This window comes from Mytilus galloprovincialis, chromosome 2 (genome assembly GCF_965363235.1).
Source record: "Mytilus galloprovincialis chromosome 2, xbMytGall1.hap1.1, whole genome shotgun sequence".
In the NCBI taxonomy this organism is placed as follows: domain Eukaryota; kingdom Metazoa; phylum Mollusca; class Bivalvia; order Mytilida; family Mytilidae; genus Mytilus; species Mytilus galloprovincialis.
The window spans coordinates 39,164,639-39,452,996 of NC_134839.1; the positions used below are offsets into that span (position 1 = coordinate 39,164,639).

At 32.2% G+C, this 288,358-nt stretch overlaps 7 protein-coding genes and 3 long non-coding RNA genes across 13 annotated transcripts; 8 read left to right on the forward strand and 2 right to left on the reverse strand.

Moving 5' to 3' along the window:
- The first annotated feature begins 2,967 nt into the window (after positions 1-2,967).
- Positions 2,968-23,426, forward strand: LOC143063565 (uncharacterized). Its single transcript, XM_076235775.1, has 11 exons — positions 2,968-3,167; positions 8,840-9,039; positions 9,358-9,778; positions 10,688-11,088; positions 11,573-11,687; positions 11,869-11,978; positions 12,992-13,230; positions 16,510-16,739; positions 18,321-18,404; positions 18,761-18,882; positions 20,376-23,426. The coding sequence occupies exons 1-11, from the start codon at positions 3,095-3,097 to the stop codon at positions 21,315-21,317; spliced, it is 2,937 nt and encodes a 978-aa protein (XP_076091890.1). The 5' UTR covers positions 2,968-3,094; the 3' UTR covers positions 21,318-23,426.
- Positions 23,427-31,696: 8,270 nt separating this feature from the next.
- LOC143062235 (uncharacterized) lies at positions 31,697-33,706 on the forward strand. The gene has a single exon (XM_076234001.1). The coding sequence runs from the start codon at positions 31,919-31,921 to the stop codon at positions 33,623-33,625; it is 1,707 nt and encodes a 568-aa protein (XP_076090116.1). The 5' UTR covers positions 31,697-31,918; the 3' UTR covers positions 33,626-33,706.
- Positions 33,707-35,413: 1,707 nt separating this feature from the next.
- Positions 35,414-72,761, forward strand: LOC143063566 (uncharacterized). Of its 4 annotated transcripts, none has more exons than XM_076235779.1 (14): positions 35,414-35,736; positions 43,981-44,189; positions 45,222-45,365; positions 46,063-46,321; positions 50,423-50,628; positions 51,793-51,936; positions 53,450-53,741; positions 55,451-55,659; positions 59,780-59,923; positions 60,527-60,994; positions 62,377-62,511; positions 63,457-63,601; positions 68,453-68,536; positions 72,637-72,761. In XM_076235779.1, exons 1-14 carry the CDS (start codon positions 35,664-35,666, stop codon positions 72,660-72,662), a joined length of 2,538 nt encoding a protein of 845 aa, XP_076091894.1. In that variant the 5' UTR covers positions 35,414-35,663; the 3' UTR covers positions 72,663-72,761. The 4 variants fall into 4 exon arrangements, with proteins under 4 accessions (XP_076091894.1, XP_076091893.1, XP_076091891.1 ...); XM_076235778.1 differs by having other exon boundaries at positions 35,418-35,736; positions 66,806-68,536; XM_076235776.1 differs by having other exon boundaries at positions 35,485-35,736; positions 66,806-71,404.
- Positions 72,762-83,592: 10,831 nt separating this feature from the next.
- On the forward strand, positions 83,593-109,252 carry LOC143063568 (uncharacterized). The gene is made up of 7 exons (XR_012975048.1): positions 83,593-83,725; positions 102,176-102,266; positions 104,547-104,712; positions 105,768-105,895; positions 106,589-106,962; positions 107,511-107,804; positions 108,213-109,252. It is a non-coding gene; the product is annotated as an uncharacterized LOC143063568 (long non-coding RNA).
- A 2,331-nt stretch (positions 109,253-111,583) lies between these two features.
- Positions 111,584-116,649, reverse strand: LOC143063567 (uncharacterized). Its single transcript, XM_076235780.1, has 4 exons — positions 116,544-116,649; positions 114,752-114,928; positions 113,636-113,712; positions 111,584-111,662 (listed from the first exon to the last, which is right to left on the reverse strand). Exons 1-4 carry the CDS (start codon positions 116,584-116,586, stop codon positions 111,633-111,635), a joined length of 327 nt encoding a protein of 108 aa, XP_076091895.1. The 5' UTR covers positions 116,587-116,649; the 3' UTR covers positions 111,584-111,632.
- Positions 116,650-125,597: 8,948 nt separating this feature from the next.
- On the forward strand, positions 125,598-176,167 carry LOC143063569 (protein mesh-like). The gene is made up of 18 exons (XM_076235782.1): positions 125,598-125,796; positions 135,258-135,551; positions 137,408-137,545; positions 137,831-137,993; positions 139,972-140,232; positions 141,121-141,263; positions 141,690-141,835; positions 142,240-142,503; positions 144,450-144,736; positions 145,161-145,298; positions 146,058-146,207; positions 146,472-146,609; positions 154,222-154,347; positions 154,835-155,080; positions 158,047-158,225; positions 162,121-162,294; positions 173,110-173,280; positions 174,721-176,167. The coding sequence occupies exons 1-16, from the start codon at positions 125,602-125,604 to the stop codon at positions 162,277-162,279; spliced, it is 3,027 nt and encodes a 1,008-aa protein (XP_076091897.1). The 5' UTR covers positions 125,598-125,601; the 3' UTR covers positions 162,280-162,294; positions 173,110-173,280; positions 174,721-176,167.
- A 2,906-nt stretch (positions 176,168-179,073) lies between these two features.
- LOC143063570 (annexin A6-like) lies at positions 179,074-212,597 on the reverse strand. Its single transcript, XM_076235783.1, has 26 exons — positions 212,460-212,597; positions 211,655-211,792; positions 209,445-209,598; positions 208,728-208,926; positions 207,921-208,032; positions 207,025-207,224; positions 206,126-206,303; positions 205,147-205,250; positions 204,636-204,711; positions 200,408-200,553; positions 199,425-199,506; positions 198,305-198,399; positions 196,303-196,416; positions 195,887-195,977; positions 195,073-195,399; positions 192,711-192,892; positions 188,584-188,662; positions 188,001-188,086; positions 187,094-187,175; positions 186,810-186,904; positions 186,074-186,187; positions 185,117-185,207; positions 183,938-184,264; positions 182,612-182,793; positions 181,584-181,668; positions 179,074-180,716 (listed from the first exon to the last, which is right to left on the reverse strand). Exons 2-26 carry the CDS (start codon positions 211,764-211,766, stop codon positions 180,703-180,705), a joined length of 3,327 nt encoding a protein of 1,108 aa, XP_076091898.1. The 5' UTR covers positions 211,767-211,792; positions 212,460-212,597; the 3' UTR covers positions 179,074-180,702.
- On the forward strand, positions 212,568-231,606 carry LOC143063571 (nascent polypeptide-associated complex subunit alpha-like). Its single transcript, XM_076235784.1, has 7 exons — positions 212,568-212,648; positions 214,377-214,521; positions 219,040-219,133; positions 219,739-219,869; positions 220,372-220,509; positions 230,423-230,545; positions 231,503-231,606. The coding sequence occupies exons 2-7, from the start codon at positions 214,381-214,383 to the stop codon at positions 231,515-231,517; spliced, it is 642 nt and encodes a 213-aa protein (XP_076091899.1). The 5' UTR covers positions 212,568-212,648; positions 214,377-214,380; the 3' UTR covers positions 231,518-231,606.
- Positions 231,607-240,501: 8,895 nt separating this feature from the next.
- Positions 240,502-243,749, forward strand: LOC143063572 (uncharacterized). Its single transcript, XR_012975049.1, has 3 exons — positions 240,502-240,521; positions 242,688-242,810; positions 243,647-243,749. It is a non-coding gene; the product is annotated as an uncharacterized LOC143063572 (long non-coding RNA).
- A 10,769-nt stretch (positions 243,750-254,518) lies between these two features.
- LOC143062236 (uncharacterized) lies at positions 254,519-255,691 on the forward strand. The gene is made up of 2 exons (XR_012974625.1): positions 254,519-254,628; positions 255,329-255,691. It is a non-coding gene; the product is annotated as an uncharacterized LOC143062236 (long non-coding RNA).
- Positions 255,692-288,358: the final 32,667 nt, after the last annotated feature.

A 288,358-nucleotide genomic window follows, 5' to 3' on the forward strand; every position in this document is an offset into this window, starting at 1 on the left:
AACCAACATAGGACAGATGAACAAAAATTGGCGATGCTAAAAGATGATGACGAAATATCTAATGTTTATCCTAAAAAAGGGGAGAGACGATATTTGCCATCTTGGGAATCCCAGTTTCCATGGTTAAGATATTCCTGTACGGAAGATGCTGCATATTGCAAGTATTGTGTTGTTTTTCGGGATGAAGGTGGACTTTTTAGCAGTAAAGGTTTCACGGACGGGAAAAATGCAGTGGGTAATAAAAGTCTAGATCAACTTTAAAATCACATGACGACTCCGTTGATCATAGGAATGTAGTTGGGAAGGCTAAAAATGTTATCTCTGTATGCGAAGGCAAGAAACCTAGTATATGTTCATCATTAAGAAAAGCATATGAAGACAAGGTCAAGAAAAATCAGGATATACTTCTTTCCATAGTTGATGTGATAATCGTGTTAGGGCAGAGGAACATCGCATTAAGGGGAAATTGGGATAAAATAGCTCACCAGGAAGACGGAAACTTTCTATTTTTCATCAATTGGAAATCTAACTTTGATGCGGTTTTAAAAGATCATCTCGAAACAGCACACAAATCTATAACCTACCTATCACCACAGATTCAGAACGAATTGATACAATGCTGTGAACTTGAAAAGGCTTTTATTCCATAATGGCCGATGATACTACGGATGTTTCCGTGACAGAGCAACTATCGCTTTGTATCAGATATGTTGATAATGACACGTATGAGGTACGAGAAGATTTTTTAGGATTTGTTGAACCTAAGGAAGTTGACGCTGAACATATTGCTAATGCAATTGTTAATAACCTAGATAAATGGGGACTACCATTTCAGAAACTGCGTGGACAAGGGTACGATGGAGCCTCTGTCATGAGTGGACATGTATCAGGTGTACAACAGCGCATACGTGATTGAACAATGTCCAGATACTGCAAGTCGCACAGCCTTAACCTTGTGGTGACGCAAAGTTGCAAGGATGTGCGCCAAATACGGAATTTGATGTCATCAGCCGGCCAAATGACATGGTTCTTGTGTGCATCCCATAAGCGTAAAACCATCCTTAACTCATTTACAGGCAATACAAAATTAGTAGATGATATGCTTGAAGGTTTACAAAATGAAGAAGAAGATGTCGACATAAAACTTTTGAAAAAGGGAGCAGATGTTTCGGTGAAGCGTTTATGCGAAACAAGGTGGACAGCAAGAGTAGACACGGTTTCGTCACTTATTGCAAACTACAAATCTATTCATGCTGCTCTGACTAAAATTGAAAATGTAAGCACAAGTGATGCTAGGACAAATGCAAGTGGTTATCGGCGCTACCTGGAAGACCCCGAATGCATTGTTGCCGTGTTAGGTGTCCAATTTGTTTTGAGCATTCTTAAGCCACTAACATTGTTCCTTCAAAAGACTGACTGCAACATGGTGGATGCTTTTGAGGAATCAAAAATTCTTCTGGAATTATTGAAGGAAAAGAGAACAGAGGAAATTTTTTCAGAACTTTTCAGGCGAGGTACTGTCATAGCAGATGCTATTGAATAGACTTAATGCCACGTAGGCGAGTTGGGCGTCAAGTTCATAGGGAGAACGCAGCAACTGCCTCTACTGCAGAGCAGCATTGGCGAATTAATTTATTTTTCCCATTTTTGGATCACGTCATTAGTGAAATGCAACGCCGTCTTTCCGGAGTGATGAGGTAAAAAACCAAATGTTAGGATATTACCTTATTCCAAAAAATGTAGACAAGTTAACACCGGAATTAATTGAACCCCTTTTCCAAGCATTTCCGGACGTAACTAACATGGAAGAATTAACATGTGAACTTGAAAGGTGGGTAAGAAAGACAGTAGGAATGCAAGATGAAAGAAGCCTCCAGACAGCAATTAAGCTAGATAACAAAGACTTATACCCAAGTGTTTTCACAATATTACAAGTACTTTTAACTCTGCCTGTCACATCAGTCTGTTGTGAGAGATCGTTTTCCAGTTTAAGGTGTTTGAAAACCTGGGAACGGGCTACAATGGGTGGTGACAGGCTTTGTGGGCTTGCCATGCTCCATGTGCATAGGAATGATACAGTTGACAAAGAACGTGTGTTGAAGCTTTTCGATAGTACAGGTCATAGGAGAATCGGAAAATTTTGGTTGACCAACAGAGATTAACTTTGATATAGTGAAACTTGTTTTGTTACTTACTAGGCTAGCTAATAAAAAAAAAACGCATTTCTGTTATTTTTTTTGTTTTTTTTTTTTTTTGTTTCTTATTATAAATACATTGACTTCTCCCATAGTAATGAAATAAGCTTCTCCCGTTTCAGGCACCCGAACCCCCCCAAAAAAATTTTGCCTCGCTTCGCTCGGCTCAAAAAAATTTCACCTCGCTCCGCTCGGCGATTTGCCTCATTTCGTTCGGCCTTGCGCTACGGCCTTGCGCTACGGCCTTGGAGTTGCCCTAAACTATGGTTTAATTTTGATTCCGATGAACAAATCCGTTTTAACCTGATGACTTGGCTGTACGGAACGTTCCGTGAGCAGTGTTTCGGGCTGAGACTACTATAACACAGTAGTCTCAGTTTCGGGTGACAACTCTTCGGAGAGAGAAATTGGTGTTTATCAGTTTTTTTGGTGTGAAGGTCGGTTGTCATGACCTTATAATATATTGGATGCTGATTGTTACTATTTTTAGTCATTATACATATATATTATTGAGTTGTATATATTTTAGTCATATTCAGGTCTTTCGGATCTACGTTCATTGATTCGGATTTACAAAACGGTGTTTAGATATATTTAAAATGGTTTTGACGGGGTATAATCCATAGGAGTTTCGTCCATTCAAGACTTGTCCTAAAATATATCGTATTTTTTAAGTTTGAATACAAATTTCTTGACATTATATCAAAATCTAATCAATATGCATAAGAAAATTTAATGTTTTTGGATTTAGAAAAAAATACTTTGGATTTGAGACTAAGAAAAATTTCCGGTCTAAAGCGAAAGCACGCCGGCAACAAACCAGCCTTCCCGATCGATAAAAAGGGCCTTCAAGTCCTATATATAATTGTTGCACTTTTGTAGGTGCATAACAATTGAAAATGCCTGCACGAGGTAGAAGCCGTGGTAGTATGTTCGTCATCTGCGACGTGTGTACCTCAACAATATCATCAGGTATAAAAAGAAATTTATCGGTGACCCAAAATAATGTAAACACTAAAACAGTCCTACAAATAATGACGCCATGCATATCTATATTAATTCTTTTGCTTTGACGACTTTATATGAGAAGACTTTTGCATGGTAAGTAACCAAAAGCGATAAACATTATAAATAGACACGGTTATCTGCAGTCAGGGGACTTACTTATATAAGTGATTTTCTAAATCACTGATTCAAGTAACATTATTTCCATAAAGGTTGGAAGTTAGAGTTGTCTTTCTTTAATAATCACCTATTTAAGTACTACAATTTAATCACTAGAAGAAGTGATTTAATTTTATTGTAGCTTTAAATATAGAATACTAATGATCCAGGGACTAATTATGTTTCTAAACTTATCAGAACCAACATCTGTGTTGTCTAGGATGACCAGGTCATTTCAGGTGATGACCTTGTACTGAATCTAGGATAATGACATAAAAATCACTTGTTTAAGTATCAGACCTCAATTTCCTTCCCAAAAATCACTTCTTTAAGTATCATTCTTTTAATAACCCCCACTAATTTCAACACCCCCAAACAGTGAAATTTTTATCGCGAACAGTAGAATTTTATTACATAATCTGAAAGATGAAACCTTGAACTTCACAGGAAAAATACTCCCACTGCTGGGAAAAATCTTTTAAGAAAGTATCAGTTCATTATGTAAAGCCATTATTATAGCATTTTTTCAACTAAATTAGAATTTTCAGCTAAATGATAGCATCAAAGGCATAAACCTTGCTACTTAAAAGAAGCAAAAAGTTCATTTTTTTTTAATTGTACTAATTAAAAGATATTATTTAAACCTATGTGTTAAAAATTTTGAAAAAAACTACATAATCCCAATTTGTGACAAAACCTCGAATTTGCTACTTAAATAAGTGATTTAAAAATCACTTATTTCAGTAAGTCCCCTGACTGATCTGGACTACAACATGTACATGTAAACCCAAAACATTACTAATTTTCTAGGGATCTGTAATAAAGTGAGTTTCATCTCATATATGAACATCATTTCTTGAATCTGATTTTCCCCAGAAAATATAGTCAATTTTGTCTTTATAAAGTCTTTTACCAGATGGATCCGGGCCTGCATCCCTGCAATGTTATATAACAGATTCCAGCCCGAAAATCTTGGCATTTCTGCCTTTGAAATATCGACAGATTTGTATTTCTTCCATGAGCAGGAAGTTTAGCAAGCTGTGTAAACTGTCCAATTAAGGGCATACGATACAGTTAAAGGGGAGGTATGACGTTGCGAACGTAAATTGTTATTTTCGCGACGTCAAACCATGACTTATCGGGAAAATATTCAGTTTTTGACTGATTTTTATCATTCTAACTTATTTAACTTGAAAACGAGTTCATGGACCCCCCTTTTTTTTAATGCCGTTTGATTTGATTACGCGAGAAGATTATAATTATGTGTGCCTATTTGCATGAAAACGTAGATAGTTGATTTTTTTTAAATTTGATAAATATACAGCACAAAATGAAGTTTTTTTCTACATTCATGAACATTTGATAAATATGAATAAATCATCATAGATACTAGGACTAAATTTAGTATATATGCCAGACACGCGTTTCGTCTACTAAAGACTCATTTGACTCATATTCAAAAAATATAAATTTTTTCGGATATTTATAAAATACTGAAATTACAAATTATTTAACAAAAAACAATTTGTGTTTTTCTTTTAAAACAAAAAAGTTATGATTTTCTTCTGAAAGGGAAAATACAGCCAAAAATCTGAATTTTGAGCAAATAAACAAAATTTAGACCTCATTTTACTCTAAAAGAAGCACATGGAGGTACAGTGATATTGACTATGTTGTTTGCCTTAAATTAATGGAGAATAAGGGCTTTTTCCCCTGGAGAAAAATCCCAATTTGAAAAAAAAATGGCTTAAATTATTCCTAAAGAGACAACTTTTTTTCCCATACAGTGCAGTCTCATTAGTAATAGTGCACAAATACAAACTGAAAAACACTCATTTATACATTTTTCATGCCTAAAATAACTATATGTGCAGATTTGAGGGTCTATTTTTGAATCATCACTGACAAAAAGGGATCTTATTTCAAAGCAGGATTTTACTCTTGAAAGGGGTCTGTCAATTAAAGTTTCAGTCAAATTGATACTGTTATCACTGTATAGTAACCGGTACGTCTAAACACCACCTAGACCGCCTTGGTGCACTAAGCATCAGGAAATGCACTAAGCCCATGATGGACCAGTCAAATAAGCACCAAGGTCATTCAGTACGATACAGATTTGAAAAAGAGCATATATTTAAATTTTGGTGTATATATATTAAGAAATAAAAGAGTTATTAACATTTTATATGGCACGTGCCGATTTTGTGTAATGTGTCCTGTTGTCATATTGTTGATTGAATCCAATGAAGCTTGACAAATTTATGAATACTGCACTAAGGATATGAAGCAAAGGTTAAATATGTACCAAGATCATTAATTAAGATAAATTATTATATTAAAAAAAAATATGTTAAAAGTTGGTTCGATGATATAAAGAGATTTAAAAGTTATTAACATATTTAAAGTGACACCTTCTCTACTTGTGTAATGTCTGATCATCTTGTTAATTGATCCAATGAATTCTGAAGGATTATCTTTAAACTAGTAAATTATTTTTTTTGTTCCTAATTAGTAATAATAAAAGGGCTGTTGATCTTTTCTTTGATGCTTTGTTAGAAAAAAAAATATGTTTCTTTACTTCTTCATTGATCAGTGATTTTATTACCTGGTTAATTACTGGCACGTGCCGTCGGACAAAACCTTTGATGACAGAAAAAATCAAATTACGACTTAACTACTAATGACTAAAAAATTCAGATACATTATCTTGACTTCATGAAAATCTACGTCCGATGGTATGTTTTTTTCATTCATAGCATCATCCAATCATGGGCTTAGTGCAGTTTCCTGAGCTTAGTGCACCAAAGCGGTTTATTTGGTGTTTAGAGGCTCCCTATAGTAACATCTTAAAAAAATAATTAAGCACATAATTTACATTTGTAATAATACAATTATGTATATATTAAATATAAAATTATAAAACTATTTATATAAAAAAAACACCCCAGAAATCAAAAATATTAGTGAAAGAGCAGTGTTCTCCCCAGGATTTTTGGATAGCGCTGTGGTAAGCGCGTAATTTTTGACAATTCTCAGTAACTTTATTGCGGCGCACGTTTTGTTTGTAATTGATTTGATGTGTTTTTATTATATTATGCTATTGATGTTTTTTCTTGTAATGATTTCCTCATCATGCTCATGATAGTTACAATGTACCCCTTTGTTTGTTAATGTTTTTGTCTGGATACACATGATAGAGAAGAAGAGTCTTTTTTTTCCTCCATTGTAAATTCATATATTAAATCCTCATACTATCAGTGTATAAAACTGAAGGAGAAGTCTTTTTCCATGATGGGTCTACACCAGACTACCTATGTGAAGATTTCTTAGCACTAACAGGTAATGTTGCAGAACATGTAGGACCAACAATAAAGTCATTGTCAGCTTCTGTTTGGTTTTGTAACCCACTGTAGCAGTGTACAGTTTAACTTACGACGTTTGACAGGAATTGACATTTTTTTAGCATAAAGATTTCTCATTTGTCTGACCTTAAAGTTTTATAATATTAAAATGGCCTCATCCAAGCTGAACATCGAGAAAGTGAAATTTCTCAAGTCGTATCAGCTTGGGGTTTGTTTTTCTAATCATATCCTCTCAATTGTTTTCAAATGGTAGAATTTCTGACTAAACAATTATAAGTTTGAATAGGTGATAATTAATACTTCAAAGACTTGCTCATTTTCGGGGTTCGTATGGATAGTAAACCCGGCAAATAATTTGTAACAAACCCCGGTGTTTGATCGTTTTAAAATCATCGTTTGTTCAAAGTTCGTAAAACAAGTTTGTGAGTGTCGTCGGGAAATGCGGTCAATTCCTTTCATCTAATTTCATTCATATATGCCTCTATATATTCTTTTAATTGAAAAAATAGATGTCAATGTCGAAATCTTTGTTTATTTTGATCTTTCAAAGACGCCATTTTTGGAAAGATTGGAGCTTGTTCTAAATCTCTCCTTAGGCACTGGCCTCCCTAACAACATGACAGGTTAGCTACTATTACTAAATGTATTCACACTGAAATATAGTTCTCTATAGTTCTCATATATGTGCACATAACATACTTATAAACTGTGAAAAAATGGGTATATTTTTGGAGCAGTTCATTCAAGAATGTATGTCATTAAGGTGTATTGATGTGAAGGCTTTTTTTATCATTTTGATTAGTTAATTGAGTATTGATACAATATTAGATGATTGACAACTGTCATTATCATCAAACAATCAGGGACAAGGTGGACCTTTAACTGCAATGCCCCACCTCCTAAACTGTCAATAAAATGGACATCGTTACTTATCAACCTCAGTCTTACATAATTATACAGAGTATTACAGACCCTCAAAATATCAATGAATATTTGACCTCATAATTGAATACACAAATGCATGTATTAGATGTTTGATATATAAGGATGATAGATTTATGTATTGCCTATAACTTTTGATCTACATTTACATTAAGTGAATCTGTAAATTATGTCTGAAAGATAAATGGTTAATTAAGGATTAACAAGATCTTTAAAAAATGAAATACAAATATATATATATATGAATGTGCTTGAAACAGTTTTAAATTATAACAAAAAAAATAAGTTTATTCCCCATCGATCATTATGTCTATTTCAGTCATTTGAATTTTTATAAATACATGAAGTAGTGGATGTATGTTTTTGCAATTAAGAAAAAATCCACATTTCAATAAAATAAGTTTTTTAATTTGTTTACGTTTAAAAGGTTCATTTTCAATGCCATGTGCTGAAAACTACTTTATAAATTGATCAAAAGGCACTCTACAACATCTAATCTTCAATGTCATATAACCTATGTTTCAACTTACAAAGTGCCCCAAAACAACATTTTTAGATTATTTTTGTTGACACTTTAAAGTTCTTATAATTAGCTGTTGGTCTAGAGCTTATGTTTTACAAGGATAGTTGGTAACACAATACTAGAAGAATTTTCAGCAATAGTGCTTTATAATTCTTTTGTCCCCACCATACCTTAATATGAAATTATTCAAACTACTCTTCCAATCTTTCCATGAGTGACTTTCGTCACTTTGATTATTAGACTGGTCCGCGGAGTTACTTTAATACAACGAAAATAATTCATTCAAAAATCGTAAACTAGTCAATCACGTGATCCGAGGAGTAAAATAAGCGGGAAATTTGAAAAAATGCGAAAAAAAATATAGCGACGCGGTTGAGTGGGATAGCGCTGCGGTAAGTGCAATAGGACAGCGGGAAATTGAAATAGCGCTGAAAATCGCGGCACTAAAACGGCCTGGGGAGAACACTGAAGAGCCATGTACATGATGTATGAAAGGTTTATTTTCTCAGATCATGACTTTTAGCTTGTACAAGTAAAACAGCATTAAATTCTTTTCATTTTAAGTATATATACAAGTGTATCTATATATGTTATATTTACTTTTTAAAGTTATATAAATATACAACATGTACAATGTTTATATCTTTTTTTAGCTGAAGAATATGATAGACACATGGCTGGTAAGAAGCATAATGAAAAGTTACAGGCATATTTGGAAAAGAAAAGAGTGGCTGAATGCAGTATATTTGTTAAAGGTTTTCCTCCCCGGACAGAAGAAAATGAATTAGTTTTGTATTTTCAAAACTTTGGACCAATCAATAAAATTGTGATGGAGACACATGAGAAAAAGAAGGTACATGTATTTGTCATGTTTGTATCCATTATCAATCTTTGTTTTACCCCAATGAAGATAGCAGCTGCATCAACAAGAAAAAACACTTTCAGTCAATCGTCAACAAGAAAAAACACTTTCAGCCAATAATAGAATAATGCTATTAGTTTTCATTACAAATTGACTCACAAGGCTGTGATAAAAATTAACTGTTCAGCTGATTTTTATTATGGGATCAACTTCTTAGAAAGTTTTAAGAGTTCTTTGAAAAATAAGAAATATATCATTGTTGGTTTCTGTTTGGTTGCTGTTTTATAATCTGTGCTTTCTTTTCATTAGTTGCCAGCCAGATTCTGCATAATAGAGTTTGGTTCTAAAGAAGGTGCTACAAAAGCTGTAGAATATGAACCACACATTCTGAACAGCTCTCGGCTGACCGTTCGTCCTAGAAGCTTTAGGGAGCTCAAACTGCAACCTTACTTCCCTTGGGAGAAGGAGAAAGAAGAGAAAGAAAGCAGAATGTTGCCCTGGAACAGAGGAGAAGAGGATGAAGATGTTAATGAGATGGGACCTGGTCCTGGATTTGGAGGGCAACCACAGTTACCTAGTTTACTAGGTGCTGGGCCTGGTCCATTTAGAGGGGGACATCCAGGGGATGAACAGTTTTACATGGATGATAATTTTGACCAGGGTGGAGGCTTTGGAGGAGGAGGGCAATGGATAGAAGGAGGAGGAAGAGGAGGTGGATTTGGTGGACGAGGTTTGTTATAAAATTCCCCATTTAATAAGTTTGCCTTACCAGACCAAAACTGTCAAGTGAGCTATTCTCATCACTGTTCGTTGTCTGTTAACTTTTACAAAAATCCTTTTTCTCTGAAACTATTGGGCCAATTGGAACCAAAATTATCATTGTGATGTCTAGTTTAAAAATTGTGTTCCCAGATCCTTCCTGCAAACCAACAGTAGTTATTAATGGCCATGTGCCCAACAGCATGAACAGTGATGAAAATTTAATTGTCTGTCTAATTTATTTAGTATGTCCAAACAGTGCATTTCTGTTTAATTGAGCTCTGGGGATGGAATTTGTAACAATTTTGGTTTCTTGATCTCTATCTTTTAGTACACTTGAGAGCAGTCATTGCTTTAATAGTGACATATTGGATGATACATTGAGTATTTCATTATAGATTGTAAAATATGCATTCAGGTAAAAAAAAAACATTTGAAAAATGTTTGACCAAATATTTTACATTCAGTAAAAAAAACATTTGAAAAATGTTTGACCAGTATGTGCTCCATTGGTTTTATTTAGAAGCTCTTAAAACTTGTTGTCTTTGGTTTTTAATCTGCAAATTTGTGCTTCAATTCAAAACTTTCATTTCACTTGCTTTTATCTGCCTTTTTTCAAAAGTCTTTGGTTGTTGTTTAGTCAAGGGCACCATTATGGTGTAAATTGGTCTAAATACTAAGTATGTACCTTGTCACTGTTAGAAAGAGTGTAGTGGTCATTTGTCGTGGATAACAAATTTAGTGTTCACAACCACGATATATAATGTGCATAGAAAAGTTATTTATTTACCATGCTGGATCTGTTTGATATATTCTTTATGTTTTTGATATCTCTTTGACAGCAATTTATGTTTAAATGTTACATCTTATTAATTCATAGGAAGATTTGGTGGAGGAAGAGGTGGACTGTTGGGAAATAGTCCAGGACCAGATTTTGGTGGAAGAGGGGGACCAGATTTTGGGGGAAGAAGGGGACCAGATTTTGGTGGAAGGGGTGGTCCAGATTTTGGTGGAAGAGGAGGTCCCCCAGGTGGCTATCCAGGACCTTCAGGTGGTAATTATGGAAATTTTGGTCGAGACCCACCTACACCTCTGGGACCACCAAAATCCATTTTTGATCTTAAAGTTGGTGAGGGTACTAAAAGAATGAAAGGCATGCCATCTCTGCCAGGTATGGGGAAGAAAGCAAGGAAAGGAAAAGGAGCTGACGACCCACAGGATCCTCTGCCTGTTACTATTGTTGAGTTAAAGAAGAAATGCAATGAAAATACTTGTATCACAGTGAGTAAACAAATAATAATCCTGATTAAATCAATCATATGCAGGTAGATGGAGGGACATTCTTTGGTAAACTTTAGCTTTGTCCATCTATCTATTGAGCATTTCTCATAATTACTAACAGACTTCCAACAAGTTTCCTTTTTATGGCATTTTCTATTCCAGATCTAGAGTTATTGGACTTGATAACATTTCTTTATTAATTTAAAAAATTTACTCTGACATCAATCAATCAGTTAAAAAGTTATCAAGAACAAATTTAGATTTATTTAAAGGCAAAGTGAAACAACCTCTGTGTACTGTCATATTCAAATAATTGTTTGTTGTTGTTGAACACAGACTGAATATTAAAGGAATACTGTAAATTCAGAAATTTTTTCCTGCATTATTTTTTGCGATTTTGTCATTTAAGACTAAAATGCGATTTATATTTTTGCAATATTGAGAAAAATCCTGTTTAATCAGACAGTTGATTTTGTTATTTTAGATTCAGTCACAGATGACATATTTAGTGGATCTGATACAAGCCAGCCCAGAAGAGCTACAACAGAGATACTACATATGTAAAGTCTTGGAACAAGCTCTCTCACCTTTCTTTCCTGGTTTGTATAAAATACTTCTAGAACTAATTGGGGTAAACAGTTAGTTGTTGGTCAGCTGAGAGGTATATCATGTATATATTCCTTTCAAGTATAGATAAATGAATATTATTTTTTTGAAAATTATATGATAGACACATTCACATGGCCAAAAGACAATGATTATATAGTATTTACTTTTTAGGGGTCACTGTGAACCAGTTTGGATCCTCTGTAAATGGATTTGGTTTGAAGGGATGTGACATGGATGTCTACTTAGGATTGGACAAAATAGGAATTTCTGTTCGAAGCACTGTAAGTATTGGATTGAATAACTTGTTAACAAGGGTCTGATTGGAGTATTAGAGGGATTCCACATACATTTAACCTGACTGTTATCAAATTCTGATAACTGAAACATAGACCTTAAGCAGTCAGGGGACTTACTTAAATAAGTGATTTTTAAATCACTTATTTGAGTAGCAAATTCGAAGTTTTGTCACAAATTGGGATTTTGTAGTTTTACCAAAATTTTAAACACATAGGTTTAAAAAATATCTTTTCATTAGTAAAATTAAAAAAAATGATTTTTTTGCTTCTTTTAAGTATCAAGGTTTATGCCTTTGATGCTATCATTCAGCTGCAAATTCTATTTTAGTTGAAAAAATGCCATAATAATGGCTTTCCATAATGAACTGATACTTTCTTAACAGATTTTTCCCAGCAGTGGAAGTATTTTTCCTGTAAAGTTTAAGGTTTCATCTTTCAGATTATGTAATAAAATTCTACTGTTCGCAATAAAAATTTCACTGTTTGGGGGTGTTGAAATTAGTGGGGGTTATTAAAATAATGATACTTAAAGAAGTGATTTTTTGGAAGGAAATTGAGGCATGATACTTAAACAAGTAATTTTTATGTCATTATACTAGATTCAGTACAAGGTCATCACCTGAAATGACCTGGTCATCCTAGACAACACAGATGTTGGTTCTGATAAGTTTAGAAACATAATTAGTCCCTGGATCATTAGTATTCTATATTTAAACATTGTTAAAGCTACAGTAAAATTAATTCACTTCTTCTAGTGATTATTTTGTAGTACTTAAATAGGTGATTATTAAAGAAAGACAACTCTTACTTTCAACCTTTATGGAAATAATGTTACTTGAATCAGTGATTTAGAAAATCACTCATTTAAGTAAGTCCCCTAACTGTTGAGTAGATTTTTTCAAAGTCACAATAAATAAACTCCTGTGTTTGTCAGTTCTTCAAAAATTGCAATAATTTCTGAATTGACAGTACTTTAATATCATTTCTCTATTTATTAGAATATTGACTTGCCATACACCCGAGATGTGCACTCTTTAAAAAAGACCAGCGGACCTTTACAACAGGCAGATGTGGATGGCATGACAAATGGGGACAAGTGCAAATTGATTTCCCGTATACTTATTGAGCATGCTCCAGCCTGTAGTAACACACAGATAATTCCAAGTACTCGCTGTCCAATCATCAGATTTAAGCATGAATCATCTGGAATCAAATGTGACTTGTCCCTTGACAATCAGTGAGTAGTTTAATATGTTAAATGACAAATAAATCAGTCAAGCTTAAATTATTAAAAAACCAATTGATAATTTGACAAGTTTTCTTTCTTTTTAACAGAAACTGTTAAAAACAAATATTTCAATCCATACATTTAGGTTGCAAAAAATATTCTCACTGATTCATTAGAACAAAGTATAAGGATAGAAATACAGTTGCACATAATGCCTGATTTGAATATCCAATCAAAGTATATTATGTGTGTAAGTTGCTGATTGCCTTGAAACCTGCTGGTTCAGTGACTTTTTTCACCAAAATATCTTACAATTTAAATCTTTTAAGATATACTAAAATTTTCCTGACTTACCCATTTTAGCTCACCTAGCCCGAAAACTTTTACAAAAATCTTCTCCTCTGAAACTACTGGGCCAAATTAAACCAAACTTGGCCACAATCATCATTAGGGTATCTAGTTATAAAATGTGTCCGATGACCCGGCCAACCAACCAAGAAGGCCACCATGGCTAAAAATAGAACATATGGGATAAAATGTAGATTCCGGCTTGTATCTTTGAAACCAAAGCATTTAGAGCAAATCTGACCCGGGGTTAAATTGTTTATCAGGTCAACATGGTCAAGATCTATCTGCCCTGAAATTTTGTAAATTTTTACAAAATATTTTCCACTGTCACTTCTGAGCCAATTTTATTATAGATAGAGATAATTGTAACTGTTTATACCTTCTGTAATATATGCAATGTATTATTGCATCAATATAATATGATCATCTCTTGTATCACCTGTTATATTTATAAAACTCCCTACTTAGGAGCACTTTGGTGTGCACTTCTTAATACTTTTTTGTAACAATTTAAATGATTATAAGTTAGGTATAAATACTATATGTCTAAACAAGTAATTTTAATGTATATAATTTTATTACATTACAAATTCAATTTTGTTTATCTCCATCTTTCAGAACTACTTGTTTATTTTTATAGACTTGTATTATTAAGTTATATAAATTATAAAAAAATGAATTTTCTAAGGATTCTTTTCCTGATCAAAATGCACAGTTTGCATAAATTAACATCAATTAAAATCATGAAAATGATATGCTTTGTGTCATGGTAATTTGATAATAAAAAATCTTACTGGAACCAACACCAGGAACACATTAATTTCTGAATAAGGTTAATGAAATACATGTAATGTTCTCCAACTGAGCTTAGCAATATATACATGTATTTAAGATTATTCAAGGTTATTAATACACTGCCAAACAGTGCCCTTACAATTTGGGATACTGGCTAAAGTGCCCTTTCAGACAACTAGCACCCTTCTGCCCTGAGATTCAAGCTGGAATATTGTAATGAGTTATATTGTGTGAGAGCTTTTTATACTACCGCAAAAATTGAAAACTTTTTGGTCGTATATTGGTAACACGTTGGTGTCGTCGTCCGAATACTTTTAGTTTTCGCACTCTAACTTTAGTAAAAGTGAATAGAAATCTATGAAATTTTAACACAAGGTTTACGACCACAAAAGGCAGGTTTGGGATTGATTTTGGGAGTTTTGGTCCCAATATTTTAGGAATTGGGGGCCAAAAAGGGCCCAAATAAGCATTTTCTTGGTTTTTGCACTATAACTTTAGTTTAAGTAAACAGAAATCTATGAAATTTTGACACAAGGTTTATGACCACAAAAGGAAGGTTGGGATTGATTTTGGGAGTTTTGGTCCCAATATTTTAGGAATTAGGGGCCAAAAAGGGCCCAAATAAGCATTATTCTTGGTTTTCGCACAATAACTTTAGTATAAGTAAATAGAAATCAATGAAATTTAAACACAAGGTTTATGACCACAAAAGGAAGGTTGGGATTGATTTTGGGAGTTGAGGTCCCAACAGTTTAGGAATAAGGGGCCAAAAAGGGCCCAAATAAGCATTATTCTTGGTTTTCGCACCATAACTTTAGAACAAGTAAATAGAAATCTATGAAATTTAAACACAAGGTTTATGACCATAAAAGGAAGGTTGGGTTTGATTTTGGGAGTTTTGGTCCCAACAGTTTAGGAAAAAGGGGCCCAAAGGGTCCAAAATTGAACTTTGTTTGATTTCATCAAAAATTGAATCCTTGGGGTTCTTTGATATGCTGAATCTAAAAATGTACCTAGATTTTTGATTATTGGCCCAGTTTTCAAGTTGGTCCAAATCGGGGTCCAAAATTAAACTTTGTTTGATTTCATCAAAAATTGAATAATTGGGGTTCTTTGATATGCCAAATCTAACTGTGTATGTAGATTCTTAATTTTTGGTCCCGTTTTCAAATTGGTCTACATTAAAGTCCAAAAGGTCCAAAATTAAACTAAGTTTGATTTTAACAAAAATTGAATTCTGTAGGCTTCTTTGATATGCTGAATCTAAACATATACTTATATTTTTGATTATGGGCCCAGTTTTTAAGTTGGTTCAAATCAGGATCCAAAATTATTATATTAAGTATTGTGCAATAGCAAGAAATTTTCAATTGGAGTTATCTTTCTTTGTCCAGAATAGTAGTTGAATCAACTTAAATCTTTGTTTTATACAATATACAATGTATATTCACTTTTACTACCAACTGATAAATTAAAACAATCTTTACCATTCAGTGATAACAAGCACTTTATATTACATTTTAATATTTTATGATGTATTTAAATGAGTAGTTATTGTTGCAAACTCCATTAGAAATTTGAATTGAGATCAGTTTTGGAAAAAGGGAAAGGGGGATGTGAAAAAAAAGGGGGGGGGGGTAAATTTTTCTCATTTCAGATTTCATAAATAAAAAGAAAATTTCTTCAAACATTTTTTTGAGAGGATTAATATTCAACAGCATAGTGAATTGCTCAAAGGCAAAAAAAAAGACCACATTCATTCTGTGTCAGAAACCTATGCTGTGTCAACTATTTAATCACAATCCAAATTTAGAGCTGAATCCAGCTTGAATGTTGTGTCCATACTTGCCCCAACCGTTCAGAGTTCAACCTCTGCAGTCGTATAAAGCTGCACCCTGCGGAGCATCTGGTCATATCTGGCAGACACCTTCATCTAGAAATTTTCAGTATGTTGAATGATGTAAGTCAGCACAAGTTTTTGAAGTATTCATGTCTGTGTGTTGAAAATAAACCAAATGCATGTAATAAAGTTGTTATGTGAAATCTATTGTTCAGAAATTTTTATTTATTACATTGCAGATATTCTAAGCATATCTAATGGGATTGTTATGTTTTATATTTTACATTTCTAAATTTTCTTTACAGACTTGCCCTACAAAACACCAGGCTTCTTCAGGCCCTTAGCCAGTATGATCCTCGCATAAAGCCCCTCGTTTATGCTGTTCGCTACTGGGGTAGACTAAAACATCTGGCTGGTAATATAAAGACTGGACCCAGAATGAGTAATTATGCCTTGACTCTAATGGTGGTCTACTATCTACAGAATACTAACCCAGTGACATTACCTACCATCCAGTCACTAGCTGATTTATCATGTAAGTAATGTAGCTACTTAACCTATCATCCAGTCCCTGTTTGATAAATTTTGCAAGTAATATGAGGATAAAACTTGGCTTGCCAACTCTTGCAGATTTATTGTGCAAATTCACTAGGGTCAAATAAAATATATGTATAGGGTATCCTGAACATCAAATATTTTGAGCTTTTACCCAAAGTTTTTTATAAAGATAAAAAAAATTCAATAAAAAAATGAATAAACAAGGAGGATTTGAGAGGAAATTTAATAATACTAGCTGGTGGAAATTTACTTTACTACATGTGTAATATCAATTACAGTCTTGAACTGATATTGCTACTTTCATTGACTTTATTTAAGGAATGACTGTAATATTTTTTCTGTCTATGAAGAAATAACATGAAAAATTTGGTGCACCCTGAATAACGCGCGTAGCGAGTTATTTAACAGTGTGCACCACATTTTTTATGTTATTTCGAATAGACAGAAAAAATATTACAGTCATTTCTTATAATTTAATTCTAAATTCCATTTTAAACGGTAGAAAACCATGAAAAAACGTTGATGACGTCACGGTCACATGACTAAATTATGTCTATGGGCTCATAACAAAATAACGTCAGCCAATCAGAAGACGCGTTACATCCAAAATTAAATTATTCTTATTTACCCAGACAATTACTAGTCATATCAGTTAGGAAATTCAAATTTTCTATTAATTGCTCAGTTATTTGTACATTAAAATTGTTATCTTCATCAAAATGGTTTTGTTCAACTTGCAGTAGAAAATTAATTAACATTCTATTCTTAAATTATTGTTGTGACCAAAGGGAGATAAATCAGATAACAAATGTAAACCAAGTTTTAAAATGTAATTGTCACAATCAAATTACCATATATTATTAGGGGACACAAGTCTTCTTGGAAGAGTCCCTCTTTTTATGCCCCACCTACGATAGTAGAGGGGCATTATGTTTTCTGGTCTGTGCCTTCGTTCGTCCGTCCGTCCGTCCGTCTGTGCCTCCGTTCGTCCGTCCGCTTCAGGTTAAAGTTTTTGGTCAAGGTAGTTTTTGAAGAAGTTGAAGTCCAATCAACTGAAACTTAGTACACTTGTTCCCCATGATATGATCTTTCTAATTTTAATGCCAAATTATAGTTTTGACCCCAATTTCATGGTCCACTGAACATAGAAAATGATAGTGCGAAGTTCAGGTTAAAGCTTTTGGTCAAGGTAGTTTTTGATGAAGTTAAAGTAACATCAACTTGAAACTTAGTACACATGTTCCCTATGATATGATCTTTCTAATTTTAATTCCAAATTAAAGTTTTGACCCCAATTTCACGGTCCACTGAATATAGAAAATGATAGTGCGAGTGGGGCATTCGTGTACTATGGACACATTCTTGTTTTTATTTAAATTCAAGTTGCATTCAGCCATGAATACAAGTCTTGAATTTAATGGTTAATTTGAGTGAATGGTAACTATATATGTATATAGGCTAAATGATGACATTACAGCTCATTATTCTTTTTGGAGGGAAAAGGAAAGGCTAATGCAATGTATTAGTCCATGTATAAGTATGTATTGATTTTTTTCAGCAACCAAGACTATAATAGGCCCATGGGATTGCTCTTTTGTGGGATCCAACTTTATCCCACCTACCCACAATGTCCAAACATGTGGTAAATATCTTATATATGTTTAAGTAGTATTTTTAAATGCAGAGAAACAGATTTTGTAAAAACATATAAGGATGTTTTTATCTTATTTTTTAGCTGACTTGAAAAAGCAGTCAGTTTAAATTATCAAAATTTATTCATAAAGAATGAAAAAATTATGATAGAAAATAATTGAAATTAAAACACATTTCATATTGCAAATCCCAACAGTGCATCCTTGATAGTAAGCCATTATTACTTACAGATTTAACAATGAGATAAACAAACTATGATAACTTCATTGTATTATTGAGAGGTTTACTATTGACGATGTACATAAGTAATTTGTTTAGACCATACACTAACTATTTGTTTTACAGAGGAGCTGTTAGCTGGATTCTTCAAGTTCTTCTCACACTTTGATTTCAAGGCAAACGCATTATCAATCCGGACTGGTTCAGTTTTACCCGTAGCTAAGATTACTCTTGATAACACCATGAAGGTAAAATAGGCCATGGCAAGTCCTTGAAAACATGTGCCATTTGTGTACTATGGCACATGTTAAACATAACTAGGACTTTGATGAAAATGGCTTTTTTATTATTTTTGCTTGTTGTACACACCTCCTCTTTTTATCCTCCTTATCCTGTCAGCATGGTGTGAATGTGTACAGTTGCACATGCATTACAACAGGATTTTGGCATTAAGAACTAAATTTGTACACATATGGAATTTCCCTGTTCTATTTTTGGCATATCTACCTGATGCGTATGTAGAAAATGTGTGCTAACTTCATATGCAAAATTGGGTATTTAGACTTTTTCAAAATTTGATTGCACACCTTCCTAAAGTCTTTTATACACCTGGCATGTGTAACATAGTGTACTTGTTACATATGTAGAAACAGGTATGCTTTTGTAAATCGTACAGTACACTTCTTATCTATTTTTTTTTGTCCTGAACATGTGTCTCTTTATTGTGTACAGAGATACATGTTAATCAGGCTATAACTATTTGTACACATTTGACAAATATTGGGATGATGGAATGGGCTGCATATAGTTATATGCTTATTGTAGATGTATCATACTTTGGTTTTTGACTCATATTGTAGTTCCGATAACAAATGTCTAAATCTAGAAATATAAATAAAACAAACTCTTCAAAAAAATGTTGAATAAAATAATAAAAAACTTGTTTATTTGAGAATTTCTACAGGTAAATAGTTGATTTTATGTATTTAATATTTCATTATAATTTTATCAAGTTTTAACTATAGAACAAATTTATTTAAAGTTATAATAGAGTAACTTACTTAAGGACAACTTTTGAATTGGAGAAATCCATAATTAAGATTGTAGAATTCGTCTTTTTTATGTTTTCTGTATGTTTATTCTGACTACTGATGGTAGAAAACCAAAATCAAACAAAAAAGACTTGAATAATTAGTTTGATATATAGTATTGGCTAACCAGGAAACAAGTATAATTGATTTGCTAAATAGCCAGTGACGTATTTTTTTTATGAGACTTCATTTTAAATTATTTGACATATTTTTGAAATACAACTGAAAATCATGAAAATTGAAAAATGAGTTTTTATTCACTTGCTCATTTATGTTTATACTACTGTTATGAGACGATGAAAACAAAAGAAAAACAACCAAGATTCATAAATATGAATTAGAATTATCACACGCTGACTCAATACATCAATTTCTGATTATTGAAAATATAATTTGTTATAAACATCTTTCTGCTTTCAAAGATATAGACTGTAAATTCAGTAACTATTGTAATCTTTTTATCATTACTTAAACTATGATAGGGTAGGTAACAAAAATTAGTACTTGAATTTTTGATAAATTTTCATAAAATTATATGTATGCAGAATTTCATGAAAACATGCATCAACCTTTGATTGCTTCTTTGTGGAAGTAACATTGTTCTACATTAACTTTTTAAAAGCTGTGATATTTATTTATTTTTATTGCAGCTTGCACCAATCAATATCCAGGATCCCTTTGTTCTTGACCACAATGTCACACAGAACATGAACGAAACAATCCGTGAACTGATGATCAAGGAGTTCAACATTGCAGCATACAAAGCAGAAAGATGGCAGGCAATTGAGTTTGCCCAAACCAAGTCGCTTATTGATGTCCTAGATGACAGGGTGCCAGAAGGGTTCGATGAAACTTTGGCACTGTCAAGTATTCCTGGAATAAAGCTTGGAGAATATCAGTTCCTTGTAGAACTTAAAGCTCCGGCACTGTCTCCACAGCTCTTACGAACACTTGAGGCAGAAGGAAATATGTATTTGGCATGGTGTAAGAAAATGATGGGTTTCCTGTATACTGTTATAGAAAAGATAATGATGTTCAACTGTGAAACGGTGTCAACTAACATGCCAGATGTATGTATAAAGTCTAGGAAATATGATCACAGTGCCATGTCTGAGAGAAGTTTAAAGAGAGGTTTAAAGAGGCCTCATTCTGTAGTGGAGGAATCTGGTGATGGGGAGTCATCCATCCAGGAGGAAACCTCAGAAGAAGTACTAGTAGACCCAAGGACTGAGCTGTATAAGAATGCAGAATTTTACATTGATATGAATACGTACATCATGTGTAGAATCTGGGCAGAGCGCAAGAAGATTGGCAACATGCTAAAGGAACGTGGATTCACAGATAGTATGGAATTGGAACAGACCATTTCAGAAAGGCTATATTATGACAACCATTATGAAAACAAGTCCCCAATCATGGAGATGAGGATTATAATGAAATCCGTTATCTTAAACAACCGAGCAGAGATTATGGTAGATGTATCAGGACCTCCAGGCCAAGGAGAGTTCCACTGTGTGTATCACTACCTGAAGAAGTTTACTCTCAAGTTGGCCGAGAAATTTTTTGATGCACAGGAACTACCACCTTTATAAAACAACAGAAATTTTATTTGTTTGTTTGTTTACTTACTGAACAGTTTACTTTTAAAGTAAGACTTTTTGTTGTGGTACAAACAGATGGTTTTTGTTATAATGTTTATTAGATATTTTTTGTTGTATTTACAGATATATAATTCATATACAGTTGGACATATTGTTTTTGGATTTTGCATTGGATCTCATTATACCATGTATTTTAAACGCGTTTCATCTAATTTTATGATATTTTTATATGGTCATGAAAGAAAAAAAACCTAGGTTCACATCTAAATTTTTTTATTGGGCATATTTTAGGAAAGTTTGTAGCTAAAAGAAAGAAGACAGATTTTTTGCTATGAAAAAAATAAGTATGGGGAGAGGGGTTGAGATTTAAGGGTTTCATTTTGTTATAGCCTATACAGAAACTGCTGTTTCTTATATTTTAAACATTGTTGGTTTTTATAAAAGGTCATATTATCACTGATTATGTATTTTCTAGACGAAACCGATTTTATTTTGGCAAAAAGAATTCGGTAGACAAGTTTAAATTCTCATACTAAGGCCAGGATTTTTTAATTTATTGGTTTACGGATCCGCCGACCCGATTTTGCTGATTTCCAGAATAAAAATAAAATTCACTTTTCACGCTTTTTTATTCCCGCCGACCTTAACAAATGCATTATCCCTGAAAAATAATTAAAATATTTTTTTTCCTGAAATGAAATGCATTAATCACTAACAAAATTGACAACACTTTCTGGTGTGAAAAAAAACCTTCCAGTTTACGTTTCTAAATATAGACAAATCAATTATAACTGACCTTGAAATGTCGTTTGCGCAAATAATTTTGGGGAACGAAACTTGTGTTTAAAACCAATTACACAATAAGTTTGTTTACCTTATTTGTCATCAGTCCGTAAGATGCATCATCTCATAGAAATAGACTTGTCCAAATGTGGACAGGGTGAAGGCATCAAATTAAAGAACTGAATATTAACAAATCATTAGGAATTTTCTTGTTTTTATAGGTAATAAAAAAAATGTCGTTCATTTGGATAAAAAAACGGGAATGCAAGACAACAGATTAACCCGATATCGTTTTTCCAGTGGACGATTCTATTAGGTTTTTGACACGTGTGTTGAAACTTATTTTCGTACGACGTTTATGCATTTTTTCTTTATCAGTTTTCGTGCTTGAAGATCATTATTTACCAAGTTTTCTGGAATTAGCTACGCGAATCTATTTTTCTTGTTTCTGAAATGATGATTTAATTTCGTCTTTGTCCGTGCATCCCCTTTTTTTTACTGTAAATTACTAGACAATGTCATGCGTAGTTTATAACAGCTGAGCAATAATATTTCATCGAACTAAAATTTTAGAAATGATGATAAAATAGCATAACAAACATATTGCTAGAAAGGTGAAATATATATTGATTTTGCATATTTTTTTGTCTTCAAAGATGATTTTTTTTCTTTTTTTTTTCCCGACCGACCCGACTTTTTCATGGGGAAAATCCATAAACCAACAAATTAAAAAACCGTGGCCTAAAGTATATATAACTTCTGAAATTTAATGAAATTGCAGCCTGTAATTTTTAGAATCTAAATATTTAGATTAAAAATGAATTTAATTCTAACTGAATCACACAAAGAAAGTGAATTAGCCCTTTCAGATTCTGAAGGATTGTGGGTAATTTCCACTGTTTAATATGTTGTTGGCCATTTTTTGAAATTATTTAAAATATTAATTACTCAGAAGTGCGGAAGTCTTCAGATTCTAAAATGTCAATTGCTTGAGTAACTTGGATAACTTTTGCTGATAAACCCAAATATATATTTTTTTTGACCATTTTCATAGTTCATAAATCATGCAACTTGTTCAGCCCCTTCATGATGATAGATAAGAGTTTTTATTTGAAGACATAGAGGAGTAAAAACATGTTTAATGTCATCAATATTTGTTGATCACGATAAGAGTTTTTATTTGAAGACATAGAGGAGTAAAAACATGTTTAATGTCATCAATATTTGTTGATCACGGTAATAATTATAGAGATTGGCAATTTAAATCATGATACATTATTATATACTTGGTTTTAATATTAAAAAATAATTCCTAAAGATTAGATTATCATTGTATGTAAAAAAAAACTGTAGAGGTATGTAGGTCTGAACCATCAATCAGGAATATTCCAGGAATAGATTACCTTAGCCGTATTTGGCAGGGCCAAGTGAGCTTTTCACATCACTTGGCGTCTGGCGTAGTCGTTAATTTTTACAAAAATCTTCTCCTCTGAAACTACTGGGCTAAATTTACCCAAACTTGGCCACAATCACCATTGAAGTATCTAGTTTAAAAAAATGTGTCCGGTGACCCGGCTAACCAACCATGATGGCCGCCATGGCTAAAAATAGAACATAGGGGTAAAATGTAGATTTTGGCTTATAACTCTGAAACCAAAGCATTTAGAGCAAATCTTACTGGGTTAAATTGTTTATCAGGTTAAGATCTATCTGCCCTGAAATTTTCAGACGACCGGTTGTTGGGTTGCTGCCTCTGAATTGGCAAATTTAAGGAAATTATATCATTTTTTGGCTATTATCTTGAATATTATTAGCTCACCTGGCCCGAAGGGCCAAGTGAGCTTTTCTCATCACTTGGCGTCCGTCGTCTGTCGTCCGTCGTCTGTCGTCCGTCGTCATCGTTAACTTTTTACATTTTCAACTTCTTCTAGAGAACCACTGAATAGAATGAAACCAAACATGGCATGAATGTTTCTTATGAGGTGCTGACCAAGTGTTGTTACTTTGTAGCCGATCCATCATCCAAGATGGCCGCCAGTGGGGGACTTTTTAGTTTAACATAGGACCCTATGGGAAATGCATACAAATGACTTCTTCTAGAGAACCACTGAATGGAATGAAACCAAACATGACATGAATGTTCCTTATGAGGTGCTGACCAAGTGTTGTTACTTTGTAGCCGATCCATCATCCAAGATGGCCGCCAGCGGGGGACTTAGTTTAACATAGGACCCTATGGGAAATGCATACAAATGACTTCTTCTAGAGAACCACTGAATGGAATGAAACCAAACATGACATGAATGTTCCTTATGAGGTGCTGACCAAGTGTTGTTACTTTGTAGCCGATCCATAATCCAAGATGGCCGCCAGTGGGGGACTTAGTTTAACATAGGACCCTATGGGAAATGCATACAAAAGTCTTCTTCTAGAGAACCACGGAATCGAATGAAATTAAACATAGCATGAATAGTCCTTTCTTTATGAGGTACTGGCCAAGTGTTGTTACTTTGTAGCCAAATTTTATCTGTTTTTATATGATTTCAAAAACCCAAGTAGAATCAGGTGAGAGATACAGGCTCTTGAGAGCCTCTACTTATAGATAGAGATAAACTGTAAACAGCAATAATGTTCAGCAAAGTAAGATCTACAAATAAGTTAATATGACTAAAATGGTCAGTTGATCCCTCAAGGAGTTAAAGCCCTTTGTAGTAATTTTTTACCAATTTTTCATAATTTTTTGTAATCTTTTACAAAAATCTTCGCCTCTAAAACTACTGGTCCAAATTTAACCATACTTTGCCATAATCATCATTTAGATATCTAGTTTTAAAAATGTGTGCAGTGACCCTGCCAACCAACCATGATGGCCACCATGGCTAAAAATAGAACATAGGGGTAAAATGTAGATTTTGGCTTATTACTCGGAAACCAAAGAATTAAGAGCAATTCAGAAATGGGGTTTAATTGTTTTGCAAGTCAAGATCTATCTGCCCTGAAATTTTCAGATGAATCCAACATTCCATTGCTGTCCCTTAATTGGTAATTTTTAAGGAAATTTTGCTGTTTTTGGTTATTATCTTGAATATTATTATAGATAGAGATAATCTGTAAACAGCAATAATGTTCAGCAAAGTAAGATCTACAAATAATTCAACATGATTAAAAAGGTCAGATGACCCCTTAAGGAGTTATTGCCTTTAAAAGTCAATTTTTAAAAATTTTGTAAATTTTGTAATTTTTTGTAAATTTTAACAAAATATTTTCCTCTGTAACTAATTGGCCAAGTTCATTATAAATTGATATAATTATATGAAACAAGAATGTTCAGTAAAATAAGATCTACAAACACATCACCATCACCAAAACACAATTATGTCATGAATCCATCTGTGTCCTTTGTTTAATATGCACATAGACCAAGGTGAGTGACACAGGCTCTTAAGAGCCTCTAGTTGGTTATTATCTTGAATATTTTTATAGATAGAGATAAACTGTAAACAGCAATAATGTTCAGCAGAGTAAGCTCTACAAATAAGTCTTAAGGAGTTATGGCCCTTTATAGTCAATTTTTTACAATTTTCATTAATTTGGTAAATTTTAACAAAATATTTTCCTCTGTAACTAAAGGGCAAAGTTTATTATAGATAGAGAAAATTGTAAGTAGCAAAAATGTTCAGTAAAGTACGATTTACAAATACATCACCATCATCAAAACACAATTTTGTCATGAATCCATCTGTGTCCTTTGTTTAATACATGTATGCACATAGACCAAGGTGAGCGTCACAGGCTCTTAAGAGCCTCTAGTTTGAATTTTGGGTCATTCATGCTCTTCAACTTTGTACTTGTTTGGCTTCACAACTATTTTGATCTGAGCGTCACTGATGAGCTTATGTAGACGAAATGCAAGTCTTGCATATTAGATTATAATCCTGGTACATTTGATAACTATTGACAATCACTACATCTTTAGCTTTGATAGAAAAAGAAAAGCTGTGAACACAGTTACAATAATCAACAAGTCGAGATCTACAAATTGGTATTGTCAGTTTATTATTCCTTACAGGAGTAATGTCCATCAAATGAAGAATTATACCCTTTATTCATTGTGTGCAAAAACTGTAGACGATAGAGAGAAACTTTAAACAGAATAAAAAGATCAGTGAGACACAATCAACAATAAGGACATTTTAGTCATGAATTATATATTAGTCTTCAATGTTGGGCTTTGGTGGCCAAATGGTCTAAGTAGTTCTAGATCTACTACTGTAATCACTGGCCAGTCAACACTGAAGTTGCAAATTCGAACCCTGCCCATGCAGGGGCTCTTGACTCCATTCTTAATTGACTAGGATTGTCAGTTTTCCTATTTGAGGTTGTTGGTTTCTCCAGGCACTACAGCTTGCACCACCAATTTTAAACGGGACGCCACAAAATAGCCCAAAGTGTCGTTAAAACACCAACAATCAATATCAATCAATGTTGGAGTTTAGCCATTGTTGAAGATTTACATAGATCCAGGTGAGAGGAACAGACCTTGTAGACCTCTAGTTGATGTGTTCATGTATTGTTGTTCACTGAACATTCAGCATGTCTTCTTTAATCAGAATTTAATTCGTATTTGCTTCAGAACTATAAATTTATGTTGTATTACCAATGTTATTTCAACTGATCGGGCGGAGCTTACGTTTTATTTTGTATAAGGTCAGTCTATTTAAAGATGTGTGTGATAAGGATGATTGCCGTTATAATTATTACTGATTTCTAATCCCCTATCAGTGTCATCAAAAGAATTTACAAAACAATGACTGGACACTTCATTAATGAGTTTATCCTATAACACCTATCTATAGATGGACTGGTTTATTATGAGCGAACCGGTTAAACTCCGCCCAGTCAAGTGAAATAAATCTAGTAATATCATGTAATTGATTTTAAGATTGGTTGGTCAGTCACTTCATACTGGATGATACTTTGAATTATATTTATAACAACCGCTAGTATTGCAGTCACATGTCTGTTTGTCATTTTAAAGATATTTCTGTCCTTTTTCTCATAATCACTTCATATTTGGTCAGCAGATTGTCATTGGTGAATTGTAAAAGTGTGCGCGTACTTTTCTGTTCTGTGATCCTGTTTACTAATACTAGAACTTTGAATATTTCTATATGATGAATGAAAACAAATATGTATTCACAGGATCTACTTATCAGAATCACTTCATATTTAGACAGCAGCTAATTGTGATGAATTGTTATTGACATGTCACAGTGGGCGGATCTGTCAGATACCAAATATGTGTCACACTTTTGTATGCAGACCGATGCTACTGAACAAAATGATTTAATATTGATCAATAATTTGACGTTAGTAATATCAAGCTATATATAGTTTTGTATTTTTATGTCCCATTTATGGGCATTATGTTTTCTGATCTGAACGTCTGTTTGTCTGTCCGTCTGTCCCGCTTCAGGTTAAAGTTTTTGGTCTAAATAGTTTTTGATGAAGTTGAAGTCCAATCAGCTTGAGACTTAGTACACATGTTCCCTATGATATGATCTTTCTAATTTAATGCCAAATTAGAAATTTTACCCCATTTCAACTGAACATGGAAAATGATAGTGCCGATGGGGCATCCGTGTACTTGGGACGCATTTTTGTTTTTGATCAGTCGAATCAGAGTGAGCATTTCATTTTTGCAACGGTGGAAAGTTTGAATTAAAATATTCGAATTCAGCTGAAGTGAATATACAGCATTACACTTTCTAATATAATGACCGAAAGAAAAGTAATGGGACCAATTAAACAACATAGTAGCATGGATGAGTTCACATGCATGAACTAACAACAATTAAATTTCGATATGCAAATAATAGGAAATCCAGAAATAGATACTTAACAATGATCTATATCTAATTAAACCATGAATTTCATTTCGATTACAGTTTACCTCTGAATTTTGACAAAAAGAATTTCTTCACTTAAAATTATCTTGCAATATAAAAATATGGACAAATTGAGACAACAATCCACCAAAGTTCAAATTAAGTTGATATATTAAGCAATTATCGGCAATTGTACGGCCAAGCTTAAACGGTATCAATTTTCAGACGATTATGACCATTTACCATTTGGTACTCCATGAACATTATGATTAAGGTGGTACCCAACACTTTAACTAAAATTAATTTGGCTTGTTTAATTTTCTTGAAATTTTGACAAAGTATTTACTTTGACCATTTGACAAAAATATAAAAATTCTAAAAAATTTGAACCAACCGTTTTATCAGAAAAATTACACTGGATATATAACAGTTTGACGAACACTTATTTTGATGATTGAGAAGCTTAATATTCCCTTTACAACACAACGTAATTAAAACGTTTAGCTGATTAGTTATCTCCCTGTAGCGTTAGGTACCACATTAAATTGATTGTTATGTAAGAAAAAAATGATAATATCCAGGACGAGAACAAATATATATTTTTTCTTTCTGCAAGTGTATGTTGACTAGGATGAAGAATTGGTGGGTAATTTTGCCGGACTGACATGTTGGATAGTGGCAGGCATTTAGTTTTTAGAAGACCACCTATGGACGGGCACAGGACGTTTGCGCTTTTTTACCTGTAAAACGATAGGACATTTGCGCTTCAAATACTATGGACATTTGCGCTTTAAATTTTTATTCACCTTTATTAAATTGACCGGACATGTGCGCTTTTTACCTATCGTCGTCCATCTGTAATTTTAAGGAGAAGTAATATTACATAGATGAATTTAACTTATATTTTTCATTATTATGACAAATGGTGCAGAATCCTTCCATGCCCACTTTAATGAACAGTTCTACTCACTCATTCTGCAAATATTTTTTTTCTTTTTGAAGCGTATCATTTAACAACAGTCGGTTTATTGCGTTACTACTTGTTATATTAATGAACAGGCACCCCAGAATTGAGAAACATGATTATTTATTTGAAATATGGGAGAAATACCAGTCAGAACAGATAACAAGAGCTATTTTTTCGGTCCTTAGGCTTCAGATATCAAGCGAAAACTGACCTGTGATGACCGTACGTAACATGTCTTAAGAATGTTTTCTTTTACTAGTTTTTATAGCTGTATATAAACTTTTTAACATATATCAATGTGCTTTTAAAGAAATGTGCTATGCAATGATTTTTAAACTTTTAACTCTGCGAGGTCAAACCTGCCGGTCTCAAGCTCGGATAAAAGTAGGGGATAGTCATAAAAACCAAATATTGCAAAAGCGCAAATGTCTTATGTAAAAAGCGCAAATGTCTATTTTTAAAAAGCCCAAATGTCCTTTGATGTGAAGCGCAAGTGTCCAAAAATAAAAGCGCAAATGTCCTATGAAAAAGCGCAAACGTCCCGCGCCGCTATGGACACCCCTCAAATATGTTTTGAACTAGGTGGCCAAAGCCCAAATGATAACGATAGCTGATGACTTAATAATTGAACACATCTGTTCTTGTTGTCCTACATATATATAACATAGATAGTCTTTTACATAAAGCAGTATGTTCGGTAAGGGTCGTTTTTGGCCCTAATTATAAAGTTCAATGATACAAGATAAAAAAAAAATGTTTTAAGTTGACTTAAAGACATGTGAGAAAGTTTTATAGAACAATTTCTGTCATAGTTTTATTCCAAAGCGTTGATTTTGACATCCGAGTTAGGTCAAAATAAGGGATTTTGTCGAAAGACAAAATCGGAAGAATTTGGTCAAATTAAAGATCAGGAAACACGGAGCACAGCCGCCGACAACCAAAATATTCAAGTTAGACATGTAAAATGTCATTAAAAACATTATTGTCAAAAATCTTTTTGTCGACGTATGCGATCTATGTTTCGTGTCCAAATATTCAATGGAAATATTCCCATTTTCAATGTTTTTTCCTGAAAAATCAAAATAAGTACTTTTTGTGACGTCACGAATAATACGCAGGAACGAAAATTTGCATCAAAAAGACTTATTTCCTATCTAGTCACTGTATTAGCTGTTATGCATTGTGATATTGGTCAATAAATCTGAATTTGAAATTTAGGCTAAAAAAGGGGGCCATTTTAGTGCCTTATCGAACCTACTCCTTTTAAATGATATTTAGTTTTAAGTGTCTGTTATGTAGGTAACAGTCATTTTGATATCACGAACTACAATAGTATGTCGATTCTTACTGTTAAGTGCACTACGACGACCTTGAGTTTTCTTTAATTTAAAACCGAGTTGATCCAAGATAACAAATCAATAATAATATATCGTTTAAACTCGTAGACTACGGTATTCAAATAAGATTAACTGTGTCCTTTAGTTTTCGTTCCCACATGCTTAGGGCATGGACTTCTTTTCTTTTCTTGTTTATGGACAAAATGTCTTCCCCAATCATTGTTTCATTTGGCAGTCGAAATTTATATATCTGAATCGCAGAACCTACCTGTTGCATTTATTGTCGAGCCTTCGACTTTAGTCGAAAAAGCGAGACTAAGCAATCCTACATTCCGTCGTCGTCGTCGTCGGCGGCGTCCACAAATATTCACTGTGTAGTTATTTTTTTTTAAATTTAAATACCTTTCTGCGATTTTCAGCAAAAGTAGGCGATACACTGGGTTCCGCGGAACCCTTACAAATTTTTGTTGTAAATAATTTCTCTCCCTGAATATACATGAAATAATTGCCGCTGGACATTGAGCAAACAACAGTCAATTAAAGTTTAAACAATATTTCTTTAATTATAATATCGATTTTTCCTTCAAATTTTAAACTTTTATCTAAAATTTAAAACAAATCACATAATAGTGTTGAAGACTGCGTCGACCTGTTGGTGTATTTATTGATATCAATGCGTTGGGTTGCTGTGTTATATTAACGTTTGTCTTTTTTAAATCACAGAATGTTGAGAAAATTTTGGCTCAGACGTTACAACTGGAGATGATATTGAATCTTTTTTACAGTCTGACGAATCCATAGTATAAGAGAATGATGAAGAGTCAATGTTCTATTAAGAAATGAATAAAACCCAAGTTAATTCGATGTCAACGACCACGAAGACAAACTTTAAATGTTATGACTTTGATCGTAATGTCTTTTGCCAGAGGAGCATATATATATATTATAGGTTTTTCATACAAAAGTAAGTGTTTGATCGAAGGCCTATAATATCCTCACTCATTTTGTTGATTTTGTCCTTTGTGCTCTAGCAAGCGGACAAAAGAGTGACCTTTTATTGTTTGAAATGGTCAATAATGTTATTATAACATATGACGTTATGTATTTAAATTTGTTTTGGGTAACAACCTAAAGAAGCTTAACATGTGGTCATTAGAGGCGAATAAAGGGGTTTCTATTAGAATTTATTGAATAGTCATTGAGAAAAATAACCAAAAAAAAAATCAAATTGGTATTACGATTAGTGATATGCTGTATTCTGATAGAAACTTATTATGATTTTTCTCAGGTTTCGATAAGACCATATGATGTCACCTCTTTGTACCCAGTCGATATAATGCCCGTCCAAGGGTAAACGACTCGAGGCTTACATTTCAGTATATATAAGGACTAGAAGAACTAAAATTAATCACTTGATCAACAAAATACGAATTGGATTAAGATTTAAAAATCGGAAAAACAAGATTAAATTATTTTTGTATAAAAGCATTTAGTGCATGTTTTACGAACATTGTTAAAAACTGCAACACAGAGGATCGGTATAATTTATATATATCAGATTGAAATTACTGACGACAGTGATATTTTTTGTACAAAAAGAAGGATATAATAATTAAAATGGCAGTTGCACATCCTAGCAGACTTGCCAAAAACATCACAGAAGACTATCTTACTTGCTCAATTTGTTTGAATCGTTTTCGGGAGCCAAAATCCTTGCCATGTGAACACTCGTTTTGTCTGCAATGTCTAGCCGAACACATAAAAGATACTCAAATAAATGGTACTTTCATGTGCCCAATGGATAGACTTGAAATTCAAATTCCAGAAAACACGCATGATTCATGGGAATGTGCATCTTCATTTGAAAGTGACACACTGCTTTCTGAACTTATACACGCTCTAAGCGAGAATGTACGCAAAAGCACAACAATCATACACAAGGAGACCGAAGAACAACTAGAATTTTTCTGTTTTGGATGCAATGAAATTGTGTCTGCGGAAAATGCAGTAGAAAAACACAGAAAATCAACTTGCGACTGTGTGAATCTTAAAAAAGCCTTTAAACGTGTCTTACCTAAAATAAGTAATTTAACTAAATCTATTGAGGGCATGATTGTGAAAACTAATAAATTGAAAGCTGAATCTCGCCAAAGATCGGAGTCTTCATCGAACAACGAGACACTAGAAGAAATTAAAAGTTTCGAGTCAAAACTTGAAAGGTTTTATTCTCGTTGCCAAGCTGATATTTTGTCACTTAAGAAGGAACTACTAAATAGCGACGAGCCAGGAGCAGACGACAAATTGGAAAACCTCTCACGCGTGGTACAAAGCAAGTATCAATCTTTTAACAACGCTATGGACGAAGAAAACACGGTGGTTGTTCTCGAACAGTATGTAGACATCAACAATAGTCTCCCCGGTCTACAGAAACAAATTGACGAAATTCCTAAAACTTTTTTCCGCAGAAATAGTTCCAAATTTGTCCCGAATGAAAGTTTGTTAAGTGTATTTGACAATCCCATTAACTGTGGACATATACACACGATCGAACTTTCAAATTTCAAGGCTAAATCTGAGCTACCTTTTAATTATTATGATGTTGCCATTACAGGAAAATATTTAATTGTCGTTGATGGCGAAAATGGGCTATTGAAACGATATCTAAGTGACTGCACTTTTGTCGATAGTTTACGTCTTTCTAATGCCTGTAGGGTAACTGTTTTGTCAGATGATGACATTGCTGTTACTAGATTTGGAAAGAAGAAAATTACCCTGGTAACTGTTGGTCGCAAAATGTACGTTAAAGGTCACATACGAACAAAAAGGTCGTACATTGGTATAGCTTGGCTGAATGATGGGGGTTATGCAGTTTCTTATTACGACGGCGAATCTCCTCCAGGCATTGAAATACTTGGTAAAGATGGAAAAGTACACAGAACAGTTCTTGGACACCCTAATCCCAACGGTAATACCCCTTTATTCGTGTGCCCCATGTTTATGACCACGACAACAAGTGGTGACATTGTTCTGTGTGATTATAGCGATACAAAAAACATCTTGTGTTTCACACAACACTTAGAACTTTTATGGTGCCATTCTTTAACTAGCATGCCTTGTAGTGCTTCCTGTGATCGTTATAGTCTTTACGTGACTTTGCCGGAGGAAAACGAAGTTGTTGCTCTCTACCAAGAAAACGGAGAAAAGATGCGGACGATTATTAAACAAACTGATGGCCTTGAAAGGCCATATGCCATTAGTTGGTATGCCGGTGTTTTGGCTGTTACAGAGGACGAGTCAGAAAATATTCATTTGATTCACTTATGAAAATAACATTCAGCATGATCTCATGATATTATCATTATTTATTGATATTGTTAAATGTTTTAATATATTATTTTTGTTTTATTTAGTTTACGTTGTTAATTGAAATTCATAAATACTTATAGTATTTAAAATTTGTTCAGGCACTTTTTATATTTTCATTATTTGCCTAGTGTCTAGCAGAAATATTTCATACATATTTAAGACGAGAAAATATATTAAAGCCTCATCTAATAAGTAGGCTCTGCGTTAAAACCTAAAAGGACACACGGAAACCAGACATCCATAGGTGTCTATACCAACATTCAACCGTAGTGGCTGTTCACAACAACACAAAAATGAAAAATGAAAATGGTTACTTCATGAATGTATTGTCCCATAAATACATTAATGCAATTTACTTTCTCTACCTAAACTTATTTTGTATGTGGTTTGATTGCCAAGGGGATAACTATCCACCAGCTCGACAAACTAACATAGATGATAATGTTAACATCTATAGGTCAACATACGGCCTTCTTATGAGCTATATGTCAAATGTAAGGGACCTGACAAGATAAAATGTAAAACACCGACTACCTCATTTCATTGAGATATAAGCAACAAAAAAACTATAGACAAAAAACAACCACAACTACTTGCCACAGGAACAAATAGAACGTGTCGGTTTCAAACATGTTTGTGAGCGCCCAATCTTTCCCTAACGGACGACAGTAGTGTAACCGCACAACATACTAACACACTGTAAAAATCAGTTGAAACATGATTGACTCATCAGATTGACACAAAGCAATAAAAAAAATGACAAAAAGACACGAACAAAGTACCAGTCTAACAGCTATTTCACAGCCAATTACGAGTACTAAATATAAATCATGTTTTCCCGTACTTATTTATATATTATGAGCGATATACATTATTGAATTTCGTGCTGCCCGATATCCCCAGAGATGCTGACGAAGTTTGAATTCCCCGATCGAATATTAAATATTGGACTTGCTGCAGTGTTTAATAATGTCCCTTTCACAACAGAATGACAACAAATACTATACTGCAAGGTTGTTTTTTTTTTGTTGGTCCAGCTTGGTTTCGAACCCACGACCTCGGTACAAAAAGACGAACGACCTATCACGAGACAACCTAGACGTTTTTGCACGAGATTTGTGTGTTAGCTTGAAGTCTAAATATGTAACTCAAAAAATGAAAGTTTATGAAGACTGTTAAATCTGGGTAAATTTTAGATATTTGTCCAAGGAACCAATAACAGGGACACTGATTTAATGCAAAATTGTAATTTGTAATCTATAATACATATATTATAAATAAGTGTAATTTTGTTTTTAAGCTATAAGTCGCAATAATTTTTTTTTTAATTTCATTACCTTTCCGATTTTGATCCTTGGCGCAAAACCAATACAAAGTTTTTTTGCCTTACATATTCTTCTTTGGTCGAATTTTCAATATGTATCGACAAGTTGATTTGCATTTGTATAATTGGGTATATGTATTATAGATATTAGCAGATGTGGTATGAGTGCCAATGAACAACTCTCCACTCAAGTCACAATTTGTAAAAATAAACCATTATAGGTCAAAGTACGGTCTTCAACACAGAGCCTTGGCCCGCACCGATTAGAAGCTATAAGGGCCCCTAAAACGACAAGTGTAAAACCATTATGCACACATTGATTTCATATACACATGTTTATATGCATGTACGTACAGAAAACAACAAATTAACCTTGAAATATTAACTTCCATGTTTCGATTTACACCATTGATACGAGTACATTTTTCATTTCGAAGTTCAAAAATCCATTAATCAAGTAGACTTATTAGCTTTTAAAACAAACAATGATGACAAGGCGTAAGATAAAAGCCATCTAAGGGTCCGTCAAGGAGTTAACCGGATATTTGAATTCCTAAAGATAATTTCTGATATTGGTGGAAGTATTACATTCAACTGAAAAAAGATTAGTGCCATTTTTGTCACTATGTAGCATTCGGTTAATGCATAATAACTTGAAGAAAAAAATCAAATATGCATTTTTTCGATAGGATTAAATTATTTTTCGTCTTTATTGAGTTTGTGTGCTATTCGATTGTATGTACAAGTGAGTATGGGATTTTTTTTCCATTTTAAACTATTAGCAAACTCTTTCAATAATTTTATAGACCGCATTAATTTCAAATGCAATTTTAAAACATCTTACTTATGTTTTTAAAAAAATGATAAACGCAGATCTCGCAATACATTTCTTTGAATAAAAGTATTCTAATACCACTAGGATATATATCAAAATAAGAAGCATAAATGGTATGGTTTTGGAAAACTCTCCTTAAGAGACCAAATGAAACATATACATATGTCAGTTAACTGCTAGTAGTCTGTTGTTATTTATGTATTATTGTCATTTTGTTTATTTTCTTTGGTTACATCTTCTGACATCAGACTCGGACTTCTCTTGAACTGAATTTTAATGTGCGTATTGTTATGCGTTTACTTTTCTACATTGGCTAGAGGTATAAAGGGGGGGGGGGGTGAGATCTCACAAACATGTTTAACCCCGCCGCATTTTTGCGCTTGTCCCAAGTCAGGAGCCTCTGGCCTTTGTTAGTCTTGTATTATTTTAATTCTAGTTTCTTGTGTACAATTTGGAAATTAGTATGGCGTTCATTATCACTGAACTAGTATATATTTGTTATGGGGCCAGTTGAAGGACGCCTCCGGGTGCGGGAATTTCTCGCTACATTGAAGATCTGTTGGTGACCTTCTGCTGTTGTTTTTTTCTATGGTCGGGTTGTTGTCTCTTTGGCACATTCCCCATTTCCATTCTCAATTTTATTCTATTTATACTTCTTGATAACTTGATAAAAAGACTATTGATGAATAATGAATTATTTATGCATATAAATGCTAAGATTATTTTCCGTTATTACCAGTTTATTTTAAATTTATTGAATATTCTTAATGTCTGGAAAAGAGCGGTTTTGCGTTTTCAAGCAGGAGTTGGGGATACGACAAAACAGAATCATTTCAATCTATTTTCTAACGTTTTCTTGCATATAGATCTTTGGCATATTATTACATAACTAACATTTTGATACATTCTGAAGACAGCAGTCCCGTGTTTTGTTTTCTCTTCAATATTTGTGTTGTATCCCCCTAGAAATAATACGCTCAACAGAAAAAATAACATGAAAACGTTATATGTTCCTTTACAGTGGCCTATAGTTGTTAAAACTTCTATGACATTTTGACTCTAATGGAGAATTTTATTATATTTAACTATACCACATCTTATTTCTATAATCAATGCAAAAATGTACAAAAAGAAAATTAAAATGGATGCACGGACAACGACCCCATAACTTTTTCATGTTTTTAGAAAACAAAACATTCAATTCTTAAATAAGTTATTATTGTAATTTCCTGTAGTTTGGCTTATTGTTTACTTCTATGGGAGACTCTAAAGGTCAACGGTTGTATAGCAATATCGTCTAACCGGAATTTGTAGGGACCCTGTTGCATGAAGGCAAAACGTGTATCCATATAAAACATGCCATCACTTTCCTGTATAAGTCAAATGTTCGCTTTTCTTCCCGGTCGATCTACTTTAATTTAATTTTTCGACTTTCTAAAGTAAAAATTATATAACTTTGAATTCGGAAATTTGATTTTTGATTTCATTTGTTTAACAAAAATCAAAATTTACCCTTTATGTCATATGACAATGTTCGCAATTGAAACTGTACCTGTTTACACCTAAGACCATAGCAAACTCATATCTAGGTCTGTATATATTTGTGTCAAGGATGTCATAACAAATAACTAGAGCAAAAGATATAATTTTTATCAAATTATTGCACTGAGTGTGCAGAATAGGCACTTCACGATAAACAAAACAAGTCAATTATAATTCAGAGTGATTTGTTTTCTCGGGAATGGAAATGTAGTTACCCAAACTTTCCACCTATATTTAATAGTTAATTTGTGATATCAACATACATGGATATCCCATCCGCTGACACGAACCTTTGTCAAACAGTAATTGGTTTGAAGATGTTTGATTTGTTTTACTTATCAACGGCGAGTATATAGATGTTTATCTTAACACTTCCAGTAGTAATGTGTAGATTGTTTGGAGAACCATGCGATTTACAATTCCTTAGTTTCTACGCATTTATCGATGACCAATATTATAGCCATAGCGTTGTCAGTTTATTTTCGACCTACGAGTTTGAATGTCCCTCTGGTATCTTTCACCCGTCTTTTGTAACCGGTGTCGTCAAGCTGAAATTGTCAATATTTTTATAATATATGTAACTACACGATTATTTGCTTTATGTAAATGGAAAACATTTTTTTGTTGTTCTAAAACCACGATTGATTTCAAATGATTGATATTTATATGTTAATTGTGAAGAATATCCCATGCATAATCCCGATTAGTTATGGACGACAAAGCACTTTTTTTTCTGAAAACTGCAATTTAAAAAAACTTATGACCGTCCGTTTGTAAATTATCAAATCTATCTGTCAAAATTTAAAAGCTCAAACGAGATTGAGATGTACTGACAAAATTGCTCCAATAAATTAATTCCCAATAAATTAATAACCATGAAAGTTATGGTTGCACATGCTTTAGTTAAGAACTCCAAACTACACTACCTATTGGGCTCAGTCATGATAGTTTAACGTTACTCGCCAAATATATAGCCAAATAAAACCTTCTATTTAAAAAAAAAAAGCGAAAACGAAACATTATATTTATGTGTACACGATTTTTGTTATCTTTTTCTCAGTGTGTTTTTTTTCGTTTCCCATTGATACCTAATAAATCTTTTATTCATCACGGTAGATATAGTGTCCGGCTAGAATCGAGGTTTTTCGAGTGATTCGGTCCTTTTTTTTCGAGTTTAGTTCGGGATTTTTCGAGTGATAACACATGCGATAAGTTCAAATAACTGCTATTTCGTAATAATAATAGTTTTTTTAACTACCCATCTTACATTGAATACTTTACATGTTTCGATCTACAAAGAAGCACAATTTCCTTGTATTTAAACCAAAAATTCAGTGTTTATTATTGTCCGTTTTTTTTTCGAGAGCAACTGTGAAATCGTCCGGGTTTTTAGACAAATGGTCAGGGTTTTTTTACAGAAAATTTGAATAAGAAAAAAGGTATTCTAGACTTTAAAAAGTGACTTTTCTAGTTTATACCTGTAATTTAATGAATGCAAATATTATCTATTCTCAATATATCGTAAAAACATGATACTACATTGATCAAAATTAACTTTTTAAAATTTAATGCAGGTTTTCTGTTCGGAAATCGTTCTACCACAACTTCCAGTATTAAATTAGAAGTTATTAGATCCTTTATAAAAGGTATTTAGAACAAAGTGCAGGAGAATCATAATCTTTTTAACTTCATTTCATGGTACTTTTGTTAGTTTAAACATATTTATTAAATAATAGTTGATTGGGAAACAAGTCATTGCAACTTATATTAATCCCTTTCCACTTTGGTACTTTTGCTGTCAAGGTAAATAAAAATTTCGTGGTGAACCATGGAGTTTTTATACCAGACGTATTATGGTACCCCGTTGTCCATTCGTCCATGTCGGACAAAAACTCAATCAAAGTGATGGAAATCACTCATGGAAAGATTAGAAGAGTAGTTTGAATTATTTCATATTAAGTTATGGTGGGGAAAAATGAACATTTATAAAGCACTATTGCTGAAAATTGCATTTACAGCAGGTTTTTAGAAGGAAACTTGCTTTTCCAGTATGAGGATAAAATTAGCTCAAATTAAATAATATGAGTCTCTTAATTTGCACAATTTTATTTAAACTGCAGTTTATATCTTATCGAAATTATGTTTCCGGTTCTGAACATGTTTCAAAAAAACAAAAACAATGCAAAAAATCTTCTAGTAAATGTTACCAACTATCCTTGTAAGACATAAATCTGGACCAATAGCTTAAAACTTTAAAGTGTCAACAAAAAAAAAAAAAGAAAAATGTTGTGTTGGGGCATTTTGTAAGTTGAAACAGAGGTTATATGGCATTGAAGATTAAAAGTTTTAGAGTGCCCTTTGATCAATTTTTAAAGTATTTTTCAACACAGGGCATTGAAAATGTACTATTTCAAGGTAAACCAATTAAAAACTTATCTTATTGAAATGTGGATTCTTTCTTGATTGTAAATATATATATTCACTTCTAATGAAAATTCAAATGACTAAATAAGACATAATGATTGATGGGAAATAAACTAATAAGCAATGGTTTGTTATAATTAAAAGTTTTAAAATTTTTAAACTGTTTCAAGCCAATTCCTGATAAAAAAAGTGTATTAATTTAATTATTGATTAATTACAGATGATTTTTGGAAATTTATCAAGTAAATGATAGACCCTACTTGAATACCTTTTATTTAGAATCATATTCAAAACAGTGTGGCTGTGGCCATTGATTGACGACCTAAATTATCCCATTGACTGGGACAGATTAGGTGAATGTGTGTCTGTATCGACCACTGCTCACTATTTACTTATTGTAGAATTTAAACTGTGGGGTAACCAAAGGTTCTTAACGCCTTCAATAATAAAATAATTCGAAAAATTAATCAGGAATAATCTTTATGTTTTGATTTATATTATTGATATAAATCATAACATCGTGTTATTCCTGATTAATTTTTCGAATAACTTCATTTAGGTGTTGAGAACCTTTGGTGAACATAAATAACAACAGACTGCTGTCAGTTAACTGACATGCCAGCTCCAGACTTCAATTAAACTGATTGATTAATTAACAGTTCTACTTACTCATTCTGCTAAAAAATCTTTTAGTCAGAATTACATTACGATTTGTTATATTGATGTGAATAGGCACCCCAGAATTGAGAAACATGATTATTTATTTGAAATATTGTCGAAATACCAGTCAGAACAGAAAACAAGACCTTTAATTTTCAGTCCTTGGTCTGCAGATATTTAGCGAAAAATTACCTGTGATGACTACATACGTGTTTTCATGTCTCTAAAATGTTTACGTTTACTAGTTTTAGCTGTACACACACTTTATAAATATAAATCAATGTGCTAAGACCTTGGGGTCCCAAGCCCGGATAAAAAGGAAGATAGTCATAAAAAAAACAAATATTGCAAAAGCGCAAATGTCCTATGATTTGAAGCGCAAGTGTCCAAAAATAAAAGCGCAAATGTCCAATGAAAAAGCGCAAACGTCCCGCGCCGGATTGTTTAGTGATAATGACAGTTGTCAATCATACTAGTTGAATCATACCCAATTACCTATTCAAAATGCTTTTTAAAGAGCCTGCACATCAACACACCTTAATGACATACATTCTTGAATGAACTGCTCCAATAATATACCCAGTTTTTTTTTCAGTTTATATGTGTATTATGTGCACATACATGAGAATCATAGGGAACTATATTTCAGTGTGAATACATTAAGTAACAGTAGCTAACCTGTCCTGTTGTGAGGGAGGCCGGTGCCTAAGTAAAGATTTAGAACAAGTTCTAATCTTTCCAAAAACGCTTTATCCAATTTACATGAAACTTCGGTGAATTGTCTATTGAGGTATCATCCCTTTCGAATTTTTAGAAATTATTGATTTTACGTTTCCGAGTTAATTGGGATTTTATTAAACATTATAGAGTTTCTTAACATGTCAAACAAATGGCACTCTTCAACATTAAAGAGAAGAATAGAATTTATGGCAAAATTATCTGTTTTAGTGATGGTGACTTGTTTTTAGATCTTATTTTACAATTGATACGAAATTCCCGTGCTTGCATTTCCTATCATGATTTTCTTAATAGAGGGTTGCTGCTCACAAGGAAGCTATTGAACCAAGAGTTCCAAATGGTGAAGTTGAAATCATTCCTTCGTAAATTTTACGGACGCCATCACGAGTTGGTTGACCGTTATGGAATAACTGTTTCACAAATGATATCGGATATGTTCTTTTCGTCGTAACTACAATTAATCACCTTCCCTTTCATGAATGTGACCTACCGAATTAGACTATTTACCGGATTGGTATCACATATCAACACGACGGGTGCCACATGTGGAGCAGGATCTGCTTACCCTTCTGGAGCACCTGAGGTCACCCCTAGTTTTTGGTGGGGTTCGTGATGCTTATTCTGAAGTTTTCTATGTTGTGTTATGTGTACTATTGTTTGTCTGTTTATCTTTTTAATTTTTAGTCATGGCGTTGTCAGTTTATTTTCGATTTATGAGTTTGACTGTCCCTCTGGTATCTTTTGTTCCTCTTTTACTGAACATTTTTGCTGTTTACAGTTATCTCTATCGAGATCTATAATGAACTTGGTCAAATAGTTTCAGACGAGAAGATTTTTGTAAAAGTTTTTAACATTGGAAAATTATTTATAAATGTCATAACGAGTGATAATAGATATCGCTTTTTATCAACTGAGTTATTTAATTTCAATATAATAATAAACGAGCCTCTGGCGAGTTTATTATTACTATTTGAATTAAATAACGAAAGTTGATATCAAGCGATATCCCATTCTTACAAGTTATTAAACCTTCTTGTCTTAATACGACCAACAATCTCATTGCGTTAAACTAAAAATTCCGAGAATCGTTGGTCTAGTATTTTGCACACGAAATGTACATCGTCGTAACCTTTGAAGGTCATAAATGACCTAACGAATAGCCAGTGAAAATGTCGTAATATCGTCTAATGATGATGTCAGACCACTAATTAAAATTCCCTATCTGTTCTACCAAATTTTGCAATATGCACAGCTTTCTAAATATCTTACCCTAAGTTTAACTTCCTAGAAACCAGGTATATCCTGATATGTACACGTATCATCTTTCTACATGCCAATACCCTTAAAGCCTTCTAAGAAAACAAAATGACCTCCGAATAGAGGTTCTCCAAGAATAACACCTGGTTTTCTCGAAATCTTTAATTAGAGCGTGGAGCGCAATAATCCTCAATTTTAATTCTAACTCATAAACAAGTAAACTTTGGCTCAAAATGGTCTAAATATACTTTTTGACCAAAATTTATTTTTTGAAAAGTTGGTTAGTTTAAGTAAACAAGGACATCAAATTTCTATTCATGAAAGAAATAAATAGTAAGACAGGCCATGCATAAGAGAAATGAACTTTGAAAACGTGACAGGTGTATCATGCGACCATGGCGCTGCTGTTTATTAAAACACGGAGTAAGCAGCCTCAGTACTGGACATCAAAGAAGAATCAGAAAAGTGCTATGTATTAAAGCACATTCTACTTATGGAGGCCTAACCCCCGCCCCAACACGAAAAAAAAACATGAATGAAAATAAAAATAAAAATAAAACAGACACAATTAATCCGCTCGATTTTTATTCCAATTGACAAAAACATTTAAATTAGATTTTATGCATAATAAACAATGAAATGAATAGCTCATCTGGTATTTACGAATATGAAAAGTTATAAAATATGACAAACAGCAATATATATACAAATGAACGAATGTTTATAACATGTAATTGTTAGAACACCATTATCAAACTGACGAATGCATTGGTTCATGTCTGGAAAAGTACTTAATTTGAAACTTCGTTTATTATTTTTAATCGCAAATACACTGACAAATAGCATTTTAAACTATAGTATAGGCAATTTGTATAATCACTCGAAAAAAATTGGACACACTCGAAAAAGCCCGGATTGCTCTCGAAAAAAAACGAACATAAATAAATGAATTTAGTCTCACAATGTCGTTTCCTATGCAAAAACAAGAATTTTTGTAAAGTGTCTGTATTTCTAAGAATATATAGATTCCATGTATGCATTTAATTAGTTCATATTTTCATAAAAAAAAAAGTATTGTTTTCATAGTTCACTTAACATTCTAAAATAAAGTTGTATACATGTCCTAAAAAATACGTGTATGTATCCAGAAGGAAAACACAGAAACGTATAACCCATGCGTTCAGTATGCCAAAAAGCTGGTATCTTTGTTGTTAATTTCCTTTTGAATAATCTCTTGTGGAGAGTTGTCTCTTTGGCAATCATACCACATCTTTTTTTTATATGTTGAAGCTACTTTTTTTTATCTAAGTTGGGAAGATCGATGAGATTCAATAAAAACATTTTAAGGGTGGATCCAGCCATTTTAAAAAGGGGTTCTCAATCCAGCAGAAAAAGGGGTGGTGTTTCCAACCATATGTCCTCATTCAAATGCATAGATTGTCCAAAAAAAAACCCAAGGGCCCAATCCCCGGAACCCTCCCCCTGAATCTGCCACTGCATTTATTCTTTAGAAAAAAATCATTTGTATTGCAGATGCAGCATCATGTGATACCAAGATAATTTCAACATATTATGGTGACGTTGTTTTGTCAGCATCGAGTGAATATGCTTCAAGAATTTCTTCACAAGATCACAGTGCAAGTAGAGGGATACTTAATTTTACAGAGGTCTCACAACCAGGTGGTGCGGTTTATCACGGAGCTTGGACAGCGGCAAAAAATGATAAACTACAGTATATTCAGGTTAAATCTCGATCCATAATTGATTTTATTTATGACCCTGGTAGAAATTATAATCAGAAATTAAAAAAAAATATCTAGAAATACAACGTTGGTAGGTCATCAAATTCAGTGGAGAAAATAATAGATTGCATTGTTTTTGTATAACGTGTTAAGAGTTGCAGAATACATTGTCAAGAACGTGGTTTCTTCGTGTGTTAGAATCTTTTACTCAATAGCCGCCCCGGTCAAACAAACTCGTTTTTAAGATATGTTAAAATTATAATGGTTTTCCCCCACTCAATACGCATAATTTAAGAGATCATCTCCGGGTCAGAAAAATAATATGCAATCTGATGTACAGTTGTTGTCGTTTGTTTATGTAATTTATACATGTTTCTCGTTTTTCGTTTTTTTTTATATAGATTAGACCATTGGTTTTCCCGTTTAAATGGTTTTACACTTGTAATTTTGGGGCCCTTTATATCTTGTTGTTAGGTGTGAGCCAAGGCTCCGTGTTGAAGGCCGTACCTTGACCACATCTTCCTATACCTAAGTAATGTTTGCTTACTTTGCTGAAAGAAAATGGCAATACATACATCTTTAAAAAAGAAAACTAACAAAAAACAACATGAAAGTAATGCGGAATATAACTGCTTATTACCTTTTCATTTTACCTTGTTTTGGTAGATATTTGTCTCATTGGAAACCATACCTCATCTCCTCATTTTTATATTTCCAAACACTGAGATGTAATCAAATGCTTCGAAATGGTACATACTAAGTCTTTCTGTTCCACACGTGGTACTCGTTTTGGTGACAATTGGTCAAATCCAGATAGTTAAAAAAAAATCTATTAAAATGGAATCGTATATAACAACAATCGACTTGCTGATGGAATTTTGCAACAACAAAACATAGGAACAGTACTATCGCTTTGTTCTCAACCTGCATCTGTGTCCATTTATATTTCTATATGTATGAAGGTTTATTTGTTGTGTTATCATTCAAACATTTTTTTTTTCAAATGTGAATTAAAAAAAAAATCTATTACAGATTCAACTGAAAAGAGATTACAACATAACAGGAGTAATAACTCAGGGTAGAAATGGCTGTTGTCCTCAGTGGGTAACACAGTATAGGATATTGTATGGAAATGATTGTCAAAACTTAAAGGTTTTAGATAGTGGTAATGGCACTGTAAGTCAGTCATTGTTTTTAATATTGTTCAATTCAATCAAATATGCAAATGATATTTCACATACTGCTTGTCGATGTTACGGTGATGACCATAAAATGCGACATTTCTGTAGATCATTAAAAATCGTTTTGCAAATAGTAACCAAGTTTTAAGCAGCAAACTAAAAAAAAGGGGGAAAAATGATCTAGGCAGCGACGGATTGTTTATTTTTTGTTAATGGAAGATTATTCTTTATTGAAACCATAAAGGGTATATATGAAGGTTCAATTTTTACTTTTATGCTGACAAGAAAATAACGGTACTAAAAAAAATTCACTTTTCAGAAAATTTCAATCCTAGTATCTATGATGAGTTTATTTGAATTATGTTTTACTGTATGAGGTAAATAAATGATAAATGGTCAGCAGTTTTTTTTAAACATTAAGAAAATTTTATAAAAGTCCTTTCTAAATTTCTTTAATAATTATACATTTTTATGCACAAAGTGAAATTTTTGTTATGTTGCAGAACTAATTAAAAATTCTGAAACATAACCATTCGTCCATATTTCCATGTATTAAAGAACACACTTATCTTAAGCTATTAAGATGTATTATCTAGCAACAGTCACATTTTCTTTAGTTTATAAAACAAATAGATGTATGAATTTGTAGGATTAGTTTACCATTATCATTATGAATGTGAACTTAATTTCAGGAATTCAGCGGTAATTCAGATCAAGACACCATGGTAACCAACATGTTTAAATTTCCTGTCGCAGCTAAATGCATTCATATTGCACCCACGAATTTCTATGGCCAGATTTCCATGCGAGTTGAAATCCTTGGTTGCCCCTTGATGACAACAGTGTCGCCATCTACTACTCCCAGCCTTACAACAGTTTTTCCGCCATCAACGACAGGAAGCGTAAACGTTGGCATGACAACTCCAGCACTACAGAAGAGTTTTTTGCCAGGTATGATTTTATTTATCTAAAATAGAGATTACGGTATTAAAAGTGCGTACTTTTTCACGTTAAAAAATTGTGGGTTTTATATTCTCTAGAATCGTTAAATTTCAATGTTGTTTACCTGAGAAACTATGTAAGAACGAAATGAAAAAAAAAAAATCAAATCATACATTATATCATATTTTTTGTAGCTTACCTCATTTAAACTTATCTTGCATTTAAAAATTATATACCGATCTTCAACCTCTCAGCAGGTAACAAACTGATGAAACATTCGAAACCCTGACATCATCTATACTTTGAGAACTCTTGATCTTAACTCAATCAAAAAGTATAAACAAAAACATCGAACTCCAAGGTATATTCGAAATGGAAAAATCCATAAAAACTGACAGAGATCAAACGATAGACTATAACAGCCAACGAAAAGAAAGGAAAAGAACTGTCAAACCACACGCAATTCCGCATGATTAAGCGCCTGGTGACAAATAAAAAATACATTATTTGGTCTTAATTATCTCTTTTACATTTTTTTTATGATTTGATTAGAAATAAAAAAAATCTTAATAAGGATACTGATAAATAATTTGTTTTCAATATTTTCCAATAGAACCTCTTTAACTATTTTCCTTTTATAATTTTGTTTTATCCGACATTGCTGTTGACATTTTCATCTCCGGCTTCATAAATGCTTATACAATACAACACGATATATTCTCAGTTCCACGAACTCTGAATATTTTCAATTTCTGCACGAAAGGATATTACAGATAAAATTTCTCTCTAATTAATTACCAAACAATACTGTAACATTATTGAAAAGATTTTTTTCCTCTTATTTTTGGAATAAGCTGACCGGCATCGCGTGTTTTAAGAAATGATAAAAACGTGAAGGGTTCTAGTAAATCATTTTAATATCTATAGAAGAGTGTTTGTAGCAATAATGTGCAACTTGTTAACACGTAACGTAAACTGAATGTTACGAAAAAAAATTCTAGCCTCTCCATTCCAATGAAAAGCTTGCGTAGTCTCTCTCTCTCTCTCTTTATCTATCTCTTTTAAAATGTGTTTGTTTTCTGATGTAACCATATTGCTTCTTGTCAAAATAGCTATTAGATTTTGTATGCTATAATTTCTTACTCTTCTCTTAACAAAGTATATCACAAAGCGATGCATATACCACAATTCTTGGTATTTCTAACCAGACTAATACGACAAATTTTCCGTGCGTTTAGTTTCCATAGTTACGTTTGTAGCAATAATGTGCAGCTAGTTAAAACGTGACTTAACTGAATGTTTTGAAAAAAATTTCTAGCCTCTTGATTACAATGACAAGGTTGCTTAGTCTCTCTCCTTATCCATCTCTTTTAAAATGTGTTTGTTTTCTGAGGTATTTGAGTAAAGCGCAAAGCGAAAACAGCTTTCCCTGACTGCTATGTCATACTGTCTGTATTAAAGATTGCTTCTTGTCGGAACAGTGGATTTTGTATATCATTTTCCCTTAACATGAACACACAAGATCCTGCAAAAAATATGCTAATATTTTGATAAACAGCAGGTAGCAGTTTACAAATTATTGGGGAAAAGCAAGCACATAATTGGTGAATGCGTAAACATCTTCGCCCATTCTTTACACTGCTTATGTTCCCTATCTGCACCCATAACTCGCATGCATGTGTCATCTGTTTTTAGTAGTGAACACACAGAACAATCATACCCGTACCAGAGGTCCGTATGACTGTCTGCTGCTCTTTCCCATTTCTCCGAGGGCTGAACTTCATGTCAAAGTATAAGGCCTGGACTATCATACGAGTATCGGCCCTTGTTGAGTGCTAAACAAGTTTCGACAGTCATAAACAGTATTGTCTGCAATAACTTTGACAATTTCGGGATTTACAAACGTTCCGGCAAAGTAAAGCTCACTATAAGGTAGATTCATAGGGGATTTGTCAAAGTTTTGAAGAATAAAACTACCAAATAAATAAGAGGGCCTCTTTGTTTTCTTTAACAAAAAAAAAAACTTTTTCCAGTCAAGAATATATCTCCCTTCAATAATCTGGTACACTTTAATAGAAGCTGTAGTCTTTGTGCGGCGTATTAAGTTTTTCATGTCGTAGCGGTCAAAAATGTCTGCTACTGTGTGCGCTAGAGAAAAAAAAACATTGGGTCATATTTTTATAATAGTCAGCTGCAAGGTCACCGAATGTTTTACTTTTCTTATCATCAATACATTGAACCATTGTCATACCTTCTCTCAAACTGGTGTAAGTTGTAAGTGATGGGCCAAAGGAAGTATAGGGAAAGTGCACAAGATACTTCAGAATAGAATTGCTTCACCAAATCAGGAATTTCAGCAGACGACACATACTCTTCAACAGATTGATAGCAGATTTCATCGATACGTCTTTCAACTGAACCAAAGAAGCAACGTTGACTTTTAACAGTAAAGTCAAACGATGCACTTTTCAAAATTAAAACACAAGTTAGGCCTTTTCGAACTATTAGGACCTAATCGTAAAGCCTCGGTCACACCTTACCGGATAGCTCGAACGGATGCCTAACGGATAACTTTTTTTCAATCCGTTAATGTCCGTTAGACGTCCGTCCATATCCGTTGCATGTCCGTTAAGCGTACGTTTATCCGTCGACGTCCGTTCTGTCCGGTGGAAAATTTTGAGCATGTTCAAAACTTTGAACGGACGTCCAACGGATAAAATGTCCGTTGAACGTCCGTTAGGCGTCCGTTTTGTACGGTACTCGTCCGTTTCGTTTCCGTTTTGTATCTGTTGCTTGTCCGTTATACATCCGTTGGAGGTCTGGAAGATAAATTCACCAAAGGACTTCTACCGGACGTTAAACGGATAAAACGGATGTTGAACGGGTGAGAAACGGACTTCTACCGGACGTATAACGGATTAAACGGATGATGAACGGATCTGAAACGGATAAAAGCCAATTGAAAATTTCGCGTCAGAAATGCCAATGATTGGTATGTCAGATTTCTTAAGGTTCATGAATTCTTATTATTCATAATCGATCTTAGAGTATAGGCACGTCTTCACAATCAAGCAGTTCTTATTCAGGCCAGACACTGCCCTTTGGCGGAATTTTGAAGAACAAACCAAAACCAGTTACACAGAAACATTTTGAATATTTATGCGATTTACATGTATTATTATTGTCGCCTTTGATTTTTCCGTATATCTTGTTCATCCGTTTTATCCGGTACGCTTCCGTTAGGTGTCCGTTTTATGCGATACTCGTCCGTTAGATGTACGTTCGACATCCGTTCTGTCCGGTACGTGTCCGTTTCTCGTACGTTGCATATCCGGTGTGTGTCCGTTATGCATCCGTTACACGTCCGTTTTATTCGGTCAGTACTTCAACAGACTCCCAACGGATAACAATTTTGTCAACGGACATCTTTTATTTTCATCCGTTAGGCATCCGTTCGTGCTATCCGGTAAGGTGTGACCGAGGCTTAAAGGACTTTCTAATGCAGACATTTTCAGGATAACTAAAAGTCCAAATTCAGATTTGGTTCTTAAACTTTTAAATGTATGAAAAGATGATTTTTTTTAAAAACCTTAACTTTCTTTTAAAATATACGAAAATAAGAAAGCCTTAAAAAAAAAAAAAAAACACACCTATTAAACAGGATGAGCAACACGAAATGGGAACAGATCGAACTGAACAAATTTTAGCAAAGAAAAATCGTTGTGATACGAAATATCATTTATAGATTAAAATGATAGTATCTGTCCGAATTTCCGTAGGAAAACCTGTAGCTTCGATTTTGTATTGTATATTTTGTTTCAATGCGCTAGTCGAAATAATGCTTTTGAGATAAATGATTTTGAAATTGTTGTTTAATTGAGGTTTGAAATATCATATAAATGTTGATTATTTTACATTTTGCGTAAGCGAATTGAAACATACTCTATTAAATGACGATGAAACTCCTTAAATAAGCGACTTTTCCTTACTTTGTCATCGTACTATTTAAGAGACTTAAACCCTGATTTGGTCTCTTGGCTAACCTAAATAATTTCTGATTGAACTAACCTTGTTGTACAATAGTACTGTAAACCAGTAGTGCTATTACAGGTGCATGCAGTGCTAATTTAATGACAACTAAAAGCAATTTGACCACAACTGTCACCTCGTCCAGTATAAAAGATAAAGGCAGTGTTCTGGTCAGTTATCAGCCAGACAGGGCAATTCTCAACTCACAGGAAGAAACAAATAAAACAACTATAAGATATATGGGAGGATGGAGTCCAGAAAAATCAGACACTAAACAGTATATTCAGGTAAGAATTCAGCGGGGTTTTTATATAGTTCGTTTATTGTCTTTTTGTAAGCACTTATATACATCATGGATATTGAGGATATATACTAGAACTTTAAGGTATGTCAAAATAAGTATTGTCGTCCTTTAGATTTTTCTAGAGTTATTTTCAACATAGCCCAAAGACTGATAAAGTATCAAATAAACTCATAATTAATTTCGATAAAGAACATCATTCTGTGCATTTTGTGGACAGTTTTTGGTGGGGTTCGTGTTGCATATTCTTAAGTTTTCCACGTTGTGTCATGTGTTCTTTTGTTTGTCTGTTTGTCTTTTTTCGTTTTAGCCAGGCGTTGTCAGTTTATTTTCGATTTATGAGTTTGACTGTCCGTCTGGTATCTTTCGTTCCTCTTTTACAAGTGATTCCAGTAAGAGGAAAAAAAAAATGCCTGTCACGGAAAAATTTAAAATGTATGACTCCAGCAGAGCAATATCATAAGATTGAAAATCGAAAAATAGATGTATAAAAAACGCGATCCAAGAAAATCTATGTTCTATGAATTATAACATGTTCATTGAAGACCTGTTGATGACCTTCTGCTGTTGTCTGCTCTATGGTCGGGTTGTTGTCTCTTTGGCACATTCCCCATTTCCATTCTCAATTTTATTGCACTGAAATAAAAAAAAAAGTATTTGGCAAAGAGCATGGTTGTTGGATTAGGTAGAGAAATACCAAATGAGAATTGAGAAAGATTAAGCAAAAATGTAGACACACATCTATTACATTAGTTTTACATAAGCAAATATCAAATCTCGCATGTTGTGTGAAATGGGAAGATCCTTATTAAAAAAATAGGACTGATAGCCATGTCATGTTTTTCTATGACTGATATCGACGTCTTTAGACTTAATCCATTGGATTTTTTATGTGTTTGTTCCAAATAAAAATATTTTCATGAAATTTCATTGATATTATTAATTATTAATACATATGAAGCGATATAAAAGATCAGTTTGCACTTGATAACGTCAGCATATCTGTATGTAGTATTGATCAGCTACTATAATGGATGCTTAAAAGCACACTAAGAAACTGTCATATCATTACTTCAAATAACTTTGATTAAGGTCACCCGAGTAAAAAAATGTATGACTCAATTGTAAACAAAAAGGCAATATTTTGTAGGTAGAATTTTCCGATCCGACCATTATAAAAGGATTAGTTACTCAAGGAAAAAATGGTTGCTGCAATAAATGGGTAACAAAGTACAAAATATCCTACAGTTCAGACTGTAAAACATGGAATGTTTCTGGTGGAAGCTCTGGCCAGGTTTGTACTTAAAAAACCAAACAACAACAACAAAAAACTTACAAAAAACAATTCCCCCCAAAATACGAAAAATCCACCTTTTTTCATGTGCACAAGACACATGTTTCAATAAATCTTGTCAGATACATCTACAAAAAGATTTAAAAGTCTACACCACATCTATGTGTAACACGTAAAGAGTATGAAAGATATTGATTTATTAGATAGTAATTGTTTTACGTAGCATCAACACAAAAACGCGACACAAAAGGAGGCACAAAAGACGAACATCCAAACCAGACTTACATACATTTATTTCAGGAGATTTGAATTAAACTCTCACTAAAGTGCATGTATTTTTTAATAAACTTGGAAATGCAGTAAAAATGTAAAGTTGCAATCTATTTCCTACCAGAAGCAATGAATAGCAACTGACAGAAATGTCGTAACGGAAATTCCGTTATTTAATTATCATAGTGATAATGAATGTTGCAAAATTGCATATGATTGGATTTATCCGTTTATGTTACAGGAAGGCAATTATATTTAATGACTTACTATAAATGTAGGAATTTTGTAGTAATAACCTCAACCAAGCCCAGGCCATCTGGAAATTCTCATTTGTTACTAGTAATAGAAAAACAATATGGACATAAATAGTATTTTAGATATATTTCTTTAGAGTTAAGATTGAAAACATCTGGATTTATTCAATATTCCAGTAATAGTATATAAAACTGAAATGCAATTTATACTAGTATACTGAGTTCTTCTTGAAAGTGATATAATAATATTAAACAAGGCTTAAATAACATTTAAAAAATCAGAGATATGAAACTTAATATGCTTGGAAAAGGACTGAATATGTACAACTCAGTAATGTGCTAGGTATTATAATTCTCGCAATGATTGATATGTGTTTGTGAATTTCATTTAGGAATTTTGGATCTCAATGCTCTTCAACTTCGTACTTTATTTGGCCCCTTTTTTTTAAACTTTTTTGTTGACGAAACTCGCGTCTGGCGTATATATAAAATTTAGTCCTGGTATCTATGATGAGTTTATTTACAACCACTGGATCGATGCCATGCCACTGCTGGTGGAGATTTATTTCCCCGAGGGTAACATGAAGGTGCTGACATGAATTATCATTGATATTGTTATATTTATAAATTAACTGTTTACAAAATTTTGAATGTTTGGAAATACTAAGGCTTTCCTACCTCAGGCATAGATTACTGTATTTGGCAACACTTTCAGGAATTTTGGATCTCAATGCTCTTCAACTTCGTACTTTATTTGGCCCTTTTTTTTTTTTTTTTTTTTTTTTTTTTTTTTTTTTTTTTTTTTTTGGATTCGAGCGTCACTGATGAGTCTTTTGTAGACGAAACGCGCGTCTGGCGTATATATAAAATTTAGTCCTGGTATCTATGATAAGTTTATTCATATTATCTATTTATAATATTGCCTCATACATGTACATGTATCCATCTGATATCTATTTATTTTGTATACATTATGTACTTTGTTTTAGATCTTTAAAGCTAACACAGACAGAGATACACCTGTCACTAACATTTTACTATGTCCTACTGCTGTGAAATGTCTTCGAATACAGCCAGAAGAATGGAATAATGCTATAGGGATGAGGTTTGAACTAATTGGATGTCAAATTCAAAATGGAGGCATTTCAGCCAGTAATCTTTCATCAGCTACTACGCTGGCCAATCAAGTGACGGTTCAACCCACAAGTCCATCAACTGTATCTTCACAAGCAACTAGTTCGTCAGTAAATAGTGTATCTGTGACTCAACAACCACTTTCAGGTTTACAAAACATATAAAATGTCTTTAAAGCGAATGGCATTGATAACGTGTTGTAAAAATACAAATAATTTGTTGACGTTTTACCTACAGAACAGAGCGTGAACACATTATCTGTCTGTATCATAATCATATTATATAAGAGAGAGGAAGACAATAGTTTGTTTTTCAGAGATTTGTTTTTAGCGTCTAATCACACACTCTGCCCAAAAAATATTACAATACTGGATATTTTCCTGCTTTCATTCACCTTAACCTTTACTATACGGTGGCAGGTCAAGAACCTTTCATAAGGGGGCACACTGTGAAAGGGGAAGGGGCTCCAGTTCTGCTTCAGTGATTTCTTATATAATCAACCAAATATTTCCCACAAAAAAGGGGAGGGCTGGATCCGCCTATGGTATATAATAATGATAAAAAAATGTATTCTTATACAAAATAGGACCAAATTAAATTAGGATTTACTAGTACTTTTGTGGGAAGTACTTAAATTGTAGTTTAAAAATCTGTTTTAGAACTTAGTGTGTTTATTGAATTTTGATTTGGTGATTTTGCCTTTATCTATGGTGTTTTCATTTTAAAAGGTATTTTAGTTTATTGTTTCATGGAATGATAAGTAGTTGGAAAATAAATGTTGACAAACTTTTGTCCATTTTGGGAGGTAAACAGTCGCATACAAAGTTCGGCAAACGATTTTCTCTTTTATGCTCGAATTAACAACCCTTTAATTCACGTATATCAAATAAAAGTAGTCATTAGAAAATATAAGAATATCTAATTAAAAAAAAGTGTTATTTATAGTGACATTTGAGCAATTATAAAATCACAGTGTTGCTTATTTATGGAAGAAATATGCACATTGATATGTTTTGTACTTGCGCCGACTGATCTTGATAGATATCTCACTTATTTTTGTTTCCTTTCCGTTGAGTTTTAACTTACAAAAGACAGAAAGACACAAATCATATATCACTCATGTAGAGTTCATCCAAACTCCATAACAAATACATACAAAAAGTAAAATAAAAGAAAAACTGAACCTCGAGGAAAATTCTAAACGAAAGTCCCTAATCAAATGACAAAATCAAAAGCTAAAACACATCAAACGAATAGATAACAACTGTTATATTCATGACTTGGTATAGGCATTTTCTGGAGTAGAAAATTGTGGATTGAACCTGGGTGTATAGATAGCTAAACCCCTCACTTGTATAACAGTCGCATCAAATTCCAAGCATTGTTTTCAAGATGAAAATTGTTCGTATCAAAGTAACGATAACAAATTAGAGATAGTGTAGTTTTCTGAATGATATTGTAAGCTTATATTAGTGTGTAGTTAGTCTTCGAGTTAAAATTTATTTAATTGATAGACGAACCACAAATAGTTCTGTAGCTTTCCTGAATAATGAAACAAGTTGGTTAATCAAGTTGTACAGGCTAATGTTAACAGTTTTCAAAAGAAGTAAAGGATACCAAAAGGGACATTCAATAAACTGACAACGCTAAGGAAAAAAACCCACACAAAAACGAAAAAAAAACAACGAAAAAAACCCAACACGTAACACAGAAATCTAAAGACTGATCCTCACGAAGTCCACCTAAAACCGAGTTATGCTGATTTTATTGTCCATCTTACACACCTGCATATCGCATAACATCATTATACTTTGCACACATTCAGATTAGCTGTAGCCATTATTTTTTTCTTACAGGACAGCACTGCAATTCATCCTTATTTTCAAATATGCCCTACAGAGGGAACATAACCATGACATCTAGTAGTGAATTGATGAAGGCCGATAAAACTAATGATTTTAGTGCAGATAGAGGTCGTTTGCATGCTAAAGAAACCATGACAATTGGCGTTACACTACATGGCGGTTGGTCTGCAGCAGTCCAAGACACAAATCAGTTTATCAAAGTAAGGTTTGAATGAATGATTCAGGACAATTCATATTTATTCAATTAGGAAGAAGATATTTCCTCTGGGTAGTTGCTGATGAAATAAGTTAAAGATAATTCCATTCGTTATAATGTTCAGCCACCTGCTATTTTGTACGAAATCTATGATTTGCCTTGACACACAGATGATACTACCACAAACACATTAATTTTCTGTTTTATATTACATTGAACCTGGTGATTTATGCACTTCAAATAAGAAATAAATGCTTCCTTTTTGTAATTTTATTGCGATGTAAAAGAGTTGACCGAAGCACGTGTTCTAAAAATGTTAACAATCCTATAAAATTACAAAAGGTATCATACAATTTTTACTGTATTTATACTATTAAACGAGAAGACCTCATTTTGTGTGTCGCTTCTCTCCATTCCACAATAAATTAATCATCATACCTCTGTGTCCTATAGATAACATGCATAGTCGTATTTGTCATCCATTCTTATGATTATTGAGATTGAGTTATTTTGGGAGAAAAACGACAAAAAAAGCATCCGGATATTGTTTCCGTCATCAGACTGACTTTTAGTCATAGATAAGACTTCCGGTTTTAAACGCATGCACAAGTAAATTGAGAACCAATCAGAGCGTTCTCCATATCATGGTTTTTAGATCGCAAGAACCACAACTGTTACACCTCCTAACAGAGGACAATTATATACAGAGACTCTCTGTATTCTGTCTACTGCTTTCTTTGAAATGTTTACTACTTAAGGGGTCATATCAGTTGCAAATATATTGAAATAAGTAAAACATGTGGAAATAAGATACACGGATGCCACATCGGCACTATCATTTTGTATGTTCAGTGGACCGTAAAAATGGGGTAAAATTTCTAATTTGGCAATAAGATTAGAAAGATCACATCATAGGGAACAAATTTACTAAGGTTCGAGTTGATTAAACTTCAACTTCATCAAAAAACTACATCGACCAAAAACGTTAACCTTAAGCGGGGCAGACGGACGGACTATCGAACGAACGCACAGACTAGAAAACATAATGCACATAAATGGGGCATAAAAATTTATTGTTAAAAGTGAAAGTAGTGGTTTAGCCAAAAAGAAAGTAGGGTAGAAATTAGAGGGGGTTATGACCTTTTCGGGACGTCGGGATCGGGTGTTTTTAAGCTCGGGATTTCGGGATTGATCCTTACGGGATCCGGGAATTCTTTTTTCGAATTTCGGGATGTCGGGATTTGAATTTCTTTAAATTCGGGACCTCGGGATCTCATATTTTTAAGCCAGGGATTCCGGGATCAGGACCCCTCCGACTACCTCCTCAAATAAGCCTTAGTCATTTATACAAGATTCAAATCCTATAGCTACCATTGGCATGTTAATATGGCTCTCAAACGAAAAAGCACTGATGGATTGTCCTTAAAGCATATTTTATTAGAATAAAAATGGTCTATAAGCAGTTACATTTGTTTCATGCTTGAAGCGGTGCAAACTTTTAATTTAATTTGACTTTTACCAAAAAATGCATTGTAGCAAAGGGGAAGAATATTTGTGGTCTAAGGCCAGAAACACGAAAATAATTGAATTTAACAGAGAAGAAACAAATAACGGACTTTGGAAAAAAGGGAGAGGGCTTTTGATACCAGGCTCAAGCTAGCAGCCACTCGCTAGAAGCCACTACGCTAGCAGCCAGTTTTCGGATATGTCTATGAACCCAAAAATTGCATAAGATTCAAACGTAGTCAAAATGTTTTTATTGATATATAACCAATATATTATCAGTGTTTACTATGTAATAAAGCTGTCGGAGAACTATTTCATGATATATAAAATATCTAGTCCTGTTCATTTATTTAAGACAATAGTAATGATTATCGTTTTTGAGTTTTGAGTGTACATAGAATCGCAAATATGTAATAATATTATTGAAATGCTTAAAAATTGTTTGTAACAGGGAATTGACATTGGAATCATGAATTCCATCTGTGATATTGTGTCAAATAGCTTTTCATATTCTCGGCATCCAAAAATAGTCCCTAAAAAGTTATAATTTTTCTGCATGCCAAGAAAAGAAAGTTGCACTCGTGCATTAATATTTTTTGAATGAGAAACATCTGTTTTAAGAAAACATTCTAATTCTGAAGCAGTGGATATCGCTTACTTTTGATTAGACAAAAGGTTTATTTTTTGTACACAAAGTATGGTGGGCAAGGAAAATTATTCATTATCTATTAAAATTAAAATTAAAAGAAAACAAAGCCTAAGCACACCCTGCATTCTTTCTCAAGTAAACCTTAGCTATTCAGCTCCACATTTTTTCGCGGGTGTGTTCTAGTATATTTGTATACTACAACCATCAAAAACGAGTTAAATCAAGCAATTCGTTTGTCTTTCTATTACATTGTAAAAGCATTAACGTTGTCACGGAAAGCAAGTGCAGTCGAAGATAAATTGTCTTTTTTTTTTTGCTTCTTCCTGTATTTTATTGTGTTTTTAAAAGTGTTTTCCGAAGAAAAATTTGTAATTAGCGTTTCATATTAAACATTTGCGAAGGTTCAACTCTTTAACAACCCCAAAAAAACTTCAAAAAAATCTGTTTTCCATTTTTTGAATCACATTTAAAATTGAGAATGGAAAAGAGGAATGTGTGAAAAAGAGGCGGGCTTCAGCTGGGTCTTAGTTAAGAGTTGTGTTTGTTTTTCAGTGCAGTTTTATACGCCCGTCAAAATTTTGATTTGACGGGCCGTATTATGGTATAAAAATGTCCGGTGTCGTCTGTCTGTCTGTCCGGCGTAAACATGTCGCACCGTAACTTGAGAACGGCTTATCCAAATTTCATGAAACTTAATATTGTTGTTTCTTATGATGGTAAAATGATCTGTATACTTTTTGGTGAAAATAAGATTAAAACTTTTTGAGTTACGGCACTTTGTAACTAAAACAGGGGTGTGTTTTTTTTTCACATGTCGCACTGTATCTCAAAAACGATTTTTGATTATTGATTAAAACTTTACACACTTCTTAGTTATATTAATCTTAAGATCTGTATACTTTTTGGTGATGATTCAAAGTTTCATTGTTGAGTTACTGAGTATTTTGTAAAAAAAGGGGGAGGTTTTTTTTTACATGTCGCGCCGTATCTCAAAAACGATTTTTGATTATTGATTAAAACTTTACACACTTCTTAGTTATATTAATCTTAAGATCTGTATACTTTTTGGTGATGATTCAAAATTTTATTTTTGAGTTATTGAGTATTTTGTAAAAAAGGGGGAGGATGTTTTTTACATGTCGCACCGTATCTCAAAAACAATATATGGTTATTGCTGAAAACTTTCTCAGAAACTATTGATGATTATTGCATAAAACGTCCACACAAGACGTCGGGCATATCATGCGCTCATGGCGCAGCAGTTTATTTTATATTGTCACGGAGAGAACGTGCAGTCATTGTTTACAAACTTTTATTGAGAAATAAAATTTAACTTTTAGAACACCTTTGTCAATCAAAATTTCGGAATCGTATGAAAACTAGTAATTAAAATTTAAGCAGTTAAGGACAAAAAATATGTTTTATGCTAATCATATTTTCTTGTTAATGTTTTGGTAATATTACGTTGTTTTAATAAATAAATAACATTATTGGAATGAACATTAATTTTTAGGGGGATTCGAGAGTCACTAATGTGTCTTTGTAGACGAAATGTACGTCGGGCGTGAATACAAAATTTCATTTCTGGTGTCTATGATGAGTTTATTTACAACCACTGCTGGTTTAGTTTTTATTCACTGAGGGTACGACCAGCCCAGTAGTCATCACTTCGGTGTTGACATGAATGATCATTGATATGGTCATATACATGAATTATCTTTTTACAAAACTTTGTTTTTGAAATACTTAGGCTTTTCTACCTCAGAACTTGATTACCTCAGATGTATTTGACAAAACTTTTAGGAACTTTTGGTCCTCAATGCTCTTCAACCTCGTACTTCATTTTGCCTATTTTTACTCTTTTTTTATTCGAGCGTCACTGGTGCGTCTTTTGAAGACAAAACGCGCGTCTGGCGCAAATACAAAATTTCAATCCTGGTATCTATGATGAGTTTATTTACATCTTTAGGTACAATTACCCAGCCTTTCAACAATCACTGGTGTAGTAACTCAAGGTAAAGACGGCCCCGGTAAAGAATGGACAAAAAAGTACAGAGTATTATACAGCGCTGATTGCAAACGTTATAACATTATTCATCCTGTAGGAGGAGGGGTAACTATTTTGTGCTGTTTATCGTCTACATTCAAATTTTCTTTCAAACATAAATTATTTTATAAACAAAGTACTATTATTTAAGCAATTCTCTATTTATTTTGTTTTTTTCTATTTACTTTCTTTATTTTTCTTATCCCAGACTTATGTGATATTAAATGAATGATCGGTGTCCACAGTAGTAGGTTGACATTATTTATAAAGCAAATGTGTTTTAAATAACTCATATGTGAACGATACATATGTAAGAGATTTTTCGAATTATCAAAATCCAACAAACCGAAAGCTTCTTAGATTAGAACTGGCTTGTGTGTTAAAAAAGTTTATTAATGTCTCCCGGTTATTTGTGGGGTTCGTGTTGCTCAATTTTTATTTTTTTATGTGGTGTTTTGTATATCTTGTTTGTCTTCTCGTCGTTTTTCACTTTTAATTTTACTATATACTTTTGTCGGCTCATCTTCGACTTATAAGTTTTTTTTTCTCCCTCTGGTATCTCCTATCTCTGTTTTTAACAACTGAATTACGTAAATTATAGAGAAAACAGTTTCAATCAAATGCATTTATTTTTAACCAGTATAAAAATGTCTTGTGATTCTTTTCCAGAATTTTGTTGGAAATACTGATGAAAATACCGAGGTTACGAATATGTTCAGTAGTCCGGTTAAAGCCCTATGTGTACAAATAAATCCACTAGACTTTCACAATAGTATTTCAATGAGAATGGATTTGATTGGTTGTTATAGAGTAACTATGCAACAATCGGCTGCTTCAACAGCAGCAACGATACCAAAATTGCAACTAACTTCAGCACAGACGCCGACAACTACACCTATTAAAACAACTATGTCAATAGTAAAACCAACACAAGGTCAACTTTGTCACAATTCGTTGATTAATAACGCAACTCTCGGTAGTCATGTTAATTTGACAGCGTCTAGTACATTTCATAATCCAACTACTGGAACAACTCCTTCAAGGGCTGTACTGGACACGAAAACGGAACATTTACAGCAATACGGCACAATGCTTGGAGGCTGGACACCGACTCATGATGGTAAACAATATATACAGGTAAAATGAATGTCTGAATTGATGTAATTTAGGTAAGAAAACTTGCAGATTATAACTTATAAACTTAATTTTGTAAAGTGATAAAGTGTTGATTGGTCATTTATAACACTATCTTCAGAAAGGCATACTGTTTTTCTAAGTAAGAAACAACTTGTCAGTTGTATTATGATTTTACTGAATTAAGTACACACTGGTGATTTTTACTATTCAAAGGAACTTATTTTAATTAAAAGTTGTGGAACTTAAAGTTTGCTTCACACAGCTGGAATTGTTTACAAAAAAATGGGGCCAAGATTATGTGTTACGCTCGTTACCATTTTGATAAGCATATCTTTTTCTGCATTTTATAAAAAAACTATCTGTTGGTTACCCTGGTTGAATTATATTTCAAGTAATTTGTTTGAGATTTTGAATGACAACTTTAAAAATATTCAACATCCGTAAATGCATTTATATCTACATTTATATGATGTCTTGTGTCTGATCGTATAACGCCTTGTGAAATGCCTTTTTAATTGATAAAAGCCTTAAAATAAGTTGGCATATAGATTCTGAAATGGACATTAACCACTCGAGACAGTTAAATTTATAAACAAAATAATATAAGTCACAAAAGATTTGAAGATGATACTAATATATATACAAGGATCATTGTCATCCCATCCTTTACGATGTGTTGTAACTATATAAACTTAATTCTATCCTTCTAAGCATTATGTCATGTGGTTAGCTTTATATATAATAATAATAATAATAAGACATATTTTATAGTCACACTGACCAAATGGTCAAGACCGTTAGACGCCGCGCAGCAGGTGTTTCAGTTGACGTCTCATTAGCTTGAGTTCGAATTCTGCTGAACAAGATCCGTTTCCAATAAAATGCTTACATTCTTATGCTGAATTTAAGATATACAAAGCATAAGTATATATAGTGTAAACACCATACAGCTGTGGTCGCGTCTATATTAAGGAGAACATATATCATAGAATTGTTAAAAGGAAAGATACATGCATTAAAACTAAAACAATCCATGTAGGAAAAGATAAACCAGATGTAATTTTGCATGGCCTGTACAGCATTTGATTCAATCAAATACTTTTATTTTTGTATTACTCTTTTAATAGAACGTTGTTCATATACCACATTTTTTATGTTATTTCGAATAGACAGAAAAATATTACAGTAATTTCTTATAATCTAATTCTAAATTCCATTTTAAACCGTAGAAAACCATAAAAAAAACTGTTGATGACGTCACGGTCACATGACTAAATTATGTCTATGGGCTGATAACAAAATAACGTCAGCCAATCAGAAGACGCAATACATCCAAAATTAAATTATTATAAATTAATATCATATTAACTTACTGTTTCCAGGCTACATTTTCCAAACCACAAATGATAGACAACATAATAACTCAAGGAGTAGACAACATGCAACAATGGGTGACCAAATTTTCAATACAGTATAGTCAGGATTGTGTCAACTGGCAACAACTTCAGAATCCTAAGGTACAAATGTATATTGAGAAACACCACGCAAAATACTAAAACAAAACCAGATTTTACTTAAGATAATTTCAGGAAATAAAGTTTTGATATATATTTACAACGCGCACAACTATTATGCTAAACAGTATCTATACTTGGGTCACTGTGACTTGAGTTAGTCGATTTTGATATAGAATAACATGCATGATCTGTAATACGTATGTTAAATTTGAAGATTTTGTTTTCTTTCTCTCTGTTTAAGCAGCGCGCGTGTCCGTAATACATGTAAAACACATGAAATTTTCTTAAAATCCAATTTCATAACATCAAGTCATATAATTGAAAGTCACAATCACTTTACAATGGTATTTCACATGTTGTTATCAAATAACAATTCCCAATATGGCATCCAATGAATTATAAGGTCATTGTTTGTAGCTAAAATTAGTAATTAACCTAATAAAGTCATCATACAGATACGATTTAGTGCATATGGTTAAGACAGTGACTTTCTGTTAAAGACAGATTGTCAAAGGTTTGAGGTCTTGTTGTTGAATTATTGAATGACAGTACCATTGACGCCAACAATATTTCCTAATGTTCATATATGTGAAGTAATATTGAAAACGACATTCGTTAAATATAGGATATCTTCATGAAATAGAGTGTCACTTATACGACCTTAAACTAATTATAAGTTAGATTTTTTTCTACTACCAATAGAAGCCTCTTGACATGGTGATTAAAAAATAGGAAGAAGTAACGACGGGAGGCAATCAAGATACATTTAATTTAGTCGAAGAAAGTGTTTTAAAATTATAGTAATCTGTATACAAGGACATCCATTTTTATTCTGTTTTTCTTGTTTTTTTAATTCTTTTATATTTCAGATTTTGGGTTGTTTGTGGTATGTTTGAAATTCCAACAAATATTTTAAATTTTTTATCTCTATTCTTTTTTTTAAAGGAATTTATTGCTAATACAGATGACAAAACAAAAGTTACCAATAAGTTTGGTTGTCCAGTGTTTGCCAAATGTGTGAGAGTTTACCCATCAGATTGGCACAACCATTCCGGCCTCCGATTTGACCTGATAGGATGTGAAATCATAGGTATGATCATTTTATTAACCTTATCTTACTCTTGGTATGTAGGGATCAAACAAATAATTGTTTGAAATGGTCTACAGTCAAACGAAAAAAGTACTTTTTTATTCAAATCTTCCCAGTGTACTTATTATGCTTAGGTATACCTTCAATCATGTATGCTATGTCTCAGATTGAAATAACCAGTGTCTTATCATGTAATGAATGAGTTTTTAAATTTGTCTGAGGACACATCAGTGACCTTTAAAGGGGGACAAAAGATACCAGAGGAAGAGTCAAACTCATAGATAGAAAATAAACTGACAACTCCATGGCTAAAAATAAAAAGATAAACAGACAAATAATAGTACAGAAGACACAACATAGAAAACACTAAAGACTAAGTAACACGAACCCCACCAAAAACTGGGGGTGATCTCAGGAGCTCCGGAAGGGTAAGCAGATAAAAGGCTCAAAAACCAATGTAATAATATTCATGTACACCAAACATCACAAACTTAAATCTAACTGTAGATGTAAACTCATCAACGATATCAGGCTAAAAACTTTTACGATTCAATATACCCACACAAGAGCAGGTTAAGACAAACCGGAAAACAATTATAAAAAGTTTATAATATGACAATAAGTAATTGAGTCCTTTTTACAATTTCTATTATGCTGTAGCCATTAAGTTATTGAATTTGATGCCGATAATTTAGAGCATTAAGTAAACAATAAAAAGGTGAAATTGCTAACAATTTTATGTTTTTATTCCTATGCACTAATATTCTTAGCATCTTTTACCGTCTTTTATACATAGCATCAAATATATGTCGTTATTTGTTTTTGCTTTATATAAACTTTATATAAAGCAAACAAAAGTAACGACATATATAAAAACCGAAACATTTTAAGTTATATTTATTGAAATATAAAGTACACCAACACTTTGTGAATGGCTAACAATGTCATCAACAATGTAAATTAAACGTTTAAACAATGTCACCAACAATGTAAATTAAACGTTTACCGTGATATTTTGTGTCAATTAGTCTATCAGCACCTAATTACTACTGGTTATGACTCTCATTATTTATAATCATTTGTATTAATGTAAAATAATTATTTGTAAATGACAGTTGAGATAATTTACACTTGCTATTTCAAACATAAAATCGCTAACAGATACAAATTATAAATACCTTATAGATTGGTCATAATATTTATATAAATGCAATATTGAAGTATCATAGAAGTACATTAATGTTATAGTAAAACTAATTAGTATTATCATGATTATTTCCTTTCCAATGTCGCCAACAATACGCGTGTATGACAATGTGACAAAGCTAACGGGTAAAAGACGGTTCTGACATGTCAGAATATATAAATATAATTGAGAACGCTCCATAATTTTAGCATTTTTTCAAAATAACAACAACAAAGGTACCAGTATTATTGCACCAAATTCATCAGACCCACATTAGAAAAAAAAACTTTCTTACTGATTAACTGGTTTTGTTCTCAGCCGGAATAAGATAAAATATTTCTCCTGAACGTTAAAAAGCAACCACAAATTAAACATAGTTTAACTGTATTCAATTTGGTTTCAAGCAGTAGAAAAAAGAAGTTAATATGAAATCCTTTATTTGTAATCATTACTATTGGTTTCAAGATAAGTACCTTTGCATGACAGTTGCATTGGTCAAACTTATTTTGAAGTAACAGAGATGTACTACAAATTTATAATGGTAATTTTCAAATGTATCAAACAACATATATAAAGATTTATGTATAATTAAAATTGAAGTCACTTCATGCTGCATAAGTTAATAGTAATTTGATGAAAAGGATGTTTATTCACATAATGTTAATAAATGTATAATCTGCTTTTGACATTGATATTTGAATCCTCAACATTGAAAGATATATTATAATTAAAAAATCTAAATGAATCCCCCGATTTGAGATTTGGTGTTTGCCAGAATTTATGCAATATTACTTAATCAATGTTAAAATTCCGTTAATCGGTTAAAATTTAAAATCATGATAACAAGCAAAACCCAAAGGAATCTTATGAACTCCAAAAATGGGGCGAGAGCGGGCGTGTAATCGTCTTATTATACGAATGCATCACCCGCAATCCAAATTCACACTCAGTCAAAATATCACAATCAGGAATAAGATACACTCTGCAAAATTATATAGTGACGACTATTTTGGTTATTTTAAAATCGAAGACTGCAAAATCATGTTGCTAGTGAGTTGAGACGCAGACGAATCAATTTGGTCAACAAATTGTGATGATTACTGGAAAACTTATGCAGTGTCGATTTTAGTTTGTCTTTCTCCCTCATAACCTTTATAGGCTTACTAAATATGCAATTTGAATGAAAAATATGCAGAGAAGATGTCAATGAGATATCAACTTAGCCATACATATCACAAAAAAAGCCCTACCTGTCATATGTAAATTTATATTATCGCCATGATATTTTGCTGACATGTCGTATATAGTTTTACAGTATACAAAAGTAGTTACTAATAACTTTAATCGATTTGAAGGCATGACTCACAACAAATAATGTTGCGAGTTATTTATCTTACATTCACTATGAAACAATTAAACTCATCATAGATACTAGGATTAAAATTTTATATTTACAACTTATCTGTGATTTAGTACAAAGCAAGACGCTAGTATTTCGACGATTTTAAAACAAAGCTTATGAGTTTTTTAAGAAAAGTTGAAAGTAACATTGTAAAACAGTTTAAAACAATGATAAAGCAACAACAACCCATAAAAAGGTTTGTGATAGTGGATAGACAACATGTACATAAGGGAGGAGTAGGGTGAACTGGTCTTGTGAGTTTTGTTTTATTTTTCTTGATCTTGACCTTCCATTTTTCTTTCTATCTAATCTATATTTGACCCCTTATTATGAATACTATTGTGCCAAAAAATGCAAACGGATGAAAAACAACAAAAATACAAAGAACAATACACAAAGCACAACTAAAAAAAACTAAAGACTGAGCAACATGAATTCTACCCAAAACAGGGAGTAATCAAAGGACCGTTTTAGAGTATGTGTGGTTAAAAGCTCTGGAATGAATTAATCTTCCGTTTGAATATCAATCCTTGTGAAATCATATAATGACTTCATTCAGTTTTATATACACTGACCTATATTAGTGCATACATATCTATCATTTCTATTATTTCAGATGGTCCGCATCCAAATGTAACTTTACAAAAAACGACCCCAGGCTCAAGTACATCCATATCAACATCAAGCAAACGTCCAAATATTACCACAGCTAGTACAACGTTAACTTCAACAAAAACCACATTAAAAACAACAACTGCTTCTCCATTAACAACACCAAACCCTAAATTTACACAGTCAACTACAATAAAACCAACCGCATTACTACCTATAACACATAAAATATTTCCGACGGGACAAGCATCGAATTATAATACTAGGGATCCATTAGATTGTAAACGGGCTTTACTGGTCGATCCGTGCACTAACCCTATAGTAAATAAGCACTGTTTTTATTCATGCAATCTAAAACAAGGAAACAATTTGTTATCTTCCACCAATACAATTCCATTTAGACAAACAACTACTATAACAAGTAAACAATCTACAAGAACACCAGTTGCAGTAAGCAATGTACAAACAACTCATGCATCCTCTATTGCAACGCCTATGTCAGCAGCTAATATTAATGTTTCACCGAGTCAAACCTCTTTGAACAATATGCTTTCATTACACTCAAATACAATGTATAATTCGTTCTCAACAATTCAAAGTACACCAACTTCAATGTTGCCCTCTTCAATTTCAATAGGTGTAACATCTTACATTCTACATTCTTCGAGGATGACACAGAATACAATTAAATCATCCTCAATTTCACCAATGTCAACTGCAATTGCATCAATATCAATTACTCCAACAAATGCAGTTTCCTCTTCTGCGACCCATAATGTCTTACCAACTGGTCAAGCATCTATTTATAACTCACTTGACCCTAAAGATTGTAAACGATCATTGTTGATGTTCTCCTGCGCGGTGCCGATAGTTGCAAAACACTGTCATTATTCATGTTCAAAACCTTCTTCTAAATTATTAAGTTCCAGCATGTTTCACAGTTCAGTTTCTGTTGTTACTCATGGCCAAAATAGTGACAAAACGTCCATTATATCTAGGACTTCTTTTTTGAATGGAATTCAATCAACCCAGCTAAGCCAAACCCAAATTAACCCATCAAAACCAATCACGAACCTATTTACAACTATGAATCAAAATTCAAATCAAATTAATCCTTCTAGCCTTACTTCTGCCATGTTCAGTGTCACTAGCTTAACATTATCAATGCAGGCATCTAGTGTCACTAGCTTAACATCATCAATGCAGGCATCTAGTGTCACTAGCTTAACATCATCAATGCAGGCATCTAGTGCCACTAGCTTAACATCACCAATGCAGGCATCTAGTGTCACAAGCTTAACATCACCAATGCAGGTATCTAGTGTCAGTAGCTTAACATCATCAATGCAGGCATCTAGTGTCACTAGCTTAACATCATCAATGCAGGCATCTAGTGTCACTAGCTTAACATCACCAATGCAGGCATATAGTGTCACTAGCTTAACATCATCAATGCAGGAATCTAGTGTCACTAGCTTAACATCATCAATGCAGGCATCTAGTGTCACTAGCTTAACATTATCAATGCAGGCATCTAGTGTCACTAGCCTATCATCAGGTGTAACAGGCATATTTACATCATCTGTCATAAAAGGTTCTAGTAATATACAATCTGTTTCTGGTAACTTTGTGAGTTCATTTACTTCTGTAGGGATAACATCTAGTAACACAATTGGAAGCTCAAGTTTGCTAGGAAAAGGGAATCCAGCGATATCTACTACTTATGCAAGCTCTGGTCAGTATACAAATGTTGTATCTGCAATGAATTCTTTGCTGCCAGTTCAAAGTTCCAATATACTGAGAAGTCAGTTTGTTACAAACTCCTTCCTTCAGAGTTCTGTAAGTTCTTCTTCTATAACTGCTTCTGTTTCCCTATCACAGTCTGGTATAAGACAGTTTACTTCATCAATTGTGCAAAGCTCACCACCTTTGAGTTCAGTACGGCTATTATCTACTGTCCCATTATTACAATCGTCAATTGTGCAATCAGGATATCAGCCATCGCTTGGTCATTTAAGTTCTTTACAATCCTTATCAGTCTTAAATCCTGGCATGACATCTGTACTCTCAAGTCCAAATACAAACAAAATCCCAGTCTCTTCGGGTCAAAATCAAGGTTTGACCAGTGGTTTAAATCAAGACTCATCCTTGTTTAAGATTCCAACTAAATCGTCAATCTTCGCAAGCCTAAATCCTAGTGCACCACCAGGACTTTCTAGTAAAATTTCTGACTCGTCAGTTCTATTTTCAAGTCTAAATCATGCTATGTCATCTGCGATCTCAAGTGTTCACCCTATCATGCTATCAGTACCTTCTAGTCTGAATACTGATATGGTATCGGCATCTTCAAATCACATCATGTCATCAGCACTCTCAAATATAAATCCAATTATGTCATCAGCTCCCTCGAGTATTATTCAAAGTATAACTGCTGCATCCTCAACACTTAATCAAGGTAGAATATTCATACCTTCAAGTCTTAATCCTAGTATGTCATCCGAACTCTCAAATATAAATTCCGGGATGGCATCTGCATCTTCAAGTTTAAAATCAGGAGGTATATCGACACCGTTAAGTACTAGTCCAAGTGTATCATTTGCACAATCAAGTCACAGTCCTTTGGTATCTTCTGCATTATCAAATATTAATCCTAGCAAATTATCTACACAGTTCAATATTAGTCCCGGCATGTCATATACAACCTCAATTAAAAACTCCGTTATGTCACTATCAACCTCAAATATAAATACTGTATCTTTATCATCCAGTAAACAATCGTTACTTCCTGGTAGTTCAGATATTTCCACTCCTTTACTTACAATGTCTCCTAGTGTTCCAAAATCGTCTAATAATGTGCAAACGATGTCAATATCTAGCTCCGCTTCTTCTGCCGTACAGATACAATCCTCCAATAGTTTACCATCATCAGGTGCCTCATTTATATCAAATATACCAACTGCATCTGTATCTTCCAATGGTCCAAAATCTTCTAACTATGTGCAAACGATGTCAATTTCTAGCTCCGCTTCCTCTGCCATACAGATACACTCCTCCAATATTTTACCATCATCAGGTGCCTCATTTATATCAAATATACCAACTGCATCTGTTTTGTCTTCCAATGGTCCACTAACAATGTCTATAATATCATCAATTGCATATCAATCAATTGCCATGCCTTCTATAAGCACACCTGTAGGATCTTACAGTGCGTCTAGTAGTACCTCCTCTAACAGTGTAACGATTTCGTTAAATGCACATGTGACAGTATCCAGTCAGTCTGTGTCGACAACTGTTCCATCTTTTATGGATTCTGTTACATCTATAGATTCCAGTTCTTTTATATCACTAAGTACACAACTACCATCCAGTTTACTTTTATCTTCTGAGATATCTACATCACCCTTTTGGTCTAGTATGCAATCGTTACAATCAAGCGTACCACTAACCTCCTTTGGTGATGCTTCATCTTTATCTGAAACTACAGTGCCATTCTTTATTACTTCTGTGTCACCAAACAGTGTGCAGATGTCGCTTACCTGTGTCCCGCTCTCCTCAAAATCATCTGTTACTATTTCTGATTCAAGTCATATTCCTTTTTTAACTATGAGTCCTAGTATCATTGTATCGTCTGTAGAGCATTCCAGTGACTTCATTTCCACTTCTGATATTTCTTTATCACATGGATATTCATCCGTATCATCTGCAGTTGTGTCAATGACGTGTTATAATGTCCCCGTAATGTTTTCTAATGCCATGTCCTTTGCTTTACATTCCATAACTCCTACATTACCATCTGTGCAAACGTTACAAACAACAACAGCTTTTGGTCGTTCTGTTTTTTCAACTAATTCGCCCATATCACATACCATTTCACATAGCATGCCCCAACCGTCGGTTAGCACCCTTCAAACTTCGACGCAAACAAGTAAAACTACAACCCCAGCTTCCAAGCAACTGCCGACAACTTCACACGTTACAAATGTCATTCTTCCTACAGGCGTTGCTTCAATATACAACAGTTTGGATCCAATTGACTGTAAACGATCATTGAAAATGTTCTCTTGTAATATGTCAATAGTTGCAAAACATTGCCATTATTCATGCAGTAAACAAAGCAGCACTGCGGCACATCCCATTAGTCCCGGAAAACTTTCTCTTCCAACAGGAAGTAGTACAATGGCAAAATCAAAAATTATCTTTCAGTCACTAACAGCAACATTTTCGAAGGCAAAGTCAAATTTCTCGACATCAAAAAAACCAAACCTGACGAAATTTACACACATTTCAAAATCCATACAAAAATCAACTTCAGCAACAAAATCTTTAACATCTATGCAAACGACAAAACCTTCAACAATTTTGTCAACGACAAAACCTTCAACAATCTCGTCAACGACAAAACCTTCAACAATCTCGTCAACGACAAAAACTTCAACATCCATTTCAACACCAAGTTCAACTACAAAAACTACATCACAACATCTTAATCATACCGTCAGATCTTTGTATGATAATCGAGACCCACAGAATTGCATGCAGTTAATAACATGGATACAATGTACTGATTTCTATTATGGAAATATGTGTAAATATTCTTGTGGTAAGTTTTTCATTTAGTTAAAAATTGATAAACATTAATTGCAAAAGCGATGATTGAAATAAATTACCTCAAATATTAGATGTCATCAGGATTAAAATAGGTTGGGCACTTTACACTTCATAATACTGATTTACCAATAATTGGGAAATTTGGGAAATTCTTAAATGGTAGAACCAAAATAATTGGATAATGCTAAAAAAGAGTTAATGAGAGGCGTAAGATACCTAAAGGTAATCAAATCCATAAGTCGAAAGCAAAATGACATCAGGAAAATATTCATTGATGTACAGAATCAAACTGACTAGCAGGAATTTTTTTTTGAGTTACCTATTCAAATAAGTGTTTATATATAATGACCAGCATGCATATCAATTTTGAATAAATAAAATACCCTTTTCCGTCTTTCGTTGGAGAAATCGATTTACAATATTTTTGCTGCCCAAGACAAATTCGGACGGCTCATATTCTCAAACTTTTCCGTTCTTTTGTCTTTTGTTTAACCGAGGAAAACTAATCAAGTTTGCTTTATGGAAATATCAAATACAATAATACAATCACTAACATCTGATTTTTCCTGAATGGTTTCTATTTTGTTTCTTTCAAATATAAGGCGAAGTTAACAATATATTTTATAAGGAACTAGTTTTCGTCCTGTTTTATTAAGTGTTTCTCACTTTCTTGTCTAATGAAGAAGAAGCAACAGCTTAAACTAGCAAATCAAATCATCCAATTGGTAACAATAGCTTTGTCTTTACCTAAACAATTGGACGGGTCACAATAGCTATTTCTATTCTATCAAATCATGGAACGAGTAAGAGAACACTTTATATTCAATCGGATCATGGTAACAAAAGGATGACACACATATTTGTTTGAGCAGTATGTATTATTATACCACAATCTCATTAAAATTCGATGTTCTGATACACACAGTTGAGTGTAGCGTATCAGAACAGCGGATTTTAATGAGATTGATTATACCCCCGCTTTTTTGTTTGTTTTACCTTTGACTATCTGTATATTCATCCATCAATGCTCTTGAAACAAATCTGGAAATGTAGGAGTCAATACTCTAGTAGGTTACAAAGATAAAATTTGATACTTAAATTAATCAAATTTAAATGCAGATATAATGGTTGACATTGTTATATTATCTATATAAAGCAATATGATTTTGTTTAGTTCATTTATTCATTTTACATACTTATTAATACCTTTTATTTATTTTACAGTTAACAAACAGAATGCTATTGGATAGACGAAGATGACAAATATTTAGACTCGAAGTAGTCAGCCTTATATTTTAACTGTTATTCATGAAAAAAATGTGATGACTAAAATAAAAAATATATTTTTATTGCATTGTATTTTACTGTTTACATATCTGCAAGTAAGACCAGAGTGCAAAAGAGTTCAATGCTATTTTACATACTGTTATATATAAAACAGAACCTTGGGTTCTTACAAGGTTTCTTGACGGAAGATCGTGGAACTCTTCCTACACGAGGCAGCGGACTTAAATCCAAATATAACTTGACGTGAATGTAAAATTATAAAATGTTCATCCCGCACAGCCATACAAACGCACACAAGTTTTATTAATGGTTAAAGGAAGACTAAAGGTTTGACATAATAATACTCCTTTCAAACCTAGGGTTTGATAAATTGATGGCAGTTGGACCGTTTGTATACCAAATTTGATAATTGATGGCAGCAGAAATAATCAAATATTGGAAAATATAGAAGTTTTAAATACAGTTAATAAATCCTTAACATTTCAATCTTTTGTCGACTTATTTTACGCTTCTATTTCATATAAAAAAGAAGATGTGGTATGATTGTCAATGAGACAAATCTTCACAAGTAAGGGTTTGGCATATACAGTTTATCCGCCTGAACAAAAGATGAATTAAGTCTAATTGCTATAGGAGTTCATAGGGAAATTTTCAATGCAAGTCTTTGTAGTTTATGAACATTTACAGTACTCCTACTTCATGTTGTTTACTTGTGTTAATGAATATCTGGCATGGACAGGTAATTGAGACGGGTAAACAGATGAAAATAAGTTAAATGTTCCCACTGTGTTCATTGCATGATCAAATTACAAACAAGTTTACATTACGCGACATTTAATGGAGCAGGATCTGCTTACCCTTCCGGAGCACCTGAGATCACCCCTAGTTTTTGGTGGGGTTCGTGTTGTTTATTCTTTAGTTTTCTATGTTGTGTCATGTGTACTATTGTTTTTCTGTTTTTCTTTTTCATTTTTAGCCATGGCGTTGTCAGTTTATTTTAGATTTATGAGTTTGACTGTCCCTTTGGTATCTTTCGTCCCTCTTTTAATGAATACATGAAAAGGAAAATATGATGAATAAAGGATAGTTTTACGGATTCACTTATAAACCAAACTTAATTCATTTCGACATTGAGTCTATCGAGTTTTGCACGAACACATTTTTATTAAAAACAGTCTTGTTGCTAATGATTTTATTTATTTTTTTATTTTATAAAATGTTCTTTGAGAGATAATGATGTCTACGACAGAAAATCGAAGCATTATTGGAGCATTACAAAGGTTTCGATAACTTCTTTTGAGACCATTAGCGTCAGTAAAAAAAAAATACTCGTTTATGTTTGTGAGGAATATCATTCTGTGAAGAAATGATCAAATATATTATTCACAGTCCATTTTGAATTCTTACCCTGTCCTGAACATGCATGAGATATTTGTCACTGGACGTTAAGAAACCCATAATCAATCAAATTCTTACCTCTTTAGAACTGTCATAATACCCCGTTGTATAACTGTTCAAGACAGGTCTATAACCTTTTCATCATAGTTTATATTGGTTATAGACATGTGTTCTATGGAATAACTGTCAGAATATGTTCTTGAGTAGAATTGTCTATCATTTGTAAGGTAATTCAATAGGGTAGAGTTTTTATAATCTGTTTTAGGGCGGAACTGTTCAAAATAGTCATGTGTAGAACTTTCAGGAACTTAGATTTTAAAATGACGTAAATAACTGCGGCTCTCGGGATTATGATCTAAAAAAAGTTCTAGTTGAGGAAGTCAGACGCAGCAAATTGACTTCTCTCATAGAATTTCAAAGTATTTACGACAAGAAATTCTTAATCTTCTCAAAGTAGAAATACGTATATAAAAATTGCTATGTTGGAAGCTGATTGTTAAGTAGGGGTCTTGATTTCAAGGGAGGTCATCGGAAATTATATAGACACTTCCGTGTAATAAGCTGTGAGAGAGAAAAGCTTTAAGCGGTAATCGCCTAGCCTTTATCGACGAAATTAATTATGTTGAGAGAGGGGCATTAGCACGGAAAGAGACAAGAATAGTAGATAATAGTTTTTATCTAAACGTTAGTGAAGCCAAAATTTAAAAAAATATCTACAAAAATGGATGACCACTTGCCAAAACGTCTATAAGGTATAACAATCAGCTTCTGTTTTAGAATTGTACTGTGAAAATCTTCTTGGGTACAAGTGAATAAAACTTTTCTAGAGTACAATTGTCCAAAACTTTGTTGGGGTACAATTGTCCATTTGTTTAGGGTAGAACCTGTAGTGAAGAATAATTTGTTCGAAGGTAAAACAGCTTCTGTCAGAAACGTTCTAAAAGTGTCAGCATAATTTTTTGTAGATGTTGTTTAAGAACATTTTTTTCTGACAATTCTCAAGCAGATGTAAGAAAGGATAAGACTGTTGTACCTGCAAAGTGATATTGACAACTATTCTTTAAAAAGATTGAGGATACAACATTTAACCATGCAATCGTAAAGAAGGACTATGACGAAAGCGAATCATGCAATTTATAAAAGAGGAAGTTTGGTGTTAATCCAATGAAATGGGTAGATGGCAACCGTTTTTGCATGATATAAACGATTTACGTCTGAAATTCGATGTTCGTTTTGATACCACTCTCCTTATATGGAACCTTTATGATCATAATCATGTTTTAATTTTTTCATTTCAGTTTCTCTGCTTATTTGTAATAGCAGTGCTTCAGTTAAGATATAGATCTCACAAACATGTTTAACCCCACCGCATTTTTGCGCCTGTCCCAAGTCAGGAGCCTCTGGCCTTTGTTAGTCTTGTATTATTTTAATTTTAGTTTCTTGTGTACAATTTGGAAATTAGTATGGCGTTCATTATCACTGAACTAGTATATATTTGTTTAGGGGCCAGCTGAAGGACGCCTCCGGGTGCCGGAATTTCTCGCTTTCTATGGTCGGGTTGTTGTCTCTTTGTCACATTCCCCATTTCCATTCTCAATTTTACATTTTCTTATTTTCTGATTGTCTGTTGGAAGAATTTTTTCAAAGCTTACTAATATATAGTCACACGGTATATCAAAGTTTCTTTTGTGACAGATTATAAGACAATCATGCAATCTTTACCGGAAATTTTTGTCTACGTTTGACAGATGTTCAATCAGTTGCGATCTTCAAAGTGAACATACACTGACCATTTCACTATTTAATTAAGAAGATTCTGAAGTCAATGGAAACGGAGACAAGCTGAATTTCAGAAGAGTATTGTTATATAAGATTTAAAAAGCGACGTTTACATTCAAGACATAGTTCTTCCTTCTATTATTATTTTCTATGTCACAATATTTTAGAGGATAAACAATTAAAATTGTCAAATATAACACACTTACATGTTCAAAAGGTAAACAAGGAAAAAACAAACAACAGTTTACATGATAATACACAGAAAACGTGAAATTGAGTAACACGAACTATAATAACAGAAACTGGCTTCATGGGATCTAGTCACTTGTTTCTACTTTACTAGTGCTCATCGTTGTTCTACTCCTGCTAAAGTACATTGAGAACTCGTTTTATGCGATTATGAATCATATATAGCAATAGTAGTTTTGTGAATATGTCTTATCTTATCCTAAGATATCACCAAATTCATAAACAATTAGAACAAGTAATTTTTCTAACCATTTATAAACCTAGCCAAATGTTAACGTTCGAAATGTCTTAGAGCACATGTAGTAGCACCAAAATGTGTTTAGATGTGTACCAATTGGAAGCAGATTTAAAAGAAAATAAGAAGGTATCTTTCATAATTAGGATGCAATTTATATTGTACAACAAACTGTAGCAGCTTTTAGTTCAGTCGTCGTTTATCTACGTTCATATCTTCTGAATTTATAGAAATTGTGCGTAAGAATTTGGGGGAAAGGTGCTGTAGTTCAGTGTAGTCCGATGTTGTGAGCTTATGTGACGCAACCAAGACTTTGGTTAATTGTGTATGACAATAGAATCACAATACTTTGTTTGTGTTTCCGGAGTAAAATCTATGATTTTTATCTTATGTACATTTAAAAAATGATTATACGAAAATTAAAAAAAAATTAAAAAATAGCTAGGCACAGGAAGGTTACCATTTTCCCTTTTTATGTGATGTCATATATATAGAAGCACATTCTTGATTTATCAATGCTCTTGAGCAATATTTTGTGCAATACCATGCTATTTTAAATGATTCGAGTACAGTAAATACTGAATTTCTAAATTTAAAAAAAATCATTCGAAGAAAAACAGCCAAAAAGAAGTGTTTAGCTTTTGCAAGACTAAAAGAGAAGCGGAAGTAATCAAACCGACATTCAAACTCATCAGTCGAATAAAAACCAGACAACGCTATGGCTGAAAAAGAAAAAGACATTGGACAAACTGCAGTACATACAACACCCCACAGAAAACTAAAGACTGCGCAACACGAACCTCACCAAAAGCTGGGGTTGATCTCAGATGCTTTGGAAGGGTTAAAAGATTCTAACAAATTATTTTTAGTTAAAATTTATCTGAAAGACGCTTTCAACCTTATTCTTCACTAAAAATAAATGTGTCGTGCCAAATATTTCATTTGAAATTAAATATACCCACTGTGTCAATTTAACAAATACGTCATGATAACAACTGTTTTGGCTTCTATTTCAGTAATCTATTTAAAATACAATCTGTTTTGATGTAGTATTTTTAATTAAACATCAAGGGTAAACTTTTATGACATAAATTAGATGTACATTAATACATAACTAATTGGAAGAACATTATTTTACATATATTGTAAAATTGATAATAAGACTCCACAGCTGTTTCCGAGTTATCCGGATTCATAATCCAATACATCAATAATATCAAAGAGGGACGAAAGATACCAAAGGGACAGTCAAACTCATAAATCTAAAATAAACTGACAACGCCATGGCTAAAAATGAAAAAGACAAACAGACAAACAATATTACACATGACACAACATAGAAGACTAAAGAATAAACAACTGGAACCCCAAATCAAATCTAGCCTTAATTAGAATAAAAATATTTGTTTTATTGTCTTTGTTGGTTTTGAAAATGGCTTCATGTGTTCGTTTTATTCATATTCCTTAGTACGCATAACACGCGCTTTTTTGTAGTTAAGAAATATTTCAAATTTTAAACGTCCCCATTTGGTTAATAAGATACAAATGGAATAAGTTTCCGAGCTTCCATGAAGTAACTGTAAACATATTGTGTCGATAATGATATATTGTTGAAATTATAGAAGTAGAAATAAATTTATACAAGTTGTAGTAGTTAATTCTCTTACAATAAATATAGAAAAGTATAGTTGAAACATAGGTTTGAACAACAAAAAAGAAAGTTAGAGGCTCCAAGGAGCAGAACCGCTCACATTGACAAAAAGCCATCATGATACTAATGTAAAAATTTTAATCTTCCAAGCTTTAGAATAACAGTTTGTGTTTAAAAAGCTTTCAGGTTGAATGAATGAGATTATTAGGAAAAAAAGACAGAATTGATACGTATGTTATAACAATCGAACATATAAGTATCATAATTACAAATATGAAGTTATCATAAATAGAAACATACAGTCACTAACTATTATCATATTCAGGTGTATATGCAAATTACCAAGCTCTTAATCGACCCGAATATATAAAAGTGTAAATAAATAAAAAGATTGGTCAATAATACATAATTTGACAAAAGAATAAAAAAAGAAGTAAGATATTACATTTAATTAAAAAAAAAATACATAAAAACACAAAATCATATTAGAAGTTATAATTAAACAATCAGACCCCCCCCCTAAATAAGAAAAAAAGAAGAAAAGGATGAAAAAGACAAGACGAAAACCTTTCCTCCCAAAAAAATCTTAAGTCAGAATCAAGTACTTCTAGTATTATCGGTTGGATTTTATGCGTAGAGTTTGGCACGCTATCACCTGCCTGTATATATCTATGTAACAAGCAACTTCGAACGACAAACACTGTCAACATGGTCAAGGCAATGAAACTATTCTAAATCTTTTTTCGATAATCAAATCATTTAGGTATTGGGGTTTTCATATAAAAGAAAATCTTACTTTCAGATTAAAAATCAGGAAATCCTCTTTGTCTTGTCTAGTATGGGTTCTTTCACAACAAACTATCTTAAAATGTTCGTGTATCTAAATCCTTCATTTACTAGTGATTCCGATATATGATCTGATTAGGTATATATGAACGTTACACAAGTAATGGAAAGAGTGTTTATTGATTATTTATGCAAACACGTAAAGAAACCAAAAGGAAAACAGAAGAAAATATGGAGATGCATGGGAATATATCACACATGGTGCCAGTACTGTGGTATGTTCCTGTGCATTACGGGCGATATATATTAATCTTTTTAGACATTCAAAAATAACTGTTTGAATTCTTTCAGCATTGCTCATGAGTATGGACAAAAGCAAAATGTAAACGACTTACATTACAATTTCTTATTCGGTTTCCCGACTATCTTTCTTAGAGAGATGATAGAGTTCGATTTTTTTATTGAAGCAAGATGTGAATAAAAAAACATTACACCACCTGCTATTAACGTTTAGATCATGTTATACGAAGAAGACGTCATAGCATCTCCAATTTCAAGCCACAAATTGCACGATATTTACAGCTCTAAATAAGAAGATCATTTTCTGGCTTTGCAATTTAAACGGTCGGTACAGTGTCTAGCTGGGATCATGTGTTTATTCTAGTGATCTCGTCGTGTTTTTTTTTCTAGTGTGACCACATTTGAACCTTAAAATGTCTTTACTCCAAAATATAAAATAAATTGGGATGCCAATGGAAAAAGAAATGAATATATAAACATCTTTACATCCTTTGATATACAGATCAACTAAAAAAAATATATTGTTGATAATGAAATAACGTAATATTAAGACCTTATGAATTGTTATGTATCAAGTTTTTTTTCAAGAGCGGTAGGACGTGCTTTTTGAGTAGTGTCAAGGTTTTATCAAATGAATATCAATGGTTTAATTGTTGTTCATTATGGCATTTGCATTTGAAAAAAATAGAAAGGTACAAATAAAGTACTTTTATAAACACAACATAATTTCATTAAGCGAATTTGATAATGCAGTAATTACACATTTATATAAAAAAAACCCGTTCTTTTGTATATATTGTTATTTTTTTATATAAAATCTGTCTGATGGACACCGGTATATATTTGGCTCGATATGCCAAGTATGTCTGTGTTAATGTAAATACTGTTCACATCATACAAGATCACTTTGTGCAATTCGCAATGGTTAATCAATCCATGACCATTGGAAGTAAAAGTCAAACGATGTAAATTCCAAATAGTAAATCAAAGTAATGTGAATCATTATGTGAGCGAATCAATGTGAATTTTAAACAGCTAATTTTTCTTGAAATTAACAATATCTTAAATAATTCCACGATGATCATATTCAAACTTATACTTTATTATTGCAATGAATTTCATTTAATTCATCATGTGATAATAGATAAGCATTTACAACAAGCGGTTATAAAACAACGAATACAGTGGAAGATTTAAACTGAGAGTTTGGGAATGGAAATGGGGCAAGGGACACTGGGCTTCTTATGGCAGTAAAGTGATATTCATATTTCATTATATTGACTTGTGCTGATGCCCCCTTAATTTACGAACCCCTCTTTGTAAAACTCTCGGGTCCAGCTGTGTTACATAAAAAACAATACATTATTTTCTTTAAAAAAACAAAGTATTATGAAATGAAACTGAAACAATTTTTAGTCCACTGTACTCGGGTGAGTTGAAATATTGACCGTTTTATAAAGGATTCGGTGATTATTACTTTATCTCAATACTGCGAATTATTCTAAATCTTTTTTCGATAATCAAATCATTTAGGTATTGGGGTTTTCATATAAAAGAAAATCTTACTATCAGATTAAAAATCAGGAATTCCTCTTTGTCTTGTCTAGTATGGGTTCTTTCACAACAAACTATCTAAAATGTTCGTGTATCTAAATCCTTCATTTACTAGTGATTCCGATATATGATCTGATTAGGTATATATGAACGTTACACAAGTAATGGAAAGAGTGTGTATTGATTATTTATGCAAACACGTAAAGAAACCAAAAAGAAAACAGAAGAAAATATGGAGATGCATGGGAATATATCACACATCGTGCCAGTACTGTGGTATGTTCCTGTGCATTACGGGCGATATATATTAATCTTTTTAGACATTCAAAAATAACTGTTTGAATTCTTTCAGCATTGCTCATGAGTATGGACAAAAGCAAAATGTAAACGACTTACATTACAATTTCTCATTCGTATTGATTGACAAAAGAATATTTATAGCCAAAAGGCAAAGCAATTTCACCATAAACAGATATTAAAATGTGAAAAGTAAATAAAAAAAAATGGAAACAGGCAAAGATATATAAAAAAAGGTAAACGGTTTCCCGACTATCTTTCTTAGAGAGATGATAGAGTTCAATTTTTTTATTGAAGCAAGATGTGAATAAAAAAACATTACACCACCTGCTATTAACGTTTAGATCATGTTATACGAAGAAGACGTCATAGCATCTCCAATTTCATGCCACAAATTGCACGATATTTACAGCTCTAAATAAGAAGATCATTTTCTGGCTTTGCAATTAAACAGTCGGTACAGTGTCTAGCTGGGATCATGTGTTTATTCTAGTGATCTCGTCGTGTTTTTTTTCTAGTGTGACCACATTTGAACCTTAAAATGTCTTTACTCCAAAATATAAAATAAATTGGGATGCCAATGGAAAAAGAAATGAATATATAAACATCTTTACATCCTTTGATATACAGATCAACTAAAAAAATATATTGTTGATAATGAAATAACGTAATATTAAGACCTTATGAATTGTTATGTATCAAGGTTTTTTCAAGAGCGGTAGGACGTGCTTTTTGAGTAGTGTCAAGGTTTTATCAAATGAATATCAATGGTTTAATTGTTGTTCATTATGGCATTTGCATTTGAAAAAAATAGAAAGGTACAAATAAAGTACTTTTATAAACACAACATAATTTCATTAAGCGAATTTGATAATGCAGTAATTACACATTTATATAAAAAAAAACGTTCTTTTGTATATATTGTTATTTTTTTATATAAAATCTGTCTGATGGACACCGGTATATATTTGGCTCGATATGCCAAGTATGTCTGTGTTAATGTAAATACTGTTCACATCATACAAGAACTCTTTGTGCAATTCGCAATGGTTAATCAATCCATGACCATTGGAAGTAAAAGTCAAACGATGTAAATTCCAAATAGTAAATCAAAGTAATGTGAATCATTATGTGAGCGAATCAATGTGAATTTTAAACAGCTAATTTTTCTTGAAATTAACAATATCTTAAATAATTCCACGATGATCATATTCAAACTTATACTTTATTATTGCAATGAATTTCATTTAATTCATCATGTGATAATAGATAAGCATTTACAACAAGCGGTTATAAAACAACGAATACAGTGGAAGATTTAAACTGAGAGTTTGGGAATGGAAATGGGGCAAGGGACACTGGGCTTCTTATGGCAGTAAAGTGATATTCATATTTCATTATTTTGACTTGTACTGATGCCCCCTTAATTTACGAACCCCTCTTTGTAAAACTCTCGGGTCCAGCTGTGTTACATAAAAAACAATACATTATTTACTTTAAAAAAACAAAGTATCATGAAATGAAACTGAAACAATTTTTAGTCCACTGTACTCGGGTGAGTTGAAATATTGACCGTTTTATAAAGGATTCGGTGATTATTACTTTATCTCAATACTGCGAATTTGTGGCAAAAAGGACAGAACATTAAAATTAAATTATAAAAAGGTTAAATTTGATTAAAATAGTAATTTTGATTAATATGTTAAGGTTTTATATAACTTTTGGCGAATATTTTTGTCCAAATTTTGAACACAATTACGGTTAAAAAATCAGTTCAGTTTTACATGGCAATAATACTTTTTATATGTTTTTAGATTTTCTTTACAAACCCTGGACCATTTGAAAACAACCCATTCGTTAAAAATGTTGTACTCCAAAAACTGGACTATGTAAAACGTTGCATTTTAAGTTTTAAAAAAAAGTATGCATCATTTGTGCTCAAAACATGAACGCATGCAATTTTACTCGAACAACTCGGCCATTTTACTGAAGAAAAATCATAACCTCACATAGACACTAAATTAATCTTGATTATGACATTCATATGACATTGTATCGAATGCTGATCATGAAAACAGTTCTTCCGTTTGTGTCATATAAGCCATTCAAAACAAGGATTGTATTTATAAAACCATGTGAAAATCTTCTTTTATCATATTTGCATAATTGAAATGTTTGACTGTGATACAAGTTGGATGTTTGCTCTAATGTTAAATAATTACCAATCGACCACATTCATCTGAAAGTGTCATGACATTTAATTTAGAACAATGACCATCAGTCTCTATTTGCCTACTAGAAGCGATTTCCCCTAATTAAAACCAGCTAGTTATTCTAGTTATTTAGGGAATTGAATGGTTTACCATGTGCTTTTAAGTCTGGAACATTTTTATCCCTTATTTTATAATCATCAGCGAAGTTTAAATCTTATGACATTTGGATTAACGATGCTCTATATCTGAGCGAAAACAAGATTGTATTCAGCTAAATTATTTTATTGGTATATTTAGTTTTCCCTAAGAAGAAAAATCTGGTGTTATTGATCTCGTAAATTGCAATTATTCATCTTTAACACATACGCCCATTTTAAGTTGTACGCAAAATCGTTGGATAAGTAATGTTTGTATCAGACTGATATATACAAAAGAAAGGGAAAGTATTGAAATTGACTATCAGACAATAGGTATTGTAAGACACTGTATGGTGGAAAGTTCAAAGGATAATTTTGAAACTTAAATTGTTATTTCAAATCTGCTTTTTCGGCCATAAAATTTCAAGTAAGTATGTTTTACAGTTTTCCGTTGTTTGAATTTTGATTTGACTAAATTAATATTTCTGCTGTTTTGGCGTTTTAATATTTTTCAGAAATCTTTTTTTAACGTCGTGTGATATATTATGCATGCTTAATAATCCTATTTACTTTAAAGATTCTTAATTGATTACTTCTGCGCGAATTGTTTGTTTTGTTTTTGTTTTGTTAAAACGGACGTTAAAACATTTTAGGAGTACAGGTTCACATAATATATTCATTATTCTGAAAACCTTGTTTTTTATGTGTTTTCTGTCTATGAAAATAAATATATATACATTTCCGAACTCATTTGGTATTTAAGAAATTGCAGTTTTTACGCAAACTTTATAAACCATCACCGTTGTCTGAGCAGATATTTGACGAACCAGGGTTATGCCCAAGAACGTCTCGTCCTGTTCATCAGAAGATTCCAGGCCTTGTTCATGTTTTTGTTGAATATTTCTTATCAACTTCACATATATGATGATGTTGAAGCATAGATTCTAGGTACTTCCGACTTTATTAAGTATTATACAGTTCTTTTATTTGTCTTTGTTAATTATTTACCTCCATTTTTGGTAACTTCCTTCTGTCGTGTCTATGTACTTATGCATACCGGCAATGTGTTGTTGTTCTGTGGTCATTTTCTGTATTCTAGTCTTTTTGCTTCATTGTTGACTTATGTACCCCTATTTTTACCTATCGTGTTTGTTTAATTTCTTCACACATTGCTGTCAATATAATGAAATTTTATGCATCTGTCACACAAGTGAGAGGTTTTCTTCCTAGCTTTAAAATTATGATTAATCCACCCTTTTCTACATAAGAAAATGCCTGTACCAAGTCAGGAATATAACGTTTGTTTTCCATTCATTTGATTTCTGTGAGCTTTTGATTTTACCATTTGGTAAATGTCTATCAGTTTTGAATTTTACTTGGAGCTGGGTATTTTTACTTCTTAACTGTATGAAAATTATTGGCATTCAATCACTGAAAGGTTAAATACTTGTCACTGATTCTGTGATAATGTTTCAAGTACCATGTCGTATACATTATTTGCAATCTCAATTTAATAAACTTTTCTGATAGTGTTGAATATTGCAGTTAAAAGGGAATAACCATTAGCATTTTAAATATCGACTTTAAACACGAAACTGAATAAATTCATGTGTAAGCTTCGTATATATCAATTCTGTATAACATGACTCAATTAAACATAATTATGTTGAGATGCTAAGATGTTGAGATGTTGAGTGCGCTACCTTTTTTTTGATAAAAATGTATAGTGCTTATTTTAGTGCAAACAATCTGTTATAAAAGTCCTCACATACATATATGAACTGCACTATTATGTAAATGGTCCTTTTATGGTTATTGGTACAAGAGGGGTTGAAATTCCGCTATTAGTGTTGCTAACCCAATAACAACAATATCAGAGCATTTATGAACATATTCGATTTGATATATCAGGACACTTGTTTCTTATGCTATAAACCAATATCTCTAAAGCCAAAAACAAGTATTGGAAAATCAAAAGCAAGGGGGAGATAAACCGTATGAGGTTTGAGGTAGTTCCAACCCTATTTTCAGTGAACGATAGATTTTATAATTAATAATTTAAATAAACATTGATCATTTAAATCCTATATACTCAAACACTAGTCACTGGATAGATGACATTCAAAGCTACTCACTAGTAATTATATAGCAGTGGTACAGCCCCAATCAAATATACGCTTTTCAACAATTTTCATAAGAACAATTTAGAAGCAATATACATTAAATTTCTAAAAAATTAAGAAATATTCTCTTGTAACAACCTTTATTCTGTATTAAACTTCACTACATAATACTAGTCTCATGTACGTCACCTCAGGATAATGTATGCTTTTGAAAAACCTTTTATACTGTGAAAGTATAAAGAATACAAAACTCATAATTAAAGTGCAAAGCTACACGACAACGCCGCTGCTGTGACAAAGAACGGGAAAAATCGTATGAAAAAATAGAGATTTATTCAAAAACATATCTATAGACCCACATTTAGTGAAACCAACATTCTGTCGGAAAAAGAGTCCTTCACATAACCATCTTTCGCAGTATCCGATTTTCATCGTCCATGCCTTTTAAACAGTCTATCCGAAATTCCAAAATTACAAGCTGCAGATGCTCCACCTGCTCTCAGACTATGGAGACCAAATGATTTTATGTTCGGCACAAACGGAGTAAAAACTTCGATTAAAAGGTCCCTCATTCTTGTATATGAAAGAGGTTTGTTGTCTTTACGGAATGTAAAACTATCCTTGGATTTCGTCAAATTCCGAAATAAATATAAATCACAATCCGTTTATTATTACTCCATTCCAAATACTTCTCTAAATTCTTTACGGGGCAGAATTTATTAACGGTTCTAGCGATAATTATTCTATCACCATCTCTGTAAATATCGGTTTTACTTTTCTGTATCAATACGGACATGTGACTTCGAAAAAATAAAACATCACAGGTTTTAAGATTCAACAATTCGGACACACGTAAGAAACCAGAATACGATAACAAGCAGGCACAAATAGAACGCTGATTATACAGATTATCTTCGCAATAAAATTTATCAAAAATATGCGAAAGCATGTCGGGAGTTATAGGCTCTTTCTTCTAAAGCTGGGGTCACACATTCACGATTTTTACTACCGTCCTTGACAGGACCATTCCCGATTAAAATTTATTAAAAGTCTGATCAAGATCCTGTGAATCGTGGATGGAAATTCAAACTTTAATTAAAATTTGTAAAAAAACATAATTTGATCACGACAACAATCAGATAGTGTTCAGGAAGCGTCGATATTCAACCGTGTTTAAGAGAATATGTCCCGATAATCCCGTTCTGAATCCGCTTCTCATCCGATTCGTATTTTTCACCAGGTAAAATTCGACCGAGTCTGTCGCGACTGCGTCCCGACTCTACCGAATGTAATCCGACAGAGATCAGACAGTGACCAGACAGTGAACCGACGCTGACGGAAGTTATCCGTTCGAAAACTGTCGGCATATTCGGGATGAACAGGTACTGTCGGAACGTAATGTTATGACGATCCGCTCTATTGCATTGCAAACGGCTTTGTCTGGTCTCAGTCGTATTGTATTCTGTAATTGTCGGGACTCTGACGTGGGTATCATTGACGAATTTCGTTTAATTACGGGACTGTTTCGGAACGGTTTCGGCAAAAAACGGTTCGCAATCGACAAGATCTGGATGCAATCTGGACTCTATCGGCAGAAAAACAGCTATGAAAAATTACTTCCAGATCATTCCCGTTTCACAGGACACCGTCCAGAATACAAAAAAACATTGTTCGGAATTCGATCCGATACAGCAGAATCTGTCACGACATAGCCACGATTGTAATCCGACTAGACAAAATCGGCTGAGTTGCCCTGAATGTTACGGGACGCACCTAACTGTCGGGGTGCTAAGCAGAACTATTCGGACCCTTCCCGACCCGTAGGAATCTGTTACGAACTAAAACGACTGCGTTCAGACAGTGATAGGACATTCCTGATAATTGAGGATAATAATCCTACTTTTGTACTTTTCGTGTCGTATTGCTGTCTGATCTCAAACGGGAGCAATAATCGGCAATGTATGAATCCCGCATTAACCGGAACTTATAGACGTCTCTTAGCTTCTTCCAGAAAATTTTTCACTAAATCGGAATCAGTAGGAGAAATCTCACTAGTAATTTTATGTGCCCATCTTATACTATAAAAAGCTTGATTGATAGGCCTGGGCGTATGATTTTGTTGCACTAAACATGCTAGATATAAAGCCACATGAATTGGTTTGGCCGGTAATACAAATTCATTAGATATTCCATTCGACAAAGCCGATTTTTTTCCATCTTTAAAACACATAATAATAATTTTGAACTGTGTTGCTCGATTTACTCTCCGTTAACAAATCAGGAAGTAAGGACATTTTTTTCAATCAATGAACAGGTAATTCCAACAGATCGTTTTTGAAAGTCTGCGAAAACATACGTAAAAATAAAACACACATTTATACATTATACGTAGAAACAATTTAACTAACGTAAAGTACTTATTTACTAATGTTTTAAACACTTCATCTTTCATGAAATAAAAACCACCACCACTGTCATTCAGACTGTCTAGAAAATATGACTTTTATACCACCACCTCTGTATAGCTGAAATAAACCACCACAAACTTTTTAAAAGCCTTAACATGTTAGTAGCTGATAAGTTCAAAAACCATTTTCAAAGTCAGCACCCTAAAAGGTAAATCGATATTCCCAAATACTGATTTATTTCCTTTAACGGGGGTATAGTATTCCTTGTTAGTGGGTAAGTCAATACATTCCTTCACCTCTTTAATAAACCCTTCACCAGTGGGACATAATATGGGCCAATAGCTTGCCGATTTCCACAAAGGCAGAACAATTGTTCCATGTGCCATACATTGCCTCATGTAACGAAGTACTTTCGATACTAAACAGACGGGAGGTACAAACCAACCGTTAACACCATTCCAGTTCACAGTAAATGCATCAATACCAATCGAGTTCATCGTCCAACAACGGGAATAAATACCGTTAACTTGTGATTGTCATCATTAGCAAACCGGTCTATCTCGTGGGGTCCCCACAGGGAATCTAAAAACGTAAACAATTGTTCACCAACACCCCAATCGTCGTAATCAATAATACGACTAATGAAATCCGCTTTCTCATTAAAAGTTCTAGGTACCCATTCTGCATCGATGGATATATTATGTGTCAAGCAATTTTCAAAAATGCACAGAGCAATATCCTGTAATTCAGGTTTCATACTACCTTTAGCAACAATACTCACTACGTTCTGGTTGTCACTAAACCATTTGATTCGTTAATTTTTTTAAATATCTACCATAGATAAAAGAATATGCTTGACGGCATTGAGCTCTTTCCACGTAGAACTTTTAGTAGACTCACATTCGGACCACATACCATGAGCTATATTAAAAGTAAACTACGGACTGACATGAAAAATCGGAAGTAAATGAGTTTACATTTACTCTCCCTAAATTTTCTTTCCAGTAATTATTTTGTATCAAACTTGCTTTTGATAATACAATACAACTATTCCATGAAGTTTTCTCTAAAATATCAATACTTAAATGTTTAGACATAATGTATGCAACATTGCCAATTACATAGGACATTGATACTATTTGTCCCACCAAAGAGGCAACCAATCTAGCGTGAACTTTTCTGTATTTTAAGGTTTAATATTCAATGTCTTCTATACTTTTTAAAACCTTTTGAATTCTGTCATTCGGTATTTTTACAATACTCTTGTAAGTGTCAATGGAATAACCCAAAAATGCCAAATTTTTCAACGGTGACCACTTTGATTTTTCATTTTTGGGAACAAAACCACTCATAATCAAATCTTGTCTAACTTGTTCAGATAGTTATCAAAAGTACCAGGATTATAATTTTATACGCCAGACGCGCGTTTCGTCTACATAAGACTCATCAGTGACGCTCAAATCAAAATAGCTAAAAAGCCAAATAAATAGACGGTTTTACAAATATCTTCATTTGTATGAGTACCTAAACCATCATCTAAGTACATTAAAACTTGTTTACCTTCACCCCTCCATTTCTTTATAAGTGGCCTGGTGATCTTTGTAAATATATAATAAGCTTAAGATAGCCCAAAACAAAAGGAAGGACTAAAAATTTATACCATTTTACAGTATTTTCATACTTCCAAGAGAAACCCACAAATTCTGTATGGGGGTTAAAATATTTATATGGTGATATGCTGAAACCATATTAACTGGAAACAAAAAGAAGTGTGTGTGACGAATTGCATAGCTATACTAATATCTTTAAATTTTACACTAGTTTTCTAAAGATGTTTATTAACATGTCTGAGATCTAAAATGAGACGTTTCTTTTTACTGTTAGACGCTGAAACTGTAAGTGGATTTATAATACGTGGTAGAATGTCACATTCTTCAATCAAACCCCTAATCAATAGATCGTGAATAGCTTCAGTTACAAACTCGCTATGGATGAGTGCCGATCGATTGTTTTGTAAACATATAGACGGTGGAGTACTGTAAAAAGGAATTTTATAACCGTTCAAAATGGTGTCCAAAATAAATTCATAACATCCTATACTTTTCCAAAATAAATAGTGATTTTTTAGTCGATCCTTAACAATAATATTAGCCTGGCCTTGTTCATACTCGTAATAATCAGTAGTGAAATTATCGGATTCAATATTAGAAACAACTGACGTAGTATTATCAGGTAAGATATTCAAACTATACTCATCTTTTATAAAATCTGTCTTATTTTGGTTTCGACATGGTGCCAGGTCTTGGGTTGAAAGGACATTGGTTTCTCAAATGCTGGAACGATCCACATCCATTACAAGCTCCTTGGCGTTGTTGATTTCCTCGCTGATTACCGCTTGTGCTGGCTTGACTGGCTTGACCATGGTACAAGGCTTGTCCGTTGTACCTTGACTGGGGGGTCACAAAAGGGCTAATTTTTTGCTGGAAAAGTAGCATTAAATTGAGAAGAAGCACTCGATTCATAATTAAAGTTAGGCTTAGCCACAGCCTTTTCCCCTGTTGAATTGCGTTTACGTAACGCCTTGTTTTCTGCTTTATTTATTTTGCTCTCATCGTCAGAGTCACTTGCTACTGGGTTACTTTCATACTGTCGAACAGTCTCCCATCCCCCTTCGCTGATATCGGCGATTTTTATCAGTTTATTTCGCCTTTTGATCTTATCAATAACTTCTTTGATAGTATCTCGTGCGTAATCAACTTTTGAGTTATCAATTGCCCAAATGGATTGTGTGAGATCTTCTAAAAAGTCAGTGTTAAGAAGGATTTTAACTTTATTCCCCTCGTATTTCCAATTGTACTGGGATTCAGTTTTTAACTTTTAAACTTGGGAAGCAACAGAAACAGTACCCCCGTGAACTTCTTGTCTTAAATCGGAAATGTCTTTCCTTAAACTAGCGTTAAATTCACCTTGCGTTTTTACAGCTTGCATCACATCACCAAGTGAAACCTCACGGTCATGAACATCTAACTCCGCATTTTCAGCCATTACCATCAATTAATTTGCCAAGTATTTAAAAGAGGACCGATCGCTTTTGCGCTGTCGTGCTGAATGACCGAAACCTCCGTTTCGGCGGGAAACTGACCATAGGTACGACACCTATATACATTATGAAAAGACAAGAGAAAATAATTTCACCCTAATCCACTATGAAATTATATATATTAAATCCACCAAAGCACCAAAAACTTTTGATGTATGGATGAATTGTTACTGACAGTGATGAATATAACCTGCGTATTCAAGACGAAAGCATGAAAGTGTGATATGAATATGAACTAAGCTTCGTGCTAGACGACATATTGCGCATGTTTTATTCTGATTATGTATTCTGACTTTTTGATCTGAGCGTCACTGATGAGTCTTATGTAGACAAAACGCGCGTCTGGCGTACTAAATTATAACCCTGGTACCCTTGATAACCATTAAACGCGTTAGTTCGCAATGCAGGCATGTCATCCTACATAAACACATTGTTCTGACCCAAACCGATCATTCTTTGCTTTTACTCCTTAATGTCACGTGCTTAGCAAAAATGCAGCATATAACATTTACCTGGGATCGATACCACGATCTACAAAATTTAAGACATATACATTACAACGAGATAATCATGGCTTTAAGTTTATTACTTGTAATAGGTCTTTAAGATTTACATAAGATTATATATTTTGGGAACAGCCTAGAATATAGTTATAGAAATAAATAAACAATATTTTGACATAACTTAGAATATATATATCTATATATGTTTAGGGACAATACTTGAATTTAGCCAATAATGTTATCGAATATGTGTCAAAGAAACAATAACCATACCAAGGTCACCCATGAGTCTTCAACTCAGCAAGAAAATCCTGCAATCGGAGTTGGGATTAAACTGTTTTTGAGATCTCAATCCTCTCACCTCTAGCCAATGTGGAATACACAAACATTTGTATATACGCTTTATTAACAGTTCAACTCAGAAAGAAAGAAATCCGAGTACGATGTAAGGAAATATAACAGAAACTACGCAAATTAACAATGATAAGCATACATTAACAAAAAACTACTAACAGTTATTAAGCATTAGTCTATTAACTTAAAGATGCCTTGAAACTTATGCAACTAAAGTCAAAAGTGTGTCACTCTTATTTACATGTCTACCAAGTGTAGGTATGATTGTTGGTTAATATTGGTTACGAATTGGTATATAATCAACCATTTCCATTGGGTTTTTTTTTTTTGCTTCAATACATTATCAATTTCATAATTAAAAGAATGACTGTTGGGAAACAAAAGAGAAAATGTTTTCAAAAATGACATTTCTTCTTGCTGTCATTTCCCTCTTCTTTTTCACAATTCCCGAGGCCCCAAGTTATTACACAAAAGGCAGCATATTTTTGTTGTCTTAAGAAGAAAATACTTATTTTTTTATACCAACCAAAATAAAAGATCGTCTTTTCAGGTGCATGTGCGTATGAAATACCTCTATTTCTAGGTTTAAAAAAAAATAGAGGATTTAGTCCCAAATTTCTGTCTTGTCTATTTTTGTGCATTACATCATCAGATTTTACGTAGAAAAAAAGGTTAACAGAGAAAATATAGACATTTAAACACTATTCGCTGCGTTTAATCTCCAAGTAGAATTAAGAAGTTGACCAAGAACAGAAGATCAAAGACCCATACATAAATGATGTAAAAAGTTGAAAAAAATGTAGTTCAATTCTTGAATGTTTATTTCTCAGTATATAATCAATCCTATCATCTGATTAGAAATCTATTTGTGGTGTTAATATCATAAATCGCCCAACTTTAACGACCTTTACACGACAATGATATATATAATATGTTTTGAAAAGCAATTTTTCAAGACAGGATTATTTATCAACGTCTGTTTTTATTTCAGCTAAGAGGATTTTGTTTAAACAAATCTCTTTTGGAACATATGTATCATGTCTATCACACAAGTGGATTAATGAGTGTAAGCTGAGCCGACTCTGATCACATCGAAGTCACATGTTCTTCCTAAAAAGTATTACTTCTTCTATATTCAGTAGTGTTTCACATTTTTTCGATTGACAACTTCATTTTTTCTTTCATGAATTTGTGCATCGGCCGGGGCATATATATATAAAACCATGTCTATCCCCTTTAAGATGAATGATCATAGCCAATAATATCAAATGTAATAGATCGCCGTTGTAAAGACACTTGTGACTACTTCTGACCATTTGAATCTTGAGATAACCGCTAATAAAGAAATCATTCATCGTGTTTTCTTATATTATTGAAGAAATTGCAGAATGCCGTTACCCAGAGTGTAAAGTAGACCGTTGTGACATTAAAAAGTCATCATTGACCTTACTAACGAGTAGCCAATAGATATGTTGCAATTTCGATTAATATTACAGTAATTTCGTATAATATTGCAGTATAGGTCAAAACCAAAGTTTTGTTTTTCATCGAGTCTCTGCAAAGACCAATTACAACGGTCTTCTTTGTTAACACTTGAACCAGAAAAATGCTGCCATTCTTCATTGTCAATTACCTTATGTTTGAATGTTGTAAAGCCATGTTTAAAACGTTCACACAAACTTGCATTGCTTGAAGAAATCACTGATGTTCTATATTCCACTCATTTTGACCAATCAAACTGTGGGTATTTGTTTTTAGCTAACATGTACTACAAATATAGATGCAAGTTCCATACAATCGTTTGTTTCGACACTATATGTAAACAAAAATATTGTAATGATCAACGAGTTGTGATGCATCTGTCATTTAATCGACACCAATCGAATAATATCTAATAAACTCTTTAGAAAGAGATTAACCTGTAACTGGACGATTATGAATACCGTTATCTATCGATACGAACCGACATGAGTTTGCTAAACCAAAATCAAACTTCTGCTACTTGCGAGCTATTAAATTGAGTGAGCTATCGAAATAGTTCCACAAGAACAAATACAATAAGAAGGCCTGTAACTTATAGTTACAACCGAAAATTAGTCGATCAACTAATTAACTTGTTTATTGCTTTTTCACGAATATAGTCGTTTTGCATAAGAGTGATGCAGTCAGTTCAATCAACAGTTCTCATTTATTTTAGAAATAGATGGCCATGAATAAAATAATTGTTGGTCAGTTTAAACGTTCGGATAAAATCTAATTCTTTGCGAATGTTCGTGTTGTTTATTCTTTAGTTTTCTATGTTGTGTCATGTGTACTGTTTTTTGTTTGTCTTTTTCATTTTTAGCCATGGCGTTGTCAGTTTGTTTTAGATTTACGAGTTTGACTGTCCCTTTGGTATCTTTCGTCCCTCTTTCATACAAGTGAGATGTTTAGCTAGCTATGAAATCAGATTAAAACCACAGTTTTCTACGGTAGAAAATACCTGTACCAAGTGAGGAATATGACAGTTGTTTTCCATTCGTTTGATGAGTTGGAGCAGTTGATTTTGCCATTTGATAAAGGACATTCCTTTTTCAATTTTCATCGTACAGCGGTATTTTGGTTATTTTACTTCATACTAGTTGATCAAACAAAATATTAATTGAGGCACATAAAAGGATCATATTGATAAATATGAAGAAATACACTTTAATGAAAGTTATATTATCGAAATTACATACAATCTGATTAAAGTTTACAAACACCCAGTATGAATCTAATTAACACTTTATCGAAATATGGTGCACATGTAAGTTTGTAGTAATAAGTACGACTCGTATATATTAAATGAAATATCTTACCGTAGTCTTAAATCGCTCATCTTGTCAGTTCGTTAGGTATTTGTGTTTGAACTTAACACACGGGGAAACTACGCAGTGATGTCACTATGCTACTTCCGGCGTAGAAAAACAGTGCAGAATACGTTTTTTCTGCATTTTTGAATAAAAAAATATTTCTTAAGGTAAGTTTTCATTGTTGTTCTCAATTATTGCTAAAAAATGCCAATTTTCTAATGCCCGTTTCAATCACGACTTCTGAATGTCTAAAAACATTCTAGAACTTCACCAAATCCCACTTCCGGCCTCCATTGCTTTTTGTACATTCCATTCAGCGTCATCAATCTTGTGGCAGGCAATATAGGTCAGGCAAATCGTATTTTTAGGAATTTTAAAAAGACATGCTCCTAATGTCTTTCGTGGTTTTCCCGCGAAAAAAGCCCAACCAAAATGAGAGGAAAACTATATGAAAAAACGATGTCTATGCCATAATTTTGTACAGGAATATAGAGTAGGTAAATGAAAAACAATTTACATTATTTTTCATGGATTTTTTTTTTATTCATTATAAAAAGATCGATATTCTGACCATCATGACTGTAGGTAAATATTCATACAAAATTCCATTTATGTCGAAAGGGATGGCAAAAAATGAGGTTTCCTGTTGAATAAAACCCAAAATTATTGCAAACTATTTTCAAGCAATATCCCACAAAGAAATAACGTAATTGCTGTAGACTGAAAAATTCCCTAATTGACAGTAGAGCAATTTGATTGGGTAGAACGAATTGACATCACGTGATTTTGACGCCATTGAAATTTGATTGTAAACAAACAAGGTCAGAAGGTTCAGTATGGGGACAGCATCGTACATTGAGTTACTAAGAAACAATTGAGAGTTACCAAGCTTGACAATGCATGGTTATAAAAAATGAAAGATAAGTCTACAGAAAAAATAAGAAAAAAATAGCCTTAGGATAACGACTTATCAACACACCTGGATAAGATTAGAAAATAATCGAGGAGGGAAAATTTTTCTCAGTGTTTCAAATGTTTTAAAATATAGAAAGAATGAACAGTCTGTTGAAGATACTTGACGAGTTATCATGCTGTGTATACCACGTATTCTGTTGTCTCATAAAAATATCATATTTGAGGTTGGAAACAAGCACAAATTAAGTCTACATGCGTGGTTAAATCTTCGCTAAAACAGTCTTAATTGTTTAGTAATTTTGCAATGACGCATTTTTCTGATTATGATCTGCAAGATACAGTTTATTTTCTTCTCAAGTATATATCGATCGTAGAGGTACTGTAGACTCAGATAAAATATAACGAACTTTTTTTTGAAACTAAAGTACTAGACGGTACAAAAAAGGAGATACCTCTTTTTAAGAGATTGCTTGAAGTGGAAATGTATAAATATCATCTATGACAGTAAAAACAAAGTAATACAAGGAGAACACGTTTTAAATCTGTATGCCGGCGTCACACATTTGCGTATTGACTAGCGTGCACCAGATGTAGTATAAAAATTTTCATCTAGCTCAAACGTTTGTCAAGCGTATACCTGTACGCCACACGAACGTTATACATACGCCATAAGCGCGTTGAGAATGCTACAGATAAGTTTGAGACACGTTTAGGGCACGTTGTATACGTTTCAAGATCGTTCGACTTTAAACGTATGCGTGTGTGTTTGTATCAAACAACCAATAATCAAACGTCCCAGACACGCCATAAGCACTGATTATCGGCCAAGATACGACCGGAACACGTCTCAAATACGTTCAGGGGATGTTTTTTCCTTCGTAGCGTGCATTCAATCTACGTTATATAAACGCCATACATACACTAACAAACGTTACTTGAACGCCCGATACACGCGTAAAGCTCGTTGTAGACACGATACAGATAGAAATGATTTACATGTTGAATGCATCCAAAATTACTAGCATATTGGCAGCGTACATTAATTTTTACCACGCCCGGTGTACGTCGGAGCTATACGCTGATGAGTGACGCCGATATTACTTGACTTAAAAACTATTTTGATAGATATTCAAGCTTTAAATATTAAAATCTTTAAGTAATGCACAGCAGTCCTATTTTCTCGTAAAAATGCCGATGAATTTTCTATCATACTATAAATTGCTTTGAAATGAAGATACTCATACAAAACAAATAACTCTAACGTCAGTCTAAACCCAACAATTATTCATAAAGACATATAAAAAATCAAAACTTGCCGTCATCTCTATATGTGAACAAGGACAGCTGACAAATTAAATAAAATCCAAATGAAAAACTGACTGTGAGCCCTGAATTTCCGTTTTTAATGAAATACTACCAATCAAATAACTGTAGTTTCAGATATCACTGCGATGTTTTTATTATTGCCGGAAAATGCGACAGGGTGATTATCGCAATAATTTGAACTCGCGTTTTGAAATTTGTATGTGAATTAAACATGATTTTTCTCAATATCGCAAAAATTAAAAATCGAATTTCTGTGCAAAATGACAGATCTCAATAATGAATGCACGCAATAGTTTCTGAATCTACATTAGCTAAAATGATAATAACAGATACGTATATTTTTGAACCCTATATATTGAATATGTGTCCACGGATAGTTTCTGCAGAATTCTTAAAAAATAACTTTAAATTAATGATTGATGAAAACATATATGGAATGTGACTAGAAAAATAACATATATCAACTTCATTATGATTTGAGATTAATTTGGGTAAATGTTATTGATTAGAATGGATAACAACTTAAGTGGTTGACTGTCTCTTTCGAATTGGCAAATGGTCAACATTTTGTTTACATTTTGTTAAATAAGTGAAGTTTCAATTATCCGACCTAATCTGTTTAAAAAAAAAAATTCAACTGAATATTCAAAATAAAGAAAAAAGAACATAAAAGAAAATATTTTCACAGATAACTTTTTGCTTTCCTCTTTTGGGTATAAGAATGAGGGCCTATTCAAAAATATGTTGATCAATAAATGCATTACCAACTTATCTTTCACGTAACTGTTAAGGAATATCTAGAACACTTTTAAATAATTTTAAGTATTGTGCGTAAAAATCCTCTTTTAACTGAAAGTTTTAGCAATATAATTTCTAATCAGTGATCGTGACATGTTCATTTATATAAACAAATCAACTGACATAATAGATGAAAGGTTTACATAAAAAAGTAAAATAACAAAACTACTGATCTCCGACGAAGATTCAAAACGGAAAGTCCCTAATCAAATGGCAAAATCGAAAGCTCAAACACTCATACAAATGGATAACGACGATCACAAAGATAAAGAAAACCTCAGTTTGTCCGATTATGATAAATCTGACAACACAATAACCGTGTCCAATTCATAAGGAATGTCTTGCTTTCGACGATGACACCCACGAGAGAAAAACAATAATTAAATTCTAAAATTATTCGGTCGTTTAATCGTGCAATACAGTTCCTGTATTCAACCCGACTTAATTGATTCCTGTTTTTGTGATGTCCGGTCTGTCAGGTTTCTTCATTATCAATATGGATTCTTTAAATGTATATAACATGAAATGTAAGTAGGGATGAGCACGATTGCGGACATAAGTTCTTGATTAGTAATAGGTTGAATGACTGATTTTTGTGTAATCGATTTTGCAGTATACGCTATTCCAGTGAAAAATTAACTGAATATAAACTAACAGAAATAATAAAATAGAGTTCATCCTATTTTGAATTAATTTTATTTTTTAAACAGTGGATATGTTCAACCTCTTTAGATTATAGACCTCAGTTTCGATGTGTGCGTTTTCTTATGTATTATCATCTTCGCTAGCCAGGGGTTACGATCCACTCCCACTCTCTCCAAGGGGAGTGAATCGTAACCCTTGGCTATCGAAGATGATGTATTATGAATAAAAGAGTGTGCTTTCACATCAAAATTTGTTTTGCGATAGAATTTTGTGACGACTGAAAACTGAACACATCTGACATATTCCTAAGGGTTTTCTTTATGGTTTTGTTTTTAATGTATTGATATTTTTTCTAAATGGTTGATGGTTGGTCATTGTAATAACATGTGGTTCCTTAGTGAGTTGTAGATCATTCATTTTATAATACAGTTAATTTAAAATTTGGTATTTGAGAAGAGAAAAAAAGCAAATATTAACAAACCGAAAATTTTACTTTATTTTTTTTTTCTTAAGTACACGTATTATTTTGAAATAACGTATAGATCGATGCCAGAATAACCAACACATTTTTCCAAACTAACGAGCTACGATTCTGTATTTTCGAGAAACATTTTTCTTACCACCAACATTTATTCAATATCTTGATTCCATGGTGTGCGTGTAAAACCTCCTTTTATATAGGGAGATTTTGGAAATATGATAGCAAATTTACAATTTAATATTGAAATGATCAGCATATATAATGAATAAACAGATCTTCACTGTCTTGATGGAGGCAAACACAATTAAAGTCGAAGTTTGTGTCCGGGCACATACTAGATCTTCGGTTACAATTAATATGTGCGAAGCCAAAAATTGTCTGATGACTGAAATTCTTAATATAACGAATATTTTCTGACTTTCTATAAGGACGATCATCAGAAATGAGGAATAAGGAATAATAATTTAAAAAAATAATTTGAATATGTTATGGGAATCCTACAATACATCCCAATTCTACGAAAATCTTATGGTCGTCCATTCGTCTGTTGCTCTGTTGTTTATGGTTAGCGGTATCACATATACAGTTTTCAAAAGTCAAACGTCTTAGATAGACACATCAATGTTAATTGTTAACATCAGAAAAATCTCGGACGATTATCAAATTTATAAAATTATTCCCCTGAGAAATAAAAAATGATTTTAAAAGTATGAAAGTAACAGTGTTGCGCTCTCTTGCAACCAACTGTTTATGAAAATAAAATGAAATGTGTGTTAAGGAATACGTAATATCTAAAAATCAAATCGAAAATTCAGCACACAAATTATGTTCCACAGACTTATGCTCTTGTGAAAAAAGAAATAAACATGAAAAAAGTAAGATCACAAAAATACTGAACTTAGAGGAAAATCAATTCAGAAAGTCCATAATCATATGGCAAAATCAAATAACAAAACGCATCAAAAACGAATGGACAAGATCTGTCATATTCCTGACTTGGTACAGGCATTTTCAAATGTAGAAAATGGTGGAATGCGACATTGCGAACGCTGTTGCATCAACTGTTCTATCTTTTATCAATATCTGTTAATGATAGAGCAGGAATATCAAGACGCATTTGGAAAAAAAACCTTATTTTAACAAATGTTTGGACCAGAAGTTGGGTTGGTAGATTTAGGAAAGCACCTATTGAATGTAAATTTAAAAAAAAGGATTGTCAGCAAATCACACATCTTCCTTTCACATCGAAGTTACTCAAATGTATTACAAATGTTTATATAAGCAAAATCTCGGACGAAAATGATAGTTTATCAACTATATATCATAGATTTATATCTCTTTTAAAGGTACATAATACGGAAAAAAACCATTGTAAACATAATCATACCTTCAGTTCGCATTGAATTAAAATTAAATATAAATCGAAGCTCAAGTTCAGTACTGACTAAAATGTTGGTGGTGATTTATTTTCCTTTGAAATTAAAATAATACCACAAAAACAACAGAGTAAATATATCAGCTTAACAGTAAACATCACAGACTATAGAAGAGGATTTGCTACTTGCCTTGAATGAATGGAATAATTACAATACAAAAATTTAATTTTCGATTCATAAATCAGTTTCAATTATTAAAATATATATGCAAACCGGGTTTGCGTTTGATTTAATGCTTTCTTAGATATATAATGTTAGATTTCAATATTCTTCAATGTGTTTATCTTTATCGTTGTTCTGTTAACAATACATAAGACGAAAGTTCTCAATGAAATTACGATTCTTTTAGCGAAAGAGATATTATATATATATATATATATTATGTACACAGCCATGTATCACCATCATTGATGGCGATCCGATGGATACATCTGTTGTAGGGTTGTCACTGACTCAGACGTACTTATATATATATATATATATATATATATATATATATATATATCAGTCTAAAGATTATATATATATAAATATATAATATACTAATTATAAATCTATAATTAGTATATTATATACTAATTATAAATCTACTATCTAGTTCATTAAACAATTATGGCATTTTGGTATCGACAAACTCTTTTTGTGTAATTGGGAGAAAAGAACCAGCGAGAAATTATCAGCCTGTAATAAGCCGTTTAGAGTTATTTGATAATCGTATAATGTTTGAATATTATATGTAATTATCATGTTTATATTATAGTTTCAACCTATACATTCAACAGCTTTAATGTGCATTCTTTTAAACAGGTGTTTGCAACATTTGAAATAAAATGTTATGAATGCTTAATAAGGAATCTTCCTATTCAATTTTGTTGCCATATCTTAGTGTTTTACTTAAAAATAAAAAAGGCTTCCCGTTTGAATGGTTTTACACTAGTAATTTTGGGGCCCTTTATAGCTTGTTGTTCGTTGTGAGCCAAGGCTCCGTGGCGAAGGCCGTACATTGACATATAATGGTTTACTTTTATAAATTGTTATTTGGATGGAGAGTTGTCTCATTGGCAGTCATCCTATATCTATTATAAAAGATACATTGACGTCTATATCGACATATGAAATAAAATATATTGAACAAATAGTTTTAGTAATCCATCGCACTTCAGTAATACCCCCAACCTACTTCTACGTAGTGCAAAACAATTGCTCCTCAGTTTGACTATCGCAGTTCGAGGTACCATCGCTATTTCGAGTCCTACATATACGTATATATATACATGACTGAATTTAACGGTGTTTGCTACATTTCTTTTTCAGTAAACCTTTAACCAGGTTCTGTAACACGTTTTTTCCAATTGAACAGAAGTGAATCTCAGACACTGCTGGTACTCACAAGAAAATCGACTGTGTGTTTTAATATAAATCAACAAAACTGAACAACGACGTTGTTCGTCATAAGAATTAAACTAACATAATGTTTGAGTCACTGTAGTATTTTCAAATCTAAAAGTGTCTAAACAAAGTAGGAATTTTGATGCAAAAAGTAAAATCACAAAAATATTGAACTCCGAGGAAAATTCAAAAAGGAAAGTTCTTCATTAAATGGCGAAATCAAAAGCTCAAACAGACCAAACGAATGGATAACAACTGTAATATTTCTGAAATGTACAGAAATTATCTTAAGTAAAAAATGGTGGATTAAACCCTGTTATAAAGCTAGCTAAACCTCTCCATTGTATTACAGTCGCATCAAATTGAATTATATTGAAAACGAGGTGTGAACAAAAACAAACAGACATAACAATAGATTTAATGGAGGAAGGAAAATTGAAGTCATTACTAATATTGATTGTAATCTAAATGTGTTACGCATATCGAGATTGTAAAATTATCCGTGGCGTCAAATCAAGGGTTATGATAGCTTATCAAATTATGTGCCTGTTAATTTCTATTTCAGATTATGTTCAATACTTCGGAGGTAAACAGAACGATGCCGATTCTGTCCGATTTGGGATATGCGGCAACCACAGCTTACCTGATTATTATTGGTACGACATTGTTTATATAGCTGAAATCTAGAGCTCTTTTTAAAAAATCAAAAAAATTATCAACACATCCACATAATTTTGTATTATATTCCCAATGTTGAGTGAGGAAGTTATCATGAAATATCAATCGTAAGCGAAATATTAACATGTTAAAAATGAAGGTTATATTGAAGTATATATCAAATGTTGAATTCAAATATAAAACAAAAACAAATACGTAAATATTGCATTTAAAGATGCGCAAAGGAAAACATTTTGTACATCCTTGTTTATGTAATGGTAAAGTTAAAACATTTTCATACAATAAGAAACAGCTTGGTTTCGGAAGCTCAAGAAAACGAAACACTTATTGTACTGAAGTAACACCCTTCATGCTACTAATGATCAACAAATTAACTAGTAAAAAGTAAATTAGGGCTACAGGAGGAAGGTATGTGACCTCGAAAAACGGACCATATTTCTGGTCAGCTGTGCCACATATATTCTGTAATGCTGAGCCAACGTCATGATGTATAGTTAAACAACAGAAGTATGCATATGTTCAAATCTCAAAACTCGATTAAGACTATAAATCAGGCAACATATACATATCGAGGGAATCACATGAACCCAAACATCAGAATTAGTGCATAGACAAGGTAAATAGTTATCAAAGGTACCAGGATTATAATTTAGTACGCCAGACGCGCGTTTCGTCTACAAAAGACTACGCTCATATCAAAATATTTATAAAGCCAAACAAGTACAAAGTTGAAGAGCATTGAGGATCCAAAATTCCAAAAGTTGTGCCAAATACGGCTAAGGTAATCTATGTTTGGGATAAGAAAATCCTTAGTTTTTCAAAAAATTCAAAGTTTTGTCAACAGGAAACTTATAGAAATGACCACATTATTGATATTCATGTCAACACCGAAGTGTTGACTACTGGGCTGGTGATACCCTCGGGGACGAAACGTCCACCAGCAATGGCATCCTGCTTTAAATGTATTACCCACTATACGTATCCATACTGTATTAAAATGTCTGATAGGTTAGAATACAGATTACACGACTTTTCCTGTATCTTAAGATATAAGACTGCAAACATATGCTTCTATTTTGTTGAGACACATTCATATCTTTAGATCAATCAATTCTTGACAGTGAACGTAAAACTTATGTACTATCGATTTCGGTCGGAAAGGGATGATTTAAATTTTACTCTTTAGAACACTTGGTTCAGAAAAAGTACAATCGACGAATCACAACACGATGGTGTCTGGACCTTTAACTAACCTGATTAAAGATTATCTTTATCTAGAAATAAGAAGAATGACATGATTACCTATAAGACAACTCTACACCTATATACTCTATATAATGGTGCTTTGTTAAAGATGCTACATGAAATAAATTCAGTAGGGAATAAAGTATCCTTTTTATCGTGTAGTTAAGTTATCAAATATTCCCAATGTTGTTTTGCATGGGTTTATATCAAGATATGAAGAAGACATTTTTGCATCTGTGGTAACCTTCACTTCAAATCTAATAAAAAAGAGGCGATTAAGTTAGTCAAATTTCTGTTAATCATTAAAATTACTTAATCTATTAAGCTCCAAGTGAAGTTAGGATACAGTATATACTTCTAGTATTTGGTCTACTTCAGAAACTCTTGTTCCAACTCATAAAGACAAAAGTCGGTAAGGAATTGAAATCAGTTTTCATGGTAAAGAACGTTTTTTTGTGGAAAAACAAATTGAAAAAATATGCTGTAATCGATAAATCAAGTAACTACTTTCCTTTGAAACCATAAATTTCCAGGAGCACACTAGACTAACAATTAGCATCTATGATTGCTATCGTTGCCTTGAAGACATACAGATTTTCACATATAACAAGTAATTCAAACATCAAACATTAATTTCATGTGGACGCATCGAATTTCTGGAATAGGCTTAACCTCAAATATCAGCTAAAGTAGGCGTGAAAGATTGAGAAGACAACGGATTAAATATTTGGTATATTAAAAAAAAGGCAAAAATTAATAGATTTTTTTCTCAACAATAGACCTTATTTAATACTCAAGGAATAATTACTTAGTGATTCTTGCTTCGATTAAAATTGTCTTATATATTTGATGAATACTTCCTTATCTCTTATGGAATTGAATTGATGATGAGTACAATCAGAAACGGATTTACGTAAATTGATCTGAGCAAAATAAGCATCAATATTCTTAATTAGTTACTCTTGATAACATGATTTAACAGATAGTAACCTTGAATAGATGTTTTATTGCAGGTGTTTTGGGATTCTTTGCCAACTCCTTCGTCATTTTAGTTTTACTTAAAGCCAAAATAAATTTTCGCGGGATACACAATAAGCTATTGCTGAACATAGCCATATCGGACCTTGTGGTATCTGTAACAGCTGTTCCATTATCTGCATCATCAAGCTTTGCCAAGCAGTAAGTTTGTTTTAGCAATACCTTTATAATTCATGATTCATAAAATGAAGTATCATACAGACAGTTAAAACGGAAGTGTGATAATTATATTGAAGATGCAATAATAGGCTCATAAAATTGTTATTTGAAACACACTAACAAAGATACTAATGCAATTCGTTTGTAACGATAATTTTCATTGGACGTTGACAAATATTTTCAAGTCCATAACTAAAAAAAACACCATTTTGAATTTCGATTCTTTTAGTATATACTTTCTCACAAAATCAACATGAAAGTCAAATTTTATTGCCTTAAATGTTTTTTTTTCAACGTTGAAACCATTCTGAAGCGTACAAAAAGTATATATACGTCTAGAGTTTTAAATACGTCTATGTTTGATATCGTGAGTATACATATAACGTCACATTGTCAAGTTGCTAAAGACAATGCAAACCTTTCACGGACTTTTTCATTATTTAATTTTACGCCATAATATGTGTTGAATGGTATTTATTTTGATATGCTGCTCTAGAGTGGAGATAAATGTATTGTATTCTAATCTTGGCTTTCGTAACACTTGATTTCAGTGTAGCAGATATCCGTTTTCTGTCGTTAGGTAAACTCAATTTGCGACAGTAAAAGCTTAAAATACAATACAGTTATCTCCTAATTTACTGATACGTATGAAGCAGATAAACGATTTACACATTATTAGCCGTGCAATTCATGTACGATAAGTTTTAGTCTAATCTTATAAATATAAGTGGATGGACATTGATATCGCGTTCTTCTTGCGTTTCTCTATTTGAATTTCCACAATCCTTCATCGACATAATACAATGAAACAACAGGCACATATTGGTTATAGTTTTAGGTAATATTCGTTCTTTGTACCCATCTGATGTATACTTACAATATAGCATAATTACATCACAAAAATACCAAAAGATATTTGTCATTAATATATATATTTTGTCATTAATGTATAGAAATTTTTAAAACTTAAATTGTACAAAAAGCCTTGACCATGAGAGCTGCAAAAGTACGGCAGAAAACAATTTTTTTTGTTGCAGCTGGCTGTTTTCTGACGTTGGGTGTACTATTGCCGGATTTGTTATGTTTACTTGCTGTTTGAACGACATCAATACCCATGCAGCGATTGCAATATATCGATTTATAGTTATTTGCAAGCCACAGTATGGTAAATATGATTAAAATTTATAAAATCTCATTCTTTATTTAGATTTAGACTTTAGAAAGAAAAAGTAGAAATCATAGTTAAAAAGAAATATATTTTTAAAGGAATAAATGATATAAATGTTTATTTGGGAAAATCACTAAAAAAATTGAATAATTGATGCCATAAAAAATTGAAAACAACACGTTGAATAATTCTATGCGTCCGAAGCGCTTTTTTAGATTTACCTTCATCAGGAACGCTCAACGCCAAACATTTGAAATCCGAATATGTACAAGTACCGAAAGCATGTGTGCAAGTTATGTTTAATTTAGGATTCGAGGGAAAATGTTCTGTTTGTTTTATTTTTCACGGTAGCATACTAAATTTTGTTTGTATTATGAAAAATTAAATTTCAGCAGATATATCATTTTGCAGTAAATCATAAGAAATAAAGTAAAATGTTTGCTGGTTTGGAAAAACATAGTTTTTTTCTCAAGTTCATTTAATTTTTTGGATATAATTTGCTGACCTAAAGCATTACTCATTTTGACCATAAGCATTGAAAATGAAAGATAAACAATAATGGCTCATTTCCTCTTTTTCTGGAGAATAAATTTTGAAACTGCTGTTCTTGATTGCCTTTTTCTCTATTTAAGCTGAAAAAAGAAATAGGTTTTTAAAGTGTATTTATATCTGTTTTTATCTTTTGTATAGATTACTATTTGAAAAGAAACACGTCAATAAGGTACATCTTAGCAATCATATGGTGTCACACGTTACTTTTTACGATAGTACCGATCTTCGGGTGGAGTCGTTACACTCCGGAAAGCTTCGGCGTATCATGTTCTATTGCATGGTTCGATAACTCTGCAGCTGTTCTTGCTAACAACATAGCAATAGTCATAGGATGTTATTGTATACATGTGATTATCTTCACATTCTGCTATTCCAACATCATAAGGACATTTTCTAAAACGTCTACTACAGTTGCACGACTCAGAGAGGAAATCATTACTGATGCACATACCCTTAAGCTAGAGTCGATGTTAAAATACCATAAAATTTTAACCTATAGGAAGGTTACATTGGTGAGTATAAGACAGAAAAAAATTATGCTTAAACTATTAAATGTAAGGCCCTTAAACCTAGGCAAACTACACATATGGCGGTAAACATGCATGCAACTAATTTAGTATATTCTAAGATTAAGAGACTAAAATATTTAAATTCCCGGGTATATCGACCATTAACATAAAAATGTTATAGACTTTACATTTTTAAAATTCTGTACTGAATGAATGTTTAAAAGGCATTGACTGATTGCCCTTCACAAACGCATTACTGTTATTGGTTATGACTGATAGTATCAATTGTCACTGTTTATTCAACTAGCTAGAACGATCCAGAAGAAAAGTTTTCAGCTATTGAAAAATATTGATTGTAAAACACAAATTTAATCAAAGTACTACAAGTGAAATAAGATTTTCATTGCAGGTATGCTTGTACCATGTCAGTTAACGGGGATGAATTTAAAGTTTTTTTTACCACTTTATGATATCGAAGGATTTGTATATGATAAAGTCTGTGAATATGGAAAAGATAATAAATAATCAATAATTTTCCTGTTTTAATTCAGGCGTCTCTTGCAATGGTTTCCGCCTTTTTGATCGCATGGAGTCCTTATGCAATCATATGCTTATTCTTTATGATCAGTGAAGCTCGACCAAGTTCTACATGGCCGTACATTGTTCCGACGATGTTTGCGAAGAGTAGCATAGTACTAAGTCCGTTGTCTTGTGCCTTGTTCAGCTCTAGTTTTAGAAAGTCTGTAAAACAATTGTTCAGTAAAAGCGGTGAGGATTATAATGACATTGAAGATGGTACGGAACTCCAAGCCATAGCTCCATTGAAAAGCTGAACTTCCCACCAGGTATGTGTTTAATGTACCCATTATAGAAGTTAAGTGGCTCAAAACATATCATAGATAATCGGTTGATGATTTTGTACAAAAAACGCGTGTTTCGTATTCACAAAACTATAAACATCTTGTGTATGAGATCTTAGCATTTTCTTTACTTAATTTGAAATAATGAGTCCATGTTGCTTAACAACCTAAGGATTTTTTTTCTCTTCCTGGAATTCGTTGTATTTTATTTTTACAACAGTTATTTAAGTATGCAATAATAAAAAACAGACAGATACCTATATAAAAGTAGTATAAAAAAAACAAGATAATCTATTTCTTTTTTTTTTTACATGGACTTTGTAGAAACAAACCATATCATTATGCTAATAACACGTACTAACAAGTATTAAAAGTTAACTTTTTAATTTACAGGAGCAGACAACGCAAGAAGCCGAATGGATAATTTATCGGACTCATTTATATAGTTTGAACGATTGCAGTAAATTTCAGCTGCAACTATTGACAATGATTGATTTCTGTCGTATATATTGTTTTAATGTTTATATTGTCTGACGTTAACGCCCATGCTTACCACGTTCGTTTAAGATTGTGATATTGTAATGCCGCCCTAAAGTCTTTTTGATGTCCTGTAATATTATCATTGTGCTAACATAGAATAATATGCATGGGGCAGATGTCTATGTAAAATGATAAGAGAAGCGAATCGTGAGTTGATTATACATTCATTGATTATAATCTGGTGAAAGTGATGTTTATTAAGCATAAAATATATTCCTGACAGCCAAAGGCTGCAAAGCTAATAGATTTTGCCTGAATTTAAATACTGGCATAAATCGGTTAATTGATGAAATGTCGCCAAAATAAACGTGATAAATAAACTTATCATACAAACAAGATGGTTATATAGTGTTGCCTCATATTGTTTACTTATTGTAGCTCATATAGTCTGTTTCTTGTAGTATAATATTGTTTATTACTGAAGTAGCATACGGAGATGACTATTTATGTTGTTTAAATCTTATGTATGTTGAGAGGTCTTCGAATACCATTTTGTATGTATCTTGTTTCAGGGAGAAAAACTTTCTATGTCACCAATGATAGGCTATCTAAACACCATACGACATATTTTTATTTTATCTTAATGACCAAATATTTATTATGAAAGTCTTTCATTGGTGAAACGAAATGTTTGATGATCACATTGACATGCATTCTAACAGGTAAATACTGGTTGCTAAATTTGATATTATATAAGGTAGTTAACCTGATATGAATCGTGAAACTGATCATATGAATAAATGGTTTAACACAAAAGATTTGGTACAACACTCGTCCAGTAGGAGGAGAGTGTCCTTACTGACCATAAGATGAGAAACTAATTGTTGTGTAACAAATTGCTATAAGATCTGGTATCATATTCTGCTTTTCTTTACCAACAGTGATTGTTTTGACATATTTTTTTTTACCTCGAAAGACCAGTATGCCTTTTGTTGGTATTCAAAGTGTCAAAAGCCGTACATTATAACCCCAAGTTATAAAAAGTGGTCTCGGAATCAGCGGTACTTCTGATGGTTGACTGTTAGTCCCCTAAGGGTATGAATAACCAAGTAGTCAGTATTTCGCTACTGGAATTACAAAACAGCTATTGTGTTATAAAATGTTGCTGGTTTAAAATTTGCCTGTTGTTTTCGGCTACACGTTTTCGTCTTTGGTTAACAAAACTATTCTTATTTGTCGATACGCTTGAGATTTTGTAATGTATTGGCCTCCAACAACACTGAAGAGATATATATTGTCGAAATGCGCTTCTGGTGTTGAAAATGTGGTATCGATAATGTTATAATTAACTTTGCTAGTTAAATTTTATTCCCTGAGGATATCACCAGCCTATTAGCCAGGACTTCGGTAATGACATAAAAATACTGCCATTTTTTTTATTAAGGTTTGCAGTTACAACATATCTTATATATATTATTTTAGATTTAGCAATATATCTCCCTCATGCAAAGCCCTAATTGCATGCCCAGCTTTAGATATGCATTTTGTTTTCTTTGGTTTATAGGCTCCTTATTTATCAATAAGTTTTGGATTTTCAAATAGGTTTGCCTCAAGAATCATTGAAGAGACATGTAATGTCGAAATGTGCATCTGGTACATAAATATTTATCAAATGTATGTAGAATGTGAGCATCCTTGTAGTAACTTAAATAATTTTATTTGTATGCCTGCATATCTATTTGTATGAAGCTTCGATTTATTTATAAATGTGGTGACCTTTGACCTTGGCCTCGACTTATCGGTTTCAATTTCAATTTCTACCTTCTTTGACAACTGAGTCGTTATCCAATCAAGTTTTGTAAAGGTCTAATTTCTGAACAAAATCATAACCACTCTTTTTCCACACCAAGGGACATTTTCTTTCTAATTATCAATGTTGGTTAAAATTGAATATATGGCTCAAAATATAGTTTATCCAATAAGCACAGTTACATCTATTGTTTACTGTTGTTGTTGTCCTTTAACCCAATTTTCCCTAGATCAAAAATGAGTCGTTTTAGCCACAATGCGTATTTATCTCTAAATATTTATAGTAAATATCTGATAACGTCCGGAATTGAATTATTTCCCAAACTTCAGCATACGACTTTGACTTTGGATTTCAAAATCAATAGGATTTTAAGTTTAGTAAAAATATTGTGCATAGCTATACGTCATTTAGTATCTATTTACTTTAGAAATCTGTTTCATAGGCAATCATACCACATCTTCTTTTTTAATAATAGTAATAATCAAAATAAATTAATCCTGGTGAATTAATAAGTAAAACATATCAGAACATACACGATTTCATACGTGTGATAGTCTTTGGATATAATTTTAAGATCATTTTTTGTCAACAAGTCGTTTCACTTCAATCATATCAAAAAAACTAAATACAGTCGTATAAATTTAAGGTTGTATCTCTTTGTTTACCTCTTTAACAGCTTCAACTCTATTTTGTTTCATTTTAGTTAAATTCAAAGATTTTATACAAGAATCAATCTTACTCAATCAGATAAATTAAACTCTACATACAATGGTAGAAATGTGTCCTTTGACCTCTTGACCTAGTTGAATTTTATAACCCTTAATCAGATACACTTGTTGAAGTTTTACTTCAGTTCATTTGGCTAATAAGTGGCTTACTATGTCTTATGTTTTGTATTTGCTACCTGGTTGTTATAGTATCAATTTTGAGCGTGGCAGTGCTTCCTTTGACATAGAAGAAAAGGTAAAATCACAAACAAAATAAACTCCGTAAAAATTTCTAAAAGGAAAAGCCGTGATCAAATGGCAATATGAAAAGTTCTCACACATCAAACGAATGAGTAACAACTGTCATATTCCTGACATAGAAAATATTGGATTACATCTTGTTTTATTAATAGCTAAACAGCTGACTTGTATGACAGTCGTACCAAATTGCATTATATTGACAACTATGTGTGAACAAAACAAAAAAACATAAAAGGTTAAATGTCAAAAATAGGGGTACAGTAGTCAACATTGTGTTATAATCTTTATCCCTATAAAATAAAAGATTTATAATCGCCTCACTGAAATGTGCTAGTTGAGTTCTCTTGTACCTGTATTTCACTAACCTCCCTTACAACAAGCAAGGTATCGGGTTGGAACCACTCTTGAAAAAGTAGCCAGTTGGAAAGAAAAATCGTGTGCTTCTATTTTATAATGATATCTTTAAGATACAGAATATAGATCTAATAATAAAGTAGCAGTGCAAATATAGTTTCATGTTTTATTTTGTTAAATTGTATTCCATATTCTTCTCCTTTATAAGTACCATTGAATATTGTTGTAATACTGAAAATAAAAGAAATATGAAAATAGTTTTAACTGGTTGACAGTATTCGTATTTTCAACCAATGCAGTATTACTATTGATGCAGTTTGATTTTAATAACATAAACATTAATTCCTGTCTTATGTAACATAAGGGTAGGATGTATATGCATCATCGTACCCCTTGCGTATACTTGTGAACAATTAATTGTAGACAAAAGCAAACACAAACAACCAGACTGTGACCGTAACCAGTATTAGTGTTAGAATTTTAACCCTTTAACTCAAAAACGATAGACGAAGGATGCATTGCGACGACAGATTAATATCACAATGTTTTGTAATAGCAATTCAGGTTTCAAGCTCGATTTTTGTGATGCCTTACGGCAGATAAGAATTGAAATAGAAATTCTTAAAAAGACAAGTGCAAAATAGTGCAAAATGAACATGATGAATGATCATGAATAATATAGCTTACTCTGACAACAGTATCAATATTTAAAAACAACAAAAAAAAAAAAGCACCAAATAAAGAATAAATCTGTCTAAATATCCACGTTAAAATATCAGAAAACGTTCTGCTATGAAATGTCGAGGGCACCATGAACACATGGTTGAATATGACTCATCTATTTGTAGATTTACTGTACTGGTAATGCAATGAAAAAACGAAAAACTATCAAAAGATAAACAACAATTCACACAACACAACGTATGAGACAATGAACATAGAAACACGAACACCATCAAAAATAAGTAGCGATATAATTGCAAAAAGAAAACGGCTAACAGATTAACAAATTAAACGCATATTCAGATTGAAAACATGTTAATGTAATATAAATATGTATGCTGTTTTTTTCCTTAAATAACTCGAGTTGGTTTTTAACGTGTTAGTTCACAAAGTAACCGCAAAAAACACATGTCACCTTACAATGAGACATATTTCTGAGTTAAAGCCGACCAGTCTTTTCTATTACTCATATCAGGTGTTAGTAGAGAAACATCAAATATTGTTGTTTGACACGGCCAAGGTTTGAAATCACGAGATCACGGACTCGAGAAGATGAAAAATTTACGAACTTCTACATGTAAGTATAAGAGGGACGAAAGATACCAGAGGGAAAGTCAAACTTGATTGAAAAATAAAACTGACAACGTCATGGCTAAACATAAAAAGAAACAGACAAACAATAGTACAGAAGACGCAAAATATAAAACTGAAGACTTCGCGGACCACTCCAAAAATGGGTGTGATCTCAGATGCTCCGGAAGGGTAAGTAGATCCTGCTCCACATGTGGCACCCGTCGTGTTGCTTATATTATTACAAACCCCGTAAATATTCTAATTCGGTCGGTCACATTCGTGAAAAGGGAAGGGTATTGTAGTTACGACATAAGGAACATATCCGATAGCATCTGTGAAACGGTTATTCCATAACGGTCAACCAACTCGTGATGGCGTCCGTAAAATTTACGAAGGGACTATTTCAACTTCACCATTTAGAACTCTTGGTTTAATAGCTACCCTGTGAGCAGTTATCCTCTATCAAGGAAATCATGATAGGAAATACAAGCCCGGGAATATCGTATCTATTGGGAGATATATACTCCGTATGCAGGCGCTGCTAGATTATTGCTACATAGAAATGGAAAGTTCACAATCGGTAAGCTGGAATCATCTCTTTTGTCGTATAGTTTTGTAAGTTACCTGTTAAATATATAACACTAGATATAAGAAGATGTGATATGAGTGCCAACGAGAAAACTCTCCATTCAAGTCAAAATTTGTAAAAGTAAATTATTATAGAACAACCTTCAACACGAAGCCCTTAGCACGTACAATTCATTCGTAATGGTTGATGTAACATATTTTTTTTTACACTTAGGTTGCTTTTCAATACAACAAAAAACATGTATACATTACATGCATGATTATATTTGTAAATATACATTTCATGGAATCTCTGTTACGATAGGAGAATGAATACTTACATCATCATCAGTGAAGAAAAATTTGATTGCCGGTATTGAATAACGTACGTCTATGACATAAAACGATACAAAATGTCCTATAAAGGGAAAAATATTATTTAATGAAAATTAGATAAATACAATATATAGTCCACATAGATCATGCATCGTGATTGCGATCTTTTTAGTTCTGTTTCCTCAATTTTTAAGATAATTGTTCAGCTAACGATACTATTTTTAAAAGATATTGGTATTGACTTGCTAGAAACTAACTGAAAGATGAGCAACAATTGTTCCATTTTTTCAGCATTTCTTGAATGAATACCTAACAGTATTTGTGATTTTTTCCTGGAATTTAAATAATAATACATAGCTCATAGAAAATAATTAATTACTCTTATATAATAATTAATTCCAACAATAAAAACAAAAAAAACAAAGCACTGTCTGAATTAAAACAAATTAAAACAAAGGAGTATGATTTCTCCTACGCTTTAGAATTTTGAACAGACTCGTCTTGCTGAAATTGACATTGTTGCCGGGTTAATGATGTGTGTTAGTAATGAACACACAATCAAGTTTTGAACTGGAAGATTAGTGCCATAGAAAATTGTTTTGATCCTGCGGTTCATGTTTGTCTGTTAGAAGAAAATGGATTTATTTCACATGTTTCTATTAAAAACTTTGAAAACAAACAGTAAGTTAATTAATCTATTGTTCATACAAGATGAAGTCATACATCACTGGATTGCAACTTCGTTCTGCAGTCATGAAGTTTCATAGAACACTCGTCCGGCAATGGATGGAGCTATAACCGGTATCTGTTTAGATACAGGCTAGCGATTTTGGTGTGTCTGTTAATGTATGATAAGACACTCAATAGTTGAATGAATATGTTTTTAAGTTATCGCCGTCATCAGTAAAAATAAATCTTTTAAATACGTTTTTTTTTTATAAATTTGCTTTACAATACAATGGTTATTTTTTGTGAATATAGTATTAGATGAAATAATATGTATGAATGCTGTCAACAAATTAGCTAGTAACAAGTGATACATTGTTAAAACGACAATTGTCGCGAATCAATTTCGGTCGGTTGCAGTATACGTGCATGAAAGATATAATTTTCTAACATACCTTTTTTTATTCCGACATCTGGTATTTCAATCTCAATATCATCTGCAACTGTTATTAATGTATATTTGTCTGGATCAATATAAGTTTTCCTCTGTGCTTTCATGAATGGCGAGTTAGGGACTAACGATATATAAACCGAATCGTTGTTGTTCTCTATTTTGAAAGGCTGAGAACGTACTAAAAAAAACACACAAAAAAAAAACGCTTTTAGTAGAATTTTTTCATGAAAAGTAATTGATGCTAAATCTATGTCCGCTGGTATTTTAAATGTTATTAGGAAGAAGTATGATTAGAGTACTTATTTAAAACTAAAATTGAAAACAGAGTTATATTACTAAGTTGATAAATGAAAAATGGGAATGCCGTATGATTACATTCGCTTGACAAATTTGTTTATGTTACAGTGCCCTCAACATGAATGATAGATCTATCCCTATCGTCAGCATGTATCATAAGTTGTTATTTGTACTTCATTCGCTTGACAAATTTGTTTATGTTATGTCTCTGTGACTTCATAAAATAAAAAAAATATATTTGATACAATTGGTTCATCCGTATAGCATGCATGGATCCATATTTTTACTATAATCAATACTTCAAACTTAGGTGACGTTACAATGAATAATGACAGAAGACCGTTGTGTGTGTCCGTTACTTCCAGCTATACCAATAATGGTAAACAGATAGTCCCAAAGCGATGTCATCCTGGTTTGTTCACTTTTTCATGCTGGTGTTTGGTTGTTTTAATAACCATAAGTTTTTAAAATCATAATTTTAACATGTATTCCATTTTTTAAATGTTATTAAGAATACTGAATTTTACTATCAAATTGGGGGAAATATACAAAATATGTGCAATGTAGTGAAAATATATTGATTTACCAAAAAAAACTACAATGAATTTGACAAACATGCAACTTGTGTCCATCCCTAAAGACAATTTTGACCTGGATAAAAATTTATTTGAGGCCCCATTTGGTCGTGCAGCTTCTTATACTTCTACGTTTCAATAAATCCTTTACTTTGAAATGTTTAGTTTTTAGTGTTCCTAATTAGGGTATATCAAGGGAAACGGTTTGGACGCGCAAAATGCATTTATTGTTATTGATTTAGTAAAATATGTTTTTGGTATCACTATTCATATCTAAAAAGTAAAGCTGACATATCAAATGAAGCCATTTTGGTCAGTTTTATGTTTCTTTAAACATTTTAAAGGTCAAATGTAAATATGTAAGACAACTTTCAAACTCATCTGACAGATAACAAAAAGTGATAACTAATAGATATTTACAATATTTTTTTTCAATTGCAAAAGGATTTATCATAAATTCTCCTGTATCTGTAATGTACACATAGTTTGACCAAAGCAATATGAATTATAGTGTTAACCTTTAATAGAAATTAAACTTTCAATTAAGGGATTTTGACAACAACTTAACAGTCTCGTACAAAAAGAGCTTTCTGGTTTTCGGTGAAAAGTCTTGCTAGATAAATCAAAGACAGAACTGAAATGAAATGTTTACTGACAATCTTACAAGTTCAAATCGTGCCCAAACATTTGTAGCCGACGTTTGTATTCCCTATACAAATTTATAAAAGTTTAAATGAACATTTTCAGAGGGAGATTTATCTATAAAATAGAATGGATAAAAGAATTTCACTATTTTTATCAGGAATTTTAGTGCTCCTAGATCAAATAACACGCATAACTTGAGCAACATATACGAGGAGTTCCCGTGTAATTGACTTCTTGACATAATACAAACTAAAAATAAGAAAATTATGTACTTACCAGAAACAAGAAGGAAAGCTAGAAATAGTACGAGCTTCATCATCTTCGTCGGTTGAACAAGACACAGTTGATGTTCTAGTAATTTTACAATGATATTCAAAATTGTTTCAATAGATATGAATTAAAGGATATTAAAAAAGTATTATCAACGTTTTATACAATAAATAGCACGATTATTTAAATGTCACTGGTCGATTTTTAATCTGTTATTCATTGTACTAAAGAGACAGCAGTTAAGTACAAGGTTTTCATAATTATATTCACTAATTGTCTTTCTATGAACGTAATTCTAGACTATGTTGCCATAGCTGAAAAAAAAACACTAGATGAATATGATTTTAAATTTAATAATTATTTTAACCTCAGTCGTATTACTTATTAGTAATTGGGGACTGCTTGTGACAAATTGCAGGCGAGGCATTAATAAAGCAAAATTTTTCGTAATCTTCCTTGGTCCTTTTTAACAAGACAATTAACAGTGCCCTAAACATGAATGCTAGATCTATCCCTATCGTCAGCATGCATCATAAGTTTGTATTTGTACTTCTGAGGTGGTTGTGTATATGAAAGAATTTAATTATCATACTAAACAATAAACTTTGACATGTTCAATAAACATAGAAATTATTGAATTTTTATACTGAACCTTTAATTTTCATTTGGTTCTCTGCTTCAATAATTCACAGGCGTTTATTCCGAACATGCAATAATTTGTATATTTTTATGAAAATATTCCATTTTGAAATAAACATAGATGAAGTAAATGTTTAATTTTTAAACAACACTGAATTGAGTTTGTTTCTCTATTAGAAGAGTTGTAAATAGCAGACATAAATTTTTATTTAAGTTTGTAATGAATTGGAGAATCGCTTTCAATGCTCTTCAACTTCGTGCTTTATTTTGTCTTTATGATTTTCCAATTAGATAGTAAATATAGAGTCTAACAACAATGCACGTCTAGCGTATCAAATCTTATCCTGGAATATATGATGAGTTTATCTTTGATTTTAAAGTTCAATGTAATAGTTGTTCAACATAGTCACACAAATATTTTACTTATTAAGTGAGAGGACAGAAATGCTTTTTCGCATGTATAAAAAAGAAAAATAATAACTTTATTTATGCTATCTTCCTACAACCGTAACAAATCATCTGATAAGATGTCAGGGTCAGAAACCAACGAAAAGTTCTTTTTGGTATCGTAATTGCAATGTGTGAATGAACGGAGAAATTAGAGAGTAAATTGCCAAATTTTTACTTAATCGTAAAAAAGTCTTTCATATCAAAATACACAATATATATAAATCTGTACAACACGATAATAATGAATGAAAATACCTAAAAACAATAATAACATATTACATAATATATTACATAATATAATAGCTTGGCCTAGAAAAGGGGTCAACTAAGCCAAGCCAAAAATGTCAGAACAAGCCAAAACAAGTCACCTAGTATATAAAATAGATGCAAAAAACAACAAATTTCTAAATAAAGAAAAGGAGATGGAGGGAGGGAAAATTGAAAAAAAAACAAAATAAAATCTTGATTACATAAATATCGATCGTATTGCTTATCAAGAATGTGTAAACTGTGACGTGTAGTGTAAATACTGACACACTTTATCTAGTGCAGAGGCTCTCCAAATGGAAAAGCAAATTAAATTAGAATAAAACTAAAGATTTCCATCATCTGCATAAAATAAGTTATTAAAATAACTTGCCTTTATTTCCAAGGAAAATTTAAAACGGAAAGTCTTTTAACAAACAGTAAAAATCAAAACAAAGCGAAAACAAACCAAATATTTCTCGAACAATTTAGTTTCCTGCTTTATATATACATTTTTTTTTCAAATGGAGTGTACGATTTCGAGGTAGGGTAAACAATGACGAAAGGACCTAGTTGAGGACATTAGAGTTGGATTTGGAATATTTATTAGCAATTAGTACGTGATTTGGTAAAAATAATTCTGAATTTTAGAAAAGTTAATCTATTTTTTGCTAAGATCAAGGGAATTACCATTTTATTGTTGAAGGTTTAAGGTTTCATATCAATACATCAGCCCTCACAATGAATTATTTCAAATCTTTGCTCTTGATGATAATGTTTAGATTGTTAAAAATGAAGAAATATGGGTGTATATCTCCTAAAATTTAGGATGTACATTTAAATAAGAATGTAAATAATAAATCTGTTTTTGTTTTGTTTAGGAAAACATGCAAATATGAGACTTCATACCTATGTCAATTCAAATCCATGTCCTTTGTATAACTTACATTAACAAGGTCGAAGGTCACTGACACAAGAAATTTATTCAACTTACAAATGTTAAGATTTCAATAAAGTGTGATATAGATATATTATAATCCTGGTACCTTTGATAACTATTAAGAAGGAAAAAACATATTGAAAGAACTCAATGTGTGAGTCATGTTGTTAAAACAAAGTCTCTAGATATAAACAATGAATTGCACTTCATTCAAAAACAAATAAATTATTACGAAGAAGCACAAATATAACTGTAATGAAACAAATATATGATTTAGTTAGAGATATAAACATGGCAAGGATCAATTCAGATCAATGAAATATCAAGTAGATTTGATAAAGTAGGTATTTCATATCTAGGTACGTGTACCTCCTGGTGTTTTAACAAATTTGATCGCTTCCTGATTTCAAAGTTTTGTCGATTTGTTTTGCCTTATTCGAATAATATCTATAGTCAATAGAAAAAATAAAGGTCTGATCAAGAACAAACTCATTATAATTTAATGGATTGGTTTATGCTTTTCCCAACTAATATGTATATTACACATAAACACTCACCAAAGATTAAAGAATGAAAAGCTTGAGTTAATGCATAATACAAGTAATATAATTGAAAAAAGCTAAGGTTGGACCTCTCTCCAGTAACCCTGAGATTACTGGTAAGATTGTTCTGCTTATGCTATGGTTGTTTTAGGCTATTCATTGATTTGATACTCGTTTTGTAATTGCTTGTTAAGAGTTTCATTTATCCTTTGTATTTCATTATGCACTGTTCACATGGTCTTAAACTGTTTCATATCTTGTTAACACTAGTAACAAAATGATTCTAGCCCTCTAACGCTTTTTTTTTTATTTATTTATTTGGTTTTTGTGAGCATAAATGTTTCTGCGTTTTAAGAAAAGGTCAGAAAATACTTGAGATACCCATGTCAGATGTCGAAAAGAGATATTTCACAACAAAAATAAAAAAGACTTAGTGCAATGATAAAAATAGGGACAGAACAACATAAACATTGCAAAAGATTCAGGTTAATATTTGTATGCTGTTATGCTTAATATATTTATAAATGTGGTATAAATACTCTCCGCATATAGCCAAAAGAAACAGTAACCATGAACGACTACTATGTCACCGTATGGCGTACAATAACGAGTAAAACCTATGCTGTATAGTCAGCTATATGACAGTTTTTATCCATTCGTTTGTTATATGTATGCTTTTAAGTTTTGCCTTTGATTAGTTTTACATTTTCTATAAAAGGCCCCGAAGTGACAACTAAAAAAGGCAATAAAGTGACAACTATTAAACATTTCAAACGAGAAAACAAACCGTCTGATGTATGTACTAATCAAAGAACGAAAACCGAAGATATACAGCAACACACTACAAGCACTGATTTACAAGCTCCTGACTTCGGACAGAATGTAGCGGAGTTAAACTAGTGTGTTTCATATATGAACAATGGCGAAAATGAAGCTTACTAATTGTAAATATTTTATGATTTAGGCTTTGGATTACTTCTAGAATTCGAATTCACGTTTGAAAAATTGTTATAAGTCATGAAAAGATACCTTATCTATACATATCATCATCAGTAACCAGTACGGATAATAAGTTATTGGTTCTAGTGTATTTATGAAAGTTTCTTGCAAATAACTAGAAGGAAAAATATGTACCCTGTCTTAAAGAATCTGTACTTTACTACGTTCTATCCTTCTTTTGTTTTAATTAATATAGATTTATACGAACTAATTATTTCATTATTTTTTAAATGTTTATTATGTGTATACTGACAAACTGTTTATATTGAATTTTGTACTTGCAGAGACCTAAATTGACAGTCTATGAACGTTACTTTTCTTTTTCTGTAACTTCTGTAAAATAGAGCTGTTTTGCACTCAATCAGGAAATACCGTAAACAGGTGATAACGTATTCAGATAAACAACTTAAACCTTTGTCATAATTTATAAAAACCAAGTGCTCAAGAGGAACTTATGAATTTGACATAATTACTTTCTTCTGATTTGAGCTATGCAAAAGTTTCATGGTCAATAGACATTCATTAGATGCATGATTTTTTTATTAGTTGTTAGTGGCTTTGAACTAGCTGTCAGATAACTGCGAGTACTCTCAGATCTGTTCATTGTGTCTTTTTGTGTCTGGATGTATAAGTACCCGGCCACGTCCACTTGTATGTTTGTCCATCTGATGAGTTAAGCCTTTTTCAACTGATTTTTATAGTTCGTTCTTATGTTGTACTGTTATACCACTGTCCCAGGTTAGGGGGATGGTTGGGATCCCGCTAATATGTTTATAATTATTTAATAACATTATTTATGTATGTGCCTGTCCCAAGTCAGGAGCCTGTAATTCAATTGTTGTCGTTTGTTTATGTGTTACATATTTGCTTTTCGTTCATTTTTTTTACATAAATAAGGCCGTTAGTTTTCTCGTTTGAATTGTTTTACATTGTCTTATCGAGGCCTTTTATATCTGACTATGCGGTATGGGCTTTGCTCATTGTTGAAGGCCATACGAAGACCTATAGTTGTTAATGTCTGTGTCATTTTGGTCTTTTGTGGATAGTTGTCTCATTGGCAATCATACCACATCTTCTTTTTAATATTCAAATGAAATTTGCTTGAAATAATGCTGTGTATATCTGCTCATCCCCGGATTTGAATTGTGTCTGGCAGACGCAATTTCGTGTACAGAGGAACCATCGCAAATACAACCTAAAAGGGACTGATGAGCAGATATACTAGTATTTGATATAGCAAATATCATTTGCATGCCTAGTGACATTGAAACTTTTGCATAGTTTAAATGTCAGAAGTTAATAGTTTTGTCAATAAACGTCCTAGTATATCTGAGTTAGAATAATAAAAGGATTTTTATAATTTATATACAACTACATAACTATAACAGATAACGTTAAGATCTTAACTTCCTTGTTTTAATTGTTGATAGCAGCTTTTGCCAAAACGATCGCGATCGTTCAATTAAGATTAATATGTTGAATACCCGTGTTGCTATAAATATGTCAGTAAAAATTAATAATAGTTATCAAAGGTAACAGGATTATAATATATTACACCATACGCGCGTTTCGTCTTCATAAGACGCATCAGCGAGCTCAGCTCAAAAGAGTTAAAAAGCCAAACAATTATAAAGTTGAAGAGCATTGAGGGCCCAAAATTCCAAAAAGTTGTGCCAAATACGGCTGAGGTGATCTATGCCTGGGATAAGAAAATCCTTAATATTTCGAATAATTCAAACTTTTTCAAAACATTACATTTATAAGATTGATAAATAAAGGCAACATGTAATTGATATACATGTCAACACCGAAGTGCTGGTGATACCCTCGGGGACGAAACGTCCACCAGCAGTGGCATCGACCCAGTGGTGTTAGTAGTTACCAAAGGTACCAGGCTTATAATTTATTACTCGAGACGCCTGTTTGGTCTACATATGACTCATCAGTGACACTCAGACCAAAATAGTTAAAAAGCCAAACAATTATGAAGATGAAGAGCATTGAGGACCCAAATAAACTTTAAGAGAGAATGCTAAAATCTTAGCATCCTTCTTTTCGAATTATTGATAGAAGCTTTTGTGAACACGATCGCTATCGTATCATTAAGTTGAGTATGGTGAATACATTTGTTGCTATAAATATAAACTTTAAATGTCATTAGAAATTTTATCTAAACCTTAATAATGACAACAACAAAAAAACTATACAACACATACTTTTTAGTTGTAGTACACCAAAGTTAATTTTATACAAACTTCTAATAATTCTTATCCAAGCTACCAGCGGAAATAAATAGTCATATTTGGAAGACATGTTGTTAGGTATATACACAGGAGTACTCAAATATGTTATTACATTATTGTCTTTAATGGACGCTATGGAAAATTAGTAATTATACAATACCACAAACACCTAAAGCATCCCAAGACATTTATGATACCTGGAAATAAAATATAACTTAAAATAATATTAAATTGGTTCTTAAATTAAAGGACATTGAAAAGAAAATATTTAAGTCAGTAATAATGAAAACAAGACAATAAATATAATATTTACTGAGCTTGTTTAGTGTTCATTGCATAAGACTATATGTTCCTGGTTCGATTCCCGTTTCGGGATGAAAATTTCAGGGACTGAATTTTCGGCTCTTCCTTGACACCATTTGCGTGTAGAGTCTTGAGGAAACGATGATAATCCATCGACAGGGGGACGATAAATGGCTGACCCGTGTTAAGAGAGATCACGTTAAAGACACCCTTGTAGATTTCTATAAAGAGCAGGCTAATGCTGCTTCAAGGTAGCACTCGCACCCGCAAAGTGGAAAGGAATTAACATAAGTTGCAAAACGTGTTTTCCCAATCGACTATAAAATAAATATGGTGAAACTAAGATTTTATGAAAATATACATACCTATAAAAATGATATAAAAGTGTATTTCTATCATGTGTGCTGTGATAAGTGCACGTCTTTTTGTGTGGGTATCGTATAAAATTACTTACTTCGTTTAAGTGAAGGTTTATAGTTAGATGCTTCTTACATCAGTGATATATTTTCAAAACTTATTGTAAATCCAAGGTATAACATTTTTAGCCTAAATAGATGGTTCATTTTGGGACACTAAGTCTGTTGCATGGATGACTAAGGTAATTGTATTCAGAAATTATTTATGATTTAAACGTTTATACATGTATGTCTTAAAATACGCTAATTATCTTGAATATTTAAAAAAATGATAACTTCCCGCTCGTAAAGATCTTGAATCGCTTAGGAAAACCTCAATTATTTAATCATTTTAATCCAAAACAAAATATGAAGTGTGTAATGACGTTGTATAGTTACGATTTTAAGAATATATCATGATTTTTTTATTCAGTATTTAGAAGGGAAGGGATATAATAGTGAACTGCAGTGTGCACATGATTTGTTGAAGTCATTCTTGAAATTTATTCTTATAAAAATAACAGGAGATGCATGCATTATTACATTACTGGCATAACTTTATGAGAAAATTTCCATACATAATAATACTTAGTTTAAGGAGATATAATAACAGACTTCCCTGTGTCTCCTAACACTCCCTCTGTGTTGGGTTGGGGATTGTCCTGGTGGTGGGTTGTATATAAGTTAGTGACACATCTCCATTAATCCTGATAGGGAGTGTACATGGATTCCATTGTACCCTCGCAGCAATCGAGGGGTGATCCATTCACGGAGGGATCTTCGTACATACATACATACATATGGCAGATACTAAATGGGTACCTCAAATTAAAAGTACAAAAAACTGTAAGGTAACAAATATTTTGCAAAAGAAACAACACCTGATTGGCGCAATGACATTATAAGTTTAAGAATCTCATGAAATTGTGTTGTCATATAAGTATTATCCTCTCTGTAGGATCTTTAGCAGAATGACTGCGATCAAGTCGATGAATCTGTTTGTTCTAATATGCAGACCACCGTGTTATTTGCCTCTGTTTAATTCAGATCCATTTTAGACCCAAATTTGGTCATTATATTTTGTGGCTTTTGCTCAGAGAGTTTTGTATCATTTATTCAGTATATCTGGACTTGGTCAGTTTGTCTGCTAGCATTTTCTCAGTAGGGTGTCATAGGAAGAAATGTGCCACACTAAGTTAAATAATTTGCTATTGTACGATCATATTTCCAATCCTTCAGTGTTTGGGACTTTAAAAATAAAATTAACATTTTTCTTGCATTAATGATAACTTGCTCTGATTACTTTTAAAATGCGCAATGAGGTAACTATTTGATAATTCCAACATAGATTATCTAAAGCTTAAATCAATTAAATATTGTAACGAAAATTTGTTGTTCAACCAGCATGTTCTTTCCGATGTAATACTTTTCTGGTCGGTTCCAAGTCAGAAATATTGCATTAATTATCCATTTGTATGAACTTTTGGTATTGTCATTTGATTAGAGATTAATTTTTCCGTTTTGAATCTTTTGGAGTCCGGTATTTTTGTTTATTTTTAAAAAGAATTATGAATATGAATCGCCAAAATTTTGGAATGACGCTTTAGTAATCATGTCCACTTCTACTTCTGTAATCTTAATTACCGTGATGTCGTACTATTCGTAAAGTTAATATACTTAGTAAAAAATCCATATTCTAAATAAATTTAAAAAAAAGATAATTAAAAGTCGAAATTATAAATTCAATTTTTTTTAAGGTTTAAAAAGTCGAAAATTCGAGTTTCAAAAGCTTAAATTTAAACCGAATGCAAGTCAAAATTTTGCGTTGAAAGTTGAAATTACAAGTCAAAATGTTGGAATTTTTTAATTTCAAAATTTCAATTTTTTTTCAAGTCGAAAATTTCATTTTAAAACGTCGAATTTTCACGATTTAAAAACAATAAAATTCAAAATATCAAAATGTCGAGTTAAAACATAAGGTTTTAAATGTCAAAGTTTTGACTTTGTAAAACAAATAATTTTCTTTTAACAAAGACATAAATTTAGATAAAGAAACTCAGTCTCGATATCGAATGTCAATCATAATTGATCTTAAATAATAAATTTTTTAGATAAATAGTTGCATTGCTATATAATTATACATGTATTATTGTAAAAACAAAAGATATCTAAATATAAACAAATAATGTCCACCAATGAGAAGAAATCGTGACAAAAATTATCCAATATATTTTCAACATATGAATCAACGGTTATATATAAATATGCAGACTAGAAAAGACATTCTATAACAGACAAAAAATGAAAATGAAAACGCTTTTCTTATTTTGTCTACTGTTTATTTTAACTGACAAAATAGACGCAGCATCATTGTCCGATTTCTATCCATTTGGAATGGAAAATGGTGACAGAAGGGCTCCAACAAACGACGATGGCTCAACCGAACCAATACCGGTCAGCACCTCCTTCCCGTTTTTTAATTATCAACATGACTCCTTAATTGTAAGTACATTTTGCACTTGTTATACTTTGCAATAGTTCATTCTCATTGCGGTTCAATTATGATTTTCGCTAATTGGGATACAGATTACCGCCCCTTTCTACCTAAACTATTACTGGAAGTTACAAAATTTGTATGCAATATGCATCTGATTTCTTAAATGACTTTTTACCATTTTGTAAAAAATCACATGATTTCTTCATTTTGTAATATCTTGTTTTTAATACAAAGGTAATTTTTGCTTGAAAATAAAAACTAAACTTTGATTCATTACTCATATTGTTGGGTTTTTTTAAATGAACTTTTATGTTTCCATTTTGTTATGTAGCAAGAAAACGAGATTTTTGATAAAACATTTTTCTCTAATTCTTCGTCAATTGATCCCTTTCTGGACCCATTGTATAAACAAAATTTAATCAACGTGTGGTACGTTTGATCTCAGTACTTCATTGGTTAAAATCCGATTATGACATCGAATTTTCTTGCTTTCCTCTAAATTTCCTATTGTGACGGCATGAAAAAAGGCAACCATGCCTGATGACGTCACATAGAAAGAACACATCTTTTTGCAGATCATTCAAAAAAAAAGGAATAAGATTGCCTGCATAATGTTAGAAAATCATTAGAGAAACAGATTCCACCAACAAATCTCGAGTAGTACGATATTTATCCACTCTCGACAGTTAAATTTTAAATATTTAAAACGCTCGGGCAAGCCTCGCGTTTTAAATTTGAAAATTTAACTGTCTCGAGTGGATAAATATCGTATTACACTCGATGCAGTAGTAGAATCTATATTTATAAAAGTTATTAGAGCATTGAAAAAGCAGTAAAAACATTAACAAAATTAAGTTTATCTAAATGTGTATACACGTATTGTTTAAAGTAGTGAAAGGTATCATGAAATAGAAATATTTGTTCTCTTGGTCGAGCTGACACTGTTGTTAAATACAAAGGCGGTGCCATAATAGTTCATGTAGGATAAGATAATATGCACGACGGCTCTTAACCATTATAAAACATTCTGTAGTTACTGGGCTACATTGACACGTAACATAGTTGGTATAAGTACTTTTAATTGATTTTTATATGATTTTAATGAGATAAAAAGGGTAAATGTTCAATCTTTATCATCAATGAACTTATCTTATTTCAAATTTTGATATTGGTGTAACTGTACATCAAGTAAATTGGCGTTGAATAAGATCTATCGAGTTGGTAGTATTTTACAATTGTCTTTGGTTGTTACATAAAGCCAACAGTAGTATACCGCTGTTCAAAACTCATAAATCGATAGAAAAAAACAAATCCGGGTTACAAACTAAAACTGCGGGTAACGTATTAAATATAAGAGAACTACGACACAACATTAAAATGTAACACACACAGAAACGAACTAAGCATTAGACAAAATCAGATGAGAATAACAAATATAACATCAAAACTAAATACATGAATTTGGGATAGATAAGTACCATGACACGTCTTATAATAATGTGAATTCACTCAAATATAAGAGGCAACAAACGGCACAAAAGAAACACAACGTTAAAATGTAACACACAGAGAAACGAATTATAATAGAACAATGGCCATATTCCTGACTTGGTACAGGACATTTGTTTTTTAAATGAAAAAAATGGTGAGCTGAACCAGGTTTCGAAGCATGCCAAACCTCCCGCTTTAATGGCAATGTTAAATGTAACATTAAAATGACAACACAACATAACAGGACTACAATGTACCACAAGTCGAGGAAAAATGCCGTCGAAATATGTAGAAATTTCCCGGGACAATCACATTTATAAAAAATGCTATTATCATGTAAAAAAAGTCACAAGAGGTCAAAGAAGAAGGTGATGTATCGTGCTAAATGTCTGCCTAACATTTACAAAATAATATCACGCGGTCAAACAGATAGCAAAATATTCCTGATACAGACCTTTTCCATCTATTCCTGAAACCTTTTTCTAACTTCTCATACCTCTGATCCCGCCGTCCTTCTTTTCATTCTTCAAAGCTAATCAACCAAAACTGATTTACAATGGACAGTCAACAAAAAATAGAAAGCATCTTATTAAACGATTCAAAGTACATCACATTAGATAAACAATCAGTATGTTCTGGGCCTTTATTAGCTCTTAACATTGTTGTTATGAACACCACTTTGATTATAGTAATATATATATAACTGACATGTGTATTGCACAATACTGGTATGAAGAAACACAATGTCACGTATGAAACAGGATCTGCTTACCCTTCGGGAGCACCTGAGATCACCACCAGTTTTTTATAGGGAATGTGTCGCTTGCCAAAAGAGCCAAATAAGGTTTTCTCATCACTTGGCGTCCGTCGTCCGTTGTCGCCCGTCGTCCGTCCGTCGTAGTCCGTCGTCGTCCGTCGTCGTCCGTCGTCGTCCGTTGTCGTCCGTCGTCCGTTTATTTTACAAAAAAAATCTCTCCTCTGAAACTACTAGGCCAAATTAAACCGAACTTGTTCACAATCATCACTAGGTACTAACGATAGTTTTAAAAATGTGTCCGATGACCCCGCTTGCCAACAAAGATGCCGACATGGCTAAAATAGAACATTGAGGTGAGATGTAGATTTTGGCTAATATATCTGAAACTGAAACATTTTGAGCAAATCTGACATGAAGTAAAAAATTCCATCAGGTTAAGATCTATCTACCCTGATATTTTCAGACAAATCAGACAACCTGTTGAAATTTGCAGTTTTTGGTTATTCTCTTGAATATTATTATAAATAGAGATAAGCTGTAAACAGTAATAATGTTCAGCAAAATAAGGTTTACAAATAAGTCAACAAGACCAAAAGATCAATTGACCCCTTAAGGAATTAATGCCCTTAATAGTTAATTTTTAACACTGTTTCGTAAATTTTTGTAAACTTTTACAAAAATCTTTACTTTTGAAACTACTTGGCCAAATTTCATCTTACTTGGCCACAACCATTATAAGAATATCTATTTTATAAAATGTGTCCGATGACCCCAGCCGGATATAGCTGACCGCCATGGATAAAAATAGAACATTATGGTAAAATGCAGATTTTGGCTTACATCTCTGAAACTACAGCATTTAGATAGCAGTAAAATGTTCATCTGGTTAAGACTAATCGGTCCTTAAATTTTCAGACGAATCAGACAAGCCACTGTTGGATTGCTGCCCCTGAATTAGTAATATTAAGGAAATGTGGCATTTTTATATTATTATCTTGAGTATTATTATAGAAAGAGATAAACTGAAAACAGCAATAATGTTCAGCAAAGTGAGATATACATATTAAAGACAACATGATTAAAATAGTCAATTGACCTCATAAGAAGTTAGTGCCCTTTAAAGTCAAATTTAACACAGAAAGGGCAATAACTTCTTGAGGTAAATATTTTAGCTGACTATGCAGTATGGGCTTTGTTCATTGTTGAAGGCCGAACGGTGACCTATAGTTTTTAATTTATGTGTCATTTTGGTCTCTTGTAGAGAGTTGTCTCAACATTTTGGCAATCATACCACACCTTTTTTTTTCTATTAACAATTTTTTTGTAAATTTTTGTAAATAGAATCTTTATGATACACAGTTTATGACTTTACTCAATAAAGATCCATCTGATAAGGGATAAATGGGCCATTATTTGGCCAATGAAATTTAATAAAAAATGTAGCTTTTTACAAATCTGATCATATCCTTCAATACATGAATACGATCATTTTAAACCATCAGTCATTGGCAGACAAATGAATATGATTAAGTATTACATAAGTTATATGAGATCCCTATAATATGTATACTTTATTGATAAATGAACAGGTTGATATAATCTGGACATTTCAGAGCACAACGTACACTCGGTATGTCTTTACTGCGACACAATTATGACTTAAGTTACGTAGTTGACCTAAATGACCATTTTACGCATTATACAGTAAATATACGCTTCTAAATCGACCCTTGTTTTTGGTGGGATTCGTGTTGCTTATTCTTTAGTTTCTATGTTGTGTCATGTGTACTATTGTTTGTCTGTTTGTCGTATTCATTTTTAGCCATGGTGTTTATTTTCGATCTATGAGTTTGACTATTCCTCTGGTATCTTTCGTCCCTCTTTACAGAACATGTGACAACATTTTGACAGACATTCACCATCGAAAAACACGTCATTATACAGGGCTTACACCATAATATCTATATAATTCGTCTCAAATTCAGCCGAACAATGTTCAATTTTGCTATGCTTTCCTCATCAAAACTCGAACCCTTCCATTTGTGACATCGTGGTACCATGTCCACTCGACCAACTATGCTGAATGAAAATGTACCTTTCGCTGGTCAAATTATGTCTTTTTTCGTCGGCTTTATCTAGGATTGTAACACTGTACAGATTGAGTACTGTGACTTTCTTATTATTCGATGGCTACAATAGATTTAGGAAGATGTAGTGTGAGTGCCAATGAGAGAACTCTCCATCCAAATAACAATTTATAAAGGTAAACCATTATAGGTCCTTCAACGCGGAGCCTTGGCTCACAGCGAACAAAAAGCTATAAAGGACTCAAAAATTACTAGAGTAAAACCATTCAAACGGGAAAACCAACGGTCTAATATACAACTCTGATGGATTTCATGGGTACAGATGAACAAGGAATGTAATTTTCAACGAAATACACATTCTCTATAAGGTTGTTTACAGATTTTGGCAAAAAAAACATATCAAATATCCTTAAAAATGCAAGCTTTCCTCAAACCAAAAAAATCGACCACGCGAAGATAAATGAATCCGCAGTATGTTGTCCGTCGTAAAGGATGATAATGTTACTAACCATGCAGCCACATCAAATTCTTAATGGAATTATTCACGTTTCAATATTTGACAATTGTTGACAGACATTCTCCTTCGAATAACACGTGGTTAAACAGATTTATGTAAAGTTAGCAGCCAATTCGTTATTTGCTATTTAATATCCAACCGGATGCTGGATGTCTAATCGATATTCAGTTTCTCTAAGGTGAATATAATAATGAATTAAACATTTGATAGCATTAAAAGCATGAAAAATATTAATTAATACTTTTTAATTAAAACTTTGTTTGATTAAAGAAATGTTTAAAAGAAAATATCTACAGCTGTTACACTCAACAAGTTTATGATTAATTTAGCCTTTTTGTGAGGAATTTCCATCTATTACATACCGCTTCTGTAATAACTTAATAGTATACACGAGTTATATTAAATTTTATCATAAAAAAAAGAGTGATTGAAGTTATAAGAGGAAAAATAAACACACATGGAAAGATTAAGAAAGTTTAAGGTTAAGGCTTTGGGATTCAGTAGCAAATATAACCTGCATATCAAAATTGATCAATAAAAGGCAAGTCAGAGTGGTATTATCAATTTTCAGCCTATAAAGGATATGTATATCCAGTAAAATAATAATAGAAGATAAAACGATAACAGATATATGTAGGTACAAATGCTTTGTTATGTACTTGCATTAATGTAAATATAACGGAATTTGATGAGACTGTCATCAAAGTGAGAGGGTTAGCGCTATAAAACCAGGTTTAATCCACCATTTTCCAACATTGAAAATGCCTGTACCAAGTCAAGAATATGACAGTTCTTGTCCATTCGTTTTTGCTGCGTTTTGTTATTTTATTTTGCCATGTGATTAGGGACTTTCCGAATTGATTTTCCTCTAAGTTCAGTATTTTTGTGATTTTACTTTTTTCTTTCTTTGGCGAAATCTCAGACACTGTATTATACATTTATTCTATCAAAAAGTGATCAAACACTTTCACTCTTTATATCCAAATCAAATAGTGAATATGTGTTTAATGTAGGTATGAAGTTATTCTATACGGAGATATGCACAAAATCGTGTATAAAACGTATGTTTAGAAGACATGTAAAAAGTAAAATCACAAAAATACTGTACTCAGAGGAAAATCCAATCGGAAAGTCCACATCAATCACATGGCAAAATCAAATAACAAAACACATAAAAAACGAATGGCCAAGAACTGTCATATTCCTGACTTGGTACAGCCATTTTCAAATGTAGAAAATGGTGGATTAAACCTGGTTTTATAGCGATGATCCTCTCACTTTGATGACAGTCTTATCAATTCCGCTATATTTACATTGATGCGTGAATTGAGCAGACATAATAAATAAAATAGTCAAAATATGGGTACAGCAGTCATCATCGTGTAACAATTTTAAAAGGAACAATTTAACAGATACAAAAACATCTATCTACAAACACATTCATTTATTCGCGTGTCTGACGTCAGAAAATTTTATACGTCACATATATTTATCGTTCAATGTATATACAAACAATTTTAAAATATCACATAGGCAATGTTAGCATACAGGGTTAAAAAATCAAAAGTATGTAAGAACTAATTTCAGAAATAGACCGAGATTTAACATAATCCAAAAGTTATATTGAATTCATAAGAATCCACAAATAGTTCATTCCACTACGCGATTGAATAATTTTGACGTTTGTGGTTCAACGTATTTTGTAATTCATAATAGAAATATATCATAATAACATAAAATAGAACAATATCATACTTACGGGATCTTTTAAAGTACCGAGTCACGTTATAAGAACCAAAGAAATACAAAAGGTCGCATATACAAAACACACCAGCAAAAAATGAAAGACAATACAAACACATTGACGGGATGTTTAAGTACCGAGCCATGTTAAATGGATATCACATAAAACAATCCAACAGTAAAAGTAATATTTATAATAGAACAAAGACAAATGAAAGAACAATAAAACACGTAAAACATAGTCGTGTTACCAAACACGGCATTTTGTAAAAGACCTACACTAGAAACCAGATTCAACCCACTGATTCCTGGTTTTTCATTCTGTCAACTGTATCTATAAAAAATTTCATACATTTTTGACATGCAGTTAAAATGTTTTCCATTTGTGATGGACAAGGGTTTTTTTCAAATATGGATTTTTCGGGAAAGTACGGGAAACAATTACATTACATAACGTTCTAATGTCTCTTGTCCTATATTCACGACACTGTGCAATAGTGTTTGGTATTATTAATTAGAAAATGTATTTCAAAAGCATTTGTTTGTTTTTATAGAGCAACAGAATACATTTCTAAGTTTAAATTTGTAATCAGTGTTTTAAAAAAATCAATATTTTCAGGAATTTTGTAATAAAATCACGGAAACTGTTATTGAATTTACAAAATCACTAATTATTCCCCAATTCACTGTAAGATATATACATAGTCTAAAAGATCTTTGTATTTTATGGACATTGAAAGACAAGGGGGTCTCATCGCAATTCATGCGTTCTCTAACATTTTTGTCACTATATATATTGAATTTCAAACTAGCATTTTGAGCCCTCTGCAAACATAAAAGACAAGAAGTTTACCGTAATGCCTTTTAGTGTCATTTGTATCTTTATATTAACTTTCTACATAATATTATGACGATCAAGGAGGCTTAGCTTTCGCCCTGTGCCCTTTTATCTGAATCTTCGACGAATGTTACTTGGAAAGATACAATATCTTTTCTTTGCTTTGCTCTCCGTAATCAGTTATATAAACATTCAATGGTACTAGAGTGATCGTTTTCATGTTTAAAAAGAAATATCATGCATAAAAGTATACCTTATTATTCATGAAAATCTATATTTCCTAAGACAAATTTCCGATTTACATAACTATTAAGGGTTTATATTGGAAGACAACGAAACTTTACGACGGGTTGGAAGGGTCTTAAAACGATTTCTCGTATATTTTTTTTCTCCTTTTAACTCTAATTATCATGCTTTTAATGTTATCAAATATTTGAATTTTTATTATTTTCAACTAAAAAATTTAAATATAAAACCGACTGCTAGCAGCCGGTTTGATATTGTATATCAAATAACGAATAACCAACCGAATTTTAACTTAACATCAATGTAAACCAATGCTAAAACCATAAAATATATAAAATTTGTATCACATTTCGCCCAACAATGTGAATATTGGATCCATAATGTCCAATTCATTCCGCTTTCGTTTCAATACACATTTATTTATTTTTAAAACCTAGTATCGATTCATGACTTTTGAACACCGGTAACATGTACACCAAACCAGTATTCTAGCTTGTTTTGCTAGACAACTACTATATTGATAAAGATGGTGTCCCCATCATAGACTTAGTAGTATTCACTAAATATAACTTTAAGTGTTGCAATATTTGCAATTGATGATTAGAAAATGTAACAATTATCTACCATGATTTGTGTTTGTGTAAAACCTTTTAAATTTGATACATAACGTTTTGGGAAACATCTCATATCAGATAAGGTATTCAGAAAAGGGATCTTCTGAAAAGTTTTATATGTAAAATAAATGTAATATTGGTGAACCACTGATATTCTGGTTATTTCAAAAGAAGGTAGATTTTAGGATCGAAATAATAATTGCAATTGCTCTTTTTACTCCAAAAGTAAACTATTGTCTTCAACATCGTACTTTATTTGGCCTATTTAATCTTATTATATTCGGTTCATGCTGATAGGATGTTTGAAGACGAACGCGCGTCTGACATATAAAAGTTTTATTCCGGTTTCTTTACTTTAAAATGTTATTTTGTTTTAATTCCTGACAATTATAATGAAACTCAACATAGATACAAGGATTAAATTTTGTATTTACGTCACACGGACGCGCGTTTTGTTTACATAAGACTAATCGAATCCAATAAAGTTAAGAGGCCAAATAAAGTACAAAGTTGGAGAGCATTGAGGACCAAAATACCTAAAAGTTTTGCCAAATACAGCTAAGGTACTCTATTCCTGAGGTAGAAAAGCCTTTGTATTTCCAAAACAAATTGTAAACAGTCAATTTATAAATATAACCATATCAATGATAATTCATGTCAGCACAGAAGTCCTGACTACTGGGCTTGTGATACCCTCGGAGAATTAAAACTCCACCAGCAGTGGCATCCATGTTTTCTTAAAATGTCATGTACCAAGTCAGGAGCATGACATATGTAAACTCATAGTTCGTTTCTGTGTGTGTAACTTTGTCGTTTTGTTTTGTTACACTTTAGTGTTTCTGTTGTTTCGTTATTTTACTCTTGTAACTCTTTGTAACCGGATTTGTTTTTTCTCAATCTATTTATGTCTTTTGAACAGCGGTATACTACTGTTGCCTTTATTATTCCTAAAGTATAGATAAAATACCAAAAGAGTCATGAATAGATACCAAACATCAATCCCATCCATCTATTCGTTCCCACAAACAATAAGCTGACTAATAATGAGCTATACGAATATATCATGGATAGTGTACGTATCTTTTTCTGCAATACAGTATAAACTTCATTTGTATATATCTGATGTAAAAAAAACCTAGTTCGTGATGTCGCTATCTAATTTTTTATAAACAGGTGAACACAAATGGTGTCATTTCTTTTCTGGGAACTATGAGTACTTATACTCCTAGCCCATTTCCACTAGCCAGTAAACGTAGATTGATAGCACCGTACTGGGCTGACACAGACACACGAGAAGGTGGTGATGTTTGGTATCGTGAATCAACCAATCTTACATTGTTGGGAAAGGCGTCGAAAGAAATACATGACAATTTTCCAGAACAATTTAATTTCCATGCATCGTGGATGTTCATTGCAACATGGGACAATGTGGCATTTTTTGGAGCTGATGAGATTGGCAAGCAAAGGGTAATATATAAACGTGTACAATACTACACCCATATTAAAAAACAGAAAACATTAAAATGTAATCATCTATAAATAATTCGGATAACACATATCCTTCATCAGTATGATCATAATGTAAAATGAATCATATCATTTATTCTAATTCATCAATAACAATTTGGAAATTTATACACTTAAAACCGAACACATAAACGATTGCACAATTCTAAAATTTCAAAAAAGATGTAGGTTATATAGGTATTTACAACAGAGACTGTATAGATATGTTATAGATATTTAGTTTAAATAGATAAAAAAAAAAATCTACAACCAAATGATGGATTTTGCCTCCTTAATTTATAAAAGTTTCGTAATGTTGAAGAAATTCCTTGTTAAAAATTACTAACACACTAACTTGTTTTTGTGTTTTGCTCGGGCATATAATATCCTCTGTATACAGTAAAAAGTATATGTGTTAGTAAATTGATAATATTTATCGTTGTTCTTCTATCTATACAAAAGTGATCCACGTGATATTATAAATGATGTCCTATTTTAAGTTTATCGAGTAGCAGTTTTATTTGATCCCACAATGATTTCAGAAATGTGCATGTCAAAAAATAATCTTCATAAATAATCTTCATTGACTTGACATATATTACATTAGAGAGTTTTACTTATTTTCCAAAGAAAAGTAATTGTTTGGTTGGTAAAATTGTAACATAGAAATTCCCATCTTAACATTTTCAATTTATTGTCTTGTATATAGTTAAAGATAAAGTTCTTCTTTGCTTGTGTTGTTCTATTAATTAACCGTATGATTCCATTTTTGTTTTACTTTAAATGACAATTTTTATCAGTTGTTTTTGATTTTACCAATATCTCGAAAACTACTAAAGATAGATAAACATTTGATTATAGCAAACATTATCAACAAGACAAGATCTACAAACAAGTCAAGCATTGTGGTAATTGTCAATCGATTCCTTATTAGATTTTGCTTTTGTTGCGTTTTTGCCATTATTTTGAAAGCTAAAATAGTTAGATAGAAACTTTAAAATGCAAAACTTATCACCAAGAAAGGATCGGCAAATATGTCAGAATATCACTTAAATGATCATTGTTTCACTGTTTTGTGTTTTGAGCAAAATCTATAAAAGATAGGAGTAAAAGTGTAAACATGAAAATTATAAGATGAACAACAAATAAATTTTACTCATGAATTTTATTAACGTCTTCGATGTTTTATATTGTTTATAATTGAAGATGCAAATAGACCTAGGTAAGCAACACTGATTTTTTATGACCCACCTACGATAGTAGAGGGGCATTATGTTTTCTGGTCTGTGCCTCCGTTCGTCCGTTCGTCCGTTCGTCCGTCTGTGCGTCCGTCCGTCCGCTTCAGGTTAAAGTTTTCGGTCAAGGTAGTTTTCGAAAAAGTTGAAGTCCAATCAACTTGAAACTTAGTACACATGTTCCCCATGATATGATCTTTCTAATTTAATGCCAAATTATAGTTTTGACCCCAATTTCATGGTCCACTGAACATAGAAAATGATAGTGCGAAGTTCAGGTTAAAGTTTTTGGTCAAGGTAGGTTTTGATGAAGTTAAAGTTACATCAACTTGAAACTAAGTACTTATGTTCCCTATGATATGATCTTTCTAATTATAATTCCAAATTATCATTTTGACCCCAATTTCACGGTCCACTGAACATAGAAAATGATAGTGCGAGTGGGGCATCCGTGTACTATGGACACATTCTTGTTTTCAAATTAAAAATCAGTATGCTTAATTCAAGTTGGTGCCAACAAAAACAAGAGTTATTCTACAAAGATAATGACACATTATCTATTTATTCCATCCAAATTTTTAGAGATGTACATTCCAATGTGTGTTGGTTACAAATGGTAGACATTCTTTCACCATATTTCTGTATGACAAGATTGAATGGACAACAGGTACTGCCAGTGATGGAGACAGTGTGATGGGATTAGGTGGAACTCCGGCACAGGTTTGTATACCTTCATCATCAATAGACTGTACTGATCATAAAATCAATCAAAACAAATCCGTTCGAGTCTTGATTATATTAAACATTTTAATATTGATGAGTCTCATGCAGACGAATCGCACGGATGGCATACTAAATAATAAGCCTAAAATCTTTCTTTACTTTTATACACTATTTAAGCAATTGTTGTATGAAGATTATATAAATGAAATGAAACGAAATGTGAATTGCGTTACTAGCCTTAAAGTAGAACGCGTAATACATGTTACGAACATTTGTTTTCAGGTTGGATTTGATGCGGGTGATGGTCTTAACTTTTATGCAATAGAAGCATCAAGGACATCAAATATAATTAATGTTACAAAGATGTCAAACATCGCTTTTCCGGGGAAATTCATATTTCGTGTAGATAGTACATTAATTCAAAAAGGTGGATGTAATGTAAAAGGTAAGATTTCAAATTAAATGAAGATGATTAAAATCAACTGTACACGGTTTGGGATGGAGGATACAGGTAGTGAAAATCAAATGCATTCAAATTTACAAAACAAGGAATGACTTTAAAAATCGTTTAAAGTGTTGTAAGGTTTTTCAAAACTGTTTGAGTTATCCGCAAAAAAAATATCATTCATTAATACAAAACATCAGACAATATATTTGTTATGTTCAATAAAGCTAACAGTGTGATTCTAAAGTTTTAAGAAAATCAAATGTCAAAGGAATTACATGTAAGTGATTGGCGATTAAAGTAAATTAGTATTTCTTTATTATTTTGTTTTATTTCAACTTCATTTTCTATCATAAAGCTATATATGCATCATCTTCATTTTTTTCTGTGTACTCGTCTTGGATGATGTTTTCAAATTAACGTTTGGTTTTTTTTTTTTGTTAATTTTATTTTCTCTTATACAATCACAATAAGATTCAACTTTGGAAAACTTAGATTTCTTATTTATTATTCAACTTATACTAAGTGCGGTTAAATCATTTTCGGCTAAGTATTGATAACAGTCTTTCGTTGCTCTTACCAAGTAGGAAAATGTCTTTTGCAACCTATTAAAAGTAATCATTCACTACACATCATATGACTGCTGTTTTGTCTTCAAATATTAATTTGGAATGCATCATTAACATTGAAACACAAAAAGACATTTTGTGACAACATGAGGTCTTCAACAATATACAAACAAATGTCTTTGAAATAAGTCAAGCTCAAAATCGACCCAAACTAAAAATTCATAAATTCAATATAGATTAATAACCTTCAACAATAGAATCTACATTCCCTGAAAGATAGAAACATTTAAAAGATGTGACTTCAGGCAAGCACTGACAAAATTTCCTTGTATAGGGACATGAATAGGGTAAATATGTTGTAATAGTCAGCCCTTCACAAACTATTCTTGATTAATAAATTAACGATTAGTAGGTACACAGAAGATCGTACTTTTGAAATCGACTGAGAAAATCTAAACTCTAAATGCACGGGATATGACGATCACAAGTACGGATACCCGAATGATATCAAATAATTGTACATATATATGCTGGTCATACTAATTTAGATTCCTAAATATTACGTACTCGAAAATTACTAGAGAGACATAAAGGATAATGTCAAAATGTGCATCAATGTGCAGCCAAAAAAAAAGGAGGCTACAGTAGTATACCCCTGTTCAAACGTCATAAATCGATTGAGAGAAAAAAAATTGAGTTTTAAACTAAAACCGAGGAAAACACAACAACTATATATAAGAGGAAAACAATGAAACAATAGAAAACTGAAGTGCAACAAGATATAAATGGCAATGCAACATACATAGAAACGAACTATTAGATAACAACTGCCACATTCTTGACTTGTTAAATTTGGTATCATTAATGTTATTATGTAGGATAGCTCAGCATTTTAACATATGTTATACATTCTAGTTAAAGAAAATAAACAGTTCAACTGTTTCCTTTAAGCTGTATGAAGCTTAAAGTATAAGCGTTAATGAATGCTTTGGTTGACCATTGCGTTATTTTGTTCAAGGATGTAAAATCAATTGTTTCATTGGTAATTTATAGGATACTTTAAGTGCAGAAATGTCATTTTGATGTTAATATGGTGTCATAAACATATATCAATTTGAACAATAAGATATGAGCCGCAACCTTTACGATTTAGATATTTTATTTACATTTACATCTTTAAGTAATACATAATTTAGCAAACATCCTATTGGATTATTATACACTTTGGAAGAATATTTTTTAAAGATTGTATTCAACAAAATTTCCCTACCGCATCTTTATCAAATGTACAGACAATGTATATTTTAGCTTTATCCTGCCATTATCTACAAATCAAGACAAAAATCAATTTGTTTTCATTCTATTCTAAGATTTCATTGTATTTTAATTAAAAATGTTTATATTCGAAGGTACACTCACTATAACGCCAAGAGAAGCTATCATGATTGGTGGAACAAAACTCATTATATCTGGGCCATGTTTCAACCTGTCCAGAGAAATACATCTATGGATGTCAGATGGAAAGGGTGTACCTTGTCAAAAGTTTAATGAGTTCAGTGTGTCTTGTATTTCTCCACCAGTTTACAGGACTGGCAAGGAAATAGTTTTATTGCGTCTAACACAGGCAAATACTAATCAGACATTGGAGTTTACTGGAGTTTTGAAAATTGGTAACTTATAATTTTTAATATTTAAGACTTTGCTCTTTTATTTGATAATGATTCTTTCAAGCACTGTTTCAATAATGACATATATTATGACCACATTTTATAGAAATGATAGGCAAATTGACCAAAACAACTATAAAAAGAGCCAAAATACGCAAGAAATGGAGAGGAAGTGTAGACCGACATTACCATGAACAAAGAAAAGGCGACGAATAGAAAAACACAGACAACAAAAAACAACCTTGAAAACTAAAACAAATGTCAAGAAATGGTGAGGGGTTGTAGATCGACAACATTGTAATCGAAAAAATACCGACCAACAAAAAGCTCAGTCACGAAAAACAAATTAGCACACACATAGAAAAATAAAGTTTAAACAAATTGAAACCGAACAAAGAAATAATGTAAAGTTCACAATTATAAAATTTGTAAATACCTAAGCCGTATTTGGTACAACTTTTTGGAATTTTGTGTCCTCAATGCTCTTCAACTTTGAACTTGTTTGGCTTTATAACTTTTTTTATCGGAGCGTCACTGATGAGTCTTGTGTAGACAAAACACGCTTCTGGCGTATTTTACAATTATAATCCTGGTACCTTTGATAACTATTATAGCACAATTCAGTTCTCATCTGGTTCAAAAATACAATTTTTCTAAATGTAGGTCAAGCAGATAACATATATCTTTTATTATTTTTTTTTAACATTCAAAGTGATAGATGCGACGAATGTAATATGATATCTGCTTAAAATGAATATTACAACAATTCGACAAGAGGAGTCCAAAAGTCAAAAATAATCACGGAAAATAATAAATAATAGATATCGAGAAAGAGACAACTATAAAAAAAAGTCAATTTGAACATACTTATTTATTCTATATATATAATAGTAAACCATGTATTAGTGAGACATGTGATAACACGTGGTCAGTTATCATGGAAGCATGGAACTCCTGTCAGCGTTATGTGGAAGCAATCCGAACTGAGGTTTCCGTTGGATAAAACAATAGGACTTGATCTTTATTATTTGCAGGTTCGTAGAAATATATAAGTATATGATTTAGTTATTTTCTTTGTTTTATTTATTACTTTCTTTCTTTCTTTTTATTTTAAATTCCACGACAACGACTAAATAAAACACATTTCATTCAGTAGTTGCTACAAAAAACACAATAATAGAAGATAAAATATCATCAATTAAATAGAGGTATGGCTATCGTGTTGTAAAATAAAACATTACAACTCACTCGAACCAGACTGTACATTTGAGATTTATAATTAAAATTGAAATGGAAATGGGGAATGTGTCAATGCAAAGAGACAACAACCCGACCAAAGAGCAGAAAACAGATGAATGTCACCAATGAATCTTCAACACAGCGAGAAAATCTTGAGACCAGAGGCGGGTCAAATTCATCAAAGTCGTCGTTAACTTGTGTATTCATCATTTATTCACCAGAAAAACCATAACCAAATACAACTGAGGCACCATTCATTGATTTCTTTATTGAGCGCGGAGGATATGACAAGAGGATTATACATTTTTCAACTGAATTTCACTGAGGAGGCTGGAATAGTCAAATTATCAACAAACGATATAAACAGGTAAATCTAGTGCCCAAATCCTACTCACTTGTTTTTTTTAATTTTAATTTTTTCTTAGTATTCTTAAACTGATGAAAAAATTAAAATGAATATACTCTATTGGTTCGTGGGTTATATATTAAAGTATTGGTTTACAATTCTATCTTTAACATCATTATAACCCTCTTAATTATTAGTTTCTCTTTGTGGCCATACCTTGTTAAAACCTGTAGTTATATTAAACGATTAAGAGTCAAATACTGTACATTGTCATTAAAAGACAAATCCGATGTATGTATAGACATTTCTCTAGTTAGTTAATAATATTTTAAAATGTTACGATGTTATGGTAAATTGAACTCTTACATCATAGAGTTTCTTGTGATTATTTGAGTGATATGGTATTTTCAAATCTTTCGTTTCAGCCCATATTATTGGTCTGATATGTTTACGGTGAATGTAGGCCTTGAACATAGCCAGGCAGTATGTGACAAAATGTTAAACGAGGATGGAAACCTTCCACCAATAGAAACGAATGATGTACAACCATGTCCCTGTACACTTAGTGTTGCCAGTTTAGATACAACTCGGTTTAGTGTAGATCCATTCTGCCACAAACGTGAAGGATCTTCATACAAATGTGCAAACCAACCATTTGCTCAAATCTGTTTTAGGCAAAACGTTGCATCGTAAGTGTGCTGAATAAATACTTATTTATTACTTCACAGAACATTTGAATAATAATGAAAAATTATCAGGCAGGTACTACTTTATAATCAACACTGGTTTAAAAACGAGATTTTTTTTAAATTAACTTTAAATTTCACGATTGCCATAAACAATTCAAATTATGTACCGTCTGAAATTGCCATCTCAGGCTTCAATCGTTGAAATTATTCCAATTCAAATTTAATCCGGTGAGTGACTAGTTATTGCCAACGCAACTTGTTTGCTGTTTTGTAAAACAAAACTTATATACAAACTCGGAAGTCGTGCTTGAATAGATTTGACAATTACCATATTTTACAAAGAACATATGAGATAAATATTCATATCTATACTTATTTCATAACCAAGTCATTTTTTCTATTTTCCTTTTTTTGTAATCTCTACTATAAATTTGTAAATAAATCAGACAGTGTTAGGTTATGACTCTTTTACCAAAAAATATTATTGTTTTTTTTTAAATCATTTCTACTTGACATTATTTGTACATTACCACATTGTTATACATTGTGTCCGATTTTCGGTTTATCCAAAAAATGTGTGACCCAAAGAAAATCTAGATTAAGATTTATCTTTGTAGTCATCAAGTGAAATTCTTCTTTCAAGACTATTGTCTGATCCCAACTTCCCAATTAAACAGACTACTTAACTATCTTAACTATCTTAAAGACATTGATAGAAACCGTGAATAAATGTTATCGACACATCAATTCGCAACAATATCAATGTGCAACACTGATGTTTGAACACCTCTTGCATTGATATATTTTCAGGTTAGGGGAGGGTTGGGATCCCTCTTACATGTTTAATCCCACCACATTATTTAAGAATGTGCCTGTCCCAAGTCAGGAGCCTGTAACTCAGTGGTTGTCGTTTGTTTATGTGTCACATATTTGTTTTTCGTTCATTTTTTTATATAAATAAGGCCGTTAGTTTTCTCGTTTGAATTGTTTTACATTGTCTTATCGGGGCCTTTTATAGCTGACTATGCGGTATGGGCTTTGCTCATTGTTGAAGGCCGTACGGTTACCTATAGTTGTTAATGTCTGTGTCATTTTGGTCTCTTGCGGATAGTTGTCTCATTGGCAATCATACCGCATCTTCTTTTTTTCTATTAACAATTTTTTTTGTAATTTTTTGTAAATAGAATCTTTATGATACACAGTTTATGACTTTACTCAATAAAGATCTATCTGAAAAGGGATGAATAGGCAATCATACCACATCTTCTTTTTTATATTTGTAAACGAGTATGACTGTATACAGTTTTTGGTTCTGTATACTACACATATTTACTAATTTCTCACCATAATTTCCAACTGACTATTTAGGGGGTAGTATTGACTTTTACTATTTTTCAATAATCACCCTGCAAAAATTAAGAATAATTACAAAACGAAGATAAATAATTTGAAAAAGAAATAATATAAAAAGATTCAAACCAGTTAAGGATCCATACATAAAAGCGTAAATTTAAGACCTCATATGTAGTTAAGGATTGATAGATATAATGTTTTAAGAAATATAGAAGGATACAGGAATGAAAGGTCGAAATCAAAAATAAATATAAAAGAAAGAGAGAAATGTATTCAAAAGAGAAAGACAAATAGTAGACTGAATCCTAAATATTGAGCAATATATATTATAAGACCGAAAGCGATTTCATATGAATTTAACTAGATAAGTCAACTTTACATGCGATGTTGATATGAACTTCCTCAAACGACCAACTATAGTTTACAAACCAAGCTTTTTAGTATCTAAATTATGGACATGATTTAAAGATGAAAAATGTACCTACATTAATTAGAAAGCAACCAAATGGCACAAATGACCAAAATATGAATATAGCTGAAGCAATAAATCATCATGGTAGATAAGATAGACGTTAATTTCTTTGTTAAAACAGATCGCGTGGATACGACCATCAATGTTGCTATGACGAAGTAGGCGTTTTAATGAACCCAAGTGGATATTATGGAAGTGGGTATGTAAACAGATACCATTACCATGGTGACAGGGCCGAAAATATTCCATTCTTTTCCAACTTTGTTTATGACACAATACCATACAAACACTGTTGCATCTATACCGCAGAGGACTCAGGGGAGGTTAATTCAAACTCTGGTAGCTGTAACTCATTTTATACCAGACGGCCACCTAACTCATGCTTAAACTATATTCCACCAAGACCAGGTAATAGGCAAACGTTTAAATTAGTTTTAGAAAGTCTTTTTTTAAGTAGCAATTTGAATCGAGAGAATATACTTTTTACATCAAGAAAGCTTTGTTTTGACAATTTTACAGACAACTTCTATTTTCATTTTGAAATGATAAAAGAGAAACATAACTAAATGAAAGATAAAACCGAATTCTAGAATGGATATAATCTAAACTTTTGAGCACCTAACAATCAACCTTATGTAAGTTTATATCTGACATTAGAAATGAACAAAACTAACTTTCATAGATCCATTAGTGCATTTTATATGACACAAAACACACTCACACGCACATTTTAATATTTAATGTAAAACTTAGCAAATGTGAATGTCTTTTCGACTCAATAGAGCAAGACATGAGTACTTCTATAATCAACAATTGTACATATCTATTTAAGCTCGAGTTTCAGGTGATCCACATTTTGTGACATTTGATGGTCATTCTTATACATTCAATCCTGCTGGAGAATTTGCAGCGCTTTCGAATGGTAACTTGTCATTACAGCTACGAATGGAGCAAATTGGAAGTTCTCAAGGTAAACTTTTTTCTAGTTCCATTTATAATGACAGGTTCAGACTACAAGGAGAATTGTTTGCAAATTTTACTTTTCAAATCTCCAGCTTGAGTTTTAAACATATATATCCTTCCTCTGTTAAAGTAGATAGGGTGTATTCCTCCATCTTGGATTTGGAAATACCAGAAAACAAGGTATAGATCTTTAATAGAATGTGCAAATTTTGAGAGTAGTAAGAAATTCATGTAGAAAATGACATGTTTTATCATATTTATGGTTGTATTTTACAAAAAACAGAAAACTTTTGTTTGATTAATTTATTTCCAACTTTACCACATGAGGGGAGGCGATTCCAATGCAAGGGCAGATAATTCAGATAAAGGCACTTTTAAATTAGAATGTGTTAGGAATTTACCTATTTTATAATGCAGCAATAAAACGGCGACCCCGTTTTTTCTTTTTTTAACTGAAAGCATACTATTAAATCTATCTTCTTATATGTTATCTCAAAATTATATGGTGTAGTTTTCGCTTTATTGCAGAAAATTGGGTTTTCCATGCATGATCTTTACAAAATTTGTCAATTTTGAACACCGTGTAGCGTGAAAATAAGCCCGGTGACCCATTATTTTGTATTATTTTGTTTTAAAAAGTATAATATAAACTACATTTTGGCAAATTATTAAAAAAATCAATGGATTATAATTTAGACACCCCATCTACCTTAACATCAGGGAACATTTAAACTTTTTCTATAATACATTTAAAATATCGTTGTAGCTAGTTCTGTTACTTCATTCGTTGCCCGACCATATCAAGGAGCAGACACTATTGAGGTTCTGACTAATCAAATACGTGGTATTGATGTTCTTGTGAACGGAATATTATTGGACCTGGATTCGTGTATCAGCAAGGTTAATTATGTTGAAGGTAAACATGTTTTGGGTAGATTTGTAAAATTACTGAGCATTTTAAATTGAACGTTGACATTTCTCAAAACTTCGAAATATTGAAGAATTTAACATCAAATTCAAAATAGTACTTTTGTGTTAAAAATAATTTCAACTAATTTTTTATGAATGTTTTCATTCATCTACCTTTTTTTCTTCTTTTTGATGTATATCATCAAATATGTTATTTTAATATTTTCTAATTTTTATATTCTAACACCTTTATCAAAAATATATATTTCAGGAACAACTATTGAGAAGATTTCTGATGACCCACCTACAGTGGTTACAATTTTTTACACAGAAGGGCTCTCCATAAGATCTTCCAGTAAACACAATGCTCTAAATTTAGTAATCTTAACATCTCCAGACAAACAAACAGGTACTTCCCCATGGTTTATTAGAAACACTAACTTAGGTTAATAAAACTTACTGACTGTTCTGTGATCGAAGAAAATTTCGATGATCATATAGAGGAGTATTCCATTTATTAGTATCAAAACACTTTTTAAAACTTGTATCAAAGCAAACCGAATTAGCGAAATATACGATTATGATTCTTATCAAAAGATAAATTGTGTAAAGCGTTGTGCAGAACTTAAATTTGATTAAGTTTTTTTGTTGATATTTACAGTGAAAATTTATCATTCGTTCAAATGAAACTTTGTATTATAATTGATCTCAAGAGGAATATTTAAAACAACTTCATGTTAACTATTTATCAGAAAACTTTGGTTTTTTTTAAAGATAATTGGAAATGTGTAAATGTATTTAGTGATTATTTACATTCCATTGAGAGGCCCCGGTATACTGTTATGAAAGGCCGATCATGTCAAAAACCCGATAAAGTAACGCGTTAACATTTAACGCGATAAATACAGTTTTAACGCGTTAAGAAATCAATATATTTATCGCGTTAAACTTTGCAATTATCAAGTTTGGGATTTAACCCGTAGGTGAAAAAAGACGTTTATCGCGTAAAAATACCCGTCACACTGGCCACATGTGTCATAATGAATCGCATTAACGCGTTAAATTCAACACAATTACGTTGCTACGATACATTACTTTAACGCGTTAAAACATCATTTAACGGGTTAAAATATCATTTAACGCGTTACGTTAAAACATCATTTAACGCGTTAAAACATCGTTTAACGCGATAAAACATCGTTTAACGCGATAAAACATCGTTTAACGTGATAAAACATCCTTTAACGCGTTTAAACATCCTTTAACGCGTTAAAACATTGTTTAACGCGATAAAACATCGTTTAACGCGTTAAAACATCGTTTAACGTGTTAACACATCGTCAGGAATATTCATGCCATGTTTGGTTCTATTCCATTCCGTGGTTCTCTAGAAGAAGTACAAATGTAAAAAGTTAACGACGACGACGACAGACGACAGACGACGGACGCCAAATGATGAGAAAAGCTAACTTGGCCTTTCGCGCCAGGTGAGCTAAAAATTAAAAAGGGCGGTTATCTTACTGACAGCCGTGTAACAATATCCGATTGTAATGTTTAACTAAGGTATGGTTGATAGATATAGTAAAAATATGTCATGTTTTCACCATCTGCAGCAAAAAAAAGTTCACTTGTAGACACTTATGTAAGTATACGTCAAACTAACATAGTTTATGTTAAACCCTAATGTTAGATACAGACATCAAAAGATGCAAAAAGACCAATTACAGTATCTGAAAAACCTGACATATAAACAAAATTTATTCAAGACGAAGCGTAAAGACAGGTTGACAAATTTAAATCTAGCTAGCCTTTTTAAATTAACAGTCCATGTAAGTAAAGTTAAATTAAATTAAACGTTGCTTTAAACACGTTACAGTAGTTTTTAACGCTGTAAAGTTGCATTAAACGCGTTAAAGTTTCATTTAAGGTAACACGATACCGAATGACGTTACGCTACGAGTTATCGTTCCTGACGTTATCGAATAACGTTCATACATATACAAGCCAATACAGCAGATTCTGCAATCACAAAGTGATTATAATAATAAAGAAAAAATATTTTGGATAATCATAACTATGTTACATTTTTAACGGTAACTTGTTCTAGATGCAGAGTGCCGAGAGTTTTGATGCAATACGTAACGGTTAACTTTTCGACATAGATTGTTTTATCGTTTTCCGGTAATTATTCTGCTCATTGTTAACCTTAAACATTTGTTAAACAATGTTTTACTTTACTTTTAATTCATATTCTGTTTCTTTAATATTTTAGCATCTGCACGATTTATCTATATAATTATGTTCTTATGGAGTTTTATCATTTTATTTTACTCTCAGTTTATTTTCGCAATAAAAACTTTTTCATGATGAACGCCGTATCCCCATGCAATTTTGTTTTGAAAATAGAAATCTTGTCTATAGAAACTTAATTGTACAGCTATTAATTCGTGTTAAAATGGTCGTCAAAAACACCGCTCGGGCAAAATGGAAAAAGGAAATTTATCTGGATGAGAATACTGAATAGGAGGGGTCCTGATTCCGAAATCCCGGACTTAAAAACATGAAATCCCGAGGTCCCGAATTTAAAATATTGAAATCCCGCCATCCCGAAATTCGAAAAAACGAATTCCCAGATCCCAAAAGGGTCAATCCCGAAATCCCGAGTTTAAAAACACCTGACCCCGGAGTCCCGATAAAGATCTTTCCCCCTCAATACGGATAGAATAAGGCAAAAAATCACAATACAACCAGACTTTGAAACTCATACAGAAAATAGTTTGTTAGTATGGAATGTAGAAAAGTGGTTTAATTGGTAATTTTGCCGAATAACATTTCCTGTATTCCAAGTGTAAACAGTCTGTACAGAGTAAATTCGATATAGTTTCGGAAACATTTTAAAAATAAAGTGCTAGCGTCGTAATATCATAGACCAAGTCTACACAGGACAGACAGCAACATCAGAATAAGGCCTGAGAAAGTTACCGTAGGCTAAAAAATACATATGAACTTGACTCGGCAAAAATAAAAAATAAATAAAAATCATGTCCCGTTAGTGTCTGATTTAAGCCAGTCCCAAGTATCCACTTTCAACTATAAATATTCCTGAACATGCATGACATATTTGCCACTGGACGTTAAGCAACCAACAATTAATTTCCAGGTGCAGAACGAAATAAATTATATCAGCAGAATTGCATATTGCATTACCAGGAAATTTACGAAACCCGACAGCGGAAATGAAAATAAAATAAACACCATTCAGATCCCGACACATATTTTGTTTTCAATATCTCTGAGTAGTAATACCGTTACGTTACATTCTGCATTCAATAACGTCACACGTTTTCGGTCCAATTCTAAGGGTATAAATCAACTTTGAAGCCATTTATCTCAAAAACAAGGATGGTGACATATTAGTTTCTATACGTATATGGATTCAGTATGCAATTCTGGATATTATGTTAGTTTTTTGTTTTTCTCCGTATATAAGAACATAGCCATCCATTGGAAAATCTAAAAAGGTAAGCCGAAAAAAAGGCATTTCCCCTATATACCTAGGTAAATTTTTCTCCAAAATTGACGTTTTCCTATGAAAATACAAGACCCCCATTTTTTATTACATATTCCGATGTAACTCGATTGAAAGAACACGTGTGCCAAAAAGTTTGGAAATCGGGAGATATGCCATTCGGTATCGTGTTACCTTAACGCGTTAAAGTTGCATTTAACGCGTTAAAGATGCATTTAACGCGTAAACGTTATTTTTAACGCGTTAAAGTTGCATGTAGATGTCTCTGCTGGTGGACATTTTGTCCTCGAGGACATCATCCGCCCAGTAGCAAAACTACAATTGCATGAACTTACGAAGATCAAACAGGAAACTGGCTCGGACGTCGCGCAGTATAAAAAGGTCCGAAACAGATGTCACCATGGACACGGTGTCGACTGATATGGCAGGTGTCCCCTCATCACCAGACATGACAAATATCTCAAACACGACTCATTCAGATCATCGTCCTAGTGACAATAGCAATATTACACATATACAGCCATGTTCAGTTCTCCTTAAAGACATTTTGGTTTTTGATGACACAGTACAACACTGTCGCATTTCAAAATGTGAGACCAAAGGCTGCAAAACATGTGCTATTTTAATTACAGATGCTGAATTCACTAGCAATTTGACCAAAAAGTCATATTTTACCAGAAGTTACGATGATCTGAATTGTAAATCGATAAATGTCGTCTACGGATTAGAGTGCAATCTTTGCGGATTGGTATACGTCGGTGAAACGAAAGGAAGGCTGAACAAACGTATGTGCGGTCATAGATCAGACATTAACCTCAATGCTAACGACATTCTATACCAGCATTTCAATCAGCCCGATCATTCCATCGTTTCTATGACAGTTCGCATTATCGAAAAGATATACCATAGCTCTAACAATCCTAATCTTTCAACGACTCTCCGTAGACAAAAAGAAGACTACTGGATTAGACAATTGGGAACTGCAACACCGTATGGCTGCAATGACAAAATTGATGGTATAGTTATTCTATCTAGTCCTTCGTGTAACTCGGTGAATGTGATGAATATTTTCAACTAAACTCCTCGACGTAGACGCAGTCATGGTCATCGTCATTATACATCACCTTCTCTGCATGATGTCTCTATTAATGACTTGCTGTCATTCATACAAAAGCCGTTGGGTATTCATCACATTCGCACGAAACTTTATTCATTACCCCTTTCAAAACTTCATTCTCTGTTCAATTTATATTTGGAATCCACTGTTACAAACCCTCATTCAAACCAATACAAACTTCAAGCTATAATTTCGGATATTGCAAGTCACAGACTTTTCAAGCCAGTTCGCATTGGAAAAGATGAAAAAGAGAAAAGATCTTTTCTAAATCTTTCCTTTGCCAACAAAGGTCTCGATGGAGTCAACCTAGGCAATATCCTTCATCATAAATTAGTTCAATCGAAAATACCTCCTTATTTCAAAGACCAGTCTGTACCAATAATTTCTTATACCTATACCAAACCTATTGCAACTAAAATTTTCAATTACGAACGCGTTTTGCAGAATCTCGATATTGACGACTTCAAGTCTAAACCTCCTGATTGCACTTGTGCTAGTTCCCAATTCATATATAATCCTGCTGGCCACGTTATTACCGGTGACCTTAACATTGTTAATAACACTTCTCTACGAAATGTGTTAGCGAAAGGTCCGAAATATCGTGAGCCTAAATCCATCAATTGGAAATACAACTTTAAAATTTTGATGGACTCAGTCGAGGATTATGCCAGGCAATGGGCTAAACGTTAAAAGGAAGACGTAGACACTCTATCCGAATGGATTAAGGCAGTGAGGTCGTTAATACAAATCAGAATCAAGAAACTGAATGGGTCCATCAATGCCCATGCTACGTCAATCTTTAAAGACCCAAATGTTGCTAAACACTTATCCGACCTCCATGATAAATATGTTGTTGTCCCCGCAGACAAAACCCCAAATAACATCGTTTTTGTCTGTAAAAGTCACTACATTAATTGCTTGATAAACGAATTAGGTATAGACAATTTACTTGGAAACTCAACATATACCCTTACGACACTTACAAAAGAGGAAATCCTGGATAATCATAGGTCTGTTCTTTTTTTCCTTTGGTATTTCAACCAAAGATGAAGAACTGGATCTTCCATCACTGTATTGGATACCTAAACTACATAAGTGTCCTTACAAACAACGGTATATTGCTGGGTCGTCCAAGTGCTCCACGAAACCTCTTTCTAAATTATTAACATCTATTTTATCAGCAATCAAAGACGGGCTTCAAAGTTATTGTGAAACTGCCTATTCTAGAGGTGAATCAGATGTGGATACTAAAAAATTCCAAAGATCTTTTAGAGTACATACAATCTAACTCTCTTTCATCTTGTAACAGTATTAAAACATTTGACTTTTCTACTCTTTATACAAGTATTTCACATTCCAAACTAAAAGACAAATTGAAAGAGTTGGTATTACTTTGCTTCATAAAAAAGAATGGCCAACGTAGATACAAGTATCTTGTCTTAGGGAGGGATAAATCATACTTTGTAAAGAATCACTCTGATTCAAACAAAAAATTCTCTGAAACCGATATTATCAAGATGCTTGATTTCTTGATTGACAACATATTTGTAACGTTCGGAGGACGTGTTTTTCAACAGACTGTCGGCATCCCAATGGGAACAAACTGTGCCTCTCTACTTGCCGACTTGTTTCTTTATTATTATGAGGCTGACTTCATGCAGGAACTTCTTAGGAAGAAAGATAAGAAGTTAGCAATATCCTTTAACTCTACTTTCCGCTATATAGATGACGTTCTTTCACTAAACAATTCAAAATTTGGTGACTATGTGGAACGCATCTATCCCATCGAATTGGAGATAAAGGATACTACAGATACAGTTAAGTCGGCTTCATATCTTGACTTACATCTAGAAATTGACAATGAGGGTCGGTTGAAAACAAAACTTTACGGCAAACGAGATGATTGCAGTTTTCCAATTGTGAACTTTCCATTTCTAAGTAGCAACATTCCAGCAGCACCTGCATACGGGGTATATATTTCCGAATTGATACGATATTCCCGTGCTTGCATTTCCTATCATGATTTTCTTGATAGAGGGTTACTGCTCACAAGGAAGCTATTAAATAAAGAGTTCCAAATGGTGAAGTTGAAATCATCCCTTCGTAAATTTTACGGACGCCATCACGAGTTGGTTGACCGTTATGGAATAACCGTTTAACAAATGATATCGGATATGTTCCTTACGTCGTAACTACAATCCCCTTCCCTTTCATGAATGTGGCCTACCGAATAAGACTATTTACCAGATTTGTAATCACATAAGCAACACGACGGGTGCCACATGTGGAGCAGGATCTGCTTACCCTTCCGGAGCACCTGAGATCACCCCTAGTTTTTGGTGGGGTTCGTGTTGTTTATTCTTTAGTTTTCTATGTTGTGTCATGTGTACTATTGTTTTTCTGTTTGTCTTTTTCATTTTTAGCCATGGCGTTGTCAGTTTGTTTTAGATTTATGAGTTTGACTGTCTCTTCGGTATCTTTCGTCCCTCTTGCATTTAACGCGTTAAAGTTGTTTTCAACGCGTTACAGTTGCATTTAACGCGTTAAAATTGCATTTAACGCGTTAAAGTTGTTTTTAACGCGTTAAAGTTGCATTTAACGCGTTAGGGTTGCATTTAATGCGTTAAAATAGTTGCATTTAACGCGTTAAAGTGTCATTTAACGCATTAAAGTTGCATTTAACGCGTTAAAGTTGCTTTTAACGCGTTAAAGTTACATTTAACGCGTTAAAGTTGCATTTAATGCGTTAAAGTTGCATTTAACGCGTTAAAAATGCTTGTCACGCGTGAAAGTTGCACTTGTCTTATCTTTTTACGCGGTAACCTTCTTTAAACGCGTTAAACCTTCTTTTAACACGTTAAACCTTCATTTAACGCGTTAATTCTTATTTTAACGCGATAAGTAATTAATGAAGATGATATCAAAAATGTGCTGAAAATCAATAAACTTTATCGCGTTAATTGACAAAGTTATGACACATGTGGCCATTTCATTTAGTAATTTTCGAGTAAAATCTGACGCCTTAAATTGTAGTTATGGCGAAAGAAGAAAGTATTTTCGGTAATTTTTTGTAGTTTTGTGCTTAACGCGTTAAATAATAAAATAACGCGTTAAAAATTATTTAAACCCGTTAAAACTGTATTTATCGTGTTAAATGTGATTTTATCGCGTTAAATGTTTACGCGTTATTTTATCGGGTTTTTGACATGAACGGCCTTTCATATACTGTTATTGCGAAAAACAATTCTTTGCGATCGATAAGCAGTAAAACACGCGATAAAAATGTGTGTCGTTCTGTTTCTCAAGCTCCATATAGAGAAGGCATTCACTAGATGTCTCAAAAGTCTATTCTATTTTCATTTGCTGGTTTTTAAGGTAATCTTACTGGTCTTTTTGGAGATAATGACGGTGTAAAGGACAACGATCTTGTTTCTAAACACAATGAGGTAATTGACGGAAATGCATCAGCCTCGGATATCCATCATATATTTGGATTATCATGTAAGTATCCTAACCTTCCATAGAAACCAACCACTTAACATAACGTGATTTATATTTGAACAAACGACTAATGCATAATTAAGCTTAATGCTAATCGTTCATGTTGTTGGATTGGAAGTTTGCTAATCTTAGTCACATATCGTTCAGCAAACACAACACACGGATCGTCAAAACATAAATAACAAACAAACAAATACATGTGTTCTTTCTTTCAAGCACTGCAAAATGGAAATCGAAAATATTTTGATTTTTTGGATTGATGAGGATAGATTTTTCCTAAGATAAAACTCGTTTGGGGAGAAAACGACGACAAAATTTATTGCTGTCGGTGTTATGATAGCATTAAATATTTTAACAGTTATGACACTCTTTTAATTATCTGTATGACAATGTTCTCCACTTACTAAAATGTACCAATTTGGTTACCCTTTCTGGAATCCACAAATAAATGATCTTATTTTTTTTTTATTTCAAATTATACAATAAGGGAGAATAAATGAAAGCGAATCTTTATTTACGTACGAAGGAGGGAAGACCTTTTCTTCATATCAAAATGACAACTTCAACCCAATCTTTGTTATACCTGAGGATGTTCCTAATCACGTAACAGATTTGTGTGGATCAAATATTGAATGTATCTACGATACTTTGGTAACAAACAGTACAGACTTTGGTCAGATGTCGGTAGATTCGGCAAATGAGTTTGAAGATATGCAAAACAATACTGGTCCAAGTAAGTCAAATATTTATAAAAAAATTTAGGCAATGAAGATGTAATTTTCATTGTCTATAACAAATGTAGAGAGTCACATGCTTTCTTTTCTGAACTTATTTTCATTGTCTTTCTTTACCTTTTGTTATTTCACAAGGCGCAATAATACGGGACGAGTATTGAAAAAAAACTAGATGGATACTGATATTTTTATCCAAACATTTACATAGCGAGAGCATTGATATGTTATCGTTGGTCTTATTAAAGCGTATGGTGTCGAAGGCCGATGTTTGATAGTCACTACTAAATCAGCGTCATACTTTTATATTATTAATTTCCTTTCATCTTGACTGACTGTATTCACTACAGTGAAAATAAAGAGGCGTGGCATGGTTGACATTTAGACAACTATTCACCAAAGATCAAATGAAATGGAAGAAAACAATCAAAAGCAACTGTACGGCTTTCAACACTGAGAAAAACACCATATCGTATAGTTAGCTATAAAACGTGAGAAATATAAAAACAGTTCATTCAAGCAAACTGACGGCCTACTTTATAAAAAAAACTATTTACGAAAAACAAATATGTCAGACGACAACCACTTCACTTACATATAAAGAATATGGCTAGATTAAACATGTTGAAGGCGCGAACCATCCCCAACCAGTAATATTTTGTAACGGTTTATGCGGATTTGTGCTGTTTTGGAAATTGTTTTAAATTAATGAATGTATCTCCTAAAGCCCCGGTCACAACAGATCGTAAGTTTTTTTGTCGTGGAAGATCTATAAAATAGTTGTCGTGGCACTGTCGTGCAAAATGTCAAAAAAATATTTAGAGTGGTCACATAATCTACGACATGTCCACGATGACTACACGATGGGAACACGACAGAAAAAAAATGAAATTGTACTGTCGTGGGTTTGTTGCAAGTTGGTCGTGAGACAGTCGTATGACAATCGTGAGTTGTTTTGTGCTATGTTTTTAGGTTTTCATGTCATGGGATGCGAGTGTTACTGTCGTGCTACTGTCGTACGACTGTCGCAAAACAGTCGTGGGTCTATCGCGCGTTTGACTCCGAACTACTAGTATATAAAGAAGACTCGATTTATCAGGTAAATGATGTGAGGGGCGGCTCTCAGCAAAAGTTCTTGAAACATGCCAGGCTCCTTCCGCATGAGTCCAACGAAATCACCGGTAGATTCCCGCTTAAACTCTTGCATCAGAGTACTATACTGCCCAAACATCAGGCGCAGTTTTCGATCCATGGCTTAACCCACCGATGTCGGGCGTTCCGCTGGTTCCTATGCTGTCCATGTGCTCGAATCAATGCTAACAGGACCATATTTTGCTCTTGTTGGATTCCGGTAAGGCGACTATTTAGTAGGGCGAAGTATAATCGTTCTGGTTGAATAACCATTTTCTTTATACGGCAGACGGTATGTTTTTTCCAAACGTATATACCCGCTGAATTGTATTCGTCTAAATAAAATGAAAATATGTTGCACGATGAACGTATTACTGTCGTACGACAGACAATCAATGTTGTGCGAGCATCGTACGAAATTTTGTATTCGTAAGACTGTATCACGATGCGACAGTCGTACAATTATTTTTTTATTAAAATGGTTTATGTTGGCATCCACGACAATGTGTTTATCACACGACAGTTCCACGACTGTGGTAAGACATTCTCAGGACAGCCACAAGACAGTGACACGACAAAAAAAATCGTAGAACAAAAATGGTGCATGTCCAATTTTTGTCCCACGACACACGACAGCGCCATGATGCTCAACATATCGTGCATCTGTCTTACGACGATCACAGATGACCCGCGATTTGACAAAAAAATCATGTCGTGGTGCTGCATAGATGTGTCGTGGGTTCGTTGTCACCAGGGCTTAAAGCAAAGCTCTGATTCGTTGTCCGGCTTTGGCTTACTTTTTTGTTTTTTGGGGTTTATAGCTCTTCATCTTTTAAATAAGCTTTGGATTTTCAAATGTTTTCCTTCATCATTACTGAAGGAACATTAATTGTCGAAATGCGCATGCATCATCTGGTACCGTTTATGTTATTTATGATTAGAACTACAAAAATCAGTTGAAAAGGCGTAACTCATCAGATCTACTCAAAGCAGAATAAAAAAAAACAGAGTGAAAGAGACATGGTATTTTATATCATTCACAACAAAAATACAACCGAAACAGTTTCACAAAAACATTTCAATGTTTTCAGTTACCGTTTAATTGGAGAAGCGATAACATTGAAAGTTGAGAACATGTCCTTGACTTTTGATCACAATGGCCTGCTTATACGAGCGTCACTGATGAGTCTTATGTAGACGAAACGCGAGTCTGGCGTACTAAATTATAATCCTGGTACCTTTGATGACTAATTACACCACTGGGTCGATGCCACTGGTGGTGGACGTTTCGTCCCCGAGGGTATCACCAGCCCAGTAGTCAACATTTCGGTGTTGATATGAATATCAATAATGTGGTTATTTTTATAAATTGCCTGTTTACAAAACTTTGAATTTTACGAAAAACTAAGGATTTTCTTATTCCAGGCATAGGTAACCTTAGCAGTATTTGGCACAACTTTTTGGACTTTTGGATCATCAATGCTCTTCAACTTTGTACTTGTTTGGCTTTATAAATATTTTGATACGAGCGTTACAGATGAGTCTTATGTAGACGAAACGCACGTCTGGCGTACTAAATTATAATCCTGGTACCTTTGATAACTAATTATACACCAAGCAATCAATATCAAAATACTCTAGGTATCTTTGATTTAAAATTTAATTAATAGCTCTGACACCAAACATATGTTTAACTATGTTAATCTACATCAAAATCATGTTTCACTTTCAGAACCTAGATATATTGCATTTTGTGATGTTTATTAAAGTCAAAAGTTAATAAAAATGTACAGAAAAAAAGGCAAACGTGTCTTTTGAACTGTTTTATATTATATAGCTGTGCCATGTGGTTTTCCGCCCAAAACCAGTAATGCCGTATGGTATCATACCGGATTAACAGAGGGGTCGATTGTAATGTTGAACTGTTCAAAAAAGGATATTATGATCCATTTGATGTCAAATTGGAATGCTTATCTTCTGGAAACTGGTCAAGTGTCAACACATCCTGCATCCCATGTAAGTCAGCTTATTGTCTTTATAAGGTTCTAACCAAATTGTCTAATACATACAATTTACATATGCGTAATCTTTAAATGTAAATATTAGTTTAAACCTAATAAATACAAGACATTATGCCTAGATATTATGCTTATATATATTTTACTTTGAAACAGTTTAAGTCCTCTCCCTTGTTTCCAATGTACATTAATTTTTTCTGTTAAATTCCATTATTTTCGCGTTTCTGTATACTATAAATGAAGTGTATTTGCTATTAACTATGAATTTCTTCTCCTAGACGATCACTGCTATATATTATTTGGAGAGTCTCTATCAACGCAATAATTATTGTCCTGTCCTTGAGTACTCTTATGAAATTTATGTGCAAGTTTAAAACCGTAAGTCCTGTTTGACTTACATTTAAAAGCGAAATTGCGGACATTTTAACAAAAGCTTGGTTGAAAGTATGTTAACTATTTTAGGCTGAATTTTTGTAAAAAAAATTATGTCTGGAGAATTTAAAAAATGATATCAAAAGTTACATGGAGACAGGACAATATTTCTAAGCCCTCTCTTTTTTTTCAAAGTCCGTTATTATTTTGTTTTCTGTTATATCCCATTATTTTCGCGTTTCTGTATACTTTGAACATAGTTTTACGTATCTTTATTATAAATATTAAAGTGAATTCAATTTTTTATTAATTCTATAAAGTTTCTTGTCCCTGGCGATCACTGCTATATTATAAAGAGAGTCTCTATATATAATAGTAGTATATTAATCATAGTATACATCGGGATGATGCCGATAAACGTGAAAATAATTGTGTTGTCCCCGTCCGAGTACTTATGATAATTGTGTGTTACGGTTAAAACCGAGGTATAATAATAGTGGTACTTACGATATAAAAACTACGATGTGGACAACGCTCTGATTGGCTTATTTATTTATCTTTTTTTTCTATCTATCATACGATTGGTTATCAATGTTAAAACCGGTAGTCATGTCTGACTTAAAAGTTTAACGGTCGGTTTGATAACAGAAACTCAATGCTATATTGTATAGAGAGTCTCTACATATTATAATAGTATATTAATCATAGTATACATGCAGAAAAACGCAAAAATAATTGTCCTGTCCCCGTCCGAGAACTAATGAAATTTAAAATATGTAAGTTAAAACCGAAGTATAATAGTAGTGGTTCATACGATATAAAAACCACGACATGGACAACGATCTGATTGGCTTGTTTATTTTCAGTTTTGTTATCTATCATACGATTGGTTCTCAATGTTAAAACCGGAAGTCATGTGTGACATAAAAGTCAGTTTGATGACGGAAGCAATATTCGGACGCCTTAATTTTCGTTTTTCTCCCAAAATAACCCAAACTGAATAGTCATAAGAATAGATGACAAATGCGACTATGCATGTTACCTATAGGACACAGAGGCATGATGATTAATTTGTTGTGGGAGGAAGAGAAGCGACACACAAAATGAGGTCTTCTCGTTTAATAGAATAGACATATTTATACAACTCGTTCAAACATCAACCCAACAATGTTAGATCTGTAAATTTGCTTTATCAAATTTGTGTTCTTCCCTCGCCGGGATTCGAACCCATGTTACTGAGATATCGTGACACCAAATCGCCTGCACTGTAGCCGGCCCGCTCAACCACACGACCACCTGGGCTTCACAATAATGAAGCTTTCGGTGGCCGTGTGTTACCTTTCCTCGTCAGTTTTAATCTAGCGTCGTACTACAGTACATGATATATTAGGCATGGAGATATTATTGTTACAGATTACAAAAAATTTGCGAAAGCAAATTTACAGATCTAACATTGTTGGGTTGATTTTTAGACGAGTTGTATATACATAATGTACACAGCCATGTATCCCTATCATTGCTGGTGATCCGATGGATAAATCTGTTGTAGAGTTGTCATATATATATATATATATATATATATATATATATATATATATATATATATATATATATATATATATATATATATATATATATATAAGAGTACCTCTGAGTCAGTGACAACTCTACAACAGATTTATACAGATCAGCTAAATTATCTATCGTAAAGGATCCTACAAATTAATGTAAGATACAGTCACAGAAAATAATTATGTTTATAAGTACGTCTGAGCCTGTGACAACTCTACAACAGATTTATCCATCGGATCACCAGCAGTGATGGTGATACATAGCTTTGTACATTATGTATATGCAACTCGTCTAAACATCAACCCAACAATGATAGATCTGTAAATTTGCTTTCGCAAATTATTTGTTCTTCCCTCGCAGGGATTCGAACCCATGCTACTCAGATATCGTGACACAAAATCGCCTGTACTGTAGCCGTACCGCTAGACCACACGACCACCTGGGCTTCATAAAAATGAAGCTTTCGGTGGCCGGATGTTATCTTTCCACGTCAGTTTTAATCTAGCGTCGTACTACAGTACATGATATATAAGGCATGGGGATGTTATTGTTACAGATCAGCTAAATTATCTATAGTAAAGGATCATACAAATTAATGTAAGATATTGTCACAGAAAATAATTATATTTATAAGTACGTCTGAGCCAGTGACAACTCTACAACAGATTCATCCATCGGATCACCAGCAGTGATGATGATACATGACTTTGTACATTATGTATATACAACTCGTCTTAACATCAACCCAACAATATTAGATCTGTAAATTTGCTTTCGCAAATTATTTGTTCTTCCCTCGCAGGGATTCACACCCATGCTACTGAGATATCGTGACACCAAATCGCCTGCACTGTAGCCGTCCCGCTAGACCACACGACCACCTGGGCTTCATACAAATGAAGCTTTTGGTGGCCGGGTGCTATCTTTCCACGTCAGTTTTAATATTGCGTCGTATTACAGTACATGATATATAAGGCATGGAGATGTTATTTTTACAGATCAGCTAAATTATCTATAGTAAAGGATCTTACAAATTAATGTAAGATACAGTTACAGAAAACAATTATATTTATAAGTACGTCTGAGCCAGTGACAACTCTACAACAGATGTATCCATCGGAACACCAGCAGTGATGGTGACACATGGCTGTGTACATTATGTATATACAACTCGTCTAAACATCAACCCAACAATGATAGATCTGTAAATTTGCATTCACAAATTATTTGTTCTTCCCTCGCCGGGATTCGAACCCATGCTACTGAGATATAGTGACACTAAATCGCCTGCCCTGTAACCGGCGCGCTATATATAATCATTATAATTATCTTTCATTTCAATTATATACATGTTATCGTAATCGAAAAGGCAAATGCTACTATCGATATTTTGAAATATTAGAAAATTGGCGAATATAAGCATCATCCCATTTTTGAATTATCTTTATTTATGATTCTAATGATAAATCCTGCGTTAACCTTCTGGAGCTACTAATGTCATTCCTGGATTTTGGTGGGTTTTGTGTTGCTCATTGAAGCTTTGTTGACTTATAGTTGTCCTTTCTCCATTTTTCACTCTCTTTTCCTGACCTTGTTAGTTGGTTTTCGATTGATGAGTTTGAATATTTATTTCAAAACCTTGGCTTTTCTTTTAGAGAAAATTTATTGGAGTGATCAGCACTTTTTTTTAAATAACCTGACTATGAGTAAGAAACATGATTTCAAGTTTGTGCTGAGTATGAAAGGAACAAATCACTGAGCAACATACTGAGTTAATATGTATCGGCTAATCAGGAGCGAAATTAAAATCTGTTGAGGATTATGTTTTTAATTTATTGTAATGACAAAATATCAATATTTGTTTCGAAGAACAGCATCTTGATTATGAAAGTTTGTTTAATCAACTGTGTAACTATAAGTCCAAATTATAAGATGAAATACTGTTCCAGATTGTGGAGGACCTCCATCAGTTCCAAATGCAACATGGTTACCAGACTCGGACGAGAATGGAAAAAAGGGAACTCTTAGATGTAAAAATGGGTTTTATGGAAAAGAAATTGACGTCTCTTGTACAGATAACGGAACATGGACAGAGTTTGTCACTCTAATTCGTTGTTATGAAGGTAAATTACTATAGTATGTATTTACAACACGTGAGTATAGATTAAAAGTAACAAGAAGGGTGTATATTACGATTTCTTAAATAAAATATAAATAAAAATAAAAATAAAAGTTTGTTTGAAATATCTTATATGATTGTATAATAACTAATCGAAGAACTATGGAACGCCGGAACTGTCTTATAGTGTAAATATTTAATGTGTTCTGTCACTTTGTCTTATCGTCCTGTCGTTTCTTCTTGATATTATGTGCAAATGTCTGTATTTCTTGGCACGGCATCTCTGTGTTATGTCAAATTAGTTATTTGTTTGGTCAAACAGTAGTATTATATGTCATTGCTAAAGTTTGTTGCGTACAATAGGCTTTACATCATGCTTTTACTACTATATATATTCTGTGAATACTTCGAAACTTTATGATCAACCACCTTTACATTCTCTCATATTTTATCTATGTTCTGTCTATTCTTCTTTTACGTGAGTCAGTTAAAAATTGCGTCCTGTCTCAAGTGTTATTGTTATGCCGAATGTTCTAAAGGTTTTGTTTTGATACACTTTTGTTCCATGTAAATCTCATGATATTATAGTCTTTTGGCGTTATGTTGTGTTAATACATATATCTCCAGTGAAAAACACAACACATCATGGTATAGTTCCTATGCGTTTTGCCGAACAATTGATACTCTCTGTGAGCATCCATTACGTCATGTGCAAATGCCATTTACATTATGTGCAAACAACTTATACGTTATGTGCAATTCTCGTTTACCTTTTGTGCAAACATCGTTCCACTTATGTGCAAACATCGTTTACCCTATGTGCAAACATAGTTTACCTTATGTGCAAAGACCTATTGCGTTATGTGCAAATACCTATTAAGTTATGTATAACAACTACATCATTATGTGCAAACACTATTACGTTATGTGCAAATACCGCTTACATTATGTGCAAACACCATGTAAGTTATGTGCAAATGCCTATTACATTATGTCCAAACATCTATTACGTTATGTGCATACACCTATTACGTTCTGGTAAACGCTTTTTTGACACAGATTAAAACAAAACGCATCAGTGATATACACTTTAAGAAAATTACAAGTTTTAGCTTTCTAAAAAGCTCTGAACTACTTCGTTGTATTCTTTTTCAAGGTAATATCCATTGGATGCTGAATGTGAACTGAAGGTTATATATGTGCATCGTGATGTTGATTTAGTATTGGAAATGTAGTATTTTTATATATTGATTGATATAAAAATGTTATATAAATATTTAGTTTTTTGTTCTATTTAAAGGGGCACTAGCTGTCAAATTCATGTTCACCGATTTGACTCAAATTCTCATATTTGATTTATAACAATGTAAAACATTTATCCAAACTATCAAAAGTCTAAAATAAACAGTTTACAAAGCATGGGGCAGATACTATATAGGTTCGTTTCGTGTGTATTTTAGTCCAGACGCCATCTAATTACCTATCGATTTGACCTCAGATGACCATATAAGCGATGTAAACATAAATGAAGATATGAATAGATTAAACCAACACGTGCAATTGGATTTTTATAGGTCTGTTTGATTTTATTTTATAGATTAAAAATAGATGTTTCTCATTGTTTTTAACCGTATAAGAATGATTTTATGTGCATCGAATTAGTAATCAAATGATTTACCGTAGTTTCACTTTCACTGTTGACATTCTTGTTCTTTAAATAACCAGTACACGTACAATGCATGCGTTGTCAATCTCTAGCTAGGGGTTAAATTGAAGTTCACATAAATACGGATTTAAAGAGGTCGACTCATTCACTTGCAAGTGAATTACTAATTATCAATGTTTCTTAGCGTAATTTGACAAAATTGAACCTTTTTGGCTTTATTTCACTATTTCACTTTCATTATTGATTGAACAGAAAAAAATCAAACTTTATATTTTTTATATATCTCGTAGCTAGTGCCCCTTTAAAGAGTGTGCGTTTACATCCATTCTTTTTATATTTTGTTCACTTTACTTGTTGAAAATTAAAATATTTACAAATATATAGACACGATTCTCGAGGTGTGTCTCTCTGGGGGTGTGCCTAGATTGACAAAAGTCATAAAATACATTTAATGCATTTTTGAAAACATTGTACAGGAACATATTTTAGCAAACAAATCGTGCATATTGCAGATTAGCAATGCAAATAAACACTTATTAATGATTGATATTTCAATTTTCAATTTCAGTGTGTAATATATATGCATAATAAAACGACCATGAATTAATAACATTTGATATGAAATATAATAAACATAGTTAAATTTGTGTTTTGAACATAAATTAATGATATGAAAATGTCGTTAAACTCGTTAGAAACATAAATAAAGCAAAAAAAATTAATATTCATAAGAACGTTTGCAATCTCCAATGCAAAGTTATCTGTTTTTGCTCCCTCTCTCTGCGTGGGACATTGAATGTTTTGCTGGAAAATATGAATGCCCCCTCAAATTCAATCTATCAGAAAAATCGAATTATTACAGCAGAGTGTCCACCATGCACTTGCACAGCACTATAATTAATATAGTGCAATAGAATGATATACAAATGGATAAAAATTATATATACCTGTAACTGTAATTTACAAATATTAAAATAATGTATAACAAAAAAAACAGAGTTTACTGATTTGTATCACTTCCACGATGAGGTTGAATTTATCATCATCGCACAGAAAAAATATATATCTGTACTTTAACGTCACTTTCAGGTAAAGAGATGTGATTTGGTTTTTTAAGACAAGTGCTTGTGACCGTCCACTAGAACTTGCAGTCATCCGATGTTCAGTACTTCAGTACTTTGATTAATATCTTCAACCTAAAGATTTTCTCAAAAATTGATAAAACATAACAAGGGTTTTATATTTTTTATAAATGTCTTGTTATTTTTAATTTATCTTGATTCATTTTGAGAACTCAAACCGTATAAATGACATACTGCACATTTAAAGATTTTTGAAAACTGGGAGTAAGCTGGCAATTGTTTCATGGTGCTTTAAACGGATGAATAAGAGGGTTCCGAAATTCCAACAATACAAAACATGACTTTCTTAGTTTATAATTGGTAGCAGGGAAATTACAGAAGAATTTAAGCCTTCCCTTTCGTGTTAAAGTCTTCACAGTTTTCTTTTCGTTATATAGGTTATATAATTTTAAAAATTTTGACTAAATATGTTACGTCGATTTCAAGGCGAACAAGATTGCATCAATTCAAGATTGTTACTGTACTTTGAGGATAATTTGGATTGAATCATATGAACTTCATGCCTCGCAACCTATTAATAAAAAAAACCGTTTCGCTTTAACAGTACACGAGAAAAGAGGGACCGATATATCTAAAAATGGCAATATTTAACGGAAACTGTCAAAACATATTTTAGAATAATAACATTTAGATACAAAAGAATATATTTGTATGAAATTTTATATTTTTTTAACGGAAGATTTCTTAAATAATGATGTGCAGCAAATCCCTTTTATGAACATTTGGCTTAATTGTGTATTTAGCTATATTTATCGAACCATTCGCGTTCATAACTAAACGCACCGAAGCTTACCATTTATACCGTATATCCCGCAGTGATATTCATTGAATTTATGACTCTCCGTTCTGAAAATAGGTTGATGTTTCTAGTTTATACGACGATATTCGTTGAAATATTGAACAAAAAGATAAATTTATACCAAAAGGCCGTACGGTGACCTATAGTTGTTTTAATGTCTGTGTCATTTTGGTCTTTTGTGGATAGTTGTCTCATTGGCAATCATACCACATCTTCTTTTATATATATCAACAACTGTGGAATAATGTATTGATTATAAATGTACTTTGTCGGTAAACGTGAAATTTATTTGTACGAGCTTTAGAAACAGGACGTAAAGCGAGGCTTACCGAATTTTCTCCTGTTTCGCAGCGAGAACTAATACATTTTATATTTCTGACAATGTACATTTATTGTTTACAATTTACACCTGGTATTTGAGCATAAGTTGTTTAAATCTTAACCATTGTCTTTGATTTTTACAATTATTGAAATGCGGACTCGAAGAAAACCCCAAAATGAAGATTACCCAGAGAGAAATATATTACCGATTGATCAACATGGAAACGGGTAGCAGGAAAATTTATTTGTACATGTACAAACAAAGCAAAAAAAATTTAGTTTATCTGTTATTTTGTATACAATAACTAGCTAATTGCAGGATAAAAGCGAATTACTTAACTGTAACCATTTTTTTTTAACTGGTGAAAAATTAAATGGGGTAGAAAAATAAATAGAGTAGATGACTATTCGGTATGGGTGTTTTGTTAAAGGCCATACGAAGATCTATATATTTATTTCTTTGTCATTTGGTCTCTCGTGGAGAATTGTCTCATTGGCATTCATACCACATCTTTTTTATAGAAAGTCAGGTTTTTTCTGAAATTCAAAAGGAAAATTATGTTAAGATAACCATTTTAGCAACGAAATTATTTATTTATTCTTATAGACAACAAAATAAACGATATGCATATCACTTATAAAAAAAATAATAGAAGAAAACATTTCAATTTACTATAATATTTATTTTTTGTATCGTTCTTGATGACACGGTTCGAAAAGGTACCGGACCAAATAAGGATAAATGAAAGTCATTTTTGTAGATTACAGGATAATGCAGTTTTTAATATGAAAAAAAAAATCTTAAACATTTGTAGGATTCCTTAGCTGCTACATGAATCGTGGGAGACGTCGTTACATTTGTAGCATTAATCTAGTACACCTTTCTCGCTAGATGAAAACCCTACTTGGAGGGTAATAACAAATCATCCTGGTCTTTTGTGAAGAGTTGTCAGATTAGCATTCGTACCACATCTTCCTTTTTATATCGTATTGTTCCTTTCGGTTGCACCTCTTGAAAACTAAAGTCGTGTCTGTATATTTGTTATAATTTTCAACAAGTAAAGTAAACAAATTTTCAAAGCATGGATGCATAATGCACACTCTTGCGTAGAGCAAAATAATTTCCCATAAAACTAGATACATTGTATGTATATAGCATTTTTACACCAATCAATATAATTAATATAAAAATCCACAGTTTGTTAGAAAGGTCAAACTTTTAATTTTCTTCATTTTCAAAATGCATATCATTGATGCGTTTCGTTTTAATCTGTGTCAAAAAAGCGTTTACCAGAACGTAATAGGTATTTGCACATAACGTAATAGGTGTTTGCACATAACGTAATAGGTGTTTGGACATAACGTAATACGTGTTTGCACATAACGTAAGAGATGTTTGGACATAATGTAATAGGCATTTGCACATAACATACATGGTGTTTGCACATAATGTAAGCGGTATTTGCACATAACGTAATAGTGTTTGCACATAATGATGTAGTTTTTATACATAACTTAATAGGTATTTGCACATAACGTAATAGGTGTTTGCACATCAGGTAAACGATGTTTGCACACAAGGTAAACGATGTTTGCACATAGGGTACGCGATGTTTGCACACAGGGTGAACGATGTTTGCACATAAGGTAAACGAGGTTTGCACAAAACGTATTAGTTGTTTGCACATAATGTAAATGGCATTTGCACATGACGTAATGAATGCTCACAGAGAGTATCAATTGTTCGGTGAAACGCATATGAATTATACCATGATGTATTGGGTTTTTCACTGGAGATACATATGTATAAACAAAACATAATGCCAAAATACTATAATATCATGAGATTTACATAGAACAAAGGTGTATCAAAACAAAAGCTTTAGAACATTTGACATAACAATAACACCTGAGACAGGACGCAATTATTAACTGACTTTACGTAAAAAAAGAATAGACACAGCATAGAAAAAATATAAGAGAATGAAAAGGTGGTTGATCATAAAGTTTCGAACTATTCACAGAATATATAGTAGTTACAGCATAATGTAATGCATGTTTTACACAACAAAGTTTAGCAATGACATATCATACAATTGTTTGACCAAACAAATTACTAATTTTACATAACAAAGAGATGCCGTGTCAGGAAATAAAGGCATCTGCACGTAACATAAAGAAGAAATGACAGGACGTAAAGGCAAATCGACAAAACACATTAAATATTTACACTATAAGACAGTTCCGGCGTTCCATAAAGAACCACTTTGAATGCAATGCGTGACCAAACTACACATCAATTCACAATGTGAGATTGGCAAATATATGAATTGTCGCTGCAGTTGCAGTTTGTTCGCGACACGAATAGTTCACTTAAGTCAGGGAACTATATCTTTAACGCTTTCTCACTTCTTTTTTTGGAATGATTAAATGAACTCAAAATGACGATCTATAACTCTGGGCTGGGTAATAGTTCGCAGCTGTAAATTAACGTTTAAAAATAAAATTGAAGAAAGAATAGTTGTAAATATATCCTTGACAAAGAGTTTATATTTTTATGTAAATCGCATAATCAAATGTAAAAACATCTGCCTGAATAACAGACCTTGATGTCCAAATAATTAAGATTTTCTTATTTAACAATTACCTTGTGCTTTTTATTATATGGTCTGTTTATGTTTTGTACAAGTTATCATTTTGTAAAAATTATGATTTGTACAAGAAAAACAACATACAATTGACTACAGTTCACTTATAACTTGTTAAATAATTTATAGCATGGACTTGATTTTGTAATAAAAAAAGAGCATTGATACGTACCCACTTTAGATGTTTTAATGAATTACCACACAATAAAGCTTATTTACAAAATACAAAAATAGTTCGTATGTATCATTTGTTTCAGCATGCGAGTGAATTATGGCATTGACAATTACACAACATTGTTTGCCTTTTAGCATTTCCATGAGAGAAACCCCTGACCACTAAAACTTTTTAACTGCGTCATATGGAAGCACATGAACGTTGCTGCGAATAAAGATATATCTTTCAATGCTTCAATTTGATCTCGATTCCTACATCTGTTTCAATGAGATTCTCAGTTCTCCAAATTCAATAATTACACCTAATATATTCCGAGGATCACTTGGGTCACGACCATACATAGGCGTGTGACATTTCCGGCTTTTTAAAAGAAATATATCTTTCATTTGAGCTGATATTATTCTTTCAATGGCGCCTGTTTCATTTTGTTTATCAATAGTGCCATTCCATATTTGCTGTATATAAGACGGGTGGGGAAATGCATGTACATGATCTATACCAAGAAGGTATATTGGTACATTATGCATATGCATGGTGCTCACTTATGTTTAAGTTCATTTTCGTTCATATTGTTCTGTAACTTCGTTATGACATAAAAGACATATTGCACACTGAAACGAGCGAAGGGTCAATTCTTTAATTTTGATGGCCATACATATCAGCAGGTCGGTATCGTCAAACATAGCTTATCGATAAACCATCAAGTCGTGTAAAGCCAAAGTTTTCTTGGTGAGATATACTGCTTGGATCTGTTGGCCAGACAGCGTCCTGGTACTTAAGATTGGTGTTTGGTGTTTTAACGTCAGTATTAACCTGAGTGTAACTCGGGCTAATTTCAATTACACTATCAGAATTGTCATTGTGACCAATTTCTATTATACTATCATTATAGTCACTGGGGCTAATATTTTTTATTTAATTAGAATCATTACCGGTGTCAAGTTCTGTTGAAATATCAGAATAAACTGCCATTCATGTATCAATATAGTTTTCCTGTCTCGTAATTTTATATTTTGTAAATAAATTTCTTTATTTTGTCATCAAATACCAATTCTATAGTGTGTAGGTACTTTTTTATAAAAAAAAAAAATCATATTGTGAAATATTGTACGAGTTATATGTGAATTTAAGTTAAAAAAAAGAGGGACGAAAGATACCAAAGGGACAGTCAAACTGTGTACAAATTACAATTATATATATGTCGATTACAAGTTGAGATTTTGTACATGTTATGATTAGTATGCAAAAATACAAGTTATAACACGTTCAAAAGTACCTCATACATGTTATAAAAGAGGGACGAAAGATACCAGAGGGACAGTCAAACTCAAAAATCGACATAAACTGACAATGCCATTGCTAAAAATGAAAAAGACTAACAGACAAACAAAAGTACACATGACACAACATAGAAAACTAAAGAATAAGCAACACGAACCACACAAAAAACTGGGGGTGATCTCAAGTGCTCCGGAAGGGTAAGCAGATCCTGCCCACATGTGGCACCCGTCGTGTTGCTCATGTTATGACAAATCCGGTAAATAGCCTAATTCGGGAGGTCACATTCATGAAAGGGAAGGGGATTGTAGTTACGAAGTAAGGCACATATCCGATATCATCTGTGAAACGGTTATTCCATAACGGTCAACCAACTCGTGATGGCGTCCGTAAAATTTACGAAGGGGTGATTTCAACTTCACCATTTGGAACTCTAGGTTTAATAGTTTCCTTGTGAGCAGAAACCCTCTATAAAAAAAACCATGATAGGAAATACAAGCACGGGAATATAACATGTACAAAATATTGCTTAAAAATGTTTTTAACTTGTACAAAATTTGAAAATAGAAATAAGTTTCTATTATTACAACACATGCCATTAACCTCAATACTATTTTCGTCATTTTTTTTTTTTTTGTTATTGACGTGTGAAAACTTTTTGATACAGTTAATGGTCAGATGAATAGTTTTCAAAATTACTTAACACATTAACGGTTTTAAAATTACACATAGTCAGAAAACAGTACTAGTATTCAGTATTCCCACCTGGTATTTAAACAGAAGAAGACTTAGAAGCAATATTTGAAGCAAGTTCTGTATCCACTGAAAATACTGATAGTGGAGACCCTTTGACCAAGACAGAACATAATACCGACAATGAAATTAAAACTGACAAAACAAATTCAGAGACGGATATTATTACTGACACAAACACTGAGACTGATGGTGGATGGTCATGATTCAGCAGGCAACAATTAACAAGCCATTGAGTTATCAACACAAACACTGGAATTAATATATAATATAACTGGCGTTAATATTGAGTCATTGATAAGGTCTTTGCATCGGAACTAAACACATTTATTCTAAAAACAGTTGTTGGCATGACACGGGTTATGTTCTTCTCATATATGTTATGATGGTATGATACTAAACCCCTAACGGGAAGGATTGTGCCTGATGTTCATATGATGAAATCATAATCTTTCAGTCAGTTTAGTTGAAGTCTGGAGCTGGCATGTCAGTTAACTGCTAGTAGTCTGTTGTTATTTATGTATTATTGTCATTTTGTTTATTTTCTTTGGTTACATCTTCTGACATCAGACTCGGATTTCTCTTGAACTGAATTTTAATGTGCGTATTGTTATGCGTTTACTTTACTACATTGGTTAGAGGTATAGGGAGAGGGTTGAGATCTCACAAACATGTTTAACCCCGCCGCATTTTTGCGCCTGTCCCAAGTCAGGAGCCTCTGGCCTTTGTTAGTCTTGTATTATTTTAATTTTAGTTTCTTGTGTACAATTTGGAAATTAGTATGGCGTTCATTATCACTGGACTAGTATATATTTGTTTAGGGGCCAGCTGAAGGACGCCTCCGGGTGCGGGAATTTCTCGCTACATTGAAGACCTGTTGGTGACCCTCTGCTGTTGTTTTTTTATTTGGGCGGGTTGTTGTCTCTTTGACACATTCCCCATTTCCATTCTCAATTTTATGCTAACTTGGCTGATGAATCAAATAAAAGCATGACATCTACTGGCACTTTTTGTCGGAGATATTCCTGCTGTCAATATTAGTATACTTCAATTTCAAATATTGACATCAAGCTTACACAAAAGAGAGCCCTTTCTGGCCAGGAGAACCAAGCTGATGCCTTGGCCAAAAAAATCAAAAACTAGATTAACTGTTTTCTTTTAATGTGATAACGTTATCATTCCAATTACGAACATTGATAGGGGCCCTGCTGGTGAGAAAAATATTAAAGGATTGGTGATGAATTTGAATGAACATTCCGGCTATAAAAAAGGACCGCAAGTTGAACAAAAAATAAAGGGATACTTGAGTAGAAACCAGATTCATATGCAACCTTAAATATGGCAATGAGTGATGTGAGTGTGAGAGAGATATTGCGTGAATTATCATTGAGTGGATGGCACGGTTTTTTGCATTGTAAGTCTAAGTCTGGTAGGTGTAAATGTGGAAAAAAATCGAAAGTTTTGCCCATCTCAAGGTGTCACATGTCTCTGTCTTGTTTCTAAACAATGAAAACGCAGTATTTGGTGCATGCTGTAAATAATGCACCTTCTTTTGCTTTTGATTATTGTTCTTTTTATTAAATAAATATCAATCGTGCATTTCTATTCTACTTTACTATTATTTACAAATTTTGTACAGGTTAAAATCATTTTTAAGCAATATTTCGTATATGTTATAACATGTACGAGGTACTTTTGTACATGTTATAACTTGTATTTTAGCATTGTACAAATTATAATAGTGTAACCTGTGCAACTTGTAAACGACATATACTCCAAAGGACAATTAAAATGTCAGGAATAGTTTAAATTACAACTCAATACAATAAAACTTTATTTGGTTTTTGTTATAATTGAATATAAGTATACAGACATTTAAAGTATTTGTACATGGAAAATATTCGAATATCTAAAATTGAAGAAGATGAAAGTTGTTTTAATGTGATAACCCCTTACTTATAGATAGCCATTATTGTTATGAAAACGAATGTTAATAATTATTTAATGATATAAACCATAAATATATATATGTTACAGAGTGTAAAAACCCAGTTAATGTACAGAATGGTAAGTGGAATGTTAGTGGTTTTCAAAATGGTTCTGCAGCCATTCTGACATGTAATGACAAATATTTGCCTAGGTCGGCAGTTGAAATCAAATGCAAATCCAATGGCCAATGGGATCATACTAATGCAACATGTACTATTGGTAAGTACTTATTTTGAGAATGTGTCATACATTGTATACTAATCAGTAATGATTTCATTCAACATCCAAGAAAGTCGCATGCGATTTTAGTGGTACTAGTTCTTTTGTGTCATCCAAAAAGCGATGATCAAGATACAAGCATAACAAAAGAGTAAAACGAAACAACCCGAATTGTTCTGTTTGAGTGTCTAATCTGATATACTTATTGGATTGGGTACTGAAACAGTCTTGTGAACAAGCAAATCAGTAACTTAAAGAAATTGTATGTATTTTGACAACTTATGTCTCACTTATGCAATTGAAGGTCAATAACAAGGACAAGGAATTTTCTATGCATGAGGGAAATGTATTCCTTAATTTGAAATAATTTTCAATGATTTATGATAGCTAATTTAAATGAAACTATATCCGTATTGTCAGTATAAAAAATATGAGCTACTGATTTGGGCTGATGATACGCTTGGGGTGAAAAAGAGCACCATCAGAAGTGTCGATCTAATGGTAATAAAAGCGTTAACAGTACATGGTAAACATTTTAGTGTTCATGGTATGCCTTTTGAGAATTAATGTATCTTCAATGATGCTTAAGGTCAAACTATAGGGGAAAAACAAAAACAAATACAATCTTCGAACAGTTTATATAAACAAATAGAATCAGCAAGTATAGCCTAACCCTGACGAAAAAAGCAAGGCTTTGCATGAGGGCGAGTCATACCTCACACCCGTTTGTTGTTTCATTACAATCACATTGAGACATTGGGGTAGTGATACTAGTCAAGAACAATTCAATCTTAGTCATAAGTTTTTTTGTGAAACAGACTCCAGGCTTGTAACTTGATACTCCAGACGCTTGTTTCGTCTACATTTGACTCATCAGTGACGCTCAGATTAAAAAAGTTAGAAAGCCAAACAAGTATATATAAAGTTGAACACCTTTGAGGACCCAACATTCCAAACGGTTGCGCCAAATACGGCTGAGGTAATCTATGCTTGGGATAAGAAAATCCTTAGTATTTCAAATAATTTATTCTTTAGCAAACAGTTAATAAAAATGGCCATATAAATTGATATTCATGTTATCATCGAAGAACTGACTACTGGGCTTGTGATACACTTGAAGGCTAACAGCCTACCTGCAGAGTTATTTGTTTTAATTAATGGTTCAATAAGTTACGATTATTTGAGGCACTCATATCTTTGCTATGCTTAGATTGCATTAGCCATATTTCGTACAATTTTGAGTTGTTGTTTTTTAATTTTTAAATGTATTCCGAACTTGTAATTTGCTTTGGCTTTTCAACTTTTCAAATTCGATCGGCACTGATGAATGTCATACACACAACATGAATGTCTTGTGAATATAATTATCATATGTATAAGCCTGGTAAGTGATTCACTGTTATAATATTTAATCTAATAGTTTGGTTTTGTCATTGACAGCAACTACAACAGAAACAGTTGGTCAAACTGAAGAAACAAGCTCCGAAAAACATTCATCAGCAATAACAATCAGAGAATTGTCGACGATCGTGCCTGTAACACATATATCTTTAACACAAAACCTGATGACATCAACTCCACCAACACAAAACACAAGTCCGGTAGAGATAATACAAAGATCTGCAGAACAAACAATTTCACTGTTTCAATCGATTTCGACTACATCATCACAAACTTATACCCCAAGTCCCGAAGGAACAACACTAAGATCTTCGCCACAAAACATGTTGCATTCGTTGTCAATTTCATTATCACAGACAAGTCCTAACAAGACAACACAAATACCTGCAACACGAACCTCATCAATTGTCAACCTGCTAGGGACCACTCAGCCTTCAACAACACATCCATCTTTCAACCAAGTATCAAATTCAACAAAACTAACAACAGAATCAACCACGAAACATCAAACATCCCAAACTAGTAACAAAGAACCGACAAAATCATCATCACCAGCTGCAATAACAATTTCAGCACCGTCAAGAATAAACGAATCAACAACAAAACATCAAATATCCCAAACCAGTCAAAAAGAACCGCCAAAATCATCATTGCCAGCTGCAATAACAAATTCAGCACCGTCAAGAATAAAAGTAACTTCTGCACAGCAGTCCTCAAAGGCAAAAATATCAAAAGCCAATCCTGTTTCAGACAAATCTACGTTATCTAACATTCATATCCAATCAACACGGGTAAAAATATCTAAAACCGAGCCAACATCTGTAACAAAAACTCAGGGAAAATCAGCGTCAGCAACAAAATCTTTAAATTCAGCCGAGTCAAATAAGGCAGACAAGACAACTAATTTTACGATTGCAGCTTCTGCAACCGTTTTAGCCGTCGGATTGATAATACTCATCACTGTGGTGGTAGTTTCGATTGTTAGGCTATCAAAGACGAAAAATGGTGGTACAAAAGGTTTTAACAGACGGAAAACGCATGAAGAAGACAGGTCTTCAGTCTCTAGTGACCCTTCAAGCTGGTACAACTTTCATATCAAACGACCTTTATTTAAAACCAAATGGACGAATCCGCGACAGAACGACATGCATTTGAGGTGGTAGATATCGGGGAAATGCATGGAAAAATACTAGAATAACATAATGGGTCTCCGAAGTGAGAAAAAAAACTTTCTGATTTCAATGCCTATTGAAATAAATTTGTAAATATTTGTAAATTAGAATAGAAAATGAATAGTTACAGCAAATAAGTTTTTCGTGTAATGTTTAAAATAAGACTAACACAATTTAATGTTAATCAATGTTCACAGAAAAATAATTGCTTATATAATGGTCACCTCTTTGTGTTTTTTTTTTATATAAAAGTTTTGTTTAGACTGTACTGTTCTAGAGACAATAAAGAGAGAAAAACAAATTAATCATGCAAACAGTTATTTTTTCAGAAACGTTTTAATAAGGCTTCATAATATCATGTTTAGACTAGAAATCCGTGTTATAAATAGTTGGAGCAACGATATTGATTTTTTTTAGGAAATCTGTTCTTGATGGTGTCAATTTTGATTTTTTCTATAGCCAATTTTAACCAAACGTTGATCTAGTGAATGATCCGTGTGGTATATAGTATAAAGTTTGTGTTTTCTTTAATCAGTAAACAAACATGGCTCTCATGGCCAAAAATAGTATAAAAAAACATTAAAGTTAATTCAAAAAGGGGAAGTCCATAAACACGGACAAAATCAAACGTTATCAAACAACCAAACAAGTGAAACACAACTGTCACATTCCTGACTTGGTACAGGCAAAACCTAAGAACTTGGTGGTTTAAACTTGATTTCATAGCTAACTATAGCTGTCAGACAACCGATTCAAATCTCTATCTATTCAACCAAATTTTGCAAATTTCGCAGCTTTCTAAATATGTCATCTTAAGTTAAACTTCATTGAAACCAGGTATATCATGAAGTGTACGTGTATCATCTTTATACATGCCAATTTTTGACCTATGTTTGAAGTCTTATAAGGAAATACTAACGTTTGAAAGACAAGTACTGCTAAAAAAAACTGATTTTCTTGAAATATTAAATAAGTATATAATAAAGTGTACATATGTGTCTCTTTCAACAAAAGCTACAACTCTGCAAATGTGTTGGTTAGTTAAAGTAAAAATTACATCAAAAGAACTATGTTTTGACAGGGAAGGGCTACTTTTACATATTTTATAAAAAAAAAAAAGAGTTGCTGAATTGGTGGTCTAACATCTAACCCTCCAACTTGTATGAGTTCTTTCTTTCGACGGGTATGAATCGCCGTTCTATATTTCCGCACTTCTACATAGTAGGTGGCTAATGTGCTATATATACAAATATACACCAACTAAAAACTCATATCAACACACAAAAAACGTGCCACTAATCCAACAATTCATGCACAAATATATAACGGTAACAGGAAAAAGTAAAATAAAAAAAAATATCGTACTTTTTTGTCATTTGACATGTTTATACGTCGTGCAGTACAGTGCAATCGGTTAAGAAGGATGATTATTTATGCGCGTAATGTTCATCATTTATCCATGCCTAAAATACTAGTTGCCATTATATGCTAGGTGTGTGGATATAAACATTAGCTTTTTCGACAGTTTTCTTTTGCCAAAGTTGGGTAGGCAATCCAAACAGACATACTAGATCAATGTGACAATAATTGGATCCAGCAGTCATAACTGCATCAACGTACATCACAGATTTACAACACAATTAACGGACTAAAAAAATTCAAACAAACATCAAAACAGATAAAACTAAAAAGGACAACATTCAGCTTCTTTCATGTAAGCTTGGTCAGTTAATACTCTAGATAACTTTTAGAATATTACTCCAAATTCGTTGTATAGCCCCTAACTGGTTGCATTCAAGTTTAAATTTTCCCGGTGAAAAGAAAAGGGTAAAATCGGCATGTTTCACATTGAATTACTGCACTGAACCAGTATCACTGCTCATGGACGATTTTAAATGCCAATCTGGGTATTCAATGTGTCGAAAAAGTCCTGAATAATTGTGCATTTATGTTTGTTATATGTTTTAATTTTATTATTACTTTCGAATGGAAAGTATTCAAATCTGTTTGCCTGTCTATGTTTTTTTCTCTATAAAATATAAGGCAACATGGATTGATTTCCAATTAGACAACTATCAACCTAAGTTGAAATGCAGTGGACTGTAAGAATTTGTCGAAAATCGTAAAGCCTTCAACAATGAGAAAACTCAACACTCCAGTGTTATGTTGTTTTGTTGTTTTCCTCTTATAATTGATGTGTTTCGCTCGGTTTTAGTTTGCAACCCGGATTTTTATTTCTCTCAATTGATTTATGACTTTTGATCAGCGGTATACTACTGTTGCCTTTATCCATACCGAATAGTTAAATATAAAATGTGTCCAATTTAGAACAAAACAATTTACAAAAAAACAAATATGACAGATATGAACCAATGACAACCACTAGCTCGTAATTTGGGACAGGTAAAAAAGAAATAGGACAGAGTTTTATAAGGTGCCTACCATCACCTTACCTGGAAAAGTAGTGTAAAGGCACAGCACAACAACTAACTATACAAAACAAAGAATGAAAAATAAATATGAGAAACAGCAGTAGATGACAATCACTCTATAACAATAATGCTACTAACTAGGAATAGCCTACAAAATATTGGGTCTAATATCCATTATAAGGTCAAAGTCATATGTTATCAGAAATTATTAATTACACAATAAAACACCATATGTAATGCACATAAACACAAGGAGGGCTGACAAAAAAGCTGAAAATAAAAATTAAAGAGCATTAGCAGTTATAAGGTCAGAAATTTGGCTACTGACAAAACATATATTATTAATCTTCCTAATTTTCCATGTACAAACCTAACATTATCAAACCAATAATTATTTAGATTCTTTCATCTTTATTTTCTCATTTAATATCTAATATTTGAAGCCTTTAGGCGACCTATAGTTGTTCATTTGTGTGTCATTTTGGTCTCTTGTGGGGAGTTGCGTCATTGGCAATCATACCACATCTTCTTTCTTCATATAACAATTGTTCAAAACCATCATATTTTTGAAGCAATTGGACTTCAGGAAGATTTTTCTAGATGTTTTGGTTGAGTTTAACCTTTTCCCTTTCCTTTTTGAGAATACATGATTGCATCAGATATATATCTCAGATAGATAGTCCTAGAAAAAAATTTGGTTACGGTTCATAAATGGGGAAGAATTTATAAGAAATGAACAGATGATATCATGGAAAAAGCTAAGATCAGTCAACTAAATATTTCATCTCGTTTATTTATTTTTATTTAATATGTTATTTAAGACTAACAATAAGACATGCATTTACAAGATATAGTAAACAATTATCACAGATAGTTACAAATAAAACTGGAGACAAGATTTTATTAGAAAAACAAACTGAATAAAAAAAGCTCTGCCATCAAACATGACATGCCAATACCCAACATTCTAAAACAATTCCAATGTTTTTGATGACAGTCAATGGAATTTTGTATAAAAAAAAATTGTCAATTTTCCAACTTGATGTGAATAACAGTATAAAATTTCTTTTTTTTTTTATATTGAATTGATGTTCGGAAAAGGAAGACAAGATAGAAAATCATATTTTATGGTACATGTCTTGACAGGCATATACCAATGAAATTTAAATTATAAACATATAGTCCCTGATTTCAAAAGGTAATCAACATGCGACAATACAAACATACTAAATTTTATAAATTCTTTCTTTTAAGTTTGTCTAACATTTAAATGCAAAATGTATTATTTCATTACCTTTTATAAAATTTAAATAAGACATTAACAATTCAAAACACAAGACTGAATGTCCCAGAAACAAATTAGAATGATGACACTTAATTATTTACAATTGCAAATAAGCTTTTAAAATTATTCTTTTTCAAAAAATAAAGCTGGACGGAATGTTACATCATTAAAAAGTGTATTCTTATATTTTCAAATCTGAAGTCTTTGAATAACTATCAATACAAACCCTCTATTTCAGGAACATTATATATAAAAATATCTTTTAAGTTATGTAGTGGAATTAAAAAGATACAATTAAAACATGATCAGGTAAGCAAAATAAACAAATAGAGCTACATACAAACATATGTAACAGACATGAAGGGGGGAAAAATAATGAACTACAACAGCATCAGAAACATTTGGCAGGTCATGGCTACAGTTGTAAAATGAGTATAAAACATTTATTATCCTTAGGAACATTATATAATTCATATTACCATCAATATATCTTATGTTTCAAGTAAAATTTCAGGTTTTACAGTAAAACCTAAAGTATAAGAGTCTCTTTTCGCCAGTTTTATCAGAAAATTATTAGTATAGAGAAAAACATATACTCTTATAATGATATTGGCTGACTCTTATTTTTCCAAAAATAAAAGAAATGAAAAAATAGAGTTCTATGTTATCGGTTAAAATTAAAACAGATCCCTGATCCTATGTACCTTTGTTGTTCTTTTAAAATAAAAAATAAGTATAATTTTATCCATTAAAATTTATGAATTGAAGAAATCTTCTTGATGGAGATTATACTGAAAATGACAAGATTTAGTTTTGTTTTCTTCAGATCTAAGTAGCCTTAGTAAACAAATATTGAGAAGACCATCATAAGCCTTGAATCTTTTTTCATCAAATAGACAACTTTCTATTCATAATCCATAACATAATTTAGCTGTAGTACAATAATATATTCTATATCATATAATGTTTTAAAATGCGAAAGCTTTAAACTATCCCTGTTTCTATATCTAACATTTAAAGCTTGGTCCCTATGACAGTATATTTCCTATTCTAAGATCTAGTATATTTTAGTTCAATGGGCCTCTTTATTACAGTTCTGGGAATCTGTTCCACATCATTACTTCACCATTCTTTATGAGAAAAATCCTGAAAAAAACAAATATAAAATCATGAACCATAAGCATTGTTAAAAAAAACTCCTATTTGTGACTATAGAATGAATTATTTGAACAAATTGAGGCAATTTGAGTACATATTTTCAAAAGGGCTGTTCCCAAATTTATGGTTTGGGATGGAAGGCACTCAACTCAATCAGATATGGGTGAATGTATTTTCCTGAGAATTTTGTAAAAATTTAAAGTAAAATTAAATATTTTCATTTTAAGAGTTCCTCTTATGTCCCTCAAGCTTTTAACAGCCCTAAGACTTCATGGGGGATATTCTAAAATATTAAGATGAACTTTTGAAAAACTTGTCTTTACATTAAATAATGGTAACTGTAATTGCCTAATTTGAACAAATGATGTTATAAAATATCCATGTTAAGTTTGTTTTAATATTTTTAATGCATTTAAAATGTCAATAATTATTGAGAAACGAGAATGTGTCCCTAGTACACGGATGCCCCATCCACACTATCATTTTATATGTTCAGTGAACCGTGAAAATGGGGTAAAAACTCTAATTTATCATTAAAATTAGAAAGATCCTATCATAGGGAATATGTATACTAAGTTTCAAGTTGATTGGACTTCAATTATATCAAAAACTACCTCGACCAAAACTTTAACCGGAAGCTGGACTAACATATGAAAAAATGGACGGACAAATGGTTGCACAGACCTGAAAACATAATGCCTTTAAATGGGGCATTAAAAGATGGGAATAATTTAATGGCCAGGCTCCTTATCAAAGAGTAAATATTTGATGCTTACGGAAAAAGTGTCGTTCAATGTATCAAAATGTGTGATGTCTCTCCACTTTTTAGTGGACAATTAAAAAACTATAAATTACCTTTTTTCTTCTTCTCTACAGGTGCTGGTTGTTGTTCTCCTAACAAAGCTAAACATAAATCTTTATAGTCACCACTGACATCATCCTAAAATACAGAATTGTTTTCTTCAAATTTATTTTCCTTTTGGAATATGCTTTTGAACAAATCAATCTTATCTTATATTTTTTTTAAATTCTGAATGAAAGAGAGATATGGCAGAATATAAATACAATATTGAATTCAAATTTTGTAGCAAAATCTAAAAACTAACAAAATTTAAAATCATATTAATTTTTAATTAAACATTTTAATAAGAAACAGAAAATCAATCATTAAAATTGAATTGTTACTATACTAAAATCTTTTTTTAAACATTACTTAACTTAAAAAAATCAATATACCTAAATTTATCTTATTTAAAAACTGAATGAATTTGCAATTTTTTTATTTCCTTGTTTAGTTATACTTTTATCCTGTATCTATTTTGGTAGTGCTTTAGTACAATACTTGCCTGTTGAGTTTTATTCCAAGTAATGTCAAATCAAAGACTTCAGCGTTGTTTAAGGAGGTAGACCTAGGTTAAGGGAAATAACTCTTAAAATCATCAGTACGTTTGTGTCAACCATTTTCAAAAATATATTCTAAGCTTTTAGGTTACATAGATTATTTTCAATCTGTTTCAGGTAAATGCTTAAAATACATTGATGAACTTGACTTTTACAAACGCTTAACTGATTTAAAGAGTTATCTCCCTGAACCAAGGTCTACCCCCTTAAATGCTATGCATTTGAAGTAACAGCATACACTAGGTGCTTTTCAATTATCTATCCTGATTCAATTACAAATCTTTCTCTAAACTATCACTTAGTAAATAGGTATTTAAATCTCGTTTCTGCAGATATGTCGAGTACAAAGAACTGTCATATTGATATTGTATCATGACAAAATTGTCTTATAAATGGTTTTAAAATACTATTGCATAAAGTTGAAAGGTTGCTATAGTACTAAACAGCAATCTAACCATCAATCTTTTTATTCATATACTTACACTGATAAACATAGCCAGTGTTTGTTTATATTTTTTCTGGAATTCTTCTTTGATTTGAACCATGTCTACCTCACATCTAGACACTAGTACCCTACATAGTGTATCATCATCAGTACCCAAGCCCTTCATAGATTTGTATAACTCATCACAGAAATGAGAACTCTTGCTTCTAATGCATCTCACTGAATAAAACAAAACATTAGTTAACATTATAATAAACAGCATGGTACATAAAATCAGATTAAAATGTTTCCAAGGTAACAAAAATATTCTTGCACTACTAAAATGCATAGACTCTTATAGAGGTCCTTGCCTACAACATTTCATGTTGTATAACAAACCCTGATTGGGTTTGATAAAATCAGGGTTTGATAAATTACAAATTCTATGGTTAAACATTTATTCTGGCATTTTAATAAATAATATCTGTTTGAATGCAAAATCAGATTAAACTTATTTAAGCATATAGGTCTCAGTGTAAATGAAGACAATTCATAGTGAATTCATAGACCTAGAACTATCCTAAAGATTTATGTAATTTTTCCAGGTCACAGTGGCACCCATAACAACTATGGTTTGCCAATAACTTGGTTTATATCAGGTTAATTAGTGTAAATGTGTATTCATGTGTTTTTTTGTTGAAATGTACTTTAATCATTCTAATCATTTTCTGTGCTTTATTTTGTAATTCATTTGATTGTATAGCTCAAATTTTGGGCACCATGATTGGTTAATAAAATTATCTATCTATCTATCTAGTGAAATTTCTTTTGCTTACACATGTATCATTATGTGTTTCATATCATGGAAATGAATGCTAAGAGAGGAAATCATAACTTCAAATTAATAAATTAAAACGTACTTTCATTTAAGATTCTTCTTATATCTGATTGTTTACTTTAAGGATGTACTTAGGTGAAATTAAATAAATCAAGAATTTAAAACTGAAAATATAAGCTGGTAGAGCATTGGTTAAGGATCAAAATAAGCTAAAAGTATTGATAGGTCATGGAGCTCCTTTTCAAGATATTTAATATTTAAAATATGGCGGGAAAAGGTGGACTTGGACTTTTACCTTATATTTGCATTGGTATTATTTGTGTCTCAAATCATAAGATAGAAAATTAAGAATCTTCTAAAATTTTGGTAAATGACCTTTTATGAGCTATTAAGTCTTATGTGAAAAAAAAATGGGTTTTATGGGGCAAAATATTTTACCTTGTATTGTATTGAAAAACACCTAGGAGTCCGAACATTTGACACAAATTCCAAAACCTCACCTAAGTACATCCTTAAATGAAGAGAACAATATAAACTAGAACATACCAACAGCTAAAAATCCTTTGAGTAAGTCCCCAGACATTTCACTCTTTAGAGTATCTTCTATGTCTTTATTGGCTGCCTTAGCATACTCCTGGAATGTGGCTCGTAACTGGGCAAAACTCCTTGATACCAAAATAACATTAAATCTCGACTCATCTGTGCCCCATTTCTTTTCTCCTGCCTCAACAAGGGCTTGAGCATCTTGTTTGGCTTTGTTTCTATCAAATTCTTTACTTTCATCTCTGTTCGCTTGTAGTAAACCAACTAGCAGTCGTTTAAAATTTCCTGAAGTATCGCCGGCTACATCAGCTTCTAACTCTTTGTTATATACTGAAGAAGTAAAAAAACATTTTTATTTTACATTTATTTTCGTATATCAATATGGAAATATCAATATAGCAAACAGTTAAGAAGCAAATCACTGCAGTTACATCATAGATATATCAACAAGAAACCAAGATGTGCAACTTTCCTTAACAAACAATTTAAAACTTCTTATGTAGTGTGTGAGATCTGCACATTACATGACCTGAGTTGCTTTTAATCAGATATTGTTTGGTATATATGTAAACAGCTTAAAAAAAAAATTGTTTATTTATAGTTCTGCAGACTACCATTGAGTTAAGAAGAGTTGCACATCTCAAGTTCTTATTGATATCTCTGGTGTAATAAAGATAAACAAGAATGTGTCCATAGAACATGGATGCCCCACTTGTACTTTCATTTTTTATATTCAGTAAACCGTGTAATTTGGGTCAATACTCTAATTTGGAATCAAAATCATAAAGATCATAGCATAGGAAACATGTGTTACAAGTTGATTGGAATTCAACTTCCTTAAAAACTAACTTGACCGACAACTTTAACCTGAATCGAAGAAGATGGAAGAACGAACAAACGGATGAATGGAGGAAGGAACAAATGGGTGCACAGACAGGAAAACATAATGCCACTAAAAGGAGAATAAAAAGGTACAGAAAGTAACAATATGCAGTTCTCTTGAATTCCTTTGCCTATGATTTGTTGTTTCATTTACTTCATTCACCCCATATTTGTACAATGGCTTCTATTCAACCTTTACTAACTTAGCTTCAATTTTATATGAATTAATTACTTGACAAACATTTTCACAATAAAAGTATTCTTTATCAGTTCAAAACTGGAATGATTTCGTCTACTCACATCTTTTATATGCCTCTTTAAATGCTTTTATCTGTTCATTGCTCCTGGTACATATAACTTCTACTAAAACCTGTTCATCTGTACCCAAACCCTAAATACAAGTCAAAATATTATAGCACAACCATACACTCAAATATCTATTACATTGATTTCAATGAAATACCATGATTTCAGTATAAAATAAATTGAGAATAACATATGGCTTTATGTCATTTGAAAAACATCTGCTTGAGGTATATAATAAAGTGTATATGAAAATCTGGTTATACTTTTTTTGGTTCATTGAAGCTAGTTTTTTTTGGGTTTGATGGCAGATCTAATAGTTTGTTTAATTCATCCACCTTTAAGAATGAATATTTTTAACAGCCAATGTTAAAAATATCCAAGTACAGTGAAATATTGGATTAATTCAATTAAAGGGATCAATGAATTCTAGATTCAAAAACTTCCACAATGATGATTATAGCATATGCTAACATGAAGATGAAGATCTGCCCTAAGCATTTTGCATAAATATGGTACTGTAAAACAACTTATTTTTGCAAGCTATTTATTTTTTTGTGTCTTTCACAAGTTGAAAAACAATGCAAATATAAATCATCACAAATATGTAAAACTTTTCTCATTTAACTACATCAAGCAAATTTGAAAATCCCTAATTCAAATTGCTGCAAAATGTGAAAGTCAGGGCTAAACACGATTAAAGTAGCAACCAAAAAAAGTTGGTTAACAGTATACTTTACTCATGTTACTGGATCCTATGTGTTTCTCTCCACCTATTCCAATACATTTTACTTATGACTTAATTGCATTTTTTTTCATGAAATCATACTGTTCAACTGTTGAAAAATGCTAGCATAGTGCTGTAAAGGAACCACATATGACTTGTATGTTCCAAATATTTTCACTAGTTGATATATATTCAGATAAGTACATTCATTTTAGTTGTATGCTAACCTTTATGGCTTTGTTGAGATTCATGGCATCAAAATCTGGTGAACTCATACACAACCCTACACATAGTTTCTTCAGTCCTCCACTTAATTCTCCCTTTAACTCATCTATCAAATCCTGGTAAAACAAATCATTCATGAAATCTCATTATTTTCAACATGACTGTTTTAAATGTTTAGTTACTTCTGTCTGTTTTGTCATGATCGTATATTTTTGTAATCTATATTTAGTATATATTGATTATACATGTACCTATATGTTGTAAAACATTTGGTTAATAAAGAATTGAATTGAAGTACTTCTAGATCTGATTTGTTGTAATCTGTGATTATTAAATAACCCAATTTCAGAATAAGAATTTACTATTAATGACCTTAATTTTGCACCGTTCAAATGAGCAACTGACTGAAAAAAGTTTGCAAAATAAGAATATTTTCTCAACAACATCAAATGTATTCTGTTGTGACAAGAAGAACTTTATGCCAGAATGTTTTATTTACAGCAATGACAAAACCTCACTTGATGTTCTTACTGCTTTGAATGGTAATTGTTATCTCAAAAGTTATTATCAAATGTGCCCCTGCATTATTAAGTTAGAAATTGTATGTTTAATTCATATCAAGTGCAACCTTTTGAAATTCTAAACCAGCATCCTGTAATTGTAAAGTGCCCTAATCTACATTTGTTAACATGTATATTAATATGTTGAGAACTATTCACAGTTAATATTTTTCCTTACCTTTCCAACCATAGTTTTAAAAGATTTGGCAATTTCTAATCTCTGAGCATTGTCTCTAAATCCTAAGACATTTATGATAGCTTTTTCATCAGTACCTGGAATAAAGCAAAATAAATTAATCAACTTTGGATGTCTTTTTGGATAAGACATCGTATTTGTTGAAATGAGAAATAAAATTGTGTAAGATCTATATAAAACCGTCTTGGTTATAAAACATTTTTGAATAAAGAGATTAATCAAATTTTTCTTACAATAAAAAAAAGTTTAATATCTCATAATCTTACCAAATCCTTTCATAGCTTTCCTCAAAACTTCTACATCATTTTCTGCATTAAAGTTTTCAGCTGCTTTTACAGTAGGGTCTTCCTATTAAAAAAATAAACATAAATTCATGTGTGATATATATTTAAAGGCAAATTGTATATCAACCTATTTATCATACCAGACACCAACCAGCCAATTGCAACCAACAACACCATATTTATGTATTTCTTTTTTAAATGCCTATTCATCTAATTTTTTTTTTTTAATTTTTAGACAATTTTTGAAAATAGAAAACACTTGGTGACACTGAATGAAAGTTAATTCATAGAAATTATTTTGTCATAAATCAAATAAGTCATGTCAAGAATTTCCTAAATCTACTCTCATTTATTGGCCAGGAACATGCATTTATATGCTAGATGCTTTTGTGAATTAATCATAATAAGCAAAGACTTTGTTTTGACTTGTTTGTCTGATTTATATAATCTAGTCGTGCGGCCATGAATCTTTCTTTGAACACGAACTAAGGGCCCCTGTAATAAGGGTAGGAGGTTTAGCTTTTTATTGGAGGTCTCATTATGATTTTTGAGATGAAGATCAGCATTATAATTGCTGCATCTTCTATTTCTGTTTTGTCATAAATTAATACATTTTATTGAAGGCCATACCTTGACCTATAATGGTTTACATTTATAAATTGTTATTTGGATGGAGAGTTGTCTCATTGGCACTCATACCACATCTTCCTATATCTATCTATTCCACATTTTTTTCTGTCTGGAATGTACAGTTATTTGACAAAAGTAATATCAAATTGTAAGAATGTTATCATTTTCCGCTTTCAGATAGATAATGTTTATTGTAATCTAAACCAAATGGATAAAATTTAGTTAATGCATTTATAGAAGGTAACTTTTCCCAATTTACCTGTACATCTTCTGACTCCATTTTGACTTCTTCGTCAAGTTCTTCTTCTGTTTTATTTTTGACAGCTTCTACAAATGCTTTGCCAGCTAAAAAATTAAAACAAAATTAAGTTAATAAAGTATAAATAATATCTATAAATTGTTAATGTTTCAAAAGTGATATGAATTCAAACCAATATATTGGAATGTCATTGCTGAATAAAGATATATCTGTACATAACACATTGTTTTGATAATGATAAGTTGTACACTCAGGTTATAATAATTCTGGTATTTCCAGAAATTTCCAAAAATTTAAGAAAGTTTGTAAAATATGTAAATATTGGTGTTCTGCAGTAGACAGTAATAATAATACAAATGTAGTAGTCTTAATCACATAATACGTTATGAAAAAAAGCAAATAAGTTCTTTCAAAATATTTTCTAAATACCCTGAAACTGAAACATTTTTGACGACCAAAAAAATGTAACACCATAATATCATATACAAATTTAAATTAATAATAGCACAAACACCCTTCTTACAAAAGCAATCGCAAATACACAAAGAAAAACATTTTTTAAATATGATGAACTGGTACTTACATTTAGCAGCAGTTTCAGGTGGTGGACCTCCATTTATTATGGACAATATTATATTTCTATAGTCTCCACTTAAATCATCCTATGAAATATAAAGCATAATCTTAAAATTTTAAATGTGAAATAGAGGTTTTTTTGGGACTTTAAAGAATATTGATGTAATTCTGACGAAGAAAAACAGGTTGACCAAATCTTGATTATTTTTGTGACTGTAATATAAAAATTATTCGTACAATTTCCAAAAAAACATTATAATCATAATAATGTAAACAAAGGACCAGATGAAAATCAATTTGGTACATATAGATATGTGCATATACAATGGTTGATAGGACTTTTCATATACAAAATTTACCCTATGTTACAATTAAATATATAAAACTGCATGAAGAGTTTTAACACTGTTGTGTTTACTTTGGTGACTCCTGAAGTGAATACCTTGGTATGTAGGGTTTAAGAACCAATTTGAGAACAAACCTTTATGAGACTGCAGCTTTAAAAAATCTGGTCAATATGTTTTGAAAGCAGAAGAGTTGTCAGCAGGACAATTTACACACAGAAATCAAAATTGAAGTTTAATGTGATTGTATGAGCTGAAGGTTAAGAAAATTACATGGATAAAGTATTTATTCTATAGCTGCCAGAAGTTCATGTTATTTCCTTACTTCAATCCAGTGTTCTTACATTTTTCTCACTGTTTTTTTTAAAATGAAAATCCATTAACTTCAGTACTTTTCTAGAACACCCAACTATTTGAAAGATGAAGTATTTTAGACACTTGTTAAGGGCATACGATACAGTAGAGATCCCTCGTTGATTTTTTCTTAAAATTTTGATAGAAGGTCAATTTCAATGTGTACTTTTCAAATATGCTAAGAAAAAAGTACCTTCATGACTTACTTTTTGAGATAATTTGGTTCGAAATTTGCATATTTGGAAGAAAATCCCTGAAATTTCATTAATAATGACTCTTAAAGAAAGTAACAATACTTTTGAACGAAAAGTCATAACTTAACCGGGTTTTTTGTAAAATATTCCCTTGATTCATGGCATCAACATACTGAAACAAGTATAAGGTTAAATCAAATCATCATGTTCCGGATTTTGATTGCTATATCTGAAATAAAGAAATTGACCATATTTTTGTGTCTTTTCGGAAGTGCAGAAAAAATTTGATCGTTGATTTTTTCCTGAAATTTTGGCGGAGTGTTCTTGAAACAGTACTTGATTGATTGCAAAAGAAAAAAATTGGGGTCCATGTGCTTGTTTTTTCAATAAAAGCCATATACCTTAATTTTTTACGACGTCTGTCAGTATGGCGCTAAATTACGTTTAATTAAGTTTTAATCGCAACAACGTCGTGTAATCATTCCCGCCGTACACGAGTTCGATGTCAAGTATATGCAGGTGTTTTTCAAAGCGTTCATACAAAAAATTATAAGATGGTTAATCATAAAATGGAAAAATATTTTTGCTAAACATTTACGAAACGAAATTTGGACAGGAACCTTTTCATAATATAAAAAAAAAGACTATAAAAATGATTCTAGCAGATTGCTTTATCAGATATACGGCAAAAAAGAAAATCTGATAGAAGTATAAAGGTGCATCTCCGTCCGACATAAGTTCTAAATTGCTTCATGTACTGTAAAGGGATAGATAACATTATTGACATGACAAAATGTGAACCAACTATACATTAAGTCAGGCGATACCATAAATTGACAACAGTACAACCTTCAACAATGACAAAACCGATACCGTATCCTCAACTTTAAAAGGTTCCGACGTACTTTGATTTTCTTTTTTTTACATTCGAAAGATAGTCATCTTTCAAATTTGAATTATAATCAGTACTTCTTGTTTTATAATAAGAGCTGTTTTGTGCAATTTAAATCATGCCATTATTGCCTAAATCGACCGAAAATGAAGTTGTAATATACTATTTCATAGGAAGTACAGTAGCCAGTATAAGAGAATAGTATTGAACGATGTCTTTATCAATAGATAAGTTACATAACCTTTTTTACGGCGTATACGTATGAATATTGGCGTATTTGTTTGTCTAGAAGTAGAGCTATATTGAAAACACTTTGTTCGTCTGTCCGATCGTCTAACTATACGACGAGTTTTAACGTGTGTACACTTTCTTATCTGTCTGTCTGCAATTAGTATACATTTGCCGATACTTCAATTTTTATCTCTCAATACATTGAAGTACAATAGGGACATGCTTATACAAATAAGTAGACGTGGTATGATTACCAATGAGGCAAATCTCAATCAGAAACCAAATGGCTAAACGACTATAGTACATCGGACGGCCTTCAACAATGAGTAAACCCCATACTGCATAGTAAGCTATGAAAGGCCCCTACATGACAAATGCAAAACAACTCAAACGGGAAACTTACGACCTGATTTAAGTACAAAACAATGAACAAAATACAAATATGATGAACATGATACCAAAAGACACCATTCAATTACAAGCCCTTTTAACAGCATTTGAACGGGCGTTTTCTTGTTTTGGTCTATTACATCCAGTGTCATATACAAAAAGAATACAACTAATTACAAACAAACTAACGTGTGACAATTCTGCATCTATTGGTAATATTTTGCTTAAATTCAAACCAAAAACGACACAAATATATTTTTTTGAAATCTTTTTAACGGACTTTTATTGACAGTTTTTCTACATACACATACAATATTATGTTTTTAAAATATCCGAATTAAAATCGGCTATTTTTTTTTATGTACTAATTTCAAGTCTAGAACAGGATGAGACACTCTCTTTATTTATTATTTTATTTACGAATAGTGGTGTTATACGACCTTGTCCACCAATGAGGGTCTCGCACATGCAGTCGGTTTTGTTATTTCATTGATAGTCTGTTAAATTTGGCCTTACAATGATAATTCTCTGTAAAATTTGGAGGCTGCCAAATGCTAAACAAGAAAAGAAAAAAAAGACACAAACTTAACTATTTTGATTCTGATGTTTTTCAATTCAAGATAGTTTTATTTACTTCAAATTCATTATCAATAATTGAAAATAACTGTTCTCGTCATGAAAAATATTGCACAGCTGTACAACACGCCGTAGTTATGCCTTTTGTGTATGGATTTCAACACCAAACCCGATTCGGTCACCCTACGCGCCATACATTTTGTTAAATTTTTCTCATTAATCACGGGTTTATACGTTAAGTTTTCTCATTCTTTAAGTTTCATTAAAATAACATTTGAATGTCATAAATATGCAATTATATATTTGCCGCTGGATGTTAAGCAGCTACCAATACTCATTATTAAATATTGCAGGTCATTTTGTTCCGAATTGTGTTATTGGTAAAATGTTTTTCAGCATGTTACAGTTTAAGCAACGAATAGTAAGATAGACCCAATTCCTTGAAATTTTTCTTTCTCTACGTTAAGCAGATTCCGCTGGGCCGTGCTGTTTTGGCAGTTATTCAGTGCCAGACTAAAAAGCTCCACAATTCTTCTTCCGTCTTTCCATGTTATACTGTCAGTACTCTCTTCTGTGTCTATCACCATTTCTTCAATTTCGTCATGCAAAATTGTATTTGATTTATTGTATTTCCTTTAATCTCACTGCTTTTCGGCGGATTTCTCCGCCTTTTAGAAACGGCATGACCAATTTTTTAGCAGGTACTTTTTTGAAATTCGCGCAATCGAAATTTATGACGTCAGTGAATATTCCGCGAAATATGACTTCTTTTCAAGCAAAGTCGCGAAATGTTAACGTTCTGATTAGAAACATCGCGAAATTACAACGTTCTGGTTACCAACGTCGCGAAAACAACATGAACAGTTTTGAAAACGTTATTATCTGCCCCTGCTACTGTATCGTATTCCCTTAAGCTGTTTATTAGATTTACTTGTCTTGAAGTCAATGTTGCTATGAAATAACTTCCATTATTCAGTTGATTTAAACTTATATATTTTGATAAAACTGAAATTAATGTTTTGTAGTAAGAAAATTGATTAACACATGTATGGAATTGAGAATGGAAATGGGGAATATGTAAAAGAGACAACCCGATCAACGAGCAGATAATTGCCGAGGGTTTCAACACAGTGAGAAAATCCTGTTTACTTACAGCCACAAACTGTTCAAGAGTTTGTCCAGTAAGTTTCTGGAATTCTTCTTTTATTTGTACCATGTCAATCTCACATCTGGATACAACAATTCTGACAAGTGTATCATCATCAGTACCCAATCCTTTCATTGTCTTCTGTAATTGTCTGGCAAAATGGCCAGCTTTGTTCTTTACACATCGCACTGAAAAAATTATAATCAATGTCATATGACTTTTCATGGCCAATGGAAATATTTTTGTTTTTTACATTAACTACTGGTTCATTCAAAAGTGAAGCACCATAACAGAATACATATTTTGGTTGTCAAATTTGAATTCCTTATCTAAATATACCTTCAGTTAATGACAAAAACAAAAGTTTAATCTTTAAATAAAATCTTAATTATTGATAGAGAACTTGTACATACCTAACTGTTTGGTGTCTATCCATGAACAAAACATGATTCACCTTTTTTTCCAATTATGTGTTGTAGAGGCTAGATCTTTCATAATGATATGCGTAAAAACTTTAATATAGTCAGTATCAAGGGTCCGGAAACGGTCATATATGCCAGACATGACCGATTTGGAAACTCAAAAGTCCTAAATCATTTATTGGGATTTAGGTCAAATTTTATTTTTCAACAGAAATATTTCGGTCATTTCGTTGAGATTGAGTTTCAAATCGCCATTTTAAACATATTGTTGTTTTCTTATCGATTTTATGTAATTAAACTGCCACTCCAGTAAAGCGTTATAATCCTGAGGGCCCTCCTAATAGCTATATTAATGCCTAGGGGAGCTATTGGCTAATGATCGCTAATCTCTTTACCTGTGTTTTTTAATTCATACCTGGCTATTTTAAATCACAAGCTCCGAACTAATATTATAAAGAAATTAAAATTCAATACCAACTGTCTTCATTATTTAATTACTTTTCAGCTAAGACAATTGTCAATTATGATTTAAAATTAAATTAAAACTTGATTTAATTTACGTAGAAAAAAGATTTTTTTCACTACTAACACACGTGCTTTGTTTACTATGATACGCATGCCTAAAATTCTCTTTCGAAGATTTGACACTAAATCCTAAATTTAAAATGATTTCTTGCTAAATAAAGCAAGTGCAACTATTTTCAATAATATTCTTACACTATTGAAGGTAAAATATTAAAAAAACGATGTGTTCCTGTGAATTTGATAAACAAAACTAATCCCGGGAATAAGTCCAGAATTGTTCCTTTTAGTATTGTCGCATTACATCCGGTTTGAATTTCAACTTCAGAATCGAAAGAAACGTAAGCGATGACTGAGAAAAATTACGATTTTGAGTCATTAAAATCATTTTGTTCTTAAACTGTTGCCTTCCCTTAATTGCTCTTGATCGATTTTAGGAAAATGGTAGGATAAATCATGAAGTAAATGCGATGCAACAGTTAAACAAGTTCGTTGATGCTACGAGTAGGAGCATACTCATGCAGTAATGAGATTTTGACAATCTGTTTTTGAAAAGGGGCACCAACTTTTAAGTTATATGAAAATGATCGAAATTAGGTGAAAAAATTTCCGTATCCTTGGTCAGAATAACCTGCCTAATCCGACACCTGAGTATTGTAACATCCTGCTTTAACCGAAATATTTTCATGGTCCCAAAATATGCCTATCCCTGCAGAAAAAAATTCTGACACCCTGCTAAATCTGACATTTTTTTTGGGGTCCCCCTAGTGTGTCAGGTTAGGCAGGTTACACTGTAAAGAGACCAGAGATAAGAAAAACAGACCAAAACACAAAAACTTACCTATAACCACTGAACCTTGAAAATGAGGTCAAGGTCAAATGACACCTGCCAGTTGGACATGTACACCTTACAGTCCTTCTATACACCGAACATACAAGACCTACTGCTTATAGTATCTGAGATATGAACTTGATCACCAAAACTTTACCTTGTTCACTGATCCATGAAATGAGGTCGAGGTCAAGTGAAAACTGTCTGACAGGCATGAGGACCTTGTAAGGTACGCACATACCAAATATAGTTATCCTACTACTTATAATAAGAGAGAATTTAACATTATTACAAAATTACAAAAAAAAATAACTTTTCAAGTAGTCACTGAACCATTAAAATGAGGTCAAGGACATTGGACATATATGACTGATATAAACTTCGTAACATGAGGCATCCATATACAAAGTATGAAGCATCCAGGTCTTCTACCTTCTAAAATATAAAGCTTTTAAGAAGTTAGCTAATGTCGCCACCACCACCGCCGGATCACTATCCCTATGTTGAGCTTTCTGCGACAAAAGTCGCAGGTTCGACAAAAAACCACAATTTTTTTATACTCAAAAACAATGTGTACATTTAAAAATCTTACCAATTGTTAAGAATCCTCTCAATAAATCTCCCGACATTTCACTCTTCAAAGCATCCTCTATATCCTTCTTTGAAATTTTCTTATATTCTTCAAAAGTTGCCCTGAGTTGTGGATAACTCCTTGATACAAGAATGACATTAAATCTAGATTCATCAGTTCCCCACTTCTTTTCCCCTGCTTCATACATAGCCTTTGCGTCCTGGTGAGCTTTGTTTCTGTCAACCTCATTACTATCACTACGATTAGACTGACACAGTCCAACTAAGAGACGCTTCAAATGTCCTGATGTGTCTCCTATAATATCTTTTTCTAATTCTTTGTTAAATTCTGTAAGGTATGACGTATTATCATTAGGTAAATACTAAATCACAAATATGAAGTACTGTAAATTCAGAAATTATTGTGATGTTTGTATTTTTGCGAAAAATGTGACAGGGTTATTAACGCAATAATTTACACATTTTGAAATTTTGAATATGAATTAAAAAGGATTTTTTCTCAATATTGTAAAAACAAAAATTGCATTTAAGTCCAATAATAAATGCACACAATAATTTCTGAATTTACAGTAATTGCTAAATAGCGTCAATCTTACTTAAGCCATTTTTGTTTGAATAATGCAAATTATCTCCCTCTGAAATTTTTATTTTGTTGTATTGTTTGTTGTAAAGTCAGGTGGTTTTTTGTGTTTGAAGCCTTTTGGCCATTTTTTTTTATCATTTAAACTATTAAGGAAGAAAATCAGTCCACATTGAATTTCTTACACTTATGCTACCCTTCTAATTTCAAAATAATGTTCTAAAAATATTCTTACTTTCTTTGTACACTCTTTTGATTTCTGTTATTTGAGCATTTGATCTTGTACATAAAATTTCTATCAGCACATCTTCATCAGTTCCAAGACCCTGAAAGCATAATTAAAGTATGGTCATTATTATGATTTTAAATTTAACGAAACCAACAAAAAAAAAGTTAAAGAACGTCAGGAAAAGGTTTGCTTAAATTGGCCTATAGTCATGAAAGCACAAATAAATCAGTATGACAAAAGAATTTTTATCACAAATTTGCTTCAAAGTTGTTATCTACACCATATTATCGAATTACTGCATAACAATTCTTCCATTATTTCATAGTAACTGAAATAATTCAATAGATACTTTTCTAGACATTGAAATTTGAACAAAAGACATATATTTGACCAGGTTGATTTGTCAGTAATAATTTAAATACCTTAATTGCTTTGCGTAGCAAGTAAGCATCATATTGAGCTGGCTGCATCAACAATGCTTTACATGTATCTAAAAATCCTCCACTTAATTCGCCCTTCAAATCTTCTATCAAATCCTGCAATGAAAATTAATTCTTAAAAACAGCTGATATAACTTCATGATCTTTTATTTACATGTAACAATATCTTTTCTAAATTTGCATAAAAAATTGGCAATTGTTGCTAGATCTGCCTATATTAACGAACAAACAGACAGTTATTCTATCAGAAGAATAAAAGATCCTTTACTTTTCATATGATAGATATGACACAATGAAAAAGAAATCCAACCACTAAATTTTCTACTTTTTAATATTTTTGAAATTGTAAATATTGTTTTTCTGCAATGCAAATGCATTTTAATATCTCACCCGCTTTGCATATCAAGTAAAAATTATATTCTGTTGCCTGCATCAACATTTCCTTTTACATCCATTTAATAACAAATATACAATAAAAAGTAAAATCACAAAAATACTCCAAGGAATATTCAAAATGTAAAGTCCCTTATCAAATGGCAAAATCAAAAGTTCAAACACATCAAAAGGAATGGATAACAACTTTCATATTCCTGACTTGTTACAAGCATTTTCTAATGTAGAAAATGGTGGATTAAAGCCAGTTTTATGGTTTTATAGTATTCTGGTTAACACACACCAAACATAGTTCAGTGCACAACACTTATGCAATTTTGACAATTTTATAATCCAGTGTTCTCCCCAGGCCGTTTTAGCACAGTGCTTTTCAGCCCTATTGCAATTCCCCGCTGTCCTATTGCACTGACCGCAGCGCTATCCAACGCAACCGCGTCGCTATATTTTTTTCCGTATTTTTCAATTTTTTTCAAATTTCCCGCTTATTTTTCACTTCGGATCACGTGATCGACTGGTTTACGATTTTTGAATGAATTATTTCTGTTGTATTAAAGTAACTTCACGGGACCAGTCTAATAAATTTTACAAAAATGGCGTTTTTGGAAGATCAAAATAAACAAAGATTTCAACATTGACATCGATTTTTTTAATTTAAAGAAAATATAGAGGCATATATGAATGAAATGTGATGAAATGAATTGACCGCATTTCCCGACGTCACTCACAAACTTGTTTTACGAACTTTGAACAAACGATGATTTTAAAAACGATCAAACTGTTACACAGGGGTTTGTTACAAATTATTTGCCGGGTTTACTATCCATACGAACCCCGAAAATGATCAAGTCTTTTAAATATTAATTATCCCCTATTCGAACTTATAATTTAGTCAGAAATTTTTCCATTTGATAACAATTTGAGAGGATATGATTAGCAAAACAAACCCCAAGCTGATACGACTTCAGAAATTTTACTTTCTTGATGTCTGGATGAGGCCATTTAAATATTATAAAACGTTTAGGTCATAAAAATGAGAAATCTTTATGCTAAAAAATGTCAATTCCTGTCAAACGTCGTAAGGTAAACAGTACACTGCTACAGTTTGTTACAAAACCAAACAGAAGCTGACAATGACTTTATTGTTGGTCCTACATGTTCTGCAACATTACCTGATGGTGCTAAGAAATCTTGGCACAGGCAGTCTGGTGTAGATCCATCATAGAAAAAGACTCTTCCTTCAGTTTTATACATAGATAGTATGAGGATTTAATATATGAATTTACAATGGAGAAAAGAAGACTTCAGACTTCTATATCCAGACAATAACATTAACAAACAAAGCATCATTAAGGGATACACTGTAACTTCCATGAGCATGACAAGGACATCATAACAAGAGGAAACATCAACAGCATGATATAATAAAAACACATAACAAATCAATTACAAACAAACTGCGCGCCGCGATAAAGTTACTGAAAATTGTCGAAAATTACGTGCTTACCACAGCGCTATCCAAAAATCCTGGGGAGAACACTGTAATCAATGCTTTCAGTTTCCACATAAAAAAAATCAACAACTAGACTTTTACCTTTCCAAACATTGTTTTGTACGTAGTATATATCTCATGTCTTTGAGGATTAGATCTGTATGCTAACACATTGATGATTGAATCTTCATCAGTTCCTGTAAAATAAATAAAATAAATTATAGAATATGTTTTATGGATGTTAGATAATCTTGTTTTTGTTTATGTTGTAAAATATTCGGAATCCTCTGGTTACATCTATATCGTGCCATTAAATATTTTACCTCCTAACTTCTATTTTCTTTATGCATATGTTTGTTTGCACCTGTACTTAGTCAGGAATCTGATGTTCAGTAGTTGTCGTTTGCTGATGTGGTTCATAAGTGTTTCTCGTTTCTTGTTTTTTATATAGATTAGATTGTTTGTTTCTGTTTGAATAGTTTAACACTAGTAATTTTTGGGCCCTATTTAGCTTGCTGTTTAGTGTGAGCCAAGGCTCCGTGTTGAAGACATTACTTTGACCTATGACTGTTTACTTTTTACAAATTGTAACATGGATGGAGAGTTTTCTCATTAGCACTCATACCACATTTTCTTATATCTATATAGTTCAGAAAGCCATTTCCAAGATCTTACAAAATCCTTGATACTTTTTCATAGTATTTAATGCCATGTTAAATGTTTGAAATTAAACATTAGAGAGAATCATTTCTGGCCAAATTTTCAATGGCTTATATCTCAAAAACAAGGACATATCCCATTATATATTTTTTCCTCCTTTTTAGTTTGGTTATTTTTATACCATCACTTTACAGCAGTCTTTTTTTTTAAATATTTATTTTGAAACAGTGCAGCAAACATCCTTTGGTGAAAATGATCAAGTATACATACTTTTTTTTTTTATTTTAAGAATGCCTATCATTTATTTTCAATAAATTAAAAATTCTATGTGCACCATAACATATGTAAAAAGATTAACTGCCATGCATGCAGATAAATTTGTAACTTTTATCTCCTTAAGGAGAACTAGTTAAAGAAAAATACACTATAATTTTGATGTCTAGAACACTAACAATAACGTAGTTACTTTCAAATTGTTTTTAAACCATAGTTATTAGCTTGTCATTTGAAAGTAAATTAAATAAATCCAATTTAACATAATTATGAAGTAACTTTTACTTACCAAGTCCTTTCATAGCATTTCTTAAGACTTCAGAGTCTTGTTCAGCATTGAATTTATCATACGGTCTCACTGTACCTTCAGTCTGTAATTATATCAAGCCCTAATTACATCAACTCTGACAAGACATCACACTTCACAGCGCTTTTTTGTTTGTTTATATTATGATTCAAGTCTGATATATGGCATAACTACTTCATACCCTAGCTATGCACTATAATTGTGTAGATATGGCAGTCTATATTTACTGTGGGAAATCCCAAAAATCAATAGGATAGAAAACACAAAAGAGACATACAATGCCCATATGTACTCATCAGCTGTTGGTGGTAGGTGTGCTCTGTTCTACTGTACAAAACATTGGATAATTATGATTTTTTGTGTATTATTGTATTTAGCACTGTCTATTGGAAGTTTTCTTGAAATCTAGTGAGTTTCTTTAGAATTAAATGTATCTGATACTCTATCAAGTGTTTTATTCTCAAATGTTAACATGGTTAAGGAATTAGCGATATTGGATAATTTAATGCACATGAAAAAAACAATTCTACTGTTGACTGATGATCAGCTTAATCGATTGCCAGAACTTAAATATAACATGTAAACTTTAATCTTCAAAAACAAGATTTCTAGACATGGTGTATTGTCCAAAACATGTAATGTTTGCAATTGGACATTTAGCGAACAACAATTAATATGGTAGACATATATTGTGGTACCCTTTAAGAAAAATTTCATCATTTGTTCATCTTATGGTTATAAAAATATAGATGCTCCACGATCAGAACACTGGATGAGCTTTTTAGTGTCTGTCTGTATGTCCTTGTAAAGTAAAGTTGTTTCTTTTAAAACATATCATGAACTTTATGCTAGTTTTAGGTCTTTGATTTATATACTTTTCAATGCTGCTTCACAGGTGTACCTGTCTATCAAATGGAAAAGCAGGTAAACACTAAAATCTCAAATTTTCTTTACTATTTGTATACCTCTAAATTTTCTGTTTCCATGGCAAAATATGGGTCAGACTTTTTAGGTGGGGGTGTTTCTTTTGGTTTTGGTTTACCATTGCCATTAGTCTTTTTCTTTGGTTCTACTTTAGGCTCAACTTTGGGTGGTTTTCGAACAGATCCCCCTGGCAAATACAAAGAAGACAATAGTAAGAATATAGTTCAATACTTTTATTATCTGATTCATATTTCAATTGCATAAAATCATCAAAATATGCATAATGGTGAATTATAAAATGCATTTATAAGTTCATTGTCATTTTGAATTAAAAAATACATAAAAATACATTAATGAAATATTGAAATAAAACTAAAATATCACAGGTATCGCTTTTTAACTTTTGACAGTCAATAAATAGATTATAAAAAAGAATATGTATTCATAAAGCGTACCTCAGTATAAAACAACTTTTTCACTATACACAGGATAAATTCTTACAGAGATATATTAAACAAGCTAAAAATGCTAAAAAAAAGTAGGAGGCATACACAAAACAACACATTTTATTTAGAACCTCTTCTAAATTTCTGTACAATCACTTTGAAAATAAAATTAAAAAGAAGTCCTGTGTGCAGTAATTACGAGCAATTGTTTTTCCTGTAACATGTACTATGGTTGCAGATAAAAATATATTTGAAACATGCATTATAATCAGCATGGTATAAAAAAAAAACATAAATTATGTCTATGAAAAAAATTGAGATATGAAACTGTTTGAATACATTAATTATATTACACTAATCATGCACAGGCAAACATTTCCTGATAGTATAATTTAATTCCATCTACCCAGAACTAAAAATAATATGTATAATTTGAAAAATTAAAAATGCACAAAATTATTGTCCTGAAATAAGTAACCAGATGCTCCGCAGGGCGTAGCTTTATACGACCGCAGAGGTTGAACCCTGAACGGTTGGGGCAAGTATGGACACAACATTCAAGCTGGATTCAGCTCTAAATTTGGATTGTGATTAAATAGTTGACACAGCATAGGTTTCTGACACAGAATGAATGTGTTCTAATGAACTTAAAATTTTTGTTTTCTCTTAGAGCAATTCACTATGCTGTTGAATATTAATCCTCTCAAAAAAATGTTTGAAGAAATTTTATTTTTTATTTATGAAATTTCAAATGAGAAAAATTGATCCCAATTTTTTTAATCACATCCCCCTTTCCCTTATTCCAAAACTAATCTCAATTAAAATTTCTAATGGAGTTTGCAACAATAACTACTCATTTAAATACATCATAAAATATTAAGATGTAAAAAAACTGCTTGTTAATTATCACTGAATGGTAAAGATTATTTTAATTTATCAGTTGGTAGTAAAAAGTGAATATACATTGTATATTGTATATAACAAAGATTTAAGTTGATTCTGGACAAAGAAAGATAACTCCAATTAAAAAAAAATCTTGCTATTGCACAATATTTTGCAATTAGATATTTCTTGCTTACTATTCTGGACAAAGAAAGATAACTCTAATTAAAAAAAAATTTGCTATTTCACAATATTGTGCAATTAGATATTTCTTGCCATTGCGCAATACTGTGCAATTGAAAAGACTTGCTATTGCACAATACTTAATATAATAATTTTAGATCCTGATTTGGACCAACTTGAAAACTGGGCCCATAATAAAAAATCTAAGTACATTTTTGGATTCAGCATATCAAAGAACCCCAAGATTTCAATTTTTGTTGAAATCAGACTAAGTTTAATTTTGGACCCTTTGGACTTTAGTGTAGACCAATTTGAAAACAGGACCAAAAATGAAGAATCTACATACACAGTTAGATTTGGTATATCAAAGAACCCCATTTATTAAATTTTTGATGAAATCAAACAAAGTTTAATTTTGGACCCTGATTTGGACCAACTTGAAAACTGGGCCAATAATCAAGAATCTAAGTACATTTTTAGATTCAGCATATCAAAGAACCTAACTGATTCATTTTTTGTCAAAATCAAACTAAGTTTAATTTTGGACCCTTTGGACCTTAATGTAGACCAATTTGAAAACGGGACCAAAAGTTAAGAATCTACATACACAGTCATGACAGTTAGATTCGGCATATCAAAGAACCCCAATTATTCAATTTTGATGAAATCAAACAAAGTTTAATTTTGGACCCTTCGGGCCCCTTATTCTGTTGGGACCAAAACTCCCAAAATCAATACCAACCTTCCTTTTATGGTCATAAACCTTGTGTTTAAATTTCATAGATTTCTATTTACTTATACTAACGTTATGGTGCGAAAACCAAGAAAAATGCTTATTTGGGTCCCTTTTTGGCCCCTAATTCCTAAACTGTTGGGACCTTAACTCCCAAAATCAATACCAACCTTCCTTTTGTAGTCATTAACATTGTGTTTAAATTTCATTGATTTCTATTTACTTAAACTAAAGTTGTTGTGCGAAAACCAAGAATAATGCTTATTTGGGCCCTTTTTTGGCCCCTAATTCCTAAACTGTTGAAACCTAAACTCCCAAAATCAATCCCAACCGTTCTTTTGTGGTCATAAACCTTGTGTCAAAATTTCATAGATTTCTATTAACTTAAACTAAAGTTATAGTGCGAAAACCAAGAAAATGCTTATTTGGGCCCTTTTTGGCCCCTAATTCCTAAAATGTTGGGACCAAAACTCCCAAAATCAATACCAACCTTCCTTTTGTGGTCATAAACCTTGTGTTAAAATTTCATAGATTTCCATTCACTTTTACTAAAGTTAGAGTGCGAAAACTAAAAGTATTCGGACGCCGGACGACGACGAGACGACGACGCCGACGCCAACGTGATAGCAATATACGACGAAAAATTTTTCAAATTTTGCGGTCGTATAAAAACTAATGTTTACAATACAAAAAGTTCTTTCAAAACATTTAAATAAACATATAATTGTTTATAGTTACCCCACTAAAGTTAAGTTATTAGTCTGGTGTTATCCATTACATTATTAGGAAGTGGGGTTCTAAAACCTAATTGTAGACAGCCTTAAAAGAATTAAGACATTACTCTATTGCATGAATTTAATAATAATAAAAATGTATTAAAACATCTTTAATAAGACTTTAAACAATCTATTGATTACTAAGTCAGTGATGTCAGAGTGGAAAGAACTGAACCTTGGTATTTGAAACCTGAACATGTACATAAACCCTAATATAAATCTGTGAAGCATTAAATCTAGGTCAAAATGACCCTCTTTTTGTGGAAACAACCCTACTTTCCTTAATGAACCCTTATATCTCAACTTAGAAGTGGCTGCAGACAATAAAAAAACACACATGGTCACATGAATGCCAATACCACTCAATCAATTTCATTGAAGTCCACTGAATATACAATGTATAGTCATTTTCTTCGTGTTTTGTTGAAGGCAGAATGAGTATATGACAGTCAGATAATTTCAAACAGATTGTCTTTTATATTTTTGCTTTATGTACTGTTGAACAAGAATTTTTTTTAAATCACAAATAGCAAACATTTATAAATGCGCAGTCCAAATATCTTTAGCAAATAAATAAATATTGTTTCTACAATGAAAACATGGGTATCTAATTACAGAGGAAAGTATGATTTGAGACTAAAACATTCCTTATACATGTATCTGATTATAAAATTAATTTTGAAATTTCTTTATTCGCAAAACTAATCTTTATATCAATTTTCTTCAATAAACATTGCTGAATTTGTAAAAAAGAATTTTCCTTTCATGTCTTGATCATTTGACTCTTGCTGATAAATAGCATAGAGCACATGTTGTTCTTGAAGCCTTTATTTTAGAAGTTCAAAAGTTATTTAATTAAAGGTTTCACACAAATTTTCTATTCTTTCTGTAAATTTACCAGGTTAAAAGCATAAGACCCAAACTATACCTTCACCTTTACAGTATACATTCTAAAGCTAAATAATATACACCTATATAAGTACAACAATGTCATCTAAACTAACAGTTAAAGAAATCTGTTGCATATGATTTACCCTTTCATTTCTATTTTTGAAGTTCAAGAAAATAGTAAACTTAAAGTCTTTATATAGCGTTTTGCTTATTGCACCTAAAATAACATTTGATAGACATGCAACATTTGACAGAAATGACACCAGGTGAATATCAAAGCATCAGATTTTAAAATATCACAAAATATGTTATATAAAATGCTAGATTGTTATACACAGGCATGCTGCTGTTCACTTACTGGGCACACCTGGCCTTGCCATCACAACTGAGATTCTATATCCATCACCTTCATCTTCAAACTTGGCTTCTAACATCTGCAATTGTAAATTCATATATCGTGTATATCAATAACTACATTAGATGTATATTTCATTCTAATACATTATTTAGGTAAATATCAGAAAAAAACGTGATAGTAATTGTGTTTTCATGAATATAGCAAAAAAATGTAATTAGAATTGAATACTTCTTTTAGTTATTTCATATGGTTGTACAAGCGATGACTGTGCCAACAATTTTAGAATGAAGCTCTTCAAACAAAATGTACTTCAATTAATACTTTTATACCCCAATGAATTTTCAAAAAAGAAGCATTCAATTCTTAATAATATTTTCAAAGGCATATTTCATTAATTCTTTGATAATGTTAAATAGAATGCAAATAGATGGTAATTTTCTACCTTAAGTCTTGGTTAACTTAAGTGATCCAGTGAAAAGTGAATAAAATATAATTCAAAACTAGAACTTACCTTTCCCATTTTAGGTTCTGCTACCTTCAATCTGAAGTCTTTATTTCCTTTTGCATATTCAAGCATATGTGCATATACATGACGTATATTTTCTTTAAAATCACCTTAAATAAATAATCATAATAATTTAAGTAGAAAGCTATATATGGGGGTCATGAGTGGAGCAAGGACTACTGACCAATCTGAAACATTGAAGTTCCTGTCTCTTTTTTAGGTGGGATTTGATCTTTGAGTTTCCTTGTAAGTGGTGGTTGTCTATTCAGATTTTCTTTTGATAATGAAATTGTCTAACTTTCTATGACTTATGGTTTTTGATTGAAGCTACAAATGACATGTATATCATGAAACATATACATAATAGTTTTAAATAATACTTTAAGTCACTTTGTGAAAAATGTCACTTACGACTATGTCTATGTTTAGATCATAAAATTAAGATTATTTTCAAAAAAAGCACATTAAAAATAATTTTGGTTTGTTCCACTCTTTGGTCTAGACACACAAATCATGTCTAACGAATTAAATTTGACCATTTCATATGCTGCACAAATTTCAAACATAAAATCCAGAATGAGATGTATGATTTCATATTGGTAAAATGACAATGTTCTCAAGGTTACTAATCAGTAGATGTATAATAACTATATCCTTCTCGTATTTCAAATCCTAAAAATATCAAGTTTAATTCCAAATGTATGTCCCCTTAATCTGGGAATTATTTTTTTCATAACAACATGACTTTATATCATAAAACTGTGCATTCATTACTATTTGTTGGATACCAATTTTCGTGGTTTTTGTGGGTGCAATTGAACCACAAAATCAAATAACTAATAAATTACACATTTCATATGTTGTATGCCGAGATTGACAAACCAAGAAATTAGATATCCACGCAAATGCTGGTCTTCAGTTCCTCAATCTCTGAAAATTGATACCCATGAAAATAAATGAATCCAAAGAATGTCAATGTATTTACCATTTCCAGGACTAATAGTATTGGGTACAGGATCTTTTGGAGGATATTCTAAAGCTGGAGCACGAGGGGGTGGACTTGGAGGTGGAGAAGGAGGTTTTTCTTTTATTTGAGGTCTTCTTCCTTCCATTGATTTTCTAAGTTCTCCAACCGTAACATGTCTGTTTTCTGGATTACATCCCTAAAAAATATCATTTCATAAGTTACATCTATTATATTGTTACTTAGAATATTGCTGTATATAAGTTAATTTAATTTTATACTTGTTCAACAAAAGCATTCATATAAATGATCTGCGGCGCTTTGTTCAATTTGGATATTTCATTTATCATTTAACATATTTTAAATTTTAAATTGGGACCAGTACATTGACTTTAAGTCTTCAAAATTTGGAAGGATTTGTGAATTTGTTCAAAATTATAATGGTAGAAGCCAAGATTAAAGTAACTCTTTGGGACTATTGGATTTCAAGGAATGTTAAACGCATATACTTTAAATAAGACTACCAACTACCAACTGACAACTAAATATTAATCAGAAAAAGACCACACTATCTGTAGTGTCAAATACTTCAAAATGAAAAAAATAAAAAAAAATAAAGAAGGTTTAAGGAGGGTTTGCACTTAATATGTGAGATTAATTCTAGTACTTTCATAAACCCTTGATAAAAGATATCGGACAGATTTAGAAACAAAACAATAACCAACAAGCTCAGACATATTTGACTAGTAAGGATGTCATTATGACAACATGTTGTGCACCCTCATGATGAAAATCTTAGTTTTTCCTATAATAATTTCTATCCAATTTGAGAGTTTTCAGGGCCAAATCTATGATTCCATAGTCTGTAGTGAATTGGCAAAACAGCTTAGATCTAACTGTTGACTAATATCTTAAAGTACCTGAATCATATTTTCTGTAAGGTAACCAAATTGTGTAGAGCATGGTATCATTCCCTGATTAGGCTGACCAAATGTAACTGCACCACTGTTAGCATTCATGCCTGGCCATGCATTAGGATTACCTCCCCATACATTGATCTGTGTTCCTGAGTAGTTCACAGGATTAAATGGTCCATCTGGCATCTCAGGGGTGGGGTATTCTGAAACATTCAAATGTATAAAGATATGAAAAACTCAACATTGTCGTTAATAATACTTGTATACATAAGTGGGGCTTCCAACTAAATTTGAAAAATCATTTTAAAAACAGTTGCTCATTTGGAGAAAAAATTTGTAAGGGTTCCGCGGAACCCAGTGTTTCGCCTACTTTTGCTGTTAATCGCAGGCTCAACAAAAATTAGAAAACAAATCAATAAATTATTCCTCTTGAAACTTTCTTTTGATTGTAAGAAGCTTCTGTCTAAGTTAGGTAAAAATCTAGAATAGTTTATGAATCTAATAAATGTTTTAAAACTTAACTGCAGACTGATTGTAATGTTAACTGGAAGAAAAACTAAGTACATTTATAAGTAAAATACAGATACAGAGGTATAAAAGGTTTAAATGTCTTGGTCTTCCAATCAGTATATATACAGGGGTACTGTTTAAACAAATGGTACATGTATAATGATCTCTTACTGGAAGATTTATGGGTTAATTAGAGCATGGTGAGAAAGAAAATGTTAATGTTATTTGTAGTTAATGAGAAAAAGTGACGGAAATTCCATTGGACAGACAAACAAGGGTAAAACAGCATACACCCTCCAAAACAGCAATGGTATAAAAATATGAACTATCATAATTATTCAACAGAAAGCTTTCATAACAAATTATTTCTTTGTAATAATTTTTTGTACCTGGTCCATCATAAGCTCCTACATCCAACATAGGTGAACTACTACTGGCCCATGCTTCTTTTGGTGTCTTGGTCTTCCTCATAGGGGATTTACTTCTGATAGGGGTTGTACTCTGAAATATTTATATTAAAAAATACATTCAATTTAATTAAATTTTTAAATATAAAATTAGTTCAATTTAGGGGGTGGGGGTACATTCTTTTACTTCTATTGTATTAAAAGAACTGTGAATATATCTTGAACTTATTTCATGTCTATATCACTTAAGTATTTCCACAATTCACCACAATATATTCAAAATAATAAAGTTTTACACCACCAATTTCCTTTAATATCCATTAAAACATTCAATTTGTTCATCAAAGCCATATATATTACCGTATGCATTTACCCATGTTCTAAACTTGTTAAAACAGTTCTCATACTACATGTATGTAAGCACTGTGAATTCATCATTATTTTTGGGATACACATTTGGTGGACTTCATTAGAAAAGGTGCAAAATTAGTTGTTATTTTCAATAAAATTCTAATTTTCTATAGAATACATCTCCTTATTTTTATATTGCATAAGACTTTAACAAAACCAGGAAATCAAATATCTATGAGAATACAACTTTTCCTCAGTCGATGATAAAATATTAATAAAATGAACAACATCCATATGGGTATAGATTTTTCTCATTGTTGAAGGCCTTACGTTTGCCTATAATTGCTTACATTCACTTCTTTTGAACTTTGATGAATAGCCGTCTCATTGGCAATCAAACCACATCTCCTAATTTTTATAATAAGTTGATAGATTTACCCTCTGAGGTTTCTTCTTTAGATTTGATTTTTTATGTGATGACTTTAATGTTGATCCTGATGTTAATGTACAGTCTGTGTCAAGGTCAGATGTTTCAAAGAAACTGTTGTAATCATCGGTGGTATAATCTGCAGATGGAGCACCAATATCTTCCACGTTAAACTGTTTAGTGACAACATCACTCTCTCGCATGCCATCTCTGAAAATTTTACATTTACATTTGCATTCATGATTGTACGTTGAATGGGAAACTGTAATGTTACATTTATTTGAAATGAAGTTTTGTGGCTGATACTCATTATCTTTTACAAGGTATTAGAAATTATGTTTAACCAGATATTTTTACATAAGTGCAAAACGATAAGTTGAATCTGTTAATTGCATTCAAATTTACTCAAATGTAAGTTCTAAATGTCCTCCTTGGTCAACAGTGATTCTTTCCAATTGAAGTGGTTAATTGACCACTATTCTGAATTTTGTCATATTCAAAGTTTTGCCATCTAGTAAAAATTTCAATTATTTTCTTTAAAGAGTAGTACATGTACCAAGAATTTGGCTTTCACAATGAGTATTTGTGAGTAATATAAAAATATTTTTGATTTTTTTTTATGATTAAGCCAATATTGTATGCACAAATTTTAACACACATCTTAAATCATCTAAAAAAACAAACACTGTGAATTAGTTATAATATTAATAGATATTTATTATACACACCTGCTGACAGCAATGGCTTTGAGAGTTCTTTTGCCAGATCTAAGTGTAAATGGGCCTACATATTTAAATGTGACTTCCTTCCCACCTATCTTCCTCTGGAAGGCTGATGGTTTGCTGCCATCAGAGGTGAAGTATAATTTACAATCAGGAGTGTCTACAGAATAAAAAAATAACTTTTTTTAAAGAAATATTTAATTTGATTATCTTAAAACTCTGTCAGTACATAGTGGTCTTTAATGATATTCATTATATGGAGAATAGAGCCTTACTGATAGATCTTTGATTGTTTATGTTTAAATTTCTTTACTTGTTTTATATACTGGGACATATAATATTTATGTTTACAGCTATAAACTACAGATAACATGGTTGCATATATTTCATGCAAAAAATCATTGCTATAAATACCAGCAATGTCATCAAAAGCTGTTACATACATTGTAAAGTACAAAATGTATATTTAATTTTATCCTATAGAAAACAAAGCATGCTTTATCTAATCCTATTTGAAACAAAGCATATTTAATTCTATCCTATAAAAAACATAGCATGTTCTATTCTATCCTTCACTTCATATACATATGAGAGACTAAAAAAAATGCATATGGCTGTCAAATTTTATACTAAAAAAATAAAATAATAAAATAATAAATCAAACCATACATGTACATGTATGTTACAATTTGGTTTTTTAATAGACTGTCCGGGGTAATGGATATACAAGTAACTAGAAGCAAGCAAAAAATACTTGTATAAATACATTTTTGGAAAAAGCATTTAAATGGGAAGATAATTCAAGCCTTGATAGGGAAATCTAAAATATGACAAGTAAATATCACTTAAATCAAATTACTTGTATAACTATATCAAATACTCTGACTGTTAGCATATTCAGTGTAAGAGCACTGTAAAACATGTTTGAATTTACAAGGCATTTACAAGATGAAACGTGTTTCATATTAAAGATTTCTGATATCTTCCAAAGTCATTATGTTCCACTGGTCAAGGTTTTTTAAATAATCAATTATCGTAAAAAAAACAAGAAAAGTGTATTAGTTGCATATAATAAATATTTCACAATGTTTACACCAATATTAAATTTAAGGTGCTCTTAGCATTCAACTGTAATTTTTGTATCATTATGATCAGCTTTATCAAAACCGTGGACCCACTTGCCATGCTGTTTTAGAAGTTATAATATAGTGTGTCAGCATAAGCCTTTTGAGCCATTAGTATAAACAATATTCATTTGAATTATTAATTCATTACATAGTACATTCATTAAACATAAAATAGAAACAAGCAAAGATGCTTATATTAATCTGTCTCCTAGCCATTATCATCATGCATTTTAGCTGTTTTAGCTTCTATTGAAACCTATTTTGTTTCCATGCAGACTTGCCTGACTGAAGGGACATGCATGTCTTGGTATCAATATTTGACCCAAGAACACCAATTTTTGGGCGGCGTAATGGAACAATTATGGGACCAGCTATACCTCCACTAAATGGCATGATGAAAATAGTGGATTATTTCAATGACCTCTAATGCAATTTAACTCAGGATTTCTGGGATACTGCAAATTGAATATGAACAAGAAAGATTCAAATTATGTAATAATTTAAAATGTAACTGTTTGCAAGAACTGGGTACAAACACAATTTCGTTACATCAATTTAAGGATGCATCTCCTAAAGGCAACATATTTTATTGAAAGTTTACAACCACCATTCCTATTTCTACTTTATTTGGCAATAATAATCAATTCCCTTAAAAGAAATATACCTTTACCTGACTCAAACAACATATGTTACATCTTACATTAACTTTATGATCTGTCTATGACAACTCTGCTACACCTATAAACTAGCTTTGATTTCATGACAATCATAATGACATTTCTCTTATTTTTTCACATATATATATAATAAACATTGACTCAGGATGTATAGGGTGAATTCAGAAATTATTGTGTGTATTTATTTTTTGTGATTTTTGAAGAAATAACAAAAATGTGAGACTTATTATTGCAATTTCAGGAATACTTGCAAACACTAGTACTTATGTCTATGAGATATCAGATTGCTAGTTCTTATCATTGCCATTATCATCCTATTATTGACAATAATGAGAACATTGCAATAATTTCTGAATTTACAATATTTTAGTGAGTGTGTGTTTCATTTTTAAAGTTTTTTGTTTATTATTACCTGAAACTAATTCAATTAGAGTTGTAGTATCAACTTTTGACTTTACGATGCCAGGTATGTGTTTACGTAAAGGAGTAATTTGAGGCGGACAAACAGCACCAGCACTTGGCATTCTAAATCTTCAAAGATCAAATTTATCTGAAAGTAAAGAAAATATATTATTAAATTAGACATCTTTTATAGATTAGATCGTTGATTTACAATAGGGATTTCTAGGCCCTTTAGAGCCTGATGTTTGATGTGAGCCAAGGCTCTGTGTTGAAGAAATAAATTTGCATGATAATGATTATGAATAAAAACATTAGTTTTAATTATTATTACTTAGTAAACAGATTTATCTATCTGTAACTTTTAGGTACATTTATGTTTTACAGGGCTGTATTTACATATCCATTATTTCACTTCATTTTCGACTGAACCCTAGATTGGAGTTAGTCATTTCTTACTTAAAGCCTGAAGAACTCGGCTTTTACATCATTAGCACTTATTCAATTTCCACATCTTCCTATACATAATATTAACAAATAATCAAATGTATTGTTCATTGTTTTTGTAATAAATGGTTATGGCAATTGACCTTAACTATGAAATCCTTTACATTGTACAAATAACTTAAGAGAGGTCACAAAGTAAAATCTGGTTCACATTACACCATAAAACGACTGTATAAGAATACAAATATATCTTAAAAAATAAGAATGCCTGAATGGACATGTTATGTTTCGGTTTTTTTGTTGACACTTTGTGTGAAACGCGAGAATTTTTTTAACAATTTACCTAAATGTGTGTATCTTATTATATTTACCTATAAACTGGTCGTACACATGTACATGATTTCTAAAAGGTTTTAAAAATTCTCTGTTTTGGAAATATTTATGTGTTGTCAGGCCGCCAATCAACTTATCTGCCTTCTTTTTTAAAGAGCGCGCACCTGCCGGAAGTTCAACAACCGGAAATTCTTTTTATCACCATATTCGACCCAGTACACAAAACTGTAAGCATGACTGTCAAAAATCCACCCTAATCGTCTTCTTTATCAATGTGAAATTCATAAAAGAAAGTTAAATGATGATTCAATATTTCAATAATTCTGATTACGCGTAAATTTCTTATCACTGAATTAGATGAGCATCAAATAAGGTTTTTAAAGTGAGAAAGTTCAGTGCAGTATCGTATCACATTTCAAACTACAATATTAATGTAAATATCTTTTAACCAATAATGTTATAATCTGTGTTAAGTTAATATTTCGTTGTTTCAAGTCTATTTTTGTCTTAAAACAAGTAAATCTTGATGGGGATTAATGGTTAAATAACTGCTAGCCCAGTCGGAATGACGACTAACATTTAAGATTCATCAGAACTTCACTTCGTAAAGTTGCTTCATCTTCTTTATGTAGATCCCTCCAGCTTTGGAGCACACACAGATCGCTTAACGGATAAGTTTTAACAAAATATTTATGTAATCACTTTTAAATGTTGAAAAGAAATCCTCCACTGTTGCAAAATTATTTACAGAAATGTACATATTTATATACACAAATAACTCATACGTTCACCAGGAAATTAAATTTTACAAACCTACTCCATAGAATTGTACATAAATGCACTGGTAGACCTGTTTGGAAAATCTCTGCGGTTTTTGACAAATTTGCAAAAACAGATAATTATTATAGGCACACATACCGACTGAACTGATGAAGTACTTCCTTGGCTCAACTACTTACTGGCAAAACTGCTGAATAAGTATCTACCATATTTACAAAGGGATGCAATCTCGTCACACTTCCCCCGGTCATCTCAAATAAATTTTTGCACCATACATGTATGTCATTGTGCTTAAATTTGACTGATCTAAATTTCCAGATAATACACATTACTGAAAAATAATGTGTTCCAGCAATTAGGCAAGTGTTCTTAGTGAAAAATTCATTAAAAATTTAAATAATGTAAATATTTGCCTTCTGTACTTTTCAGTTGTTTAAAAATTATCACTTGGAATTTACTTCTCCTGAAAGGGGTAATCATTTTTTTTTTTTTTAGATATTCCCAACTAACAATCCAGATGCCATTTTACAACCGCGGTATCACAGATAGTAAGGGGTCTTGCCACTGAGACTATAATTGGATAAAATCATATGAATTTAGTACATTTACCTTCATTGTTTTAACATGTTTGATATGTTAGGCCACATTTAAAAGAATGTCTGTTTCCCCTCACCCGGGTCTACCCTTTGTAAACAGACCAGAAAGACAGGTTCTTTTTTTCTTTTTTTTTTTAACTGGATGTGATTGTCGGATTCTGATTGTCATAGCATGCATGGTCACATGAATGGTTTGACTTGTCCAGTCCAGGCCACTTATCAGTTGTTTGTTCTCAATTTGAGTGTATTTATTTAGATTATCAATCCTTCTGCTTTCAAGCACTTTCTAAAAATGGAAACAAATTATTTTCAGGAAAAAAATAATTTCAATTTTTTTGTGGAAAATAATTTTTTGACCCGGGTGGGGGGGAGGGGAAACAAACATATTTTTAATTTTGGCCTTGATGACATTTTTATTCAAACTATTCTTTACTATGAAAAAAACAGATAAAATTATTTCTATAACAAGAAATTAATATGTGGAAAATACAAATAACAATTTCTACAGACTTCATCCTCTTTCATAGGTTACATATGCCTCACATGCAATGATTAACCTGTTGTTTTTTATATTTACAGTAAAATGCCAACAGAAGCAGTAGAGAAACCTGTCGAAGAGACAAAGGTTGAAGATGGATCTGGTTCAGGAACTGAATCTGATAGTGACGACTCTACTGGAATACCAGATCTGGAAGAAGGAGATGTCTCTGCTCAGACAAGTCAGGTACTGTAGGTAATAATGGGAGAATAAAGATCAATTATAACAAGTCCACTAAATGACTGTTTATTAAAATAAAAACGAATATTGTTGATTAGAATTAACCAAAAAGGGTGCTAGCTTTAATTTAAATTTATAACCAATGATTGAATTGATTCCTGTTTACTATGATGATACTTATCCCCGACCTATCGATAAATGACGATAGTGATGCTGTTATATAGCCAGTACAAATCTGATGTAAACATGATTCAGTAACAACAGTGTATACGAAACTCTGTCCGACAAAATGTCAGACAGAAATATTTAGATTTTTTAGTTGAACATATAGTACAAAAATGACAAATTTAATTATGGTCAGACTGACAAATCCTAAAACAGTACGGCACAGACTGCAACAATCTAGCATTGCCTGCATTTTGAAATGAATATTTTAAAGGTTTCTTTTTCTTAAGATAGAAGACTGACACATTGTGCATTAAAAAGTTTTTTGTTTTGTTTAGTAAACATTGAAAATTAAATCATAGAATAATTTGTATCAGACCTGTCTTTTGTTGTCTTGACATGTTTCTGGTTTGATTTTTGAAGAAGGCACTTTTGGTTATTCTGAAAATCATTGTCTTTTATTTTAAGAAAAAGTTTTCCATTGAAATCATTTATTTGAGCTAAGTTTTGAAGAAAATATCCATAAATATGCATGTTTACTGTGATGATACTTATCCCCGACCTATCGATAAATGAGGATAGTGATGCTGTTATATAGCCAGTACAAATCTGATGTAAACATATTTATTGGTTTAACTTGAAAAAAAGAGTTTGTTTCTTTCTTGTTTTTGACTTTGAAATGTTCATGGTTTAAGGCTGTTAGTCAACACCACTAATTGTATATAATACAAAAAAAATCATTTGAATTTTGAACCTTGGATTTATTTTTAGCTCACCTGGCCCGAAGGGCCAAGTGAGCTTTTCTCATCACTTGGCGTCCGTCGTCCGTCGTCGTCGTCCGTCGTCGTTAACTTTTACAAAAATCTTCTCCTCTGAAACTACTGGGCCAAATCAAACCAAACTTGGCCACAATCATCATTGGGGTATCTAGTTTAAAAAATGTGTGGCGTGACCCGGTCAACCAACCAAGATGGCCGCCACGGCTAAAAATAGAACATAGGGGTAAAATGCAGTTTTTGGCTTATAACTCAAAAACCAAAGCATTTAGAGCAAATCTGACATGGGGTAAAAATGTTTATCAGGTCAAGATCTATCTGCCCTGAAATTTTCAGATGAATCGGACAATCGGTTGTTGGGTTGCTGCCCCTGAATTGGTAATTTTGAGGAAATTTTGCTGTTTTTGGTTATTATCTTGAATATTATTATAGATAGAGATAAACTGTAAACAGCAATAATGTTCAGCAAAGTAAGATCTACAAATAAGTCAACATGACCAAAATGGTCAGTTGACCCGTTTAGGAGTTATTGCCCTTTATAGTCAATTTTTAACCATTTTTCGTTAATTAAAGTAATCTTTTACAAAAATCTTCTCCTCTGAAACTACTGGGCCAAATCAAACCAAACTTGGCCACAATCATCATTGGGGTATCTAGTTTAAAAAATGTGTGGCGTGACCCGGTCAACCAACCAAGATGGCCGCCACGGCTAAAAATAGAACATAGGGGTAAAATGCAGTTTTTGGCTTATAACTCAAAACCAAAGCATTTTGAGGAAATCTGATGGGATAAAAATGTTTATCAGGTCAAGATCTATCTGCCCTGAAATTTTCAGATGAATCAGTCAATCGGTTGTTGGGTTGCTGCCCCTGAATTGGTAATTTTGAGGAAATTTTGCTGTTTTTGGTTATTATCTTGAATATTATTATAGATAGAGATAAACTGTAAACAGCAATAATGTTCAGCAAAGTAAGATCTACAAATAAGTCAACATGACCAAAATGGTCAGTTGACCCGTTTAGGAGTTATTGCCCTTTATAGTCAATTTTTAACCATTTTTCGTTAATTAAAGTAATCTTTTACAAAAATCTTCTCCTCTGAAACTACTGGGCCAAATTAATCCAAACTTGGCCACAATCATCTTTGGGGTATCTAGTTTAAAAAATGTGTGGCGTGACCTGGTCAACCAACCAAGATGGCCGCCACGGATAAAAATAGAACAAAGGGGTAAAATGCAGTTTTTGGCTGTAACTCAAAACCAAAGCATTTTGAGGAAATCTGATGGGATAAAAATGTTTATCAGGTCAAGATCTATCTGCCCTGAAATTTTCAGATGAATCAGTCAATCGGTTGTTGGGTTGCTGCCCCTGAATTGGTAATTTTGAGGAAATTTTGCTGTTTTTGGTTATTATCTTGAATATTATTATAGATAGAGATAAACTGTAAACAGCAATAATGTTCAGCAAAGTAAGATCTACAAATAAGTCAACATGACCAAAATGGTCAGTTGACCCGTTTAGGAGTTATTGCCCTTTATAGTCAATTTTAACCATTTTTCATAAATTAAATTAATCTTTTACAAAAATCTTCTCCTCTGAAACTACTGGGCCAAATTAATCCAAACTTGGCCACAATCATCTTTGGGGTATCTAGTTTAAAAAATGTGTGGCGTGACCTGGTCAACCAACCAAGATGGCCGCCACCGCTAAAAATAGAACATAGGGGTAAAATGCAGTTTTTGGCTTATAACTCAAAAACCAAAGCATTTTGAGGAAATCTGACATGGGATAAAAATGTTTATCAGGTCAAGATCTATCTGCCCTGAAATTTTCAGATGAATCGGTCAATCGGTTGTTGGGTTGCTGCCCCTGAATTGGTAATTTTGAGGAAATTTTGCTGTTTTTGGTTATTATCTTGAATATTATTATAGATAGAGATAAATTGTAAACAGCAATAATGTTCAGCAAAGTAAGATCTACAAATAAGTCAACATGACCAAAATGGTCAGTTGACCCGTTTAGGAGTTATTGCCCTTTATAGTCAATCTTTAACCATTTTTCATAAATCTAAGTAATCTTTTACAAAATCTCCACTGAAACTACTAGGCCACAATCATCTTTGGGGTATCTAGTTTGAAAAATGTGTTGGATGACCTGGCCATTCAACCAAGATGGCCGCCACGGCTAAAAATAGAACATAGGGGTAAAATGCAGTTTTTGGCTTATAACTATGAATTCAAAGCATCTAGAGCAAATCTGACAAGAAGTTAAATTGTTAATCAAGTCAATATCTATCTGCCCTGAATTTTTCAGATGAATTGGACAACTGGTTGTTGGGTTGCTGCCCTCCAATTGGTAATTTTTAAAGAAATTTTGCCGTTTTTGGTTATCTTGAATACTATTATAGATAGCGATAAACTGTAAACAGCAATAATGTTCAGCAAAGTAAGATCTACAAATAAGTCAACATGACCTAAATGGTCAATTGACCCCTTAAGGAGTTATTGCCCTTTATAGTCAATTTTTAACAATTTTCATTAATTTGGTAAATATATGTAAATTTTTACCAAATATAGTTCTCTGTTACTAATGGGCAAAGTTCATTATAGATATAATTGTAAGTTCAGTAAAATAGTTCAGTAAAGTAAGAACTTCAAACACATCACCATCACCAAAATACAATTTTGTCATGAATCCATTTGTGTCCTTTGTTTAATATGCACATAGACCAAGGTGAGCGACACAGGCTCTTTAGAGCCTCTAGTTTAAATTGTACAATGAATGTTTAAAATAGCAGAATAATTTTACAAGAAATAATACATGTATGTCATACATATACAATATTAGGTCAATGAAAGAAAAATATAAACTTTTTTGTATGAGGCTGAGAAACTGGGGAAGTTTTGTGCTGAGTACAAAAAAGTTTATATTTTTCTTTCAGTGACCTAATATTGTTTTTATACTGCAACTTAAACTAACACATTGTTAGCTTTTTAAATTGTAACACAAATGTCAAACTTATTGTCATCCCTTAATGAACCCCTGATTGTGGAGAAAGTGTTCCATGATGAAATTGACATTATACAAAATATAGCTACATTGTTGTATGTTACTATATTTAGGAAATAAACACAACTAGTTGCAGTATAAAGAGCATTATTTTAATGAACAAGCAAGCCTAGAACTAACATTCAAAACATGTTTAGGTAGGATTTTAGAAAGTAGATTAACGATCGCGAGGAGACTGGCGATGAAGATTTTAACTAATACTCTTTGTCAAGGAAATGTTAGCATATAAACATGAGGTAGTGTCAATAATCGCAAATTTGTTGATGATAAGAAAAAAGTTTGTTATGATGATACTTATCCCCGACCTATCGATAAATGACGATAGTGATGCTGTTATATAGCCAGTACAAATCTGATGCAAACTTGTTATAAATCAACATTATTGTCAATCGCATATAGGTATGGGTAACCAATTTACCCAGTCAACAAGCCAACTATCACTATTTGCAGACTGGAACATTTCTGTGACTGAAGATTTACACAGAAATTGCATGATATCAATTTTGTTTCAACAGGTAGCACAGGCTGCAGGTATTCAAGAAGAACTTGTCAGTAGAGCAAAGCAGAGTAGAAGTGAAAAGAAAGCAAGAAAGGCAATGTCAAAACTGGGTATGTAACAGTGTGTAATGAACCACCTGTTAAAAAAAAAAATCACATTTTAAGTATATTCATACTTGCTGTACTAGCAGTATATTACAGATGTCATGTAAACACACTTAATGCACACACAATTTAAATACAGATATATAATTACATACTGTCAGTGGTAATATCTGAACCAAAGTAATTATTGAATTAGATTATACACATACATTGTACTTAAAAGTTTTGAACATTATGTTTATCAGAAATAAACACTATATATGAGAATGCGTTAAACAGTTCACGAACATATATTAATATAACTGTATGGCTTTAAAAAAAAAAATGAAAAAAAAAACATTTTTACCTCCTCCAGTGATAGATATGCTTTTCTAATAACTGCCAGCAAATAAAAATACAGCATATATATACTTAAAAGAATAATAGATATTTAAAAAAAAAAATATTTAAAAGGGCCTCACAAACAGCTGACTCATAACCATGTAAATTAAATAACCAAGCACTGTAATACTAATAGAAGTACTCAAAGGTTTGATGAGTTTTCAGAGTGAGATACTATGACAATTTTATTGTTCTCTCTTGTTAACATTCCTATTAATTATATTTTCTAGGTTTAAAACAGGTAACCGGAGTAACACGAGTTACAATCAGGAAGTCCAAAAACATTTTATTTGTAATTAACAGACCAGATGTATATAAATGTCCAGCATCTGACACCTATATTGTATTTGGTGAAGCAAAGGTATGTTTAAACTGTGTTTTAAATTAATACACTTTCAATTTTCAAAATATTGGTGTGGGTATTGGATCCACCAGTGAAACTTTCACTCTTACAGAATTTGTCACTGTAGTCTAATAATCTTTAAAGCCTTGTTTTAATATGTAATAACATTAAAGGTACCAGTATTACTGCATCAGATATTTATTTTGGCTATCAAAGGTATTTTAAATTGGTGATCCTTGATGCAGAAAAATATATATGAAAATCAAAAACCTAGTGTAAGAATTTAATAGCACTTCAAATTATCATTAAAAAAATTTTTCCATTTAAACTTTTCCCATTGTTCAGTTTTAGATGCTTCGTGGCTTTTAACCCTTTAAAAAATCTTAAATCATCATACCTAAACCCGTATATGCATAATTTCCTCAACTAAAAAGTATTATATATCACATCTTTACTTACATTTCTCATTTGGATAAAAATGTAAATAGTAATATACTATCTAGTTTTACTAATTATGCAGATTGAAGATTTGAGTCAGCAAGCACAGATGGCAGCAGCTGAGAAGTTCAAGACACCAACCAACCCTGCTGGTCTTGGAGAAGATATCACCAACCCTGTTCAACAACCCATCCAAGAAGAATCTGAGGAAGAGGGAGAGGTAAAACATATAGAAACTAAATAAAAACCAGTAGATCATACTAAACAATTGAAAGGCTAATACCATAATTTTAAGGGATAGTTTCAAACATCCAGTATAAACATAGGTTTTCTTGGGGTTTAAGAGAAAGGTCCTACAAGTGCTATATTTATGAAAGAACATGAAATGAAGTGGTAGGTTTAAGAAAATTTAATTTTACTGCATGCTTGAAGCAAAATGACTGTCTGAGACATGGCAAAGAGTTGACAAACAATAAAAGTATATTTAAAAAAAAAAAGGGCATTTAAGTTGAAAACAAATAACACGACTATATTATTTTCCCCAATCGTCATAATGTAAACGCTTGCCTACTGAAATTTGCCATTATACCTTGTTTATGTTCCAAAAATCCATCCTTTGACTGTCATATATAGTCCTGATATCTTAGTACATTTGTAAGATCCATAAATAGATTCATGTTTACTATGATGAGACTTATCCCCTACCTATCGATAAATGAGGATAGTGATGCTGTTATATAGCCAGTACAAATCTGATGTAAACATGATTCAGTAGATGTAAAGCAATTATTTGTGTGTGCATTATGAATAAATAAGTTAGTTTTGTAAGTTGATTCAGACACACTACAGAACTTGTGAAAATATCTGTTTGTTCAAGTATTAAAGGCGAAAATACTTAAATTGAGTATTTTTCTCTCACTTGACTACCAGTTTACAAAAACAACTAGTAAAATGTGAGATAATTTTTTTAACTTTTTAAACATAGTTATAATGAAATAATGAAATCACGTTTCATGCAGTGAGATTTAGTGGTTTTTTTTAGGCAGAACATGATTTAATATATGAAACTTAATAAAAACTTTGTTTGAAATTGTTAATTGTTGGTTGCTTAACGTCCTTCTGGAAATTGACTAGCATTATTTAAGTAGATTTGATAATATAAAAGTGTTTATGTTAAATTATCTTTTTAAGTATTTGCTTTTCATTATATTTATGGTCATCCTTATGAAAAATATTAATTTGCTAGATTCCTGAAAAAAAGAATTAAAGCTTAAATTTAAGCAAATGTCTGTAAATATGCATGTTTGCTATGATGATACTTCCCCGACCTATCGATAAATGACGATAGTGTTGCTGTTTTATAGCCAGTACAAATCTGATGTAAACATGAACAATACATGACTTTTTTCTTCAAACTGAATAAAAACTCCCATTTTGTAAATTGACAAGTGTAATCTTTTAAAGAAAATTGAATTCTTGGGGTTCTTTGATATATGCTGAATCTTAACATGTACTTAGATTTTTGATTATGAGCGCAGTTTTCAAGTTGGTCCAAATCGAGGTAAAAAATTAAACTTTGTTTGATTTCAACAAAAATTGAATATATGGGGTTCTTTGATATGCTGAATCTAACCATATGTATTTAGATTTTTGGGCCCAGTTATCACATTGGTTAGCATTGAGTTCAAAAGGGTTCAAAATTGAATTCTTGGGGTTCTTTGACAGCTGAATCTAACCATGTGTTTTGATTTTGGATATTGGACCATAATAGGTAAATGTCCAATTTAAAAGTTTTTAAGTTTAAGTTCTTAGACCACATTCATTCTGTGTCAGAAACCTATGTTGTGTCAACTATTTAATCACAATCCAAATTCATAGCTGTATCAAGCTTGAATGTTGTGTCCATACTTGCCCCAACTGTTCAGGGTTTGACCTCTGCGGTCGTATAAAGCTGCACCCTGCGGAGCACCTGGTTTGTTTTTGATTCTCATGAATGGTGTATAATAAATTTGTTAGATTCCTGAAAAAAGAATTAAAGCTTAGATTGAAGCAAATGTCAGTAATGGGTTAAACAGCTTCAGTCTTCATAGTAAATATGTTTGACACAAATATAAAAATGGGTTTATCCAGAAGTGATGATTGGTAAGGATTAATGCTTCTTGTATTCACCAGGATTTAAGTAATAGTCTTTCTCTATTCTTTTACTATTGGTGATGTCACACTGCAATCATAAAGTGAATCCTTTAGTGGCTGGAGTTTTTTATCAGGATTGCATGTTTGCTATGATGATACTTCCCGACCTATCGATAAATGACGATAGTGTTGCTGTTTTATAGCCAGTACAAATCTGATGTAAACATGAACAATACATGACTTTTTTCATGAAACTGAAGAAAAACTCTCATTTTGTAAATTGACTAGTGTAATCTTTTAAAGAAGAAAGTTAATTAAAAAAAAAAAAGCAAATTCTACAAATAAAAGGGCAGACATTACATTTTTTATATAAGAATTAAAATGTTGCGACTATCCATAAATAACAGAATGATGTCATACATTTGTTAACAAAACTTGCAGAAAAATAGCTTCATGAGATCATACAAAAAATGTTACAGAAGCTAGGGATGGGTTTTCCTTTTTAGCTCACCTGGCCTAAAAGGCCAAGTGAGCTTTTCTCATCACTTGGCGTCCGGCGTCGTCCGTCGTCGTCGTTAACTTTTACAAAAATCTTCTCCTCTGAAACTACTGGGCCAAATTAAACCAAACTTGGCCACAATCATCATTGGGGTATCATGTTTAAAAAATGTGTCCGGTGACCCGGCCAACCATCCAAGATGGCCGCCATGGCTAAAAATAGAACATAGGGGTAAAATGCAGTTTTTGGCTTATAACTCAAAAACCAAAGCATTTAGAGCAAATCTGACATGGGGTAGAATTGTTAAACAGGTGAAGATTTATCTGCCCTGAAATTTTCAGATGAATCGGATAACCCGTTGTTGGGTTGCTGCCCCTGAATTAGTAATTTTAAGGAAATTTTGCTGTTTTTATACGACCGCAAATTTTGAAAAAATTTTCGTCGTATATTGCTATCACGTTGGCGTCTGCGTCGTCGTCGTCGTCGTCGTCCGGCGTCCGAATACTTTTAGTTTTCGCACTCTAACTTTAGTAAAAGTGAATAGAAATCTATGAAATTTTAACACAAGGTTTATGACCATAAAAGGAAGGTTGGTATTGATTTTGGGAGTTTTGGTCCCAACATTTTAGGAATAAGGGGCCAAAAAGGGCCCAAATAAGCATTTTCTTGGTTTTCGCACCATAACTTTAGTTTAAGTTAATAGAAATCTATGAAATTTTGACACAAGGTTTATGACCACAAAAGAAAGATTGGGATTGATTTTGGGAGTTTTGGTTTCAATAGTTTAGGAATAAGGGGCCAATAAAGGGCCCAAATAAGCATTTTTCTTGGTTTTTGCACAATAACCTTAGGTTAAGTAAATGGAAATCTATGAAATTTAAACACAATGTTTATGACCACAAAAGGAAGGTTGGTATTTATTTTGGGAGTTTAGGACCCAACAGATTAGGAATTAGGGGCCAAAAAGGGACCCAAATAAGCATTTTTCTTGGTTTTCGCACTATAATGTTAGTATAAGTAAATACAAATCTATGAAATTTAAACACAAGGCTTATGACCATAAAAGGAAGGTTGGTATTGATTTTGGGAGTTTTGGTCCCAACAGTTTAGGAAAAAGGGGCCCAAAGGGTCCAAAATTAAACTTTGTTTGATTTCATCAAAATTGAATAATTGGGGTTCTTTGATATGCCGAATCTAACTGTATATGTAGATTCTCAACTTTTGGTCCCGTTTTCAAATTGGTCTACATTAAGGTCCAAAGGGTCCAAAATTAAACTTAGTTTGATTTTGACAAAAAATGAATCGGTTGGGTTCTTTGATATGTTGAATCTAAAAATGTACTTAGATTCTTGATTATTGAAGTTTTTTTGGTCCAGTTTTCAAATTGGTCTACATTAAGGTCCAAAGGGTCCAAAATTAAACTTTGTTTGATTTCATCAAAAGTTGAATCCTTGGGGTTCTTTGATATGCCAAATCTAACTGTGTATGTAGATTCTTCATTTTTGGTCCTGTTTTCAAATTTCAAATTCTACATTAAAGTCCAAAGGGTCCAAAATTAAACTAAGTTTGATTTTAACAAAAATTGAATTCTTGGGCCTCTTTGATATGCTGAATCTAAACATGTACTTAGATTTTTGATTATGGGCCCAGTTTTCAAGTTGGTCCAAATCAGGATCTAAAATTATTATATTAAGTATTGTGCAATAGCAAGTCTTTTCAATTGCACAGTATTGTGCAATGGCAAGAAATATCTAATTGCACAATATTGTGAAATAGCAAATTTTTTTTTAATTAGAGTTATCTTTCTTTGTCCAGAATAGTAAGCAAGAAATATCCTATTTGTGCAATAGCAAGAATTTTTTTTAATTGGAGTTATCTTTCTTTGTCCAGAATCAACTTAAATCTTTGTTATATACAATATACAATGTATATACACTTTTTACTACCAACTGATAAATTTAAATAATCTTTACCATTCAGTGATAACAAGCAGTTTTTTTACATCTTAATATTTTATGATGTATTTAAATGAGTAGTTATTGTTGCAAACTCCATTAGAAATTTGAATTGATATCAGTTTTGAAAAAGGGAAACGGGGATGTGAAAAAAAAGGGGGGGGTTAAATTTTTCTCATTTCAGATTTCATAAATAAAAAGAAAATTTCTTCAAACATTTTTTTGAGAGGATTAATATTCAACAGCATAGTGATTTGCTCAAAGGCAAAAAAAACCTTTTAAGTTCATTAGACCACATTCATTCTGTGTCAGAAACCTATGCTGTGTCAACTATTTAATTTTAGATTTAAAAAGTTTGAAGAAGAAATCTTTAATTGATTTGTAAAATCTTGGCATTTGTTTTGTGTAAAAAAAAACCATGTAATGTCAAAAATTTGATCACAATCCAAATTCAGAGCTGTATCATGCTTGAATGTTTTGTCCATACTTGCCCCAACTGTTCAGGGTTCGACCTCTGCGGTCGTATAAAGCTGCGCCCTGCGGAGCACCTGGTTGGTTATTATCTTGAATATTATTATAGATAGAGATGAACAGTAAACAGCAATAATGTTCAGCAAAGTAAGATTTACAAATAAGTCAACATGACTGAAATGGTCAGTTGACCCCTTAAGGAGTAATTGCCCTTTATAGTCAATTTTTAACCATTTTTCGTAAATCTTAGTAATATTTTACAAAAATCTTCTCCTCTGAAACTACTGGGCCAAATTAATCCAAACTTGGCCACAATCATCTTTTAGGTTAGTAGTTTGAAAAATGTGTCCGGTGACCCGGCCATCAAACCAAGATGGCCGCCATGGCTAAAAATAGAACATGGGATAAAATGCAGTTTTTGGCTTATAACTCAAAACCCAAAGCATTTAGAGCAAATCTGACATGGGGTAAAATTGTTTATCAGTTCAAGATCTATCTGCCCTGAAATTTTCAGATGAATCGGACAACCCGTTGTTGGGTTGCTGGCCCTGAATTAGTAATTTTAAGGAAATTTTGCTCTTTTTGGTTATTATCTTGAATATTATTATAGATAGAGATAAACTATAAACAGCAATAATGTTCACCAAAGTAAGATTTACAAATAAGTCAACATGACTGAAATGGTCAGTTGACCCCTTTAGGAGTTATTGCCCTTTATAGTCAATTTTTAACCATTTTTCGTAAATCTTAGTAATCTTTTACAAAAATCTTCTCCTCTGAAACTACTGGGCCAAATTAATCCAAACTTGGCCACAATCATCTTTTGGGTTAGTAGTTTGAAAAATGTGTCCGGTGACCCGGCCATCCAACCAAGATGGCCGTCATGGCTAAAAATAGAACATGGGGTAAAATGCAGTTTTTGGCTTATAACTCAAAACCCAAAGCATTTAGAGCAAATCTGACATGGAGTAAAATTGTTTATCAGGTCAACATTTATCTGCTCTGAAATTTTTAGATGAATCGGACAACCCGTTGTTGGGTTGCAGACCCTGGATTGTTAGTTTTAAGGAAATTTTGCTGTTTTTGGTCATTATCTTGAATATTATTATTGATAGAGATAAACTGTAAACAACAATAATGTTCAGCAAAGTAAGATTTACAAATAAGTCAACATGACCGAAATGGTCAATTGACCCCCTTAGGAGTTATTGTTCTTTATAGTCAATTTTTAACAATTTTCATAAAATTTGTAAATTTTTACTAACATTTTCCACTGAAACTAATGGGCCAAGTTCATTATAGATAGAGATAATTTTAAGCAGCAAGAATGTTCAGTAAAGTAAGATGTACAAACACATCACCATCACCAAAACACAATTTTGTCATGAATCCATCTGCGTCCTTTAATATTCACATAGACCAAGGTGAGCGACACAGGCTCTTTAGAGCCTCTAGTTTACTAACATTTTTCTTCTTGAGTTATCTTTGAGAATTTCCTTGCGATTCTCATGAAATCCATGGTCATCCTTTTGAAGAATTATAAAAAAAAAAAGCATTAAAGCTTAGATTGAAGCAAATGTCCGTAAATATGCATGTTTACTATGATGACACACTCCCCGTCCTATCGATAAATGACGATAGTGATGCTGTTATATAGCCAGTACAAATCTGATGTAAACATGTTCTATTACTACTTCCATACAAACAATGGTGTTTAAAACATTGTAAAAAACTTTGTGCCCAAGACTTTTCAAGAATAATACCCAATTGTAAAGAAAAATAAAATTGCAGCATTTGACAGCTTATATCCCTTTCATTAATAGTAATTTGTCAAGAGGCTATGCAAACATTTTGTTAGCAAAGTCATCTCATTAAAACATCAAAAACATTATAAAGGTGTGAAATTGAGGTCATATTTGATACACAGAACTAAAATTAATAAACAGTAGGAAAATTAGAAGGTCGTGGGAGTCATGTTGGCTGTTCATTTTGCTTTGTGAAAAGCCATAATCATGACGCCACAGAAGCCATCACATTTACTACAAAATATAAATTTATTCAAAATCTCGATTTTTACTTTTATTCATGTTTGCTATGATGATACATTCCCCGACCTATCGATAAATGATGATAGTGATGCTGTTTTATAGCCAGTACAAATCTGATGTAAACATGAACATGAAATGATTTTTTTAATGAAACTGAATAAAAACTCCCATTTGGGAAATTGACTATGGGTAGTGTAATCTATTAAAGAAGAAAACTAATTTTATAAAAAGCAAATTCTTCCATAAAAAGTACAGACATTACATTTATCAAATAAAATAAGAATGTTGTGACTATCCATTTAAAACAGAATGATGAAATATATTTGTTTAGAAAAACTAGCTTCATGAGGTCATACAAAAAATGTTATGGGTGCACCTGGAAGCTTGGGATGCGTTTTCTTTTTTTTTTGTTTTTTTTTTGAGAATTTTCATGTGATTCTCATTTAATCCATGGTCATCCTTTGAACATGTTGAAGAATAATAAATTTGCTAGATTCCTGAAAAAAGTATTAAAGCTTAGATTGAAGCAAATATCTGTAATATGCACGTTTACTATGATGACACATTCCCCGTCCTATCGATAAATGAGGATAGAGATGCTGTTTTATAGCCAGTACAAATCTGATGTAAACATGTTCAATACTTATTTCAAATGAGCAGAGAATTTCTGTAACTAAAAGCTGTTCATTTAGTGTTGAGGATATTTATTAAGGCATTACACAGAAATAAGAAAAAGTTTGTTAAAAATGTTAAGTTAGGCCATAGTTATTATATTTTTAGTTTTACAAAATTTTTTGACAAAACCAATGGGTAGGAGGACGAAAAAAAAAAAAAAAAAAAAAAAACTGCTGCTGCTGATTTTTTTTTTAAATACCAACCGCCAATATCAAAAAAAATTTTTTTTATTTCACCAGGAGATTTTCTACTAGTGTAACAACTATTTTTTTTTCTTGACAAGGTTTGAATTGAAAATCAATGTGCAACAACTTACTAAATCACCAAGAGCATAAATTTAGATTCTTTCATGCAGTTATGAACTAAAAAAAATTTTTTGCATGAAAAACACTGGGTCGGAGGAGAAAAAAAATTAAAAATCAACATTTTTAATTTTATTTTTTTTCCTATTTGGCAAAAATTAGGGTAGGAGGGTTCGTAAAACTAAAAATAAAAAAACTACGGCCTTATGTCTCGCATATCATTCCCATTTGGATTAGCTGTGTAAAAGTTGATAGGAAGTTTAGAGAATCAGAATAAAAAGTATATGATCTAGTTTCCTTATAAACTTAATGGGTTAAACAGCTTCAGTCTTCTTAGTAAATATGTTTGACACAAATATAAAAATGGGTTTATCCAGAAGTGATGATTGGTAATGAATAATGCTTCTTAAGCTTGTACTCACCAGGATTAAAGTAATAAACTTTCTCTATTCTTTTACTATTGGTGATGTCACACTGCAATCATAAAGTGAATCCTTTAGTGGCTGGAGTTTTTTTATCAGGATTGCATGTTTGCTATGATGATATTTCCCCGACCTATCGATAAATGACGATAGTGATGCTGTTATATAGCCAGTACAAATCTGATGTTAACATGTTCAATTACTACTTCCTTAAACAAAAATGGTGTTAAAAAAAAACTTAGTGCTCAACACTTTTCCATGAATAATATTCTTCAATTGTAAAGAAAAATTAATTTACAGCAGTATATTGATAAAGATTCGAACTGCTCAAACAGCAAACAGAGTAAACATTTGTAGTGTACCTTTATACACTACATCCTCATCATGATTTCATAGAAATAATTACTTCAGCACAAATTAGTTGACACCTCCTCTGTTATATTGTTGCTTCAATATTTTTATGGTTATCACTTCTGAAGAGTTTCATGTAGATTTGTTGTTTCTGAAGTAAAATTAAATGCAACATTACTAATACATTGTAATATATAATTATTTCAAAATCACTTTTGAGCTAGTAGTACAACATGTAGATTAATACTAAACAATTGTAATAACATGTATAGAAGAATGATCCAGATAGTTATATAAAAAAAAAATATTTGCATTCATTTGCTTAAAATTTACTATCTCTGTAATTATAAAAATGTATGAATTGTATTAATGTACAAATAAAGCAAGTTTTGACATCTTCATAAAAAAAAAAGTTTGTTTTATGTATAATAAAATTTAAGTAGACAGTTGTAAGCTTGCTATGATGATACTTATCCCCGACCTATCGATAAATGACGATAGTGATGCTGTTTTTTAGCCAGTACAAATCTGATGCAAGCTTTCAATTTTGCCTAATAGAGAAATGTCGGGGTTTTTTTCCATCAAAAATTTAAAGCTGTATGTCTGCCTTTATAACAGTCTTGTTAAGTTCTTTCTTCTATTCAGGAAATTTGTCACTAAATAATGTTGAGAGAGAGCAAGTTTACAAGATAACATTAAAATCAAAGTCTTATCTTCCATATAAACTTCAATATATACATGTAAACTAGTAGTGTCCAAAGTCTGATCTTGCAGGATACATTAAATTTTGTTTTAGTAACACATGAGCATGCTCAAGAGGCAGACCAACATTCCATAGATATTTGAATGGAAATATTTCGATATTGTCACAAATACCAGGCATAACCAATATCAGTCTATGAAACTGATAAAACAATCATGCAAAGTCGTTTGCTATTATTACAACATAAATGAACACTTTCCTTTCCTATTCTATTGGATTTTGCTTTTATTCCATAAACTCATAAACTTGAAGAGATGTGTTCTTAAACACCATCAGCTTGCTATGATGAATTGTCCCCGACCTATCGATAAATGACGATATTGATGCTTTTATATAGCCAGTACAAATCTGATGCAAGCTTCTTTTCTAGTAAAAAGAAACAATGAAAAACAGGGGAATTAATTGTATTTAAAGCTTTCAACCAGTGATTTTTACTTAGAATGTTACAAAAAAGCATTTGTATAACTGGTACACACTTATGCAAAATTTATAACCTTTCAACTTTTAATTTCAGGTGGATGAATCTGGAGTAGAAGCTAAAGACATTGAACTCGTGATGTCTCAAGCTAATGTATCTCGAACAAAAGCTGTGAAGGCACTTAAAAATAATAATAATGACATTGTGAATGCAATTATGGTAAGTCAAATTCTTAATTAGTTGGTTTGGATTGAAATGGAATGCGTATCTCACAACTGCCTAAAATCCTTGTCCAAGAAAAGTTAAAATTTTGAAAAATGCTAAATTTCAAGACCTGCCTGAAAAAAAAAAAATTCCACTATCCAAAAAAAACAACACTTTCTGTCTTGTATAGAAATGTACAGGTGACAATGTCAGTGAAAATAAAATTATTTTATTTTAATTTACATATCATTTCACAAGAATGAAAGATGATTACAGGAAGAAAATTCAAATATATATGCTTTTGAAGTATATTGTCATGATTGTATAAGATTAAAAGATATTTTGTGAACACTTGCTATGATGACACATCCCCTGACCTATCGATATATGACGATAGTGATGCTGTTATATAGCCAGTTCAAATCTGATGCAAGTGTTCATATCTGAAAGAAGGGGGCTTCTATGACAATACATAAATTTGAAATTCAATGTGAAGATTTAATTCCAAATCATTATGACAGTCTCTGTTGAAACATAAGTCTACAAAACCAAAGATCTATGCTTTTACTGTAACAAATCAATATGTGCTGTACACACAAGGTTATTCATGGGTAAATAGCACTCTTGCCCTCCAGTGAATCATTGATAAATTGTCCAGGTGATAACATTCTTGACTAAAAACCTGTCTTTAAGTTACCATGGAGACACTGATTTTTATTCTACAAGACTATTCTTGACCTTATAGTAAAAATAAAGATGTGCAAATAAATTTATGTAAAATTAAACATTTCCATTATGTATCTTTTCGTCAGTGACAGAAAGTGGTTTAATGACTCATTGAAGCAAACTTTTATTTGACAAATTTAATTAAAATTTGGTGAATTATTTTAAGTAGTATCGAGTCTTTATTGGTATATAACTATTGTTTTAATTAATTCGGGTAGAAATAACTTTGATCATTTTATTTTTCAGGAGCTGACGATGTGATGACTTTCTGTACTTGTGTTTCTTTGTGTTGCCATGTTTTGTCATATTTATGTAAAATAATTCTTAAAAAAAAGTATCAAAAATCAAAATATCATTGTATTTTTTATGACTTTGAACAGGTTTATAATAATGGTCAAGTGAAAACTTTATTTATCATCCTATACTGCTCCATTGAGTTATGCCTTTGTTTGAAAAGTATCTTACATCTGGTCTTGGTATGTTTTATGCATTAGCTTTGGAATTAATCTCTTTGATTAAAAAAAAATCCAGCAAATTGGAAGATTTAGGAAATGTCTTGTCATCAGTTTTTGAATTGAAATCTAAATTATTCTCAGTCCAAGCTTCCCTTTCAAGGACCTGCCATTATGTTCAACCCTCTTTTAGAAATTGGCATTTCTCGTTTAGATTATTTCATTGACTAAATGGTTTGACTTTTCATAATTTTAATGTTGGCTTTTTTCCAAGTTTCATAAAGTAGAGATATACCTCTGTGATTGATAGGATATCTTTTAACTGTTTGAATATGAGGTTGTTAACGGAGACAAGTTGTTTGATTGGCATGTTCAGTAAGTTGATGACAATGATACATAGCTGGCAGGTTGTAATAGTCTGTTCAAGTTCAGTAACTGAGAGAAAATGGAAATTGAAGATCTGATTAAATTTAATTCATTCACAATTTTGACCTGTGTAGCCTGTAAATAGAAGCAATAGTAGTATACCAGTGTTGAAAAAACAAATCTGGGTTACATGTAACACTGAGGAAAATAAAGGATTAACCGAAACACTGAAGTGCAACAATAAGCAACACACTTAGAAACCAACTATTTGATAACAACTGCCATATTCTTGACGTCGTACAGTACAGGACATTTAAAAAAAAAGAAAGTGGGTTGTACTGGTTTCATGGCTAGCTAAACCTCCTGCTTAATGGCTGTAAACAAAATATCAAAAACACTACTAGACAGAAATATCACATAAACAAGCTCGAGAATATTCATAACAGAAACAAAAACAAATGATACAACAGTCAATAGAACAATAACAAACATATTCCATCAATGACAAACACCACAGGATAACAGAAACTGAAACACTTGTGTAACTAACCTGCAAGTCCAAACTTAACATAAGTTCATATAAACACACATTGATTGAACAACCAATTCAAGATGTGTCCGTAAAATTTACGGAGTCATTTTTAAGCTATCCTCCTCGTAACAATTTGAGTAGATTCTGCATAAGGACCGAGCTACCGTATATGAAGTCGGTATAGTGTGAACATGCACCAGCATATTATCAATTGAGATATGTGAGGACTATATAACAGAGCAGAGGATATGTTACTGATGAGAAATTGATAATTGGGAAGTTGAAATCACCCTGCTTGTCATAGATTTTAGTGTGAAGACCTCCATATTGAGAAAATTTCTATGTATGAAGCAGTCCTTTCATTAGTAATACCCTTAATTTCAAGTTCACTAGCATTTATTATATGCAATTACAGACTGAAATATGGGATATTAGTGTTGAAACATCAATATCACAGAAAGTAAAAAAAAAGGCATTTATCTAAAATGAAAACTTGTTTGCACAGTATATTATACTTTAACTTAGATTTTCATAAGTACTGCAATAAATATGGGACTTGCAGCAAACAGTTAAAAAAGTTGGTGGCTATTTTGTCGGCTCTAATAGAAATTGGTGATGCAGAACATCTAGACTTATAAATCAGGGTTGGCAAAGTATTACCCACCTGGGTTTTACTGGGCGGGAAAACCCGGGTTTTCCCGGGCTGGGCAATACTCCCTGAAATGGGTAATACTGGGCAATATGATTTTTTAATCTTATTTCAACACAAAATAGTAATGACTTGTTGTAGTTTCATAGTATTGTAGCTAAATATATACATTTTATACAGATAACCATTGAGAGTCATCAAAAATTCAATTTCATTCTCTTCTCCACATAATTCTATGTAGGCAAAATACAATATTTGCACAATTTAGGATTCCTCATTAATTTCCAAGCATTGTTTCAATAATCTTAACACTTTATTGCAGTGTTTAAGTGAATTGTAAAGTAAATTGCTATACATGTATACACAATCATGATTGCTAAATAAACACCCTACAGGGTCTTGTCATTAACTCTTATAGAAATGAAATGACTGATTATTGTTATATAAACATATCTGTGTTCTAATCTGAATAATTACTTATTAATTAGTTTTGTACATTTGTACATATATAAATTATTTCAAAGTAATTTTCTTACATGTACATGTAATCCTTAAATTCTTTATACTAGTTATATATTTGAAAAAATATTTTTTTATCAGAGTTGTTAGAATAATTCTTTCTCAGATGTATACTCTTGTACTTTTGTACATGTATGTATCATAAGACTCTCAAACAAGTAAACTTATTTATAAATAAAAATAGGTTTACATATATCTTAAATGTATTGCATTTGTGTTTAATTACTGAATCCTCTTTGAAATTTAGGCCAGTATCTTATATTACCCAGTATTGCCCAGTATTACCCAGTAAAACCCAGTAAAACCCGGGTTTTCCCAGTATTTCCCACTGGGCTGGGCAATACTCATAAAACCCGGGTTTTTGCCAACCCTGTTATAAATGGCTGAGGGGAAGATTCATATATAGGTAGTGTGAAATGGAGAATGATGAATTTAATTGCCCAATTATTTTCTACAAATGTCACTCCATGTTATCAAAGTATAATCTACATTATGACAAGACTAACTGGACCTTGAAAGTTGATTGGGCTTTTCTTTAGTTATTCTTCTGGCTTATGTAAAATTTCAAATAGTATTGTCCCCCACTGCACAGAACCTATCATTTGTATTTTTATGAATCATCTTTGCTAGCCAACAGTTACAATCCACTCCACCCTTGGATAGGATGAGAAGTGAGGATAGGATAAAAAGTAGAAATAGGATATATATATATAGGTTATAAAAAGTAAGAGGAGGATATATAGAACGATCTTTCCTAACACAGCTGAGATGTGGAATTCTTCCTTTGAGACTAGAGACGGGTAGATATAGCGGCGAGCAACCAAATGAACGCTTATGTAAGTTTTGTAACAGCAATTCCATGGAGGACGAGTGTCACTTTATTCTCCACTGCTCCTTATATAATGACTTGAGAGAATCTACTTTTAATGATATATTTTCTGGCAATGAACTAATAGATATGACAAACGATGAAAAAATTATCTTTTTGATGACAAACTATCCTAGAAAGCTGGCTAAGTATACAGTGAAAGCGTTCCGGCATAGACGTGAAGTGTTATATAATACATGAACAGTTTGATAAACAGTATATTGCAATTCCAGTTGACAGTATTGATTGTATTTGACTGTAATATGAAAATGTAAAAAGGTTACTTCATGGTCAATCTAAAGATTTCCAGTTTCTTTAAATTTATTATAAATATTAATTTATTATGCATTCAACTTGACATTTACTAAATCGATTTTCTAATAACTTCATTTTTTATATAAGTTTGAATTTTTCATTATTAATTAATTATGCATTCAACTTGACATTTATTAAAACTGATCTTCTAATAACTTCATTTTTAATTATTTTTTTTATATAAGTTTGAATTTTTCATTATTAATTAATTATTTTGAAATTTAGCTTAATCTTACTTTTCATTAATTTGTTTGAAATCCGTGATAAAAGAATTATGTTTTATTATTTGAAAGTGACTTATAGACCCAATGGGTCGGGTGTATTTTATTGTGTATGTAATATTTTTGTACTTTATTGAAATGTGATTACACATGTCACTATAATAAACATTTACTTACTTATAGGATAAGAAGTAAGAGGATATATATATTAAAAAGTTATAGGATAAACAATGAGCGGATATATACATAAAAAGTCGGTTTGAAATATAGGTTAAAAAGTGAGGAGGATATATAGGATAAAAGTGGAGCATATATAGGATAACAATTGAGAGGATGATATATAGGATAAAAATTAGGGGAGTAAAAAGCAAAAGGACGATTTATAGGAAAAAAGGTGTAAGAAGGATATATAGATAAAAAGTAAGAATAAGATATATATATATATATAGGATAAAATATGAGAGAAGGATATGTAGGAAAAAAAGATTTGTAAGGGTTCCATGGAACCCAGTGTCTCGCCTACTTTTGCTGTAAATTGCAGGCTCAACAGGGAAAAAATCAATAGAAATATTCTGCTTGATACTATCTTTTGATTGTATGAAGCTTCTGTCCAACTAAACGCCTAACAGGAAGGATTGTGCATGATGTTCATATGATGAAGTCATAATCTTTCAGTCAGTTTAATTGAAGTCTGGAGCTGGCATGTCAGTTAACTGCTAGTAGTCTGTTGTTATTTATGTTTTATTGTCATTTTGTTTATTTTCTTTGGTTACATCAGACTCGGACTTCTATTGAACTGAATGTTAATGTGCGTATTGTTATGCGATTACTTTTCTACATTGGCTAGAGGTATAGGGGAAGGGTTGAGATCTCACGAACATGTTTAACTCCGCCGCATTTTTGCGCCTGTCCCAAGTCAGGAGCCTCTGGCCTTGTTAGTCTTGTATTATTTTAATTTTAGTTTCTTGTGTGCAATTTGGAAATTAGTATGGCGTTCATTATCACTGAACTAGTAAATATTTGTGTAGGGGCCAGCTGAAGGACGCCTCCGGGTGCTGGAATTTTTCGCTACATTGAAGACCTGTTGGTGACCTTCTGCTGTTGTTTTTTTCTATGGTCGGGTTGTTGTCTCTTTGGCACATTCCCCATTTCCATTCTCAATTTTATTGGTAAATAGTTTATGAATCTAAAATAAATGTTTTAAAAACTTTTAGCTGCAGACTGGATGTAATGTTAACTGGAAGAAAAACTAAGTCCATTTATAAGTAAAATACAGATATACAGGTACAAAATATTAACAAAATTTCCTTCTAGATACTAGCTTTTGATCATAATCAAGCTTCTGTCGAAGTTTGGGACACATTAAAAATAGTATAAGAAAGTTATCAAAATTTTTAAAAAATGGATTTATCGTTTTACAAAATTTACTTCTGGATACTATCTAATGATCATAAACAAGCTTCTGTTCAAGTTTGGTAGGAATCCAGTATGGTTTAAGACAGTTATTAAAATTTCAAAAACTTTAACCACAGAGTGAATATTTGTGGACGCCGACGACGACGGAATGTAGGATTGCTAAAGTCTCGCTTTTTCGACTGTAGATTGAAATAAACAATTGATTTCCCCATAGGCGACAATGGTAGCCTTTTTCGAGATACAGACTTTAGAAAGTTGATTTTCTTAACGAAACCTTGCTAGAATCAAAGAAAAATTATTAGGACAGTATTTTTTGGTCCAAAAAATATAGGTTCGCGTTGCTTTTCTTAGCGTATTTTGTACTTATCTCCCATGTCTATTAATTTTGCCCTTAAAAATATGTGTCTTGTCCTAGCGTTGAAAAGTCATCTCAGTGCCTTTAGGGCTACGGAATAATTTTTATTTTGCCTTTTGTATAAAGCAGAGTGCACGAAGTCTCTAATAATAAAAAATAACGGGCGCACATATCGACCAATCAGGATTAGCCATACTCTTAATTCTGAATACCATGTTATGCTCATAAAATGGCTGCGCCCATAAAATTTAATGGTGTATTGTAACCTATAGTCGAAGGCTCGACAAAAATGAGAGGAGGTTATATAAGATAAAAAAAAATTGAGAGGAGGATATAGGATTGAAAGAAAGAGAATGATATAAAGGATAAAATGTAAGGGGAGGATATACAGGATAACAAAAAGTAAGAGAAGGAAAAAAAGTGAGAGGAGGATATATAGGATAAAGAGTGAGAGAAGGATATATAGGATAAAAAGTAAGGGGAGGATAAAAAGTAGGAGAAGGATATAGAGGATAAAAAGTAAGAGTAGGATATAGAGGATAAAAAGTGAGAAGAGGATATATATAGGATAAAAAGTAGAAGGATATAGAGGATAAAAAGTGAGAGAAGGATGAGGGGATAAGAAGTGAGAGAGGATATAGAGGATAAAAAGTAAAAGTAGGATATAGAGGATAAAAAGTGAGAGGAGGATATATAGGATAAATATTGAGAAGCGGATTTATAATAAAAAGTTTGATCCTGCTGGGTATAGAAAAAAAGACAAAATACGAAATTATCTTTATGTAATTCCGTTTACTATATATTGTCAAAACGTAAAACAGCCAGTTGTTTTACTAGAAATTGGTTAAGCAAAAGAATCGATAAGAGTCCATAAGAGGAAATGGATACGGAAACGACAATCAACTTGCGACTATATTTAAGTTGCTTGTTGATAAACATGCAGTCGCTAATACGGAAAATGCTACTCTCTGTCAACGACACAGTCCCTTTGGCTATCGCAACCCGACAAAGCGCTATATAATATTTTTATCAGTTCACTTTTTTACTTTTCAAAACGGACATTGAACGAATCTACCTTATTTGTGTGTAAATGTGATAGAAGGCAAACTATAGTCAAGTATTTCCAGTTCTTATATCATGGATGTTATATTCATTGATGATCGTTAAGCACATAACAATTAATTAATCAATCAATGTACACAAACATTATTAAAAAAGAGAAGATTGTAAATACTGTCAAAGAACTCATCTGCCTATTTGTAAAAATCTATTTAATAGGATTGACAGTTGGGATTTTTTTAAACCGAATGTGTTTAGCTTGTTAAAGTTTTTATGGTAATTGTAGTTTAAATTTTCAATCAAGCGGATCAAATACAAAGAAAAACTCACTGTGTACATATTTTGGTAACTTCGTTAAGATAAGTGTTATTTAATGTCATACATTTACATTAGTGTAGTAGTGTTATATTAATACACGAGATTGAACCGGGATTGCAACAATATTATAAACATGGAGCTGCTTGCATTACTTTGTAGCGCCGTTATCTTCGATTTGGAAATTGTTGTAGCTTCAGGCTCGAACAATATATACAAGGATGTATTTGAAAATTATGCAAAGGAATTAGTTCCAACGTGGAATGTACCAACACCTCTAAAACTTAGCTTCAGTGCTGCACCATCAACCATAGTGTCGTTTACGGAACTGGAAGAGAAAATAACACTGACAACGAGTGTCATAGTAAATTGGACTGATCATAGGCTAGGGTGGAATCCAACCTTATATAACAATACATATAGACTAACAATTCCGCCACATGATATCTGGCTCCCGTATCTGTACCTTGCTAATAGTGTGAATGATGTCGAACCACTCGGACAGGAAGCAGACTTCTATGTGATACTGATAGCAGATGGGTCGGTTTACTGGACCCCTGGTGGTGTTTTTGAGGCACAGTGTACGCCTGATGTATCTAAATTTCCGTTCGATACACAAGTTTGTTTATTTCTTTTCACTATGTGGGGTATTTATCCTGGAGATGTGGAATTTAATGTTTATTCTAAAGTTCCAAATCTAAATTACTTTGCTGCGAATTCTGACTGGACTGTTATCGATATATTTCAGAATGCTTCTCTACTTGGAGTAGATTCCTCTGCATTTGTTATGGGGATTTCCATCAAACGTAAACCGATTTATTATGTAGTAACCGTCATACTACCTACATTATTGTTTTGTCTGATGAATCCACTTATATTCTGTCTCCCTGTAGAATCAGGAGAACGAATTTCTTTGGGTATGACAATTCTACTGGCTTATGCTATATTTCTCACGATAGTATCGGCTTCTATCCCAGCAAAGTCGGACCCGTTGTGCACTATTCTTTTAGCTCTGGTTTGTATCATGATGGTCAGTGGTGTTATAGTAATTTTGACTATAATAAGCGCATACTATTACTATATGGAAGATGTCAGCGATGCGAATCCATGTTTAAGACGTTTGACATTGCGAGTTAATCGAAAACAGAAGGACAAAACGAATTTGGAGGAAAACAAAGACACAAATTCTAACTCTCTTTCTGGTAGTAATTTAACTGGAAAAGACTTGTCTAACACACTTGACATTATATTTTGTGCTATTTCTTTTGTAATATTTATTGGAATATTATCTGCGTATTTTCTATATATCTTGATATCATAGCAAAGTATATTTTTATCATAATTATATTCTGGAGAAAGATTTTCTTATTTCTGTATAAATTGTCTTCAAATTTGTAAGCATCTATGTAAATTTATCGCTGATAATAGTAAAATGTTTGGTGGAAACATAAAAAGCCTGAAAAATAATAAATTGTACAAAACGATATTGTCAATATTATACTTGTTAATTGTTCGTACGTAATGGGTTTTATAGATTATTTGATTGGACGTTGTACTGTTATGATCAACTGTAAAATCAAATTTCATTTAAATTCAACATTAAAGTAGGAATTTACGGGGTTATAATGATTACATTAAAGCCTGTTCTATAATCGACCATTAAGCTGCTTTTAACGCAAGATCGTTAGAATTTTTACGAATTTTATTTACACAATATAACAGCTTGAAGGCCAGTGGAGGACTGCCTAAGCAACAGTTTACGAAACAATTATAAATAAAATCAAAGTTAATAATTTTAAAACATTACAAAAGATTCTGATAAAATATATCCATTATTGTCCAATATTATGTAATAATAATAGGATATTATTATATCCGGCTAACATTTAAAAATAAGCCTATATTTGTTGTATGGAAGAATTGTTAGCTGTACATGCCTGCCTGGTTCATCTGACCTTGACCGCATTTTCATGGTTCATTGGTCAATGTTTAGTTTTCTTGGTTAATTAAGTTTATGTGACAGTTGTAATAAAGCTTTATATTTAGGACTATCAACATAATATCAATGATTAGTAAAGGCGAGACATTTCAGCGTGTGCACTCTTGTTTATGGACTGAATGAGTTGAACAGCTTCGGTCTTCTAAGTGAATATGTTTGACACAAAAATAGAAATGGGTTGATCCAGAAGTGATGATTGGTAAGGATTAAGCGTCTTGCATTCACCAGGATATATTATTAAAGTAATAGTCTATCTCTATTCTTTTACTATTGGAGATGTCACACTGTAATCATAAAAGTGAATCCTTTAGTGGCTGGAGTTTTTATCAGGATTGCATGTTTACTGTGATGATACCTATCCCCGACCTATCGATAAATGATGATAGTGATGCTGTTATATAGCCAGTACAAATCTGATGTAAACATGTTCAATTACTACTTCCTTAAAAAAATGGTTTTTAAAAAAAAACCTTAGTGCTCAACACTTTTCATGAATAATATTCTTCAGTTGTAAAGAAAAATTAATTTGCAGCAGTATATTAATAAAGATTCAAACTGCTCAAACAGCAAACAGAGTAAAATTTTGTAGTGAACCTTTACACACTTACATGTAGTTGAAGTTGTAATTACACGCCCTCTTCATGATTTCATAGAAATAATTACTTCTGCACAAATGAGTTGGCAACACCACCTCTGTTTTATGGTTGCTTCAATATTTTTATGGTTATGATATCACTTCTTAAGAGTTTCATGTACATGTAGATTTGATGTTTCTGAAGTAATATTAAATGCAATTTAACTAATACATTGTAATATATAATTATTTCAAAATCACTTTTGGGGTAGTTTGACAACGTGCAGATTAATACTTAACAATTGTAATAACATGTATAGAAGAATGATCCAGATAGTTATATGGAAAAAATCATATTTGCATAAATTTACTTAAAATTCACTATCTCACATGTATCTCTATCACTACAAAAAATGTATCAATTGTATTAATGTACAAAAAAAGCAAGTTTTGACATCTTCTAGAAGAAAAAAAGAGTTTATGTACAATAAAATTTAATTAGGGAGTTGTAAGCTTGCTATGATGATACTTATCCCCAACCTATCGATAAATGACGATAGTGTTGCTGTTTTTTAGCCAGTACAAATCTGATGCAAGCTTTCAATTTTGCCTAATAGAGAAATGTCAGGGTTTTGTCCATCAAAAATTTAAAGCTGTATGTCTGCCTTTATAACAGTCTTGTTAAGTTCCTATCACTATTCAGGAAACTTGTCACTAAATGTTGAGAGAGAGAAAGTTTTACTGTTTACAAGATAACGTTAAAATCTAAGTCTTGTCTTCCATATAAAAGAGGGACGAAAGATACCAAAGGGACAGTCAAACTCATAAATCTAAAACAAACTGACAACGCCATGGCTAAAAATAAAAAAGACAAACAGAAAAACAATAGTACACACGACACAACATAGAAAACTAAAGAATAAACAACACGAACCCCACCAAAAACTAGGGGTGATCTCAGGTGCTCCGGAAGGGTAAGCAGATCCTGCTCCACATGTGGCACCCGTCGTGTTGCTTAAGTGATTACAAATCCGGTAAATAGTCTAATTCGGTAGGTCATATTCATGAAAGGGAAGGGGATTGTAGTTACGACGTAAGGAACATATCCGATATCATTTGTGAAACGGTTATTCCATAACGGTCAACCAACTCGTGATGGCGTCCGTAAAATTTACGAAGGGATGATTTCAACTTCACCATTTGGAACTCTTGGTTTAATAGTAATATAAACTTCAATATATACATGTAAACTAGTAGTTTCCAAAGTCTGATCTTGCAGGATACATTAAATTTTGTTTTAGTTACACATGAGCCTGCTCAAGAGGCAGACAAAAGTTCCATAGATATTTGAATGGAAAGATTTAGATATTGTCACAAATACTAGGCATAACCAATATCAGTCTTATGTCTAATAAACTGATAAAACCATTATGCAAAGTCGTTTGCTATTATTACAACATAAATGAACACTTTCCTTTGCTATTCTATTGGATGCTGCTTTTATTCAATAAACTCATACACTTGAAGAGATGTGTTCTTAAACACCATCAGCTTGCTATGATGAATTATCCCCGACCTATCGATAAATGACGATATTGATGCTTTTATATAGCCAGTACAAATCTGATGCAAGCCTCTTTTCCAGTAAAAAGAAACAATGAAAAAACAAGGGAATTGATTATATTTAAAGCTTTCAACCAGTGATTTATTACTAAGAATGTTACAAAAAAGCATTTGTATAACTGTTACACACTTATGCAAAATGTATAACCTTTCAACTTTTAATTTCAGGTGGATGAATCTGGAGTAGAAGCTAAAGACATTGAACTCGTGATGTCTCAAGCTAATGTACCTCGAACAAAAGCTGTGAAGGCGCTTAAAAATAATAATAATGACATTGTGAATGCAATTATGGTAAGTCAAATTCTTAATTAGTGGGTTTCTGTTGAAATGGAATGAGTATCTCACAACTGCCTGAAATCCTTGTCCAAAAAAAGTAAAATGTTGTAAGTGTTCAAATTAAAATTTTCAAGACCTGCCTGAAAAAATTGAAGATTGACTTAAAAAAATTACATTTTCTGTCTTGTATAGCAATGTACATACAGGTGGCAATGTCTGAAAATAAAATAAAATAATTTACATATCATTTCACAAGAATGAAAGATTGGAGGAAGAAAATTCAAAAATATATGCTTTTAAGGTATATTGTCATGATGGTATATTTTAAGATAAAATATTTTGCAACACTTGCTATGATGATAATTATCCCCGACCTATCGATAAATGACGATAGTACTGCTGTTATATAGCCAGTACAAATCTGATGCAAGTGTTCATATCTGTGTTTCTATGGCAATACATAAATTTGAAATTCAATGTAAAGATTTAATTCCAAATCATTATGACAGTCTCTGTTGAAACATAACAGGCTACAAAACCAAAGATCTATGTTTTTACTGTAACAAATCAATATGTGCTGTACACACACGGTTATTCATGGGTAAATAGCTCTTTTGTCCTCCAGTGAATCATTGATAAATTGTCAAGGTGATAACATTCTTGAAAAAAGAACTGTCTTAAAGTTACAATGGAGACACTGATTTTTATTGAATGGCTTGATGTACACTGTTTTTTAAGAATATTCTTGACCCAATAGTAAACATAAAAATGTAGAAATTATTTAAGTAGTATCGAGTCTTTATTGGTATATAACCATTGTTTTAATTAACTTTGATCATTTTATTTTTCAGGAGCTGACGATGTGATGACTTTCTGTACTTGTGTTTCTTTGTGTTGCTATGTTTTGTCATATTTATGTAAAATAATTCTTAAAAAAAGCATCAAAAATCAAAATATCATCGTATTTTTTATGACTTTGAACAGGTTTATAATGATGGTCAAGTGAAAACTTTATTTATCATCCTATACTGCTCCATTGAGTTATGCCTTTGTTTGAAAAGAATCTTACATCTGGTCTTGGTATGTTTTAATGCATTAGCTTTGGAATTAATCACTTTGATTAAAAAAAAATCCAGCAAATTGGAAAATTCAGGAAATGTATTGTCATCAGATTTTGAATTGAAATTTTAATTATTCTCTGTCCAAGCTTCCCTCTGAAGGAGCTGACATTATGTTCAACTATCTTTTGGAAACTGGCATTTTCGTTTAGATTATTTTATTGACTGAATGTTTTGACTTTTCATAATTTCTATGTTGGCTTTTTTCCAAGTTTCATAAAGTAGAGATATATCTCTGTGATTTGATAGGATATCTTTTAACTGTTTGAATATGAGGTTGTTAACGGAGAAGAGTTGTTTGATTGGCATGTTCAGTAAGTTGATGACAATGATACATAGCTGGCAGGTTGTAATAGTCTGTTCAAGTTCAGTAACTGAGAGAAAATGGAAATTGAAGATCAGATTAAATTTAATTCATTTACAATTTTGACCTGTAGCCTGTAAATAAAAGCAACAGCAGTATACCAGTGTTGAAAAAACAAATCTGGGTTACATGTAAAACTGAGGAAAATAAAGGATTAACCGAAACACTGAAGTGCAACATTAACCAAAACACTTAGAAACCAAGTACTAGTATTTGATAACAACTGCCATATTCTTGACGTCGTACAGTACAGGACATTTAAAAAAAAAAGGTGGGTTGTACTGGTTTCATGGCTAGCTAAACCTCCTGCTTAATGACTGTAAACAAAATATCACAAACACTACTAGACAAAAATATCACATAAACAAGCTCGAGAATATTCATAACAGAAACACTAACAAATACAACAGTCAATAGAACAATAACAAACATATTCCATCAATGAAAAACACCACAGGATAACAGAAACTGAAACACTTGTGTAACTAACCTGCAAGTCCAAACTTAACATTAGTTCGTATAAACACGGACACATTGATTGAACAACCAATTCAAGATGTGTCCGTAAAATTTACGGAGTCATTTTTAAGCTATCCTCCTCGTAACAATTTGAGTAGATTCTGCATAAGGAGTGAGTTTCGGTATAGTGTGAATATGCACGAGCATAACATCAATTGAGATAGACAATATAACAGAGCAGAGGATATGTTACTGATGAGAAATTGATAATTGGGAAGTTGAAATCATCCCGCTTGTCATTGATTTTAGTGTGAAGGCCTCCATATTGAGAAAATTTCTATGTATGAAGCAGTCCTTTCATCAGTAGTATCCTTAATTTCAAGTTCACTAGCATTTATTATATGCAATTACTGACTGAAATATGGGATATCAGTGTTGAGGAAAGTAAAATATTGGCATTTATCTAAAATAAAAACTTGTTTGAACAGTACATTATACCTTAACTTAGATTTTCTTGAGTTTTGCAATACATCTGGGACTTGCAAATTAACTCTTATTCTTTTAACATATTGACAGATTTAATGATTAATAAAATACAAACCTGTTGGCTTGTTGGTCAATATTTGTTCTTATACACGAATTTTGGCAAGATTGCTACAGAATTGACAATTAAAAAAGTTAGTGGCTATTTTGCCGGCTTTAATACAAATTGGTGATAGATAACATCTAGAGTTATAAATGGCTGAGGGGAAGATTTATATATAGTTAGTGTGAAATGGAGTATGATGAATTTGATTGCCCAAATATTTTCTACAAATGTCATACTCCATGTTATCAAAGTATAATTTACATTATGACAATGTTCATGGCCTATTATTTAAAAAAAGGTAATGACACATTTGCTAACTGGACCTTGAAAGTTGATTGGGCTTTTCTTTTTTTTATTCTTTTGGCTTATGTAAAATGTTGGTATTGTCCCCCGCTGCACAGAATCTACCATTTGTATTTTTTATGATTTGTTCTTCGCCTGAATCATCTTCGCTAGCCAAGGGTTACGATCCACTCCCCTCCTCTTCACCCTTGGCAGATTGAGCTACAATTTCGGAGATACAAGGTCGCAGCCTAAGCTGTAACTGGCTGCACCCAATCAAAAATCCCAAATAACATGATCACGTGTAAATGTGGATCGTAACCCTTGGCTAGAGAAGATTGGCCTGAATATACATGATAAATTGTCCACTGGAATCAAAACAAATTAATTTATCCTTGTTTTCGCTGCTGATTCAAGTAAAATTCATAAAGAGGATAAACAGTAAGTGGAAAATATATAGGATAAAAAGAAAGAGGAGATTATATAGGACAAGAACGTATAACTAACATATACGTCCTTGTATAGGATAAACAAAGAGAGGAGGATATATATGATAAAAAGTAAGAGGAGGATATATAGGACAAAAAGTGAGAGTAGGATATAGAGGATAAAAAGTATGAGTAGGATAAAGAGAATAAAAAATGAGAGAAGGAAATATAGGATAACAAGTGAAAGGAGAATATAGAGGATAAAAAGTAAAAGGAGGATATATAGGACAAAAAGTGAGAGTAGGATATAGAGGATAAAAAGTATGAGTAGGATAAAGAGAATAAAAAATGAGAGAAGGATATATAGGTTTAAAATTGAGATGAGGATATGCAATAAAAAGTTTGAGCCTGCTGGGTATAGAATAAAAAAAGACAACATACGAAATGATCTTTATGAAATTATGTTTATATATTGTCAAAACGTAAAACAGCCAGTTGTTTTACTAGCAATTGGATAAGCTAAAGAATCGATAAGAGGAAATGGATACGGAAACGACAATCAACTTGCGACTAAATTTAAGTTGCTCATTGATTAACAGGCAATCGCTAATACGGAAAATACTTTATGTGACACTCTGTCAACGACACAGTTCCTTTGGCTATCGCAACCCGACAAGGATATAGAGGATAAAAAGTGAGAGAAGGATATAGAGGATAAAAAGTAAGAGTAGGATATAGAGGATAAAAAGTGAGAGGAGGATATAGAGGATAAAAGTGAGGGAAGGATATAGAGGATAAAAAGTGAGAGGAGGATATAGAGGATAAAAAGTGAGAGGAGGATATAGAGGATAAAAGTGAGGGAAGGATATAGAGGATAAAAAGTAAGAGTAGGATATAGAGGATAAAAGTGAGAGGATGATATAGAGGATAAAAGTGAGGGAAGGATATAGAGGATAAAAAGTAAGAGTAGGATATAGAGAATAAAAATTAAAAGTAGGATATAGAGGATAAAAAGTGAGAGGAGGATATAGAGGATAAAAAGTAAGAGTAGGATATAGAGGATAAAAAGTGAGAGGAGGATATAGAGGATAAAAGTGAGGGAAGGATATAGAGGATTAAAAGTAAGAGTAGGATATAGAGGATAAAAAGTGAGAGGAGGATATAGAGGATAAAAAGTGAGAGGAGGATATAGAGGATAAAAGTGAGGGAAGGATATAGAGGATAAAAAGTAAGAGTAGGATATAGAGAATAAAAAGTAAGAGAAGAATATATAGGACTAAAATTAAGAAGTGGATATATAATTAAAAGTTTGAGCCTGCTGGGTATAGAATAAAAAAAGACAAAAAACGAAATGATCTTTATGAAATTCTGTTTATATATTGTCAAAACGTAAAACAGCCAGTTGTTTTACTAGCAATTGGTTAAGCTAAAGAATCGATAAGAGTCCATAAGAGGAATTGGATACGGAAACGACAATCAACTTGCGACTAAATTTAAGTTGCTCATTGATTAACATGCAGTCGCTAATACGGAAAATACTTTATGTGACACTCTGTCAACGACACAGTCCCTCTGGCTATCGCAACCCGACAAAGCGCTATATAATATTTTGATAAGTTCACTTTTTTACTTTTCAAAACGGACATTGAACGAATCTACCTTATTTGTATGTAAATGTGATAGAAGGCAAACTATAGTCAAGTATTTCCAGTTCTTATATCATGGATGTTACGTTCATTCATGATCGTTAAGCACATAACAATTAATTAATCAATCAATTTACCACAAACATTAAAAAGAGAAGATTGTAAATACTGTCAAAGAACTCATCTGCCTATTGGTAAAAATCTATTTAATAGGATTGACAGTTGGATTTTTTTTTAAACCGAATGTGTTTAGCTCGTTAAAGTTTTTATGGTAATTGTAGTTTAAATTTTCAATCAAGCGGATCAAATACAAAGAAAAACTCACTGTGTACATATTTTGGTAACTTAAGATAAGTGTTATTTAATGTCATACATTTACATTAGTGTAGTAGTGTTATATTAACACACGAGATTGAACAGGGATTGCAACAATATTATAAACATGGACCTGCTTGGATTACTTTGTAGCGCCGTTATCTTCGTTCTGGAAATTGTTGTAGCTTCAGGCTCGAACAATATATACAAGGATGTATTTCAAAATTATGCAAAGGAATTAATTCCAACGTGGAATGTACCAACGCCTCTTAAACTTAGCTTCAGTGCTGCACCATCAACCATTGTGTCGTTTACGGAACTGGAAGAGAAACTAACACTGACAATGAGTGTAACGGTAAATTGGACTGACCATAGGCTAGGGTGGAATCCAACCTTATATAACAATACAAATATACTAACAATTCCACCACATGATATCTGGCTCCCATATCTGTACCTTGCTAATAGTGTGAACGATGTCAAACCAATTGGAGAGGATGCAAACTTCTATGTGATACTGGTAGCAGACGGGTCGGTTTACTGGACCCCTGGTGGTGTTTTTGAGGCACAGTGTACACCTGACGTATCTAAATTTCCGTTCGATACACAAGTTTGTTTATTTCTTTTCACTATGTGGGGTATCCTTCCTGGAGAAGTGGAATTTAATGTTTATTCTAAAGTTCCAAATCTAAGTTATTTTGCTGCGAATTCTGACTGGACTGTTATCGATACATTTCAGAATACTTCTCTAATTGGAGCAGACTCCTCTGCATTTGTTGTGGGGATTTCTATCAAACGTAAACCGGTTTATTATGTAGTAACCGTCATACTACCTACATTATTGTTTTGTCTGATGAATCCACTTATATTCTGTCTGCCTGTAGAATCAGGTGAGCGAATTTCTTTGGGTATGACAATTTTACTAGCTTACGCTATATTTCTCACGATAGTATCGGCTTCTATCCCAGCAAAGTCAGACCCGTTGTGCACTATTCTTTTAGCTCTGGTTTGTATCATGATGGTTAGTGGTGTTATAGTAATTTTGACTATAATTAGTGCATACTATTACTATATGGAAGATGTCAGCCATGCTAATCCATGTTTAAGAAGTTTGACATTACGATTTAAACGAAAACAGAAAGACAAAATGAATTTGGAGGAAGACAAAGACACAAATTCTAATTCTCTTTCTGGTAGTAATTTAACTGGAAAAGACTTGTCTAAAACACTGGACATTATATTTTGCGTTATTTCTTTTGTAATATTTATTGGAATATTATCTGCGTATTTTCTATATACCTTGATATCATAGCAAAGTATTTTAATCATTATATTCTGGAGAAAGATTTTCTTTTTTTCTGTACAACTGATAATGTCTTTAAATTTGTAAGCATCCTTGTAAATGTATCGCTGATAGGAGTAAAATGTTTGGTGGAAACATTATGAAGCCTGACAAATAATAAATTGTACAAAACAAATTTGAAATTGTCAATATTATACTTAATTGTTTTATTTTAAAGTTTCGTAGAGGTATATGAAAATATATAAACAAACATACGAAGAGGGTAAAAAAAAAAGAAATGGGTTGCGTTCTAATATAATTACGTAAATCTCGTTGAAATATCTGACATATATACTATTGCTTTTTATTTCTTTTCTGTTTTGTTTGTCTGTATTTTGATCATTGGTTGCAGCTAACAGCTTACCCCATGTTCAGAAATTTAACCATTCGCTGAAGCTCCACGACAAGTAGTTCGAGATTGACGAAAAAGGAACATGCATACTTTTTCTTTTTTTTTAATTTGTTCGTTAACCATCATGTCATGTTTCATTGAAGAAGTAAAAAGAGATCAGACTATTAATTTCCAATAAAAGAAACTCACCCAATGCTTGTTTGTTCTGTTATTTTTAGTCGATTCAAATTCAATACTAAAGATACATTTGTTTGCTAAGTAATTGGTTTGATAGATTATTTGCTGTTATGATCAGCTGTGAAATCATATTTCATTTAAATTCAACATTAAAGTAGGAATTTACGGGTTTTAATCATTGCATAAAAGCCTGTTGTTCTATAATCGACCCTAAGTCTGCTTTTAACGCAAGATCGTGTTACAATGTTTACAAACTTTATTCACACAAGATTACAGATTGAAGGCCAAGGGGAGACTACCTAAGAAACAGTTTACAAAAAAATCATAAATTCAATCAAAGTTAATAATCTTAAAACTTTACAAAAGGTTCTGATAAAATATATTATCCATTATTGTCCAATATTATGTAATAATAATTGGATATTATTATCCTCCGGCTAACATTTAAAAATAAACAAAGGGGTTTCAATTTTAAAAACTTTTTTTTTTATGAAAAAAATGCATGTGAAAAGTTTTGGATCCGCCCCTAAAGATAAGGGTACATTTGAACTGTGCAATATATCAGAGGTAGTTAATGCACATGAAAGCTGTCCAGGCTATAGCATAGTATGAATGAAGAGATAAACCATCCTATAAAAATAAATATAACGACATTAACAAATCTTGGGATAATGTCGTTTGATCCTGAAGATTTAACAATTGTTGATACAAAATCAACATATGCATTGTGTACCTCAATAATATTTGAATCACAGACAAGTCTTGAAAGAAGGGACAATTCGAAAATGTTTACATATATTTCATATTAATTTCCCTATTGAATTTAACATTTACATAATTTACTTCAAATTTACCCTGTAAATTAACGCTAGCCATATTTTAAAGCCTTTGACCAAACAGTTTCATTAACCACACGACTCTTTTCGATTATAAACATAACAGTTTCACATGTGTCATGTGTTCGTTTTGTATATATTAGATGATGCATGCAAATCATCATGAATGAAAGTGTCAGAAATTATAGCAGTCTAATTAAAAACCGAAGAAATATATACGGGACTTGGATTTAAAAATATAGAAATAGGCTTCTTGTTTTAAATCCCATTACGTGCAACCGCACCAGCTTTTCATGATATTTTGACCCAATTAGGCTTAACCCACTGCCAGATACAATTGATAACTTTTTTGAAGGTATCTATGGTATTGAAGTTGATCCCCCGAACTTCATATACCTTACTAGATAACAATAGCCGATTTGTGATTTGTGATTTATTGATACAATTTATTTTTCAATTTATTTTTACGGTCATTAAATTTTTAAAATCATTTATACTTAGTTTTTTGGGGGGTTTTAAATGCTCCCCAACTTCGTAATAAATGGTTGATCGACTGTTGATTCAAAACCCTCTTGGGTGAGTCTAATATTTAATAGTCCGGCGTACCACACATTACTAACATGTTTAACCCCGCCACATTATTTAAGTATGTGCCTGTCCCAAGTCAGGAGCCTGTTATTCAGTGGTTGTCGTTTGTTTATGTGTTACATATTTGTTTTTCGGTCATTTTTTTTATATAAATAAGGCCGTTAGTTTTCTCGTTTGAATTGTTTTACATCGTCTTATCGGGGCCTTTTATAGCTGACTATGCGGTATGGGATTTGCTCATTGTTGAAGGCCGTACGGTGACCTATAGTTGTTAATGTCTGTGTCATTTTTGGTCTCTTGTGGACAGTTGTCTCATTGGCAATCACGAGGAGAACTACTTAAAATGAGAAACTATGATTCTGGTTCTATTAAGGTTCATCATAACAAACGGACAAATATGGCTGTATTTACATGCCAAAAACTACTCTGAGTACAGACTTACCTGTGAAGTTGGAAAAGTCTTAATGCCTGGCATCCACTAAATAATAAAGTTAAATGCATTTTGTGTTTCAGAAAATTAAAATCTCTCTTGAATTTTGATGGGCATTTTTTTTCCTTCATGCAAAAGGTGTGAAAATTAACAGTTGTGGTACAACTATGAGATGCTCCCTCAGGTAAAAAACCGGTTTATATTGTTTTGATTGTCCTTAATTGACATGGATAAGAGGTATCTTCACAACTATAGGTGAGTTAAAGAGTTATCTGAGTCAGTGAGTGGACAGTATCAAAGTAATTCAGGTGTTTGTTTATTTTTACACCTTCTGCAGACAGGGGAAAAAATGCCTATCAAAAACCAAGAAAGATTTGATCCTTCTTAAACACAAAATGCATTTAACTTTTATATATCTAGTGGATGCTAGGCATTAAAACTTTCCAAACAGTTCAGGTAATTCTGTACACAGACTAGTTTTTGAGGTGAAAATACGGCCATATTTGTCCATTTGTTATGATGAACCTTAATTCCTATTTTATATTTTATTCTTTTTAAAAAAAAATGTTTTTGTTATAAAACTAACCTCATTACACTTAATGCTTCATACTGTCATAATATCCTAAATTGCTCACTTTATTTCTGTGTGCATAATGTATTGTGTTTCACTAACAGCTTGTGAAAAAAAATAATAAGAGTAATATGAAGTGAAAAATATTGAAAGTTACATTGAAGGTAAATTGAACAAATCGAGTACACCCAACACACCCGTTATGTCACAGGTAAACAAACAAAAACACTGGTCATTTGATAATGACGCAGTCGGAAACCAGGTTGAAATAGAAGTATAATTTCTCACGTTTCGTAGTATAGGGAGAAATTATTGTATATACGGTACTAGCGTAATAATTTTATAAGTTTAAGTCACTAGGTATAAGACACGTGACTTATTTTATAGCGGGAAATTTTTTCCCTGATATTATCACTTTCTAGCCCGCCGCAAACTAATAAAAAATATAAACACTAACAAAGCTACAGGACCAGATACTATCGCTGGCAAAATACTTAAAGAAAACATTGAAATAACTTCATACATTCTTACTATCATCTTCAACAAATCTCTTGAGACAGGCAAAGTACCTTCAGACTGGAACCATGCTAACGTTACACCAGTATTTAAAAAAGGAGACAAACATCATCCTGGAAATTACAGACCAATATCACTTACCTGCATCTCATGTAAATTACTAGAACATATATTAGCAAGTAACATGATGAAACACATAGAAACAAACAAAATATTGTATGAACTACAACATGGCTTCAGATCTAAAAGATCATGTGAATCACAAGTAATTTCTCTTGTACACCAACTTGCTCAAAACAACGACAAAAATATCCAAACTGATCTAGTAATCATGGACTTTGCGAAAGCGTTTGATAAAGTGCCACACAAACGCCTTCTTTACAAATTAAAACACTATGGCATCTCTGATCAAGCAATTCATTGGATCGATTCATTCCTCTCCAATAGAACCCAAACAGTACTCCTCGAAAACACAACTTCCAACATAATTCCAGTAACATCAGGTGTTCCTCAGGGGACTGTACTAGGTCCAATACTCTTTTTCATATATATAAACGACCTACCGGACTATCTAAAACACAGCCAAATAAGACTCTTTGCAGACGACAGCATAATCTATCGGCCTATAACCTGCCAAAATGATTGCATAAAGCTTCAAGAAGACATAGAAGCAGCTATAAAATGGGAGAAAGACTGGCTCATGTCTTTCCACCCGGACAAATGTAACATCCTTAGAGTATCAACAAAGAAAAAACAAATACATTTTTATTACAACATGCATGGTCATATCTTAGAACAAGTTCAATCTGCAAAATATTTAGGCATAACACTTTCTTCAGACCTCAAATGGAACAAACATATTCAACAATCAGCAGCAAAAGCAAACCAATCATTAGCATTCATCAGACGTAATCTAAAAATAAATTCTAAATTAGTTAAGGAAAGAGCATACCAAACAATAGTTAGAACAAAATTAGAATACTGCTGTACAGTTTGGGATCCATACACCTCAGAAAACATATATAAGTTGGAACAAGTACAAAGAAGAGCTGCAAGATATACTTGCAACAGATATCACAATACCAGCAGTGTATCTGAAATGATAGAACATCTAAAATGGCAATCCTTACAAGAACGCAGACTAAAAACCAGACTCCAAATGTTGCACAAAGTCATCAACAATGAAATTGCAATACCATCGCAAGATATACTCATAAAAAGCCAGTCTAAAACAAGAACTACCCATCAACAGACATACAGACAACTTCAGTGTAATAAAGACACCTTTAAATTTTCTTTTTTCAGCCAAACAATCAAAGATTGGAACAAATTACCACCCGATATCTCAAACCAAACCACTACAGACAACTTTAAGGATGCACTCACTCATGAGGTGCTCCTTAAAACATACTCTCATCTGAACTAAATGTGCTTATTGTTTTATCTTATAGTTATAAAAAAAATATATATAAAAAATGTAAAAATTGAAACTAAAAAAAATTGTAAATTTCATAAATAAATAAAAGTAATAAAAAAAAAATGAAATTAACTTAAAGCGACCTCATACAGGCATGCGCCGGAAAGTAATCCTCAAAAAGTTGATGGTATTCCGTAACTAAAGAAGAGAAGAAGAAGACAGGGCAACACAGTGCGCGAACCGGTGACAAAATATTATCGCCCCTGTAAACAGTGGGCTCTTCTGGCTAGAGGTAATCGGTAAAGAACAGCGGAAAATGGTGTACATTGTTTACGAGCTTGAAATGAGCTAACACAGACGAACTGAGACGTGTCAACGTAATGTGAATATGATAATACACCAGGTAAATTATTAATTGTTAAGTTTATCACATCATCGTATCTTCATATGATAGGTAAATAAGTGAATTTTCGATTTTAAGTGTCGTCAGGGTTCAAACCTGGAATCATGCCAACCTTTCATTATTTTTTTTTAATACTAACCTATAGTCGGAACATCTTGATTTTCTCCCAATTTGTAAAGTTAATTATGCTGCTTGACATATATTTTTTTGGGGAAAAAAAATTGATATGCAGTCAAATGTGGCAGTTTTTAATATTTGTTGCTATGTGAAATAAAGGGAAGTAAATTAAAGTAAAAGAAGGCGCGCTTTTTCAAATAGTATTAAACAATTTAATTCAGATGCATAGTATTTTGTCAAATGATAAAGAATATCGTAGAAACTTGCTAGAAATTCATCTAATTTATAAAAGATATACAACATGACATACTGAAATCTGAAAAGGGGTAAAACCACCATACCTTGAACAAATTCAGTTAAAAAGGGGGGGGGGTAAAATGCTACGAAATTTAGATTTTATTTATTTTTTGTCGACAGCCAAAAGATGATTTGACATGTAACTAACTACTTTTTCAATTTCATTGTAAAGTAAAATTGGCTTTTTTTGGGGTCTCTGTTTATTGTGGTCTGATGTTTTCAGGTTCTCTTTGGATTGCCAAATAATATTATAGTCATCTAATTGAATGTTCAAATTATTTTGCAGCGATGGTGTGTATGGAAGGAAGACTGTCATAAAACCCAACAGTTCCGGATGGCCCTTTAAATAATTGCTTAACATCAATAGCGATGTAAGATTCAAGTGTTTGATTTAGCACAAGTTTAGCCAGGTTTTCCTTGTAATTGTGGCAGAAAAACCACTAGACAGTGTCATGCATTGAAAGGATATCAAACGGATATTTTATGGAATGATTCTCGTACATATAAAATCATATGCATAGGAATGTGGAGCTAGTGTCTTTCATGCAGCAATTTTTAATTTCCAATATAAACTCTGAAAAGACAAGAGCATAGAAATGTATACCAATGAGAAACATTCTTTGTGAATAAAATCATTCCAAAACTTAAATGTGTCATTAGTGTTGCATTATTTATCAGTAGAGATAATCAGATCCCAGTAAGATTGTCCAACTGATGGTTTTTGTTTGTAATCGTTTTTGTAAATCTTAGTTGTTTTGACAATCCGGGCTGTGCATGTTGCCCGGCTGACCCTTTCAGTGTGAGACAATATTTTGTTTATGATAAACAAAATCACTGATTCAAGACTGGAGCGGACCCCTTTTAGGCAGTTAGTGCGAATCCTTTAGGTTTAAACCATTACATGCAATACGGGGGGAGGGGGCAGATTTTTTTTTACCGAGTCAAACATTTTTCCTAATTATAATACATTGAGATTTACTATATACTTTGCTATATGTAGTGTGTATATTAAAGTATTGCCAACAAAATTCATCAAATTTGGGATCATAATATTGTTTAAGAAAAACCCTTACCCCCTGTACATCATAAAAGTTCATAATCTTCTGTAGCACACGTGCATGGTTAATTCGGATCACATATTTTCTATTCCGATGTTATAAGAATTCGAAGGTTCATATCATTTACAATATCATTCAAAAAATTTCTGGGATTTTTTTTTACTATCAACGTTGAACCTCGAGGTTACATTGTAGTAAAAAAAAATCCAATAAAAACGTTGAATGTAAATGATATGCACCTTTAAATCTTATATTGTAGGACTCATGTTGTTCAAACATAATGTGTTGATCAATTATGTTATGATGATTTTGATAAACTTCACATTAGGTAATCCTTCACGTATATTGATTACATTATATCGAGTTGTCCCAACGATATATTTGTCGGTGTGCTCGATCATACGAATTTACCGACATTCATATAGACAAAATGACACAACTTTGAAAAATTCTTGTGACGAAACTACATTTCGGAACACGTTAAAAATTGGATACCCAGAAAGCTACATTATTAAGGTTTGATATATATTTTTTTCAAAAAAAAAGAAAAATATGCAGTCAAATCTGGCAGTTTTTTACACACATAGGGGTGTGTAAAAAACTGCCAGATTTGACTGCATATTTTTCTTTTTTTTTAGGTTGTTCAATTAACTGCATGTTTGGCAATTAAAAAATCATATATTAACACATTTAGCTTTAACATATACTTTATTTATAGTGGTTGTATAAAAGTTATATAATGGTTTTGTGTTTTAAGAGATATTCATCCCTATGCATATCGGGTTTTATGCGTAAATTGTCTCTCCTGTTCTTAGACCTTTTCTATCTCTTTCATAAGAAGAGTGACTTTTCTATTGTTCTAGTGTCACTGGAAATCCCACTGCAACATTCAAGTATGGACACCGGAATATCTAGTTTAATTAAAGACGCCATTTCGCTTGAAGTGAAGAATGCCGTTTCTAACCTTCAACAAGACATATTGAATAACATTTCTACTATCATGGATTCCAGATTATCGTCTTTCCAATCCAACATAAGACAATCTCAACAGGACATTTCACAGTCTCAAATTTACAAAATCGAGCAGACCGTTACTGACAATTTCTCATTCAAGAGAAAAGGCAATGAGAACCAGTTCAAACATGAATCCAGGGTACTTTCCAAGCTGAAAGAAGCAGACGTGAACTTAGAAGGGCCAGATTTGAGCGTCGATTCCGTACAAACAGCTAAAGCCAAGATAGTAGAAGGTATGGAATTAGTGAGAGAAAGACAGAAACTGATTAAAATGGCAGATTCCTCGGAACTGGGTTGGAAGGTTGTGAGTGAATATGTGACTAATCCTATCGCCGACGATTCGGAAGATGAGAAGAAAATAATCAGGGCACAAAACAGAGCAGAAAGAAAACAGAAAGCAGAGAAATCTAAGAAAATTGTCACAAGAAAAGCACCATACACAAGAGAGAAGGCAGAGAATACCAACTCTTCTTGGAAACCTGGCAGGTGCTTGAACTGTGGAGTGAGAGGCCATTGGACGGACAATTGTCTGGATAAGAAGAAGATAAGTACTTTTAAAATTTTATTTAATTTGCCAATCTTGACTAATAGTATTTGTTCAAATTTAAATGATACTGAACATAGTTCAATAGAAACTGATGGTCACATGACAGTTTATTGCAATAATAAGGTCAGTTTTAAATCGCCGTTAAATGTCACGGTTGATCAGCCGTCAGGTATTTTCTCACCTGTTGGTCAGTTAAAATCTAAATTACTTGAATGGAAATCAATTACAAGCAATACACATATTTTGGATGTTATCGAAAACGGATACAAGATACCTTTCAAGACAGAACCAAAATCAGAATTGTTGAAGAATAACAGATCTTCACTTGATAATCCAAAATTTGTTAAAGATGAAATAAGAAAATTAATCGAGAAAAAATGTATTTCAGAAGTAAAAGAAAGACCTTTTGTTGTAAACCCTCTTACAGTTGCTTACAATAAGAACAAACCTAGGCTGGTTTTAGATTGTCGGCATTTAAACCCACATCTATTTAAATTTAGATTTAAGTACGAAGATACAGAAAACGCACGAGACCTTTTTAAAAAGGGTGATTTTCTATTTAGCTATGATTTGAAATCGGCATATCACCATATTGAGATCACAGAAATACACAGGTCTTTTCTTGGTTTTGCATTTGTTTTTGACGGTATAATGCGTTATTTTGTGTTTAACGTATTGCCATTTGGTATTGCAACAGCTGGGTATATATTTACCAAAGTGCTAAGAGAAGTTGTCAAACACATGAGGGCAGAAGGTAAACGTGTCATCATGTTTTTAGATGACGGTCTCGGAGGGGACAATGATTTTGAAAATTGTATGAATAGTAGTTTTGAAGTTAAAAATACACTCGAAAGATTAGGAATTTTAATAGCTCATGAAAAATGTCATTGGTTACCTAGTCAGAGTATGGATTGGTTAGGTTACACATGGGATACCAAAATAGGTAGAGTTTTTATTAAGGAAGAAAGAATTGAGAAAGCCGAAAATAGTATTCGCAAATTATGCAGAGAAGCTACAAACGGTAGATTGTTATTCAGTGCTAGATTTTTAGCCAGTATTTTGGGTCAAATCATTTCCATGATGATTGTTATTGGTGACAAGGTGAGATTGCACACCAGATACTTGTATGATTGTATCATGGGACGAGCAAGTTGGGATGCTCCTGTAAAGATGAACCCAGATGCTCTTACAGAAATTTTATTCTGGGAAAGCTCGCTCAGAAAATTAAATGAGCAGGGTGTTGACATTTGCAGAGTTGATCATGATTTTGTGTCAGATTTTGACATTTTTTGTGACGCCTCAGATGTAGGCTTCGGTGGTTATTTATCCACTCAGTTTAGCGTTGTTACTTGTGTTGACAACAGTGAAATGTCAGGTAATTGGACAAGTGATGAAAAGTTGGAAAGTTCAACGTGGCGCGAATTAGAATGCGCAAGACGAGTATTATGTACTTATGAAAGTAAATTTAGCTTAGATAACAAGTCGGTTAGCATTAATTCGGACAATAAAAACGTTCCACATATACTAAAGGTCGGCAGTAAGAAAAGCATACTTCAAAACATAGCAGTAGATATTCACAATATTTGTTCAGAAAAGAACATTACTTTAAATTCTAAATGGCTACCAAGGGCAGACAATCAATATGCAGACAAATTGAGCAGAAACACTGATAACGATGATTGGGGTATTCATGGCGAATTGTTTAATTATTTCAATGGTACATGGGGACCATATAACATTGACAGGTTCGCTACTCATTATAATACACACTGCACACGTTTCAACTCAAAGCATTGGTGTCCAGGTTCAGAAGGCATAGACGCATTCTCTCAAAATTGGGGTAAAGACACAAACTGGTTAGTTCCACCACCATCTCTTGTTCCTATGGTTTTACAAAAAATTCAGCATGACAAGGCTGCATGTACCTTAGTTATTCCTGAATGGAAATCGGCCCCTTTTTGGCCGCTGATTTACACATCAAAAGGTAATGACGTTGCGCACGATATTGGTGTCACTTTGGAAATATGGGTTAGAAGGCGGGTTATTCAAATTCAAGCTCTTATCCTATACAATAAATATCCATGTTATGCATATCATTCGAAAGGAAATAAACCACAGAAAACAATAACATAGATGATTTTGTGCTTTGTCTATTTTTTAATGAAAAACTTTGCTCATTTCGATGCCTATAACGTCATTTCAAGGGTGTCCCGTTGTTACAATTTTGTTTTATGTGAGTCTTTAAAATCCCAGTGCGGATTCATTAGTAAGTAGAATGGTCAAAAATTTTGCAATTGTTTTGTATACATTTAACTTAAAATGAAGTAACAGATGGTTTTAACTTTAAGAGAAGGAAGATCGTCAAAAGAGTTTAAATAAAAAAGAGAAAAAATGTCCCAATTAGCTGCTCAACCCGTAATTTTTTTTTCTGTCTTCACTTTCATAAGATAAAACTGACGAAAATGGATTTTAATAGTATCAAAAAAATTATACATGTCCCGAAGAAGCTATCTGGAGTCATCATTAAGTAACTGTGGTCTTATTTTAAAAACATCGTCATTTTTCCCGTGTCCAATAAAATGTCCCGATGGACAAAATAACATAAAGAATAATTCAGAGGCTTTTTATCAAACGAAATTCTACTATATCTCAATTTTTTAACACCTGTTGACTGATATGAATGGAAAATACATTTAATTTCCTTTAAAATGATATGATATGTACTTTTGTTTGATTTGCAGTTAGAAAATCCGAAACGATCTAAGATGTCCAATGAAATGTCCCCGTAACCGTAATTTGACGTTCGCGTTATAATAACGTTAAACTGTATACGAATTTTCTTGCATATTTGGCATAACATAATTTCATGATATGGTCTGATCTATATAAAATAAAGTTCTCGTTTAATATGCATTAAAATACAGATCTGCATTAATTCATGCATATAAGATGTCGAAATATTTAACTCGGATATTTCATAAAGACAAGGCCCCGGAGGTATAGGAACAAAGAGATAACTTACTAATAACCACACTCCCACTTTATAAAAGCAAGATACATTGAAAAAGAAAATGCGATCCAAAGTGAGATCTTCTTAATTATCATCCTAAGCCAGATAGTATCTGTAATTCCTAGCGTTGCTATTAAAAGATTCGAAGCTATACACATGAATGAAAATTCTCCCAAAACATTTATGAGAAAAAGTACACCTTAGTCGTAAACATTTCAGTAAAACGTGCAATCATTTTTTTTTGTCGCATCGACTCATTTAACAAAACGTTTTATCAGAGAAATACTTGTATGTCATAAACATTTCAGTATAGCTAACGATCATTTTTTATCTACTGTGAGTAGAACAATTCCTAGTCATCTACCTACCAATATGTGTTTGAAATATAAGGTTATTACATTTAGAAGTAGTGTGGCAGAATGAAGATTATTTTCTCGAATCTCCAACAGAATTGCCTGGTACATAGGCATGTGATGAAACTAGTATATTGAAATTGAAACTTTTCTTTTACCATAATTGAGAAAGAACGAAAGAGAGAGTAAGAGAGTAGTTGTCCGACATATATGATGGATGGCACACAAACAGATAGCAGCTAGCTCCAAGGTATTAATTTACAGACACTCCCAACTCATTCTAGAAAAAAAATCAACCAATCAATCTGCGATGTAAAGTAGATTTTTTTTTATCTTCGCAGAACGCCACATAGCTTGAATTTTAATTTTTACATCGCGATGACCGTGAGGGCATTCCGATGTATTGTTGTCATAGAGATTTGACTTTCGTTTTTGACTGGTAACCGATCGTATAAAAACGCGGATATCATCGAGTGCAAAATAACATTTCTTATCGCTTGTTATAAATTCACTTCTTCAATGAATACTCATAAGAACAGAAATTCATAATACGCAAATATTATGTCGTTACAAATATTTATATGCATTAAAAAATGCACACGTACAGAAAAATTGTGTTAACGCATGCGGAAGAATATCACAAGAAAGTTTTTTTGGGAAAATATGAATGTCTTCTCAAATCCAATCTATTGGAAAAATCGAATTGTTATAGAAGAGTGTCCACCATGCACTTGTACTGCACTTGTATTAGAATCGTAGAATAGAATGATATACAATTGGATGAAAATTATACATACATGTAACTGCTATATACAATTATAAATATAATATATAACAACAAACAAGAGTATACGTATTTGTATCACCACACTATAATAGATATTAAAGTGTCATTTATTCATCATCCACGCACGAACTTGTCTCAGAAAAAATATATCTCTGTACATAAACCTCAGTTTTACGGTATAGCAATGTGATTTTTTTTCTGAGACAAGTGCTTGTGACCATCCACAAGAACTTGTGGTCATCCGAGGTTCAGTACTTCAGTACTTTGATTATACTTTTAAAACAATGTAAGTACGAAACCAAAAAGATTGAAACCGAAAACATAAAAATAATCAGATGAATGTCAAAGAAGAATATTGTATAGTATAAAAAATGCATGAAATGCATTTCTGACGGTCCGTAGTTGTTCGCTTGAGAAAAAACTGAACTATGCAAACATGCACGTATAGCAGTTACTTAAAAAAATAATTTAGACCCCGACCAACTTTAAATTATTGAAAGTTGGCAACGGCAGCATAACAGCACGTATTTTTTTTTTAAACATGATGCACATTTATAAAGTTTTTTGTTAGAGTTTTTTTTAAATAATGATATAGCTAACATTTTCTATAAAATCGGGATTGATGTTAAGATTGTGGACTTATACCTTCAAATAAATAATATGAATTATGATGTAATTATAAGTCACTGTTTAAGAAAAATTAAATAAAACCAAATTCTTGGACTTTTATATTAACGTAAGTATACAGTATAATAGTCCCAGGATTAAAGTATTGATAAAATAAGATTATGAAAAAATAGCTTGCGATATACTACCTACATCTTTCACATAATCAAAGACAAATCAAGAAGCATTTGAATATTAATTGAGGGAGCGAAATTACCAAATTACAACAAACATATATAAACGTGTAATTGGGGAAAAGAGACAGAAACAAGAAACGAAATATTTACAATTTCACTAGCAAAGATAGGGGACGTCTTCTGGCAGAGAGAGCATTGCTTAATTTTAAGAAATAGAAGAAACTGATTGTTGAAGGCCGTACAGTGACCTATAGTTGTTAATTTCTGTGTCATTTTGATCTCTTGTGGAGAATTGTCTCATTGACAATCATACAACATCGTCTTTTTATATATTTAAATCATTTTACAAGACATCAAATTGTCATTTTGTGCTATTGTTGCAGGCAATTCTTCGCAAATTAAAAATTGTTCATGTATCAGTATCTAAAATTTTGTTTTAATCTAACGGAATTTTGCATTTGCACCGGCTTGAAAAAATAAAACCATATAAAGAAGCAACTTCGAACATCTCTACTTTAAGCGGCATTTTCACATGAGTAGAATATAAGGTCAACGTTTGAAACTTTCCGTGGAACAACGTCAAAATCATCGTTTTATTAGGAACGTCGTGTAACGCTGAGTGGCACCAATACCGTGCGTAACGTCATAGCACATTATATACAAGACATAGAATATTTGTCTGGAAAAAGGGTGATAGTAAAAGGAGCAGGCAAAAACGGAGTATTCGTAAAATTGCCAATGAAATTTAGAATGCTAGCTTTGAAAATAGATTTTTAATAATACAATTGTTATTTGCAGGTGTGAACCTTAGACGAAACGTTGAAGCTGCTTTAGTAGAGAGTGGCGTTTCAGAGGACTGTAACATTTACAACTTAGCTGGAAAGATGACTACATTCCTTGTTGATTCGAGAAGTGAGAATACCTGTAAAAAGTACTATTCAAGTTTTAATAGATGGAAGAAATTCGCAATCGAAAACAGTTTAAATGAATTGCCTGCCGAGCCTGTTCATATAGCACTTTACATTACAAAATTGATAGATGAACAATGTTCTCCAAGTGTTGTAAATTCAGCTGTATATTCAATCAAATGGGCCCATGATATGAACGGTTTTAATGATCCGACAGAAAATTCATTTGTAAAATATCTTTTAGAATCCGCCAAAAGACGTAATGGAAGGCCTGTAAACAAAAAGGATCCAGTTAACAATGACATGTTGATTGATTTATGTTCTATGTACACAGATTGTTCAGATTTACTTATAGTTAGGGATCTCACTATGATTTTGTTGTCTTATTCGGGTTTTCTTAGGTTCGATGAGATTAGTAAATTAAGATGCAAAGATGCGAAGATCATTTAAAACTTATTATTTCTCATAGCAAAACGGATCAATACAGACAAGGGAATGAAATTCTTATTTCTAAAGGTATTACTATCGCTTGTCCAGTTAACATGTATTTAAGATATTTGTCTTTAGCTGGTTTAGACGCACAATCCGAACAATTCATATTTAAACCTATATTTAGATCCAAAGGCGTAGCCAAACTTATATATAAGAATAAACCTATTAGCTACACTGCAGCTAAAGAAAACATTGTAAAGAGACTTAAGCTGGTAGCCCCAAGTCTAAATCTTGGTCTTCATTCTTTACGATCGGGTGGTGCAACTGCAGCTGCTAAGTCTAATGTAAATGAAAGATGCATAAAGCGACATGGGAGGTGGAAGACAGATTTTTCCAAAGATGGTTATATCGAAGATACTTTAGAAAAGAGAATTTCAGTCTCACAAAAATTGGGTCTTTGATATATATATATATATATTTATTATTTTTACTACACTCCAACTCTTTCTTTGGTATTTCTATGCTTGCTGGGCTATCGGCAATACTATATATATTGTATTCATTCATGCCTTATAATAGATATGAGCGTATAGGTTATACGTATAATTTCTCACGTTTCGTAGTATAGGGAGAAATTATTGTATATACGGTACTAGCGTAGTAATTTTATAAGTTTAAGTCACTAGGTATAAGACACGTGACTTATTTTATAGCGGGAAATTTTTTCCCTGATATTATCACTTTCTAGCCCGCCGCAGACAGGGCAACATTCAAGTTCCAATAAAATTATGTATATAATTTGATACATGCATTTACATATATTTTTCAAAACAATATATTCGTCTGAGTATGTCTCGTGAGACGACTTGTCGCATGAGGTCGGACCCAGGTTTCCAGTTTATCCCATTAATGGGTTTTGTTTGGTTGTTCCTGGCTGGCGAGGTCGTTGATGATCGAGTTATTTATGTATGTATTTAGTTACATGTTTACATTCATGTCGGCTATATTTTAGCTCTCGTTGGTACAAGGTTTACTTTTTCTAGCTAAGTTGTACCTAACAGGATATTTCAAGGTTTTTGTTATTAGAAGTCATTGTGGTTATTGTTGTTTTCAGATGTTTATATATATATATATATATATTTATTAAGATACATGTATGTAAATAAATTAATAAATTCCGTTGTCCACTATGCTTGCTGGGCTATCGGCAATACTATATATATTGTATTCATTCATGCCTTATAATAGATATGAGCGTATAGGTTATACCCAAAGAATCGAAGCTCTTTGTTAGAGAAGGCGATAAATGTTTACTGTATTGTTTACTATAGTGACCAAATTTGTAAAAGTTAATAGAAACAAACAAAATTGCAGTTTTCTTCTCAATTACGAGGTGTTTTATTTTAAAAACACCATTTGCATAAGTTTTCAATTTATCTAGTACATAGTTAAGCAGAACAATTAGATATCAAGTCGACGACATGGGTATCTTTCAAGTTGGATGAAGAAAATGCATAACCTCCGATTTTTATGAAAAAATTACCACGGACGGAAAACATATCAATCTATTAGTTCAGTAACTTTCGTGTCTGCCCTTCCATTATGTGACTGAAGAAAAAACCCCAAAAAAATGGGTAACAAAAAGAGAAAATCGAATGCACCTTTTTATGTTAGGGCGTGTTTGAGTTGAGTATTTTGTCTTGATATCGTACAAAGTAAGAATATTTCATACATCGTCTCGCTTCAGATTCTATCATTTTTATATATTAAAGCTACAGGTTGACTTTATAACACAAAAGAATCACAGTACTAAAAGATGAAATATATGGGTCAAGTGAAATACCTGTCTAATGAGTCACAAAAACAGAGAAGGTGTGTTCCAATAGCTATTTTTTTACTGAAAGTACTTGACGACAGTCTTTCAAGTTGGATGATGAAAATGCATATCTTCGAAAAATTCTAATTTTTTGTGTGTGATTACTAGGGTTTATAGTCTTCATACACTAAAAAAATCTAGTCTGCCCTTCCACGAAATAATTAATTATATATTTTTTTAAATGTTTATGAATTTTCGAAAATTCCACCTGACAACCGATCAGACAATAGTTTTAAGTTGAATCAATGCAGACAAGATTATTAACTGATGCTCATTAGCTAGTTGATACATTTGTCTTTTAAAATACAACTAACATATAAGGATCGTAATGGTGCAATGTGGATAAATTTATCGGTTTCGCAGAGCAATATTGGTAGCGCGTCATCCCTACAATGGCTTCCATTTCTACGATTGTGAAAATGAACTGGCGTAATGGGGAGATAATTTTGACGAAGTAGACTCCTGACTGTGACGACTGATGAATATTTTGGTATTATCATTTCAATAGTGGAATAAGCAGCAAGTTTATTTCCATGAGTATATGCAACTGTTATTATTCGTGTAAGATGCAATGGATTACTTTCAGATGTTTTTTTTCTCTCAATAATATTAGTGTAAAGCAGGGCGAACCCTCATCTCCTCTGCTTATCGTTTTTTTTAAATGATATTGCTGACGATCTACGTATGAATGACAAAAGAACTAGTAACTTAAATGGATATTTGATATATTTTTTGTTATTGCTGGAGTTTTCAAATTTCACTGACCTAGTACACATTTGTATTTAGGGACCAATTGAGGCCCACCTCCGTTTAATACCCATTGATGGACTTCGACATATTATTTCCATTCTCAATTTTATTAGTATCTTTTTGTTGTGGGGAGGTATAAGTATCCCGCCACGTCCACTTTCATTTGAATCCACTTGTATTACGCTTCACGAACAATGTGTAGTAGTCAGCCGAAATCCAGCTTAATGCCCAATCTGTGTTTTTGTTAGATGTATTTCTGCTTTGTATCGATCTGATGACTTAAGTCCCTTTTTAACAGATTTTTTTTTAGTTTGTTCTTACGTTGAAATATTACACCACTGTCCCAGGTAAGGAGAGGATAAGAGCGCTTTCAAACTAGTTTAAACCCCGCCCCATTGTGTATGTCATGTCTTCAATCAGGAAACTGTAATTTAGTAGTTGTCGTTTGTTGTTGTATATCATATTTGTTTTCGCACACTATTGTGTACATAAATCAGACCATTACTTTTCTTGTTTGAATTGTTTCAGTTACATTTATAATTTAGGGGCCTTTATAACTGCCTATGCGGTATTGGTATTGAAATTGTTGAAAGCAGTACGATGAACTAAAGCTGTTAAATCATATTTTATATGGTCTTTTGTGGAGAGAGTTGTCTCATTGGTAATCGTACCACATCTTCTTATTTTTACGCTTAAAATAAAAACAATGAACATATATTATCAAAATTTAATGAATTATTTTCTACATTTAAGTTTCCTAATGGGATCATTTAAAGAAAAGAGAGAAATGATGAAACAAGAATTGGTTGAACCCAAAGCTACCATAACAGTTGGTAGAACGAATACATCGGCTGCAATAAGACGTAGAACATCGGCTCGGGACGACAGAACTTCTTCGTTGGGCTATTTTGCAATTACACTTCTAGTAATATCATTAGTTCTAAATGTTTGCATAGATTGTACAAGATGTTGTCAGTCAACCAAGAATTATAAGTAAAATGGAAACTGGTTTTGAACTGACAGATGAAACTTGATGAAGGTTGAGTAAATGAAAAGTTGACACAAATTTGTGTGGAAGACTGAAGCAAACACATATAAAATAACGTTTTATTTCTATACAAATTCAAATATTAAATACTTTTACTTTTCAATGTTTATCAGTTGTTTTCATCATTTTATTATTGTTCTTCGATTCAACGACATTTTCGATATATATAAACATTTAATTTCAATTAGTAGATAGTGTCTGGAATATACCACTGTATGATAAGTTAGGACTTATATCTAGAAATCTATATGAGGGTCGGTTGAAAACAAAACTTTTTGACAATTGAGATGATTTCAGCTTTCCAATTATGACCTTTTGATTTTTAAACAAAGAGATCCAAATGGTGAAGTTGTAATCATCACTTCGTAAATATTACGGACGCCATCACGAGTTAGTTGACCGTTATGGAATATTCGTTATACAGATGAATCGGATATGTTACTTACGTCAATCCCTTCCCTTTTCACGAATGTGACCTACCGAATTAGACTATTTAACGGCTTTGTAACAACCTGAGCAACACGACGAGTGCCACATATTGAGCAGGATCTGCTTCCCCTTCCGGAGCACACGCAATCACCCCTAGTTTTTAGGTCGGGACCGTGTTGTTTTTGTACCCCTATTTGTGACATTTTGTTTTCACATCATTGTCAAAATAATGTAACTTGATGCGACTGTAGTACAAGTGAGAGATTTAGCGCTATAAAACCAGATTCAATCCACCATTTTCTACATTGTAAAATGCCTGTACCAAGTCAGGAATATAGCAGTTGTTATCCATTTGTTTGATGTGTTTTATCATTTGATTTTTCCATTTGATTAGGGACTTTCCGCTTTGAGTTTTCCTCGGAGTTCAGTATTTTTGTGATTTTATTTTTTTTCGGTGTAAAACTAACAAATCATGTAAAAAAATTAGATCTAGTGGACCATAGTTTTTTTCAACTTCTTCTATCGCAGTAGTGTTTGACTCATTCCTATGATAATCTCTCATGCTTGAATTGATTTCAATTTTTTTTTCAATCGTACATTTGCCAAATACCCATGTTTCAATTTTTCTTCCTCTGCAAAATTTGAAATGTAAACAACAGCGGTGTAGGTTAAAATGCCGATAAACACATCAAATGACATTATTCGATGGTTTAAAACAATGTAATGTTTTATGTAAAATTAATTAAGTTAAAATTATGGGAATATCTTACACATTACTCATTTTTAAAAAGACAGTAATTAGAAAATGTACTACTGGTGAAACTTTCAGTTTTACGAATGACAGAGTTAATTGTACGCTGTCTGTAAATATCCATTTGAATGTCGTTTTGAGTTACATGTGTACTATGTTAATATTTTGAAAGTATAAGATGTCAATTGAGGTAATTACACTTCATTTGTCGTAGAAGAACGGAAAACATCATTGCCAAAAGATCATCTAAAATAAATAAATTACACAAAAAACTATATAGCGTGCAACAGAAACCTCCTACAATTATTTAGCAGAAGGTGGAACTGTTACCTAATTTATGTTATGGAATAACCGTTTCACAGATGATATCGGATATGTTCCTTATGTCGCAACTACAATACCCTTCGCTTTTCACGAATGTGACCTACCGAATTAAACTATTTACCAGATTTGTTATAACATAAGCAACACGACGGGTGCCACATTAGGAGCAGGATCTGCTTACCCTTCCGGAGCACCTGAGATCACCCCCAGTTTTTGGTGGAGTTCGTGTTGCTTAGTCTTTAGTTTTCTATGCTGCTGTGTCTTCTGTACTATTATTTGTCTGTTTGTCTTTTTATTTTTAGCCATGGCGTTGTCAGTTTATTTTCAATCTATGAGTTTGACTGCCCCTCCGGTATCTTTTATCCCTCTTTTACAAATGGTTAATAAGATAAGTACATTGAATGATTGATTGATTGATTGGTTGTTCGTGATTCGAATACGAACGCGAATTCAAATCATTGATCAACATAGGTTTATATGCAATGGTTATGAATATATATATAAAAAAGTTAAGAAACAATAATGATTGTAGTTGAATTGCTTTCGTTGTGAATTGTTATTAGTGATACCATGCCTAATTTAGGCGTTACAGATACAAAGACGTTTGCAGTTTCTACTTTCTATATAATAATAAAAGCATATCATACAGTACAATAGTTCTTACATGATTTGCATATATGGGGACCCGTTAGTATTATCTAGAGACCTCCCGGTTGTTAATAGCTATCAAAGATACCAGGCTTATAATTTGATACGCCAGATGCGCATTTCGTTTACATTAGACCCATCATGAGACAAATAACCAATTTTATTTGCTAATTGAAAATTAAGCGGAATAAAATAATTTAAGACAGCAGAGAAGATTATTGGTCAATGATCTTGCGAGTTCACGTGTAAGTGCATTGTGGTCACTTCCTTTTATCATCAGCATTTGATGTGTTAACTTGTGATTCTTATCAAACAATTTGTTAAAAATTCTCACCCACAGACAATTTTTCTTATGTTGAGTACATTGCACTATCTTTTTCTATAAGATCAAATATATCATCTTATCCTTTGAAGTATATATGTTTATGTATGGGGCAGATTTTTCTCCCCACCTTTGCTATTCTTTGTCATTTATTCAATTGATATGATATTAGTTGATGTAATTTCGTATTAATTATGTATTATCATTTCATATTAAATATGAACTTATATGTCAAATGTTTTATTTGCAAAATGTATTTTTTGCATTTTATGATTTTGAATAAATGACCTTTTTTCGTCAGTTTAGTTTTATATCATATAGCAAATCAAGCTCAGACTCTGGCCTGTGTATACATAGTATGTTTATGGTATCTAGCTGTCTGTCTTAAATACAATTTATGTGTGCTAGAAGTTAGGAACTTCGGATAACATGTGACCATGTGAGTAATATCGATATAATAATTCCGTACTGTGAATTGTACCCAAATATCTTTGTCCTGAATATCTTTGACCACGACAATTTTTCAAGAGAAGAAGTTTAAATCGTTTCTTCGAACATTGTACGGACGCAAGCACCAGTTGGATGTTTGCCTTGGAATATCTGTTTCATAGAAAACGACGGATACGTTCCAATTTTCGTAACCATATCACGTCATTTTTTCCTCGAATAAGACCAACCGCTTGAGTCTTCTCACCGATTTTTTACTCGCATGACAAACAATGTGTGTCACTTGTGGAGCTGAATTTGCACACCCTTCTAGAGCACCTGAGATCACCCCGATTTTTGATGGGGTTGTGTTACTAAATCTTCAGTCTTCAATATTGTGTTTTGTGTGTCACGTGACTGTTGGTTGTCTTTTCGTTGTTTTTCTTATTTTGTTTTGACATTGTCTTTGTTGTTTTGACATTGTCTTTGTTGTTTTGACATTGTCTTTGTTGTTTTGACATTGTCTTTGTTGCTTTGACATTGTCTTTGTTGTTTCGACTTATGAGTTTGAATATCTTATTGAAATCTTTCGCCTCTCTTTTCTACTCCTAATATGCTAGTCTCAAACATTATATTTTATATTTTTCCAAAAAACATTGACAATTATCATTTTATGGCGATGTCGAATAAACCAACTATTATATTGATAAAACTTGCAATATTTAAGTCCGTTTAAACTTCACAAAAATTAATGATGAAATTGAGAGCCTTTGTGATAGTCGTTAAGTAATGCTTAAAATATTATATTTATTCAAATTTTGCTTTTATCAAAGTACAAACATTAAAATGTTCACATTTTTTATTTTTTTATTTCATTTTAATTTATACATACTAAAAAGAATTCAAATTGAATGATCAAGGAATTCATATTAAAAAAATATAAGACTTGCTGTATGTTGCTTATCAACACTGTCTAATATACACATTGTCAAGCAAATATACAAGGAAATAAAATTTAAAGAAAAAAACCACACGGAAATAAAAAATATGCTATTAAAGATGATTTTACAATTTAAATATAATACACATAATTCATTTTGATGATAAGAAATGTCAGTGTATTTACCTAACGGCTGCCATGATTATTATTTTCCAGAGAATCATAGAACAATTGCATATTTCATGTTAAAGTCTTGAAACGGTAATGTTTCACAGTCTTTCCGAGTATGATTTTTCGATTATTGACATTGCTTTATTTCCTTTGACCAATCATCAGAACGCAGACGATACAAGAGTAAGAATAGTAAAACTGTCTGATTTTTCTTGCTAGCTACTTTATATTTGCTAGATAAAATGAATTACAATAGCATTACATTAATTACTTGGACAAGAAATCAGAAATTACATCTAACAATGTTGACAAAAAACATTGACGTGAATTCGAAAAAACAAGTACAGATATGAAATTCTGTATCTTCTTCATGGTACGTTTCTTAGTTTATGTGTATTTTTTTTTCTATTTAAAAGAATTAAAATCATTTTAAAAAAAAATATAAGTGTTATGAACTGGTTTGTTTCTATATTGGCTCTCTTATAGATTCTCAATCAGCTGTATTGGCCTTCAACTCTTCAAGTCTCGGGTCCAATAAAGCTATCCTCGAATTTATAACAGAACTAATACAAAAACAGGCAGTTAACAACACTATAATATATAGATCGGCTAATATGTTCAATATGAGGCTAGAGCACTTCTTTTCAGGTAGGCGGTATTTTTTAAATTCATCTGTCAATATCATATACTGATATGTATGATAGTTCGTCTTCAAACTGAGACATAACTCTATAAATTCCGTAGAAACTAAATATGTGTCACTTTTTGTTTTTTATTCGATCTTATGGTGTTTGTAAGATGTACTGACGAGTGCGGATACAGACTATAAGGTATACTGAAAATCAAGTAAAATGTTCTTCCTTTTTTACGCCAGAACAGAAGTGGGTATTTTGTGCATACTTTTATTGAAAATGTAAATTTTTAAACTATTAAACAAGATTTTTTTCTTTCTTTTTCATTGTAACCAAATATTCTTTTTATACATATTTTCATTTCTTTTTAAAAAAATAAAGTAATTAAAAAGTAATATTGAATAAAAAAAAAAAGCAACAGCGGTGTTGATAAATGTGTAGTGCAATTTCTTTTAACATATGTTATATGGTTTCTTCAAACGAGCGTATGACATTTTTGCCGATTTTTTAAATTTTCTTTCTTTTATTTGCGCCGATTTCATTTTTTTATTTGCGGCGATTTTATATTCTTCAATAGACTACTTCCGAGTTCATCCGTCACCGGAAAAAACTCGTCAATTATGCGCGCCTTTATGACGTCATTTACAAGATAGAGGGGATCGTCTGTATACCTGCACTATTAACGTTCATCAAGCGTCTTAGTGATCGTCATTGTGCAGGATAAACTAGAAATAATATTTGTCTTGTAAATAAAGGCAACAGTAGTATACCGCTGTTCAAAACTCATAAATCCAGGGACAAAAAACAAAATCGGGGTAACAAACTAAAACCGAGGGAAATGCATTAAATATAAGAGGAGAACAACGACATAACACCGAAACGTAACACACACAGAAACGGACCAAGCATCAGACAAAACACCACGAGAATAACAAATATAACATGAAAACCAAATACATGAATTTGGGATAGACAAGTACCGTGCCACGTCTGATCTCAATATCTCAAAAATAAGAGAAAACACAAACGACTTAACGTTAAAATGCAACACACACAGAAACGAACAATAATATAACAATGGCCATCTTCCTGACTTGGTACAGGACACTTTTAAAGGGGAATAAAAGTGGTGAGTACTTAATTGCAATTTCCTAATGACAGCAGTGCTGATTGTTAATTATGAAAATCTAGTTTGCCGAATAATTCGTGCAATATAGCATTATAGTTTTCCAACCACTCGCTCAACATTGGAATTGAAGTGACGATGCCCCTGTTTGTAATGATATGTCTGCAATACTTATAGATGCCGTCCGAAATACTTATATCAGTTATATACTTCACACGGATGTTAAAATGGAAACTACGTACTAGTGAAAGTGAATTGAAACATAATTTGCGATCTCTGCCGTCAAAAACAACTTTCCTTTGAGGCCGAGGAAATGCATATTGACTTTGAACAAGCAATGAATAACGCAATTATGGATGCTTTTCCACAATGTAGAATAAATTGTAGTTGTTTTCATCAGGTTCACAACAGTTGGGCTCAGTAAATACAGAGTATAAAGACAAATTAAGTGACATTGTTATAAATGGCTATCACAATTGATTGACAATTCGATATGGTCATATTTATAAATTAACTGTTTACAAAACTTGAATTTTTGAATACTAAGGTTTTTCTACCGCAGGAATAGACTACCTTAGCTGTATTTGGCAAAAAAATTAAGAATGTTGGTCCTCGATGCTCTTCAACTTCGTACTTAATTTGTAGACGAAACGCGCGTCTGGCGTAAATACAAAATTTAATCCTGGTATCTATGATGAGTTTATTCATAACATTTATACAACTGGCTAACGGAAGATGTTTATGATTATAAATGAAAAATAACATTCACCTGTAATTTACCTACAAAAAAATCGGCGCAAATGAAATGCATATCGGCGTAAATGCAAAACGCCGCTTCAAACGAAATTTAAACTGGTGACTTATTCAAATTTAATTTTCATATTTATATTTATAAAGTTGAAATCAATTGCTACTTATGCTATTATTGATTCTAATTTGATATTGCAAAGCAAACAACAATTGAATTCTTTATTTAAGAACTTTAAACATAAAAAAAAATCAGAACTTTTGGACAATATGGAAGAAACCCTGTCTACTGATATCTGTTATACATGTGTCAAGAGTTGTGCCTTTCAAGTTTGTAATCGCTCTAGAATAGTCATATTTTTTTACTGATTGAATAACTGAGAGTCTTGATAAGTGTTTTCGACAGAACAATATATAACATGATGAATGAGTCTGTAGTAACGAAATGATAATAATGAACATACTACACAATAACTTATCTCTAAAATAACATTATAATAGATATGAAAAAAACACAGTATAATAAAAAATATATCAAACTGAATCAAATAATGCTCGCAATATTTGAAAGCAAGTTCAAAGTACTTTACCTGCTGATTTGAAATAAGACCGACTTGCACTCAAATATTCGTGGTCGTAATTCATAAACCGCCAAAAAAGAGTTTTAGTTGCCTTGTTTTATTTCTATTTTGGTTTTGTTTTCCTATCGTATAGTAAATGCAAATAAAAACTAGTGTACATTATGATATAACAAGAACTGTCATTATTTAATTAGTTCATGCAAAAAGGTGTCAATGTCTTCTACTGTGTAATTGTGAAGTATTTCAAGTTAAACGTTAAAATCAGATATGTATGAAACTGTGACAAATCAAGATCTGAGATGTTGTGATTTTTTTCTTTTTTCTTTGAAATGTATTGATTGATTGTTTGTTGTTTAACGTCAAGTGGTACATCTTTGAAACAGAAGTTGGTTTATTGGCCAATAAGCACTTTCCTCATTCGTTTCTGATACTCGCACTGGCAAAACGAAAAACATAGGAACAGTGAATCAGTTTCTATTATCCGCACCTTTCTGAACAAAAATTGTTCTTCCCATCATTTTTAGGAATTTTAGGTCCTCAATGCTCTTCAACTTTGTACTTGTGTGGCTTTATAACTACTTTGATCTGAGCGTCACTGATAAGTCTTATGTAGACGAAACGCGCGTCTGGCGTATTAAATTATAATCCTTGTACCTTATATAACTATTAGAACTGGATATGACATTTGAAAGAATCATATCAAGCTTATACATTTTGATATATCAATTGATATTTTTTTTTCAGATTTAATCTAAGCCAAACATGGATACCTTACATATAATAGGCGTAGGGGGCATTAAGTGTTACACTTGGCCATAGATAGGTACCTCACAAAATTTGTTTCTATTTCTCTTTTTTTCAGTTTAGATCAACCATTTTTAGTTAACATCAACCAAATGTTATGAAACTTATACTTATTACCATAAAACACAGACCAAGTTCAAACTTGAGTGGTGACACTTTTACAGATCTCTAGTTATGTCCCTCTATTTAGTTAAATGCAATCGGGGGAATCAGCTGTTTTTCATGAACACATTCTTCATTTTCTTTATTTGATTTGAATAGAATATTGCAGGAAAACACATGTGACACAGTGACACATAATCTCTAAACATGACAACTAATTTTATTTGGACTAATATAAATCATGCTTATAGACAAGTATGGTAGCCTAATAACTAGGCAAAAAGCTGCGACAAAAAGTAGCATTACTAATATTTTGTTGAACTTGATACTATAAATCTTTTTTTTTATTCTTTCAACAATTTTTCAACAATTTATATTTCGTATGATAAAAAGTAACTGTACGTTGTTGAAGAAGATGTGATGACCATTAAATAAATTGTATGGCTTTTTTATTTATCTAAGGAAATCTAAAAATCTACCTCAATGAGATGGTTCAAAATGAATTATTTTGTACATATTTGAATTAAGAAAGCATTAAAAACTTTACACTCATCATATTCTAGTAAGTTCGGTTTTTAATTGGACAAATGCTGCAATTACAACTCATTGCTTTTCAGGTTCCTGTAATGCCTTATACTTAATAAAGAGACCGTCAAGTGGACCATATACTTTCAACAATTTAAAACATATTCAAAAAGTGTATTGTTCCTTTGAAAGTAATGTGGAATATACGTATATATCAAAGACATCGCCATTAGAATCCTTCAATTTATCAAAGTTATACACGAGAAAAGATTTTGTAAAAATTCGTACTATGTTGAGTAATGGCACACAGATGGAAATTACCGTAAAAAATATGCACAGTTGGGTTCTGTACTTCGGACAGAAAAAAACAAACTTTCAACGAAGTACCAAAATCTGAAAATTCAAAGACCGGAACGGTTCAGTGCCCCGGAAGGAACAATCAAAATGTACCTAAGAATGTCGACACCATGTCACCATATCTTTTTTTAATTTTTTTTTTTTTAAGTTTTGCCGAAACAAATCAGGATATGCAAAAATGTAAACGAGAAAAATACATTTCGCTTTATTATAATCCAAATAACAACGCTACAGATAAGGTTGGTAATTCAGACAGCTTCATTATCGATGTGATGGATCAATCGTCTTCATTAGCTGCAAGTAGATACATGAGTCCGGATTTTTATTTTGATTTTAAGATGCACATGGGGGAAACGTATGGTAAATTAATGACTCCATATTCATCAAATGCCACAGCAGCTTTATGATTACTGTTCGGTATGTATTTACTTTATTCGTATTGTAAAAAGACCATTACATATAATTCTAAGAAAAGTTAACAACTCCCAAAAAGAGTTAAAAATATATAAAAAAAAATTATTTAAATTTCAATAAATATTTGCAATGGATAACAAATATCCTTCGGACAATACTAGAGGGATATTCAAACTCATAGATCGAAAATAAACTGACAATGCCATGGTTTAAAATGAAAAAGACTAACAGACGAATATAAATACACAAGACACAACATAAAAAACAAAAGACCGAACCCCACCAGAAACTGGTGGTGATCATAGGTGCTCCGAATAGGTAAGCAGACGCTCCATATGTGGCAACCGTAAACGTGATAGATAAATGTGAGCCTCTGGAGTGTTGTCATGAAGAGGACACAGGTTGTTGTATGTCTGATGATAACAATTGTACATCCACAGCAGTCTACATATGTACAAATGATAACGGAATGGTTCAACAGAATTCAGAACGTTGTAACATAGACAAACGTACATGTACAATTTAGCATTTTACATGTACAAGTATGCTACAGAATATCAACATAATATGAATTACCAATACTTAGTACATACGTCAATACGACAGCATTTAAATAGTGAAAATACATATAAGGTCACTATAACTTGGAATAATGTATATCGTTAATGTATTTCAAATGTTTAATATCGATACAATTTAAGAGTCAGATCACCGAAATCAAATTCCGATCTATCTAACCATATTTTTCAATTTTCACAGCATTCTAAATATTTTACCTTAAGTTTAACTGCATGGGAACCTTGTATAGTCTTAGTTGTACATGTATGACTTTTCTACATGTCAATGTATAAAGTCTTGTAGCAAAAGACTAGTACGAGAAAGGTTACTACTACTAAAATAACCCCTGTTTTTCTAGAAATCTTAAAAAAGTATACTTCTCAATTCAAAGTCTCATAGATTCGTATATAACAGAGTTTTCGTGACTCTATGATAAACATAACAGTGACTACACTATTTCAGTACTGACCCTCCCTTACAAATAATACGAGTGAATATGAACAAAATGACAAATTCTCACCTTTATCATGTTTAACAACAGCCACTTAAATTTCTAAGTTTGCAATCAAATATGCCCAAAGAGGATTTGAGATACATATTAAGTATCATCAAATATATTCTTAATGAAAGACCATCTTAAAACGTCTTTTTTTAAAATTCGTGTCCCAAGCTTAGCACAATACTTACGAATAATCACGAAGTGCGATATCTTTGATATACCGACTTAGGACACATATTTGTCTTACGACTACTTCGATAAACAGATCCTAGGTATGAAAATGTGCCTTGAAAATCATAAGACAAAATTTCATCTTAAAATCAGAGACTGCTGTTTATTTTTTTACTCACAAATATAATTTGGTTTGATTTATTTTTGAGAACCATGGAGTGAGTGGGCTAATTTAGGAGGGTGTTCGGTGACGTGCAGGTAAGGGAAGCAGTATCGGACCAGAAACCGTGTCTAACCTTGTGCTCAAATTAACGAAATAGCCATCGAAGAATATATGTGTAATCCAACCAAAGGTCAAGGTATTCATAAAATTTGAATTAACCATCGAGAAAACTCATTCATATAAAATACAACTTACGGATAAATAATATTTGATACACATCAACCTTGAGTTAAATTACATGTACTAGTATTGCTTTTGATTTACGAAAACCGAAAAAAAATGGTAACTTGTAGAACACACTTTAACAGTAATCCACAAACGGGAATCATAGACCGAATTAAAATAAAGTACACATGTAACATGTCACAAAGGCAACGAGCCAGTTACATGGCCTACAAAGATGTATGATAACAGTTGAAACTGAAGATTTGGTATACGTTATACGGGCTCGTTGATTGTGACACATAAGGTGACATCAGAAAGAGTAAAGCATTTCCTACTTCGCGTAGCATACACGTCGAAATGCACATTAGTCAACACAGCTAAAGATAAAATGTAATAAGATTAAAAAAAAAAAGTCCAAAGCAGTGAACAACTTATTTGTTCACTTGTTTACTTGTTTAATCAGTAAACTTTCAACTTTTCCTTTTTTGTCTATACTGTAATCAAATCACTTATTATCAATTTAAATTCTCCCTCGACCTGCTCGTCCGAATTTAAAGTATTTAATCTCTAAATTCAATAGGCTATAAACAAGACAAACACAGATATAGGATTAGTTGCTCGCAGTAACATCTTATTTTCTCTTGCGATACAATATTTTATTTTACTATAATGTACATATTTCTTCGATTGAAACTATATATAAATACATGACATATAACATTGTTCCTTTTTCGCATCGTTTCTTTTTCCTCGGCTAATACTTCAAACGCCTGTACGTACAATAAACATAGCAGCAACTGCACATATACCTATGTGACCAACTTCAATTCGACGTAACTGCGAGCACCTTCGATACTAATACATTTAAATGCCAAACTTCATATAGTACCATTAAACCCCACCCATAGAAACCGCCAAAACTTTCATCGTGCCTCCTGCACCTAACATCAAATGTATAGATAGTACATACTGTTACAAAACCAGTTATACTAGTTCCCATCTATAAATAATAACTACAAATAGCAAACGGGAAAAACCCTATTTCAAACGAAATAAAATACATATAACATTTATTGTAAATAATTATTTTATCCTTCGTTCCATTTTAAGTTATCAAATGGGATCAATTGAACTCAAGAAAACTCACATTTGAAGAAAAGAAAGAAATGATGAATGATGAACTGGGTGAACTCAATACAAACCTGACCATTGACAAAAGTAATATATCGGCTGCAATAAGACGTAAAACATCCACTCCTGACTACAGGACTTCTTCTTCGGTATTGGGTTGTTTTGGAGTTACACTGCTAGTAATATCATTGTCACTTATTGTTTATACAGATTGCACCGGATGCTGTCAGTCAGAAAAGAAATCTAGAAAGAAACGAATTTACCGTAGTAAAAGATTCCGGTGTTAAACTGACGGTCATGGAACTTGATATACAATGAATAAAAGGTTGATGAAATAAGCAATAGTAATTAATAACCTGGAAAGACTGAAGAGAAATTATCTAAAATAATGTTCGATTTCAATACAAAATAAAATATCAAATACTTTCACTTTTAATATGTTTTATGATAACCTAAACTTTTAACAACAGGGATTTAACTAAATTCTGGAAATTCATTTATCCAGATTATCTCGACGTTAGTTCTAGTTCCACTGCTGCTTACGACAAACGCATGTACTTTTACTAGAACGGTTTCATATTTTTTATCAGATACATATAAATCCCAAAAATTTCAATTTGTATAAAGGTTATAATGTTATCATTATTTTACCTATATTTTGTCGTTAGTATTACAGTTTAAAACCTGAAATAAAGGTCTTTAGTATATCTTTCAAACATAAATTGTTTGAGGTTTATCCTTTCAGAGCAGATAATGAAAAAGCCGTTTCATCTGATCGTTACCAAATCTGCATTATTATGAAAGACCTTAACACAAATTTCTGCGAAACTGCAATTAAAATTGCAATGTAATTGCAGATAAATAGAAATGATGAACGTGTATTAATGAGGCACCCATGTCATCATATTTACCATCCAACCAACATGATAATAAATTGTGGAATGTCCTCCAATTAAAAATCCTGTTAAGTATTAAAACAATTGAAGATATTTAAATTACTAGATCTTCAAAGATTCAAAACCCCCCGCGATATTTTATCCAACCCAAACCAAGTGAGGACAATTTGTAGAGGACACCCTGAAAAGTTTGGTTAAGATTAAATGAGGATGTTTTTGCAAGATAAAGAATTGTATAAAGTTTCTCTTATATTTTTGGGTAGACCTTTTTATAATTATCTTGGTTACAATGTTTGTAGTTAGTAAGAAGAAGTCTTACCAATAAATTGTTTGAGTTTCGAAACATTTCACAAGAGTTTTTCCGAACAAAGTTAAGTAAAAAAAAATATCGAACTCAAAGAAAGATTCAAAACGGAAAGGTCCTTATCACAACTGCAAAATCAAAAGCTCAAACACATCATACGAATGGAAAACAACTGTCATATCCCTTACTTGGTACAATCATTTCCTTATGTAGAAAATGGTGAGTCGCATAAATAATCATTATATTGACGATAATGTGTGACCGAATCAAACAAACATAATGAAACAAAATAGAGGCACAGCAGTCAACATTGTGCAATAATCCTAATCGCGAAAAAAGCAAACATGACATCAGAGAAAAAAAAGGCATATAGACAATCACATTACCAAAAATTAAAGACAAGAATACAAACAATGAACATAGCACACTACACATTACACAATGGCGGGATGTATAAGTATCGAGAGAGGATGAAATTTAAAAAAGAAGGAAGGATAGGAGTTTTGAGAAGAAAAAAAAAAGGCAGAATGCGACACTTTGCCAAAAAAAAAGGCAGGATGACAATTTATGAAAAATAAAAATCAGGATAAATTGATAAAAAAATGCAGGACGGTAAAGAGTTAAAAATAAAATGGCAGGACAGTGATTACAACCAACCAAAAAAAAATGTAGTACGATTTTTTTTATCCTACCCCCAACACCCATCCAAATAAAATTCGAATGGTTCTTCCTAAATCTCGCATTAAGATGACCCCTTATGTCAAATTCGAGGTATGCATCTGAAAATGGTGAGGTTGTAGTCGTATTTGTGCTTTCTTTTATATCTAGTCCTGGAAGAACTACCGTATATATTTTATTTATTTCTTATTAGACGATTTTTAAATTTCTAATAGGAAATGGTGGTATACAGGGTTGAACAATCAAAAGCTTTGAAAGTATTCATTTCAAAGAACGATGGAGATTTGAAATGATCCAGAAGTTCTCCGTTGTGATTTAAAATGTACATATGAATAATACTACTATGTCTTTGTATAACATTTCAGATGAGCTGGCAATGTACGGGATTTTGTTAAGCTTATATATCCAATGCAAACCAGTACTCATATGTACTGTTCAGTGTAATGTTCATTGAAGCTTTAAAGGACTTATCATTCGCCAAAAGCTAGCCTGTTAATTGATATGTTTTTGGATGTTGAATTTTCCGAGTGTTCATTTGTTCCTAATTCTTTTCCAACACACTCATACACACAAAGACAATGTTGATCAAAGCCTTGTCCGCTGGAACAAAGCATATTTATTGTGATGAGATGATAGACATTTTATAGTTTTTTATTGCTAAAAAATTACTTTGGTCGATCATAAACACAGTTTTCTAACTTATGAATTCGAGCTTGTATCATATACCTACTTGTTTGTCCAATTGAGACAAAGTGTCCATATCACCTTCTAGTTTAGACCATAGTCTGGCATAGTTATCAAGGTAGTCCATAATTATTTTGAAATTATAGTTTCAATTGGTGTGTTGGGGTTCTCTGAACTTAGGATCATGAGATATCCCCTTTCGAAGATGTTCATGTTAAATTATGTTTAGAAAGATAGAAAAAAACATAACATTTAGTTGCTAGAATCAATCTTAAAATTTGTTTGGTGGCAATAATTTCATCCGATTGTTACAAAATCAAAATCAAAATCATTTAATAAAATTTCAAACACAATTCATGTCCGGTAGTATTAAAATTGGCAAACATGTGCCTAGTAGAATAACAGATGAACTTGTTATCCATCAATCCTCTGAATATATAAGCATTTTGTCGTAAAGTGTTAATGAAAAGATTCAACTTTTAAGTTGTACAAAGACTCATTATAGACATAGGAAAAACGTTACTTCTCCAGGAATAAGACTATCGCATGGAAACAAACATGTCGTTTTATATCATCCAATCCTAACCAAAGTGGAGAAATAACGACAGACCTTCGATTCCATGCGCAATGCTTGCAAACGTTGGTTAATTAGAATAAGAAATTGTCTAAAAAAGAAGAATTTTATATCGTTTCACGCTTTTTTTCTAGACATACCCATCATTCTATAGTAACCGTAACTTAACTTACATAACTTTTGAAGGTAAGTTTGAATAGTTAAATAGAGTTTGCTGTGGCACATCAAACGAGAAAGTTATTCAAATTGGGTTGAATAAAAAAAATTCAAAACAACACGTTTAATAATTTTATGCGTCCGAAGCGCCTTTCTGGATCTACCTTCATCACGAACACTCAAAACCAAACATTCGAAATCAAAGGGATGTATAAGTATCGAAACAGTTGAAGAGCTATATGACAAAAATACCTAAAACAAATAGCAAAATTCATCTAAGGTCAACTTTGTCTGAGGGAGTTGAAACCTTAGTTTCTATATAATTTCAAAATTTATTAGCGGACAATCTTTTTGTTATAAATCATGTCAGTGACGAAGTACGTAAAGTGTTTTTTTAGAATACAACTAACAAAACATAAGGTATGTTTGATAGGGGGATTCATCCTTTCGATAGAACACATATATGCACTCACCCTTGAAAGAACTATTACAAAAGGATGCGGCTCTCTCAGTCAGTTCATCCTATTTAAAGAAAATGTCAAAGGAGAACAAGAAACTCATCCTTTTGGAATTCGATTTTCAAATTTTAGATACATGATATCGTCTTGTGGATCGAAATACTATAGTGTGGTTCTGGCTAAAAAATATTTGCATTGCGTCATTCTGTCATCGCGTTTGCAACAGTACTGTGTAATCTGTCTGTTTAAACATTTGACCGACAGCGTGTCGGTCTATATAAAAAAGGATGTATTTTAGCTCGAGATTTACCAGACGTCTGATCTTGAACTAGATATCTTCATGTCTTTTTTATGTGACAACGTATTATCTGGAATCTAAGGTTTTCAAATAATTGCTGCTTGACGTCAAACCACATTTGAACAATCTCATATTTCTTCTATAGTATGCAAAAACGTTATGAATGCACGTTTACTTTTCTACATTGGCTAGAGGTATAGGGGGAGGGTTGAGATCTCACAAACATGTTTAACCCCGCCGCATTTTTGTGCCTGTCCCAAGTCAGGAGCATTTGGCCTTTGTTAGTCTTGTATTATTTTAATTTTAGTTTCTTGTGTACAATTTGGAAATTAGTATGGCGTTCATTATCACTTAACTAGTATGTTTGTTTAGGGGCCAGCTGAAGGACGTCTCTGGGTGCGGGAATTTCTCGCTACATTGAAGACCTGTTGGTGACCTTCTGCTGTTGTTTTTTTCTATGGTCGGGTTGTTTTCTCTTTGGCACATTCCCCATTTCCATTCTCAATTTTAATAATTGTCTAAATTCATATCTATCCTAACATTGACATGTAGTTATTTGCGAATTTGAAGAGAAAATTAACAAATATATTCATTTAATTTCAAAGAAAAAACATGAAAACAAATTTACCGTATACGTTGCGTATTTTGCAGAACAATGTATGAAACCTTTTTTTTAACGCGCTATTTCGTGGCGGTAAGTTTTTATTGATAGAGGAAGCCGGAAGAGCCACCGACCTTAGGTTTGAAAGCTGCCCATACTAGTTAAGTACAATGAAAGCCGAGTGCCCCTGCCCCGTGCCTCAGTCTTGATAAGCTGGTGAAATAGAAGCTCGACTACTTGGATCCCTCGGCCCAAAACAAGACGAAACAGATCATTTAAAGATTGTACTAGCTATTGAAGTAATACGAAACAGTTTTTAAATGGTTATCCAATAGAAAATACATTAATTATTACTCTGACTTTGCATGCATTAATATCAGTTTTTCCACTTTCTTCAAGTTTGGAGCATAGTTTGTTTTGTAAAAGAAACTTTTATTTTCCTTCTGAAAACTCAATACCCTTTTAATTTTGTTAAACTACTAGTATTTTATTACCTTTGTTGCAATGAAATACAATTATTTCACAGAGAAATGAAAACCGATTATTTTTTAAAACATGTGAAATAAATCCAATAATTTCACTCCTCTAACAGTATGTAGAAATAGGCATTGTCAAGAGCAGGATTTGTTCCCAGAGAACCGACGATAACCCCTGGGTTTTTTTTGTGGGATTCGTGTTGCTCATTCTTCAGTTTATGTGTACTGTTGTTTGTCTTTTCATCTGTTTTTTTTATTTGGCATGGCATTGTCAATTTCTTTTGAACTCGTGAGTTTTAATATAATTTGGCATGTTTCGCCTCCCTCTTCTACTACTGGTGCTGCTAGTCTCAAAATTCATATATTTTATCATTGACAAATATCGTTGACGAGTATTAACTGATGGAAATCATGAAAAACCTTCTAATATATTGATAAAACTTGCAAGATGATAGTCTTTTCAACCTTTAAAAGATAGAAAGATAAAAATAAATTCTTTTGTTACAGCCGATAAGGAATGCTTTAAAAATACTACTAGTTCCAATTTATTTTTCAATCATTGCTTTTGAAACACTGAAAAGTATATAAAAACCATAAATATTTTTTTAGTGGGATTCGTTAAGTTTTTATTGATGGGGGAAGCCGGAAGAACGACCTATCTTAGGTTTGAAAACTGCCAAAGCTAGAGAAATTACAATCAAAGTCGGGTACCCTCGCCCCGCGCCTCAATCTTGATTGGCTAGTTATATAGTAGCTCGACTACGGGGATCACTCGTCCCAAAACAAGACGGAACAGATCATTTAAAGTAGGTACTAGCCTTCGAAGTAATTCGAAGAAGTTTTAAAATGGTAATTCAATGGAAAATCATTAATTATAACTCTGATTTTGCATGCATTAGTTTTAGTTTTGGACCGGATTCTTTTTGTAAAAGAAACTTTTATTTTCCTTCTGAAAACTCAATACCCTTTTAGTTTTGTTAAATACTAGTATTTTATTACATTGTTTGCAATGCAATACAATTATTTCACGGAAAATGAAAACCGATAATGTTTTAAAACATGTGAAATAAATCCAATAATTTCACTCCTCTAACAGTATATAAAAATAGGCATTTTCAAGAGCAGGATTTGTTTCCAACGAACCGACGATAACCCCGGGTTTATTTTTGTGGGATTCGTGTTGCTCATTCTTCAGTTTATGTGTACTGTTGTTTGTCTTTTCGTAATTTTTTGTTTTTATTTGGCATGGCATTGTCAATTTCTTTTTAACTCATGAGTTTTAATATCCATTAGGTATTTTCTCCGCTCTCATCTACTCCTTATATGCTGCTACTGGTGCTGCTAGTCTCAAAGTTCATATATTGATCATTGACAAATATCGTTGACGATTATTAACTCATGGAAATCATGAAAAACTTTCTATTATATTGATAAAACTTACAAGATGATAGACTGTTCAACTTTTTTGGAATTTTGGATCCTCAATGCTCTTCAGCTTTGTACTTGTTTGGCTTTATAAATATTTCGATTTGAGCCTCACTGATGAGTCTTGTGTAGACGAAACGCGCGTCTGGCGTACTAAAGTATAATCCTGGTACTTCTTCAAAAAGAAAGAAAGATAAAAATAAAAGCTTTGTTACAGTCGTTAAGGAATGTTTTAAAAATATTGCTAGTTCAAATTTATTTTTAATCTAAGTACAAACACTTAACAGATTTTATATTATCAAGAATATAATACCAAATTTAAAAAAAAAATATATATTATTTTGCATTTATAGAAACCAAAGCAACTAAGGCAAAATACGTTTTGATCATAGACAGTTTTAATTTTTATGTTTTCTTTGTTAGTTCATTTAATATACAATGAAGTAATACAAAAACAAACTTGAACATCTTGGACCAACTATTATCTTACAATGGAGATTCTCAAATTGGGATAGGGTATCACTTATTTGTTAACAAAACTTATAGATTAAAACATTTGACTTTTCTACTCTTTACACAAGTATTCCACATTTCAAACTAAAAGACAAATTGAAAGAGTTGGTATTACTTTGCTTCATAAAAAAGAATGGCCAACGTAGATACAAGTATCTTGTCTTAGGGAGGGATAAATCATACTTTGTAAAGAATCACTCTGATTCAAACAAAAAATTCTCTGAAACCGATATTATCAAGATGCTTGATTTCCTGATTGACAACATATTTGTAACGTTCGGAGGACGTGTTTTTCAACAGACTGTCGGCATCCCAATGGGAACAAACTGTGCCCCTCTACTTGCCGACTTGTTTCTTTATTATTATGAGGCTGACTTCATGCAGGAACTTCTTAGGAAGAAAGATAAGAAGTTAGCAATATCCTTTAACTCTACTTTCCGCTATATAGATGACGTTCTTTCACTAAACAATTAAAAATTTGGTGACTATGTGGAACGCATCTATCCCATCGAATTGGAGATAAAGGATACTACAGATACAGTTAAGTCGGCTTCATATCTTGACTTACATCTAGAAATTGACAATGAGGGTCGGTTGAAAACAAAACTTTACAACAAAAGAGATGATTTCAGCTTTCCAATTGTGAACTTTCCATTTCTAAGTATCAACATTCCAGCAGCACCTGCATACGGGGTATATATCTCCCAATTGATACGATATTCCCGTGCTTGCATTTCCTATCATGATTTTCTTGATAGAGGGTTACTGCTCACAAGGAAGCTATTAAACCAGAGTTCCAAATGGTGAAGTTGAAATCATCCCTTCGTAAATTTTACGGACGCCATCACGAGTTGGTTGACCGGTATGGAATAACCGTTTCACAAATGATATCTGATATGTTCCTTACGTCGTAAAAACAAATCCCCTTCCCTTTCATGAATGTGACCTACCGAATTAGACTATATACCGGATTTGTAATCACATGAGCAACACGACGGGTGCCACATGTTGAGCAGGATCTGCTTACCCTTCCGGAGCACCTGAGATCACCCCTAGTTTTTGGTGGGGTTCGTGTTGTTTATTCTTTAGTTTTCTATGTTGTGTCATGTGTCCTATTGTTTTTTCTGTTTGTCTTTTTCATTTTTAGCCATGGCGTTGTCAGTTTGTTTTAGATTTATGAGTTTGACTGTCCCTTTGGTATCTTTCGTCCCTCTTTTATACTTTAATAACATGTCATATTTTAAATCATTGCTAATTTTCAGAAAGAAATATATATTATTAATGCTTTTTAGCATATAATTGCCATTGATTTTTTTCACCATATACTATTACTGTAATCCTGGAACTGGTATTCAATATAAGCCCTACTGTATGATGCTTATCAATAAAGTCTAAAAAGAAACAAATAAAAATACAAGGACATAATATAAATACAATGTATAAAACAATGTAAAAAAGGCAACTTGATCTGAGGCTTAGTTACTTAACTCATATTGTATAGTATATAGTGTATTTTATAATATTTGTCTTAATAAATCGGCATTTCACAATTTGTACTTTTTTTAATTTTAATTTTGCAATTTGATAAGGGACTTTCTGTTCATTGAGTTCGTTTTTATAT

Bases quoted from the DNA above. Each gene is read 5' to 3' on its own strand.
- LOC143063565 (XM_076235775.1), top strand. From the start codon at position 3,095: ATGCCTGCACGAGGTAGAAGCCGTGGTAGTATGTTCGTCATCTGCGAC. The intron at 11,688-11,868 runs GTTTGTATAAAA...TTTACTTTTTAG, and splicing joins TCTCTCACCTTTCTTTCCTG to GGGTCACTGTGAACCAGTTT. The intron at 11,979-12,991 runs GTAAGTATTGGA...TCTATTTATTAG, and splicing joins GAATTTCTGTTCGAAGCACT to AATATTGACTTGCCATACAC.
- LOC143062235 (XM_076234001.1), top strand. From the start codon at position 31,919: ATGGCAGTTGCACATCCTAGCAGACTTGCCAAAAACATCACAGAAGAC.
- LOC143063566 (XM_076235776.1), top strand. From the start codon at position 35,664: ATGCATTTTTTCGATAGGATTAAATTATTTTTCGTCTTTATTGAGTTT. The intron at 55,660-59,779 runs GTAAGGTTTGAA...TTACATCTTTAG, and splicing joins ACACAAATCAGTTTATCAAA to GTACAATTACCCAGCCTTTC. The intron at 59,924-60,526 runs GTAACTATTTTG...ATTCTTTTCCAG, and splicing joins TTCATCCTGTAGGAGGAGGG to AATTTTGTTGGAAATACTGA.
- LOC143063567 (XM_076235780.1), bottom strand. From the start codon at position 116,586: ATGATGAAGCTCGTACTATTTCTAGCTTTCCTTCTTGTTTCTG. The intron at 114,929-116,543 runs GTAAGTACATAA...TGTTTTTTTTAG, and splicing joins AGCTTTCCTTCTTGTTTCTG to TACGTTCTCAGCCTTTCAAA. The intron at 111,663-113,635 runs GTAAGTATTCAT...TTTTATTTTCAG, and splicing joins TTTTCTTCACTGATGATGAT to TATTACAACAATATTCAATG.
- LOC143063569 (XM_076235782.1), top strand. From the start codon at position 125,602: ATGAAAACGCTTTTCTTATTTTGTCTACTGTTTATTTTAACTGACAAA. The intron at 135,552-137,407 runs GTAATATATAAA...CCAAATTTTTAG, and splicing joins ATGAGATTGGCAAGCAAAGG to AGATGTACATTCCAATGTGT. The intron at 155,081-158,046 runs GTAAGTCAAATA...TATATTATATAG, and splicing joins GCAAAACAATACTGGTCCAA to CTGTGCCATGTGGTTTTCCG.
- LOC143063570 (XM_076235783.1), bottom strand. From the start codon at position 211,766: ATGCCAAGTGCTGGTGCTGTTTGTCCGCCTCAAATTACTCCTTTACGT. The intron at 205,251-206,125 runs GTAAATACATTG...TATTTATTTAAG, and splicing joins TACTATTAGTCCTGGAAATG to GTGATTTTAAAGAAAATATA. The intron at 199,507-200,407 runs GTATACAAATAG...ATATAATTACAG, and splicing joins TGGAAACAGAAAATTTAGAG to ACTGAAGGTACAGTGAGACC.
- LOC143063571 (XM_076235784.1), top strand. From the start codon at position 214,381: ATGCCAACAGAAGCAGTAGAGAAACCTGTCGAAGAGACAAAGGTTGAA. The intron at 219,870-220,371 runs GTATGTTTAAAC...CTAATTATGCAG, and splicing joins TTGTATTTGGTGAAGCAAAG to ATTGAAGATTTGAGTCAGCA. The intron at 220,510-230,422 runs GTAAAACATATA...TTTTAATTTCAG, and splicing joins AATCTGAGGAAGAGGGAGAG to GTGGATGAATCTGGAGTAGA.